At 47.0% G+C, this 288,358-nt stretch overlaps 6 protein-coding genes and 1 pseudogene across 11 annotated transcripts; 2 read left to right on the top strand and 5 right to left on the bottom strand.

Moving 5' to 3' along the window:
* Nucleotides 1-3,645: 3,645 nt before the first annotated feature.
* LOC144134569 (myb/SANT-like DNA-binding domain-containing protein 3) lies at nt 3,646-7,321 on the top strand. Of its 2 annotated transcripts, XR_013315151.1 has the most exons (4): nt 3,646-3,956; nt 4,698-4,895; nt 5,116-5,218; nt 6,627-7,321. XR_013315151.1 is itself a non-coding variant. In XM_077667467.1 (3 exons), the coding sequence occupies exons 1-3, from the start codon at nt 3,650-3,652 to the stop codon at nt 5,133-5,135; spliced, it is 525 nt and encodes a 174-aa protein (XP_077523593.1). In that variant the 5' UTR covers nt 3,646-3,649; the 3' UTR covers nt 5,136-6,620. The 2 variants fall into 2 exon arrangements, 1 of the variants encoding a protein (XP_077523593.1); XM_077667467.1 differs by lacking the exon at nt 6,627-7,321 and having other exon boundaries at nt 5,116-6,620.
* Nucleotides 7,322-79,173: 71,852 nt separating this feature from the next.
* On the bottom strand, nt 79,174-83,767 carry LOC144132282 (uncharacterized). Its single transcript, XM_077664596.1, has 6 exons — nt 83,343-83,767; nt 82,746-82,890; nt 82,289-82,352; nt 81,619-81,869; nt 81,414-81,537; nt 79,174-79,311 (listed from the first exon to the last, which is right to left on the bottom strand). The coding sequence occupies exons 1-5, from the start codon at nt 83,636-83,638 to the stop codon at nt 81,415-81,417; spliced, it is 879 nt and encodes a 292-aa protein (XP_077520722.1). The 5' UTR covers nt 83,639-83,767; the 3' UTR covers nt 79,174-79,311; nt 81,414.
* A 2,045-nt stretch (nt 83,768-85,812) lies between these two features.
* Nucleotides 85,813-87,388, bottom strand: LOC144133697 (uncharacterized; the record flags this gene model as incomplete). Its single annotated transcript, XM_077666843.1, has 2 exons — nt 85,813-85,844; nt 86,665-87,388. Coding segments are annotated over 2 exons (756 nt in total), but the record flags the coding sequence as incomplete, so codon positions are not given.
* LOC144132281 (uncharacterized) lies at nt 87,308-90,972 on the bottom strand (annotated as a pseudogene).
* A 14,590-nt stretch (nt 90,973-105,562) lies between these two features.
* Nucleotides 105,563-286,816, top strand: LOC144132279 (uncharacterized). Of its 5 annotated transcripts, XM_077664594.1 has the most exons (10): nt 105,563-105,862; nt 123,538-123,626; nt 137,232-137,342; nt 153,283-153,363; nt 174,163-174,243; nt 190,195-190,233; nt 217,196-217,381; nt 243,528-243,703; nt 266,513-266,580; nt 284,714-286,816. In XM_077664594.1, the coding sequence occupies exons 3-10, from the start codon at nt 137,304-137,306 to the stop codon at nt 285,034-285,036; spliced, it is 993 nt and encodes a 330-aa protein (XP_077520720.1). In that variant the 5' UTR covers nt 105,563-105,862; nt 123,538-123,626; nt 137,232-137,303; the 3' UTR covers nt 285,037-286,816. The 5 variants fall into 5 exon arrangements, 4 of the variants coding, with proteins under 4 accessions (XP_077520720.1, XP_077520718.1, XP_077520719.1 ...); XR_013314751.1 differs by lacking the exon at nt 123,538-123,626 and having other exon boundaries at nt 105,577-105,862; nt 243,528-243,851; XM_077664592.1 differs by lacking the exon at nt 123,538-123,626 and having other exon boundaries at nt 105,577-105,862.
* LOC144132278 (uncharacterized) lies at nt 115,824-116,939 on the bottom strand. Its single transcript, XM_077664591.1, has one exon. It carries the CDS (start codon nt 116,800-116,802, stop codon nt 116,218-116,220), a length of 585 nt encoding a protein of 194 aa, XP_077520717.1. The 5' UTR covers nt 116,803-116,939; the 3' UTR covers nt 115,824-116,217.
* On the bottom strand, nt 179,087-183,981 carry LOC144132277 (uncharacterized). Its single transcript, XM_077664590.1, has one exon. It carries the CDS (start codon nt 183,882-183,884, stop codon nt 183,027-183,029), a length of 858 nt encoding a protein of 285 aa, XP_077520716.1. The 5' UTR covers nt 183,885-183,981; the 3' UTR covers nt 179,087-183,026.
* Nucleotides 286,817-288,358: the final 1,542 nt, after the last annotated feature.

Raw genomic sequence — 288,358 nt, 5'->3', positions numbered from 1 at the left:
TCCGTTCTTATTGGCATGACATAGTTTTGCTTCTAATGAGTATTAGGCATGGCAGCCTGTCTGTTTTAGCTGTCTTTTTCTTGTCTTCAATTAAGTGAGCATTGCATATACCGTATTTACGCACATAATTTGCGCACTTTTTATTCAGAAATTAGGGCTCTAAGAAGGGGGTGCGCAAATTACGCGGGAATTTCGCGAGCGCGACTTAAACTCCACAAAGGTCATCACGCGCAATATTAGTATAGTGTATGTTGCTGCGTACACGTCAGCACCCGAACCCGCACCCTACGCTGGCCGGCCCCCGAAAAAAAACCCAGCCAATTGTTCGATAGTTCCTGATTCCGTAAGTTTGCTTTCGCAACTTCGTCTGGGAAAGCAACCGCGAATCAATAAATCAATTATCAGACCACACGATTCTTCAACAGTACCGCGCGAGTATCGACTAAACTGCCTGTCAGCGCCTTATCACGGCGCGCAGCTGAGAAGCCAGCGAGAAAACCACATGCACACAAGTTTGCTGACACAACGATTGTCGTCTATGGGCAAACTTGTGCGCGTACAGTTATTCTCGCTGGCTTCGCCGCTCCGCGCCATGATAAGGTGCTGACAAGCAATTTGAAACTTGCCATATAGTTGTGATACCTCATCGCAAGACACGACCGAACAAACACAAGTCGTCAGAGCGACAGAGAAAAGCGTAGCCAGCAGTCGAGACACCTGCATCAGCCAAACAAACAGCGGTGTTGGCTCTTCTATCAGCTGCCGATCCTCCCTGAAAGCGCTGCTGGCCGTTCCGAGTGGCGATGCCGCTGGTGCCACCGCGATTGTAACAGCGGCCCGACACCACCATGAATGCCCAGTGCACAATAGATTCAAAAAGCCTTCCGAACAAACGCGCGGAATAGCCGTATGCTACTGGGTAGAGCCCGCGTGCATGATGGTGGTCTAGCGCAGCACGGTGCGTAAAATATGCGAGTAAAAAAATTTTTTTCTGTAAACCCGAGTGATAAGTTAAGGGTGCGCAAATTATGCGTGTAAATACGGTACTAGTTGGTTCTGTACAGGTTGCCACACTCCTCATTAAGTTTGGTCTGGTGCATATCAATAGACACAGCTACGTTCAAAAGTATTTTCTGTGGAATAAGCCGTAGTCATAGGAATGTGCAGAATTCATGCGCTTTCAGTATACTGATGCGAGGTGCCACGCCACCCCAATGTAGCATCAAAATCGATCTGTAAATCTTGCTCTCGGGCCTCGTCAATCTTGTAGGCTATTGCAGAAACAAACAGAGGCTAGTTTCTCTGCAGTTCGAGCTGTGATGACGAGGTCGTAAAAAGCTGTTACTTTTTGTGGAAATGCTTCGTGCTTGTCCTGTGGCATTGCTGCTGTCGAAAGGGGTGCCAGAGTGTGCCTTCATTGGAAAGGCAGTAAAAGGCATTGCTTCTCAGTGATGAGCAAACCAACCTTTGTCAGCCCTCTTGTTCAAGGGTTCCTTCTTGAAAGCCTGAAATATTCTTTTGCAGTACAATGAACAGTGTATGGAATCCCTGAAAGCATGCAGAGTGTTCCGTTTAGAAATTTTCCAGAATTTTCTCAGAGTTTTGTTTCTTTTGTGAAAGCACATGTAATGTCAGCACATATGGCCACCACTCTTATGAACCATTAAAAGAAAGCAAAAACTTGTGAGCATAATTTTAACAAACTTCCAAATCTAAGAGTCCGGATCAGTCAGGCACTTTTCGTCCAGTGAGAAGGAAAACAGCTGCTGAAATTTCAGCACAGATTCCTAGTTGAAATGTGCCAGCATCTGTAGGACTGTTACAGCGAGGGATTCCAGTTTGGTGAAACCCATACACAAGAGGTAAGTGGGCCATGTCCCGTTAAGAGGGCAGCATTCCACAGCTGGAGGTGTCACAAGAAAGTGTGGAAGAGGTCGTCTTGTTAATGCTCTCACTTTTGTTGTATCTTAAGCTGCTGTTCATAGATTTTTTGTGTCATTAATGTTTCTCAACAATGCCACATCACGTCATGCGCCTTTTCAGTGTCTGAACTGTGACAAGAGCATCTCCACCGCAGCTGTGGCCTCGTGCTTAAGTGCTCGCCTCGGCTACGGGAGGTCGTAGGTACGATTCCCGCGGCCTCCGGTCCACCAGCCAATTAATCCAATAGGAACAGGCAGTCCCCCAGCCTAGTGCTCGGCTCTCCAGGGGTGCACTGCGTGGGAAGGATAGCCTGCGCCTCAAAATTCCCGTCAAATGCGGGCACAAAAACGTCTCCGCGTGGTTAAAACCCGCAGTCCAAAACTCTCGCCTTGTGCCAGTTACAAAACTTATGTTCACTTCTCTAGCCTCAAGAGAGATGTGCCATAGCTCTCTCCGCTCACAAACCGCCTTCGAGCAAAGTGCCGCGGTATTTGCTTGCTACCGTTGTGGCTGGCGCACACGCATCGGCAGGTGTGCATGATGGGTTAAAAAAAAAGATGGGCTTCTACCGCACGAGGTGGATTTAGGGTTGCTTGACGGCGGAACTTATCTCTGATCCGTCAAGGCAACGGTTTGGTCGAAGACCCTTCTCCCTAGCATCACCCTGGGTGAGCCGAGCACCCTGGCGGGGAAATCTTAAAACCGGTGGGTACCCGCGGCACTGGGAATCGAACACAGCACCTCCCGAATGTGAGGCGGATGCTCTACCACAAGACCGCGCTTCGGTGCTATGATCTTCGCCAAAAGGCCGAGAAATGAAAAGCCGAAAGATTGCCATTCGGCAGCTTGCAAAGTCAAGCTGTCATGTTTTTTACTGAACACAGTTATGGCTCAGGCTAATTGTACCATTCTACATGATTTTCCCTCATTCATTGAGACGCTCAGTAAGCTTTAGGATGCGATAAATCATCAAGAGGAAAGAAATATTTGTATATGTTTCTTTTCATCACTGCATTTTGTGGGAACATGTTTGTATTGTAATTTCAAATGTTTTATAATTTGAACTACTCGAAAATAAAGCATATTGCTGTACTGGCCGGCATTTCGAAAGGCCCTGATATGCACACCATGTGTACGAGAGCAGACGATGCAGCAGTCCCTGTGTCATTACTTTTGGAACCCACATGTCCAAGGTTGCTGCTCTTCCTCGGGAGTGACGTCGTAATGCACCCCGACACTCACCCCCGAATGCAGAAATGTAACTTGGCTCGCGCTTGGACTCAACTTCGGCAAGTCGAGTCGAAGCACCAAGGCGGCTTCAGAACGGCCAAGTTGGGTTTCGTGTTTCATAGATGCTCAACCTGACTTGCTTCGTCAAGTTAAGCGCGTGCTTGAAAGCGAGGGCGCATTGCTCGTCTGGGGATGAGAGTATTGAACAATCTGTTATAATAACACCCATTTTGCTCCTATAAAACAACGCATCTCGTTCAGCAGTCATAAACAGGCACTAGGTGTGACTTCTGCGGAAAATTGCTGACTATAAAAACTACATTTCAACGATACTCGCTGCTTCCGCTTGATTGAAGCTTCAGTCTGGCAACATGCCCCACATTGAGCCAATTCTAGTTGAGCCATAGCCAGTTTTTTTCCATGCTTTTTCTTTGTTGCTCGCGTGTTGTACTGGCAAGTCTCTCCTGCACGCTGTGTTCACCTCACGGGCAGCAAAATGTCGCTCCAATCATCGCAAGACGACTCCTGCTCCCAGCGGAGACCAGCGCCTCGCTTTACTTTCGAAGAAAAAGAAATCTTACTGGGTTTGGTGAAGACATACCAGCATGTGCTGGAGTGCAAAAAAACCGACGTGTCGTCGCTGGCAAAAAAGAATGCCACCTGGAAGGAAATTGCCGGGCTCTTCAACAGCCATCACGGGGTAACCCGACGGGACCCCAATCAGCTCAAGAAATGCTGGGCTAATATGAAGCAGAAGTCGAAGGGGGAGGACGCGACGAAAAAGAGAGATCGCCACAAGACAGGTGAGCGCGGCTTGCAGGCCGTTTACAAATGCTTGTTCCTGCATGCTTTGTATGCCATGGTTAAGGGCATGATTATTCTACTTGGGTCTGCGTAAGCAGCATGTACTGGAATGCATAGTTTTTTTGGCAACAATGTGATAACATGGAAATGGGCACGTAATAACCTTTCGGTGTAGTGTACACTGCTTTATTTACAAACGCAGATAAGTGCAACCTGCGTTAATCGTGTAAATAATGCAAGAGCAGTATCCTGTACAGCCTCCTTAATTGTTAAAAACTACATAGAATGTTTACTACATTCAAGTCAGTACGAAGGCATGCGATTTCTGCTACATAGAAGACGACGATGAGCGGGCAGCGCAGTGGGACGGAGGGCTCGCGCCAGGCCAGCAGCGAACAGACAACGCACGATTTTGCTCGGGGTTGGTACCCTTCGCATACTGTCGCACCGCGAAGCGCAAATTGGGTGCACCGTAGTTCAGACGGTGTCCACACTAGCGATCTTCACGTTCATGAGGAAACTTGCCGCGCAATTTCGCTTGGTACTATCAAAAATCCGGAAGGCTGTACATACAGCTACCTACCTCGGCATAAAAACGGAGCGAAAACAACACGCAGTTGCATGCATTGGTATGCCTTTGGTTGCTTTTGTGTGGCACTTCATGAACAAAATATTTCAATGGCACATTGTCTATAAATTAAGGCTAGCGTCACTGTGTGCGATTGTTTTTTTCTTTTCAGGAGGAGGGCCAGCGAAATGCCACGTGAGCGCTCTGAGCGAGCAGGTGATGGCTGTTGCCAGCCACATCTCGACCAGGGCAGGCAACGCCACAGACTCGGATGGGGGCATCGACCTGCCACCAGTGGCAAGTTTGCCTGTGATAAGGCTGCTGCAGCCAATGGTGGATGAGCCAGGCGATGCAGAATGCCATTACTCAGGTAAAGCACTTCGCATGTTGTTGGAAAACAGCACTCCTCTCTTTATATTCCTTTGATGTGTACTGTGTGTACTGTCACGATTGACAGTGTTTCAATTTTTTATATTGCCTTGAACCTGCTGTGAGGAATGTAGGGTTCATCTACAACAAATTATACAAATCTCATTTATACAACACTGTGGAAAGCTGCTGTACATGTGGTTGGCTGAATGTTTGTGCAGATAAAGGCTGCATTGGTTGACAGTGCGAAAGGATGACCTGCTCCAAGCTGCATGTTGTTGGACAGCACTCCGAAGGCATTTTGTCTTGACTGCCTACATTCATGTGAGTGGTATGGTGTGTTTCTGTAGTGGAAGGAGGGTTAACCGTCGGACACTGAGGGAGCGGGCATTCAGTGCTGCAACCTGAACTGCATTCATTATGACATTCTCACCTGATGTTTTTGAGTCTTGTTTGGCATTCCTGCCTCACTTTAAACAAATGCCAACTTTAATGCAGTTTCATTATACATGCACTCCTTCACATTTCCATATTTTTGTGTACTTGTACATGATGGTGCTCCAGGGATAAGGTAACAACATTCTTGTGAATAATGGTGCAGCTTGCCTATGTGTAATGCTCAAAGCCTTTTGGAATTGGGCTGCTAGTTTTAAGGAAATTGTTAGTTTTGCAATGCAGAGGTTTCACTCGAAGCGTGTTTTCTGTAGCCCTGAATTAGGTTGCCTACAAGCATGCTTATTAGTGCAGACTGAAAAGTAGCACTAGTGGCTGCAGTGTGCACACAATAAAACTGTGCAGTAATATTTATGCAGGTAGCGTCAACAGTAAAAACTTCTTGCATAACAGAAGACTCAATTGTCACTTGTGCACAGTTTATTTTTACAGTGCACTGTATTACATAAACATAAAGGAGGTTGCAATACCAGCTATATGAATTGCACTGCCGATACAACACAACAACACTGAAACAGTATTCAGAGATTTTCTGATTCAGGACTACACGAGAAATAGCAGCTTTGTACTGTAGCTGCTATTTTGTACTGTAGCCGATAATGGACATGCGTCCATTATCGGCTGTGGCTCAGGCTGCAGTATTTGTCACTTTTCTTGTATGCCCCACCTTAGCATTGGTATCGCATATATGCGGCGAAGCAAGCAGGCAGGCATTACAAGAAAACCTTTGCAAAAAATTGAAAGTGGATTACCTCAGCTACTCCAGGATGTACAAAGTGAATGCTGTCGGCGTTCATTGGCATTGACAACATTCTAGACGCCGATCATTTTGAGGAAAGGAAGGGTGTATAACTGGCTCCCTGGGTCAGGGGACACACGCCAGTGCAAACTAGCAAATGTACTAAAACTGAAAAGAAACCCATTGAAAGAACAAAAAAGCTGCAGAGTTTGAGGATAACCACATGTGTAAAAACTCGTGGCCTGCGTGACTATCACTACAGTATCAGCAGAAAAAATAAAGTGAGGTCACCAGGCATACTTCAGAGTGAAAGCTGAGGAATATGGCAGATTAAAACAGAACAACTAAACTGGGGCCCCAAGAAACAAAGGCAGCTATTTGGCGCTGAGAAGGGCAACTGATGCCTTAGATAAGAACATTATAAAGCTTTCGTTATGTCTCTTCACCATTTGACCTAACAATCTGTGCTGTTGAGTCAGACAGCTAATGTATTGTTAGCTTAGGTTTGTGCAACTAATTTTTACCTTTTCTTTGTTACAGAAGACGAGTGGGAAACTCCATTCATGGATCAGCCGCAGTCAACAGTGGCTGCTCTTGGTAGGAGTGGGGCAACTCCAGAAGCAATTGAGCAAGAGAGCAATCTCTTTTTTCCTGCTGTGCAACCTGTTGCACAACCTGCTGATGCTTCAAGCACAGCTGCAGCAGGCTGCATTAGTGCTACAGTTGCTTCTGGAGCTGCCGCTGGTTCCACTACTGCTGAAGCAGTGGCCACTGGTGAACCTGCCAGGGCTCCAAGAGGGCGGATGGCCCTTTTAGAAAAGTCGCTCGCTGATGAAAACGACTTCAGAGCGGCTCTACTGCGAGAAGAGCACGAACTGCGTCTTAAGCTGATGAGGGAAGACCACAAAAGCACTCTGGACGAACGGCACGAAAAAAAAATTCTCGACATCCAGAAAAAAAAATTAGAACTGGAAATATTGGAAATTGAAAAACAAATAAAACTCGAGCAGCTTTGTAGGCTGCGAGAGGCACCAGAGTAAACGGTGCCTACAACTAAAGAAACTGGAATGCTGTCTGAATGCTTGCACAAATATGTGGCAAATCCACATAACTGCACTTCATTTGCACATGTATGGTTTTAAGCACATGACTTGGGAACAAACATACAGCCCCATCACCGCTTTGCATGCAAGTCTGACAAGCTATCGCATAGCAGGAGGCAGGTAGGATGGTTGCGTGGTACTTCTCCTGCTGTTATGCCTATATGGTGCTTGTGGATCTTTGTATGCAAGCAGCAATTTATTCATGGAAATACGCATTGCTGTATGCTACAAATCTGGCTGCTCTTGGAAGGAAAAACCTCCCCTGGCATGGCTGGCAAAACCAACCAGTAGGAAAAATTGTAGGCCACATTGTTAAAGTTTCCATGTATGAAAAGTCTCAACAATCTTGGCTCACGCAGCAGTCAACACTACATAAATGCACAAAGGCCAGCACTGCTCTCTACGCGTTCCATTATCTTTGCTGTCTCACCTAACCTAAACACTTGCAGCTAGTGCCTCCTACTCAAGAACCTTAAACCTTTGAATGCAGTTCCTCCGATGCCGTCTACAAAATGGGCCCATAGCTTGAGTCAATGAAATGCCACAGCCTGCCACTTTGCTGAAGTAATCTATTGCTCCAAAAATATGGCCAGCACATGCCTGTGACAACCCGCACTAGGCATGGAAAAAAAAAAAGACTAAAGAAACATGCGTCCAAAAACACTTGCTGATGGCACCCACGTTCTGCTATTTCGAACCCCGCCAAACCATGTAACAATTTTAAAACATGCCAGTTCTCGATAAATGGAATCGGTACTGCTCCAAGAAGGCCGGCTAAATGCAAAGTTTAAGCTGCGACAGCCAACCAGTACCTGCAGGTACAAATCAAAAGAACTGCTAGTCTACGTGTTTGCATGTGAAAGATTTCACTACAGCACTTGCAAGCTAGAAGTAACTACCAAGTCATATCGCAAACCATTAATTGAACCACAAAACAAAATGTTGCAAAGACTACTGGGGTCATAAAAGTTATCTTTCAGTAGTCCACCATGACTGCAGCAGCAAGAACTTTCCAAACGTCAGCAGTGCCTGCACACAATGATCTTGACTAAAGTGTTGGCTCATGATGACTCACTTTAAGACGTAGTGTTCAGCCATGCAAAGCAAGGCGCCTAACAAACACCAGGTGCATGTGGCTAGAGTACAATGAATATTGAGTGCAACTGCTCGCAGACAGATTGTACAGCCTTTAGCAACTGTTACAGGAGCTCTATGTACTACCATGACCAGGCGGCAGAGGCCCATAAAGGTCGATGCCCACACGATCAAACGGACGGGCAGGGCAAAGTAAGGGCTGCAATGGTCCGGAAAAGTGCTGCGGTGGTCACTTGCGGCGTTGGCAGTCAAGGCACAAGCGAATGTACTTTCATAGAAAGGTGTACAAAGGTATACAGAGGTATGGTCTAAATTTAGTTATTGCCCACAAGATGGCCACAAACATTCTTTTCCGGACACGGAGTAATTGATCTTGGCCTTAGACAGCGTGCGGTTGGCACAGGCGACAGCATATTCATGAAATCCAGGCTTCCGTTGTGCAAGCACAGCACCAATGCCGATGCCACTAGCATCCGTGTGAATCTCGGTTGGAGCGTTCTGGTCACATTTCGGTTGCAACAGTGCCGTTTCTCAGCTCCAGGACGGGGTCAGAGCACACCTCCACCACTTGCAATGGGTTTTTCGGGCACAAAGCACGGCACAAAGCACTGAACGGCGTTCACAGTCAACGGTTCCAGCAGCACCAACCGGAAGCACGCGCTCGCCGAGAGCAGTCCCGCTGCCATGTGGGCACTTCTTCGTCATTACAATTGTGACATAAAAACAAAAATATACTCAATACATAGAAAACATGCAAGAGCCGAAGCTTAAACTGCAAGCCGGGGGAAAGAAGAAAAGACGAAGTAGCAGAACTACCTGCTGTGAGGAACCATAATTCCATGCCGCTACCAAAGCAGCCACACAAATGTTCGCTCTGTGGAAAGGTGCACAAGCCCCGTGACTGCACCACCTAAGGCCTGACTGTTGTACTTCACCAAATCTGGGAATTTTTCACATGTGTGTAAGCAAAGCCGCCAAGGCAGCAGCTCTTAAGACAAATGAACTGAGCGCCATTAAGGCCCTCAGCAGCAGGTTCAACAAGATCTTTTCTGGTATTCGCCTCCTGCAAGATCAATACAGCATTTTTGAAAAATAGCATTTGGAATAGAACACTATAGCAACAAATGCAGGACCTAGAAGTACAAGAGTAGCAGCTTGTTAGCGCAACAAGCTCACAACATAAAAGGTTCCAAAGCTGAGAAAAAATTCTGGTGTAAAGGGGTGTATCCGCAGTGCAGGTCTGTGGTCGTAGATCAAAGCGCGTCATGATGAGCACACTCTCAGGAGCCACTCAGGATCCACCGCTGCACTTCGCCAACCTCTTCATCCTGCCGCTCGAACTGCTGCCAGTCATTCCCATTACTCTAAAATTTCTTTAGCTCCTGCAGAGAAGTTGGGATACGGGTAGCATGAGCAACTGCGGATTATAAACATACTTGATTCAAAATGCATGGGACAGTGTTGAGGACTGTGCATTTCTTACTTATATGAAGCTCTTCTGGATGAGCACCCGTCGTGCCTGCATTCCTGACAGGCTGTCGCTGACAGCATCAACAGGTGGAAGGTACTGTGGCCGCCTTGCTGCTGTCGTGCTGGTGCGAGTCGGTGGAGTGCCCTGATTGGGAGCGCTTTGAATAGGAGGCTGCGGCTCCTTCATTAAGCATGCAAAGTTCTGCACGGCTGCACAAGCTGTTATGATAACTGCAGCTTGTTTCGGCTTGTGCTGGAGCCCCATATCCAGACAAGGGAAGCGGCGCTTCCAGACACCGAATGTCCTTTCGACCACATTCCGTGTCTTTATGTGGGCTTTCTGGTACCTGCATGCGTAAAAGAATATTGCATTGATTTAATGCCACAGCTCGAAAGTGTGGTCAAGCTTTGTCCACTTTGTCATGCACTGTCATTGGAAACATATTAACTAACCTTCCTTGCGGTGAATTTGCCGGGCCAGGGTCTGACAGCGGTGTCATCAGGAAAGGCTGGCATGCATAGCCAGCGTCTCCCAGCAGCACTCCAGGCACCCGACCCTCCTCGTAGAGCACCCGCAGGCGGGAATTGTCGAATATCCGACTGTCATGCACAGAGCCTGGCCAGTCGGCAACAATGTTAAAAAATTGCAATTCGGGTCCGCTAACAGCCTGCACCAAACAAACAAAAAGACCAATCAGCAAAGGCAGGGCGACATACGGCACCTTCTACTTCTTCAACTCGTAATGCAACTGTTGACACAATAGCCTATCTTTGAGAACGCGCAGTTCTTGAACAAGCGTGAAACCCGCTCTCGAGCGCAAGGGAGCAAAAAAAAAAAAAAAGAGAGACACGACAGACAGTGATTGCGTGCTGCTATAGCGCCTAGAATGCAGTGGCATACTCTTCACGGAGCATGGAGAACGAAGCTACATTATAAAGCAGTACTGGCTTTAAAAGAAATTTGTGGGCCTCGATCGCATATTCCAAAGAGACACATTTCGCTATCTGTCAGCGCTCGACGCAAGCATGCTTGTTTGGTTTTAGGTTTTAGGAGTTCCCAAAGTCAAGCTACGAAGGAGGCCGTAGTGAAGGGCTCCGGAAATTTCGACCACCTGGGGTTTTTCAGCGTGCACCGACGTCGCACAGTACACGGGCCCCTAGCGTTTCGCCTCCATCGAAATGTGACCACCGCGGCCGGGATCGAGCCCGTCTTTCGGGCAAGTAATCTTGTGATTGTACGTTCGTAGCACCGCGGTGAAATAAATAAAATGACAATACGTCCACTACGCGAACGAATACGCATGAGCTGAACAGTCGTAACTGTTCAGAGAACTTCAATTTTCATTGCTCACCTGCACATTGATGGAGAAATAGCCTTTGCGGTTTCGGTAGACTTCCGCATCTGCGCCACCCGGGCTGTTGATGCGGACATGCGTGCAATCTATGCAGCCGGTCACACCAGGGAATTCAGCGATGTCGTAAAAGTCCCGCATCAGCTTTCCAAACTGCGAGGCGGCTGGAAACTGCACCAGCATCGGGCGCAGGTGCTTGGCAATCAGCAAAGTGACCTTGCCAACTGCGCGGCACACCGTGGGCTGCGAAATCCGCACCAGATCCCCGGTGACGGTTTGGAAAGTGCCGGCCCCGTAAAACCTCAAAGCCAGGAGCAGCTGCAGCATCGGAGGCACAGGCTGTCCCCTGTTGTCGGGACTTTCACGCAGGGGCAACATGGTCAGCAGCTCCCGCACGGCGTTCTTGGAGAACCGATAGCGGGCGAGGAACTGCTCGTCGTCGTAGAGTTCCATGGGGTTCCCCCGATCACGTAGCGCTGGCCGTGGAATCTTCGGCAACGAATGGGCCTCAGAAAATGCTACGTCCATGGCGTGGCAAGCGAACTCGAACGCAGCTACCCTCCGTGCGACGTCCGATCGGTAGGTGGCCATGTTGGAAAATACAACGAAGTCGGCTTCAAGCAAGCTCCTCAGCCGACTTGAAGTTGGACCGAACTAGGATCGAGCCAAGCCGGTTGCAAGTCGCACTTCAAGCCGAGTTCGGTTTATGAAACACGATGGAGCTCACTTGAGACCGATGGAAGTTAAGTTCGAGCCAAGTTACATTTCTGCATTCGGGGGTCAGAAACCGAAATCGCTCAGTATAAATAATGCGGTAATATTTAATGTTCATATTTAAATTGCGGAGCACGTATCACGCGCTGGGTGGGAGTATGCAATGCTTGAAACAAGAACACTCCAACCAAAAATTTGATGTCTCCGCTCCTTTAAGGTTTTTGGTTTAGCATATGGAGCTTGTGAGCTCCTGTGTGCCAGTGTCAGAAAACCTTTCGTTGTTTGTCTTGACTGTTTTTATTCATTGGTCTCTGCCTTGTACACACTTCTTTTTGTGTATTTGTTTGTGTGTTTCTCTTAGTGGTTTATTAGTTGCATTTTATTGTTCTGAGCTTGCATACTTTTTTCTCTTTTCATGGTATCCAACCCTGTGTATGACTGACACTAGTGGAGGGACTGCAGCAGCCGACATTGCATGGCGCGGCAATCTCTGGTCCAAGGCACCTATTCCCCGTTCCAGGCTATTGGCTCAAGGTTGTGCCCACAAATCTGCACCTTGGCCTACAGGCAGAGTCGCATTAGGCCCACGTCGGCCAGGACTTCCTTGCCAAATAAAGTGTTCCTACCGACACGCCTCGTCAGTAATTGATGAAGCGTATGAATAAATGAGTAACAACTTCGTTGGCCGTATAGAAAAACCGAGTTACAAAGCAGTTTTTTTTTAAGGCCATACCCAGCCACCACATTGTTTCCTCTGAGCAACCTGTTCATCTTTAAGGTAAGTGCTTGCCGTGTGTCGCATCACAGTCTGAAGTGTTGCTGCAGAACATTGCCTTCCTGTTTATGCCATTGCAGCAGGAAATGCTTCACAAAGCTAATGAAAAAAAAAATAAATTTCGCCAACATACTGCTTTGAGACAACTGCTAAACGGGTGCCGAAGCCCACTGAACATCGTAATTGAGGCCTTTTGAATTGAATGTTCTTTGTAGGCATTTTACAAAGGCAAGATAACAGTCCTAGCAGTTTTGGGTGCACAAACTAGGTAATATCAGGCTTTAACTGCTAACAAGAGGCTCTAAATATTCGCTAAATTTGATTTATAGTCTTCTCTTACTGTTGTAAACTATCTTTCCTCAAGCAGAACGGTAGCTGAAGTGAATTCGCATCGCCTGTTAATGTCAGATTTTTTCTTTTCTCAGCTGCTGAGGGGCATGTAAGGTGTGTACTGTAGACTGGTAAATCGCTTAATTCAAACGGACGGTATTTGCAAACGCACTTCGCTCCCGTCAAAATCTCGTATTTCAGTGCGACAAAGCTGACGGTAACATAAGCATACGCAACGGCCGTACAGCTTACCTGTCCGGACCGATGAAGCATGGCAATGCAGCGCGCTGCATGCGGCCATCGTGGAGAACCACTCGTCTACTACCCCTGTCACACGGTGCTTTCGAAGTGCAGTTTCTCTCCCCAGCTGCGCTCCTGTTCCTGCCACGACGTGGGAACAGTTTATCTTAGCATATGCAGGGCCTATCGAGTGGAATCTATGAGGCGCCGCTGACAGTGCTGATGAGCGGTCGCATAAGAATGAAAAGACCCGTACCAACCCCTGTGGTCGGGCTCTCTTTATTCCGAACTCTGCGTAAAGAAATATTTTTCGGTCCCCTTACCCTTTGTTTCTAATCAGCATAGTTTGAACAAATTTTCGGTCACTTAATAGTTTGAAGTATCGAGGCGTCGAATGCCTGACCATTGGTACGTGGCCACGTACATACTTCCCATCCATGGCGCGCGCACAATTTGTCGCTAAACGTAATGGCCCTTGGATATATTGTCTTCATCACATCACTTTATTTTCCTTAAAGACCCCTTGCAGGGTGTTACATAAGGGGTGGGTTTTTATGAAGTACAGGTGTTCAATGCAGTCATGAATGTTCCAGGGCAGGTGATGGCAGCGATATCGTGGGGAAGGCCGTTCCAGTCAGCTGCTACTCGGCAAAAAAATGAATTAGAGATAACAGTGGTACGGGCACGTGGGCGCAAAACTTGAAGAGGGTGACTGATGCGATGGGATCTGCGCGGCGGGGGTGCGCAGATGTCAAAAGACCTGTCGCAAATCTCGAAAGTTTATTATAGCGACAAATTTATATATAAGACTGCTCAAAGGGAGCACGGCTACAAAACCACCGCCGCACGCCGCTCTTAAGGGCACAGGGTAAGCCCTATACTTCCCATGCATTTTAGGCCATGTTGAGGTACATGTTTCTCACTAACTAATAACATGTCATTTTTTCGCTTTTCGGCTTGTCGTTTTGACTGTCGGGCCTCTTTTGTAAGCTGTCGTGTTGCTCGGTCCACAAAGTACATGCGCTTATGGTCAGCTTCCCTCAGCCACTTGGTGTTGCTCCCTGGGTTCAATCCACACGCCTTCAAAACGTTGGCCCGTGCGATGCTACCATCATTAAATGAAAGAACAGCATCCAGTGTTGCCATCCGTAGGGTCCGAAGCCTAACAAACACATTCTTTGGCGCGCGTTCCCAAACAACATGGTTGAACGACTCATTTGCATTTTGAGTTCGCCCATGCAGGCACTTCTCTAGGAGCTCAGCCTTCGATAGCTCCCTATAAATGGGTTTGATAGCCTCCAAGACAGATGCAGGCAAACTCTCCTTGTGGAAAAATGGCTTGCCCTCTGACTGACTTCTGTTGAAGGCACACCACGTATCAGGTCCCTTTGGGCAAAGTCCATGGCATGGGTCATCGTCTGTGGCCGATAAGTGGAAGAAGGTTGCCCAAACGGCCTTTCGCATTTCATCCAGGTTTCCTACATTTCTTCTGATGTGTACGTCTGGAGCTTGTCTATTACTGCATCAGTCAGTCGGCCTCGGCCCAAGAGGCTCTTTCCATCAGAGAGTTTTCCTGCTTTGTTTCCTTTTTTTAGCCTTCGTAACCTTGTGCCCATCCTTTTTTGCACGTGCCCTATGCACTCAACCTTGGATATTTCAACGGAATCACCATATGGCATTTGTGCCTTCACAGCCATAAAAGCCTTGCTGTCACCATCCCCAAGGTATTTGACGTATCGAACGCCGTGAAGCTCCTCACTCCTGCCGAAAATTTTCAGTGCTCCTGCGACTTCCATCACCGCTGGTGCCTTGGTAGTTGCTTTGGCACACCTCTCTATGAAGGGGGTCACTGTTTGTACCCTTGATGCTGCACTTTGGACAACGTTTAGACAGAACCTCCACATCCAGCACTTTCCCAGAGTCTACACTGGTCGCAGAGACTATGCCGTTATTGGAAGTATGGCCTCGCTTCTGCCAGCTTCCATCAAGAGCAACTGCGATGTCTTTATCCCCCTCATTCAGCTGCACAGCTTCGTCAGCTGCCCTTTTCATCGACTCCTGAGCAGCAGCTTCGATGTGACCTAGAAGCTCTTGATTGTATTTCGCAAACTTTGTCGGCGGCTTAGGAAGGTTTAGCATAGCACAGAGTATATTTCCTGCAGCCATTCCCTTACCAATGGACCTCAAGGCATACACTAACCTGAGGTTGGCTTCATAGAGGCCAGAAGTAGTTTTCTTCGACGTCTCAAATCGTTGTGCGGCACTACACACTTCACAGTTCAAACTGTAAACGCTTGCTACACCTACCCGTTTTGTCACAATTTCGATGAGCTCAACACTTCCACCGCACTCTCTGCACACACAAATCTGTGTAATTGCGGCACAAATGCCGTCCATGTCCATTAAGGCATATTGGCTGCTGCTCTGTAGCACATCCTCTTCCTGGAAGCACAGAGAAAATCTTGAAAGCTTCGATGTCGAGGAGCTGGCGCGTTCGGCGTTCGGGATCTCATTCGGTCGTGGACATCCTTTTGCTTTTTCACGATGAGCGTAGCGGTTGCAGTGAAATTCACGCCTGACGAAGGCCTTCTTTGCCCTGGGCATCTCAACTTATCAGCAGCAACCAACACCGCCACAATTTACCACACTGATCGAAAGGGATAGCACTCGGACGCAGCTGCATGAAGGTTGCAGAAACGTGGAAAAAACGTGCAAAGCGTCTCAGGATTGTCTTGGCTAAAAAAAGAGGAACTGTACATTAGTTGCCAGACAATTTTTTATATGCAGCTAATTTTAGACAAGTTTTGAAATCAAGTGGTGGACTTTTTGGTTGAAAAAATTGACGTTAATCCTGAAAGGGGGCGTGGCCGCTCACTACTTGGTTTCGGAAAAAGCGTTTTTCAGCCGTAAATATGGCTTTCTGAGGACGGATGCATGCGGCACAGCGAAACGGTGATATCAATATAAATGGAATTCCGCATCTGGCGCATCTAGCCCTCGCAATGAAAAGAGGCAGGATTAATTTTTCCCTTTGCAAAACAAACATCTAGTAGAACCCGCTGTTACGTTCGCGGTTGCTGCGTTTTTCTCGGTATGTTTTTTTTTATTCATATGAGCCAGATAGTCCAGCTGCCACATAAGCCCCTTCAACTGAAACTCGATCGCCTATATCTGTTACATAATGCAATTGTTGCATAATTCCCTTGTCGTACTTCGCGAAAGTCATCTCACGATGGTAGTTTACACCGTCCCGGAATTCGTTCAATGCGCGCGTAATTGCGACGCCGGTCAGAAAAAGCGATACTATACACGTACTCTATATAGGCACTTGTTTGCCGCTGCGTTCGGCGACGTCTGGAAGCACCCAGGCCAACGCCAACATACAGACCAGGTGATTTTTTGTGCATCTGTTGGCGCAGTTACATCGACGCTAGCGCGAACGACAGCACAAAAACGAAACTATGCCGCGGCAGACGGCACAAACAGCGCTGTACGAAATGGCTTGCGTGGGTTCGCTCCGACAGTTTTATTTCTGCCATCCGCTTTATTCTTGTCGCCTGCGCCTTAAAATACACAATTTCTAGATTCCAATATAGCGATGATTCTATGGGATTAATGCGGCCACCGCAATAGCAGCGAAGAAGCGCACGCGTACCGCATCTTCGCACGCTCCGGGTATGCTCCATCTTCATTGCTAAATACCTTCCACAGACAGCTGCTCAGGCCAACTGAGACTCGTCGCAGTGCGTTTCTGAAGGACGGTATTTGCTTATGTCAGCTTTGTCCCCCTTTCCCTTATATATAATGTTCATTCTACTTGATCGCCATTCATTGGGGGCTTTGCCATCCGCTACCATTATTTTTCACTACCTCTATTAATGTTTGCTTGGATCTTGGTCAAAGCTTCTTTATTAATATAATCGGAATACCATCTGGTCCTGTCGACGTGTCACTAGCAACCTTCTTCTCTTGTCATAACGCGAGCGCATGGTTGCGCTCTCTGGAGGGCCACCGCGTCCGACACGGCCGCGCATCGAAGCGAAGTGGCAGATGAGGCGAAGCGCCACGCGCAGGTCCAACTTCTTTTGCGCCACTCGGCTGCGATGAGTGGCTGTGTCGAACGCAGTGGCCCTCCAGAGAGTGCAGCCACGCACTCGCGTGTTCAGGGTGGACGACCCTGTACGTATGGGACCGCTGCTCGCTTCGACCGACGAATGCCTCGGGGACTGCAGAACCACCGTGCCTGATCACGTTGTAAAGAATTCACATTACTAACTTGCCTATACTCTGCGCAAACCAAGGATGAAAGCTCGGAACTTATGAGCGCACATATGCCCACTCGAACAACCCATAAATTACGCGAAATGAAAGCGTATTTTCAAACGGTCAATTACGACAAGATTTTCCTGAGAAAGCTTCGAAAAGACTCATTTTTCTGGAGCGCCTTCCAAGGCACAGGCACTACACAAGTACGAGCACACAAACCACACAAGCGTCCTTTCACAACGAATGTGCCACACCACACGTCCAGAGCATCCAGAGGCCGACCAAACAAGCAAGCAGTGCTGCCAACCTCGAAAGCCACTTCACCCCCAAATTTTCACTCAAACTTCCCTAGATTTCCCTAGATCCGAAAAAAAATATTCAGGCATGGAAAAAAGGTGCGTAGTTGAATTGTGAACTCCTTTATTTCGCAGAGACCCTCTTACCACACTTTGGTAGCAACTTTGAATACAATAACACATTGATTTCCCATGCAAACTCGCGTACCACGTGATCACGGGTAAAGAAAACATTAGTTAATATCACAGCCTAATAAATCCTGGCCTAAGCCCTGAAATGAACGAAAATCTCGCAGTGAACACTTACGCTCACCGGCTGCAGTCAAAGAGCGAGGGAAAATCCACTTTGTGCCCAAATGTTGGTGTGAATAAACAAACGCTAAAACATAGGACACGTCATTCGGGTGGCATCCCGACTGAGTTTGACTCCTGCATATACATTTCTTTTTTCATGAGGTCAATTAAGCGTTCTTTCACTGCAAAGTCATAACAGTTGGCCCCTCTTAGAACCCGCTTGGCGTGAAGCGTAGCTGCCAGGGTTTGCGTCACCAAGCTGTTTCTGGTCTTTGTTTTCATCAGGTTGATCTGAGAGAAAACTCTCTCCACTGTTGCACTGGAGTGCGGCAAACAGAGAAGCTTGTAGACGAAGTCGCTCAAGAGAGGGAACATTGGGCTCCCGTCTCCTTGCCTGGCGTCTCTCACTCGTTTCCAAAAGCGTTGAATACTCGCATCTGCCGGCAGGTCTATTTCTCTATTGCGGAGCAGTCTCCATTCTGCGTCAATTTTGTTCATTTCTCTTTCTGGCACCAGAGAAGGGAATGATGTGGCAAGTGGGGCTATTGAAGAAATCCGCTTTTCGATGACAACTTGCGGGTAGATTGCCTCCAGTATGTTCATCTGGACGTTGTCCAATGGGATTCTGGTTAATATCTGGCTTGCCGCTTCAATATAAAATTCCAAACATCTGAGGCGGAAGTTATGAGTAATGGTTCGGTCTATGCCGTGAGGTTCCGACAGTGCCGACATCATTTTTCCGCCGAGGTATATCTCCTCAAGAGGTATGAAGTTCGGTGGGTCTCTGTACGGTACACGCTCCAACGGTACATCCCGCAAACAGATCGGCTTTATGTCACGCTGAGTCGAGGGCATCTCCTTTGTGACCGAGACCGCTACCCCCACACGCTCTAAGGGTGTCTGGGAGTGCAGGCAAAAGTGCGCGAAGTGGTGACACACGCCTGCGAGACTTCATATGAAGTCGCCTAAGCTGTTGTGAAAGAGCAACGACTCTTTCTGCTTGCATCCGGGTCGAGTTGGTCCTCAAAAAGACTAACCACTTCACCTTCAACTGGCGAGTCACGGGGACTGGTTCTAAGGAGACTCGTCACGAATTTTTCTACGGAATTTCACCGAAACCCAGCCAAGAGAGTCCAACCTAGACCAGCCCTTCCAACAAGCAGCTCACCCTTAGTTTGAAGTGCTGAAACAATTCGTTTGTAATTTCCTCTCTCTGCTCGATTGAATTTTTTAACTGTTCTAATTGTGTTCTCATTTGATGTTACTGCTTGTATCATTGTCCTAATTGCCCTCTTTGTATGTTTAAATATATTTTACTAGATCTGTTTTTTTTTAACCTCTTTCCATGGCATTGTTCTTGTATTTTCCTATGTACGAAGCCCTCCCCTCCTTACGTAATACCCTGAGAAGGGGCGGGGCCTTAAGGGAAAAATAAATGATGATGATGATGATGACGTGGTGGCGAAGAATGTGCGGTGCAGAATGTCTGGAGTAGCAAAGTCAATCTGCTCCTCTGAAGCGGAGAAAAAAGCAGAATCCACCGTTCTCGCCGGCCTACAGAAGAATGGCTACACACGTGGCTTTATTCAGCGCGTTGGTCGCCAGTCAAGCTCAGAGGACAGGGGGACCAGCTAAACGAAACGCGCGCGTTGTGCTTCTATATGTGAGGGGAACCAGCGAGGCACTCGCACGCATTCCGAGAAAACATGGAATCTACATAGGCTCACGAACCTGTTTCGACAACAAGCCGCTTCTTGCCACGACCGAAAAACCGCGTCCCAGAGAAAAACAACCAGGTGTCGTTTACAAAATCTTATGCTCAAAGTGCCCGGCACCATATATTGGCGAAACAAAAAACCTCCACCAAAGAATAAGGCAACACAAAAATGACATCCGGCAAATGAATTCAGAATCTAACTGCCTCGCCGAACACTGCGAGCGCGCCGACCACAGGATAGCCTTCGAGGAGGTGAGCGTCTTGGCCGTGGAGCCAAACAGGTTCAAGAGGCGACTGCGGAGTCATGGCAAATCCGGCTCACAAAGGTGTCGATGAATAGCACTCCAGCAACACTCTCCTCCGCGTACGTTAGTGCATGGACTGCGCCACGCGCTAACAAACGGAGAACGAAGGCAGCAACCCGCTGCTTCTGGCACACTTTAGTCACCCCTGAAGAAGAGACCGCGTTGGTCCAGAAACCTTGGCTAAAGTTAAAAATATTGGTTGGCGTCAGTTTCCTCTAAACACACCCAACTACCTTCAGCCGTGATTTCGAGGAATCGTGCTTCTTGGACAGCGTGATTCTGGTACTGCTAAAGCTAGACTGTTCCAGGAACCGACCAGGAAATTCGAAGCAAAGGAAGCGTCCCAACTTTTGCCTGGGCAGATGCGCCATCGACTCTGTTCAAGGGCAGTGGCCAGACTTGTTTATTAACGGGTAAAGAAGGCGGGAACCGGAGGCAAACCCTATTTCAGGGCGCCCCTCCGCCTTACCCATCGAGTCTCTACCAGCGCTTCCCTCATCATCTCTGTACAGTCCGTGCATTTCCTTCACCATGTAAATAGAATGTCTTGTTGTCCCCCCAAAGTCTCCCTGAGTCCCGTCATCCTCGTACCTCCTCCCGGCCCGACCACGCCACCTCGATCCCAACAACGCTTTCCCCTCGTGAACATGGCGCATAGCCAGATTCTCAAAATCAAGGTGGTGAAGAAACAGTGAATAAGGAACCGATTCACATCGAAAAATAAAAAAGCCCATGCGGAAGGTAAAATTTTCCTAGATTACAACAAAAATCTCTTTTCCCCTAAACAAAGTTCAAATTCCCTAGATCTAGGGGAAAATCTCTAGGGTTGGCAGCACTGCAAGCAAGCGATGCAAAACGCCCGCGCCCGCACGACCGCGATCCACAAATCACAAATGACGCCAAGCCAATCTATAATCCATGGGTGAAAATAACGCTTCCGTTATATGGAAATGTACAGCGCAAATAAAGATGAGGACATAAGGAAGACACGTGGAACACATGAGTGCTGACTTGCAACAGTTCGGCGTTATTTCGACCAGGTGAAAATAACGGAAAACCAAGCCAAATCGTTATTTCGACCTGGTCGTAATAACGAAAGCGTTATTTATGCCCCGCCGCGGTGGCTCAGTGGTTAGGGCGCTCGACTACTGATCCGGAGTTCCCGGGTTCGAACCCGACCGCGGCGGCTGCGTTTTTATGGAGGAAAAACGCTAAGGCGCCCGTGTGCTGTGCGATGTCAGTGCACGTTAAAGATCCCCAGGTGGTCGAAATTATTCCGGAGCCCTCCACTACGGTCGTATTTGTTCCTCTCTTCTTTCACTCCCTCCTTTATCCCTTCCCTTACGGCGCGGTTCAGGTGTCCAACGATATATGAGACAGATACTGCGCCATTTCCTTTCCACCAAAAACCAATTATTATTATTATTATCACCCATGGATTATAGATTGCCTTGGCGTCATTTGTGATTTGTGGATCGCGGTCGTGCGTGCGCGGGCGTTTTGCATCGCTTGCTTGTTTGGTCGGCCTCTGGATGCTCTGGACGTGTGGTGTGGCACATTCGTTGTGAAAGGACGCTTGTGTGGTTTGTGTGCTCGCACTTGTGTAGTGCATGTGCCTTCGAAGGCGCTCCAGAAAAATGAAAGTCTTTTCGAAGCTTTCTCAGGAAAATCTTGTCGTAATTGACCGTATGAAAATACGCTTTCATTTCGCGTAATATATGGGTCGTTCGAGTGGGCATATGTGCGCTCATCCGTTCCGAGCTTTCGTCTTGATTTGCGCAGAGTATAGGCAAGTTAGTAATGTGAATTCTTTACAACGTGTGGCAATGGTCAGAAATAGGATCAGGCACGGTGGTTCTGCAGTCCCCGAGGCATCCGTCGGTCGAAGCGAGCAGCGGTCCCATACGTACAGGGTCGTCCACCCTCAACACGCGAGTGCGTGGCTGCACTCTCTGAAGTGCCACTGCGTCCGACACGGCCATTCATCGCAGTCGAGTGGCGCAGAAGTTGGACCTGGGCGTGGCGCTTCGCGTCATCTGCCACTTCGCTTCGATGCGCGGCCGTGTCGGACGCAGTGGCCCTCCACAGAGCGCAACCAAGCGCTAGCGTTACGACAAGAGAAGAAGGCTGCTAGTGGCACGTCGACAGGACCAGATCGTATTCCGACTATGTTAATAAAGAAGTTAGGACCAAAATTCAAGCAAACATTAATAGAGTTAGTGAACAAAATGATAGTGGATGAATGGCGATCAAGCAGAATGAACTTGATATATAGGAGAAAAGGGGACAAAGCTGACATAAGCAAATACCGTCCCATAACAGTGAAGAAGTGTGTGGTTTATAAAGTGGTGATGCAGATTATAAAGGACAGACTGCAGGCTTGGATGGAGAACGAGGGGGTGCTAGGGGAGCTACACAGTGGGTTCCGGAAACAGAGGAGGTTGGAGCTAGGACAATGCTTTCATTGACACATTATATAGAGATTGCTGAAAAGGAACACAGGCCCCAATGGCTAGCATTTCTGGATATCAGGCGAGCCTACGGCAACGTTATTAAAGATGGTTTGTGGGAAACACTGGGCACATCCTATGGCGATCAAGTAGAATGAACACGATATATAAGGGAAAGGGGGACAAAGCTGACAAGCAAATACCGTCCTTCAGAAACGCACTGCGACGAGTCTCGGTTAGCCTGAGCAACTGTCTGTGGAAGGTATTTAGCAATGAAGAGGGAGCATGCCTGGAGCGTGTGAAGGTGTTGTACGCGCGCGCTTCTTCGCTGTTATCGCGGTGGCCGCATTAAAAATCCCATAGAATCATCGCTGTATTGGAATCTAGAAATTCTGTATTTTAAGGTGCAGGCGACAAGAATAAAGCGGATGGCAGAAACAAAATTGTCGGAGCCAACCCGCGCAAGCGCATTTCGTACAGCGCTGTTTGTGCAGTCTGCCGCGGCATAGTTTCTTTTTTGTGCTGTCGTTCGCGCTAGCGTCGCATCGTCGATGTAACTGCGCCAACAGACGCACAAAAAATCACATAGTCTGTAAGTGTGCTGGCGTTGGCCTGGGTGCTTCCAGAAGTAGCCGAACGCAGCGGCGAACAAGTGCCTATATAGAGCACGTGTATAGTATCGCTTTTTCTGGCCGGCGTCGCCATTACGCGCGCATTGAACGAATTCCGGGACGGCATAAACTACCATCGTGAGATGACTTTCGCGACGTACGACAAGGGAATTATGCAACAATTGCATTATGTAAAAGATATAGGCGATCGAGTTTCAGTTGTAGGGGCTTCTGTGGTAGCTGGACTACCTGGCTCATATGAAAAAAAAAACGTACCGGGAAAAACGCAGCAACCGCGAACGTAGCAGCGAGTTCTACTAGATGTTTGTTTTGCAAAGAGAAAATTTAATCCTGCCTCTTTTCACTGCGAGGGCTAGAAGCGCCAGATGCGGAATTCCATCTCATATCGATATCACCGTTTCGCTGTGCCGCATGCAAGCACTATGATCAGTACGTTTAGTGGTAAAATTACCTTTTATGCGCGATCCTTCAAACACACGCTCACACAGTGAATTCTCGTTGTTTTGTGCTCGCTTTTAGAGCTCAAAGTTTCGGTCAATCTATTGGAAGTGAATTAAGAGCGCCAAGAGTGAACACGTGTGCCCGGCGATGGTTCTGTAGCCGTGCTCCCTTTGAGCAGTCTTGTATATAAATTTGTCGCTATAATAAAATTGAGATTTTCGACAAGTCTTTTGAAGATGAAGACAATATATCCAACGATCATTACGTTTAGGGACAAATTGTGCGCACACCATGGGTGGGAAATATATATATGGCCACATACCAACGGTCAGGCATTCGACGCCTCGATACTTCAAACTATAAAGTGACCGAAAATTTGTTCAAACTATGCTGATTAGAAACAAAGGGTAAGGGGACCGAAAAATAGTTCTTTACGCAGAGTTCGGAATAAAGAGAGCCCGACCAGAAGGGTTGGTACGGGTCTTTTCATTCTTATGCGACCTCTCATCAGCACTGTCAGTGGCGCCTCATAGCTTCCACTCGATAGGCCCCGCATACGCTAAGATAAACTGGTCCCACGTCGTGGCAGAAACAGAAGCGCAGCTGGAGAAACTGCACTTCGAAAGCACCGTGTGACAGGGGTAGTAGACGAGTGGTTCTCCACGATGGCCGTATGCAGCACGCTGCATTGCCATGCTTCATCAATCAAGACAGGTAAGCTGTACGGCCGTTGCGTATGCTTACATTACCGGCAGCTTGGTTGCACTGAAATATGCGATTTTGACGGGAGCGAAGTGCCAGCTTGTAAATACCGCCGGTTTGAATTAAGCGATTTCCCTGTCTGTCTACAGTACACACCTTACATACCCCTCTGGCAATATTGGCCCTCAGCAGCTGAGAAACTAAAAAAATATTGACATTAACAGGTGATGCGAATTCACTCATCCACCTAGCTCAGACCACTGTTCTGCTTGAGGAAAGATAGGCCACAACAGTAAGAGAAGATTATAAATCAAATTTAGTGAATATTTAGGGCCTCTTGTTAGCAAAGCCTGATATTACCCAGTTTGTGCACCCAAAACATAAATCACGAAAACCAGGGTAAACCCAATTCCTGCTCAAAAAGTGCCTTCAAGAGAAATGTAATTTTCCAGTGCAACAGTCTCAAGCTACCGTATAGAAACTGGCAGATGTCTTGAACCTGAAGACAATGGATAAACTGGCCATTTGATGGTTTCCATGTCATGTTGCAAGGCACGAGTTAGCGAGGAAGACATAGTTTTCTTTATGCTCTTTTACAGTGCAGGTTCGGGTAATGCGAATTTCAATAACTGCCAGCAAGAGCCCAGTGCTACAGAATCCGCCTCGTTTGCAGAGTTGCAATCCCAGTAGCACTGCTAGGACTGTTATCTTGCCTTTGTAAAATACCTACAAAGAACATTCAATTCAAAGGACCTCAATTACAATGTTCCGTGGGCTTCAGCACCCGTTTAGCAGTTGTCTAAAAGCAGTATGTTGGCGAAAATATTTTTTTTCATTAGCTTTGTGGAGCATTTTCTGCTGCAATGGCATAAACAGGAAGGCAATATGCGGTTCTGCAGCAACACTTCAGACTGTGATGCAACACACCGCAAGCACTTACCTCAAAGATGAGTAGGTTGCTCAGAGGAAACAATGTGGTGGGTGGGTATGGCCTTAAAAAAAAGCTGCTTTGTAACACGGTTTTTCTATACAGCCAACGAAGTTGTTACTCATTTATTCACACGCTTCAAGTACTGACAAGGCTTGTCGGTAGGAACACTTTATTTGGCAAGGAAGTCCTGGCCGACGTGGGCCTAATGCGACTCTGCCTGTAGGCCAAGGTGCAGACTTGTGGGCACAATCTTGAGCCAATAGCCTGGAACGGGGAATAGGTGCCTTGGACCAGAGATTGCCGCGCCATGCAAGGTCGGCTGCTGCAGTCCCTCCACTAGTGTCAGTCATACACAGGGTTGGATGCCATGAGAAGAGAAAAAAGTATGCAAACGCAGAACAATAAAATGCAATTAATAAACCACTAAGAGAAGCACTAAAAAAATGGAATGCATATGAGAGAAAAAAAGATAAGGACATCTCCCAAAAGACTATAGCAGCAGCCCACACACTCCTGTAGTGGCTTTGTGTGTGGACATTAAAGAGATCCTCAAAAAAAGGATAAAAAGAACATTGTTCAAGATGTGCCGGAGAAACCACACACAAAAAGTGTGTACAAGGCAGAGACCAAGAATGAATAAAAATAGTCAAAACAAACAACGAAAGGGTTTCTGAAAGGCTTCCGACACTGGCACACAGGAGGTCACAAGCTCCGTATGCTGAACCCAAAACCTTAGAGGGGCGGAGACATCAAATTTTTGGTTGGAGTGTTCTTAGTTTCAAACATTGCATACTCCCACCAGGCACGTGATACGTGCTCTGCGATTCAAATATGCGCATTAAATATTGGATTATTTATGCTGAGCGATTTCGGTTTCTGAGTGTCAGGGTGCGTATAACGTCACTCCCAAGGAAAAGCAGCAACCCTGGCCATGTGGGCTCCAAAAGCAGTGCCACAGGGACCGCTGCATCGTCTGCTCTCGTACACATGCTGCACATACCAGTGCCTTTCGAAATGCCGGCCAGTACTGCGATATGCTTTATTTTCGAGTAGTTCAAATTATAAAAAAGATATTTGAAATTACAATACAAACATGTTTCCACAAAATGCAGTGATGAAAAGAAACATTTCATTCCTCTTCATAATTTATCGCATCCTAAAGCTTATTGAGCATCTCAATGAATGAGGGAAAATCATGTAGAATGGTACAATTAGTCTGAGCCATAACTGTGTTCAGGAAAAAACATGACAGCTTGACTTTGTAAGCTGCCGAACGACAATCTTTCGGCTTTTCATTTCTCAGCCTTTTGGCGAAGATCATAGCACCGAAGCGCGGTCTTGTGGTAGAGCATCCGCCTCACATTCGGGAGGTGCTGTGTTCGATTCCCAGTGCCGCGGGTACCCACCGGTTTTAAGATTTCCCCGCCAGGGTGCTCGGCTCACCCAGGGTGATGCTAGGGAGAAGGGTCTTCGACCAAACCGTTGCCTTGACGGATCAGAGATAAGTTCCGCCGTCAAGCAACCCTAAATCCACCTCGTGCGGTAGAAGCCCATCTTTTTTTTTAACCCATCATGCACACCTGCCGATGCGTGTGCGCCAGCCACAACGGTAGCAAGCAAATACCGCGGCACTTTGCTCGAAGGCGGTTTGTGAGCGGAGAGAGCTATGGCACATCTCTCTTGAGGCTAGAGAAGTGAACATAAGTTTTGTAACTGGCACAAGGCGAGAGTTTTGGACTGCGGGTTTTAACCACGCGGAGACGTTTTTGTGCCCGCATTTGACGGGAATTTTGAGGCGCAGGCTATCCTTCCCACGCAGTGCACCCCTGGAGAGCCGAGCACTAGGCTGGGGGACTGCCTGTTCCTATTGGATTAATTGGCTGGTGGACCGGAGGCCGCGGGAATCGTACCTACGACCTCCCGTAGCCGAGGCGAGCACTTAAGCACGAGGCCACAGCTGCGGTGGAGATGCTCTTGTCACAGTTCAGACACTGAAAAGGCGCATGACGTGATGTGGCATTGTTGAGAAACATTAATGACACAAAAAATCTATGAACAGCAGCTTAAGATACAACAAAAGTGAGAGCATTAACAAGACGACCTCTTCCACATTCCCTTGTGACACCTCCAGCTGTGGAATGCTGCCCCAGATGCAGCATTCTTGACGGGACATGGGCCGCTTAACTCTTGTGTATGGGTTTTACCACACTGGAATCCCTGGCCGTAATGGACCCACAGATGCTGGCACATTTCAACTAGGAATCTGTGCAGGAATTTCAGCAGCTGTTTCCCTTCTCACTAGATGAAAAGTGCCTGGGTGATCCGGAGTCTTAGATTTGGAAGTTTGTTAAAATTATGCTCACAAGTTGTTGCTTTCTTTTAATGGTTCATATGAGTGGTGGCCATATGTGCTGACATTACATGTGCTTTCACAAAAGAAACAAACAACTCTACTTTGAGAAAATTCTGGAAAATTTCAAAATGGAACACTCTGCATGCTTTCAGGGGCTCCATACACTGCTCATTGTACTGCAAAAGAATACTTCAGGCTTTCAAGAAGGAACCCTTGAACAAGAGGGCTGACAAAGGTTGGTTTGCTCATCACTGAGAAGCACTGCCTTTTACTGCCTTTCCAATGAAGGCACACTCTGGCATCCCTTTCGATAGCAGCAATGGCACAGGACAAGCATCAAGCGATTTCCACAAAAAGTAACAGCTTTATACGACCTCGTCATCACAGCTCGAACCGCAGAGAAACTAGCCTATATTTGTTTGTTTCTGTAATAGCCTACAAGATTGACGAGGCCTGAGAGCAAGATTTACAGATCGATTTTGATGCCACACTGGTGTGACGTGGCACCTTGCATCAGCATACTGAAAGTGCATGAATTCTGCACATTACTATGACTACGGCTTATTCCACAGAAAATACTTTTGAACGTAGCTGTGTCTATTCATATGCACCAGATCAAATTTAATGAGGAGTGTGGCAACCTGTACAGAACCAACCAGTATATACAATGCTCACTTAATTGAAGACAAGAAAAAGACAGCTAAAACAGACAGGCTGCCATGCCTAATACTCATTAGAAGCAAAAATATGTCATCCCAATAAGAACGAACCGTGTGCTGGACACTCACAGTATCGTTAAAACTCGCAGCAGACCTCTGAGTTAATTTCAGTCCGTCCTTTTCCGAGACTTGACCACTTTCTTGATGGTATCCCTCACAGCTCTCCAATTTTCCCAGGTAAACGAAATTCCTCTTGACAATTCTAAGTTGCTAGACACCCTTTAAAACCGTCACAGCCCTTCAAAGAAATTCAGTAGAACCTTGCTGTTCTGTTCTTGGTTCGAGTAATCTGCAGTATCACAAAACGAAAAATTATGCGTGTTGTGATATTTTTATTCACAATACAAATCCTGGATAACTTTTTGAAACGATTTCTTGGTATACATGTCCATAATTTTGCCAAATTCTGACCATATGATGCATTCAGAGACCAAGAGAAAATGCCAGCCAAGCTAGTCATCATTTTTGGATGCTTTGCCCACATGCACCTGAGCACAGCGGAGAAGACGCCGCTGCTGCCCTGCACAAAGGCAAGGACACAAAGCATCTTAAGAGCAGCTGCGGCTCTTCCACAATACACAAGTGTAACGGGTCAAAGTATCTGAGAACCATAAGAAATAGTTGACGGACTGGACATGCCATGAAACTTCACCCCCATGGAAAACAAAAATATGGAAACAACTTGCAAGTGCTAGAAAAGGAACTTTTCAAAATTTGTACCAGCACATTCACAAAGGTTTTAATGAAGTGAAAGTGCCAATAAATGCCAGGAAGTAGGAAATGGCTCAAAACCTGGACATAGAGACAGTCACGTGCAGACCAGCAAAAAAATTTTACATAGGGGCTAATTCAAGCTTGTTGCTAAAACATTGCATTCATAACATCCAAAAAAAATATGAAAGGAGAAAAGGAGGCGGGGAGACAAAAAAATAAAAGGGAAGGTGGCACAAACCTTTGCCTTAAAAATGCAAAAGGCCTTGTTTCGTACCATTTGCAGAAGCTATCATGTCAGGATTTCGCATTCATTGAAAAGCAGTGTGCAATCACCTTGAAATCAGTGCGTGGCAGACTAGCCAGCAATTAAATTACTGTAATATAATTACAGTAATTAAATTTTTTTTCTCAGTAATTTCTAATGTGGTTCATTACTTTTGTGGCCTGGAAATTTAGTAATGCAATGAACTACTTTCAAGCAGTAATTTCACGGAAAAGTAATTAATTACTAGCAATATTACTTTTGCTGGATACCGAGTCCATGCTTCTCCTCGCATCTGCCATGCTTTGGTCTCACGTTTGTGGAGATGAGCATATACAAAGCAAAGGTAGGGTATATGGGGGTTTAATGTCCCAAATTTTCTGAACATGTCCTAAAAAATGCTACAAAGATTTACTTTGGTTTAGTTTGGTTTATGAGGTTTAACGTCCCAAAGCAACTCAGACTATGAGGGATGCCATAGTGAAGGGCTCCAGGAATTTTGACCACCTGGGGTTCTTTAAAGTGCACTGACATCGCACAGTACAGGCGCCTATAGCATTACACCTCCACCGAAATGAGACTGCTGAGGCCGGGATCAAACCAGTCTTTCGGGTCAGCAGCCGAGCACCATACTATAACCAATGAGCCAGAGCGGCGACTCCCAAAGATAAAATAAATTAGGAGGGCACTAGAGACTACTTTCATGCTTTGAAGGCGAAAAACATTAATTTTTTAATTTATATTGTTTCCTTCCTTTCTAGTGACACACCTACTCATTAGCATACAGTCATAGGGCAACACATTAAATCATTACTCGCCACGAAGCAACGCGGTTTTGTGGCCAATGGGTTGCGCGATCACCTCACAGTCTGAAGGCCCTTGGTTCAATTCTCTGCACCCTCGGAAGAAATTTTTCTCTTTGCTGATGATGTCACTGGGGGTTGTTAACCACTTTTCCTGGACATCGACAACATAGCCGGGTATCGCATTAAAGTGCCACTTAAGGCTCTCGCCTTAAAAGTGCGCAACCAGTAATAGCCAGCACCCCAGGGAAGCGGCGTACGCAGACGAGAGGTGATGTGCGCACAGGCGCCAGCACTGCCTTTGTGAAAAGTCTGTATATCAGTCACAGGACTGCTACGCATCTTCCTGCACTGCATACGGTCTCACACACAAACGCACTGCATGGCCACCAGAAGAGCGCCATGACCAAGGCATGCCATATGGCACCTTCGCACAGATGCACTGCGAGTGCTTGAGCAAGTACTTTGACATCGCCGCACTGACAAGAAGTCTCAACTGACACGTCTAAGAAAGTTGGTCGTGAGTTGTCGGTTTTTTATGGCCTCATTTGAGGCCCTATTTCTAACTTAAGGGCAAAAAAGGCAACAGCGTCCCACTGACATGCAATTTATTTCCACCAACTTGCCTGCAGAACAAATCAATTGAATATCAGCAGAACTGGCAGCTTCTGTGCACCCCTGTGCACTTCTGGGATGATGCGTTGATAAGCAGTCAATGTACTCCGGCTGTTTATGCGGATGACAAATTCTTCAAAATCAGGATGGTGGGACGATATTAAACATTGAATGATGTACTTCTGATTGAAGAGTGATATGAGAAAGACCATCTACATCAGCAAAGTGGCTGTTCAAATTGAGTAAAGAGGGGCAAAATTTCCAACACCCATTTTCAAGCTCAGTGGCAGTGCAAACAAAAAACTTGAAATTTTGCATAAACCATGAACAATGCGCAACATTTTAGCATCGAAACTAAGTAATTTTCATTACTTAAGGCAGGTAATTGTAATGTAATGTCGTTACTTTTTGTGACCAGTAATTTGTAATGTAATTTAATTACTTCTGTGATTTCTAGGAAATGAATTAGTAATAGAATTTAATTACTTTTCAAAAGTAATTTTGCCATGTATGGTGTGGGGTCAGCGGCTGCCTAGGGAACTTCTCAGTGTCCTTAAGTACTTACGCAAACAATGACACACCCCCCAGTTCCCTACATGTGACAATGTCCATGAGAAAAAGGAATATTGTGACAAAGACGACGAAGCTGGCTGTGGTGCATTACAGAGCAGTCGCGCTAGGCCAACGGCCATTAAATTATAACTCTGCCATCGTTCATCGCGCCTCACTCTTTGGACGGCCACCACGTAACAATATTATACACCACACAGCATTTGCATTGGAGGGAATGGCCAAGTTCATTTTCCATTTGGTTTTCTGCGTGTTAAAGAAATATATACAAGTAACTTTGGTGGCATGTTTTCTTCTCTACAATGATGCATAAAATACTACTACGCATGAATCACCATGTGATATTTGCCTACGGCCGCTAAATAATTTATATTTTTTTTCTGTCATGCTGTTTAGGTTTCAACAGCCGAACAATGGCTGTGACGTCAAAGAGTACTTTTGTGTCACGTGAGGCATAAAAAAACGCCGATATAATTGCTGCTTCATCGTTGTAATTTACTGCAGGGCTGAAGCCAGCCTTGCTCAAGGGCTGGAATGGCAACTAATGTGGAAGCAGCGATTATATTGCATTTTTATGCCTCACGTGACCTGTAGGCACACGTTGGCATCAAAGTCCTCATTCGGCTATTGAAACTGAGACCGAAACAGCACGAGAAAGAAATGCTATTATAAATTATTTAGTGGTTATAGGAAAATACCAGGTGGTAATTCATGTATAACAACGCCTTACGCATCATTACAAACAAAAAACACGCACCCAAAAGTTAGGTGTCTATACTCCTTTAATTCTTTAGACCCACCATTCTGCTTACTGATCTTGCTTTGCAGTTCATCTGCTGAGCGACTTAGAGATGTCACCTGAGAATTGCAGATTACTAAAATATTCTCGATTAACTCTTATCCCCAACTGTTCTGAATCCAGGCCTCGGAATAGAGCATGGATTCCTAAAATACCTCCTCTTTACAGGAGGTATTTTGTTGCAGAGGACGCATTGCGGAGAGTCATTTTTTTTTGCACGATTGGTGATGTATTAGACACTGCAGTCCAAGACTTCTTCAGCACAGTTTGGTATTGACACTGTTGCTTCCATCATTGGTAAAAAGCCATCCAATGAAAGTAACGCCTACATGGAAGCTGAAGACGGCTAAACTTGTACTGTTGGAAAAAACTGCATGCGTGCTAGACACTTGCTTGTTCACTCAAATATGGCCTAATAGAGCAGCTGGGACACGGGACCTGGCTTACATACCTTCGAGGGCTGCACTCGTAGCTATGTGATTAAAAGGTTTCACCTGCGCATTCTTTGAAATGCCTCAGGTATCATCTTTTACTAGGTCAACGGATATACTCAGGCTGCTTTCAGTTTGGGCATATTGTTATGTGGCGACCAGCCGAATAATAAGCGGCGATGAACGATGGCAGTGAGATCATTCTAATGGCCGCTCGCCTATAGTGCGACCATTCTGTTCCTGAGCCACTGCCAGCTTCGTCGTTTTAGTGAGACTACCCGGGGCTGCCGAGCGATTGTCCCGATAGTGAATAGAAGACACCGATGGAGAGACGGCTCAGTGGAGATGGGTTCAGAGGAGGATGGTGCATGGCATGGGGGGAAGTGCTGGCCGCCACGATGAAGGATATGTGTGAATGAATCCTGGTTGACGAAGCTTCCGGGACACAGGTCGCCAGTAGCCGACGGACGAAGCCCTTGAATGCACCGAATGGCATGGGCAGGGGGCGGTGTCCTCACGTGTGGGCGGTGTCTCGGGTCGTGGCAGCGTTGTTATGTCAACATGCCTTGTGGTCAGGGCGGGGGACGGGACTGGAGTGAGCGGCGAGGTCGGTTCAGGTTCGGCGGGCTGGGGCACAGCAGGGCGAACCAGGTGCACGCGGCCGATGATAACGGCAGGCGGAGGACTCTGAAGATCCAGGACCAGGATAGGGATGATACCCCGCATCTCACACCAAATGATAAGCGGCGATGAATGATGGCAGTGAGATGATTTTAATGGCCGCTCGCCTATAATGTGACCTTTCCGTTCCCATACCACTGCCAGCTTCGTCGTCTTCGTGACAATATTGCCGCGAGGTATGCCTTAACGAGGTTTTATTGTACCTGTGAGTACTAACGTTGCTGAATTTGATGCATGTCAATGTGAAATCTGAACCGATTCATACACCTCCTGCAGTAAGGCCCATGATCCAACTATAAAATTGAAGCTCTGATCTATTGCTATGCGATGCATTCAGAACAGGTGCTGCCCTTGATGGTCGCACAGATATCTTTGACCACAATGGCAACAAAGGCATCAAAGGTTGCCTCCAAACTATAGCTCTCCACCATTCGTGGCATGTTTTCCGCTGCTCTACTGTTTTTTTCCACAGTGGCCCACTCATAACTCACCCCAGTTCTGACTGCGGGGCCAATACAGCCAACAAGTCTTACGCAGTGCTGTTCGGATGGACCTTATGGCCATGCCACTGCTCTAATTACACCCCACCACTTTCGCTCGGCCCCATGGCGACATTCCTAACACAGGTGGGGAAGGAGGAAGTTGGAGTACCATGAAAGCCAAATGTACAAGGACGTAGTGCAGCGGCCTCGCTCAAAGCTCTTGCCCTGAGCTCAAACAGCACAGGTACTTCTGGTTGGGCTTACAACTTCGTCATGCCAGAGCTGACAGCTCACCAGCCACACACATCGAAACAAATTTTTAATTACACATGCCAACAATGCCACATCTATTAAGATATGGAAGATGGTGTTAAGCCATCTATGCTCTAACCAACCCAAAATTCTTACTACTGTCAAGCAGATGACCTCGTTTCTCTTAGGCAATACATCCAGCTCATTACTGCTCACAGCTATGGTAAATTGTCATTTTGACCTCTCAGATTTTCTCACCAAGAGGCACGAGGGCAATTGGTTAACTGTACGGTTCTTGTGACCAAGCGCCATTAAGCAATCACTACAAGCTCTGGGCAAACACTCCCTGAAGTGGCCACCAAAAATCTTGCACCAAAGCTGCAAATTATACTGTCTGAAAGGGCATTACTTTTTATTTATTTGTACCTCAAAGGCCCACAAGGGACTATTACATGAGGGGTGGGCTGACATGTACTAAAACCTCCTGCCACAAAATTTTTCAGAAAAGGCAAACTGAAGAGCTAAACTATCCATCTACATCCTTGAGGCTCTTTTTGCTCCCATAATTCCTACTGCACTAGAAGCCACACGGCTTGTTGGTGCTTGAATCTGAATGCCACACACCCATATGCATGCAGCACACACCCTTTACCAGCAAAGCACCACGTAAGATCATGTCAATGCCTCATTTGGGGACAATTTGGGGGCAAGCACACAGAACAGTAGGAACAAAACGCAAAGACTAATGTTGTGTGAGTCACTCCTGTGCTCTGTCTTTTGGGCTACATGTCTCAAGATGAACAATCCTCTCCCCATTTTCCTAAAAAAGTGAAACTACAACAAACATCTACTCCTAACTTGTGAAAACAAAACGACGAACACAGAAAGAAGAACATAAACGTGTCTCGTCCTTGTCTTTCCATGTATTCTTCAATTATGGGAACTACTTCCTCGTTCAGCTCCCTGTCCTACATACATTCGTCTGTGGCTTCTCGCCTCTTCTTGTCTCTAGGGGCACAAACGTTGCCAGTTTCACAGCAGGAGACCCACTTTCAAAATTATAATTTGCTAGATCCGTGACAGCCTAGCTGCTTTGTTCACTATACAGGCAGGCTTTGTTCATTTGGGGTCTGCTGGTGAAAGTTGTCTTAATAGTGAATGTTTCCACGTTTCCTTTTTGTTTCTTCTTTCTATGTAATGGCTAGGACAAAAACTGTCGCCCACCCAATGCAAAGGAAATAGCCACATAATCATAAGGTCTCTTCCATTTGGCTGCACTTTCTGCACTAGTTCAAGAAGTGCAGCACGAGTTCTAGGCTGGCTTGCACTTGCCGAAATGGAAGCGCAGCTGCGGTGCAGCAATACGGCGGTGCCCATGTGTAGGTCGAAGAAGCGGGAAAGGTATGGCACTAGTTATTCAATGAAATGATGACAGTTCTTTGTTGAAAGCTTTATGGTTTATGGGGGTTTACCGTCCCAAAATGACTCAGGCTGTGAGGGATGCCATAGCGAAGGGCTCTGGAAATTTCGACCACCTGGGGTTCTTTACCATGCACTGACATCGCAATACACGGGACTCTAGAATTTCGCCTCCATCAAAATTTGACTGCCGCAGCCAGCATCGAACCCGCGTCTTTCAGGTCACGGGTTTCATCCTGGCCGCGGTGGTCGAATTTCGATGGAGGCGAAATTCTAGGGGCCCGTGTACTGTGCGATGCCAGTGCACGTTAAGAGAGCATAGAGACCTAATTTTGGCGGCATATTTTCTTCTTTATAATAATGCGGAAGACACTACTATGCATGAATCACCATGTGGTATTCGCCTACAACCGCTAAACAATTTATAATCGAATATTTCGGTCATGCTGTTTCAGTTTCAATAGCCGAATGACAGCTGCGACGTCAAAAAGAGGTTTTAGGTCATATGAGGCATAGAAAAACTGCGATATAATTGCTGCTTTATCGTTTTAGTTTACTGCAGTGCTGAAGCCAGCCTTCCTCAAGAGCAGGAATGACTACAAATGTAGAAGCACCAATTATATTGCAGTTTTTCACGCCTCACATGACCTACAACCTCTCTTTAAGGTCACAGTCATCTTTCAGCTAGTGAAACTGAAACAGCACAAGAAAAAAATTCAGCTATAAATTATTTAGCAGCCATAGGAGCATACCACATGGTAATCCGGGTATAATAACGCCTTACACCTCATTACAAAAAAAAGATTGGCTTGGTTTATGGGGGTTTAATGTCCCAAAGCGACTCAGGCTATGAGGGACACTGTAGTGAAGGGCTCTGGAAATTTCGAAGGGCTCTGGAAATATACAACCAATATGAACATGCAGTATATGTAGATGCCGCAGAATATCCCCAGAAACAAGCGTTCGCACTAACGGCGGTGGATACGCAAGGTAAACTGATAGTCTCCGGCACTACCATAACGAAATCCTCGGAAACGGCAGAAGAGGCGACAATCGCCCTTGCTATCATTAACACAAAAGCTACTATCATGCTCAGCGACTCTAAATTTGCCATACGCAATTATGCGAGGGGCAGAATTTCTCAGGCAGCAATGAGCATATTGGGTCAAACCAAAGACTTAGACAGAATTATTGAATTGATATGGGTCCCGGCTCACTCGGGGAACCCTGGTAACGAAGCGGCACACATAACAGCTCGAGTATTCGTCAGCCGAGCAGGGGACGCTGTCGTTGCTGAGAGTTTTTCGAAGGACGGCCTATCATCTTTTCACGATATTACTAATCATTTTAAACTTGAAAGGAGGATATATTCCCTCCTCCAGACAAAGCCTTTAATAAGGAGCAGGAGACCACTTGGCGGCGACTCCAGACGCGATCCTTCATGACGCCTTACCTGTTGTCAAAATTCTACCCCGGTGAATACGACCCTGCATGTACATTATGCGGTGATTTAGCCACTTATGATCACCTATTGTGGAATTGTAAACAGGAGCCGCCCCCGAAATCTGTAATACAGGTTCCTACTCTCGAGCAGTGGGAGGCCGTGTTGGTCAGCTCAGACTTGGGAGTTCAAACCCGGGTCATTAAATGGGCTACCCAGGTCGCTGTCAGCCGTGGACTGATAGCCACCTAGCACGGATCGTCTGCATTCTGCCTTTTCTGACGAGTTAAATGTTTTCCAATCCAATCCTTCAGTGGGCACGGGAACAGTGACATCGGCATGCCTCCAATACTTCGTTTCTTCACTGTGCAGGCTGTGCTGGCGCTCGGCATATCAACTTCGCCGGCTGCAGGCACTGACTCGACGTCTTTCCCTGGTCCAGTGGTTGCAAGTTCTGGGCTTCGGTTCACCGACAAATTCAGCCTTTTACCCGGCCAAGATTTTCTGCTTATCGAATCCCTCGTCCACACCCGTCCAGCGTAATCGACGATGGCATCGCCACCCACACCGGATTTAAAGCGACAACATGCTGGCTTTCCCTTCAGTGGGCAGGGAATGCCCGCTAGGGGGCCAACGGTGAGTCGGTGACGCATGTGCTTCGTTTGGGCTCCGTGTTCGAGCACCTGCTGCAAAGGAAAACACCAGGATACGCCGACGCCGACACACGGACAAGAAGCGTGAGTGTATAAGGCACCTTTAAAGACTTTTTTTAAGCAAATCGGAGCTCGGGCTCCGACGGTCTCAAGCCAGCGTCGCCCCGGCGCCCTAACTTACCCGAACGCCAGGCCTAGCGCATCGAGAACGCCTCGGCGGCAGTCATGGAGTACGCCGTAGTTGGGACTAACGCCTCCCCAGTCGAATTCAACACGACCTGTTGGAAAACGATTGTTTCCTACCGCAATAAGAACCCCAAAGCTGAGTCATCAACAGCTCAGAAGCCAAATAAGCAGACCGAGAAGCCGCAGGCGCAACCTCTCCCTCCCCTGCATCCTAAGAAACCACTTCCCCGACTCCCGGAGGAGGTCTATAAAATCATCTACAGACCAACGGGTGGCGTCGACTTCACGCGCTACACAGAGAAGTCTATCAGGCACGCGATCGCGACAGCGAGCGGCATCACCGCGACCGAGGCTGATAAAGACCAATCTCGAACAAATTCTGCAAAAAATGTTTTCACCATATCGACGCCGGTGCAGGCAAACGCACTACGCTACGTCGCAGTCAAGCAAATCAAGTTAGAAGGCAAAGACGTCGTCATGACGTCGTACATCGCCCCTCCGGACAGGGCCCTGCAAGGCATCATCTATCGGGCTTACGATGGCGAAACTCCCCAAGAAATGATGACAGAATTCCGTAAAAGAAACCCCCTGACATCGTACACGCATGAACCATGGGAAGAACATCGAAGTCCCTTCTGCTCGACTTCGACGCGGACGAACTACCAGATAGCATCGTCTACTTCGGAGTCCTGTACCAAGTCTACCCCTTCATTCCGAAAGTAGAGGCGTGCACGAACTGCAGAAGAGTCGGACACAGAAGAGACGTATGTCCGGAGCCACCGCAACAACGGTGCCCGTACTGCGGCAACCAGCGCCTAAAGGAAGAAATCTGCGACCCAGTTTGCATTGTCTGCGGAGGAGGGCACCGCACAGGCGATAAGAGTTGCAAGAAACGATTTCAACGACCCCAAACGAAAACATTGGAGCACCAGTCAAGATCCAAATGCCGGACCTGCGACGACCCACCATCCACCCGAAGGAAGGACCGCTCGAGCTCCTTCCAGTCCTTGGACAGCGGACGCAGCAGTAGCCGCAGCGGACGCAGCAGCAGTCGCAGTGGAGGCGGCAACGGCACCAGCAGCCGGACTCAGAGTCCCGGACCGAGACAGGTGAGCTGGGCGGGAGTGGCCTCTCACGGAAAGGGGACGGAGCTGCAGACATTACAGTCTAAACTCGATCAGGCACTCCACCACATTCAAATGCTCACGGACCGCATTAAACACTTGGAACAGGAAAATAGTAAACTAAAAGCCCCTGCAAAATCTAAGGACCCTCTTCCAAAACCACTCCCAATGCCGGAGGTCATAGAAATGGAAACTACTGTGGCCGCATCAGTCGAAACACCAGTAAGCGTAGTAAGCAAGGAAGAAACACCGCAAAAAACGAGCAGTAGCTGACGTAAGAAATACCTCACTGGAAGATAAAAGTCCCAAACTCGAACAAAAAGTGGAAGAGCACAGCCAGAAACTCGATAATCTAACCCAAAGAGTTGACAATTTAACACAAAGCCTCGAACAACACATACACGATGTAAATCACAAGTTTGGAGTACTCGACACCGTTTTACAGGATTTTACGTCGCCTCCCCCGTCAGCTCAAGGGGCGCCAATCGATCAATCCCAGCAAAATGGCCAATCCTAAAACCATAACAATTTGGCAGTGGAACTGCAGGTCCATGCGCAACAAAAAAGCACATCTGCAGTTACACATTCAATTGCAATCCGAAAAACCTGACGTAATTGCGATCCAAGAACCCAGAATGTCTCGACTAAAACTGCCAGGGTACCGGGCAGTTCTGCCATGTCGCATCGCAGAACAGCCATTAACCACTACAATGGTACATAGAAACCTTACCGTGGTTAACCACGAGATTGAAGACGTAGAGCTTGATTGTATATTAATCGAAATTCTACCTAGCAAAAGAAACTGCTCTTCTCTGTTCATACCTAACGCATACAGCCACCCCAGGGCACAGGCTGGACCAGCGAAAGCCGCTATACTCAAAGCCCTACAAATTGCTGGCCAAAACCCAATCCTAATTCTGGGTGACTTCAACGCTCAACACGTGCAATGGGGACACGCAACAATATCCAGGAAAGGCACGGCCTAATGGATTTTATCCAGCAAAGAGGGCTAACCCAGTATACGGACCCCATGCAGCCTACCAGGATAGGCAACAGCGTGAACAGGGACACGTGCCCGGACCTCACGATGGGCAAAAATCCCCCAGACTGGAGCAACACCAGACAAAATCTGGGAAGTGACCATTATATCATAATGTCAAAAATCGTCATTGGCAATCTCAAACCCCAACCCAAAAAAACATAATCACTGACTGGGACAAATTTAGGACGATGCGTGACCAAAATCAGGAACCGATCGCAGACCTAGTACAGTGGACACAAACCCTCCTATCAAACGTAGGAAAGGCCACTAAAGACGTAGTGCATGACCTAGGCGTATGATTGACAGCCGCCTCACACACATGTGGGAGGAAAGGCAAGCCTAGAAAAAAGATGGCTTAAGCAAAAATACAACAAAAAGCTTAGAAATAGGATAGCCACACTCACGGAAGAAATTCAACACCACTCCGCAGAACTCGCGAGACAGCAGTGGAACCATATCTGCGAAAATATAAATGGCAATCTAGGCACGAGAGAGATGTGGAATCTTCTGCGGCATCTCCTTGATCCGGAATGGAACAAAGCTACGACTCAAAAGGAAATCACCAAAATTCTAAATACAGACCCAGGCACGGATCAAGATATTATAAACACGCTCCAGCAGAAATACTTCTGCACAACCCGAGAGACGCAGTCCCTACCCGATTATAAATGACAACCTAACCCCATCCTGGACGCTGAGATAACGATGGCGGAAATCAGAGCAGCCCTCCTTAAGATACGCACGACATCCGCTCCGGGAGAGGACTGCATTAACAATAAGACACTCAGAAACCTAGACGACGCTTCCATCACAGCCCTCACGGACTTTGCGAACGGATGTTGGAGGGAAGGAAAACTCCCAGCGTCTTGGAAACACGCCATCGTTAAATTCATTCCAAAACCGGGCAAAAAGCTCGCGCTCGAAAATCTCAGACCTATTTCGCTTACTTCTTGCTTAGGAAAAATGTTTGAGCACGTCATACTCGACAGACTGCAGTCCCACATGCACAAAGAGAATTTATATCCACACTATGGTCGGCTTTAGACCATATTTATCAACACAGGATACGATGCTCAGACTAGCAAACGAGGTCCTATCTCAGGAGCAAGAAAGGAGCACAAGGGCAATCCTAGCTCTAGATTTAACCAAAGCATTTGATAACGTCAAACACAAAGCAATCCTAGATTCTCTTTCACCGTTGAATGTAGGCGAAAGAACGTTTAACTACACCGAGGACTTTCTCTCCGATAGCACGGCTAAAATTCAAATTGGCGCAATCAAATCCGACACCTTCACTTTAGGAGACAGAGGAACGCCGCAAGGATCGGTCCTCTCCCCCTTCTTATTCAATATAACCCTCATCAAAATGGCACGCGAACTCGCCAAAATTCCAGACCTAGAACACTCCTTGTACGCGGACGATATCACCCTTTGGACCACCAAGGGGAGTATCGGCACGATACAAGATACGCTACAACAAGCGGAAGATGTAGTAGTAGAGGAGGCACAAGCCGCGGGACTTGCGTGTTCCCCCCCAAAAAATCTGAACTCCTCATCCTATGCCCAAAGCGTAAAAAAAGAAATAAAGCGCCTGAGATCAAAATATACGCGGAAGGGGCAGCCATCCCAGAAGTGGAAACACTGAGAAACACCGTCAACCAAATCTCCTTCCTCATCAGACGCATCGCGAATAGGCGAGGAGGAGTTAAAGAAGCCGAGACCAGGAAACTAATCCAGGCCTTCGTTCTTAGCAGAGTCATCTACTCCACACCATACGTCACCCTCACTGTCAGAGAAAGGGACGAAGTGGATTCTCTAATTCGACAATCCTACAAAATTACGCTGAACCTCCCTCGTCATACCCCAAATGAAAAATTAATACAGTTAGGAATTCATAACACCTTAGCGGAAATGATGGAAGCACACCTCACCGCACAATACGAAAGACTATCAGGCACTGAAACGGGACGTTTCATCCTAAAGAAGCCAGGAATACAATATGAAGGAATCCCTGCACACACCTTGCCAATTCCAAGACTCGTGCACGAACACTTAATAGTCCATCCTCTGCCCAAAAACATGCATCCACACTATGATACAGACAGAAGAAAGGCTAGGGCACAAAAACTTCACGAAAGATTTTCAGTTCAGAAAGACACGGTGCATGTGGACGTGGCAGAACATGCGGACAGAGACGCCTTTTCCCTGGCAGTTGTCGATCATCGAGGTTCTCCCGTCGTATCGGCGACAATCGATAAAACAAAATTTCCGGAGGAGGCCGAAGAAGCTGCCATAGCTTTAGCAATTACCTCCACCACTGCCAAATACATCATCAGCGACTCTAAAACCGCAATTCGAAATTTTTGCAAAGGAGGGGCCCACTCAGCAGCCATTAATATATTACAAAAAATCTCCTATACCCGCCAGATCACATTGATCTGGGTCCCCGCCCATTCGGGCCATCCTGGAAACGAGGCGTCTCACCAATTTGCCCGAGGATTCGTAGTTAACCGGGAGGTGCGTTACCCCGAGCTCAGGTCGGCCAAGGAGCGAATGACGACCTACAAAGAAATTACTACCCACTTCAAGAAAGAAAGACAAATCTTCCGAGACCCACATAGATCTCTAAGAAAAAAAAACAAGTCAGTTGGCGGCAGCTCCAAACAAACACTTTCTTTAATCCGTACATGTACTCCATATGGTTCCCAGAGCAGTTCAGCCCCACCTGTTCTCTCTGTGGGCACCATAAGGCAGACACACCCCACATCCTATACTCATGTCCTCAAGACAAGCCGTTGAACAGTCTGCAGCTCTCTACCCAATCGCAGTGGGAGGCCGCGCTGCTCAGCTCGGACCCGGAGGTTCAACTCCGAGTCACGGAGCGGGCCGAAGAGGTCGCCGAGCGACATCGTCGGTCGGCCACCTGGCGTCCGGCCTAGAAGAGGTGCCCACCGCGGGGAGGGGAACGTCACCCCAACCCGCGCCAAAGACCTTTTCTTTAATAAAGTTTACCTCCTCCTCCTCCTTCAGTGGGCACGGGAACAGTGACATCGGCATGCCTCCAATGCTTCGTTTCTTCACTGTGCAGGTTTGTGCTCACAATTCTTTGCACGCTAGGAAATGCGACGATCGCTGTTTACTTCTGTTCCCGTGCCCACGGGTGTGCTTTGATGTTGCTTGTGAATGTGTTTCAATGGTTTTCCTGCTTTTGCGCTCTGGCGACATTGAATCTAAACCAGGTCCTACGACTCGCTCCCTTGACGTAGGCAACCTGCCAGACAATCCGTCTGAACAAATGAAAGTTCTGTTTAAGCTGCTCAAGGATGTACATTCTCGTACGTTGCAAAGCTCAAAAGATCAGGTCGAATTAGCAGCTGATATAAAAGGCATTAGTATTAGTCAGAAGAATATTGAATCAAAGTTAGCTGGCATGTGCAAGAGGCTTGATGAAGTCGATGAAAAAAAATTCAGCGAAATGGGTCAAGAACTTTCGTCTTTAAAGAAATCTGTAGAAGACCAACGCATTCGAAATGATTTGCTGCAGCCTCGCCTTGATGAAGCAGAAGATAGATCACGACGTGAAAACTTAATATTTAGGGGTATACCCGATGCGGAAGAGACTTGGGCAGATACTGAATCTAAACTCCTGGAAGCCTTGTCTAAGGTTGTCGAAGTATGCTCCTCGAGTCCAATTCAACGTGCACATCGCCTCGGCGTTTTTTCAGAAAGAAGTGTTGACCAATCATAGCTAAATTTTCGGACACTAAAATGAAAGACAAGATATTAACCCTTCGTAACCAATTTAAAACATAACATCACTATCAGTGAAGATTTCTCACCTGCTACGCGCCAGGCTCGAAAAAAACTTTTTGAATTCGGATCTAATCACGCTGGCCCTCGCTCTTTTAAAATACGATATAACAAGCTGCACATCAATAAAAAATGCTTCATGTATAACCCTGCCAAGGACACTGTTGAAGAAATCGTGGCACGTGGCGAATCCTCTGCATTGGAGTCGTCTGCATTGGATTCCGTACCTGGATCTTCCGCTTCACCGTAGGGAAACGCGAGGGGTAGTGGACAGTTGTCATCATCGATATCAGTTCTTTATACTAACGTCAGAAGCCTACTTAACAAGCATATTTCTTTATCTTCTGCCATAGACACATGCTCAGATGACATTATAGCGCTAACGGAAACCTGGCTCCCAACGCATGTGTCAGATTCCGAAATCTTCCATAACGCTCATTGCTATTCGGTATATCGTTGCGATAAAACAGCCAAGCGTGGCGGTGGTGCTTTACTTGCCATTTCCAAAGACATTCCATCTTCATGTATCCAAGTCTTCAGCGAACTAGAACTAATTTTTGCGTCAATAGTGATAGGTCATCTCAAATTGGTTATTGGCGTCTGTTACCGTTCTCCTTCTTATTCGTCTACATTCACTAACGAACTTCACGACGCTATAAATCTTGTTCGCGCACGATTTCCTTCATCACCGCTTTTTCTACTTGGGGACTTTAATTTCCCGACTATTTTATGGACTGCTCAGCCGCCTCCTTCATCTCCCCCTTCGCATCAAGCTAAAGAATTCTTAGAACTATGCGCCACATTTTCCCTAACTCAGTTAGTTACAAAAGCCACCAGGACGGTAAATAACGCTTCGAACACTCTCGATCTAGTTCTAGCAACTAATCCAGAGTTAGCTACTGACATAACATATCTTCCAGGTATAAGCGATCACGTTCTGTTCAATTTTTGCATTAGTATACCACGTCCAAAAGTGAATAAAATAAAGAAAATCATTCTAAATTACAAACGCGCCAACTTTACCGCTATTAACAATGAGCTGGGCACTTTTGTTGATTACTTTATTGCTAACTCAGACTACTGCTCTGTCGAGGATAACTGGATATCATTCAAAACAAAGGTTCACGAACTAACTGATAAGTATATCCCAAAGCGCATCTTCACCTCTAATCCACAAGCACCATGGCACAACTCTCACATCAGACGATTATCTAACAAAAAGAAACGTCTATACCGCCGCGCGAAGTTTTCACCATCTAATGCGCGATGGGCGAAGTAAAAGTCTGCTTCCGACGCTTACGTCAACGCGATTAAACTTACGAAGAATAACTTTTTGTCTGCCACATTACCAACAATTTTGAAAACGAGTGTTAAAAAATTTTGGTGCGTTATACATTCTGCGAACGACCCATTAATTAGACTACAAGACGCCTCCGGTAAACTTATCCCCAATGATTTGTGCTTCCGTGCCGAATGAGACATTCGTTGAAAGCTTTTCCTCCATTTCAAGCGTTAATCTTCCATTCATACCGCACCACAGGTTCCCGACAATGCCACCCATAACTGTCGATCCACCTGGTGTAGCCGAATTAATCGAATCTTTAAAAAATGATTCTTCACCTGGTTCTGATGCCATTAGCGCTAAATTCCTAAAAAATACTTGTGCTTATAGTTCAGTTATACTAACCAAACTTTTCCAACAGTCACTCGACACAGCAAGCCTTCCTATCGACTGGAAAATTGGGAAGGTGGTTCCACTTCACAAGTCCGGTGGTAAGCACTACCCTCAAAACTTTCGTCCCATTTCGCTCACCAGCATATGCTGCAAATTACTTGAACATATCATTTTCAAGAATGTCGTTACCTTTCTCGATGAGAATTCATTTTTCAGGCCTGCGCAACATGGTTTTTGTCAAACATACTCCTGTGAAACTCAATTACTTGCCTTTACTGATAAGCTATACCGCATACTTGACAACTCATCTTGCGCTGACTGCATTTTTTTGGAATTTTCCAAAGTCTTTGATAAAGTATGCCATGAATTGCTACTACATAAACTGAGCCATCTTAATCTCGATCCTAACGTCTTGCAATGGATTAAATCTTTCCTTCTAAACCGTTGGCAATTTGTGCATGCTAATAACACTAATTCACCGATTGCTAACGTGCTATCTTGTGTTCCACAGGGATCGGTCCTTGGGCCACTCCTATTTTTAATCTATATTAATGACCTTCCTTCTGCCATATGTTCTAACATTCACCTTTTTGCTGACGATTGTGTAATATTTCGGGAAATAAATAACGTCAACGATACTGACAATCTCCAGTCAGACCTTAATTTGGTGTCAAACTGGTGCATTACACGGAATATGAAATTAAACACTAATAAATGTAAAGCTTTGCGTGTTTCCCGGACATCTAACGCACTTCCTTCATATTATCTTGATGTCACTCCTCTTGATTGGGTAAAAACATATAAGTACTTAGGAATTCATATCACTCAAAACTTAACATGGTCTATTCATATTGACTACGTGATTATAACGCTAACCGTATGTTAGGATACTTACGTCGCAAATTCTCTACCGCTCAGAAAAGGAACCAGCGAAAATAGACGCAAGACAAGAACAAAGGAGGCACACACCACAACGCTGGACTTACAACTGATTTATTGCGATGAAGAATTGAGGGCAACTCCTCTTTAAGGCATTCAAAAAACATAAGTTTGCAATGCTGCGCTTCACTAACTTAGAATGGGCCGAATCATACGGCAACAGTGCCTTCTTAGACCTGGGCGCATATTTCCAGCACACGTCTTGATTGGGTAAAAAAGTCAATTCTAAATCCAGGAACCTAATGGTCTTGTCAGAAGGAATCTCATGCGTAAAAACCAAGTTCTTAGAACAAGTGCTAAAAATATTTAAAATCTGGTCTGCCACAAGGGTAAACTGGTCAGTTTCGGTTAAGTTCAAAATTACTAAGTTAGTGAAGCGCAGCATTGCAAACTTATGTTTTTTGAATGCCTTAAAGAAGAGTTGCCCTCATGTGATGCAGCAAAGTCTGGCGGAGCAGGTTGAACGGCTACAATGTTCTGGGTTTCCTCCCTCGGTTTTGCTGGCGGTGGCGGAATCCTTGGGGAAAAAACTGAAGTTTTCTTCAAAGGATGCCAGGCCAGTAGAAGTGCCAACAAGAAAGTTGGAAGTCATGCCTTACTTCTACAAGACTTCACATGGTCTGAAAAAAGTGGCTCAGAAGTTTGGTGTCACTATGGCATTTTCTGCTCCTTGCAAACTGTCCGGTTTGTGCGCCCAAACCTTTGCAGACATGCGCAGAACTGGTGTTTGCAACACGAAACACCAGACTATGTTCACCACATGCGCAGTGGGCATGGTGTATTCAATCCCATTGTCATGCGGGAAAATCTACATGGGCCAAACTGGAGCATGCTTGAATGAGCGCCTGAGGCAACATCGCACAACTTTGGGCACAGGCACAGGCAGCAATCTAGCCTTACATGTAAAGGACTGCAAGTGTTCTCGTAGTTTTCACATTGCCAGCATTATCGGGCGGGGGAAATCTAAACGTGAGCGTGAGCTATTGGAGGCATTCATGATCAGAAAGAATAAGCAGAAATGCGTCAGTGAGCCGTCTGTGATTATCACTGAAAAGGACTACAAGTTTTTATCGTTATAGTAGGCATGTCATCATTTGGTGCGCGAAGTGTATTGTCTGAAGGGTGGGTGCGCAGGCAGGAAATTCTTTTAAAATGAGCAATTCTTCATCGCAATAAATCAGTTGTAAGTCCAGCGTTGTGGTGTGTGCCTCCTTTGTTCTTGTCTTGCGTCTATTTTCGCTGGTTCCTTTTCTATGCAATATGAACCAACTAGCCCAGCAGTTTGCACTCCTGAACTACTATTCTTCTACACCGGGCTCTTTTATGTGTCATCCTACATCTACTGATGGTTTATCTTCCTGCGTCAGCGCTATTGTTCTCACTACTTGCAAGGCACGAGCGCTGTCACATGGACTGAAGTGCGGAATCCCACCATTAGAAGTCTGCCAGCTTTTCGGACCTCTGGAAGCGTGTATGCAAAATCTTGAAATCGGAGCTCTACTGGCAGGTCCGACACTTGAGGGAATGGATGCGACTTATGTGCCTTCAAGCCGGACAACCTTGGGCGGCTGCAAGTAGGCTTCGGGAGCATCCTCGTCTCGCTTCACTACTCACTGAAGCCTACTGGAATGACTTTCGGCGATTTCTGCCCAGGAAAAGGATACAAAAAGCAACTGGTACAGCTGTCACGTACCAGGGCGAAGCCTCTCTTCCCTCAGTTTTCGACGACATCCTGAAGCGCGGACCTAAGTTCTCCCTTGAACCAAGGTCCCGCAAGCACGAGCTTCTGGCAGTGGTTCACAGAGTGGCTGACAAGGCCCCTTTTGAGGAGAAAGCTCGTTGCGTCTCAGAGGGTGTTGACTGTCTCATGAGAACCTGGACGGGCCGACGTCAACCAAGCAGGGATCTGCGCCCTTTGGTCGCCCACTTCCAACAAGAAGGCCTCAGTCTCCTTCAAGCTGACAAGGAAGGTGAGTTCGCGGTGCTTCCCTCTTCCCTTTTTAAGACGAAAGCGGCCGAAGCCATAGAAAAGAACTTCAAAAAGGCAGAAGTAAAACCGCGCAAGGCCAAGGCGTTGGCCTTAAGGCTTCTCAATAGGTTGAATTTGGGCAGCATTGAGAAGCAAGTTCGTAAATGCCAGCAAGACTCCCTGCGTGTGTTCTTCATAGCAAAGACACATAAGCCTGACAACCCTTTCAGGGCGATCGTCACGGAAGAAGGTTTATGGCAAAAAGTGCTTTCAAACTACCTACAGTGTTCCTTCGAGGGCCTGGTGCCTGTGGATCCTTTTGTTGTGCCGGGTTCAATGAGCCTGGTGGAGTGCCTCAATCGCGGTTTCCCCGACGCTAATGCAGCCTTCTCGGTGGACATTGTGGACTTGTTTTATTCTGTGCCCCATGACGATCTTTTTATTGCTGTGCGCGAATTCATTAAAAGATCTGGGACAATTTCCTTCCAGAATAAGTGTGGCATCACTTTAGAATCCTTCCTCGAACTTTTAAAAGTGTACTTGAATTCTACGATAGCACAGTATGAAGATGAGTATGTTGTGCAAGAACATGGAATCTGTATCGGCTCCTGTGTTGCGCTGGTGCTGTGCAACATTTTTTAGCAAAATTTGACTCGATGCTACAAAGATCTCTAAATGACACACGTGTTGTAAGGGTTTTTAGATATGTTGACGATTTTTTAGTAATTTTGAACTTAACCGAAAATGACCAGTTTACCCTTGTGGCAGACCAGATTTTAAATATTTTTAGCACTTGTTCTAAGAACTTGGTTTTTACGCATGAGATTCCTTCTGACAAGACCATTAGGTTCCTGGATTTAGAATTGACTTTTTTACCCAATCAACACGTGTGCTGGAAATATGCACCCAGGTTAAGAAGGCACTGTTGCCGTATGATTCGGCCCATTCTAAGTTAGTGAAGCGCAGCATTGCAAACTTATGTTTTTTGAATGCCTTAAAGAAGAGTTGCCCTCATGTGATGCAGCAAAGTCTGGCGGAGCAGGTTGAACGGCTACAATGTTCTGGGTTTCCTCCCTCGGTTTTGCTGGCGGTGGCGGAATCCTTGGGGAAAAAACTGAAGTTTTCTTCAAAGGATGCCAGGCCAGTAGAAGTGCCAACAAGAAAGTTGGAAGTCATGCCTTACTTCCACAAGACTTCACATGGTCTGAAAAAAGTGGCTCAGAAGTTTGGTGTCACTATGGCATTTTCTGCTCCTTGCAAACTGTCCGGTTTGTGCGCCCAAACCTTTGCAGACATACGCAGAACTGGTGTTTGCAACACGAAACACCAGACTATGTTCACCACATGCGCAGTGGGCGTGGTGTATTCAATCCCATTGTCATGCGGGAAAATCTACATAGGCCAAACTGGAGCATGCTTGAATGAGCGCCTGAGGCAACATCGCACAACTTTGGGCACAAGCACAGGCAGCAATCTAGCCTTACATGTAAAGGACTGCAAGTGTTCTCCTAGTTTTCACATTGCCAGCATTATCGGGCGGGGGAAATCTAAACGTGAGCTTGAGCTATTGGAGGAATTCATGATTAGAAAGAATAAGCAGAAATGCGTCAGTGAGGCGTCTGTGATTATCACTGAAAAGGAGTACAAGTTTTTATCGTTATAGTAGGCATGTCATCATGTGGTGCGCGAAGTGTATTGTCTGTAGGGTGGGTGCGCAGGCAGGAAATTCTTTTAAAATGAGCAATTCTTCATCGCAATAAATCAGTTGTAAGTCCAGCGTTGTGGTGTGTGCCTCCTTTTTTCTTGTCTTGCGTCTATTTTCGCTGGTTCCTTTTCTATGCAATATGAACCAACTAGCCCAGCAGTTTGCACTCCTCTCTACCGCTCCCTCATCCCTTAAACTTCTACTCTATAAAACACTCATACGTCCTAAACTAGAATACGCAGCATCAATATGGGACCCTACGCATGAAAACCTCACATATTCCTTGGAATTAGTCCAAAATAATTCCGTTCGCTTCATTCTTTCAAATTACACCCGTACGGCAAGCATCACAGCCATGAAATCTAACGTCTCACTCCCACCGTTACAATCTCGCCGCCAAATTGGTCGCCTAACGCTATTTCACAAGTTATATCATCACGTTGCGCTTCACAACTATTTCATGTCACCCCCCCCCCCCCCGAATACATTTCACGTCGCATCGATCACCGCCACAAGGTTGGCATCCCAACATGCCACACCAAATCTTCTTTTCAGTCTCATCTTCCCCGCACATCTGTGCAATGGAACCGCCTTCTCCCCGATATTGCAGCCATTCCTGATAATAAAATCTTTCATGACGCTGTAGCTAATATTGTTTATTCTGAAGAAAGTTGATTGTGTGTTTTATCTGGTTCCACTGTATTGTATACATTGTTTCTATACTATTTACGTTTTCTGGATGTCATTTGCTTTATTCTCGAGGAAATTTATTTTGTAATACCTAATTTCACTGTATTCTATTTCATTGTTGTTTATCCTAAACCCACTCCCCTCATAATGCCTTTGGCCCTGAGGGTACAATAAATAAATAAATAAATAAATAAATAAATAAATAAATATTCTGTTCATTCTACTTGATCGCCATTGGATGTGCCATACTAAGCACATCCAATGTGCCCACTATGTCCCACAAATCCTCTTGAATAACGTTGCCGTAGGCTCGCCAGATATCCAGAAATACTAAGCATAGGGGCCTGTGTTCCTTTTCAGCAATCTCTATATAATGCGTAGCTCCAACCTCCTCTGTTTCCGGAACCCATTGTGTAGTTCCCCTAGCACCCCCTCGTTCTCCACCTAACCCTGCAGTCTGTCTTTTATAATCTGCATCACCACCCTATAAACCACACACTTCACTGTTATGGGTCGGTATTTGCTTATGTCAGCTTTGTCCCCCTTTCCCCTATATATCATGTTCATTCTACTTGATCGCCATTCATCCACTATCATTTTGTTCACTAACTCTATTAATGTTTGCTTGGATTTTGGTCCTAGCTTCTTTATTAACATAATTGGAATACCATCTGGCCCTGTCGACGTGCCACTAGGAACCTTCTCCTGTCGTAACGCGAGCGCATGGTTGCGCTCTCTGGAGGGCCACTGCGTCCGACACGGCCGCGCATCGATGCGAAGTGGCAGATGACGCGAAGCGCCACGCCCAGGTCCAACTTCTGCGTAACTCGACTGCGATGAGTGGCCGTGTCGGACGCAGTGGCCCCCTAGAGAGTGCAGCCTCGCACTCGCGTGTTCAGGGTGGACGACCCTGTACGTATGGGACCGCTATTCGCTTCCCACGAAACACATAACTTCTATAAAACGTCTTCAAACAACACCAAACATCTAGCAACGTCTACCTCTAGATTGAAACATTTAAAAAACATCTCAGCAATAGAGGCTTATCCACAAACGTTTTAAAAACATACTGACAAGGGGTTTATTCACAAACGTTTTAAAAACATACTTACAAAAGAGGTGTATCCACAAACGTTTTAAAATCTTCTCTAAATATGCGTTTCCCATGCAACGTTTTACAAGTTTCTCTGTCGAGAAGTTTACTCGGGAACGTTTTAGCTAGGTTTTTTAACAGCACTTTGTTCCGAACGTATCTTTGCATGTATGTCCTAGTAGTCGACACAAACAGCCGGTAGATGTGAACTAATGCCGCAGTAAACCTATATCCAATCATATGCATCTTTTATTTTGGTGATTAGTTTTTTTTATTATGATGAATTTTTATGGCGCAATTGGGCATCTGTGATCTGTGGCCAAAGAGCGCCATGGCACAAGGGTTTTTCTTCTACTCAACGTCGGGTCGAAGACCTATTTTCCAAGCATTTCACCCTAAAGAAGCCGAGCACCATGCAGGGGAAAGCTTGTACCCATTGTATCACCGGTGGGTACCCGGCGGCGCTGAAGATCGAACCCCGTGCCTCCCGCATGCGAGGCAGATGCTCAAACCACTAGGCCACCGCTGCGGTACTTTCGGTGATTAGTGACGACTGAGCTAGTCATGTACATCACTCAGCGCCAGTTAACATAGGATAATTACGCACGGGCGTTAGGGCAGCAGGAATGTCCACGCAACGAACATTGCAAATAGCAACCTTCTTCGAAGTGAATATACAATAACAGTAATAAAAGCAATATAGAGTGCTCGTCGGACGTGCCGTACGTATAGTAGAGCACGAGACAACAAGCTCCACCCACACCGCTGGCAGAAACTGATGAAACTATGGCAGAGACTGAAGAAGCTGGTTTTCTTGCCTCATTTGCATGTGTATTTATGATGCAAAGGGCAGCTGCCTGCCCTTTGCAGTTCGAGCTATATTGCACGTATCTGAGCAAACAAAATCTGCAGCTCTAAAAAAAGCATGAGCACTAAACGTAATGAAATCCCACTGGTTGATTTTAGAGGATTCCGAATATATAGAATACTGAACTTGAGTCTATAGGCTTCATATATGCAGCCATTTCCAAAAAATAAAAATGTCTAAATATGTTCTTAACAAGTTCTTACAAAGATTTCTAGATCTTTTTTGGCACAGCATTAGCAGGCATATAACACCTCTTTTTGCCTCATTGTCTAGAGAACAACTGAAAATAGATTTCTTCTAGACATTACCGTATACTATTGTAGATGTTTGTTACACGTTGCGTATCCCTTCTTGCGTTTCGTGGGTTCGACCGACGGATGCCTCGGGGACTGCAGAACAACCGTGCCTGATCGTATTTCTGACCATTGCCACACGTTGTAAAGAATTAACATTACTAACTTGCCTATACTCTGCGCAAACCAGGACAAAAGCTCGGAACGGATGAGCGCACATATGGCCACTCGAACAACCCATAAATTACGCGAAATGAAAGCGTATTTTCATTCATTATTACAGCGCAAAGACGGCATAGAACAAGAAGGGGACACAACAGCGCTGACTGTCAACTAAGTTTTATTCGTGACCAGTAGGTTTTTTTTTATACCACCTGGTGATCAAAACAGGAAAAAAACATACAAGAATAGCTGTAGGCATGCGCAAGGGTACAAGAACGGCGGTTATCCGGCACGTGTTAGATTTCACATTCTAGATATTTCATCTCTTTCTGGGACAATGCCACGGATGGTGCGCTTATGCACTCGTCCTGCAGTCTTATAATCATAGCCGCTTCTATTATTTCTCTCATTAGTGTATCTCGGTATTTCCCTATGACACTGCATTGCCTGTACATCGGTTCACATTTATCCTCGCTGTCATCTTCTGCGCTGCAGTCCCAGCAATGTTTGGCTACGTGGCCTGAAGTAGCCACACGTGCGACATTGTCACTGTGCTCTTTTAGCCTTTTGTTGAGACAGCGGCCAGTCTGCCCGATATATTTTTTCCCACAGGACATGGGCAGTGAATACACCACACCTTCTTTACAAGGGACAAAATGATCCCCGTGCTTAACTTTACACCTGCGCGTTTCGTTAGTCGTGCAGTTAACTTTGTTGCACAAGCTGGAAAGCTTTTCCGGCGCTGAAAATACTACGTCAATGCCTGCCCTACTTCCAATTTTTCGGAGGTTGTGCGACACCTGATGGAGATAAGGCAAAACAACAACCTTTCTTCTTTCCCTTTGCCTAACCGGTTCGCTAGTGTGGCGAGGTCTCAGGTTTTTTAGCTGCTTCTCTGCCACTGACACTAGTACAGCGGACGGATAACCAGCCATCGTAAGGCGATCAACTTGTTTCGCAAAGCTTAGTTCCATACTATGCTGGCAACTCTTCTTTAAAACATTATTAAAAACAGAATGAATAATGGACCTTTTTACAAGTTTCGAATGGGCTGATGCATATGGCAGGATGGGTTTTTTTGCCCGAGGCTCGTACGACCAACACACATGGGACGGAGTGAAATGAAGGGCGAGATCTAAGAACCTGATAGAATCATTAAGTGGGGTTTCATGTGTTAAAACCAGTGGTTTAAGACACTCTGTGAATACTGAATGAATATTTGAGAACTGCTGCTCAAAACTGAGGTTGTCATTCTGTACTAACACAAAGTAATCGTCAACAAATCTAAAAATGCGGCACACACTGAACCCTTCCATACGATCTTGCAGTGTTTTGTCACGCAAGGCCAAAAACATATCGCTAAGAACCGGGGCTAGGCACGAACCAATACATATCCCGTCCTTCTGAATGTACATATCCCCATTCCATTCTACAAAAGTCGAACAAAGATAAAACGATAACAATTCTAGGAAGGCATCGGCGGAAATTCCGCACTCGTTTTGGAAGGCTATAACACCATGCTTTTCGATGTGCTTATTTACAGCTGACAAGATTTCCGCCTGGGCAATTCTGTAATATAAGCCTTTTACGTCGACTGAAAATACCTGCAGCTTTTTATCGTGATCCCATCCTTTTAGGAAGGTGATTAATTCGTCAAAATTTCTTATTCTAAAAGGGTCATCGATCGTTAAAACGTTGAGTTTCTGTTGCAAGTATCTTGCGACGTGCTTCTGCCATGTCCCTGCTTCTGAAACTATTGCACGAAACGGCCAGTTGGGTTTATGGGTCTTTGCAGAGAAAAAAATCTCAAGGTTGCTCTTGTGGCAGTTCTCAATCATACTCGACAACTTGTTTAAATTCAACTTGTTGGTTAGCTTTTTTGCTTGGCTCTTAATTTTCGACATTTTTACATCATTGCGCTTGTCAAACACAGCAAGGACGCTGTCTATTGCTTTTGACATGTACACATCTCTGGTTAAAACAACAAAACCTCCATCCTTGTCTGCAGGAAGAAGAGACAGCGAGTTATCTTTCAACCAATTAACTGTTTTGAACAAGGGAAGCTTCCTGCCTGCCTGTCTGTACTTTGCTAAAACGTCGACACCTTCAGAGATGCAACGGTCTGCTTCGGTCTTCTCCGCACGTCGGGAAACTTGTTTCACCATAGCCAAGAGCTCCGGTCTCGATGCTTTTGGCTCGACCGCAAACTTGGGCCACCGGCCAAGGACTTGCCTGATGTTGTCGGGAAGGGAGATGCCCTCCATGACGTGGATTCGTTGCCCGGTAACTGGAGTCCTCTTAGAAAGAAGTGCACGAAGCGCTGGGAGGGTCTGTTGCCAAAGGAACTCGGTGGTGCGGTCAATGGACCGTGATAAATGGTGCCACTGTGCATTCGAATGTTCTGGCCCAGCATGGAACTGTAGCAAAACCTTCAAGCGCTCCTTGTGCGCTCGCACTTGCTGAAGCCATTCAGACCTGAGAATCTTGCAGAGTCTTCTCCCATGGCTAGCTGAAGGTTGTACGCCGCCAAATAAGGCTGATACATCAGGTGGCAGGATTCTCTTGCGAACGCAAAACCCGAGTGAACGTGCTCGGCAAGCCGCCGCGGCGACTACTGGTATCACTTGAAAGAGATCAGGAACAGATGTAAAAGAGCCCTTTGTACTAGAAATAAAGTTCCATAATACAACATTTTGGGCGAGTTGGTTACCTACATTCATTATTACAGCGCAAAGACGGCACAGAACAAGAAGGGGACACAACAGCGCTGACTGTCAACTAAGTTTAATTCGAGACCAGTAGGGTTTTTTTATACCACCTGGTGATCAAAACAGGAAAAAGAACATACAAGAATAGCTGTAGGCATGCGCAAGGGTACAAGAACGGGGGTTATCCGGCACGTGTTAGATTTCACATTCTAGTTATTTCATCTCTTTGTGGGACAATGCCACGGATGGTGCGCTTATGCACTCGTCCTGCAGTCTTATAATCATAGCCGCTTCTATTATTTCTCTTGTTAGTGTATCTCGGAGTTTCCCTATGACACTGCATTGCCTGTACATCGGTTCACATTTATCCTCGCTGTCATCTTCTGCGCTGCAGTCCCTGCAATGTTTGGCTACGTGGCCTGAAGTAGCCACACGTGCGACATTGTCACTGTGCTCTTTTAGCCTTTTGTTGAGACAGCGGCCAGTCTGCCCGATATATTTTTTTCCCACAGGACATGGGCAGTGAATACACCACACCTTCTTTACAAGGGACAAGATGATCCCCGTGCTAAACTTTACACCTGCGCGTTTCGTTAGTCGTGCAGTTAACTTTTTTGCACAAGGTGGAAAGCTTTTCCGGCGCAAAAAATACTACGTCAACGCCTGCCCTACTTCCAATTTATCGGAGGTTGTTTTTCGGAGAAGCTGCTATGATTATAAGACTGCAGGACGAGTGCATAAGCGCACCATCCGTGGCATTGTCCCAGAAAGAGATGAAATATCTAGAATGTGAAATCTAACACGTGCCGGATAACCGCCGTTCTTGTACCCTTGCGCATGCCTACAGCTATTCTTGTATGTTTTTTTTCGTGTTTTGATCACCAGGTGGTATAAAAAAACCCTACTGGTCTCGAATAAAACTTAGTTGACAGTCAGCGCTGTTGTGTCCCATTCTTGTTCTGTGCCGTCTTTGCGCTGTAATAATGAATGTAGGTAACCAACTCGCCCAAAATGTTGTATTATGGAACTTTATTTCTAGTACAAAGGGCTCTTTTACATCTGTTCCTGATCTCTTTCAAGTGATACCAGTAGTCGCCGCGGCGGCTTGCCGAGCACGTTCACTCGGGTTTTGCGTTCGCAAGAGAATCCTGCCACCTGATGTATCAGCCTTATTTGGCGGCGTACAACCTTCAGCTAGCCATGGGAGAAGACTCTGCAAGATTCTCAGGTCTGAATGGCTTCAGCAAGTGCGAGCGCACAAGGAGCGCTTGAAGGTTTTGGTACAGTTCCATGCTGGGCCAGAACATTCGAATGCACAGTGGCACCATTTATCACGGTCCATTGACCGCACCACCGATTTCCTTTGGCAACAGACCCTCCCAGCGCTTCGTGCACTTCTTTCTAAGAGGACTCCAGTTACCGGGCAACGAATCCACGTCATGGAGGGCATCTCCCTTCCCGACAACATCAGGCAAGTCCTTGGCCGGTGGCCCAAGTTTGCGGTCGAGCCAAAAGCATCGAGACCGGAGCTCTTGGCTATGGTGAAACAAGTTTCCCGACGTGCGGAGAAGACCGAAGCAGACCGTTGCATCTCTGAAGGTGTCGACGTTTTAGCAAAGTACAGACAGGCAGTCAGGAAGCTTCCCTTGTTCAAAACAGTTAATTGGTTGAAAGAAAACTCGCTGTCTCTTCTTCCTGCAGACAAGGATGGTGGCTTTGTTGTTTTAACCAGAGATGTGTACATGTCAAAAGCAATAGACAGCGTCCTTGCTGTGTTTGACAAGCGCAATGATGTGAAAAATGTCGAAAATTAAGAGCCAAGCAAAAAAGCTAACCAACAAGTTGAATTTAAACAAGTTGTCGAGTATGATTGAGAACTGCCACAAGAGCAACCTTGAGATTTTTTTTCTCTGCAAAGACCCATAAACCCAACTGGCCGTTTCGTGCAACAGTTTCAGAAGCAGGGACATGGCAGAAGCACGTCGCAAGATACTTGCAACAGAAACTCAACGTTTTAACGATCGATGACCCTTTTAGAATAAGAAATTCTGACGAAGTAATCACCTTCCTAAAAGGATGGGATCACGATAAAAAGCTGCAGGTATTTTCAGTCGACGTAAAAGACTTATATTACACAATTCCCCAGGCGGAAATCTTGTCAGCTGTAAATAAGCACATCGAAAAGCATGGTGTTATAGCCTTCCAAAACGAGTGCGGAATTTCCGCCGATGCCTTCCTAGAATTGTTATCGTTTTATCTTTGTTCGACTTTTGTAGAATGGAATGGGGATATGTACATTCAGAAGGACGGGATATGTATTGGTTCGTGCCTAGCCCCGGTTCTTAGAGATATGTTTTTGGCCTTGCGTGACAAAACACTGCAAGATCGTTTGGAAGGGTTCAGTGTGTGCCGCATTTTTAGATTTGTTGACGATTACTTTGTGTTAATACAGAATGACAACCTCAGTTTTGAGCAGCAGTTCTCAAATATTCATTCAGTATTCACAGATTGTCTTAAACCACTGGTTTTAACACATGAAACCCCACTTAATGATTCTATCAGGTTCTTAGATCTCGCCCTTCATTTCACCGCGTCCCATGTGTGTTGGTCGTACGAGCCTCGGGCAAAAAAACCCATCCTGCCATATGCATCAGCCCATTCGAAACTTGTAAAAAGGTCCATTATTCATTCTGTTTTTAATAATGTTTTAAAGAAGAGTTGCCAGCATAGTATGGAACTAAGCTTTGCGAAACAAGTTGATCGCCTTACGATGGCTGGTTATCCGTCCGATGTACTAGTGTCAGTGGCAGAAAAGCAGCTAAAAAAACTGAGACCTCGCCACACTAGCGAACCGGTTAGGCAAAGGGAAAGAAGAAAGGTTGTTGTTTTGCCTTATCTCCATCAGGTGTCGCACAACCTCCGAAAAATTGGAAGTAGGGCAGGCGTTGACGTAGTATTTTCAGCGCCGGAAAAGCTTTCCAGCTTGTGCAAAAAAGTTAACTGCACGACTAACGAAACGCGCAGGTGTAAAGTTAAGCACGGGGATCATTTTGTCCCTTGTAAAGAAGGTGTGGTGTATTCACTGCCCATGTCCTGTGGGAAAAAATATATCGGGCAGACTGGCCGCTGTCTCAACAAAAGGCTAAAAGAGCACAGTGACAATGTCGCACGTGTGGCTACTTCAGGCCACGTAGCCAAACATTGCAGGGACTGCAGCGCAGATGACAGCGAGGATAAATGTGAACCGATGTACAGGCAATGCAGTGTCATAGGGAAACACCGAGATACACTAACAAGAGAAATAATAGAAGCTGCTATGATTATAAGACTGCAGGACGAATGCATAAGCGCACCATCCGTGGCATTGTCCCAGAAAGAGATGAAATATCTAGAATGTGAAATCTAACACGTGCCGGATAACCGCCGTTCTTGTACCCTTGCGCATGCCTACAGCTATTCTTGTATGTTTTTTTTCCTGTTTTGATCACCAGGTGGTATAAAAAAAACCCTACTGGTCTCGAATAAAACTTAGTTGACAGTCAGCGCTGTTGTGTCCCCTTCTTGTTCTGTGCCGTCTTTGCGCTGTAATAATGAATGTAGGTAATCAACTCGCCCAAAATGTTGTATTATGGGACGTATTTTCATGCGGACAATTACGACAAGATTTTCCTGAGAAAGCTTCGAAAAGACTTTCATTTTTCTGGAGCGCCTTCGAAGGCACAGACACTACACAAGTCATCATCATCATCATCAGCCCTACTACACCCACTGCAGGGCAAAGGCCTCTCCCATGTCTCTCCAATTAACCCTATCCTTTGCCAGCTGCATCCACCCTTTGCCTGCAAACTTCTTAATCTCATCCGCCCACCTAACCTTCTGCCGCCCCCTGCTCCGCTTACTTTCTCTTGGAATCCACTCCGTTACCCTTAAGGACCAGCGGTTATCTTGCCTTCGCATTACATGCCCTGCCCAAGCCCATTTATTTCTCTTGATTTCGACTAGGATGTCATTAACCCGTGTTTGTTCCCTCACCCACTCTGCCCGCTTCCGATCTCTTAACGTTACACCTATCATTTTTCTTTCCATGGCTCGCTGCGTTGTCCTTACCTTAAGCTGAACTCTTTTCGTTAGCCTCCACGTTTCTGCCCCGTAGGTGAGTACCGGTAAGATTATGCTGTTGTACACTTTCCTCTTGAGGGAAATTGGTAAACTGCCACTCATGATCTGCGAGAATTTGCCATATGCGCTCCACTCCACCCCATTCTTATCCTTCTAGTTATCTCCCTCTCATGATCCGGATCAGCTGTCACTACCTGCCCTAAGTAGACGTATTCCGTCACAATTTCTAGGCTCTCGCTGCCGATTGTGAACTGGTGTTCCCTTGCTAGGCTGTTGAACATTACCTTGGTTTTCTGCATGTTAATTTTTAGACCCATCGATCTGCTCTTCCTGTCTAAATCATTGATCATGATTTGCAGTTCACCGCCTGAGTGACTCAGCAAGGCAATGTCATCAGCAAATCGCAGATTATTTAGGTATTCTCCATTTATTCTTATTCCCAACTGTTTCCAATTCAGGCCTCGATATACCTCCTGTAGACATGCGGTGAACAGCATTGGCGAGATCGTGTCTCCTTGCCGGACGCCCTTCCTTATTGGAATTTTATTGCTGACTTTATGGAGGACTATAGTAGCTGTGCAGTTGCTATATATATCTTCCAGTATTTTGACATAAGGCTCTTCTACCCCCTGATTACGCAATGCCTGTATGACTGCTGAGGTTTCCACTGAGTCGAATGCTTTCTCGAAATCAATGAAAGCTATATATAGAGGTTGGTTATATTCTGCGCATTTCTCTATCACCTGATTGATGGTGTGAATATGATCTATCGTGGAATATCCTTTACGAAAGCCTGCCTGGTCATTTGGTTGATAAAAGTCTAACATTGCCCTGACTCTATTAGCGATTACCTTAGTAAATACCTTGTAGGGAACGGATGGTAAGCTGATCGGTCTGTAATTTTTCAAGTCCTTGGCGTCTCCTTTTTAATGACTTAAGATTATATTTGCGTTCTTCCAAGCCTCCGGTACGATCTAGGTCATAAGGCATTGCGTATACAGGGTGGTTTGTTTTTCTAGAACGATCTCCCCTCCATCCTACAACAGATCTGCTGTTACCTGATCCTCCCCAGCTGCTTTTCCCCTTTGCATTGCTCCTAAGGCTTTGTTTATTTCCTCTTTCGTTACTGGCGGGAGGACGCATTGCTGTTCGCTACTGTCTCTATCATTAACGTTCTGATTACATTGGCTACTGTATAGATTTGTGTAGAACTCTTCAGCTACGTTTACTATCTTATCCATATTGCTAATGATATTGCCCTGCTTGTCTCTTAATGCATACATCTGGTTTTTACCTATGCCTAGTTTCCTCTTCACTGTTTTTAGGCTACCTCCGTTCTTTATAGCATGCTCGATTTTCTCCATATTAAACTTCTTTATGTCGGCTACCTTGCGCTTATTTATTAACTTTGATAGCTCCGTTAGTTCTATTCTATCGCTAGCGTTAGATGCCCTCATGTTTTGGCGCTTCTTAATCAGATCTTTCGTCACCTGAGATAGCTTCCCGGTATCCTTTCGAACTGTCCTACCGCCTACTTCTACTGCGCACTCCGTAATTATTGATGTCAGATTATCGTGCATTGATTGAACATCAAGATCATCTTCCTCAGTTAAAGCCGAATATCGGTTTTGCAGCGCTATCCTAAACTCCTGTGCTTTCCCTCTTACGGCTAACTCGTTGATGGTCTTCTTCTTCACTAGCTTCTTCCGATCCCTCTTCAAGTCGAAGCTAATTCTAGACCTTACCATTCTGTGGTCGCTACAACGCACCTTTCCGAGGACGGCCACATCCTGAATGATGCCAGGTTTAGCGCATAGTATGAAGTCGATTTCATTTTTAATCTCACCATTGGGGCTCTTCCAGGTCCACTTCCTGTTTTCTCGTTTGCGGAAGAAGGTATTCATGATCCGTAAATTATTTCTATCCGCGAATTCGACTAATAACTCTCCCCTGCTATTTCTAGAGCCTATCCCATAGTCACCTACCGCGTGGTCGTCAGCCTGCTTCTTGCCCACCTTCGCATTGAAGTCGCCCATCAGTACAGTGTACTGCGATTTTACTTTATTCATTGCCAATTCTACGTCCTCATAGAAACTTTCAACGGTCTGGTCATCATGGCTGGATGTGGGTGCGTAGGCCTGCACCACTTTCAGCTTGTACCTCCTATTCAGCCTAATTACTATAGCTGCTACCCTCTCGGTAATACTGTAGAACTCCTCTACGTTGCCAGCTATATCCTTATTAATGAGGAATCCGACACCTAGTTCTCGTCTACCCTCTAACCCGCGATATCACAGTATGTGTCCGTCCTTTAGTACTGTATACGCCTCACCTGTCCTCCTAACTTCGCTAAGCCCTATCACATCCCATTTAATTCCCGCTAGTTCCTCAAACAGCACTGCTAGGCTAGCCTCACTGGCCACAAGTGCGAGCACACAAACCACACAAGCGTCCTTTCACAACGAATGTGCCACACCACACGTCCAGAGCATCCAGAGGCCGACCAAACAAGCAAGCGATGCAAAACGCCCGTGCCTGAGGCAGTGACTGCTGCAACCAGAAATAACGCAAGCGTTATTTCAACCCATGACGTCGAATCCGGTTTGGAAAAACGTCACGTCCGGCAATTTTTTTTTTTTTTGCTGTTTGAGCCATGTTTGAGCCGAGCCGAGCATTGCTTTCAGTAGCATTATGGCCGGCCGACGGAAAGAACGCGCGATCGTGTTGCACGTGAGTAATTTGTTCTTGCTATCTTTTGGTATGCACATACTGAGTGATTGCCCGTTATCTGACACTCAGCATTCCGTTGTCAACTTCCTTGCGCCCGAATATTTTGTGTTAGCAGATAACCCAGGACCAGCGCTGAGCCCGCTTGCCCGGCAGTGGACCCAAAAGCCCGGAGGGAAAGACTCGTCTGTTTTTTCGTAAGTTCTGCTCAAAAGCTCTGTGCAGTTCAACAGAAAAGAGCTTGCACTGAGCGTGTTTTATATCTTTTGTCAACCCAGCCCAACGTAACTCATGGTCATGTAAAACATGCATAATTACCAGCTTTTGGGTGCTCCCGAAAAAAGGCGGGAAACTTTTGACAACAGTTCAGTTGAACTAACCGTTTGTGCGATGAGTTTTGTACGCGGTCGGATTTTTTGTGGCCCCGCGGCTGGGAAAGTCTGTAGAGTGTTGAATTAATGCTGCACTTTACAGTTGTGTGCTGCTGTTACAATTCGCTTTCTAAAACAGGCGCAAAAATTGCGGCGAGATAAGCGATTACGCTTTGGTGTCTGCAGCGCGAAACATGTTCTTTTAAATTCATATGTCAGAAAACAGGACTTTAAAAATTGACTGGCAGTTTTGTGGTACGCACTGATCTTCCCGATTCCTGCTTCGAGTCCGGCGTTGGCTTGCTGGCGCAGAGGCTGAACAAATGGGACGTTAAAATGCTGAGGCAGCAAAGGCTCAAAGGCGTCCCAAGGTGAGCCCTCAACCTTCTGTGAGAATTTTAAAATGAGTGCTGTGCCACCTGCGCCGGGCATCGGTTTTACGTGGGAAAGGTGCTTGGACCCAGGTAGCCAACTAGAATGGAGCGCATGAGGCAACTGGAGAAGCAAGCTTAATTTTAAGGCCTCTAAGCTTAAGACATTTTTACAGCTGATGGTGTAAAGAGCCCTTAAAGAGATTAACATTGTGGGCAATGTGCTTGATGTCCTTTAACTGTTTGGATGCTTGTGAGGTGCATAAAGCTCACAAGGCACTCTTGCAGTGTGTGACAGGTCATTGTGGTGATATTAGAAGAAGACATAGTGCAGCACAATGGGACAGAGAAAAGGAGCACACAGGATAAGCGCTCGTCCTGTGTGCTTTTCTCTGTCCCATTGTGCTGCGCTGTCTTCTAATATGCTATACGAACAAGCCCAAACTACAACTTTGTAAAGATTGGTCATGATAGGTTTCTTTGATTTGGCTGCACTCTCTGCACTAGTTCTGTGAAGTTCCGCAGTGGTGCCGGCAGCATGCAACAACAGCTCAGGCAGTTCAAATGCAGCTTGGCACTGGCCGCTTCCAAAACGAATGGTCGAGTGCAGGCCCGATTGTCCAATAGTCTTGCTGTCGTCACGAAATTGCTACCAGTTGCATGCCGCCGACACCAACAACCACCAAAATCTTGAAACACTTGGAAGAATTTTCAAGCAGCAAATCGCAATGAAGTTTTACCATGAACCTGCTCTAGGAAATTGTCGTTTCACAGAAAGAAAAAAAATTCGTTGCTTGTATACACACAGGCGACTTACGAATTAGCTCTGAAATGCTGCCCATGCGACTCGACTTGACCGCCTAGGTTTTCATTATGACTCCTCAAACAGTCACTCTCCTCCTCTATGTGTAGGTCGAAGAAGCAGGGAACGTATGGCACGAGCTATTTAATGAAATGGCGACTGTCATTTGCTGAAAGTCTATGGCTTATGGGGGTTTAACGTCCCAAACCAACTCAGCCCATGAGGGACGCCGTAGTGAAGGGCTCCGAAAATTTTGACCACCTGGTGTTCTTTAAGGGAGCATAGACACCTAACTTTTGGGTTGGTGGTTTCTTCTTTTTAATGTAATGACGCCACTGCGGTGGCTCAGTGGTTATGGGGCTTGGCTGCTGAACCGAAAGACGTGGGTTCGATCCCGGCCGCGGGGGTTGAATTTTGATGGAGACGAAATTCTAGAGGCCCATGTACTGTGTGATGTCAGTGCACGTTAAAGAACCCCAGGTGGTTGAAATTTCCAGAGCCCTTCACTACAGTGTCCCTCATAGCCTGAGTCGCTTTGGAACATTAAACCCCCATAAACAAGCCAATCTTTTTTTGTAATGAGGTGTAAGGCATCATTATACACGGATTACCACGTGGTATGCTCCTATGGCTGCTAAATAATTTATAACTGAATTTCTTTCTTGTGCTGTTTCAGTTTCACTAGCTGAACGATGACTGTGGCATCAAAGAGAGGTTGTAGGTCATGTGAGGCGTGAAAAACGGCAATTTAATCGCTGCTTCTACATTAGTTGTCATTCCGGCTCTTGAGGAAGGCTGGCTTCAGCAGTGCAGTAAATCATAACGATGAAGCAGCGATTATATGGGCGTTTTTCCATGCCTCACGTGACACAAAAGCACTCTTTGACGTCACAGCAATTGTTCGGCTGTTCAAACTGAAACAGCGTGACAGAAAAAATTTAATTATAAATTGTTTAGTGGCCATGGGCAAATATCACATGGTGATTCATGGGTGGTAGTATTTTGTGCATCGTTGTAGAGAAGAAAACATGCCACCAAAATTACGTGTCTATATTCCTTTAGCACGCAGAAAACCAAATGGAAAATGCTCTTGGCCATTCCCTCCAATGCAAATGCTGGAGTGCACTGACTGCTTATCCACGCATCATCCCAGAAGTGCACAGGTGCGCGAGAAGCTGCCAATTCTGCTGTTCAATTGATTTGTTCTGGAGGCAAGTTGGTGGAAATGCATTGCATGTCACTGAGACGCTGTTGCCTATGTTGCCCTTGAGTTAGAAATAGGGCCTCAAATGAGGCCACAAAAACCCGACAACTCACGGCCAACTTTCTTAGACGTGTCAGTTGAGACTTCTTGTCAGTGCGGCGACGTCAAAGCACTAAGTGCTCGCAGTGCGTTGTGTGTGAGATCGTGTGCAGTGCAGGAAGATGCGTAGCAGTCCTGTGACTGATATGCAGACTCTTCACCAAGGCAGTGCTGATGCCTATGCGCACGTCACCTCCCGTCCACGTGCGCCGCTTCCCTGGAGAGCTGGCCATTACTGGTTGTGCACTTTTAAGGGGAACGCCTTATATGGAACATTGACATTGATACCCGGCGTCATTGTCGATGTCCAGGAAACGTGGTCCACAGCCCCCAATGACGTCATCAGCAGAGGAGAAAATTTCTTCCGAAGGTGCAGAGAATAGAACCAATTGAGGGCCTTCGATTGCGAGGCGATCACGCAACCTATGGGCCACAAAACTGCGTTGCTTCTTGGCGAATAATGATTCATTTAATTTATGTGTTACCTTATGACTGTATGCTAATGAGTAGGTGTGTCATTAGAAAGGAGGGAAACAATATAAATTAAAAAATGAATGTTTTTTGCCTTCAAAGCATCGAAGTAGTCTCAAGTGCCCTCCGTAATTTATTCTTGGTTTGGGAGTCGCTGCGGTGGCTCATTGGTTATATGGTGCTCAGCTGCTGACCCGAAAGACTGGTTCTATCCCGTCTGCGGCAGTCTCATTTCAGTGGAGGCGAAATGCTATAGGCCCGTGTACTGTGCGATGTCAGTGCACGTAGAAGAACCCCAGGCGGTTGAAATTCCCGGAGCCCTTCACTATGGCGTCCCTCATAGCCATAGTTGATTGCTTTGGGATGTTAAACCCCCGAAAAACTGCATCTTTGCTTTGTATATGCTCATCTCCACAAACGCGAGGCCAAAGCATGGCAGATACGAGGAGAAGCATGGACTCGGTATGCAGCAAAAGTAATATTGCTAGTAATTGATTACTTTTCCGTGAAATTACTGCTTGAAGGTAGCTCATTACATTAATAAATTACCAGGCTACAAAATTAATGAATTACTTTAGAAATTACTGAGAAAGGTAATTTAATTACTGTAATTATATTACAGTAATTTAATTGCTGGCTAGTCTGCCACACACTGATTTCAAGGTGATTGCACACTGCTTTTCAATGAATGCGAAATCCTGACATGATAGCTTCTGCAAATGGTACGCAACAAGGCCTTTTGCATTTTTAAGGCAAAGGTTTGTGCCACCTTCCCTTTTATTTTTTTGTCCCCCCTCCCTAACCTGTCCCCCTTCATATTTTATTTATGTTGACGAAGAAGAAGGAGCGCCGACCAAAGAAAACAAAAAACAAAAACAGACGTTTCGGCTCCCGTACGGGAGCCTTGTTCACAAAAGGCTCCCGTACGGGAGCCGAAACGTCTGTTTTTGTTTTTTGTTTTCTTTGGTCGGCGCTCCTTCTTCTTCGTCAACATGTTTGTCCCCGACCAGACGAGTTTTCGTCGAACTCTCGACTTCATCAATATTTTATTTATGTTATGAATGCAGTGTTTTAGCAACAAGCTTGAATTAGCCCCTATGAAAAAATTTTTTGCTGGTCTGCACGTGACTGTCTCCATGTTCAGGTTTTGTGCCATTTCCTAGTCCCTGGCATTTATTGGCACCTTCACTTCATTAAAGCTTCTGTGAATGTGCTGGTACAAATTTTGAAAAGTTCCTTTTCTAGCACTTGCAAGTTGTTTCCATATTTTTGTTTTCCATGGGGGTGAAGTTTCATGGCATGTCCAGTCCGTCAACTATTTCTTATGGTTCTCAGATACTTTGACCCGTTACACTTGTGTATTGTGGAAGAGCCGCAGCTGCTCTTAAGATGCTTTGTGTCCTTGCCTTTGTGCAGGGCAGCAGCGGCGTCTTCTCCGCTGTGCTCAGGTGCATGTGGGCAAAGCATCCAAAAATGATGACTAGCTTGGCTGGCATTTTCTCTTGGTCTCTGAATGCATCATATGGTCAGAATTTGGCAAAATTATGGACATGTATACCAAGGAATCGTTTCAAAAAGTTATCCAGGATTTGTATTGTGAATAAAAATATCACAACACGCATAATTTTTCGTTTTGTGATACTGCAGATTACTCGAACCAAGAACAGAACAGCAAGGTTCTACTGAATTTCTTTGAAGGGCTGTGACGGTTTTAAAGGGTGTCTAGCAACTTAGAATTGTCAAGAGGAATTTCGTTTACCTGGGAAAATTGGAGAGCTGTGAGGGATACCATCAAGAAAGTGGTCAAGTCTCGGAAAAGGACGGACTGAAATTAACTCAGAGGTCTGCTGCGAGTTTTAACGATACTGTGAGTGTCCAGCACACGGTTCGTTCTTATTGGGATGACATATTTTTGCTTCTAATGAGTATTAGGCATGGCAGCCTGTCTGTTTTAGCTGTCTTTTTCTTGTCTTCAATTAAGTGAGCATTGTATATACTGGTTGGTTCTGTATAGGTTGCCACACTCCTCATTAAATTTGGTCTGGTGCATATGAATAGACACAGCTACGTTCAAAAGTATTTTCTGTGGAATAAGCCGTAGTCATAATAATGTGCAGAATTCATGCACTTTCAGTATACTGATGCGAGGTGCCACGCCACCCCAGTGTGGCATCAAAATCGATCTGTAAATCTTGCTCTCAGGCCTCGTCAATCTTGTAGGCTATTGCAAAAACAAACAGAGGCTAGTTTCTCTGCGGTTCGAGCTGTGATGACGAGGTCGTAAAAAGCTGTTACTTTTTGTGGAAATCGCTTGATGCTTGTCCTGTACCATTGCTGCTATCGAAATGGATGCCAGAGTGTGCCTTCATTGGAAAGGTAGTAAAAGGCAGTGCTTCTCAGTGATGAGCAAACCAACCTTTGTCAGCCCTCTTGTTCAAGGGTTCGTTCTTGAAAGCCTGAAGTATTCTTTTGCAGTACAATGAGCAGTGTATGGAGCCCCTGAAAGCATGCAGAGTGTTCCGTTTAGAAATTTTCCAGAATTTTCTTAAAGTAGAGTTGTTTGTTTCTTTTGTGAAAGCACATGTAATGTCAGCACATATGGCCACCGCTCTTATGAACCATTAAAAGAAAGCAAAAACTTGTGAGCATAATTCTAACAAACTTCCAAATCTAAGACTCCGGATCACCCAGGCACTAGTTGAAATGTGCCAGCATCTGTGGGGTCCGTTACGGCCAGGGATTCCAGTGTGGTGAAACCCATACACAAGAGTTAAGCGGGCCATGTCCCGTCAAGAATGCTGCATCTAGGACAGCATTTCACAGCTGGAGGTGTCACAAGGGAGTGTCGAAGAGGTCGTCTTGTTAATGCTCTCACTTTTGTTGTAGCTTAAGCTGCTGTTCATAGATTTTTTGTGTCATTAATGTTTCTCAACAATGCCACATCATGTCATGCGCCTTTTCAGTGTCTGAACTGTGACAAGAGCATCTCCACCGCAGCTGTGGCTTCGTGCTTAAGTGCTCGCCTCGGCTACGGGAGGTCGTGGGTACGATTCCCGCGGCCTCCGGTCCACCAGCCAATTAATCCAATAGGAACAGGCGGCCCCCGGCCTAGTGCTCGGCTCTCCAGGGGTGCACTGCGTGGGAAGGATAGCCTGTGCCTCAAAATTCCCGTCAAATGCGGGCACAAAAACGTCTCCACGTGGTTAAAACCCGCAGTCCACAACTCTCGCCTTGTGCCAGTTACAAAACTTACAACGTTCACTTCTCTAGCCTCAAGATAGATGTGCCATAAGCACTCTCCGCTCCCAAACACCCTTCGAGCAAAGTGCGGCGGTATTTGCTTGCTACCGTTGTGGCTGGCTCACACGCATCGACAGGTGTGCATGACGGGTTAAAAAAAAAGATGGTCTTCTACTGCACGAGGTGGATTTAGGGTTGCTTGACGGCGGAACTTATCTCTGATCCATCAAGGCAACAGTTTGGTCGAAGACCCTTCTCCCAAGCATCTCACCCTAGATGAGCCGAGCACCATGGCGGGGAAATCTTAAAACCGGTGGGTACCCGGCGGAACTGGGAATCGAACACAGCACCTCCCGAATGTGAGGCAGATGCTCTGCCACAAGGTCGCGCTTCGGTGCTATGATCTTCGCCAAAAGGCCGAGAAATGAAAAGCCGAAAGATTGTCATTCGGCAGCTTACAAAATCAAGCTGTCATGTTTTTTCCTGAACACAGTTATGGCTCAGGCTAATTGTACCATTCTACATGATTTTCCCTCATTCATTGAGATGCTCAATAAGCTTTAGGATGCGATAAATTATGAAGAGGAATGAAATATTTGTATGAAATGTTTCTTTTCATCACTGCATTTTGTGGAAACATGTTTGTATTGTAATTTGAAATGTTTTATAATTTGAACTACTCGAAAATAAAGCATATTGCAGTACTGGCCGGCATTTCGAAAGGCCCTGATATGCACAACATGTGTACAAGAGCAGACGATGCAACATGACATGGAAACCATCAAATGGCCAGTTTATCCATTGTCTTCAGGTTCAAGACATCTGCCAGTTTCTATACGGTAGCTTGAGACTGTTGCACTGGAAAATTACATTTCTCTTGAAGGCACTTTTTGAGCAGGAATTGGGTTTACCCTGGTTTTCGTGATTTATGTTTTGGGTGCACAAACTGGGTAATATCAGGCTTTAACTGCTAACAAGAGGCCCTAAATATTTGCTAAATTTGATTTATAGTCTTCTCTTACTGTTGTAACCTATCTTTCCTCAAACAGAACAGTGGCTGAGTGAATTCGCATCACCTGTTAATGTCAGATTATTTTTTTCTTTTCTCAGCTGCTGAGGGCCATTATTGCCAGAGGGGTATGTAAGGTGTGTACTGTAGACAGGGAAATCACTTAATTCAAACCGACGGTATTTACAAACTGGCACTTCGCTCCCGTCAAAATCGCGCATTTCAGTGCAACGAAGCTGCCGGTAATATAAGCATACGCAACGGCCGTACAGCTTACCTGTCCTGATCGATGAAGCATGGCAATGCAGCGCGCTGCATGTGGCCATCGTGGAGAACCACTCGTCTACTACCCCAGTCACACGGTGCTTCCGAAGTGCAGTTTCTCTTCCCAGCTGCGCTCCTGTTCCTGCCACGACGTGGGAACAGTTTATCTTAGCATATGCAGGGCCTATCGAGTGGAATCTATGAGGCGCCGCTGACAGTGCTGATGAGCGGTCGCATAAGAATGAAAAGACCCGTACCAACCCCTGTGGTCGGGCTCTCTTTATTCCGAACTCTGCGTAAAGAAATATTTTTCGGTCCCCTTACCCTTTGTTTCTAATCAGCATAGTTTGAACAAATTTTCGGTCACTTAATAGTTTGAAGTATCGAGGCGTCGAATGCCTGACCATTGGTACGTGGCCATATATATAATTCCACCCATGGCGCGCGCACAATTTGTCCCTAAACGTAATGACCGTTGGATATATTGTCTTCATCTTCAAAAGACCTGTCGAAAATCTCAAAAGTTCATTATAGCGACAAATTTATATATGAGACTGCTCAAAGGGAGCACGACTACAAAACCACCGCCGCACACACGCGCTCACTCTTGGCGCTCTTAATTCAGTTCCAATAGATTTACCGAAAGTTTGAGCTATAAAAGCGAACACGAAACGACGAGAATTCACTGTGTGAGCGTGTGTTTGAGGAAGGATCGCGCATAAAAGGTTTTACCACTAAACGCACTGATAATAGTGCTTGCATGAGGCACAGCGAAATGGTGATATCAATATAAGATGGAATTCCGCATCTGGCGCTTCCAGCCCTCGCAATGGAAACATCTAGCAGAATCCGCTGTTACGTTCGCGGTTGCTGCGTTTTTCCCGGTACGTTTTTTTTTTTTCATGTGAGCCAGGTAGTCCAGCTGCCCCAGAAGCACCTACAACTGAAACTCGATCGCCTATATCTGTTACATAATGCAATTGTTGCATAATTCCCTTGTCGTAAGTCGCGAAAGTCATCTCACGATGGTAGTTTACACCGTCCCGGAATTCGTTCAATGCGCGCGTAATGTCGACGCCGGCCAGAAAAAGCGATACTATACACGTACTCCATGTAGGCACTTGTTCGTCGCTGCGTTCGGCGACGTCTGGAAGCACCCAGGCCAACGCCAACATACTTACAGACCATGCGATTTTTGTGCGTCTGTTGGCACAGTTACATCGACGCTGCGACGCTAGCGCAAACGATAGCACAAAAACGAAACTATGCCGCGGCAGATGGCACAGACAGCGCTGTACGAAATGGCTTGCGTGGGTTCGCTCCAACAATTTTGTTTCTGCCGTCCGCTTTATTCTTGTCGCCTGTACCTTAAAATACAGAATTTCTAGATTCCAATATAGCGATGATTCTATGCGATTTTTAATGCGGCCACCGCGATAGCAGCGAAGAAGCGCGCGCGTACCGCATCTTCGCACGCTCCTGGCATGCTCCCTCTTCATTGCTAAATACCTTCCACTAACCGAGACTCATCGCAGTGCGTTTCTGAAGGACGGTATTTGCTTATGTCAGCTTTGTTCCCCTTTCCCTTATATATCGTGTTCATTCTACTTGATCGCGATTGGATGTGCCATACTGGGCACATCCAATGTGCCCAGTATGTCCCACAAATCCTCTTGAAGAACGTAGCCGTAGGCTCGCCTGATATCCAGAAATGCTAGCCATAGGGGCCCGTGTTCCTTTTCAGCAATCTCTATATAATGCGTCAATGAAAACAGATTGTCGATAGCTCCAACCTCCTCTGTTTCCGGAACCTATTGTGTACCTCCCCTAGCACCCTCTCGTTCTCTACCCAAGCCTGCAGTCTGTCCTTTATAATCTGCATCACCACCCTATAAACCACACACCTCACTGTTATGGGACGGTATTTGCTTATGTCAGCTTTGTCCCCCTTTCCCCTATATATCATGTTCATTATACTTGATCGCCATTCATCCACTATAAACACTGCACAAATCAGGACGAAAGCTCGGAACGGAGGAGCGCACATATTGCCACTCGAACAGCCCATAAATTACGCGAAATGAAAGCGTATTTTCATACGGTCAATTACGACAAGATTTTCTTGAGAAAGCTTCGAAAAGACTCATTTTTCTGGAGCGCCTTCGAAGGCACAGGCACTACACAAGTGCGAACACACAAACCACACAAGCGTCCTTTCACAACGAATGTACCACACCACACGTCCAGAGCATCATCCAGAGGCCGACCAAACAAGCAAGTGATGCAAAACGCCCGCGCCCGCACGACCGCGATCCACAAATCACAAATGACGCCAAGCCAATCTATAATCCACGGGTGAAAAAAACGCGTCTTGTCGGACATCTAGAGAATTGGAACGCACCCGTAATCAGATATGCCTGCATTGAGGCCGCTTAAAGTAGCAATTATAGGCCCTCTTAAAATTCTTAGATTACACAAAAAGACACTGGAGCCCTATTTAAAGCGAAGACAAAATCTCTAGATGTAGGGATGAATCTTTTGGGTTGGCATCACTGACGGCGGCGCTATGGTGGCTAGAAGGGGTAGGTGACACGACCGGGAGGCGAGCGCAGCGCTTCCATTTCATGCCATGCGTAGCTGGCGCTGCTGTCCGTAGTGCGGAGGTCGTGATGGAGGTCAACAGGGAAGTGTACGAGGTTAGGCCCCACCCTTTTGCACAGGATGGCATCCACTACGGTGGTGCCACTGGCAAGAAGGTGGGTAGTAGGATAGGTCGCCAGGCAACAGCTTTTTTGGGGGGACCCAGAGCTCTGAAGGAACCAGTGTAGAGAAGGAAGAATTAAGATCAAACGGACAATGGAACCATAGGGGAAGAAAGAGACGCAAGCGCCAGGGCCAAGTTAATTCAGATATAGGTTTCATTAACATGCAAGGTGGCAGGAATAGACTGAAATGGGAGGAAATAGAAGAACAGTTAAGACAGGAGGAATTAATGGTATATGGTTTAGCGGAAACACATCTTAGAGACATGGAGCAACCACCCTGTAACCCAGACTACGCATGGGAATATTGCAATAGAACAGAGGGCAGCAGAAAGGGAGGTGGAATTAGGGCATTCATTCATAAAAGTATGAATTTTCAAAGGGTTAGACTGGGATGCAGGGAACATTTATGGCTAAAAGGAACAGTGGCAGGCAAGCAAACACTCCTTGGCTTTGTATACCTGTGGACAGGGGTTAATGCCAAAGAGGAAAACAGGAAAATGTTAGAATGTATTGCAAGCGACATTGATGAGCTAGGAGGACAGGGCGAGATAATTATATTAGGCGACATGAATGCACACATAGAAGACCTGGATGGGTACACGGATTCGACAGGAAGCATGCTGCAGGACATGTGTGACAGGCATGATTTAGTTGTATGCAACAGCACCGAGAAGTGTGAAGGGCTCATAACATGGGAGGCGGGGAGTCTGCACTCGACGATAGATTATGCACTAATGTCACAGAGGATGTATAACAGATTAGGGGTAATGAGCATAGATGAAGATGGTTCCAGAAGTCTAGGTAGTGACCACAAGCGTATCAAGTTGAGCTTCAGAAGAAAAAGCAATGTAGGACTGAATCAAGATAAACAATCAGGGGGAAATTTTTACTCAGAAAAGCAATTGGAAGTAGCAGCCAAACAAATCGAGAAAGTAATTTTTGAGGATAGTGAAACAGAATGGACTTATACCAAATTAACTCGATTACTGGAGCTAGAGCTAGCTAAGGTGGGAGTAAAGCTAAAATTATTATTATTAATTGGTTTTGGGGGAAAGGAAATGGCGCAGTATCTGTCTCATATATCTTTGGACACCTGAACCGCGCCTTAAGGGAAGGGATAAAGGAGGGAGTGAAAGAAGAAAGGAAGAATAGATGCCGTAGTGGAGGGCTCCGGAATAATTTCGACCACCTGGGGATCTTTAACGTGCACTGACATCGCACAGCACACGGGCGCCTTAGCGTTTTTCCTCCATAAAAACGCAGCCGCCGCGGTCGGGTTCGAACCCGGGAACTCCGGATCAGTAGTCGAGCGCCCTAACCACTGAGCCACCGCGGCGGGGCGCAAGCTAAAAGGGAAAAGATGTAAACCCAAGAGTTGGTGGGATGAGGAGGTCAAGAGGGCAATAGAAAAGCGCAAGGAAGCATCCAGGGAACACAGATATTCCAAGAAGAGGGGGGAACCAAAACCCGAAGTAGACAGAAAATGGGATACCTTCATAAAGTGTAGAAGGGACGCATCCTATTTGATTAATGAGAAAATTATAAGAAAGGGTGCCCAATGGATGTCAAAAGTAAATAAAAAGGATAGAAAAGCAGCCCAAAAATTCTGGAAACATCTAAATGCAATGAGTAATAAAACTAGGCTAGAACAAAGGTTTATTGTTACAGATGAGAGTATTCGACTAGAAGGGGATGAAGCAATAAAACATAGGAACAAGGATGACGGAAAAATTTTCAGCAAAGCACGTGGTACATAATTTATCGAAGGAGGATAGACCGGTTACAGCAATAGCTTCACTTGAGCAAGGAGAGTGGGAAAGGGCAGAGAAGAAGGTTCCTAGTGGCACATCAACAGGACCAGATGGTATCCCGATTATGTTGATAAAGAAGTTAGGACCAAAATCCAAGCAAACATTAATACAGGTAGTGAACAAAATGATAGTGGATGAGAAAGTCCCCGATGAATTGCGATTAAGTAGAATGAACATGATATATAAGGGAAAGGGGGACAAAGCAGACGTAAGTAACTATCGCCCCATAACAGTGACGTCTGTGGTTTACAGGGTGGTGATGCAAATTATAAAGGATAGACTGCAGGCTTGGGTGGAGAACGAGGGGGTGCTAGGGGAACTACAGAATGGGTTCCGGAAACAAAGGAGGTTGGAGGACAATCTATTTTCATTGACACAGTGTATAGAAATTGCGGAAAAGGAACATAGGCCCTTATTGCTAGCATTTCTGGATATTAGGGGAGCCTATGACAACGTTACTCAGGAGCATTTGTGGGACATATTGGGCACATTGAATGTGGAAAATGGAGTAATTAATCTTTTCAAAGATATTTATAGAGGTAACAGAGTGCTCACAAAATGGGAAAAAAAATGTATCAGGGCCTGTAGAGATACAGCGGGGGCTTAGACAAGGATGTCCTCTGTCCCCTTTGTTGTTCATGTTGTACCTGCAAGGTTTGGAGGCCAAGCTAGAGGGGAGCGGACTAGGTTTCAACCTATCTTTTTTCAAGCAAGGGGAATTGATTAAACAGGGGCCCTATTCTCGACACGCATGGCCGCCGTTCGCCGCCATATTGTCTCTCTGATTGGCTCATTGGGCGATCACGTGCAAGTCACGAGTTTTAAATTTGTGGCGCGAAACCATCAGGCTTCGAAATAGCTTTCTGCCGTGACGTCAAAATGACGTGTACTTGAAGACTGATTTTTAGCAAAGTTATATTTTGTGCCGGGTTGGTAAATTTAAATCTCTGTGTAGGGGAAACGAAGCTACAGCTGGCATAGAAGAAAACACTTGGCTCGTTTTAGCAATTTTGAGAAAAAAAAGTTCGTACTGTGAGGGTTGCTTCCTAGAATGTGATTGGCTGGAGGAATGTCACGTGATTCACGTGATACGCAAGCATAATTCAGTGATGTCAAAATGACGTTTAGTGACGCAAAGGAAATGCTGCCATTGCTGAAAAATGCCCCATTTCGCCGTCGTAATTTGGTACGGCCGCGAGGTGGTTGAATTACGGCAAGAAGAAAATGGCGGATACAAGGCTGAGTTATACGTCTGACTTCGCAGTTTGGTACCAATTTATTTGAAGTGATGAATTATGGCAAGGTAAACCTTGTTTTGAATGTAGAAAACTTTGAAACAGCTTTTTAAGGGCACTTATATAGTAACTATTTGTTGGAAGGACCGACACAAAGAATGTTAATTTTTTTATTCGTCTCAGGAGGTCTCTACGTACTTTTCTGCCTCAAACACTTTGCGGACGTTACTACGGCATCATCAATGCACCGTCTCTTCCACGACGACGAAGACGCGGAGGCAACGTGCGACGGCATGGGCCATCGTATTTGAGGCAACAACGAGGACGTTCGGACTAGCTAGAAGTTCGCTGGAAAGAAGTTCGGACGATGGCTTTGTTTCCGGCATTACCCGTCGTATTGGACTGGCTAGGAGTGCTTTCGGACAGGCATTATCGTGAGCGTCGAGACGCTTTCGAGATGCCCGATGACTTGTTCAGGCAGCATTTTCGCCTGAAAAAAGACTTGGTGAGGTGGCTGTGTGACGAGTTGCGGGAAGATCTGGAGAGGCAGCGCGTCAACACGGCAACTGTGCTCACCGTGGAGCAGCAGGTGCTGTGTGCGCTCCGGTTTTACGCCACAGGCAGTTTTCAGGGCATGATTGCAAGCGACGAACACCTAGCGGTTAGTCAGCCGAGTGTGAGTCGCTGCATCCATGCAGTCACCGACGCGATTGTGAACTGCCTGGGACACGAGTGGATCTCCTTCCCATGCTCTCCGGCTGAACTGGCGACCGCACGCGAAGGCTTCGAGCTGCTGGACAGTAGATTCCCGGGATGTGTTGGCGCCATCGATGGGACACTTGTCTGCATAGCCGCACCATCTGACGAGGTCAACAGCACTCGTTTGCGGCGTGCTTACCTGCATGTTTTATTAGACTAAAGGGAGAACGGTCTGCTGGAGAAAGCGGGTTAACATTTGTGCCTGTAAAGGAAAGCAGAAAAAAATGGCACAATCGTGCCTTCGGAAAAAGAAACATACAACGCACGGAGCCTCCAAAGTGCCTGGAGTGCAGCCTTTGTGATTTTCTGTATTTTGCTGCGTCTGAGTTCTTATATTCTGGCAACATGACACTCAAAGGTAGAAAGAAAAAGAGGTAGTAGACTGGCACTTGCACACATAGCCCATTGCATGCCCATGTATTTGTTCCTGTAAGCCCTGCAACTGCACATTACTGACAGGACAGTGTTCATTGCTGGAGTAGTGGGAGTTGCACAAACAAGGTGCTCTTGGACAAGGATTACACAGTATGACCTTGTTTGCACAGTTCATGTCATGTGCTATGTTATCTTTATTGTTTTATGACACTTTGTCTTGGGTGATGAGGGTGTTCCCACTTCACTGTGAGATTAGATTCTGAGTGCTCAGTCCAGTTAGTGTTGGAGCCTCTTTTTTCTCATCTGTGTCAAATATCACAATCAATCACTTTGGTTTTATGGTTTCAGTATGCTGTCTGGTGTAGTGCAACATACTGTACCAGTGTGCAGTTGATAATGCAGTGGAGGAAAGTCAGTGTTTTGGCGCATGTCTGTGCTAGCAAAAACTATGGCATAAGGTAAAAAAAACTGCTAACAACAACACAGACGGCGGCTGAAGTTGTTAAATTGCAACACACAATATACACCTACGCCACATCATAAATGTTACAATACGAAGACTGGTTCGCACTTGTAAATTGGGCGGGTAAAAAAATAAATATTTGTTCATGCTTCTTTACAGGTGTGTGATGCCCATCTTCGCATCAGGGCACTTGACGCTACATTCCCAGGGTCTGTGCATGATTCCTTCGTGTGGCGGACATCACCGGTGCATCATGCACTGTGCAACCACAATTTTCTGCAATGCGGGGAATATCTACTAGGTATGTGAATTCTGGCACAAGGGCGAAATAGTTGGACTGAACAAATGTAAATCCAGTCAGTAGATCTCAGACATCAGTTGCATGTAGCTGGTTAAGCAAATGTACAGTGAACACATTGTTGAGGCACGTTGCTTTCAAATTAATGCAAATCCAGGGTTTCTACATGTCAGCAGTAGTGTCAACGAAGGTGTTGCATTAGTGAAACTGCTATCGGTAAGGAAATCGGAGGGCAGGAAGAGTTGAGGCTTTCCTTCAAGGTATTTATAACAACATATGTACATAATAACATAATAACATTAATAACACAGGATGCAGACCTGCTTATTCCTGCACATCGAGTGAGTCAAAAAATAAGATATTTGTTCACGTTCCTTCACGGGTGAGCAATGCAATATACAGTAGTATCACAACTATGTAACAACATAAATATCACAACATGCAGATTTGCTTTTACTTGTAAACCGAGAGGGTGGAAAAATAAGGGATACTTCTTTATGCTGCACCTCAGAAAATGTGAGGTCACATATAGCTGAGGCTCTCCTTCACAGCCGATATGCCTACAGGTACATGTCACCATTTGTATACAGCAAACTTACAGGCTGGCAAATTGCCTGTACCATGGCTGATAACATTGATAGCAATAATTATTGCATCATAAATAGAGACCTTTGTAATGAGGGAAGAAAAGTAATAAATGATGAAATAAATAATGGACTGAAAAATTCATGCACCCAAATTGCAGATGTTGCGCATTTTGAAAAATGTCAGTCTTCATTGGCCTGCAGGTGATGGCGCCTACCCGCTGCAGCCATGGTTGGTCACACCCATTCCAGGATGTCACGCTCCTGGCAGTCCTGCTGCCAGGTTCAACAGTGCACATTCATCGCTGAGGTCTGTTGTCGAGCGCACGATTGGTGTCCTGAAGAGCCGGTTCAGGTGTCTACAACGGTACCGCGCACTGCACTACGAACCGGAGACTGCAGCGAAGATTGTAGCAGCTTGTGCAGTGTTGCACAATGTGTGCATATATTCACGGCTGCCTCAACTTGCCCCCCCTGACAACGGTGACCCTGATGATGACACAGACCTCTGTGATGACAACGGTGCCTTTCCTGCTCTATACCAGGCAGGTAGATATAAGCGTGACCAGCTGCTGCAGACATTTTTGTGCCAGCCTCGCCTGTAGACACGTTTATGTGCAGCCAGCAGCTGCCTCGGCAGCACCAGCCGCCTCGCCTGCACCAGCCACCTCGCCAGCACCAGCCACCCTGCAAGCAAGGATTGGCATTATTGCATACTTTGTTTCATACGGCAACAAGTATGTTGCACTGTTTATTTTTAAGCTTTTGTTTAAAGTGAAAACTGAGTTCCAGCTATTTATTTAATATACTCGTGCCGCAGCATGTGCTGTGTTTCATCATACTGCGTTGTGTCTGTGAGCACAGAACGCTGCCTTCGCAGTATTTCTTCCCTGAGGCACGAAGCCTCTGCTCACTTCTCATTGCATTGTCTTCATCAAGAGGATGTGCCCCCGCAAGGAATTCAGCTTCAGTGGTGCTGTACAAACGCAGTGTACAGTGTGCTGCTTCAAGCTGAGTGCTTCATGCGTGAAGTTATGTGTGGTGGTGCAGTGTTGTGAAAAGCTGCTACTGTGCACAGTGCTCTTTACAGTGGAATGTGCAGCATTTGGCGAAGTCCTGTCATAGTCGACGTTGTGGCAGTGGTCGTCGTCGCCCTTGCACCTGCCATCATTGTAGTGTTAAAAGAGGTGGGCGTCGCCCACCATTGGAGCAAACTGTGGCCATGTGTGTGACCTTGTATCACGCCTATCCTACACTCTGTGAAATGTGGGCTGTATGTTAATGCTATCTTCAGGACTTGTTTGTATGCTGTGCCGTGTACTGTCAGTATGTATGCAGCATGCCAAGAGAGCAGTCTGTGCGTTCACCATCCACCTGCAAAAGAACTTAACTTTTTCCCTGTCCTCAGTGCCTCCAGTATGGAGCCTGTGTCGTGTGTGTTTTGTTTTGGCTACCATTCATTGGCAACCACTTGAGCATTATGTTACCTCTCTGGGCTGCAGCATCGCTGCAGGTCACAAGGTGCGCACAGTACGCAAGATGCAAGGTGGCAACGGTATCTCCCTGAGAGCAATTTCATCCAGTAGAGAAGTGTTTGCGCAAGACAGGAGAGGAAATGTTCGCTGTGCTTTTATCTAGTTATGAACTTAGTATAACATTGAACTCTGACTGATGTGCTTCGCATGAGAATCGTAGTTTTTTACACATCCTTAATGAGCAACCTTACATCTCGTTCCGTTTCCGCTTCACTGTCACGGGCAAGACACGTTATATCAGAGATGTAACAAGTTCTAAAGAGTTGCCATCCTGTGCTGCACAGTCGAATGGCATTACAGGTTCAGTATGAGCTCAGAAAGACATGTATGCACAATTACTTGTTCATTGAAGGAAATGATGTTAAGGGCATACGTGTTTTTGATGAACACACGATGAACACAATGCCGTGAAAAGCAGTCATAGTGGCCCTTATATTCCATGCTGCATTTGCCACCTTTGCGTTGCTTTCAAACACTCTCATTGCAATTTTTGAGTGATTGGAGTGTCTTGGCTGCACTTAGACAAACCTCACTTGCTGTATTGAGGCGTTGCCTACATTTTACTTGTATGTTAATGTGAAATTTTTTTGCTTCTGTTGATGACATGTGCTACCTGTGTATGGCACAGTAGTGTCACCATTAAGTTCGTGGTTATAACCTAAGGGCACATTTATACATTGCCAACACCTCTGGTACACATTGTACTGTAGATTGAGTTGCCACCTGACTGGCTTTATCAGCATGCATGATATAGCACCTTAATGTGCCACTGCTCCCTCCTTTTCTTTTATCGCTTCAGACCATTCATTGTTATCCTTCGAGGACTGTCTCCTGTCACATATGCCAGCTATTATGTGTTTAACACCTTAAGCTATGAAATTTGGTTTTTATAGAAAGGAAAGACACAGTAACTATTCCACTTCCGGGAGGTCACCTCAACAGTGCTGTCGGCGAAGGGATGGAGGAGGAAATGAAAGCAGGAAGAGAGACAAAGGCACAGTAGCAGAGGTTCCTGTATTAATTTTGACTGCCTAGGGCTCCTGATCATGCACTGACATTGCATAGCTCATGGGTTTCTTCGGCGTTTTGCCTCCATCGAAATTCGACCGCTGTGACAGGTATTTAACCTGCATCCTAGAACTGAGGAGCGAAAAATACCTCTCCGTACAGTAGCCTGCACGACCTATCATGGCTTTTCTCACTACACTGCTCTGACTGCCAAGGTCATGCTCTTTTCTGTTCCTCTGAACTCACCTTATGGATCGCCACCATTCTCACAGGGCACCTGGTTGCGGCCCTGCAGTGTGCTGTTAATGTCACGCAGGGCCTGCACCAGCTGCTCGACGGCGTTGACCTGGCGGACCTGCAGGCTTTCAATCTTTTTTTTGCAAAGACAACAAGCGTTCTTTATCACCGTCCTGGGGGAAACACTGAACAAACATAGTCAATAATACTTTACCCCTGCCAGGTGGGTCCTGATGTGTGCCAGGTCTGTCGTTATCTGCCGGAGCTGCTGGTCCTGTATCGTGGCCAGGCGCCCTTGTTGTTCTATTAGGGCGGCGACCGCGTTGTGCCTTTGCTGCACACTGCCTGGGTGGTCTTGCTGGCGAGGTGGAAGTGCATGCGGCCGCCTGATTGAGCCACCTTGCTGGTGCGCTGCAGCTTGTATTGGTGGCGGTGCAGCTCGCGTACCTGGCTGGCCCTCGTTCTCTGCATATGTGTAATTTCAGTATGTTTTCCTGTAGTGAAACCACAAGACACCTCTGCCTTGGAACATGCGTCACATTTCTGTTGCATTGTGTTATGCCTCACTTTATTGCAGGAGCATTTTTTGGGTCGTACACCTTTTTTCATTTCAGGTACCATACATTGAAATTTGACACCATGTGTACAACACAATTTGGTCACAAATGCATAAAAATATTGTTATGACTGCAAAAACAGAAATGTTTTACTGAAAAATACAAGTTTGTTCAATGTAAATCAGCATATATATTAGCCAACTGACAGTGTGATAGTTATGATCACATCTCCTGTAACAATGCTTAAAAGCTATGTCTCACCATGCTTGCAACTAACTGTAACCTGCACCATGCTTAGAAAGCTGTCTACTGAAGTACATGACAAACCTTGTACTGAGCAATAGTCATGCTCGTCCATGACTTGTGACGCCTGTGGCGCTGGGCTGGGTGCCTGCGATTGCACAAGATGAATACTCACAGTTCAGTCATACTTCAGCGGCAACACAAGCATTGATTTCTGGTTATGCTTTCGACGCTGTGTCATGCTATATTTAATTTTGAATAAAAAAGATTTTATATATTTACGATCACAGCTTCATTCTTTTTGAGACATCTTTCGCTGTGGCATATTTTCAGAAGGATGTTACGAATTTACCTTGGTGATATGGGAACAAACGCTATGTCATTTTACGCACGGCCAACACGTATGCTTGCGTCATTCTGTAATGCGCTTACAGAGTTGCCTTGCGATTTCAGCTCCTGCCTGATAGCAGCCACCGCTTGCTGTGGAAAGGTGCTTACATATCTTTTTGCAAGTTGGAAAAACTCTTTCATAGTTACTCACCGGTGAAACTGAGGCTGCTGGTGCCATGCCGAATACGGCCGGGGACCTGCACCCCACGGAGCAGTCTTTGCCAACGATTGCCAAAATGCGGGCATCACTTGGGCTCAGCACTGCCTCTGGGTTCGGCAGCCCCCCGCCTGTAGTTCTGCATGAATAAAAGATATGGCTCTCATACCTAAAGTGGAATTGAGGCGGGAGAGTTATAAGCATTCTGAGAGGCGCCCGACTATTTCTTGACAAAATCTAGGACAAAAAGCTTGCAGCCTAATATGCCAAATGTATAGGTTGCCCTGCTGGATTACACAGAGTAAGGTATTCCAATATGTCCAGTTTTTAACTATGTGTCTCTTAACGGGTCTCGTGCTGAAAGTCATGTATCGCAGCACTGGTTGTTCAGAAGCCGCCAGAGAGTGTGACGACGTTCGGTGCGTCTGCGTATGTTGCACTGGGTAAGCACAAGTGCACAGCAGTATACTGGCCTTTGCACAGGCGCTCCTAACTGGACGAGCAGGCAAAATTCGCAAGCACCGAAGAGCACACACGTCATAGTGAAAGTGTAACCGTGCCATGCCGCGCACCGAAAGCAGATTAGCTCACCTGTGCTCTGCACCGACTAGCGAGCCTGCAGTTCGCGCTTGCCTCACCCGCTGCTGCCAGAAGCGCTTCCAGCCTTCCGGCGAGCGCGTTGCCGGCCCCAGCCCGTTCAGCTCGGCCGCGAGCTGCACCCACAGGCGCTGGCGTGTTTCTGCCGGCATCGCCTCGCTGGCCCCGCGGCCCAGACCGGCATGCTGCTCGATAAAACAGAGCATGGCTTCTAGTTGATCTGCGCTACAACGCGGTGTATAAACACCGCGCTGATTACTGTTGGCCACGCTCGCGCACGGAGGCTCCATGTTCGTCACTGGCGCTCCGTAGCAGACGACAGCAGACGACTGCCAAAACAAACACTGCTCACGAGAGTTCAGTCGCACACCCCCCCCCCCTTTCAGTGTAGTAGCAGGTGTACAAAAATAAAAATTTAGTTGCATTTATTTCATTGCGAAATGCCTCTAGTGGTTGGATGAGCGTCATTTTTTAGCGCATCACGAAGCTGTCGAAATCATCGGCATTTTTTGTCACCAGAACCACTCATATACAACGGTGCGATGCTGGGGCCATGGAGCAAAATTCGTTTCCAGCGGCCGAGGCGTTGCTTAATGTGCTTTTTTCGTTTTTCGACCGTGGCACTTTGCAAGGCCCAGTTTTCAAGGGCAAGCATTACTCTGCCAGTGAAAGTGCGCGCCATTCGCTGCATATGCGTGTTCTCACCGAAGCCGCTGTGGTCTGTGTGTACGCACCGTTTGATCCTGTTTACAGCTGGTGCACAGTGAGTGCTGTTTAAGACGGCCTCGCAGCAGAATGACTATAATGACGCTCCCGGAACGTCGTTCTTTTTCGCACTTGGCGCCAACAGTAGCAGACGACATCGTTTGTGTTTATCTTTTTTTGTTTTATTCTTCACATTTCGTAACCTTTTTCAGTGCTTACGTAACCTGGCACCGCCTTGATGGTTACGTCACGCCTACGTCACAATTTGAACAAAATGGCGAAATGTCGAGAATAGGGCCCCAGACATTACCGGGACTAATATATGCGGACGATATAGTGATAATGGCTGACAACAAGGAAGACCTGCAGAAGTTGTTAGACATATGCAGTACAGAGGGAGATAGATTAGGCTTCAAGTATAGTAAGGAGAAATCTGCAGTCATGACATTTAATGAAGAGGGCGGCGAGCATAGAATACAGGAGTTCGTGCTAAAGGTAGTGAATGAGTACAAGTATCTTGGGGTGTGGATAAATAACAGTGTTGAGTATCTGACAGAGCATGAAAAATATGTAATGAATAAAGCTAGTAGGAATGCAGCTGTCATGAAAAATAGGGCACTGTGGAATTACAATAGGTATGAGGTGGTAAGAGGGATCTGGAAAGGGGTGATGGTCCCTAGCCTGACCTTCGGGAATGCGGTCCTGTGTATGAGGCCAGATGTTCAAGCAAGGCTGGAAATTAGGCAACGGGGAGTAGGGAGGTTAGCTTTGGGAGCACATGGCAATACACCAAATCAGGGGGTACAGGGTGATATGGGATGGGCGTCTTTCGAGAGCAGAGAGGCTAGCAGTAAGATAGCATTTGAGGAACGATTGAGAAGGATGGAGGAGAAGCGGTGGGCTAGGAAAGTTTTCAGATACCTGTATATAAAGAATGTTGACACGAAATAGAGAAAGCGAACTAGAAAATTGACAAGCAAATATCTGGACAGCAGTAAGGGGGCAAATCAGCAATTATCGGTTAAGAAAAAGGTTAAAGGAACAGAGAGAGCTTTGTGGAAAACAGGGATGCCGACGAAATCGGCACTAGAAACATACCGGACCTTTAAACAGGAAATTGTCAAAGAAAATATCTATGATAATTGTAGGGGAAGTTCTTTGTTGTTTGAGGCCAGGACTGGAGTTTTGCGGACTAAGAAGTATAGAGTCAGGTACCAGGAGATAGACACTTTGTGCATTGCGTGCGGAGAGGAGGAGGAAACGGCTGAACACTTGATACTTTTCTGTAAAGGGCTTCACCCTGCAGTGGAAGGCAGCGGGGCTGACTTACCCAAGGCACTGGGGTTTAGGGATAGTGAAGGGAAAGTGGATTTTAAGAGGTTAGAAGTAACCAAGCGAAGGTTATCTGATTGGTGGCTAAAAGCAAGACAGGAGTAAAATTTCACAAGACATGGCTAGGTGGCTTGAGCCACCGCCCGATGTAAAGGGTTCAGCCGTATCCATCCATCCATCCATCCGATGCGGCGAGCGCGCTGCGCAGCCTGCGCGCAGGAAAGGCTGGCTGCGCCGGGTTCGCCGCGCGTGCAGTAAGCTGGATTTTTTTTTTCGCGTTCACGCTGGATGCACCCGCGCAGATTGGTCTGAAACTGAGGTGAAGACTTTACAGCCTACAGTGATCATCAGTCTGCGTACGCTTGTAGCTCGTGAAAGCGCTCACTATAGAGAGTAATCTTGCGAGTCTCACACGATCTCGCAACTCTCAATAAAGGAGCGCCACAGAAATAAGCAGTCCTGCGCAAGCAAACCAGCATGTGAATATGACTTTTATTACACACTACGTTCAGGAACTTATCACGGAACTTATCACTGCACAAATGGGAAACTATAAAAGTGACTCGATCGTTAAAAAATAGAAAGCTTAGAGGGTAAGGATATCATGTATCACATAGACTTACTGCACGTAGCAGAAAAATAACGTGACTCGTTGAAAAATAGCTTAGACCATCGTCAGGAACATCATGTATCACAGAAACATACTGCACATGTACATTATGACTGAAACTATAAAAGTCGTTAAATAAAAAGTGGAGCTTAGAAGGCACACTTCAGAGCACTCGTTGAAGTTTTAACATCTTCATTCGCTCCCGCGTTTCGTCCCGTTTTGCGTTCTGAGATTTTACGTAGAAATGAAGCCTTGTGAGCACATAAAACTTGATGATTCTGTTTGTGAGTGCTGTTTTGTGTTCTGGGCAGCCTACAAGATTCAACTTTGTAAGCTGGAGAAAAGATACCAAGTCCATTAGGCTGTCGCTTCTTACTTGCTTCACACTGAAGCAGTGGGTGAATGTGTTTTCTAGTGACGTCACTAGTGCATTCAGCTGGTCAGATGGATATAAAAGTCCTCCTCTGTCAACAGCTGCCGTGAGGGCTGCTTCAGCTGGCGGACTACCACCCTTATTCTTTTCAGGAGGACACAGGGGCGCAACAAAAACACATGGACATAGAAGTAGACAGGGACGAGCGCCCCTGTCTACTTCTATGTCCGTGTGTTTTTGTTGCGCCCCTGTGTCCTCCTGAAAAGATATGAACCAACACGCCCAAATACAAGCACCCTTATTCTGTAGAAGCTCCTGGCAGCACTCAGCACACTTTGTGGTCGCAATGCTTTTCCGCGCGACATAACCGGCCACGTAAAAAATCAGCCTGGAATCACTTGCTTGAACACACATCGCCCGGTGATCAAGGTCACAAGCACTGAGGACTTCATATGCTTCTGTAAGGTTCCCAATATCCAGAAGTTCGTCAATTCTCCTCTGAGAACTCGTCTCTTTTGCGCTAGAAGCATCAAGAAGGCTCCTTGTAAGTCCCGAAGAGACATTGCTTTTTGCTGGTGATCTTGCTAAGTTTTGAAAGCTTAGCGTGTTCACAGATATCAAAAATTGGCTGGCAGTCGGGTGATCGTTACAACCAGACATTTGTCGAACGATGCCAAAAAGTCTTTCGATGGGGTCCTGGCACAAACGACTTGTCATGAGATAACGGAACCCCACCTCGGTTGTCAAATACTTGAGAAGATGTAGTGTGCTGGTCAGAGTCACGCGAAGACCTTCAGCTGTGCTACTGCTAAGGAAGCCTTTCGATCCAGCTGTATGTTCCCAGGAGTTCATGTAGGACAAGAAACTTCGAATGACTTCTTCGTGGTGATCTCCAGGTCTCAGGGCATCTGAGATGCACCGTGATGTCATCGCTTTAATCAAGCTTCTCATCGTTTCGATAAAACTGACGGTCGCCGCAACGCTGCCCAGCTGTGTCTCGATTTTATCTCGGTAGAGGAAAAGACCTTCACTTCACTTCACTTTAATACCTTAAAAACCCTCGTTAGAGGGTATTACATAAGGGGTGGGGCACACAGAAATGAAAAACAGAAAGACTAAACAGATAAGTTGAAAGTTATACAAATATAAGATTATCACTAAGCAAGTACACGCGTGATTTCTTCGATGAACAATGATTGGCATGTGATAGCAGCAAGTTCACGGGGAAGGCCGTTCCAGTCGTTCGCGGTCCGGGGGAAGAATGATGAAGAAAATGTAGTGGTGCGGGCGCGAGGTCGTGACACTTGCTGCTGATGGCCGGTGCGGAGGGAGATGCGTGGTGGTGGTGCGCAGATGTAGGGTTCCTGTCGTAGCTCAGAGTAAAAAAACTTGTGAAACAAACATAAACTAGCAATGTAGCGGCGATGAGCAAGGGTAGGTAGGCTGGACTGTGATTTGAGGGATGATATGCTGATATCAAAAGAATACGATGAATGAATGAATCTAGTTGCTTGGTTTTGAACTGCTTCAATTGAATTACAGAGATATGCTTGCTTTGGAGACCAGATGGGAGATGCGTATTCTAGTTTTGATCGGACTAATGATTTGTATGCGAGGAGCTTGACATGCTGAGGTGCAGAGCGTAGGTGACGCTTTAAGAATCCTAGTGTTCTGTTGGCGGATGATATGATGTTTGAAATATGCGTATTCCATGTAAGATCATGACAAATATGAACACCAAGGTATTTGTATGATTGGACAAGATCGAGAGGAACGTTAGATATGCTGTATTGGAACAGAAGAGGGTAACGGCGACGATGGAACGACATATATTTGCATTTACTTGTGTTAAGTGTCATTAGCCATTCACTGCACCAGTCTTGTACATGAGTTAAATTATTTTGAAGGGATTGTTGGTCAAAGGTGTTAGTGACTGTTCTGTAAATAACAATCATCAGCAAACATCCGAATATGGCAATCTAATTTCTCAGGTAGGTCGTTAATATAAATTAGAAACAAGAGTGGCCCAAGGACGGATCCTTGGGGCACGCCTGAGGAGACTGGTAGGAGGTCAGACATTTGGTTATTGACAACGACTGATTGGAAGCGGTGAGTTAAGAATTCTTTTATCCATGCTAGTATGTCGGGATGCAAGTTTAGGCGAGAGAGTTTCAGAAATAAGTGGTTATGAGGTACCTTGTCAAATGCTTTAGCGAAGTCGAGAAAAATTGCGTCAGTTTGGAGGTTAGCATCAAGATTGGCATGCAAGTCATGAACGTAAAGTGCTAGTTGACTTTCACATGAGTATCCTTTGCGAAATCCGTGCTGCGATGGGTGAAAAAAGTTATTTGAATCCAGAAAATGCATTGTTAAAGAATAAATGACGTGTTCCATGAGTTTACATGGTATGCTGGTGAGTCCATGAGTGATGGTATGCAGCGTCTCCTCACTAAGGAGCCAAAATGCATAGTTCACTCTTTGTTTTTCGAAGCCAGAAGGACGAACAACTGACTTGTTTATGTGGGGCATTGCCTTGAGGGTGGTGTCATGCATTTCATCGCACTTTCGAGCAATATCGATGTGATCGACAGTAGCATGTCCTTCTGGGATTTTCACGCCTGTCTGAACAAACGTGTTCCTCACGCATTTTATCAAATGTGGAAAATCTGATACAAAGTAGAGGAAACGACCCGGTTCAGTAGGGTGCTGCGTCCTGCAAGCAACCTTTTCTTTTCTTCCATAGATGCCAAAAAAGCGCCACATGCTCCTGTTCCATGTAGCTCCATCGCATGTTATGAAGTCAACATGCAGCCCTGCATTCTCACACATTATCAAGGCTACCGTGACAATCTTGGCTAGGATCTCCGCCTTCACATTGCTGTGCGAGGCAAATACACCAATTATCTGGTGCCACTTCCCTGTGAATGGTTGGAACAAAAGAACGAGGCCATGATCACAGGTTTGCGAGCGTTGGCTTTCTGCAGTGAATTTCCCCAGATCAACAAATCCTTCAATTTTTCCGCTCGACGAAAAGTGAAGGTTCTCGGCAAGTTTCATCTCGTCAACGAGGAGTCCTCCGTGGCACTGGAAGCGATCCATGGTTTTGGTCTTCTGAGCCACAGCAGCAAAAACTTTGTCATTCAGGCCGAACCCACTCTTGTAATTCTTCACATATCGACGCAGAGATGTACGTGATGGCAATATCATAATTTTATTTTTCCTGATATGCTGATAAAGCCGAGGACTTTTCATGCACATAATCAAGCATTCTAGAGCCCATTCGCTTTCGTACTTCATTCCATGTGTGCTTTTACGTCTTGAAGCAGCGAAACATGCCCTCACTTGCTGTTGCTGCTTTACCGGTAGGACCTTGATTGCGCTTTCAAGCACTGACGCTTCAATTTTAGAATTTTCTTTTTTCAAATTCTCAAACTTAGACTTCACCTGAAGCATGGCTAGCCTGCTTCGCTTCAGCTGTTCTGTCCGTAGCTTGAGTCTGTATGAGAGTGTTCCAGCCCTGGGCTTTGCTGCCCTTCTTTTGTATGATGCCTGATTAATTAGAAGTTTCCTTAGATACCTGCACTGTGGGCACGCTGCTCCGGGCGCCTGGGCTATTCCGGGACAGGAAGCACTGAAACTATTCATCCCACAGGTCTACTCTCGGTGCTTGGAGTTTGCTTCGAACTCTCCCTTTTTTCCAAAGCCTTTGCATGGAATAAGGGAGTCTACCTCTAGAAGAAGATCTTCAATCATTTTAGCATCGGTAATCTCGACGCTTCTGACTTGGGTTGCTTGCACGAACACCGTCGCTTGAATCGCGCTGCTGTCCGACATCACGAGGACTACCTTTTCAAAGTAGAGATTGTGGTCTTCTAATGCACACACAGTGAAAGCCGTGACGTTATCAGAACCAGCGATCTGGTGTCTGGACCAATACACGCTTGGTAGCTCGCATCTTTGAACGCAAAATTCAGATGCAAGAACCTGCTGATCTGAAACACTGCCTTCATCATTTGCGGTCTCTACGCCTTGGGAACAGGCACCCATTTCGCAACGTTGGAGCTTCGAGGGGAGGCCGCATGTCGACGTTTTCGATTGCCTCTTCTGAGGGGTTTTCTTGGAAAGGTACGACGGAGCATTTGGGTAAATCGTCGGAACCGCGTCGCTTGTAAGCACGGGTCGATCACGGGGAATCTTGACTGTTGCTCCGTTGATCACGTGCGTGAAGTGCCGGACAATATACTGTTCATCAAAGTGAAGTTCACAGAGGGCTGAGTTCTCGTCGAGAGCTTTGTCAGCCCGGGGCACGGCTCGTCGCCATGCTTCAAAGCGTTCGGGGTCCTTTGGCACAGAAAACAAAGAGACACGCTCACCCGACTTCCTTGACGATACGTAGCCAGACGTACAGTTAGGCGCAAAGCAGTGCGTTTGTCTCGCTTTCTTTGCACGATGATCCATTTGCTGATCCAGGACACGGACCTGAAGCATGCATGCCAACAAGTACCCCTTCACAAAAGAAACACAGCGAAAAACACGTGGGAGCACCGTCGAGACGAGCAGACGACAACCGCACGTGCGCACGCATGAGCAGGTAGCGGGGAGCGCGGGAGGCATCGATGGATGGATGGATACGGCTGAACCCTTTACATCGGGCGGTGGCTCAAGCCACCTAGCCATGTCTTGTGAAATTTTACTCCTGTCTTGCTTTTAGCCACCAATCAGATAACCTTCGCTTGGTTACTTCTAACCTCTTAAAATCCACTTTCCCTTCACTATCCCTAAACCCCAATGCCTTGGGTAAGTCAGCCCCGCTGCCTTCCACTGTAGGGTGAAGCCCTTTACAGAAAAGTATCAAGTGTTCAGCTGTTTCCTCCTCCTCTCCGCACGCAATGCACAAAGTGTCTATCTCCTGGTACCTGACTCTATACGTCTTAGTCCGCAAAACTCCAGTCCTGGCCTCAAACAACAAAGAACTTCCCCTACAATTATCATAGATATTTTCTTTGACAATTTCTTGTTTAAAGGTCCGGTATGGTTCTAGTGCCGATTTCGTCAGCATCCCTGTTTTCCACAAAGCTCTCTCTGTTCCTTTAAGGGCACAGGGTAAGGCAAAATTAGAAAAAAATCGTTTTTTTTTCTCTTTTGGAATTTTAGAAGTTCAATTCTTTCTACACATGTTCCATGATCGCACTTTCCTCAGAAAGCCATATTTACGGCTGAAAAACGCTCCGAAACTAAGTAGTGAGCGGCCACGCCCCCTTTCAGGATTAACGTCAATTTTTTTCAACCAAAAATTCCACCACTTGATTTCAAAACTTGTCTAAAATCAACCACATATAAAAAAATTGTCTGGCAACTATTGTACAGCTCCTCTTTTTTTAGTCAAGACAATCCTGAGACGCTTTGCACGTTTTTTCCACGTTTCTGCAACCTGCATGCAGCTGCGTCCAAGTGCTATCCCTTTCGATCAGTATTGTAAATTGTGCCGGTGTTGGTTGCTGCTGATAAGTTGAGATGCCCAGGGCAAAGAAGGCCTTCGTCAGGCGTGAATTTCACGGCAACCGCTACGCTCATCGTGAAAAAGCAAAAGGATGTCCACGACCGAAAGAGATCCCGAACGCCGAACGCGCCAGCTCCTCGACATCGAAGCTTTCAAGATTTTCTCTGTGCTTCCAGGAAGAGGATGTGCTACAGAGCAGCAGCCAATATGCCTTAATGGACATGGACGGCATTTGTGCCGCAATTACACAGATTTGTGTGTGCAGAGAGTGCGGTGGAAGTGTTGAGCTCATCGAAATTGTGACAAAACGGGTAGGTGTAGCAAGCGTTTACAGTTTGAACTGTGAAGTGTGTAGTGCCGCACAACGATTTGAGACGTCGAAGAAAACTACTTCTGGCCTCTATGAAGCCAACCTCAGGTTAGTGTATGCCTTGAGGTCCATTGGTAAGGGAATGGCTGCAGGAAATATACTCTGTGCTATGCTAAACCTTCCTAAGCCGCCGACAAAGTTTGCGAAATACAATCAAGAGCTTCTAGGTCACATCGAAGCTGCTGCTCAGGAGTCGATGAAAAGGGCAGCTGACGAAGCTGTGCAGCTGAATGAGGGGGATAAAGACATCGCAGTTGCTCTTAATGGAAGCTGGCTGAAGCGAGGCCATACTTCCAATAACGGCATAGTCTCTGCGACCAGTGTAGACTCTGGGAAAGTTCTGGATGTGGAGGTTTTGTCTAAACGTTGTTCAAAGTGCAGCATCAAGGGTACAAACAGTGACCCCCTTCATAGAGAGGTGTGCCAAAGCAACTACCAAGGCACCAGCGGTGGAATGGAAGTCGCAGGAGCACTGAAAATTTTCGGCAGGAGTGAGGAGCTTCACGGCGTTCGATACGTCAAATACCTTGGGGATGGTGACAGCAAGGCTTTTATGGCTGTGAAGGCACAAATGCCATATGGTGGTTCCGTTGAAATATCCAAGGTTGAGTGCATAGGGCACGTGCAAAAAAGGATGGGCACAAGGTTACGAAGGCTAAAAAAAAGAAACAAAGCAGGAAAACTCTCTGATGGAAAGAGCCTCTCGGGCCGAGGCCGACTGACTGATGCAGTAATAGACAAGCTCCAGACGTACTATGGTTTGGCCATCAGAAGAAATGTAGGAAACCTGGATGAAATGCGAAAGGCTGTTTGGGCAACCTTCTTCCACTTATCGGCCACAGACAATGACCCATGCCATGGACTTTGCCCAAAGGGACCTGATACGTGGTGTGCCTTCAACAGAAGTCAGTCAGAGGGCAAGCCATTCTTCCACAAGGAGAGTTTGCCTGCATCTGTCTTGGAGGCTATCAAACCCATTTATAGGGAGCTATCGAAGGCTGAGCTCCTAGAGAAGTGCCTGCATGGGCGAACTCAAAATGCAAATGAGTCGTTCAACCATGTTGTTTGGGAACGCGCGCCAAAGAATGTGTTTGTTAGGCTTCGGACCCTACGGATGGCAACACTGGATGCTGTTCTTTCATTTAATGATGGTAGCATCGCACGGGCCAACGTTTTGAAGGCGTGTGGATTGAACCCAGGGAGCAACACCATCAAGTGGCTGAGGGAAGCTGACCATAAGCGCATGTACTTTGCGGACCGAGCAACACGACAGCTTACAAAAGAGGCCCGACAGTCAAAATGACAAGCCGAAAAGCAAAAAAATGAGGGCGACAGTGACTACAAAGCAAGGGGCTATTAAACCAATTACTATGGAGGCGTTTCTGCGAATAAAAAATGGTTATTCACATCTTTTTTTCTCTTTACGCTCTATTATCTCAAAACAGTGTTTTTTCTTACAAAGGTACCATTATTTCCGATGCCTTTCAAGACAGACGGCTGATTTTTTTTTGCAATCATCTACATAAGTGTTGCCAACTACTGAACTAGAATTAAGCAATTTCACTGAGCAGTTATTCTGTTATGAATTTTGAAATGCGCAAAGAAAGGCCAGATTTGTGTACTACCGGAAAAAATTTTATTAAAAATCGAATTTTCAACACATTTCAAATATTCTAGTTCAGTAAAAAGAGAACAAAATTTGGCAAACAATGATATATGTATTATTAGGCTACTGTTATTAGTTAGTGAGAAACATGTACCTCAACATGGCCTAAAATGCATGGGAAGTATAGGGCTTACCCTGTGCCCTTAACCTTTTTCTTAACCGATAATTGCTGATTTGCCCCCTTACTGCTGTCCAGATATTTGCTTGTCAATTTTCTAGTTCGCTTTCTCCATTTCGTGTCAACATTCTTTATATACAGGTATCTGAAAACTTTCCTAGCCCACCGCTTTTCCTCCATCCTTCTCAATCGTTCCTCAAATGCTATCTTACTGCTAGCCTCTCTGCTCTCGAAAGACGCCCATCCCATATCACCCAGTACCCCCTTATTTGGTGTATTGCCATGTGCTCCCAAAGCTAACCTCCCTACTCCCCGTTGCCTAATTTCCAGCCTTGCTTGAACATCTGGCCTCATACACAGGACCGCATTCCCGAAGGTCAGGCTAGGGACCATCACCCCTTTCCAGATCCCTCTTACCACCTCATACCTATTGTAATTCCACAGTGCCCTATTTTTCATGACAGCTGCATTCCTACTAGCTTTATTCATTACATATTTTTCATGCTCTGTCAGATACTCAACACTGTTATTTATCCACACCCCAAGATACTTGTACTCATTCACTACTTTTAGCACGAACTCCTGTATTCTATGCTCGCCGCCCTCTTCATTAAGTGTCATGACTGCAGATTTTTCCTTACTATACTTGAAGCCTAATCTATCTCCCTCTGTACTGCATACGTCTAACAACTTCTGCAGGTCTTCCTTGTTGTCAGCCATTATCACTATATCGTCCGCATATATTAGTCCCGGTAATGTCTGTTTAATCAATTCCCCTTGCTTGAAAAAAGATCGGTTGAAACCTAGTCCGCTCCCCTCTAGCTTGGCCTCCAAACCTTGCAGGTACAACATGAACAACAAAGGGGACAGAGGACATCCTTGTCTAAGCCCCCGCTGTATCTCTACAGGCCCTGATACATTTTTTTCCCATTTTGTGAGCACTCTGTTACCTCTATAAATATCTTTTAAAAGATTAATTACTCCATTTTCCACATTCAATGTGCCCAATATGTCCCACAAATGCAAGAAGTTTTCGGTCTGCCACAAGAGTTCCCCCCCAGCCATACACGGAGTAGGCCAGGGCCAGACCACTTCCCAAGAAGCAAGTCCCATAAGTTGGAGCAAAGCTCGACAACTGGTGGACCCCCCACACGAGAGACTGCTCTTGTACCAATTTAGGTTTGGTCATTCTCGGGCCCGAAAGCCCTTCCATCGAGCGTGGCGGGCTGGTCCACTACTGCCACCTCGTTGGTCGTGTCTGGGTCCAACCCAGGAGCTTCGGATAGGCGGGGTCGCTACTCCCCGTGGTGCGCTTCCGTGCTGCGCACCCCTGCCAGACGCCGAAGCGCCCTCGACTTCGGGTAATCTCTTCGTGCCGCACTCCAAGCGAGAGCCCGATTCTACCAACTTTTATTAAGCGTCTTGGCTTTGACGCCGGCCCTGGTGTACTAAGTCAGGACCTACCGCCTACGTACCGGGAAGTGCGAGTGTGGGCTTCATCCCACACCCCTATGGTCTCACAGCAGTACTACTCACAGGCTCTCAAGGGACGCAAGCGCCAGTCCTGCTTTCGCTTCGTCCTCGGTCTCTTCGCCTACTGAGACGCCCGCAGGCCTCAGCGTTTCCCAGAGATGGCCCTGGTTGCCCGGAGGGGGACCGATGACAGACCCAAGCAGCGCTCCCGAGTGATGGTAGGGCTCGGGTTACACAGGGACGCCCCTACCCCTGATGACTTTAGTCAGCGGGGATTTCCCTGCAGCCTATTCGCTTGAGACTTAGCCACAGCAGCCTATCCCTAAGCTGCCGTGGCGTATGAACTCTCTCGCTTTCGGTGAGAGGGTCACCACAGCCCTTCCCAGGTTCACCAATGACAGTCGCCCCCATTAGACTGGGTTACAGGAGCACGCAACTGCTCCCAGCGTTACGCCTAGGGCCTTCATCGCCGAGGCCCGCCGCCCGCTGGGTTACAGGAGGACGCTACCCTTTCCACGGTTACCCGGCCTGGGAGCATCTCACGTACTCCACGGCCCCGGTCGCAGACTTAGACTACGTCCAGGGAGCCAAACCCTCCGGTTCGGCCACCGAGAACAGACGGCCCAGTCAATTCAGCCCATCATCAGCGAAACTGCCAATGTTCTGGTTGGGGCCGCGGATCACCACTTTCCAAAGACCGTCGGCCCCGAGGCGCCGTACCCCCTTTAGGGAGCACGAATTATACCCCTGTCACACGGGCACTTTCGATCCTCATTGAGTCAATGCTCATCGAACTCAATGCAGATCGACGGTTGTCACACGGCCACTTTCAAGCGCAATCGAGCTCGATCCTGCTTGACTCGATGCCGATTCCTCAAGAGTGCTTGAGGCAGTGCTGCCAACCTCGAAAGCCACTTCTCCCCCAAATTCTCACTCAAATTTCCCTAGATTTCCCTAGATCCGCAAAATAATATTCAGGCATGGAAAAAAGGTGCGTAGTTGAATTGTGAACTCTATTATTTCGCAGAGACCATCTTACCACACTTTGGTAGAAACTTTGAATACAATAACACATTGATTTCCCATGGAAACTTGCGTTCCGCGTGATCACGGGTAAGGAAAACATTAGTTAATATCAAAACCTAATAAATCCTGGCCTAAGGCGTGAAATGAATGAAAATCTCGCAGTGAACACTTACGCTCACCGGCTGCAGTCAAAGAGCGAGGGAAATCCACTTTGTGCCCAAATGTGGGCGTGAACAAACAAACGCTAAAACATAGGACACGTCATTCTGATGGCATCCCGACTCAGTTTCACTCCTGCATATACATTTCTTTTTTCATTAGGCCAATTAAGCGTTCGTTCACTGCAAAGTCATAACAGTTGGCCCCTCCTAGAACCCGCTTGGCGTGAAGCGTAGCTGCCAGGGTTTGCGTCACCAAGCTGTTTCTGGTCTTGGTTTTCATGAGGTTGATCTGAGAGAAAACTCTCTCCACTGCTGCACTGGAGTGCGGCAAACACAGAAGCTTGTAGACGAAGTCGCTCAAGAGAGGGAACATTGGGCTCCCGCCTCCTTGCCTGGCGTCTCTCACTCGTTTCCAAAAGCGCTGAACGCTCGCATCTGCCGGCAGGTCCATTTCTGTATTGCGGAGCAGTCTCCATTCTGCATCAATTTTGTTCATTTCTCTTTCTGGCACCAGAGAAGGGAATGAGGTGGCAAGTGGGGCTATTGAAGAAATCCGCTTTTCGATTACAACTTGCGGATCTATTGCCTCCAGTCTCTTCATCTGGACGTTGTCCAATGGGAATCTGGTTAATATTTGGCTTGCCGCTTCAATATAAAATTCCAAACATCTGAGGCGGAAGTTATGAGTAATGGTTCGGTCTATGCCGTGAGGTTCAGACAGTGCCGACATCACTTTTCCGCCGAGGTATATCTCCTCAAGAGGCATGAAGTTCTTTGGGTCTCTATACGGCACACGCTCCAATGGTACATCCCGCAAACAGATCGGCTTTATGTACGCTTCGAGAATGGTCTTCAATACCGCTGATATAGAGCCATGAAGCTTGTGCAGTCTTGTCTCTTCGGCTTGCATTTCCTTGTTTAGTGTGGTGAAAAGCGGAAGAGCATAGTCGAGAAATTTGAGATACAGCTTTGTCGAGGGGTCCTTCAGCTTGCTCAAGATTGAGTCAACAGCTAGAAGTCGGTCCTCGCTGCTGCGGCTCTCAAAAAATGCAACAAGAGCAGGGTATTGCTCGAGAAGCCTTTCCACAACAGCGTGGAGGGAGAGCCAACGTGTCTGAGAGGGGTGTAAAAGCTTGTGAGGCTGCACAGCTAGGATCTCCTCCTGGACATGCTGATAAGCCACCATTTGCTTATACGACAGGAAATAGTTATAAACGTCTCTGGCCAAGTCTTCGATGCCTCTGGGGAGCCTCTGACATGCATAGGATGCACACAGGTGAAAGGAATGGCACACGCACTTCATTATAAACAGCCCAGGAATGTCACCCTTGAGGAGGCAAGCCAGTGAGTTTCTAGCCCCCATCATAACGTTAGCGCCGTCGGCTGCAAACCCGATCATGTTCTTCCTGTAGTCAATCATTGCTGATGAGAAGAAATCACACACTAACCTGTGCAGACCAACAGCGGTACCGTCCTGGACAGGAAGCAAGGCTAAAAAGGCGTCAATCACGGCCCCGTCTTCCTTCGCAACTCTTGCCACGAGAGAAAGGTGCTTCACTCCGGCCCTGTCCGTAGACTCGTCTGCGATGAGTGAAAACGGTGATGTTCTGAGTAAAGCGATGATATTTTCGCTGCCATCCTTTCCGAACACTCCCTTGATTATTGCAGTGCACTTTGTTCTGCCACAAGACATTTTTTTCGCGATGTCGGAATCTGGGCACACCGCTTTTATTAGCGGTACGAGGTGGTCCATCATGGCATGCGGAAGGTTGTGCTCAACTGCGAAAGCAGCCAACCTTATTTCCCCTTCCTTGACTTTCTTTTCCATTTCTGCGTTTGCGCTAAAACAGGGCATGTCAAAAAGCGTTTGCGTCTTTACCATGCTGGCGGCGCTCGCTTGGTGCTTCTTGCTTGCTGCGTGCTTGTCCAATTCAGATTTTCCACCTTTATAATCAGCACTACACGACTTGCAATAAAAATGCAGCGGTCCTTTCTTGCTCTTCGTCAGCCAGCCACTGTACTTGCTATCCTTTTCCCATTTTTCAAGGTACTTTTGAGCGTATACCTTGGCTTTTTTTGCTGGTGGTTGCGGGCATTGCAGGTCACAGTCGGACGACGACGACATGCTGGCGGTGACACGCACTCTGAGACTGGCTGGCAAGCAATCGTGGGCGCGCGCTGTAAAATAAAACAAAACACAGCCGAGAAGGAACCCGAGAGAGCGCGTAGCTTTGCGTGTGCTGCTGCCCTTTCCACTCACCTCGCCGGCGCGGCGCCAAAGTAAACATGGTTGCGCACGCCGTCGATTTTTCTAGAATGTCCGCGTAGTTTCTACCCATTGTCGACAGAGAGAGAGCAAGCTTGACCGCGCTAAAGTGCTCTCTTTCCCATTCGCTCGCGCTCCGGCGGCGGCGGCACGCGGGAAAGACCTCGACGATTCTAGAACCCGGACTCGGAGCTTGACCAATGAGGTTGGGCGCCCGGCGCGAGAAGAACGTCCTTGTGCAGTTGCTACTGCGTGTATGTGCGCGCCTACCTTAACGCGAATAACGAACATACGCGGACCGCGCCTATAAATGAAGTGCTTTAACCACTGTCTGGCAGCCCGAGCCGCCGTTTTAGCTTCCGAAAAGCGCGCCCGCTCGACTCCCGGGAGAACACCACTCGACCAGCCAAGGACCAGCGAGGCAACGTGCGCCAGTCTGCAGATCGGCCCCGTCGTACTCCTCAGGTCGTCAGACTGTCGCAGTGCCCGGTGAACAAGTTGTGCTTTGTTTGTTTGTCTCTCTCTGTGTTAGTGCACTTTAGGTGCAAAGGTATTGTTGAATTGTAATCTCTCTCGTTTGTTACTTTGCACGAGTTGCATTGTATCTGTAAATCGCTTAGTATGTGCTCGTACGAGTGATTGTAGAATCCTCTGTATCGCCTCTTTGCTGTATAAACATTGTTTTGTTTGTGAACCTTTGGCTCCGACCCATTCTCTGGCTTGCGACCGGCGAAAGCTGGGCACCAAACGACCACCCCCTTGCCACTTGGTAGCTGGTCTCCGGCTGAACTTGCCACGCTGAGTCGGGGGCATCTCCTTTGTGACCGAGACCGCTACCCCCACACGCTCTAAGGGTGTCTGGAAGTGCACGAAGTGGCGACACACGCCTGCGAGACTGCGTATGAAGTCGTCTAAGCTGTTGTGAAAGAGCAACGACTCTTTCTGCTTGCATCTGGGTCGAGTTGGTGCTCAAAAAGACTAACCACTTCACCTTCAACTAGCGAGTCACGGGGACTGGTTCTAAGGAGACTCGTCACGAATTTTTTTACGGAATTTCACTGGAACCCAGCCAAGAGAGTCCAACCTAGACCAGCCCTTCCAACAAGCAGCTCACCCTTAGTTTGAAGTGCTGAAACAATTCGTTTGTGATTTCCTCTCTCTACTCGATTGAATTTTTTTAACTGTTCTAATTGTGTTCTCATTTGATGTTACTGCTTGTATCGTCCTAATTGCTCTCTTTGTATGTTTATATATGTTTTACTAGATCTGTTTTTTTTTTCAACCTCTTTGGCTTGTTCTTGTATTTTCCTATGAACGTCGCCCTCCCCTCCTTATGTAATACCCTGTGAAGGGGCCTTAAGAGAAAAATAAATGATGATGATGATAATGACGTGGTGACGAAGAATGTGCGGTGCAGATTGACTGGAGGAGCAAAGTCAATCTGCTCCTCCGAAGCGAAAAAAAAAAAAGCAGAAGAAGCCACCGTTCTCGCCGGCCTACAGAAGAATGGCTACACACGTGGCTTTATTCAACGCGTTGGACGACAGTCAAGCTCGGAGGACAGGGGGACCAGCTAACAATGAAACAACGAAACGCGCGCGTTGTGTTTCTATATGTGAGGGGAACCAGCGAGGTATTCGCACGCATTCTGAGAAAACATGGAATCTACATAGGCTCACGAACCTGTTTCGACAACAAGCCGCAATTCTTACCACGACCGAAAGACCGCGTCCCAGAGAAAAACAACCGGAAGTCGTTTACAAAATCTGATGCTCAAAGTGCCCGGCACCATACATTGGCGAAACAAAAAACCTCCACCGAAGAATAAGGCAACACAAAAATGACATCCGGCAAATGAATTCAGAATCTAACTCCCTCGCCGAACACTGCGAGCGCGCCGACCACCGGATAGCCTTCGAGGAGGTGAGAGCGTCTTGGCCGTGGAGCCAAACCTGTTCAAGAGGCGACATGTGGAGTCATGGCACATCCGGCTCACAAAGGCGGCGATGAATAGCACTCCAGCAACACTCTCCTCCGCGTACGTTTGTGCATGGACTGTGCACGAAGGCAGAACGGAGAACGAAGGCAGCAACCCGCTGCTGCTGGCACACTTTAGTCACCCCTGAAGAAGGGACCGCGTTGGTCCCAAAACCTTGGGTAAAGTTAAAAACATTGGTTGGCGTCAGTTTCCTCTCAACACACCCAACTACCTTCAGCCGTGATTTCGAGGGATCGTGCTTCTTGGACAGCGTGCTTCTGGTACTGCTAAAGCTAGACTGTTGCAGGAACCGACCAGGAAATTCCAAGCAAAGGAAGCGTCCCAACTTTTGCCTGGGCCGATGCGCCATCGACTCTATTCAGGGGCAGTGGCCAGACTTGTTTCTTGGCGGGTAAAGAAGGCGGGAACAGGAGGCAAACCCTATTTCAGGTCGCCCGTCCGCCTTACCGAACGAGTCTCTACCTGCGCTTCCCTCATCATCTCTGTACAGTCCGTGCATTTCCTTCACCATGTAAATAGAATGTCTTGTTGGCCCCCCAAAGTCTCCCTGAGTCCCGTCATCCTCGTACCTCCTCCCGGCCCGACCACGCCACCTCGATCCCAACAACGATTTCCCCTCGTGCACATGGCGCATAGCCAGATTCTCAAAATCAAGGTGGTGAAGAAACAGTGAATAACTAACCGATTCACATCGAAAAATAAAAAGGGCCCATGCTGAAAGTAAAATTTCCCTAGATTACAACAAAAATCCCTTTTCCCCTAAACAACGTTCAAATTCCCTAGATCTAGGGGAAAATCCCTAGGGTTGGCAGCACTGGCTTGAGGTTCCAAGCACAATCGAGAACTCTCGCTCTCATGAAGCTATAAAAATAAACACAAGTTAACAAAACGAAACCACAATTGTTGTTGTTGTGATCGATTAAAATGTAATACAGAACATTTTTCAGGTACTACGCCTGCTTATATGCAAACATTTGAAAGTAATCTCGACATCACGCTCCACGCTTCGCCGTCAGTGTAAACAAAGATGGCGTCCTCCTGCTCGTCGGAGCGGAAACTGTGGAGCGAGCGCGAGACAGCCGCTCTCATCGACTGCTGACAGTACCGCCTAAATGATTTCAGGCGCCAGAAGAGAAACGCCGCAATCTATGCAGAAATCGCGGAGGCGTTGCGGGCCCTTGGGTTGCATCGCACAGCAGCAGAGGTGCGCCACAAAAACCTGGCGCAGATACGCAATGTACAGATTTGGCTACGGATTTGGCTGCCTCTGCCCCCGACTGCGCAGTGTTGCCGGACATCGCCATGTTATGGCTGTGGATGGATGGATGGATGGATGGATACGGCTGAACCCTTTACATCGGGCGGTGGCTCAAGCCACCTAGCCATGTCTTGTGAAATTTTACTCCTGTCTTGCTTTTAGCCACCAATCAGATAACCTTCGCTTGGTTACTTCTAACCTCTTAAAATCCACTTTCCCCTCACTATCCCTAAACCCCAATGCCTTGGGTAAGTCAGCCCCGCTGCCTTCCACTGTAGGGTGAAGCCCTTTACAGAAAAGTATCAAGTGTTCAGCCGTTTCCTCCTCCTTTCCGCACGCAATGCACAAAGTGTCTATCTCCTGGTACCTGACTCTATACGTCTTAGTCCGCAAAACTCCAGTCCTGGCCTCAAACAGCAAAGAACTTCCCCTACAATTATCATAGATATTTTCCTTGACAATTTCCTGTTTAAAGGTCCGGTATGTTTCCAGTGCCGATTTCGTCAGCATCCCTGTTTTCCACAACGCTCTCTCTGTTCCTTTAACCTTTTTCTTAACCGATAATTGCTGATTTGCCCCCTTACTGCTGTCCAGATATTTGCTTGTCAATTTTCTAGTTCGCTTTCTCCATTTCGTGTCAACATTCTTTATATACAGGTATCTGAAAACTTTCCTAGCCCACCGCTTTTCATCCATCCTTCTCAATCGATCCTCAAATGCTATCTTACTGCTAGCCTCTCTGCTCTCGAAAGACGCCCATCCCATATCCCCCTGTACCCCCTGATTTGGTGTATTGCCATGTGCTCCCAAAGCTAACCTCCCTACTCCCCGTTGCCTAATTTCCAGCCTTGCTTGAACATCTGGCCTCATACACAGGACCGCATTCCCGAAGGTCAGGCTAGGGACCATCACCCCTTTCCAGATCCCTCTTACCACCTCATACCTATTGTAATTCCACAGTGCCCTATTTTTCATGACAGCTGCATTCCTACTAGCTTTATTCATTACATATTTTTCATGCTCTGTCAGATACTCAGCACTGTTATTTATCCACACGCCAAGATACTTGTACTCATTCACTACTTTTAGCACGAACTCCTGTATTCTATGCTCGCCGCCCTCTTCATTAAATATCATGACTGCAGATTTTTCCTTACTATACTTGAAGCCTAATCTATCTCCCTCTGTACTGCATATGTCTAACAACTTCTGCAGGTCTTCCTTGTTGTCAGCCATTATCACTATATCGTCCGCGTATATTAGTCCCGGTAATGTCTGTTTAATCAATTCCCCTTGCTTGAAAAAAGATAGGTTGAAGCCTAGTCCACTCCCCTCTAGCTTGGCTTCCAAACCTTGCAGGTACAACATGAACAACAAAGGGGACAGAGGACATCCTTGTCTAAGCCACCGCTGTATCTCTACAGGCCCTGATACATTTTTTTCCCATTTTATGAGCACTCTGTTACCTCTATATATATCTTTTAAAAGATTAATTACTCCATTTTCCACATCCAATGTGCCCAATATGTCCCACAAATGCTCCTGAGTAACGTTGTCATAGGCTCCCCTAATATCCAGAAATGCTAGCAATAAGGGCCTATGTTCCTTTTCCGCAATTTCTATACACTGTGTCAATGAAAATAGATTGTCCTCCAACCTCCTTTGTTTCCGGAACCCATTCTGTAGTTCCCCTAACACCCCCTCGTTCTCCACCCAAGCCTGCAGTCTATCCTTTATAATTTGCATCACCACCCTGTAAACCACAGATGTCACTGTTATGGGGCGATAGTTACTTACGTCTGCTTTGTCCCCCTTTCCCTTATATATCATGTTCATTCTACTTAATCGCCATTCATCGGGGACTTTCTCATCCACTATCATTTTGTTCACTACCTGTATTAATGTTTGCTTGGATTTTGGTCCTAACTTCTTTATCAACATAATCGGGATCCCATCTGGTCCTGTTGATGTGCCACTAGGAACCTTCTTCTCTGCCCTTTCCCACTCTCCTTGCTCAAGTGAAGCTATTGCTGTAACCGGTCTATCCTCCTTCGATAAACTATGTACCACGTGCTTTGCTGAAAATTTTTCCGTCATCCTTGTTCCTATGTGTTTTATTGCTTCATCCCCTTCTAGTCGAATACCCTCATCTGTAACAATAAACCTTTGTTCTAGCCTAGTTTTATTACTCATTGCATTTAGATGTTTCCAGAATTTTTGGGCTGCTTTTCTATCCTTTTTATTTACTTTTGACATCCATTGGGCACCCTTTCTTCTAATTTTCTCATTAATCAAATAGGATGCGTCCCTTCTACACTTTATGAAGGTATCCCATTTTCTGTCTACTTCGGGTTTTGGTTCCCCCCTCTTCTTGGAATATCTGTGTTCTCTGGATGCTTCCTTGCGCTTTTCTATTGCCCTCTTGACCTCCTCATCCCACCAACTCTTGGGTTTGCGTCTTTTCCCTTTTAACTTTACTCGCACCTTAGCTAGCTCTAGCTCCAGTAATCGAGTTAATTTGGTATAAGTCCATTCTGTTTCACTATCCTCAAAAATTAATTTCTCGATTCTTTTGGCTGCTACTTCCAATTGCTTTTCTGAGTAAAAATTTCCCCCTGATTGTTCATCTTGCTTCAGTCCTACATTGCTTTTTCCTCTGAAGCTCAACTTGATACGCTTGTGGTCACTACCTAGACTTCTGGAACCATCTTCATCTATGCTCATTACCCCTAATCTGTTATACATCCTCTGTGACATTATTGCATAATCTATCGTCGAGTGCAGACTCCCCGCCTCCCATGTTATGAGCCCTTCACACTTCTCGGTGCTGTTGCATACAACTAAATCATGCCTGTCGGCGGAACATTTGGCGCCACCTAACACACGAGGGAAACTTCTCAATGAGCATTGAAAATGCCTGTGTAGCAACGGATGTTTCGAGCGTGCTCGAAAATCTCGATGCAGATCGAGCTCAATGAGGATCGAAAGTGCCCGTGTGACAGGGGTATTAGCCCTATTTTCAGTAGGGCCGCCCCGGGTGAGAGCTCACCCATGTTACTGAGAACCCAACCTCAGCCAGCCTTCGGCTTGCTTTACAGGCTCACGCCAACCGAGCCCGGCTGATGAGACGGAGAACTTATGCAACACAATCTCCATCTCTCTTGGACTACTCTTAGCGTTACCCAGGGCTCACCACGTGGAGGTAGTAGTCCGTCGAGCCCCAGTGCTGACCGCAGCGCCGCTGCGGCCACAGCGGTGGCGGCATGAATTGACGGCGCGCCCTTTCGCCGCGAACGCGCCGGCGTTGACGCCACCTACCCCTTCTAGCCACCATAGCGGCGCTGTGAAACTGACGTCGAAATACGCCATGCAATATTTGCACTGTTTCACACTGTTCCGCACGCTTCTTCACGGCAGTTACGCGTCCCATGGAACAGCGCCTTCAGAGTTCCGTTTAGCAACTTGCGCGTACTTCCGCGTGTTGTGAACTGTCAGCCCGTTTGCGTTGAATCGGCGAAGCGCGCGGAGCAGCGCACTAACCCGGCGTGGTACTCGCTGCGACACGTCTAGAGCAGTCGTCGTTAGAGGAGCTTCTGCGGCCGCTGTCGTCTCGTTTCTGCGCTAAGTCTGGGCTCCATTGACAGCATGTCCGCACAGGTAATTCGTTTGTTCATCGCGGGGGGGAAATAGAGCGGTCACTGCCGTATTCATAACTCGCGCATAAAATACGGCGTAGAAAGTACGCTTTCTAACCGCGGACCGCAAACGTGGACGAAAACTGCAGCGGTAGCGAAGTCTAACAAGTCCGATCACAAAGGGCGTTGATTGCCATCTCATTGCAGAAGCGGTCTTCGCCACACTCGAAACTGAGCTGTTGTACGAACGCTACTGAACACGATGAATGTAATCAATGGTTGGACGAAAATTCGTCTGGTCAGGCATTGAATTAAAGGAAAAGAACACGGCCAGTGATCGAGGAAACCGTGCGAGGTTCCGAAACGTCTCGAACTTCTTGACGGTCAGTGACCGTGTTGTTTTCCTTTAATTCCGAAAACAATGAGGCGTTCGGCACAAGGAAGAGACTGTCGCTGCAAAATATTTGTTTTTCATTGTTGCCCGAGGCCTGTTTGCATGTGCGAGACTCTGCATTTAGACTGGGGACGCCTATTTGACTACTTTGCTTCCCGTGCGCGCTAATAAGCAGTCTGCCGTTGCCTTTGACTGGCGCTCTGGTCTTCGCCGTTTGACATCTGGCGGAGGTGCGGACGCCGCCACGCAAGCCTAAGCTGCAACCGGCCTGAGCCACTTCCAAAGGACCACGAATGCCAGCACTTGTTCCGGACTGTGATGCAGAAGAATGTTTGGCTAATTTGAATGGATGGGAGCAAGGCAGCTGAGATATGTGTTTCATGTGCTCAGAGCTTACCGTATTTTCCGGTGTATATAAGTCGCACCCCCCCTCCAAACGGCTGTTTATCCGAAAAAAAAAAACCATACATAAGTCGCACTGGTGTAACTCGGTAGAAAATTCGTTCCGGATCACGCAAATCGCGGCCAAAATTATGGCGGCTAAAAACTGAACAGTACGATCTAAAAACTAGACAGTACTTTTCAAAAATGTTTATTTAGATACATACGGATGTTATGTAAACGTGCATTTAAAAGTAAATAAAATGCCCGAGTGGAAAACTGCATCCGTCATACCGTCATCTTGTGCGTCCGGCGCTCGTCGTCGTCGGCTCAAATGAGTACACGCTATTTTCAAAGTACAGTACGAGGATTTTGTTCGCCACTAGCTACGATGCATATAAAGAGCGGTTCGTGCAATTAACTCTGGTGTGCCCTGCGACCCGACGTAACATAATCACTGTACGGCCAAACACTGAAGTCGCAGTCTGGTGTCACCATGCATGTGCTCGCTACTGGGCATACCAGAGGCCGAGCAGTAGTTGCTGACTCCTATTTAACTGCACGAACCGCTCTTAATAAGCATTGTAGCTAGCGCTGGAAAAAATCCTTTTACTGTATTTTGAAAATAGCGTACGCTCATTTGAACCGCCGACGACAAGCGCCTGATGCACGAGATAAGGGTATGATGGATGCAGTTATCCACTCGCTCGAGCAACACACTTACTTTTAACTGCGCTTAGAGAAAACCATCAAAGCCTTCTTCCTCCGACTCGCCAACAAATAACTTGGCGACTTCATGTGGGAGTTCCGCAGGTGCATCACTGTCGTCTTCCGACTCGCTGGTGTCTACTTCGCCATCTTCACCACTCGCGAACGGAATCAACCATGCCTTTTTAAACCCAGCTACAACAGTTTTTGCTCAAATTGAGTCCCAGGTGTCAGAGGCCCATTTGGCGACTTCTCCGAAAGTCGCGCGTCTCATGCGACCAGTTTTTGTGAAGCTGTGGTCCCCGTCCGACATCCACGACTCCCACAAACGTCGCAGAACCGCTTTAAAACTGCGGTTGACAGAAATGTCAAGTGGCTGGAGCATCTTCGTCATGCCGCCGGAAATGACCACTAGGACACAGTTCTTCGCACTAATCTTTTTTTTAACGAAATCCGTTTTATGCGCCCGCGTGCTGTCCATCACGAGCATACCCTTCTTTGCGTGAAAAAAATCCGTCGGGTCGAAGCGAAAAACAACAGTTGAGCCACACACTTATCGCATCTTGATCCGTCCATCCTTTGGCATTGGCGTGCACCACCACAGCCGGAGGGTATGCGTCCTTGGGAAGCATCTTCTGCTTAAAAATTAACATCGGAGGCAACTTCGTACCGTCCGCGCAACAGGCGAGAACAATGGTAAAGTGCGACTTTTCATGACCGGTTGTCCTCGCTGTTATTGTTTTCTCTCCTTTCTCGGCAGCGCTCCTTCCGAGGGGAATATCGAATGCAAGCGGGACTTCGTCCATGTTCACAATGTGGCTAGCGTCGATTTCATTGCTCACAATTTCTTTCCTCACAAATGGACTAAAGTTCTCCAGTTGTTCTTGAAAGTCATTGGGAGCTGCTGGCACATGGTCGTCCGAGCTTGTATCACCAACTTATTACGCTGCATGAAGCGGAAGCACCATGACGGACCGCCCTTGAATCCACCAGCGTTCATCTCCGCTGCAAAGGTCTTCACTTTCAGATGGAGCTGCACTGTTGACAGCCCCTTGCCTTCAGCTCATTGCTCGAGGACCCACGCACGTAGCCGATCCTCGAGCTCCGGCCAGCGTGCCTTCTTGCCGCAGTTGGCCTTCTTAGTTGACTTGATTGTTTGGAGCACATTGGTGGCTTTACGCCAGTCTCTAATTAGTTTTTCACTGCCATCAAACTGCCTTCCTACAGCCCGATTGCCGTGCTCCTGATAAACTTCAATCGCACGCAGCTTGAATTTTGCGGCATAACTTTTTCGCCCCGCAGTAGGCGTCATGGCTAGCGAAACGACAGATGCGAAGCACGCCTCAATCAAAACCTCGTCGACCTTGCCGCATCTATCAGCAAAAAGACGATCCAATGGCTGCAATGGCGGACGGAATTCCGGAAGTGACGCGCTCAGAAGCGGCTTGAAAACGGTTGAAAGGTTGAAACTTGTTATTGATAAGCTCCCATTTTAAAAATATCACCACATTTAACTCCTTAACTAAAATCATTATCAGAATGTATAAGCTGCATTTCGTTTTTGCAAGCCAATCTGATGTTACTTTGAGAGTTTCGTCCGAAATGTAGTTACTGTGCGTGGCAGAAGGTAGCGTGCGGTTGTGGCACGTAATTTTCCTGGCCAGAGCGCATGCCCTGCGCCCACCGATATCTTGCAATTTAATAATTGAAAGTTGCTATATTTAACGTCCCAAAGTGACGTGTAGAATATAAGGGACGCGGTAGTGGTAGGCTACGGATTTAGACTGCCTGGGTGCGCTGACATCGCGCAGTACATCCTTAGCAGCAAGCAAGCACCTTTTCGGGCGCGGCCTCAGCGGCCTGCATTTATTCCATATATAAGTCGCACTGGTGTATAAGACGCACCGACGAAAATTTCAGAAAATAACCGCGACTTATACACTGGAAAATACGATACACACCATTCCTGGGCATATGCACCCAGTGTCAGCAGTCAGCACTCTTGGCGTACACCACAACGGGCGTTGAAAAGAGGCATGCATCTCCATGTTCCAGCTGCTGGCTTGCTCCCCTTTTGAGCTGGCTGAAAGAATGTCAAGCCATGAACAAAAGAAGTTTGGGAGCGGAAAGAATTCAAGGAAAAGTTGGGGGAACCTGAAAGAGCTTCATGCCATGAAGAAAAGAGTCACCAAGAGCCCCGTGGTCCTCCGATTGTTGTAAATGGACTCCGCTTCCAAAGTGTGCGCTAGTGCCCGTGCACTGGCGCCAATATCTAGCATAGTTGAGAGAAAACTGACGCCAACCAATATCTTTAACTTTACCCAACGTTTCGGGACCAACTCGGTCCCTTCCTCAGGGGTGACTTCAGGGGTGAAGAAGAGACTGAGTTGGTCCCGAAACGTTGTGTAAAGTTAAAAATATTGGTTGGCGTCAGTTTTCTCTCGACTATCTCAAGAACCCAACCAGACGGACTTCCGTCGAAGATGTTTTCGTTCAATATCTAGCATGGTTGAATCTCAGCGCCTCGCTTATGTTCGCTGACATCTCTTGCAGTGCGCATGTGCAGACCGGTTCCGGCGTACACCAAGAGTGCCGATGCTGGATGCGTATGCCCAGAAAGCGTCCTTGGAGTTGGCACTGAAGTTGTCTTATCCAGAATTGTCTGAAGACGTATTTCTTGGCGTTGAAGTTCCGTGTGTACTGACCAGACTCGTACATCATCTGCTTACATAAAATAAAAGATATCCAGAATGGTAACCAGTTGCCATGCTAAAGGAAGGTGTGCCATGTTAAACAATATTGGGTCCAGCTTGGATCCTTGAGGTACACCACTCATTATGGTGAAGTGGCCAACACGTTCTTTGCCGATGTGTATGGTGATGGAACGATCTTTCAAGAATGAACTTGCAAAGTTGGGTGTCAGGGCGGGAGATGAAGGCAATTTGGAATGGGCAGGATCGCCGAGTGGGTAACGTTTTTATAGGCCTTGTGAACGTCCATCGTTTGAAACGTGGATTCTCTGGGATCTGCCACCTAGTAGCAGCTTACTTGAAAGATGGTCCTGCCCGTCCTCAGCATAGGTCGGCGAACTCACTTATGAGTCGACTTATGACTCAGGCTCATTTCAGATCATGATCTGAGTCGTGAGTGAGTCCAGACACATTCAGATAATGATCTGAGTTGTGAGTGAGCCTAGACACATAATCAGTTCCCGATCTGAGTCGTGAGTCCCGGCTGACATTCAGATTATGATGTTAGCGTTAGTCCGGGCTCATATTCATATCATGATCTGAGTGGTGAGAGTGGGCATACATTCAGAACATGATCTCAGTCCTGTTGAGTCCGGTACATTGTGGGACTATTAAATCAAATAAGTCCACGATGTAAAGTTGAACAATTCCATGATCCCAAGAGAATCCATGATGCTGATTGGGCACGAGTTTGTAAGGTTCATAAACGAGTTTCCTGTGCACTCGCAATACTGCATGCGCTTTTGGCCGAGGTTATGATGTAGGGCAGTTTCATTGTTTCGTGGTATGTCATTTTTGTGGCTGCTGCACTCTTGAACATTACTAAAAGGCAAGAAAAGTTGATTAGTCACCATGCTTCGTCTCGTTGGACATTAGCTGTGGCTTGCTGTATGTATCGCGGTCACTGTAGTTCTTCCTTTGCTATTTTTAATTGGTTACAGAACACATGCAGCGACCTTAAATCTTTACATCCCGTGAGCGGCAGCTAGATGCCTCCAGGCCTCTGAGCAATGCCTGGCTACTGGCTAGCTGTAGTCAAGAGCTCATCGCATCGCTTTGTTTTTAACACCTTTTAAAAACGTTAACTCTTACTCATCACGTTTCAAGAGTTCGTGGGGTCAGCCAGCACCCTGAAATCACAGCGTGATCTGTGGTAGCAACTAGAAAGCAGCACCTCTCGCATTGAGACTTGTAGCGCCATCTGCTATAGCAGATGGCGCTACAAAAACAACCACCTGCCGCGTGCCAGTGAGACGTTTAGCAACACCTGCTGATGGGCTAGATGGTGCATTGCAGATTGACGGAATAATAAGCGCACAGGACAACACACACAAGAGCAGAGGAAGACACGGACTGGCGCTAACTCACATCTGATTTATTTTCAGCCACAGCAGAAAATATATAAAAGGGGGGGAAGACATGCGCAGTACACACAAGATAAAAAGAACACAAGGTGACAAGGCAACCAAATGATCACATCAAACCACACGTTCAAGAAACCCGATTTCTGATTTGTAGAGTTTAACCGATGTATCACTGACACATTTGTCGCCCAATTTCCTGATATGAAAGGGTTCTAGTAACTCGCGCGCGGTTTTATCTCGACCTTTACCTAGAATCCTTATAGCGCTCAGTCGTGGTTCACACCCTGTGCAGTTGGCGCAATGAATAGCCAAATTCGTTCCACCTCCCCTAATAGCCCTCATGATCCCCCGCGCGATCATTAATGCAACGCCCCGTCTGGCCTATGTAAGCCATCCCACATGTCAACGGGATCTCATACACGACTTTGGTGGAGCAGTTTACAAACTGCTTGGCATGCTTTTTTCTGCATCCGCTCGGATTACCATCTCGCGAAAGTGCAAGGCGGTTGCTATGTGCAAAGAGTTGCAGCTAGACAGGTTTGCGAATGCTATTATGGATACTAGGTGCAGTGCTCTGTCTGTGTTTTTCACGGCCAAAACCCATAAGCAAAATATTCCTTTTAGGTCCGTGGTTAGTGAGAGTGGTGCTTGACAACATGCTCTGAGCAAGTACCTTCAGAAACACCTAAATTCTCTTATGATTCATGACCCCTTTAGAACAAAACTCAACTCAAGTGGTGAGTTTTCTTGAGAGTAAAGAGTCGATTGGCTACATGTTTTCTGTAGATGTATAGTCGGGTACAACTTAAGAAGGCAGCGGCATTTGCCCCTCAAAGGCGGATGCACACGAGCCTCCGCCAATAGGCGCGCACTTCAGGTGACGTCATGAGCTGGATGGCCGGTGACCCCGCCGACGGAGAACATGCCTAACATGGCCGCCCTCGCTTCGAACTGGGCCGAGTCGCATCAGCTGTGTGCGTCTCCCTTCGTCAGAGTGAATTCGAACTGTTTGTGGGCGTCTGTCATGTCGGAAATATTATTGCAAGCTTACGATGCACAACTTGTGCCGCTTGCGTTTGTTCTGAGCCGTGAGGCGACGAAAAAAGGTTACAGCGAACATCGGTGACTGCGCTGCGCTGCGCTTCGTCTGGAAACAGGATCCCGCAGCGGCACACCGCTGCAAACAAACATCGTGCGTGTTTGTTCTATGGCGTTTTGTTTTGCTCCTAAGTGAAGTTACGACGAGGAGAATTTGCCAAAGTCTGGTACCTACTGTGAGCGGCGGGTGTGTTAGTGTACTGTGCCCCTGCGTTTCACGTCGGACGTGGCGAAGTGATGGAGCAAAACCATTCTCAGGATAAATGAGAAAAGCGTGCACGGATGAAACCAACCTACGAGTTCCTCAACCGAAAAAATTTGCGGAAGCAACCTCCAACGCAAAGATTTGTTGCTGCCAGCTCAACGCGCAAACGATCGATCGTTGGCAGCAGTATGATAAGATTGCCGAGCGTCTAGCAGGGCGTCGTTCGAGTGTTGTGTAGCACCGTCGAGTGATCACTTTCCACCAGTGCTAACAATCGGTGACTAACACGCGCTGCTTGAGCGAATGTCATTGGATTATTAACGGCCAGGCGTGTGGGAGCAGTGTTTGTTTCCTTAATGTCAGCCTTAGTACTAATATAAAATTATGACCGATACACTGGTGCCTTTACAAGGGAGCTTGGCATGAATTCGCGTCTCTGTATGGCTTAGAATTCTTCACTCACTGCACGCGCCAGCTGTAGAATGCCTGCTGTGACACAATCGCACATCAGTTGTGCTGCCAGCGCTCGACTTGCTTTCCCACAACACAGCTTTGCGCTGCTTTTCGATTGTTATGATATGTTGCTACTAAAACAATTCCAAGACAGTGAAGGCAACAGAGCCATTATGTACATCAAATAAAAGTACGACAAAGTAGGCACAGCTGCTTGTGAACTGACTCCTAATGCCTCTACTCGCGTCTGCATTAAATGTGTGTGCATGTTTTCTTGCGTGTTTGTTTATATTTGTTATTTTCCCCTTTTTTGCATTTTAGATCTTGAGTTTTCGCGCTCGCGTTTGTGTGCATGTGTGTGAATATGTGAGTGCTTCTGTGCGTGTATGTGTTTATTATTCCTATTTGTGTCCTTTTATTTTTGTGTTTGTTCTTGTAAGCATGCTGCATCCACCTCTTCCTTTACAATTTCATTAACTCGTCTCATTCAAAGCACCAAGTCCTGTGAATAGCAGGGCTGGCCTCTTCGATGTCATTAAATCCTTACATTCTTGTCTACCTTGCCTCCTCGGTCTGTCATCTTGCTGTGTTTTCTCCTACTATTCTGACCTTGCTTCTTGTGCTGTTGTCGCAACGTGATTAACCAACTTGCACTAAAGAAACTTCTATCAGCTGTGACGACAGAAACATTGACCGATAAAAAATGTTAAAAGCATCACGTGGCTTGCGCAATAACTTCGTCTCTTACTCCTGTTAATGTGTTTATGCATCGGTGCATACAGCAGCTCGCCAGGAGTGCATATGAAAGGGTGCCATATTGTGCAACAGCATCTTGCGATGTTGTTGCATTCAGTCTTAATAAATAGATGGTTTCGCTGCCCGTCACATGTGGGGGTACACATAATATTGTGCAGTGGATTATCATTTCCTGTCTTGACACTTTCATCATTACAAATGCAGTTTTCTAGTGAATGGAGTCCAGCAAAGCAGTGCTGTGAGAGCTTTTTCAGCTTTCACAATTTATTACCTCACCAATATCACTGTCTGAATCTGGCCGTCATTTTGCCTACGGTTTGTAATGAACAAAGTGACTCACTAAAACACGTTCAACCTTGCTGAGCATTTTTCCGGTACGTAACTATGACAAAAAAAATGCTAGCAAAGTTATTCACGTTAATAATTGTGCTTGCATTCGCGTTAATGCCAGAGTCAGATAAATAAATTAAAAATTGGCTATGACAAGGCTGCGCTTTTCAGTGCATACTGCTAACAGAGTTATAAAGCGTGCTCTGACTGCTGTTATTTCAACATGGGGCCCGACAAACTCGACGATGGCTGCCTGAATGAGCATTTTGGGCCTCAATAAGCTAATGATGTTTTATATTTATTCTCTTATTCTCATTACTTGTGTGAGCCAGATAACCAAAATAAACAATGCAACCACATGAATGTGCTTTGGCGTGCAAGCTGCTAACAGTGGCTGTCAGTTTTGTGTTGACTACTGGTATCGCAGCTGCACTGGCTATGACATGACTGCAATTTTCAGTGCATACTGCTAACAGAGCCATAAAGCATGCTCTGACTACTGTTATTTCAACATGGGGCCCGTCAAACTCGACGATGGCTGCCTGAATGAGCATTTTGGGCCACAATAAGCTAATGATGCTTTATATTTATTCTCTTATTCTCATTACTTGTGTGAGCCAGATAACCAAAATAAACAATGCAACCACATGAATGTGCTTTGGCGTGCAAGCTGCTAACAGTGGCTGTGAGTTTCGTGTTGACTACTGGTATCGCAGCAGCACTGGCTATGACATGACTGCGATTTCCAGTGCAGACTGCTAACAGAGCTATAAAGCGTGCCTTGAATACTGTTATTTCAACATGGGGCCCGTCAAACTAGATGGTGGCTGCCTGAATGAGCATTTTGAGCCCGCCAAAGATAATCAGAGTTAACAGTTGTGTTTCAATTCAGATATACCAGCATTTAAACATGTTTCTATGCCACTTCTTAAATCGAGCACAATGTGTGCTGGACGTTGCTTATCAGAATTGAGCTTCTATTATAAGGAATACGCCATAAATGGAACTGCTTATTCATTTCAGAGGTCACGGAATGGATGGTTGTCTGTTGCGAACCAACGGGAAAAATTTTGGTAGCCCTAATAAAGGCTGTTTTTTCGTTAAAAGAAGCCGTTATGCTTCGTCGAGTGGCTCAATGCCAGACAGCTCGTAGTCGGAGTCGCTTTCTTCAGTGTCATCTTCACCCAGCTGGATGATGATGGGTTGAATGTGCTCACTCCCAGACGTGTCAAGTCTGAACTTTGCCTCCAAGTCCATCACGTGCTGAATGCTCTTCGCCCAGTCTTCCGTCGCTATGTGCTTGATTTTCTCCCTCAAGATGGCGTCGACCGTGGACAGCTTGAAGTCTCTGTTGTCCGCAGCGATGCCATTTTTGACCTTGGCCCAAACAAGCTCAACGGGATTAAATTCGCAGTGGTACGGCGGGAGCCTGAGTACAATGCAACCGGCGCTTACAGCTGCATTGTCTACGATGTAGCTCACAAAGCATGACTTTACAGATGCCACCAGCTCAAGCAGCTGCTGCTTTATCATCCTTTCAGCGTAGGTGATCTTCTTGCTTGTGAGCCACTCCTGTATCTTCTCCTTTTTCCAGGCCGTCGTTGGCAATTTCTCTTCTCGCCGGCTATGGTAAGGTGCATTGTCTAAAACAATGATGCTACCAGCTGGCAACTTCTGCAGAACGCCATTAAACCAGCCCTCAAAGCGATTGCCGTCCATTTCCTCTTGGTAGTCGCCTGTGTTTTTGCCTCGGAATACATCCAAGCAGCCGTCGACGAAGCCATCCTCGCTGCCGATGTGCGTGACGATCAGGCGCTGACCTTTCCCAGAAGGTTGTTTTAGACCCGTCGTTAGGCCATTTGCTCGAGCGAACAGGCGTCCGCGCTTCTGCACCACGGTGTCTGTCTACACGATCGACCGAGTGTGTCCCGCCGTCACTCATGTCTCGTCCAGGTAGAAGATCTTTCGGCCTTCCACTCGGTATCGCTCCACGTCACGGAGGTAGCGATTCCGCCAATCGGTGATGTCATCCCGGTCGATAAGCAGCGAGTTGCGGCTTCTCTTTTCGTGCTTGAAGCCGATCTCGGCAAGCAGGCGACGCACAGTCCACCGCCTTAGTGATGGGAGTTCCATACGTTCCGAGAACTTAGTAGTGATCCTCTCGACCGTCGGTATATCGTTGCGGCGAAAGAAATCGTGCACACATGACCTCAGCGTGCACAACGTGAAACTGTCAAACTTCGTGCTGCGTCTTCTCTTCTCCACATTGCGTGGGCGCTTTCGGGACGGCGTCGTCAGTTTGCCACCCGAAAAATGCGAAGCTTTAACTTCCTTCCTCACCCTGAACACAGTCCTTTCGCTGACACCGAGCATGTCAGCGACAAATTTGCTCGTCTCCTCTACGCTGCGTTCAGGCTCCCTGTTACGCCAAAACGTGTAGCAGTGGAAGATCATGTTGCGTGAATCGCTGTTCAGGATGCGGCCGCTCTTGCTCTTGCCGAGGCTCCTTGGTGGTGTGATCATCGATGCGACACAAGGCTTGTTCGGCAACAAAGGCTCGCGTTCTGATGTCAACCTCGCTGGGCTCCATGGCCGTAAAGAGGTACGGATACTACGGAATGCCGTGTGCGAACGTGCGTGAACTCACGAGATTGTAGGTTCGCAACCGCAAAAAAAAAACAAGTAGCAATTGAAAAATAAGCCTCACACATTAAAAAAATAAGCTTGTGAAGACACACAAAAAGTGCATATGAATCCTATGCTATTGAGCCAGACTGTTTTGTAATTACACGCCCGGTGCCGTCGATCTCGCTCCGTAGCAGACTACGCACAGCGTTGTAGAAGGCACGGAGTTATTTTTCTCTCGCAATCTGGCATGTGCTGAAGCATTTGCATCATGATAGTTTTACTAAACTACTCGTCAAGATACACAAATCTTATTTATACAGAGAAATACGCGTTTTAGAAGCAGTCAATTTTTTGAGCGGGACTATTTCTTTAGTCGCGGATGCAATTGGCTGCTGCGCTTCGGTCATCTGGGTGGGGCCTCTCCTGTCTTCTAAAGTTGTACCCGACTACAGAGGATTTGTTTTATTCTGTGCCCCATGAAGCCCTGTTTATTGCGGTGAGAGATGCCATTGAAGGGAACGGTGTTTTAGATTTTCAGAACTCCTGCGGTCTGTCGCTGAATGATTTTATGTGTTTACTGGAGTTTTATCTCAATGTTACCTTTATCTCTTTTGAGAACAGATTTTATCTTCAAAGACAAGGGATCTGTATAGGATCCTGCGTTGTGCCGATTCTTTGTGATGTGTTTTTGTCTTTTCTGGACTGCTCCCTTGAACAAAGTTTTAGTGGGATGGGAGTGCTGTAGGTGTTCAGATACGTGGATGATTATCTTATTGTTCTTAAGAAATTGGATGTTTTGACGTACAGTAACTCGGCGGGTAGCATTATTAACGACTTTAAAAGAAATGGGAAGGGTTTAGTATTTACGCATGAACTGCCTTCTCAGAATTCGTTGCAGTTTTTAGATATTAACATTACTTTAAATAATAGGCACGTATGTTGGGAGTACGCACCGCGGGCACAGAAGGAACTTTTACCCTACCTGTCGGCACATTCAAAAACAGTGAAGAGAGCTATCGCTTTCCAATGCTTGGGATCTGCCCTCAAGAAGTCATGCCCACACTCTGTGCAGTCTAGTTTTGACAAGCAAGTAAATCGGCTAATGTCTGCTGGCTACCCCTGCGAGGTCATTGTGTCTGTGACGAAGGCCTTTTACAAAAAACCAAGCGTGCCATGTTTGGGAAGGAGATTGCACAGGAGAAGTTCCCTGTTAATCCTGTTGTGGTACCGTATGTACACAAGGTGGCCCACCACATGAAGAAAGTGGTGAACCGACATGGTGTACCAGTGGTATTCTCTGCTCCGAAGAAGCTCGCCCAGCTGTGTTCACGCATTTCGCAAGATGGTAATCCGAGCGGATGCAGAAAAAAGCATGCCAAGCAGTTTGTAAACTGCTCCACCGAAGTCGTGTATAAGATCCCGTTGACGTGTGGGATGGCTTACATAGGCCAGACGGGGCGGGGCGTTGCATTAATGATCGCGCGGGGGATTATTTGAGAGCTATTAGGGGAGGTAGAACGAATTTGGCTATTCATTGCGCCAAATGCACAGGGTGTGAACCACGACTGAGCGCTATAAGGATTCTAGGTAAAGGTCGAGATAAAACCGCGTGCGAGTTACTAGAAGCCTTTCATATCAGCAAATTGGGCGACAAATGTGTCAGTGATACGTCGGTTAAACTCTACAAAGCAGAAATCGGGTTTCTTGAATGTGTGGTTTGATGTGATCATTTGGTTGCCTTGTCACCTTGTGTTCTTTTTATCTTGTGTGTACTGTGCATGTCTCCCCCCCTTTTATATATTTTCTGCTGTGGCTGAAAATAAATCAGATGTGAGTTAGCGCCAGTCCGTGTCTTCCTCTGCTCTTGTGTGTGTTGTCCTGTGCGCTTATTATTCCGTCAATCTGCAGTGAGACGTCACAGTCCAATACGGTGGATAGAGGTGGAACTATGTGAGTATGATGTCAGGGGACGAAATGGTGCCATAGATTTGGTTCCTCGAATCTAAGATGGCGGCCATTAAAATTGGTTGTGCCCTCCGATCCCTTTCCCCCCACACCCCCACCCCCAAAAAGAAGATCCTATAACAAATACGTAGGAAACCTGTCTAATTCGTTCCACTATATATACTCCGACAACAAGGAGCACCCATCCAGGGACAGTTGTGTGCTGAATTTGGTAGGCTAATAAAACCCTATGGGTTGCGGTATAGAAATAAGACCACAATTAAATAATAGCTAAACACTCTATGCATGCAATTACTAATTGAAGCATTACCATGTTGCACCGCAAGCCGAATTTATATGCCCACCTTCATCCCCCAAACGAAGCAAATTACGTTTGGGATGTATCTTGAGGGGGTCTAACTCGACAACGGGTAGACGTGCATTGTAATTTCTCTGATAGATGGCGCTAGGTGTCGATTGCTCCGCTAGGTGAAAAAGTTATGTCTTCCGAACCGCTCAGGGTTTTCTTCACTGGCCCCGCTGGATGCGGAAACACTTTCGTGTTACGCATGGCCAATAAAGCTAACGATCATTACTTCAACATCTTCCAGATGATGGCGGCCTTTTTTTTGAATTTTAGACGAGTCATCATCATCATCATCATCAGCCTTACTACACCCACTGCAGGGCAAAGGCCTCTCCCATGTCTCTCCAATTAACCCTATCCTTTGCCAGCTGCATCCACCCTTTGCCTGCAAACTTCTTAATCTCATCCGCCCACCTAACTTTCTGCCGTCCCCTGCTACGCTTACTTTCTCTTGGAATCCACTCCGTTACCCTTAAGGACCAGTGGTTATCTTGCCTTCACATTACATGCCCTGCCCAAGCCCATTTCTTTCTCTTGATTTCGATTAGGATGTCATTAACCCGTGTTTGTTCCCTCACCCACTCTGCCCGCTTCCGATCTCTTAACGTTACACCTATCATTTTTCTTTCCATGGCTCGCTGCGTTGTCCTTAACTTAAGCTGTACTCTTTTCGTTAGCCTCCACGTTTCTGCCCCGTAGGTGAGTACCGGTAAGATTATGCTGTTGTACACTTTCCTCTTGAGGGAAATTGGTAAACTGCCACTCATGATCTGCGAGAATTTGCCATATGCGCTCCACCCCATTCTTATCCTTCTAGTTATCTCCCTCTCATAATCCAGATCAGCTGTCACTACCTGCCCTAAGTAGACGTATTCCGTCACTATTTCTAGGCTCTCGCTGCCAATTGTAAACTGTTGTTCCCTTGCTAGGCTGTTGAACATTACCTTGGTTTTCTGCATGTTAATTTTTAGACCCATCGATCTGCTCTTCCTGTCTAACTCATTGATCATGATTTGCAGTTCACCTCCTGAGTGACTCAGCAAGGCAATGTCATCAGCAAATCGCAGATTATTTAGGTATTCTCCATTTATTCTTATTCCCAACTGTTCCCAATTCAGGCCTCGAAATACCTCCTGTAAACATGCGGTGAACAGCATTGGCGAGATCGTGTCTCCTTGCCTGACGCCCTTTCTTATTGGAATTTTATTGCTGACTTTATGGAGGACTATAGTAGCTGTGCAGTTGCTATATATATCTTCCAGTATTTTGACATAAGGCTCTTCTACCCCCTGATTACGCAATGCCTGTATGACTGCTGAGGTTTCCACTGAGTCGAATGCTTTCTCGTAATCAATGAAAGCTATATATAGAGGTTGGTTATATTCTGTGCATTTCTCTATCACCTGATTGATAGTGTGAATATTATCTATTGTGGAATATCCTTTACGAAAGCCTGCCTGATCATTTGGTTGATAAAAGTCTAACATTGCCCTGACTCTATTAGCGATTACCTTAGTAAATACTTTATAGGCAACGGATAGTAAGCTTATCGGCCTGTAATTTTTCAAGTCCTTGGCGTCTCCCTTCTTATGAATTAAGATAATGTTTGCATTCTTCCAAGCTTCTGGTACAGTCGAGGTCATAAGGCATTGCGTATACAGGGTGGCTAGTTTTTCAAGCACGATGTCCCCTCCATCCTTCAACAGATCTGCTGTTACCTGATCTTCCCCAGCTGCTTTTCCTTTTTTCATTGCTTCTAAGGCTTTCTTTACTTCATCTTTTGTTACTGGCGGGATGACGCATTGCTGTGCACTGCTGTCTTTCTCATGAGCGCTCTGGTTACATTGGCTACTGTACAGGTCTATTCTTGTTGACAGCGCGTTAAAGCACAGGGACAGAAGAAACACAGAGGACGACGTCACAGGCGCTGAACTTCAACTTTATTCAAGAATCATTGAAACACTGCATATATACCCATGACAGAGACGCCACCAAGCGGCGAAAGTTTTATGCGCTCGTGGAAACAGAGATGATAAGGCAGGTGGGGCAAAATGACAAAGGCTAAAAAGAAACCGAAAAATTTTGAACAGAGCAGGAAAAAGCAGAGCAAGAAGATGCAAAAAACTTTACCAAGTCATTTGAAAGAAACACTCCGACACGTGAAAATAGTGGCGCAGATGACAGACAGAATTTTGAAGACGGTTCCCGAAAACATTGAACCAAAATATACGCGTAAAACAAAAATCAAACGTGGCGAAAAAAGAAAAGCATAGTGGCAAGGAAAAACCAACAATGAAAAAGCACAGTGGTGATTGGATAGGCAAACGAAAATTTAACGATACAGGTGAAGCCTGCAATTAACGCGGCTAAACACAAAAGATAAAATGCACTGGATAGATAAAACGATAAAAAACTGGGAGGATCATGATAGATGAAGCCAACAAAAAACACTGCTAAAGCTAAAAGATGAGGTGCATAAAAACAATAAAAGCGAAAAAGAGAGAATAGTGGGAAAAAATTTTTTGTTTAACTCCTTTGTAAAACCATTACCACTTCAAACAGGCCCCGATAGAAAGATTAACTCTTTTTTCGACAATGAAACCGAGGGTGCACTTACACATTCACCCTCGTGCCTGGCAATCTCGGTTGCTTCCACTATTTCACGTGTCAACTTGTTCCTGTGCGTTTTTATCACAGTGGCTTTTTCGAGCAAAGGATGGCATGGATTTTGTGGGTCACAGTTTTGGCAGTGAACGGGCAGATTCCTGAGTGAAGTACCAGATAAATCGTTCTTGTGTTCCCTCAGCCTATCATTGATACATCGGCCTGTTTGGCCGATGTATACCTTGCGACAGGACAAAGGAATTGAGTAAACGACGCCTTCCGCGCATGCCGTAGAGGGATCTCTGTGCCGAATGGTGCAACCTCTTTTTCTTTTCTCTTTTTCATTTACAATCCTACAGAGCTGCGAAAGGCGCTGAGGGGCGGAAAAAACGACGTCCACTCCTGCTTTGCTTCCAATTTCTTTAAGGTTGTGTTAAATTTGGTGCATGTAGGGGATAACAGCAACCTTTTCATATTGCTTGCGCGCTTCAGCCGGAGCCCTCCTATTCTCGCGCTTGATAATTTTCAGAACTTTTTCTGCAACAGAACTAAGCAGTTGTGGCGGGTACCCTGAGTGCGTGAGCCTGCTTATCTGGTTTGTGAAGCTTTCCTGAAGTTTGTGCTCACACGACTTGTTCAAGGAATTAAGAAAGGAAGACTGGATAATACCTCTTTTCACCAGCTTCGAGTGAGCGGAGTCATAAGGTAGGATGGCCTTTTTGCCCCTCGGCTCAAATGCCCAGCACACGTGATTGTGCGTGAAGAAAATCCTTAGCTCCAGGAAGCGCAAGGAATCATTGTCCGGCAGTTCATGTGTTAGTTCGAGTGGAGCTAAAGTACCCTTAAAAACACTAAAAACTTGAGGCACTTCCTGAATAAAAGCTTCGTTGTTGCAGTCTAAAAGGACTAAGAAATCATCGACGAAGCGGAAAATTTTTTGAACACTTGAATGCTCAAATTGGTTCCTGAGAGCTCTGTCATGCATGGCAAGAAAATGATCGCTAAGCACGGGGACAATGCATGATCCTATACAGATTCCTTGCTTTTGAATGAAACGTGACCCATTCCATTCAGTAACAGTTGATTTTAGGTATACAAAGAGCAATTCCAAGAACCCATCCACCGAAACACCACACTCATTCTGGAAGGTTATGGCGCCGTGATTGTCGATAGCTTCGCGAACGCATTTCATGAGGTCATTTTGAGGGATAGAATAAAACAAATCCTTGACGTCTATAGAAAATCCGCGAAAGACTTTACCTCTATTCGCATTCAAAAACCCAATGACTTGTTCCGTGTTCTTCACCAGAAAGGGATCATAAATAGAAAGCAATTTCAGGTTATCTTGCAAGTACTTAGCTACATCTTTCTGCCAGGTATTTTTCTCCGAAACAATAACACGCAGAGGGCACCCTACCTTGTATGTTTTGGCGGTGAAGAACATTCGCAAGCAAGTGTTATTGTTACCTTCTATTGAACGAGCCAGCTTTTCGAGATTCAATCTTTGGCAAAGTTTTTTAGCTACATTTCATTGCTTGGTTGCTAAAGTGACCGGGCTATTTTTAAACGCTGACTGAATTGCTTCGGCGGCCTTGGACAGGTACAATTGTTCAGGTAGAATCACAAACCCCCCTCCTTGTCAGCAGTTAGCAGAGATAAATGGTTATCACTTAAATGCGAAATTGTTTTTTTTATTGGCAACTTCTTTCCTTCAGACTTGCTTCGCATCAACACGTCAACGCCGTCCGCGATACATCTATCTGCTTCCCCCGAGGGGGCAAGCCTGGAGACTTGCCTGACCAAGGTGAGCAGTTCTGGCGCTGTCCTCTTAGGTTGCACAGCGAACTTTGGCCCATGACCAAGGAATCGCTGAACATCCTCCGGGATTGACGTGACACCTTCAGCGAGGTGCACCTGGTTCACGGCGCAGTTCTTCCTAGAAGGCACAAGTGCACGCAGACTCGGTAGGATTTGTTGCCACAGGAATTCAGTGGTCCAATCGGCAATGATAGAAGTTTCACGCCACTTCCTGGTAGAGTTGGGCGACGGCGAGGTGTAGAGCGTGAGCAGTCGTAGGTGTTCCCGGTGCAGGCGAGCTTGATGTCTCCATTCCGAACGAGCGATCTTGCAAAGGCGGGCGGCATGGCCAGCAGTGGGCCGGAAGCCTCCTAACATCACCAGCAGATCTGGGGGCAATATTTTGCGGCGAATGCAGAAACTGAACATTCTCGCTCTGCAAGTCGCTGCAGCAATAATGGGTACTAAATGGCAGGGCTCGGTGAGTGACGAGGAAAAAGAGCCCACTGAACTTCGTTTGCCTATCCAATCACCACTGTGCTTTTTCATTGTTGGTTTTTCCTTGCCACTATGCTTTTCTTTTTTCGCCACGTTTGATTTTTGTTTTACGCGTATATTTTGGTTCAATGTTTTCGGGAACCGTCTTCAAAATTCTGTCTGTCATCTGCGCCACTATTTTCACGTGTCGGAGTGTTTCTTTCAAATGACTTGGTAAAGTTTTTTGCATCTTCTTGCTCTGCTTTTTCCTGCTCTGTTCAAAATTTTTCGGTTTTTTTTTAGCCTTTGTCATTTTGCCCCACCTGCCTTATCATCTCTGTTTCCACGAGCGCATAAAACTTTCGCCGCTTGGTGGCGTCTCTGTCATGGGTATATATGCAGTGTTTCGATGATTCTTGAATAAAGTTGAAGTTCAGCGCCTGTGACGTCGTCCTCCGTGTTTCTTCTGTCCCTGTGCTTTAACGCGCTGTCAACAAGAATGGATCATTACCAACTAGCCCGGCAATTTGTCCTATTCATGTACAGGTCTGTGTAGAACTCTTCGGCTACGTTAACTATCTTATCCATATTGTTAATGACATTGCCCTGCTTGTCTCTTAATGCATACATCTGGTTTTTACCTATGCCTAGTTTCCTCTTCATTGTTTTTAGGCTACCTCCGTTCTTTATAGCATGCTCGATTCTCTCCATATTAAACTTCCTTATGTCGGCTACCTTGCGCTTATTTATTAACTTTGATAGCTCCGTTAGTTCTATTCTATCGGTAGTGTTAGATGCCTTCATGTTTTGGCGCTTCTTAATCAGATCTTTCGTCACCTGAGATAGCTTCCCGGTATCATTTCGAACTGTCCTACCGCCTACTTCTACTGCGCACTCCGTAATTATTGATGTCAGGTTATCGTGCATTGAATGAACATCAAGATCATCTTCCTCAGTTAAGGCCGAGTATCTGTTTTGCAGCGCTATCCTAAACTCCTGCGCTTTCCCTCTTACGGCTAACTCGTTAATGGTCTTCTTCTTCGCTAGCTTCTTCCGTTCCCTCTTCAAGTCTAAGCTAATTCTAGACCTTACCATTCTGTGGTCGCTACAACGCACCTTTCCGAGGACGGCCACATCCTGAATGATTCATTCATTCATTCATTCATTCAGAATTTATTTCAGACAACGAAGAGGTTGTTCAGGGTGACGTGGCAAAAGGCATACATTGCCTGACGAGGCCACGCCACCCGGATGACAGGCGGCACCACTGGCTACACAAAATCAAGAAGAGCATTACATAATAGAACACACTTTCAGTATTTTTACACAATATATTAAGACATCTTTACAAAACACTGGCTTTACAAAACACACACAGCATACATTAACCAGAATTCGACCAAAGCAATATTTACAAAACATACACTAGTGATAGGTATACATTAAGTTTTTATCTTTAAGGTTCATTTATGAGCATTGCTTTAATTGACATTTTGTATTTACGTATAGAGGGGGTAGTGCGTGCAGTATCCAGAATAATAGGGTATTGGTTAATTAAGTCACGAATTTGCCATCCTAACCTCTGAAAACCATAATTTGTGTGTACACGAGGTGTTTCCATACATTGTTCTCGAAGTTCGTATGTGCTAAGTTTAGTGCCAGGTTTAGCGCATAGTATGAAGTCGATTTCATTTTTAATCTCACCATTGGGGCTCTTCCAGGTCCATTTCCTGTTTTCTCGTTTGCGGAAGAAAGTATTCATGATCCGTAAATTATTTCTATCCGCGAATTCGACTAATAACTCTCCCCTGCCATTTCTAGAGCCTAACCCATAGTCACCTACCGCATGGTCGTCAGCATGCTTCTTGCCCACCTTCGCATTGAAGTCGCCCATCAGTACAGTGTACTGCGATTTTACTTTATTCATTGCAGATTCTACGTCCTCATAGAAACTTTCAACGGTCTGGTCATCATGGCTGGATGTGGGTCCGTAGGCCTGCACCACTTTCAGCTTGTACCTCCTATTCAGCCTAATTACTATAGCTGCTACCCTCTCGTTAATACTGTAGAGCTCCTCTACGTTGCCAGCTATATCCTTATTAATGAGGAACCCCACACCTAGTTCTCGTCTATCCTCTAACCCGTGATAGCACAGTATGTGTCCGTCCTTTAGTACTGTATACGCCTCACCTGTCCTCCTAACTTCGCTAAGCCCTATCACATCCCATTTAATTCCCGCTAGTTCCTCAAACAGCACTGCTAGGCTAGCCTCACTAGCTAAAGTTCTAGCGTTAAACGTTGCCAGGTTCAGATTCCAATGGCGGCCTGTCCGGAGCCAGAGATTCTTAGCACCCTCCGCTGCGTCACAGGTCTGACCGCCGCCGTGGTCAGTTGCTCTGCAGCCGCTGGGGACTGAGGGCCGAGGGTTAATTGGTTTGATCATAGAAGGTTGTGGCCAAGTACTACACCAGGGTGGCCAAATCCTGCTCTGGTGAGAGAGTGCGTTGTCGGTTCTGGTCACCGAGATCAGGCCGCACTCCAGGCCTGGTTATGCAATTCCATCGACACGCGGATTTTTTTTTTTTTTTAGCCCGGTGGAGAATTGCGCGGCACCAGGATTTAAACCCCGGTCCTCTTGCACGCGAGGCGGATGTTCTACCTCTACGCCATCGCGTAACGGCATGAAATGTTGGGCATGAAACCGATTGAGCTCTCCGATGTCTGAACTTAGAGAAGTTTTGAGTAAAGGTGAGCCTAGGTGAGTAATGAGTTGAAATGTGCAAGTGAGCTCAAATGAGTGAGCGTAGATGAGTCGTGAGATGAAATTTGTCAGTCCAGGTGAGTCGTGGGTTGGGTGAGCCCAGATAAGTCGTGAGTCGAAATGAGTTAGCCCAGGTGAGTCATGAGTACAGATGAGGCATGAGTTGAAATGAGTGAGTTCAAATGAGTAAGCCTAGATGAGTCGTGAGTGAATGAGACGTGAGTCGCTATGGGTGGCTGACCCCGGATGACTGGCTCGCCTGAGTGAGCCCAAGTGAGTTGTGAGCCTAAATGAGTTTGAGCTCATGAGTTTGAGTCAGCCCGGGCCTCTGTGAGAGTGTTTTTGAGTGAGCCCATATTTTTGCTTTGATTTTGCCGAGGTATGGTCGTCAGCACTCAAGTGAGGGTGAAAACCAATCAGAGCCAGGTGGTAACAGTCATAACATTCTGAATAGTTAGCATCCGTTCTAGTAGCTGGCACAGTGTGTACGTAAGCTGTGAACCCGTAATTAAGAGGTGGCATTTGGTTGTGCTTCTAGAGGCTTCACTTCCATTTCCGGTTCAAAAGTGACTTCTTTGAGCGCGGCTAATAAGCCCAACACACATGCGCATTTGTAAATATAAGCTGTATCCAGAAACTGAAGTCGATCATTATCTGCCCGTTCATGCGTGAATTTCAGGCCCCGCGGTAAAGAACCAAAAGCTGTCAGAGTTTGGTTTATAAGTGTATCTGCGGCACTGTGCGTAGGAACATTAAGAAGGATAAGATAGTCATCAATATCTGAAAATACGTGCTATCCCTTTGCTCTTAAAGCTGGCTTCAAGGTGCCGGTCAAATGACGCCAGAAAGATTTCACATAGGACTGGAGCAACTGACAAACCTATACATATTCCCACCTTTTGTAAGTAAAACTCTTCCTGGAAGCAAATAACAGTAGAACCCAAATAGAACTTTAGGAGGTCCAGAAATTTATCACTTGTGACACCAATGGAATTCTGAAACCTTACTTGGCCATTTTCTTCCAAATGTTCACGGACAGCATCAAACAAACCGTCGTGAGGCACAGAGTAAAATAAGTCCTCAAAGTCAATAGAAAAATTAGTGGAGGCCGACAACTTGCCTCCTTCCAGGACCTGCACCACTTCCGTTGAGCTTCAAACGCGATAAGGGTCGCCGCCAGCTATTCTTTCTAGTTGGCGCCGAAGGAAGTCACAACTTTTTGCCACGTATCGCTTTCAGATGCATTGGCACGTAGGGGGCAAGCAGGCTTATGCGTTTTTCCTGAAAAGAAAATTTCGAGGCACCCGGTCTCGGCCGCTTTGACTGTCTTTCCTATTGATTCCATGTTCATCCCTGCAAGCAGTTTTAATGCGGCATGTTTTTGTCTGGAAGGGTTAAAGTCGACTGGTCTGAAGTTCTTGATGACTTCAGTAGCTTTTTTGTTGAAGGTATCATTCGGCATGACAACAAAACCACCTTCTTTGCCTCCAGAACAGCGAGGTCAGACGACTTTATGAATCTGGCAAGGCTATTGAGCGGAGGGTTCTTGCTCGGGAGCTATTTGTTGAGGCATGCGACACCTTCCCCAAAGATCCAGTCCCTCTCTTTGTCATTGACTTTGCAGCCGATTTTTCGTACCATCGCTACCAGAGCCGGGCGGTTCGTCTGAGGCTCAAAACAGTGCTTGGGTCCTTTTTGCAAGATGTTCTTGACGCTGCTTGGATGATCGACATCACCGAGGGTCGTAACGGTGTTGGCACACTCACTCGTTTAGAATGAAGCAGTTTATACAGTGCATGACTAAGTCTTTGAAGAACAGCCACAACCTATCAGCAGACAAGTGGGGAGACAAAAGGAAGAGAATGCATGGTGAAACGCCGCATCCACATCACTGGTGTGAGAAAAATCGTGCACAAAAATTTCTTTTTGCTTCAGCTTGAAACATTCTTCAATTCCATTGTAAAGGGCATCATTTTGGGGTCGGAAATACCTTCGAAAATGTGCATGCTGGGATTCATGCTAATAAATTCAAAGTTGATACACTTCCACCGTGAACACAAGTGGGGAGCTTCACTAATTGGGTTAAATTGTATAGGAGGAATATGTCAACAAAGGGCTCAGCCGCATGAGAGCATGCATTTGGGAACTCATTAGTCCAATTAACATCTGGGGCGTTAAAATCACCTGTCAACAAAATGGTACAAGATCGGTTCCTATATCCGCATAGAAATTCATTCAGGTTTTCAAAAAATGCAGGGCTGCAGTTTGGAGGGTGATTAAATCCATCAGTCAGAAGGTGAAAACCTTCTAGAACCACCTTCACAACAACACACTCCATTCCAACAGGGATAGTAAGTCTCGATACACTAAAGCACTCTTTAAAAAGTACGGCTACTCCACCACCTTGGGAATCTCTGTCGTTACGGTGAACTCCGTAACTTCCGGGAGTGATTTCAGCATCGCTGATATCTCATTGCAACCAAGTTTCTGTAGTAACTATGATGTGTGGGCTATGGACCATTATGATACTTTCCAGATCTTGTTAACTATACTATGTGCATTCACGTTGACACAACAAAATGCACTGTCGACACGAGTCTCGGGTCATGGAGTGTTTTCAGACGCGAGTGAATGTGCAACGACCGGCACCAACAAGGCAAGTTGTTGGGCGAGTTGGTTTCTATATTCCATGATTACAGCGCAACGTACGGGACGTAGAAGAACACACAGACAGGGACACAACACAGCACTGGCACCATTTTCATTTCGGCGCTGTCCCATTGAAACATTTCTTTGTTAATTCTAATTTTAGCGTAGACCAACTTGACCTTTCCTCCTTGCTTTGTAATGTCAGCCGTATTGTCCCATAAGCATTTTCTGACTTGACTCATGGCTGCTGAAAAGTCTTCACCAACGGATATATATTTTTTTTTATGTTGAAGCAGTTTTGAAAAATGTTCACTTGTTCTCGGTGATCAACAAGTTTAAGAATTATTGGCCGTGGTTTCTCTGGCTTCTTTGGGCTCACTCTGTGTATCCTTTCAGCAGAGGGTACATTCTTTTTTGACAGCGCTTAAAAAACACGGACAGAAGACATAGAAGACGACGTCACAGGCACTGAAGACGACGTCACAGGCACTGACATCAGTGCCTGTGACGTCGTCTTCTATGTCTTCTGTCCGTGTTTTTGAAGCGCTTTCAAGAAAGAATGGATCGACACCAACTAGCCCGACAACTTGTCCTATTAGAGGGTACATGCATGCTGAGTGTATTTTTAAACAAGTCATCAACCACATCTTCCATAAGTGATGTGTACTTTCAGGAATGCCATACACAATGAGGTTATTTCTCCTACTTCTGTCTTCGATATCAACTTTCTTTCCAAGGCTGTGATAATTTTTTCCATATCACTGATCCTCGTGCCTACCTCCTTTACTATTGCTGCGGATTCTTCAGCCTGTTTGAGCTTTGCCTCGATTCCGTTCAGCATTTCCTACGTGCTCTTCTGACCACCCAGAAGTTGTAACATCAGTGTGCGGTCCAGGATTAACCTTAACATCGCCACAGAGCACCAGCAGTGGAAGTAGAATATCTTGCACGTACAGTTACACGGCACAAACACTTTTAACTTTTGGCCCCTAACTGTTCCCAATCCAGGTATCTGAAATACCTTCTGTAAAGAAGCGGTGAATAGCATTTGAGAGATCGTGTATCCCTGCCTGACACCCCTACTTATAGGAGTTTTATTGCGATTGGTTTGGTTTATGGGGGTTTAACGTTCCAAAGCGACTCGCGCTATGAGGGACCCTGTAATGAAGGGCTCTGGAAATTTCGACCACCTGGGGTTCTTTAACGTGCACTGACATCGCGCAGTACACTGGCCTCTGGAATTTGACCTCCATCGAAATTCGACCGCCGTGGCCAGGATCGAACCCGCTTTTTTTGGGTCATCAGCCGAGTGCCATAACCACTGAGCCACCGTGATGACCTGAATCTTATTGCTGACTTTATGAAGGACTATGGTAGCTGTGCAGCCACTGTGCACTCATACCACTCTGAACTATGTAGTGATTCATGTTTACTAATGTTTGACGCATCATTCGAAAGGAGAAATATTGTCACGTAGTGGTGACGGCAGTCGAAGCAGCGATGAAGACGGACAAAGGGACAAAGACGGACAAAGAACACTCCTCCCAACCAAGACAAGATCCCTGTAGTAACTCTCGGGGAAGTTCAACTCACTTCCAATTCTAAAAGAAAACTGTTTATTGGGCTGACTTGCACCCAAAGTGGACTGAATCACTCGGCGGCAGCGAAGCGACGAGTGTGCTAGGCGGTCGTCGAACAGAATGCCCGCCGCTGTCAGCCGTGCTCAATTTAAAGCTGATAGCGAGCTTTCGAGATAAAGCGTGCAAAGTTACTAGAACATTCCGGAACAACGTAGAATCAGCTCTGTCTGGCTGCGATCAATCGAGATAAATCTAGTTGCGTCTTGCGTCGCAAACAAAGCGATAAAGTGGTGTGGCGGCAAATTTGAAAAACGAACAAACACTGCAAATATTCGCGGCATTACTCCCCTCTCAAAGAAGCATCGACCCAATGCATTAAAACAAATAATGCGACTAGTAAGAGAAAAAAAAACGGATCTTGCGAAAGTAGAGCATGGAAATGCAGCGGCCTTTAGCGCGCATAATACGGCTTCAGACGAACTACATGGACAACGTCTGGTCGTACGCGGCGTCGCTGGGATGCACTCATTACGTCAGAGATGACTTCATAATCCAGTTTACCTAGCCGACGAAGAACCTTGTACGGGCCGAAATAGCGGTGCAAAAGCTTTTCACTTAATCCACGGCGGCGAATGGGCATCCACACCCAGACTTGGTCTCCTGGCTTGTATTCCGCGTTGCGTCTTCGTAGGTTGTAGCGTCTGGCGTCGGACCGCTGCTGATCTTTGATCTGTAATCGGGCAAGCCTTCGAGCTTCTTCTGCGCGTTGAAGGTAGGCGGCAACGTCGACATTCTCTTCTTCGGTAACAATGGGCAGCATGGTGTCCAGCGTGGTCGTGGCCTCCCTGCCATGGACGAGCCTAAAAGGCGTCATCTGAGTGGTCTCCTGCACTGCGGTGTTGTAGGTGAAGACGACGTAAGGCAGGATGACATCCCAGGTTTTGTGTTCGGCATCGACATACATGGCGAGCATATCGGCGATGGTTTTGTTCAGGCGCTCGGTCAGTCCATTGGTCTGCGGATGGTATGCAGTTGTCCTCTGGTGGCTGGTTTGGCTGTAACGCAGGATAGCTTGCGTTAGTTCCGCTGTGAATGCTGTTCCTCTGTCCGTGATGAGCACTTCGGGGGCGCCGTGTCGAAGAAGAATGCACTCCACAAAAATTTGGTGACTTCTGCTGCTGTTCCGTTCGGTAGAACTTTCGCCTCGGCGTAGCGGGTCAGGTAGTCGGTCGCTATGATGATCCACTTATTTCCAGACGTTGACATTGGAAAAGGGCCAAGCAAGTCCATGCCGATCTGCTGAAAGGGTCTTGAGGGAGGTTCAATGGGGTTCAGAAATCCTGCTGGTCGTGTGGGAGGAGTCTTTCGTCGCTGACAATCTCGGCAGGTTTTCACATAGTGTGCGACATCGGCAGACAGTCGGGGCCAGTAATACTTGTCTTGAATGCGGCGGAGGGTGCGAGTAAACCCGAGATGTCCAGCTGTCGGCTCGTCGTGTGAAGCCTGTAGAACTTCTTCGCGGAGACAAGCAGGTACAACAAGGAGGTTGGCTGTTCTTCTCGCTCGAAAGTTCTTCTTCACAAGGACCTCATTCTGCACACAGAAGGAAGACAGTCCTCGCTTGAATGAAGCGGGGGGGTGAAGAAACCTTGCCTTCCAGGTACTCGATGAGTCGTTTCAGGTCGGGGTCTGAGCGTTGCTGCTGAGCAAAAGAGCTGGGGCTGATGGGTCCCAGGAAGGCGTCCTCATCGTCGTCCGGCGGCGGTTTATCTACAGGGGCTCGTGAGAGGCAATCGGCGTCAGAGTGCTTGCGTCCGGACTTGTAAACGACGGTGACGTCAAACTCCTGGAGACGCAGACTCCATCGAGCAAGTCGGCCAGAGGGGTCCTTCAAATTGGCAAGCCAGCACAACGCGTGGTGATCGCTGACCACCTTGAATGGTCGTCCGTATAGGTAGGGGCAGAACTTTGACGTAGCCCAGATGATGGCAAGGCACTCCTTCTCAGTTGTCGAATAGTTAACCTCGGCCTTGGAAAGAGAACGGCTAGCGTATGCGATGACTTTCTCCAGCCCGTTGCTTTTTTGAACGAGAACGGCCCGTAGGCCCACGCTGCTTGCGTCGGTATGAACTTCAGTATCGGCGTTTTCATCAAAATGCGCGAGGATCGGTGGGGACTGCAGTTGAAGTTCCTTGAAGGCTTCTGCTTGCGGCGCTTCCCATTTAAACGGCACGTCTGCTTTCGTCAGGTTGGTCAGGGGCTCGGCGATGCGCGAAAAGTTTTTCACAAATCGTCGGTAATATGCGCACAGTCCGAGAAATCTGTGCACTGCTTTCTTATCGGCCGGCGGTGGAAACTGTTCAATAGCAGCTGTTTTCTGCGGGTCCGGGCGCACTCCCTCCTTGCTAACGATGTGGCCTAGAAACAGCAGCTCTTCGTAGGCAAAGTGGCACTTCTCTGCTTTCAAGGTTAGGCCAGATGACTTGATGGCGTCTAGTACTGTTCTAAGTCTTTTGAGGTGCTCTTCAAAGTTCGAGGCGAAGACAATGACGTCGTCTAAATATACCAGACAAATTTGCCACTTCAGGCCTGCCCGCACCGTATCCATTACTCGCTGAAACGTCGCTGGTGCGGAACAGAGACCAAATGGCATCACCTTGAATTCAAACAGCCCATCCGGAGTGATGAATGCTGTCTTCTCGCGATCTCTTTCGTCGACTTCAATTTGCCAGTAGCCGCTCTTGAGGTCCATCGACGCGAAATATTTGGCGTTGCAGAGGCGGTCTAGTGTGTCGTCGATGCGTGGGAGGGGGTAGACGTCCTTCTTTGTTATGTTGTTCAAGCGGCAATAATCAACGCAGAATCGAAGTGCGCCGTCTTTCTTTCTCACTAGAACAACCGGTGCCGCCCATGGGCTGTTTGAAGGCTGGATGACGTCGTCGCGAAGCATTTCTTCGACTTGGTCCCGGATGGCCTGTCGTTCTCGCGGTGACACACGGTACGGGCATTGACGGAGACGTCGGACGTGTTGGTCCGTTATAATGCGATGCTTGGCAATTGGCGTTTGTTGGACCTTCGGCGATGTCGAAAAACACTCACTGTAGCTTCGAAGCAGATTGCGGATCTGGTCTTGTCTGTTCCGAGGCAGGGCTGGGTTGATGTCGAAAGTGGGCGAGTTGTTTTGATCAGGTGAATCTTCTGCGGAAGGGTCGGAGAGGGCGAAGGAGTCTCGTACGTCAGTTATTTCGTCGAAGAAAGCAATCGTCGTTCCTCTGTTAATGTGCCGGTATTTTTCGCTGAAGTTAGTCAGCAGTACTTCGGCCTTACCGTTGCGGAAACGTGCGATGCCTCTTGCGATGCTGATTCCTCGGTCTAGGAGCAACTGCATGTTGCCCTCGATGATGGCTTCAGCGTTAATGGCTTTCGTGGCGCCTACGGTCAGGATAACGCTTGATCGGGGTGGGACGCTCACTTCTTCCTCCAGGACACTCAGGGCAACGTGATTTTCCCGAGTTTTCATCGAAGCGATGGCTTCGTCCGTCAAAAGCGTGATCAGCTTGGATCGCAGCTCGATGATCGCCTGATGCTCATTAAGGAAATCCATACCCAAGATCACTTCGCGGGAGCATTGCGGTAGCACAACAAAGGTCGCAGGATAAGTATGTCCTTTGACAGTCACTCGCGCTGTGCATCGTCCTGATGGCGTAATGAGGTGGTGCGAATTTGTGGGCCATCCCAAGCCGTTGTGACTTTTCTCAGATGCGCAGCGAATGTTCCATTCATCACCAAGTAATCGGCTCCTGTGTCGACTAGAGCGGTAACTTTCTGGCCGTCGATAGTCACTTCTAAGTCGGAGGTCCTGGCTCTTGCATTGTGTCCCTCTCGGCGCCGGGCCACGGCTTCGTCGCGTATGCGAGTCGCGGGTGGGGCGTGTGGTCGAAGCTCTTCTGGGTGGCGGCGTCGTTTTTGAGGCAGTTTTCGTCGTGGTCGGGGTTCTCATTGTGTGCAGTGTCGGTGCAGCGAGTGTCGGTTCTTCATGCGGCGTCGCAGGTGCAGCGTCTTCATGGGGCGTGGTCGGTGGAGGATCTTCGGCATTTCGCTCGTGAGCAATCTCACCTCCAGAGGTTGCTGCCTTTAGTTTCCCCTACGGGGGGCTGGGAGACCTTCCTCGTACCGCGGCTGCGTGCTGCGGCGTGGCGACGCAAAGCGCGAGGTTGACGGCGATGGTGAGCGCGAAAAGCGGTTCGGCGTGTACTCTTCTCGACGCAGGTACTTTTCGATTTCCTGCGGACGTTGTCCAAAGCGTGGTCGTGGGGCGTTAACGGCGAATCCTCGAAGACCGATACGTCGGTACGGGCAGTGACGAAGAATATGGCCGGGCTCACCGCAGTGGAAGCACAACGGCCGGTTGTCGGAAGTCCTCCAAGCGTCGGATTTCCTGGGGCTTGAGCATCGGTCATATGCTGGGCGGGCGGGGGCTGGGAGGTGGCGTTGTGGGACAAGGGGCTCATCTCGGGGAGGACATGGGTGTTGTCGTTGGGGCTGAGCAGTGCTTACTGCAGCGGCGTAGGTCATGGTCAGGGGTTCTGTGGCCGTCGGGGTGCCAAGTGCCTGTTGCACTTCTTCCCGTACCACATCCATCAGAGTCGCTGCTTGTGGCTGTGGGGAGGATGGCAGTAATCGGCGTTGCTCCTCTCGGACGATTTCGGGGATAACTTCCCACTTCCCGCAAGCTGTCGCTGGTGGTGGCCGACGTGTCCGAACGGATTGCACAGGCAGAGGAAGGGCGATTGTACTGCCGAGCTCGGATGTCGAGGGTCTTCTCAATCGTGCAGGCTTCTTGCATAAATTCCTCTACTGTTTTTGGCGGCTGGCGGACGAGGCTTCAAAAGAGTTGTTCTTTTACGCCGCGCATTAAAAACTGAACTTTCTTTTCTTCGTACCACGTGCGTGCGGAGCCATCCAATGAGAAAAACACGTGTCCAATTTTTGCCGTGTCATCCCACTTGTTGAATGACGCCACGCGCTCAAATTGGTCCAACCATTCTTCAGGATCTTCGCCTAGGGATCCATTGAAAGTTGGCGGCACCCGCGGCTGCTGCAATATGATTGGTGTCGACATCTTCGGCGAGGTTGTGGTGCTCGTAGCAGCGTCTTTTCGCTGTCTGGTGCGGTCCGGCAGTTTCCCAAACTCAGGCTCTTCTCCCTGGAGACGTCGGCTGGCTCGCTGAGCTGCTGGCTCGTCCTCGGGTGCGAAGCGCTGAGGGCTGGCTTCTCGACTTGAACGGGGCGTCCGGAACATGGAAGGCGTACCCAGCACCTCCACCAGATGTCGCGTAGTGGTGACGGCAGTCGAAGCAGCGATGAAGACGGACAAAGGGTCCTCTAAAAGAAAACTGTTTATTGGGCTGACTTGCACCCAAAATGGACTGAATCACTCGGCGGCGGTGAAGCGAGAAGCGTGCTAGGCGGTCGTCAAACAGAATGCCCGTCGCTGTCGGCCGTGCTCAATTTAAAGCTGATAGCGAGCTTTCGAGATAAAGCGTGCAAAGTTACTAGAACATTCCGGAACAATGTAGAATCAGCTCTGCCTGGCTGCGATCAATCGAGATAAATCTAGTCGCGTCTTGCATCGCAAACAAAGCGATAAAGTGGTGTGGCGGCAGATTTGAAAAACGAACAAACACTGCAAATATTCGCGGCAATATGCTACGAAAATTTTGATGTCTTTACTGTTTTAAACGGGACACAGTGCCAGAAAACACACAAACTGGGCTCAGCATAAGCCAAAAATGACCATAGGGTTATGACGAAGTAACTGGGAATCACATGATGGGTGGGATTTTATGCACAAAGGAAGAAAATTGCGATTGGTAATTGCTGGGAACAGTGGTTGGTCACAGCTACAAGTTGTAGTAACCAAGATGGAGACATAAGTAACAGCACGACAGACGGGACAATAATGGAGAGACACAAACACAGTGCTCGTGTTTGTGTCACTTCCTTATTGTCTCGTCTGTCGCGCTGTTGTTTATGTGTCATGAACCAACTGGCCTGGCTAATTTCACTTCAAGATGGGGAGCTGGAGGGGACGTGTCAGTCTGTGGCAGTTTAGATGGGCCTAATGGGTTTGCCTTTTCTTCAGCCGCTTGCAGCAGCTGGAGGAGACCTGTCACGGGAGGACCGGGAGCGGCTGGTCGAGCAGCGTATAGAGAACATGCGTCTCAAGAACGAGGAGCTTCTCAGGCGCCACGCTGTAAGTAAATGGTGTTATAATTTTTCTTTTTCATCGCACATTGGTGCTTGCTTGCATCTTGTGATGATTCATTTTTCCCTCTTGTACAACATCCGTCCCGAGCCTGCTGAAATAGGATTATGGTGTATGTTGTTTTCTTCTTGGCTTGTCAACAAGTACACCACCGGTGCTGTGGTGTACTTTTGCATATGCTTGCCTTTTTATGCATGCCTCACTACGAAAAGATGACAAAGAAATGCCAGCCGTGCACTTAGTTCTAACTTTTGCCTCCAGCCAACTGCCCCGAATGGACAGAGGTAGGTTACATGAAAATAGCTCTCCGACCATACATTCCGAATCCTCGTCGGTGCCAGAGGTTTGGTGATGGATCCCAAACGTGTGCTATCCAGTGAACACCAATTCGATGACTGCAACGCTGCTGCACCACTGTGAAGGGGACCACCCCACGTACTTGAGGTGGTGTCCATCCTGGACAAAACTGTTAAAACTAAGGAAAACATAACTGTTTGAAAACGATTTGCATAAACGCAGCAACGTTCTGGTTCACAGCAAAAAAACAAATTTTGCCGATGCGGTGCGACGGGGTGGGGCACAATACCAGGCTTTGGGTCCTGCCAAGGCCAAGCCTGAAGTATGGTCATCAGTGCCTCGGGCAGGCGTAGCGAAGGCTACCCTGCCACGCTCGAAAAAGGGCCTGCCGACCCCTGTGTCGGCTGCCCGCAAGGCTTCTTCCAGTCGGGAGAGCCCTACAAGCCGTACGCCCGCAAGTTCTCAGGAGGCCTCTCCAGAGCATTTAGTGAGGTGATGCACGTAACACCGAGCTCACCTCCACTGCTGTGGCTGCAGAGCTGTCTTGAATGTAAAAAGGGAAAAATCCCAATAATGGGCCCCGAAGAAACAAAGACCTAAGTTTCCAAAGTACATCCCTAAAAATTGTCATGGCATTCCTAATCCACTGGAATTGTCAGCAACTATTAAGTAACTTAAATGACATAAACGGTATTGTCACTGACAAATGGGCGAAGCACTCAAACCAGGTTTAATTAGACGTGCTGGGAGTGCAAGACAGCAGGGAGCTCGAGCGAGGAAGAAGACGAATCCCCTAGCCCCTCGAGTGCGCAAGGCATGGCAAGTCCCATCTAAAACAGTTCGGCCGCTGTACGGCGCCACTGGATTGCTTGGTACTGTGGCATTACTCCTCCTCTCTGAAGGGCAACCACTCGGTGCCGCAACAATGAGAAGCAGGAAGGCAAGGGACGGCGAATGTTCCGGCGGCTGGTGTAGACACACCTGAAGCGCTAGCGGGCGTGGTAAGGCTTCATCCGTGCGACATGGATGACTTCGGGGGTCGGCCGTCTAGAGGAGCGAACTGTTCCCTGGGGGAGAACTTCATAGTTCACCTCACAGGGGCCAAAATATCGGCGCAGAAGCTTTTCGGAGCGCCCACGCATGCGGATTGGGCTCCAAACCCAGACTTGTTCGCCGGGCTGGTAACTAACAGCTCGGTGGCGGAAGCGGCGAGCGTCGAGGGCTTGCTGGTGTCGGATGCGCTGTCGGTTGAGTTGGCGGGCGACCTCGGCGTGACGAATGAATTAGGCAGCACCCATTACAGATAAGGTACTACTAGTCGGAGGCAACATGGCGTCCAGCATGGTTGTGGCTTCGCGACCATGCACTAAACGAAATGGAGTGAATCGTGTCGTTTCTTGTAGAGCAGTGTTGTAGGCAAATGTGACGTAAGGGAGTATGGCGTCCCAGTTGCGGTGGTCTGCGTCAACATACATGGAAATCATGTCGGCGATCGTCTTGTTGAGCCATTCGGTGAGTCCGTTCGTTTGAGGGTAGTAAGCTGTTGTTTCGTGGTGACTTGTGCCGCTCAGGCACATAACTTCCTGCGTAGGGCCGAGGTGAACGCCGTTCCTCTGTCAGTTACAACGATGATGGGTGCACTGTGGCGAAGCACAATATTTTGAACGAAAAAGTTCGCAATTTCGTCAGCGGTACCACGAGGGAAAGCTTTAGTTTCACAGTACCGGCTGAGGTAGTCAGGCGACCACAATGTAGCGGTTACCTAGCGAGGACTCCAGAAATGGGCCAAGTAAGTCCATGCCGACTTGGTGGAAGGGGTCTTGTGGCGGATCAATAGGCTGCAGTAGTCCGGCTGGCTTAGTCGGCGGCGTCTTGCGACGTTGGCACTCGCGGCAAGTTCTGACGTAACGCTGGACAATTGCAGCAACCCTGGGCCAGTAGTACTTTTGGCGTATCCGCGCCAAAGTGCGGGAAAAACCCAGGTGACCAGAAGATGGGTCATCATGGCATGCCTGCAGTACTTCGTCTCGCAAGGCCGCAGGTACGACGAGCAGATAGGCAGCTTCCGTTGGGTTGTAGTTTTTCTTATACAGAACGCCATCGCGCAAACAGAATTATGACAGTCCACGTGAGAAGATTCGCGGGTGTGACGCAGAGCTTCCTTTAAGATACTCAATGAGAGGCCGTAGTTCACTGTCGTACCTTTGGTGTTGAGTGAGGATGGACGTGGAGATGGCGCCGAGAAAAATAGAATCGTCGTCGGGATCAGTTCGGTTATCCTCGTTAGGAGCACGAGACAGACAGTCGGCATCACTGTGCTTCCTACCGGACTTATAAACAATGGTGACATCGAAGTCTAGAAGGCTCAGGCTCCAGCGTGCAAGCCGTCCTGAAGGATCTGTGAGGTTCGCCAGCCAACAAAGCGAATGGTGATCACTGACGACTCTGAAAGGGCGGCCGTGTAAATACGGGCGAAATTTGGTCACTGCCCACAGAATTGCCAGGCATTCTTTTTCAGTAGTGGAATAGTTGCCTCCGAGCATGACAAGGTGCGGCTTGCGTATGCGATGACATGTTCGATACCATCCTGCCACTGCACAAGGACTGCACCGAGGCCGATGTTGCTGGCGTCGGTGTGCAGTTCAGTGTCGTCTGACTCATCGAAGTGGCCAAGGATGGGCGTACTCTGGAGACGAGTACGGAGGTCTTCGAAGGCCTGTTGTTGCTCCTGGTCCCAGAGGAACGGTTCGGCATCTTTTGTGAGGCGGATGAAGGGCTCAGTGATCTGGGAGAAGTTCGGCACAAAACGCCAATAATAGGCGCAGAGTCCCAGAAAGCGGCGCACACTGCGCTTATCGGTTGGCACGGGAAAACCAGCAACGGTGGCTGTCTTAACGGGGTCAGGGCTGACTCCCCTAGCGCTCACGATGTGGCCGAGAAACTTCAACTCCTGGAAGGCGAAGTGACACTTTTCGGGCTTGAGGGAAAGACCGGCCGAACGAATTGCTGCGAACACAGCCCGCAGGCGCCTCAGGTGCTCTTCGAACGTGGCGGAGAAAATGACTACGTCATCTAGGTACACTAGGCAGGACTGCCATTTTAGATCGGCAAGCATGGTGTCCATCATCCGCTGAAAGGTAGCAGGAGCCGAGCACAGGCTGAAAGGAAGCACCCGGAATTCGTACAGACCATCCGGTGTAATAAAGGCGGTCTTTTCCCGGTCACGTTCGTCCACCTCGATTTGCCAATAGCCACTGCGTAAATCTAGTGACGAGAAGTACGTGGCGTGGCGCAACCGGTCCAGGGAGTCATCAATGCGTGGCAGAGGATAAACGTCTGTTTTGGTGACTTTGTTTAGACGCCTGTAATCAACACAGAACCGTAGGATTCCATCTTTCTTCGCCACTAGAACAACAGGCGATGCCCACGGGCTCGTCAACGGTTATATCACGTCGTCTTGGAGCATTTCTTGAACTATTCGGCGAATGGCATCCCGTTCCTTTGAAGAGATCCGATAAGGCGGCTGGCATAACGGTCGCTGGTTTGCGTCAACTATAATGCGGTGCTTTATGAGCGGACTCTGCCCAACCTTGGAGATTGAGGCAAAACAGCCGCGGAAAGATTCGGTAATGCTCTCGAGGCAGCGTTTCTGATTATACGGGAGGTTCGGGTTCACGTCTGTTTTTATGGGAGTGGTCGGTGCCTCCACTGATGCCGGGATTTCGTACAGCGAGTGCTGTCCCGCGAATTCGCTAAGTTCTTCGAAATATGCTATAGCTGTTTTGCCAGGCAAACACTGGGGTTCAGAGCCAAAATTGGTCACTAAAAGTTCGGTTCGCCCAGTGTTCAATTCAATAATTCCGCGAGCTACACAGACTTGCTGACCCAGGAGCAGTGAGATGTTGGTTTCAGCGATGCCACGAGTGCTGGGGCTGTTATCACACTCGACGGTAGCAAACATGCTGGCTCTGGACGGGATCAATACGTGGTCGTCACAGACGCATAACTTAGCCCTGTGTGGCTCGGTATCGTCGTCGACAGGGCCTTGGGTGGAAAACGACACTATTAGCTCCTGGAGGTTGATAACAGCACCGTACTCCTGAAGGAAATCCAAACCGAATATGAGGTCTTTGGAGCACTCGGGTAACACAGCAAAGCAGCCAGGGAAAGTAACACCGCGGATCTGGATTCGCGAAGTGCAGACACCGATCGGAGTTACCACGTGGCCACCAGCTGTCCGGATGTGCGGCCCAGGCGAAGGGGTCAGAACCTTCCTTGTCCGTGGCTAACCGTCTGCTCATTACAGAAAAATCGGCGCCGGTATCCACGAGTGCGGTAACGTCGTGGATGTCAGTGGATACCGGTATTTCGGCGGAGACCAGTCGGTCGCAGCGCGTCGTCAAGGTTGTCGGTTCAGGTCGTCGTCGGTCGGAGCGTCGCGGCGAATCGTCGGGTGGAGGCTCTTTACTCGGTCCTGTAGCGGCAGCCCTACCCCCGGAGGACGCCGTCTTCAGTTTTCCCGACGTGGGGATGTGCCTCTGAACTGGCCAGAGGATGACGGGCAGCCGGGCGAAGAGAACCGCCTTGGGGATGGCGATCGGGACTGGCATCGCTGCGAGGTCGAAGATTGCACGTTATCAGCCAAGTACTGTTCGATATCCCGTGGTCTTTCACCGTAGCGTGGTCGAGGTGCGTCAGGTGAAAACCCCCTGAAACCCATTCTGTGGTAGGAGCAGTGGCGGAGGATGTGGCCGGGCTCGCCGCAGTGGTAACAGAGCGGCCGATTGTTTGGCGCACGCCAAACGTGCGCTTTGCTCACGGGTGGCCTGAACTCCTGCGGCACAGAGGGTGCAGTTGCGACTGGCTCCTGCAGTTATGGCACAGGAGCGACGGGGGAAAAGGCTCGCATCGCTGGCCCTGGACTTCGTAGCGCCTCGCTGTACGTCATAACGGAGGGCGCCGGGTGTGGAGCTGGGGGTGGCTGCACAACTCGTCGGATTTCTTCGCGGACCACGTCCGTTACGGCTGCGACGCTGACCTGTGGAGCTTCAAAGCGAAGTTTCGCCAGTTCGTCGCGCACAAGGCTTCTTACAAGCTCCCGAAAATCCTCGGCGGGCAGCGACGTAGGCGTGTACTGGGAAGTGGCTGCTACAGTAGCCTGACGTCCGTAGCGGGCGCCCCGTTCCTGCAGAGAGCGCTCGATACCCATTGCCTCCTTAGTGAAGTCGGACACTGTTCGTGGCGGGCCACGGACCAGTCCAGCAAATAGCTTTTCTTTTACGCCACGCATTGAGTGGCGTACCTTCTGGGCTTCGGTCATAGCTGGGTCGGCCCGATTGAACAGTCGCGTCATGTCCTCTATGAACATCGTGATGCTCTCATTCGCTTGCTGTGATCTTGAGCGCAGGGCCATTTCAGCCTTCTCTTTTCTTTCGCTGCTGGTAAATGTCGCTAGCAGCTCTCGACGAAAAGCCTCCCAGTTGGTAAAGGAAGCTTCGTGGCTCTCAAACCAAGTTTTAGCCGAGTCCTGCAGTGCAAAGTAGACGCTGCGCCGCGGTATGGCGCCACTGGATTGCTTGGTACTGTGGCAATATGTTAACCACATTTGCACTTGTGCCGTTGCGTGTAAGGAACAAACTTAGGTCCCTAACACACAAATATAAAGTCTTTCGCCACGTCCGAGAGAAAGCAAGCCGAATCTCAGGTGATGTTGCCATCATAGTAAAAAAATGACGTCCCAGCTCGTCACTGTGCTTGCACACAAAACAGTAACAGTGTGTTGTATATATGTAGAATCTCACCTCCAAGTAACCGTGCATGAATTAGAAGACTTTATAGAGCAGTTACCAGAGCTGTATGTGGTGGTTGGGGATTTTAATGCCCATTCATGTTTTTGGGGAAGCGAAAAAACTGATTCAAGAGGCCAAATCATAGAGGATTTTGTTTTGTGTATTAACATTTCCTTACTGAACACTATAAATCTACATACTGTTCCCCAGCCTCGGGGAGAAAATAAGCAATTTAGATCTGCCTTCTTGTTCACCATCTGTGTTTAGCGATTTTAAATGGGATGTCATTGACAACCCATATGGGAGTTATCACCTTCCTGTACTAATCAACCTAACGTCTGCACAGAAAGTCATTCCAACAAAATCAAGACGATGGAAGCTGTACTTAGCCAACTGGGCACTGTTTAGAGCAAAGGCCAGCCTAGATAAAATAGTTTCAGATTATCTCAGTGTAGATGAACTGAAAAGAACTTTTCACAAACTGCATTATTGCCTTAATCCTCTGGTGTGGTGAAACAAAATCACAAAGTTTGGTACAGTGCAGAGATGCAAAAAAGACAAAAAAAAAGACGTGGGGCATTTTTTGTAGATATCTAACACGAGAGAATTTCATAAGTTTTAAAAAGACAAGAGTGGAAGTCCGATATATCTGCTGTAATGCTGAAGAAACTTTGTGGCAATGTTACATGTCCTCTATAAACACTCAGCCGTGTCAAAGCAAATGTGGGAGAAGGTTCGAAAGATAAATGGCAGCTTCTCCCCATTCTTCTTCTGACAGCTCCTGGTGCAGAGGCAGACATTTTGGGTGAATATTTTTGTGCAGTTTCCAATCCACCACACTACACAGAATCATTTATAAAATATAAAAACACAGCTGAACACAAAGACTGTCGACAAGTGGCAGTACAAGCAAACCCATAATAATCTAATTACAGTTCAAGAAATCCATACTGTACTGTCCGCCGGTTAGAAGACAAGCCCATCTCTCTGAACCGGTCGTAGAGGCACTTTTAAGACTTTTTTTAACAAGGTGTGGGTATTGGGGAAAATACCTGAAGCCTGGAAAAAAGCCATTTTTGTTCTATTTTAAAAGCCAGAAAACCATTTACATCTCCTAGTAGCTGTAGGCCTGTAGCCCTAACCAGCTGTCTTGCAAAATTCTTGAAAGTGTCCTGAATTTGACGTTAACTTTTGTCCTTCAATTCTTAGAACTTCTTGGCATCCATCAGTGTGGTTTCAAAGAGGCGTGCTCCACTACTGACCACCTACAGGTTTATCCGCTGATTTTAATCCTAGTGCCAGTGGAAATAATCTGAGCGCCGACTGATATAATCTGCATGCCTGAAGCACGAATGGCCGAAATAAAGCAAAGTGCAGAACAGGATGCTTTAGTGCGAGTCCTGGGACCGCTTTTTTCCTCCACATCCTCCGCCAACAACAGAAGTACACCATTGTGGAAACACTAGTTTGCAATGCAAAGGAAAACCCATGGGCACGGGAGCAGCAACCAAAATGATTATCGCTCTTTCTTGCGGACAAAGAAATGCAATTATGCAGCTGAAGAAGGGTGGTTTGTCAGCCGATGCGTTCGCTATGCTGCGCCCGTGCCCACTTTTTCAAATTCTCCTGAAAAACCTTTAGTACCTAGCAGTTCTACATGAAAAAAGAAGTGTTGCATTATGTTGTTCTAAACTATAATAATAAAGGCTTAATGCAGACCATATTTTACTAATGGTCCTGAATTCCGCTTTGAACTGAGTTTGAGTTAGCACAATGGCAAAATCTCAGAAAATATGCTGGAAAAAAGTTTTTGCTTGTAAGATATTTAGTATATTTAAAACAAGAATGTGGTTGCTTCTATCCGTGGCATCCAAATGTGTGTCTAAATGGAGTCAGAATTTTCCTATATGTCAACAGTATTTTATGGCAATTTGGCTTGAAATCAGGCTTATAAAACCCTTAGTTGAAACTTTTACAGTATTTAGATCTAGTATAGCTCTCTTAATTAAGCTTTAATGAGAGGTACATGAAATGGTATAGTTCCGGTTCGTGCTTCTGGTACTCCAAAATGTGCCAGGAAGGCCTCTTAATGTTCTATGCATATTGCTACGCTACTAACTACTCTAGTGGCGCCATACAGCGGCTAAACTGCATTTCCTGGCAGTTGGCAAGCCTTGAGCCATCTCGGGGCTAGATGCTTCGTCTTCTTCATCTCTCGTGCTGCCTACTGCCTTGCGCGTTCCAACGTCTTGCGCGTCTAATTAAAGCAGGTAAACCAGCCCTGCTTACGCCAACCGTTTCTCAGTGACATATTTGGTGGAGGTGCGGGGTGCGGCCCATTTACGCTGACTTCGAGGACACCTTTGACGTCAGCTCTCAACGCGTGGCTACAACACCAGTCCACAAGGCGAGCCGCCGCCTGCGAGGCCTACAACCCGAGTTTGGCCAACTGACAGCGCCGGTAAGGGCCATGACTTCCACCGCGGCTAGCCAGACAAGTCAGCACTCCGGGAGTGCCCCGCCATTTGTCCTTCACGCACCTCGATCGCCGCCACCATTCCACGGGGACAGGTTCGAGGACGTCGAAGACTGGTTGGCCAGCTTTGACCGAGTGGCGGGTTTCAATGAGTGGGACGGCGAGTGCAAGCTGCGCAACGTCTACTTTGCGCTGCAGGACTCGGCCAAAACGTGGTTTGAGAACCACGAAGCTTCCTTTACCACCTGGGAGGCTTTTCGTCGAGAACTGCTAGCGACATTTACCAGCAGCGAAAGAAAAGAGAAAGCTGAAATCGCCCTGCGCTCGAGATCACAGCAGCCGAACGAGGGCGTCGCGATGTTCATCGAGGACATGACCCGACTGTTCAATCGGGCCGACCCTGCTATGCCCGAAGCCCAGAAGGTACGCCACTTAATGCGTGGCGTAAAAGAGCAGCTGTTTGCCGGACTGATCCGTGACCCGCCACGAACAGTGTCCGACTTCACCAAGGAGGCAATGAGTATCGAGCGCTCTTTACAGGAACGGGGCGCCCACTACGGACGTCAGGCTACTGTAGCAGCCGCTTCCCAGTCCCAGTACATGCCTACGTCGCTGCCCGCCGAGGACTTTCGGGAGCTTGTAAGAAGCCTGGTGTGCGAGGAACTGGCGAAACTTCGCTTTGAAGCTTCACAGGCCAGAGTTGCTGCCGTTACGGACGTGGTCCGCGAAGAAATCCGACGAGTTGTGCAGCCACCCCCCGCTCCACACCCAGCGCCCTCTGTTATGACGTACAGCGAAGCGCTACGAAGTCCCGGGCCAGCGATGCGTGCCTTTTCCCCCATCGTTCCTGTGCAATACCTGCAGGAGCCAATCGCAACAGCACCCTCCGTGCCGCAGGAGTTCAGGCCCCCCATGAGCAAAGCGCACGTTTAGCGTACGCCAAACAATCGGCCGCTCTGTTACCACTGCGGAGAGCCCGGCCACATCCTCCGCCACTGCCCCTACCGCAGAATGGGTTTAAGGGGGTTTTCACCTGACGCACCTGGACCACGCTACGGTGAAAGACCACGGGATATCGTACAGTACTTGGCTGAAAACGTGCAATATTCGACCTCGCAGCGACGCCAGTCCCGATCGCCATCCCCAAGGCGGTTCTCTTCGCCCGGCCGCCCGTCATCCTCTGGCCAGTTCAGAGGTACGTCCCCACGTCGGGAAAACTGAAGACGGCGTCCTCCGGGGGTAGGGCTGCCGCTACTGAACCGAGTCAAGAGCCTCCACCCGACGATTCGCCGCGACGCTCCGACCGACGACGCCCTGACCCGACGACCTCAGCGACGCGCTGCGACCGGCTGGCCTCCGCCGAAATTCCGGTATCCGCCGACAACCACGACGTTACCGCACTCGTGGATACCGGCGCCGATTTTTCGGTAATGAGCAGACGGTTAGCCACGGTCTTGAGGAAGGTTCTGACCCCTTGGTCTGGGCCGCAGATCCGGACAGCTGGTGGCCACGTGGTAACTCCGATCGGTGTCTGCACTTCGCGAATCCAGATCTGCGGTGTTACTTTCTCTGGCTGCTTTGCTGTGTTACCCGAGTGCTCCAAAGACCTCATACTCGGTTTGGATTTCCTTCAAGAGTACGGTGCCGTTATCAACCTCCAGGAGCTAATCGTGTCGTTTTCCACCCAAGGTCCGGTCGACGACGATACCGAGCCACGCAGGGCTAAGTTATGCGTCTGTGACGACCACGATTTGATCCCATCATGATCCAGCATGTTTGTTACTGTAGATTGCGATAACAGCACCAAAATTCGTGGCATCGCTGAAACCAATATGTCGCTGCTCCTTGGTCGGCAAGTCTGTGTTGCTCGAGGAATTGTTGAACTGAACAATGGCCGAACCGAACTCTTGGTGACCAATTTTGGCTGTGAACCTCAGTGTTTGCCTGGCAGAACAGCTATTGCGTATTTCGAGGAACTCAGCGAATTCGCGGGACAGCACGCTTTGTCCGGAGCCCCGGCATCAGTGGAGGAACCGAGCACTCCCATAAACACTGACGTGAACCCAAACCTCCCAACTAACCAGAAACGCTGCTTGGAAAGCGTTATCCAGTCTTTCTGCGACTGCTTTGCCTCGACCTCCAAGGTTAGGGAGACACCGCTCACAAAGCACCGAATTATAGTTGACGCCAACCAACGGCCGTTATGTTAGCCGCCCTACCGCATCTCTTCGAAGGAGCGCGATGCCATTCGCCGCCAAGTTCAAGAAATGCTCAAGGACGACGTGATACAGCCGTCGACGAGCCCGTGGGCATCGCCTGTTGTTCTAGTGGCAAAGAAAGATGGAACCCTGCGGTTCTGCGTTGATTACAGACGTTTAAACAAAGTCACTAAAAAGGATGTTTATCCTCTCCCGCGTATTGATGACTCCCTGGACCGGCTGCGCCACGCCAACTACTTCTCATCGCTAGATTTACGAAGCGGCTATTGGCAAATCAAGGTGGTTGAACGCGACCGGGAAAAGACCGCCTTTATTACACCGGACGGTCTGTACGAATTCCGGGTGCTCCCTTTCGGCCTGTGGGCGGCTCCTGCAACCTTCCAGAGGATGATGGACACCGTTCTTGCCGATCTCAAATGGCAGTCCTGTCTCGTGTACTTGGATGACGTTGTGACCTTTTCTGACACGTTCGAAGAGCACCTGAGATGCCTGCGCGCTGTGTTCGAAGCAATTCAGTCGGCTGGTCTTTCCGTGAAGCCCGAAAAGTGTCACTTCGCTTTCGAGGAGTTGAAGTTTGTGGGCCACATCGTGAGCGCTAAAGAGGTTAGCCCAGACCCCGATAAGACTGCTGCCGTGGCTGCTTTTCCTGTGCCCACCGATAAGCGCAGTGTGCGCCACTTTCTGGGTCTCTGCGCGTATTATCGGAGTTTTGTGCAGAACTTCTCCCAGATCGCTGAGCCCCTCAGGCGACTCACGAAAGATTCCGAACCATTCTTCTGGGGCCTGGAGCAACAGCAAGCCTTTGAAGACCTCCGTACTCGTCTCCAAAGTACGCCCATCCTTGGACACTTCGACGAGTCAGCCGACACTGAACTACACACAGACGCCAGCAACATCGGCCTCGGTGCGGTCCTTGTGCAGAGGCAGGATGGTCTCGAACGCGTAATCGCATACACGAGCCGCACATTGTCACGATCTGAGGCGAACTATTCCACCACCGAAAAAGAATGCCTGGCCATTGTGTGGGCAGTAACAAAATTTCGCCCGTACCTATATGGCCGCCCTTTCAGGGTCGTCAGCGACCACCACTCGCTGTGTTGGCTGGCGAACCTCAAAGATCCCTCGGGACGGCTTGCACGCTGGAGCCTTCGACTTCAGGAATTCGATGTCACCATCATCTATAAGTCTGGTAGGAAGCACAGTGATGCCGACTGTTTGTCTCGTGCTCCTATCGAGAATAACCGATCTGACCCCGACGACGATTCTGTTTTTCTTGGTGCCATCTCCACGTCCATCCTTATTCAACACCAAAGGGACGACAGTGAACTATGGCCCCTCATTGAGTATCTAGAAGGAAGCGCTCAGTCTCCCTCGCAAATCTTTTCGCGCGGGCTGTCGTTGTTCTGTTTATGTGACGGCGTCCTGTATAAGATAAACTACAGTCCAACAGAAGCTGTCTATCTACTCGTCGTGCCTACGGCCCTTCGCGACGAAGTCCTGCAGGCTAGCCATGATGACCCATCTTCTGGTCACCTGGGTTTTTGTCGAACTTTGGCTCGAATACGGCAAAAATACTACTGGCCAAGGGTTGCTGCAGTTGTGAAACGTTACGTAAGAACTTGCCGCGAGTGCTAGCGTCGCAAGACGCCGCTGACTAAGCCAGCCGGCCTACTCCAGCCTATTGATCCGCCTCGGGTTCCCTTCCACCAAGTTGGCATGGACATACTCGGCCCATTTCCGGAGTCCTCGTTGGGCAACCACTACATTGTGGTCGCCACCGACTACCTCAGCCGATACTGTGAGACTAAAGCTCTTCCCCGTGGTACTGCTGACAAAATTGCGAACTTTTTCATTCAAAACATTGTGCTTCGTCACGGTGCACCCACCATCGTTTTAACTGACAGGGGAACAGCGTTCACCTCGGCCCTTACGCAGGAGGTTATGTGCCTAAGTGGCACCAGTCACCGCAAAACAACCGCTTACCACCCTCAAATGAACGGCCTCACCGAACGGCTCAACAAGACGATCACCGACATGATTTCGATGTATGTCGACGCGGACCACCGGAACTGGGACGCCATACTCCCTTACGTCACCTTTGCTTATAATACTGCGGTCCAGGAAACGACACGCTTCACTCCATTTCGTTTAGTACATGGTCGCGAAGCCACAACCATGCTGGATGCAGTGCTGCTTCCAGCTAGCGCTACCCCCTCTGTTATGGGTGCTGCCCAATTTGTTCGTTACGCTGAGGCCGCCCGCCAACTCGCTCGGCAGCTCATCCGGCACCAGCAAGTTCACGACGCTCAGCGATACAACCTCCGCCACCGAAATGTGTGTTACCTGCCCGGCGAACAAGTCTGGGTGTGGAGCCCAATCCGCATGAGGGGACGCTCTGAGAAGCTTCTACGCAGATACTTTGGCCCCTACGAGGTGCTCCGCCAGCTCAGTCAAGTTACCTACGAAGTTCTCCTTCAAGGAACAGTTCGCTCTTCTAGACGGCCGACCTCCGAAGTTGTCCACGTCGCTCGGATGAAGCCGTATCACGCCCGCTAGCCCCTCGCGCGTGTCTACACCACACGCCAGACACGTGCGACTACCCTTGTGGTCCTCCCTGCAATTGCTACCACACCGAGTCAGTGTCTTCAAGAGAGGGGGAGCAATGCTACGCTACTAACTACTCTAGTGGCACCATACAGCGGCTAAACTGCATTTCCTGGCAGCTGGCAAGCCTTGAGCCATCTCGGGGCTAGATGCTTCGTCTTCTTCATCTCTCATGCTGCCTACTGCCTTGCGCGTTCCAACGTCTTGCGCGTCTAATTAAAGCAAGTAAACCAGCCCTGCTTACGCCAACCGTTTCTCAGTGACAATATGTTGGAAACCTAGTGTCACCTTCGTGTCGAAATTATGTAATTTTTGCTACACACACACAAAAGGAAAATTCAATTTTGTTGCGAGTGCAGAAAAAATAATTAAGTTGGAAGTTGAATGAGATGGTGAAATAGGTGAGACTTGTTTATTGCTATTAAAATAACATTGAAGGAAGGCCACCGAATTACTCCCTGCAAGTAGACAGGAGCTATAGATAACAGGGAATAGCAGGCCAGTTGGTGGTCATAGCCACACACACGACAAGGGACTCTTTTGTCATTTGCATGGTCACAATAGGCATGCAAGAATCCAAGACAAGATCTCTTCCAGTAGGATTTATGCATGAAGGACGGCAAAGCTGTATAAAATATTGTTTTGCATTTTCACTTTGTCCAGTACTAAACAATTGGGTTTCCAAATGCAGTCAAAGCGTACTGTTGGCAAAAAAAAAAAAGAATTTTTTGCACTTGTTTCTGCTTCAAAAAACTGGTCACAGAAATTCGGCATTAGCTCGGACGAAATTTCTGACAGGCTGGCACGTGCGTGCTTGGCTCTATCGACATGCATCATACATCAACGTGACAACTTTTCTCATACCCGCTTACTGTGAGAGTTTCATGAGCTCCAATACCAAATAACAAAATTGATGTTTCCAGGAAAGCCTCAGGGCGCAGCGTCGTCAAATATTGTAGTGGGTGCAGTTGTTCATGGCTGAGTGAGTTTATTCACTGTGCTTAAAACATGTTGTAGGGCCCCTTTTAGTCAACATCTTGCAGATTTAGCACAGCAAAAACTGAGGCACTCAAGAATGCCCCTTTCACCTGGTTGGCACCACAGAGGCATTGTTTTTCAGGGGCAACCAAAAATGGAGGAAGGAGCAGAACCACTGCTAGTGGTTGTCTGGTTACGAGAAATCCGATGGGGGAACTTCGTGGTTGAGAGTTGTGATATAAGGAAAGGTGGGCTATTTTGCAACTGCAGGCCAGTGTGGCAGATCCAATTGCAATTTCAGTGCCGAAATGCTAGTATGATAAGATGATGATTATTATGATGCAAGGGCATCTATGGCGAAAGAGCACCATGGTACAAGATATTTTTCGATTACTCAAGGAGCGGTCAAAGGCCAATTTTCCAAGCATTCATCCCTCATAAGCCGAGCACCAGGCCAGGGGAAGCTTGTGCCCATTGTATCACGGGTGGGTATCCAGCAGCACTGATAAGAGTATGATAAGAGTAGTCTGAGCAAATGAATCAGCAGGACGGTTCTGGACGGATTCGAGCATGGTGCTCAAGGTAGCATAATAGGGATCAGATATGGCACATGCATTGTGCCATTAATTCCCATTAATTGCCATTAATTGCCATTAACCATTAATTCTCATGCATTGAAAACGTCGAATAAAAATTATGAATTTCCGAGCCTTCATCATTAAGGGCTCCTTGATCGCAAAAATGTAAAAAACTTTGAGATTCATTAAGAAAATTAATTGCACATTATATAGTAGAATGGATAGTTGAGTGAGTCGGTATCTGTTCGTTTTTGGTAGAAACAGCGCAAACGGACAAGGGACCAAGAAGTGCTTGTCTGTGTGTTCTCTCGTTCTTGGCCTTCGTCCGTTCGGGCTGTTTCTACCCAAAATGTATTACATATTAGTTGATTTACACTAATATTTATAATATCTGAGCGTCCAAGGTCCAAAAAACCATGTGCTAACACGCAGGCACATGCAGGAATTCAAGTGCATAAATTTAAAACTGCTCTATCATCTGTGAATACAGCATTACGATCACATAAATTTTAGGCTTTCTTGTATTAGGGTTAGCTTTTCCTTGAATTTGTCTTTTTACGGGCCTCCTACATCTCTGGCAGCTTAAATTTTGGGCTTGCATTGATAAATATGTTGGAGAAGAGTGTCACTTGAAGTATGCGAGCAGTTAAAGTAGATATGTGGGCAGAAATTAAAATTGTTGACATTTTTGTGCTCTGTATTATATATGCAATGTCGGGCATCTAAGCAGCAAGTTTTGTGGAATGGGGGCTAAGGAAAGGTTATGACATAAATACCCTAGAGCGAACTAAAAATTTTCGAAATACAGAATCAGATCCAAAAAGTATCTCTTGACGTGAGTTTCCTTTGTAAAGGGTGCGAGAGTACACATTTTGCACTGCAATTGTTGAAGGTCACTCTCGTTAAGTGATAAAGAGGGGGTTGCACCTTTGGATCAGGGCTGGTTGGCATGCCCTTTCCACGGCCCTCACTTTGGTTGTGGTGCAGGAGGTGGAGGCAGACAAGAAGAACGCCGATCTGCTGAGCAGTGCTGCCCTCAAGGAGAATGCCCTCCGCAAGCCACCACTGGTGAGGGAGTGCTTGACTGTTTTTGTATCGTGTGTCTCCACGTGGAATGTGCCCGCACTAGTTTCACAGTCGGTGCTCGTCTCAATGTTTGTACTGTTTGAACCTTCGTACTGTTTGTTCATTCTTGAAAGCTGCCGACACGCCGCTTTATCGCTCTGTGATGCAAGACGCAACCAGATTAATCTTGACTGATTGCAGAGCCAATTACAGGTTCCAGCAAAACAGGATGCGTACACGAGAATGCACCAACTGGCTACGCTTGTACGATTCTAGGTTGTTCCAGAATGTTTGCACGCCGTATCTCGTAAGTTTGCTTTCAACTTTAAATCGAACATGACTGTTTGCGTGCGCAAATCAGCGTCTTTCACCGTCTTCTGGACTGCAGTTACCACTGCGTGATATCTGGTGCTGTCCCTATCGTCCTCACTGTCGCCCGAAGAGAAATTGCAACGCAGCCGTTGTCTCCAAAGGCCTGAGTACGGACTACTACCGAACCGCATGCCAGCAAACAAGGACTCAGCTCCGACGTCAGCCATGGCTGTGACACCAGCCCCCATTATTTCGCACTGGCTCTGACTGCTGTCCATGTTCAACGGTTCACCGGGCGAGGATCCTGAAGAATGGCTGGAAAGAGTTGACCGTGCCGCCATATTCAACAGTTGGGATGACCAGACGAAAGCGAGCCACGTTTTCTTCGCCCTGAAAGGAGCAGCCAGAATTTGGTTCGAAAACCACGATGCTTCTGTAGCGACACGGGGATCATTCAAGCGGGAGTTCCTGAAGGCATTCACAAGCATCATCAGGTAAGAGAGCTCAGCTGCTTCTACAGTCACGCATCCAGCAAGCAGAAGAGACAGTAACCACATACGTACAAGGCATGAAGCACCTTTTTCGACGCATCGATCCTGGCATGACGGAAGAGAAGAAGGTGGAGCTTTTGGTGCGTGGTGCTAAAGAGGCACTTTTTGTTGGTCTGGCAAGCAATCCACCCAAAACCGTCGCTCACTTCACCAGCGAAGCAGCCATCATTGAGCAAACTTTGGAAGCACGAGCCCGCTGGTTCCCTTGACAGCTTCAGGTCGCCTCGACAACCCTCCCTGATGGCACAGCATTCGGAGGCAACCTGCGGGATGTCACCTGCGAGATTATACAACAAGAGCTGCGTCGCCTGTTACCATCTTCTGACCAGTCTCAAGTAGCGACCCTTGAAGAAATCGTCTGCGAACAAGTGCAGCATGTGCTTAGCTCCTCGTCATCAACGCTTCCAGCTTAAGCTCAAGCCTTGACCTACGCCGCTGCAGTACACAGTCCTCAGCCCCAACGACACACCCGCAGTCCGCCCCTTCAATGTAAACCAGCTGTTCCTGAACGCCACCGCCCGCCCCTGCCCGCCCAACCTACGAATGACGCTGAAGTCGCAGGAAATGTGACGCCTGGAAGACTTCTGACAACCGCCCGCTTTGCTTCCATTGCGGTGAAGCCGGCCATATTCTTCATGACTGCCCGCACCGCCGTATCAGTCTTCGTGGTTTTGCCATTGATGCACTGTGACCATGCTTCGGCCAACGTCCACAACAAATCGATGAGTACCTGTGTCAAGAGGAGTATGCGCGGAACCGCCTTTCACGCTCACCATTGCTATCAGCCTCGTATTTTGTTTTCCCACGCTGCAGCTACGCATCCGCGGTACGAGGAAGGTGTCCCAGCCCCCGTAGTGGAAACTAAAGACAACAACCTCTGGCGGTGAGGTTGCTCATGAGCGAAACACCGAAGATTCTCCAACGACCATGCCGCATGAAGATGCTGCCCCCAACACGCTGACGCCGTATACAATGACAACGTGGACCATGACGGGAACCACCTTCAAAACGACGTTGCCACCCAGAAAAGCTTTGACTACACGCCCTACCCGCGATACACATACCTGACAAAGCTATGATCCGAAGCTGAGGATGGCATTCGACACAAGAGCCAGAACATCCAACTTAGAAGTGGCTATTGATGGCCAGAAAGTTACCGTTCTGCTCGACACAGGAGCCGATTACTCGGCGATGAATAGAACATTCACTGCGCTGCTGACGAAAGTCAGAACCGCTTGGGACGGCCCACAAATTCACACCACAGGGGGCCATCTCACTACGCCATGAGGACGATGCAAAGCGCGTGTGGCTGTCAAGAGACATACCTATCGTTGTGCTGCGTCAATGTTCCCGCAAAGTGATGTTGGGCATGGATTTCTTGAATGAGCATCAGGCGATCATCGACCAGCAATCCAAGCTCATCACACGTCTGATAGATGAGGCCATCTCTTCGATGAGAACTTCTGAAACATCACGTTGCCCTGAGTTTCCTTGAGGAACAAGGAAACTCACCCTGCTCAGGTATCATCGTCACTGTAGGCGCCATGGAAGCCAATAACACTGACGCCATCATCGAGGGGAACATGCAATTGCTTCTAGACCGAGGAATCGGCATCGCAAGAGGGATCGCACATTTCCGCAGTCGCCAAGCTGAACTACTGGTGACTAACTTCAGTGAAGAATACGGGCACATTAACAAAGGAACAATGATTGCTTTCTTTAAAATATCAAACATACGAGATTCCTTCGCCCTCTGCGACCCATCTGCAAAAGATTCGCCGGACCAAGAGAACTCTCCCACTTTCGACATAACTGTTTCGACATAACTTTCGACATCTTGTTTGCTGATTTTGCTGTTTCTGAATTTGTTGATTTGTGTTGTCCACTCCTGCCTAAGGCCTGATAATAAGGCTGGCAGTACCTGTAAAATAAATAAATAAATAAAAATAACTCAGCCCTACCCCGAGACAGACAAGACCAGATCCACAATCTGCTTCGAAGCTACAGCCGGTTCTTCTCGTCACTCCCTAGGGCCCGAGAAACACCAATTGCCAAGCATCGCATTATAACCGACCGGCACGCCCAACCTCTCCGCCAAAGCCCCTACCATGCGTCGGCGCGACAAGAAGCCATTCGTGACCAAGTGGAACAAATGCTTCGCGGCAACATCATTCAGCCATCGAAGAGTCCCTGGGCAGCACCGGTTGTTCTAGTGAGAAAAAAAGGCGGTGTAATTCGATTCTGCGTTGATTACCGCCGCTTGAACAGCATAATGAAGAAGAACAACTACTCCCTCCCCGCGTCGACGACACTCTTGACTGGCTCTGCAAAGTCAAGTATTTCTCATTGATAGATCTTAAGAGTGGCTACAGCAAATTGAGGCCGATGGAAGAGATCGCGAGAAGACTGCGTTTATCACTCCAGATAACCTCTTCGGGTTCAAGGTGATGCCATTTGGTCTCTGTTCCGCACCAGCAACGTTTCAATGAGTAATGGATACAGTTGTGTAAGGCTTGAAGTGGCAGATTTGTCTGTCATGCTTAGATGATGTCGTTGTGTTTGCCTCGAACTTTGGAGAGCACCTAAAAAGGCTTTGGACAGTACTAGATGCAGCAAGAATCTTCCAGGGAGGCAATGAAGGCGTTGTTGGGAGCACGCAAGAAGTACTCGGCTCTGGCAGACAACCTCAACTGAGAGCAGGCCACCACGCTCAGATGACTGCTAATGGACACCTACCCAAGCAGATCCATTTATCGTAAAATGAGGCCAAATAGATGTATGAAAGAGTGCGTGTGGTGTGGGGGCTATACCACGACGTACCACGTCACCTGGGGCTGTGATAAAAGCCCTTTACTACCCAAGATAACTAGATCTAGTATAGAGCAATGGGAGGCCCTCCTGACTGACTCCATGCTGAGCAGACAGCTTATTCTGGTGACAAGGTGGCGGCTAATGGGATCCTGGAATAGGGAAGGCCGTCCACTGAAGCTCCAAATCTATTTCTCCCCCACCTCTATGCCCTAAGTTTTCTCTTCTCAAATAAACGTTTTTACTACTCCTATTACTAGATGCAGCCAAGTCATCCGGCCTAAGCTTGAAAGCAGAGAAGTGCCGCTTTGCCTATGAAGAGCTGCTGTTTTTAGGCCACATTGTTAGCAAGGAGGGAGTACTCCCAGACCCGCAGAAAACAGCTGATATCGCACTGTTTCCACCCCCGGTTGACAAGAAAGCTGTGCGCAGATTCCTCAGACTGTGTGCATATTACCGATGATTTGTTAAGCACTTTTGCGCTTTGCCGTGCCTCTGACCCAACTGACAAAGGCAGACGTGCCATTTAAATGGGAGGTGCCACAAGCAGAAGCCTGCAAGGAACTTCAGCATCCTTACAGTCCCCACCGATCCTCGCGCGCTTTGATGGAAACGCCGAGACTGAAGTTCATACCGACATAATCGGCGTGGTCCTAGGTGCTGTCCTCATTCAGAAAGCCGATGGACTGGAGAAAGTAATCGCATACGCTAGCCATTCCCTGTCCGAAGCTGAGGGTAACTATTCAGTAGGGTGGCTTTTTGGGCTTGTTGGTAGTACATAGCTTCAAAACACTAGCGCAAATAAAGACGAGGACAAAAAAAGAACAGAAGGAACACCATGAGTGCTAACTTCCAACAAACTTTATTGTTCACAGGTAGCACATTTATACGCTAGAAAAAAAACATGTACTTAGTTTTGCTCAACATTATCACATTTGCAAAAATGCGAGCTCTTTCTCACTGAGAAAGATGGAAGGCGTGCTAACACTTGTGCGACCTGAACAATTTATCTTCTCGGCTTCAATGGTTTCTCGTGTTAACCTGTCTCTGCTTTTTGGTAATACATTTATCCAGAGAAGCTTTGCATGTTTTTGTTTCGCATGAAAGATATGTTCAACGAGCGGCTCGTTGAACATGTGTGCATGCGTAGCAAAACCAATTTGTCCTGTGCGCCTTACTGGGAAGGTGCCTGTTCAATAAAGTGCAGTTGCTGATCCAGTCGTCATTGTGTGCATTCCTCCTTCTTGTCCCACATTTTTTTTTTTGCTGGTTTTTCGCCTAGCTATATATACGAACTGGCCCAGAGCTCAACTCTTCTGCTCTCCCATTTTAGGTGGATGGAAGGTGTGACGGGAGTCCTACATAGCCCACTTTTGGGACCCGCATGCAGCTCCACAGTGTGGCACGAGTGGTCTCTGCAGCAGTGTCGTCCGATGGTGCACAGAACACACAAGCACTCAGGGCCGGCCTTACATGATGGCCCTTCTAATTTATATACTGCGAATTGCAGATATCTTGATTGATAGCTGAAGGCAAATGCCACCACTGATAAAGTATCATGAGCTCTTCGCGCCTTGCTGCGGCACCTTCACAGGGTACGAAACCAAGCGGCGCTGTGGAGGTCTGTTAATGATGTTGAGCAACCCTGCGGCCCATCATGTGCTCTCACGGGCTGATGGGAATGGGACGTGCAAGCAGGACGCTGAAAAATAGCGTAGCTGGTTTGGCTTGCTTTGTGCACCGTGTCATCGATTGTGCGTGCACATTTATTCAACAAAAGAAGAAATGGATTTTACAAATTACATGCAGTTCAACAGAACCAGACAGACCAGATGGAAACATGATATAACAGTTGTGATGTCTCAGACTCTTTCTTTTTTGACTGCTGTTCTCATTTTCTTCTTGTCAGAATGCTGTACATTGCAGAGTGCGGCATTTCTTCTGTATTCTTATTGATGTTCATTTTATACATTTATTTGAGCATCAGTAGTGTGCTTATTTTTGTTGTTGATGTTGTACCGCTCTTGCCCTGGCAGCCAAAGGGCAGCTGGAAGTACTTATAAATAAACAAAAAATAAAAATATGCCAGACACGATTTACCAGCCATCAACTGTGTCCACACTTCATGGGACCTGGCGTGATGGTGTTGTGTCCCCCCTTAAGTAAACCAGTGTCCCCCTTTCAGTAATTTAACATCGTTAAGCGACATCAGCTATGAGGGCTTCAGAAAATTCGACCACCTGGGGTTCTTAAATGTGCATTGGCGTCGCATGGCAGCTACATGGGCTCCTTGCGTTTCGCCTTCATCGAAATGGAGTCGTTGCATGCTGGGGATCGGCAGACGAGTGCCCTAATCACTGCAGGGCAAAGTGGACGCGAGTTATAGCAAGCACTGTTCGCAACCTTTGTCCTATTTATTTATTTGTCGAAGAAGTAAAAAGTATAAACACCAGAAAAAGACAAAAGAAATGCAAAGACATGCACATGGATTTACAACATGGAAAAGAAAGCATCATTTGATGCAGCACCCACGACACCACTCGGCAGCCTATTCCATTCCCTAATGGTTTTCATCGTTTGATGCGACTGAGCGCCACTCACTACAAACTAGTGACGTAAATATAGGTAATCCTTCGCCCACGATATCACTTGAGGGCTAATATTGTAAAAGGCTATCTTTTAAAAGAGTAAACAGTGGGTCACAGTGTCAAAGGCTTTTTTAAAATTTAAGAACACAGTCCACACTCAGCCGCTTGTCCAGTGCCCCCGCCAGGTCATGTGCAAATTCAATCAACTGCGTAGTACAGGGCAGGCCCTTACGAAAACCATACTGAAGAGGATTAAACAATGAATGTGTTTCAATATATGAATCTTTGCTGGTATACAAAATATGCTTAAGTGCTTTGCACCCTACTGAAGTTAATGATACTGGCCTATAATTTGTCACAATGTCACCAAGACCAGATTTGTGAATTGGCACAATGCTTGCAATCTTCCAGTCATCAGGAAAACAAGATTTGTCAAGTGAGTTTTCAAAAATAATCTTTAAGTGCAGTGCAACCGACTGAGCACAATGTTTATAGAATTTGTTTGGCAAGTCATTAGGACACCCAGCATTAGCAACCTTCAGATTCTGCAAGAAAAACTGTATACCATTCGTGTGAATAACAAAGTCATCCATCACACTCGTCCCTGCTTGGAAAGTTGAGGTATTCATATTGTGACGAAGCAGTGGCTGCAGTCCAGAGAGCAGAAAGGCTGCGAAAATGGTGTCTAATAAAACTCTTTATTTGGGCTGACTTGTGCCGATAATGGACTGAATCACTCGGCGGCGGCGTAGCAACAAGCGTGCTCGGTGGTCGTCGAACAGAATGCCTGCCGCTGTTGGCCGTCCTCAATTTAAAGGTGACAGCGAACTTTCTAGATAAAGCGTGCAAAGTTACTAGAACATTTTGGAACAACGTAGAATCAGATCTGCCTGGATGCGATCAATCGAGATAAATCTGGTCGCGTCTCGCATCGCAAACAAAGCGATAAAGTTGAGTGCCGGCAGTTTTGAAGAATGAACAAACACAGCAAAGATTCGCGCATTACTCCTCTCTCAAAGAAGCATCGACCCGATGCATTAAAACAGATAAGGCGACTAGCAACAAACAAAATGGATCGCACCCTTTAGCGCACATAATAGGGCTTTAGACAGACGACATGGACAAACAACTTCTGGTCATACACAGCGTCGCTGGGATGCAGTCATTGCGTCAGTGATGACTTCATAATCCAGTTCACCTAGCCGAAGAAGAACCTAGTACTTTCCGAAATAGTGGTGGAAAAGCCTTTCACTAAATCCACGGCGGCGAATCGCCGTCCAAACCCAGACTTGGTCTCCTGGCTTGTATTCCGCGCTACGTCTTCGTAGGTTGTAGCGTCTGGCGTTGGCCCGCTGCTGGTCTTTAATCCTTAATCGGGCAAGTCTTCGGGCTTCTTCTGCATGTTGAAGGTAGGCGGCAACATAGACATTCTCTTCTTCTGTAACGTTGGGCAGCATGGCGTCTAGCGTGGTCGTGGCCTCCCTGCGATGGACGAGCCTAAAAGGCGTCATCTGGGTGGTGTCCTGCACTGTGGTGTTGTAGGCGAAGACGACGCAAGGCAGGATGACATCCCAGGTTTTGTGTTCGGCATCGACATACATGGCGAGTATATCGGCGATGGTTTTCTTCAGGTGCTCGGTCAGTCCGTTGGTCTGCGGGTGGCATGCAGTTGTCCTCCGGTGGCTGGTTTGGCTGTAATACAAGATGGCTTGCGTTAGTTCCGCCGTGAATGCTGTTCCTCTGTCTGTGATGAGCACATTGGGGGCGCCGTGTCGCAGAAGAATGCACTCCACAAAAATTTGGTGACTTCTGCTGCTGTTCCGTTCAGTAGGGCTTTTGGCGTTGCGGGTCCGGTAGTTGGTCGCTATGATGATCCACTTATTTCCAGACATTGACATTGGAAAAGGGCCAAGCAAGTCCATGCCGATCTGCTGAAGGGCCTTGAGGGAGGTTCAATGGGGCTCAGAAATCCTGCTGGTCGTGTGGGGAGGTGTTTTGTGGCTGACAATCTCGGCAGGTTTTCACATAATGTGCGACATCAGCAGACAGTCGGGACCAGTAATACTTGTCTTGAATGTGGCGGAGGGTGCGAGTAAACCCGAGATGTCCAGCTGTCTGCTCGTCGTGTGAAGTGTGTAGAACCTCTTCGCGGAGACAAGCAGGTACTACAACAAGGAGGTAGGCTGTTTTTCTCACTGCAAAGTTCTTCTTCACAAGGACCTCATTCTGCACACAGAATGAAGGCAGTCCTCGCTTGAATGAAGCGGGGGGTGAAAAAACCTTGCCTTCCAGGTACTCGATGAGGCGTTTTAGGTCGGTGTCCGTGTGTTGCTGCTGAGCAAAAGAGCTGGGGCTGATGGGTCCCAGGAAGGCGTCCTCATCGTCGTCCGGCGGCGGTGCAACAGGGGCTCGTGAGAGGCAGTCGGCGTCAGAGTGCCTGTGTCCGGAGTTGTAAACGACGGTGACATAAAACTCCTGGAGGTGCAGACTCCATCGAGCAAGGCGGTCAGATGGGTTCTTCAAATTGGCAAGCCAGCGCAGCGCATGGTGATAACTGACCACCTTGAACGGTTGTTCGTACAGGTATGGGCGGAATTTTGGCGCAGCCCGGATGATGGCCTAGAAACAGCAGCTCTTCATAGGCAAAGTGGCACTTCTCTGTTTTCAAGGTTAGGCCAGACGACTTGATGGCGTCTAGTACTGTTCGAAGTCTTTTGGTGTGCTCTTCAAAGTTCGAGGCGAAGACAACGACGTCATCTAAATATACCAGACAAATTTGGCCTGCCAGCACTGTATCCATTACTCGCTGAAATGTCGCCGATGCGGAATACAGACCAAAGGCATCACCTTGAGCTCAAAGAGGCCATCCAGACTGATGAATGCGGTCTTCTCGTGATCTCTTTCATTGACCTCAATTGCCAGTAACCGCTTTTGAGGTCCATCGATGAGAAATACTTGGCGTTGCAGAGCCGGTCCAGTGCGTCGTTGATGGGGGGGACGGGGTAGACGTCCTTATTTGTTATGTCCAAACAGCAGTAATCAATGCAGAATCGAAGTGTGCCATCTTTCTTTCTCACTAGAACAACCGGTGCCGCCCATTAGCTGTTTGAAGGCTGGATATCGTCGTTGCGAAGCATTTCTTCCACTTGGTCCCGGATGGCCTGTCGTTCTCGCGGTGACACACGGTAGGGGCTTTGACGGAGAGGTTGGGTGTGCTGGTTGGTTATAAGTGATGCTTGGCAATTGGCATTTGTCGGACCTTCTGCGATGATGAAAAAACTTGCTGTAGCTTTGAAGCAGATTGCGGATCTGGTCTTGTCTGTCTCGAGGTAGGGCTGAGTTATGTCGAAAGTGGGAGAGTTCTCTTGGTCCGGCGAATCTTTTGCAGATGGGTCGCAGAGGGCGAAGGAATCTCGTATGTTTGATATGCAATGCAAAGCGCGAGGCTGATGGCGATGGTGAGCGCGAAAGGTGGTTCGGGGAGTACCTGCGTCGATTTCTTGGGGACGTTGGCCGAGTTGTGGTGTGTCAGTGGCAAATCCATGAAGACAGATACGTCGGTATGGGCAGTGACGAAGAATATGGCCAGACTCACCGCAATGGAAGCACAACGGTTGCCGGAAGACCTCCCGGCATTTCCTGAGGCTTCAGCGTCGTTCGTAGGCTGGGCGGGCGGAGGAAGGGAGGCGGCATTCTGGAACAAGTGGCTCATTTCGGAGAGGACTTAGGGGGTGTCGTTGGGTCTGCGGAGGGCATACTGCAGCGGCGTAGGTTATGGCCTGGGGTTCTGTGGTCGCTGGGGGGCCAAGTGCCTGTTGCACTTCTTCCCGCACCGCATCCATGAGAGTCTCTGCTTGTGGCCGTGCGGAAAATAGCAAGAGTTGTTATAGCTCCTTGCGGACAATTTCGCGGATAACTTCCCGCAAGCTATCGCTGGTGGTGATGGTGGTGGCTCGGCGGTTGTACTGCCGAGCCCGGGCGTCAAGGGTCTTTTCGATTGTGCAGGCTTCTTGCATGAATTTTTGACTGTGTTTGGCGGCTGGCAGACGAGACTGCCAAAGGGTTGTTCTATTACGCCGCGCATTAAAAACTCAACTTTTTTTTCTTCGCTCATCGTGGGGTTGGCGCGGCGAAAGAGGCACTTTATCTCTTCGACGTAACTGCGGATAGGCTCATTCGGAAGCTGGATCCTGGACTCGAGGAGTCATTTGGCTCTTTCTTTCCTGACCACACTCGTGAATACGTTCAAAAGTTCCTTCTTGAATAGCTCTCATGTTGTTAGGGACGACTCGTGGTTTTCGTACTGCGTACGTGCTGAGCTCTCCAGTGAGACAAATACGTGTCCAATTTTTGCTGCACCATCCCACTGTTTGAATGATGTTGTGCACTCATATTGGTCCAACCATTCTTCGGGGTCTTCGCCTAGGGATTCATTGAAAGTTGGCGGCACCCACGGCTGTTGCTGTTGCAGTTGCGGCTGTTGCAGGCGAGGTTGCGGTGTTCGTAGCAGCGTCTTTTCGCTGTCTGGTGCGGTCCGGCAGGGTCCCGAACTCGGGCTGCTTTCTTTGGAGATGCCGGCTGGCTCGTTGAGCACGGCGATGTCATATCGGTCGTTTATTCAGGGTCACCTGGTATGATGCAACGTGGGCCCACAGAGATGAAGTGGTCAGACTGTTTGTTGACGTTAAAGTTTATGAGCTGGGTGAAGGCGTCTGCAGTCGCCGAAGAACGTCCCACACCGGATAGGTTCACACCGGTGAGTGAGCGGGCAAGCATCACATGGTACGGGACAACCGACCCCACGCCGACCTTCAAGCAGACTGCATCGACACTATGGGCATTTGCGGAACAACTGGGCGCGGCAGGGGAACAGTCACAGGCATCCAATTCGCCTCCACCTCCCAGCCATTTGCGTACTCGGTTGGTCCGGCACTGCCTCATCGCCACAGACGCCAAATTCTTCTCCAGGACTCCAGCCTCTGTTTTGCTCTTGTCCTTTGACTTTGTCCTTGTCCTTGTTTGACTTGTCCTTTGACACCTGCGTGCTGCAGTCTTGCGAGCACGCAGGTGCTTGTATTTGAGCCTGGGTTGGCCTGACCCATAAAGGTCGGCGAGGAGCCCCACGATGTCGTCGTACCAGCCAAGATCCTGCCGAGGCACATTTTGAAGCAGCTCCGCCGCTCGGCCCCGCAGCTTAGCAGTGAGCATCACGGCTTTCGTCCGAGCGTCCCATCCCTGCGCCTCCACGATGGTGTCGAGCTGGAGCTGGTAAGCCTCCCAAGGGGCAGTGGCATCAAAAGTTGATAACTCCGCCGCCATCCCCAGCGGGCAGGCCGGGTGTGACGCACCTGTGCCGTGCACCCCAAGGTCGGACCGAGAGGCCAGCCCGACGGGTGTGGTTGCGGATTTCATGGTGTTGACGGAAGGCACCGGCATGCCGTGGTTCGGGTTGGTTGGCATAGCATGGCGCTGGAAAGCATCAAACCTCCAGATGGTCCAGTTGCCTGCCGAAGCGCTCAAGGACGGCCTCCAGTGTTGGGGAAAGGGGCAGGCCGTCCGAACGCCCGAGATCAGCAGCGCAGTCCGCCGCGCTCTGTGTCGCATCAGCCGGTGGTGGCCCATGGTCCTCAGCCGCGCCCACATCTTGTTTCCAGGTTTAGGTGAGTGCCTTCCCACCGCTGCCACCAAAATATGTAGCAGGGCGGCGGACCCATCCCAATAAACCAATAAATCCACAGGAGAACGCAAGAGACCAGGAGAAACACGACCGTCCGCGGTGATTCTTTATCGTCCTCTCTCTCGCGCTCGCTCCCTGCGCTCCCTCCGCACCTCCTCTCCGTTGATGCAGGGCACTTGGACTCTGCCGGATGCTCTATCCCGTCACAATATCGAACAAATCGCATTCAGTTGCACTGTTCGTTATAACTGGGTTTGACTGTACACGCAGCTGTGCTGGTGACATATTCAGGGCCTGCAGTTTTGTCATCTCTCTCCTGGTGCTCTTGGTCCAGTCAGAAAGGTGACTGCTGAGGCACTGATTCCGTGCAGCACCAAGCTTTGAGCTTCTGCTGCTGGGAAGGCATTGCCTAATGCTCTTTAATGGTCGCTCTTGCAGCTTGGTGGTCCTTGAACAATGGCATGTGGCCCCTCCGGGTGACATCAGTAGGTACTTGGTGTGCCTCCAGCTCTTCTGGAAGCACACTCTGGAAGCGCGTTCGGGAAGTCCTTCCGACTCGGCCTGCCCCGGTACACATCAGGGGTATCATAAGTTTTGAGCATAATTTTAACTTCAGCCGCTGACGCGGCAAGCAAATTTATACCAACAGCAGCACAATCTATTGGCCTGCCAAAGAAATACACTGGAACTGTCATGTCGCTTTTCACGTGTCAAGTCTGTTGAACACTTCTAAAGAGCCATCCCTTTGTTGGTGTGCTACCGCTGCGTCGATAAATATGATCTCCCTATTCTCTTCAACGTCGGTGTGATGCGCTGCCCACGAATGCTGTAGTAGGCAAATGCTACTCGCTTCGTACAAGAGAACACTGTAGTCGAGGGTTTGACGGCATACCGTCTGGTCAGGAATCATGTTGATGCAGAGAACACTGATTGATAAGTGGCAAAGGGGTTGTAGCGCCGAAAAAGACAACACATAGCAAGCGAGACGGGACAGGCGCAACCGCCTCGCTTGCTATGTGTTGTCTTTTTCGGTGCTACAACCTTTTCTGGAAACATACACCAACTAGCCCCCCAACAAGTATTACTCAGTCTCACAGGATTCCGCAGCGTCACTGGTTTCATCTGAAGAGGTTGCTGCCGCTGCTGTTTTGCGAGCATGAAGCAGGGGGACCGGAAAGTCGTTTCACTGTGTTGTGAGGACAGGTAGCTAGGAGCTCCTTGGAAGATAGACGGCACCACGTCTCTTGCTAGGCCCACTCTTTTCTTTCTGTAGATTAACACCCGGCAGTCTACTTCTGCAGACCACATCTTCAAGATAAAGTGAGGAGCAAAATGCGTTTCACAAATATGGGCTGTTCTTTGAAGTATATGATCTTGCTGAGGTATCGCTTGGCGCCACACTTCCGAGCCTTGCTTCATCGTCCGGCAGCGTGAGAAGCTAGTGCTTCACCTCGCACGATTTGTAGCCGCTGTTTCAGAATGGTACGAAGCACTGCACCATTGAGCCGCCGCATAAAATAGCTTGAGCAGTATGTGCTGGATTTGATTAAAAGCACTCGAAAGATGGAACAAGTCGCAACAGGCAGAAAGGAATGAATGGCACGTGGGGCAAAAGTAGGCACTAGAGGAGGCTAAATAACATAATGTCGCGACACTCTGCTCCGGGCGGCGTTTTCCTCCTCGTTTCTTCTTGCGTGCCGGCTCCCAGTGCTGCTGCGCATGGCATCCTTTTCCGTTCAGGCGCCATTCACAGCATCGAATGCTGTTTTGGGGCTGGCTGGGGTCCTCACTGAGTCAGCAAATATTCATAGATGGGGGTAAAAGCATTGGTAAAGTTACTATGTGGGTGGTTTTCGTTTCTCGTTATGCTGTCTGAATAGGGCGTTCTTACGGGAAACAATTTCTTTTGTGCATTTGAAGCTTCATAAACTTTCTGTGCCATGAAATCAGATGAAGTGCGTGTATCAAACTTAGTATTGCCGTTTGCGATAGCTATCTGTGTTAGGGTATGTTCGTGCACGCATATAAAGTGCTTGTTACGATAAAATAGTCGTGAGTACAGAGCAAGACAAAGTGTTCGGTTTCCTAATGTAAATGTGGCTTAGTGAATTGCATCTGAACCATATAACAGAGCGTCATATGGGACAGTGCCAGTGGCGCCGGCAACCACTCATCAACTGGAGCTGGCATACATTACCTGCTAAATTTTAATGTGAAATCGTTTTATGAACCGTTGAGTGAAAAAACCGGCGCTGTGCCTCCGATGGCGTTGGTTGAGTGTGGTGGTACCATGACAAGTGTGATGTGATGCTTAGGAGAGAAGCATAAGAGCAGTGCTCAATAACAATGCATAGGTAATGAGTGGATGAGTCATACTGCTAATAAGTGGCTGCTAATTTCTTAAGTGGAATTGGTGAATAAAAACGGGCAGAATGGCATAAATGCCCTGAATGTAAATGAAATTTTTAGTACATGAGTACTTGAGTTGGTGAATTTAAAGTTGTGACCCCGAATTAGTGAATAATTGGCTAAAAATGCTTCATAATAAAGGACCAAATGGTAGTGCCTAATTACTGGTGCCTAATTAGTGAGAAGTAATTAGTGAATTAAATTTCCAAAATGCTCCGAATGTAATCATATGAACAGCACCTGAACTGGAGGCAGTAAAGGACTAAATAGTAACATCCAATTACTGACCCCTAGTTAGTTAGATGTAATTAGTGAATGAGACGGCTAGAAATGCTCAGAATATAATCGAACGGACAATACTTGAACTGGAGGTTGTAAAAGACTAAAAAGCGGTACCTAATTATCGACCTTTAATCAGTGAGGAGTAATTAGTGAATAAAACAGCTAAAATGCCCTGAATTTAATCAAATGAACAGTACCTGAACTGGAGGTAGTAAAGGACTAAATAGTGATGCCCCTAATTAGTGAATAAAATTACCAAAAATGCGGCAAATATAGTCGGATTAACATTACTTGAGCACGACGTAGTAAATGACCAAAAAGTAGTACCTAATTAGTGACCACTAAATAGTGAATAGTAAGTAGTGACTTAAATAACCAGAATTTTCCGAATGTAATCAAATTAACAGTACTTAAACTTTGATTACATTACATTAAATTAACCGTACTTAAACTGGGCCTCTGCGGTGGCTCAGTGATTATGGCACTCGGCTGCTGACACGAAAGACGCGGGTTCGATCCCGGGCGGGGCGGTCGAATTTCGATGGAGGCGAAATTCTGGATGCCCGTGTACTGTGCGGTGCCATAGCACGTTAAAGAACCCGAGGTGGTCGAAATTTCTGGAGCCCTTCACTACGGCGTGTCGCTTTGGGACGTTAAACCCCCATAAAACTAAACTAAAGTAGTACTTAAACTGGAGGTAGTAAAGGACTAAATAGTGACACCTAATTATCTTCCCCTTATTAAAGAAAAGTAACTAATGAATGAGTGGACTTGAACTGCAGGCCACAGTGCTCTGATGACTGAATTTTGGGACTGGCTGGCCCTAATTTCGGTGCGACCATTGAACTGGGTATTTTTTATTATATGTGTATATCAGTGTTGGTCCAATTTGGCCGAGGTCAATTTTTCGTTAACTGTGCCGAATTTTGGGTGTCGCCCGGGCCATTAAACTCCAAGTTCAAGTCATGGCCGAGTCATGACTGGTCCTGGCTGAGTCTGTCATCTTTGGTTACAGGCATGAAAACAGACACAACACAAGGCAGAAAGATGGGACGGAGTGCCACTCACAACTGATTTATTTGAAGGCAACACGGACAAATATATACCATCTTAACGCAAGGAGTACTATCATCTTCAAAATTGATATGATAGCGAACGAGTGAAAAAGTTGTTCTCAGCCTTATGCAAAGATATGGACGTGTTGCTGAGGCACGTGCTTCCTTTCTTTGCAATGTAAAAAGCTTCGATTAATTCCCTGGCTTTTGTATCTTTTCTTTTTGATAGAATTCACGCACCGAAAAAACATGGCTCACAAGTGCGTTACGGGCAGGACCTTATATGCTTAGGCATATTTGGGTCATCTTTATCTTGTTCAACGTTTGTTTCGTATTCCCTGATTCGCTCGTTAAGCAGCGTCCAGTTTGCCCTATATAGGAGCGGCCGCTCGAGAGGGGAATTTCATATACAACACCTTTGGCGCACTTCATGAACGATCACCCATGTGTCTATCATGTATACTCAAAGTGTCATAACTATACTTGGCTAAATGTTATAGTGTGCCTATTCAACTGCTGCTATGCAGCTGCTTTACAAATAAGCAGCTCGGGGTAGCAGCCGCTTTCGCGCCACAAAAATGCTTTCACAACCTGTGCGGAAGGCTCCCGGCCACTGCATAGCAGTAGGTATCAACTTAAAGCATCCGGGATCACTTTGCAACTCTGTAACTCAGCCAAAAGCAAGCTGCAGTCACCATTCACTATTGCATGAACATGGTATCTAAAGCAAATGTAGCAATAGGGGAAGTACAATGTGGAATAGCTAGCGCTGATCATCCCTTTACTTCGCGTGAGGGATGCAGATATCAGAGAATAAGCTTGAAATAACAACTCTGTAAGGCACTGTTTGGGTATCAGTAGAAAAAAAGAAAGGCTTCTAACATGTTTAGGAAAGGTGTGCTCAAGATGCATGCTGTTCACAGTACAAATCAGTATCTACGGTGCTGCTAAGCTGTTCACTGTCGGAACTATACTCCGTTTCATACATCAGGTGCAACGCTGTGAAAGGTACAGTTGTAATCCAGACGGGAAAATAAAGGGAGGCGCGTTACTCCGCGCTTGTTTTGTGCCCGAGTGGTCTAAGGCACGAAAAAGGTACAGCATGACGTCAGCAGTAAAAGTCTATTTGATCAAGTTCATGACAAATGTGTCATGTAGTAAGCCTGCAGACAAAAGGAATCACTATATTTCGCTCACCACAAGGAACGCACTACTTTTTGGTCGCGGGTGCAGGCAGCGCAAACAAGTGCGCTAGCTTTGACAACGTTGCACCTGATGTATGAAACGGAGTATAAGTCCTTTCTGCGAGTGTTGTGAAGCCACTGCTTCCTCCGCAAGCGATTGTGCTTTCCTTGCGGGATCATCCTCTGGCCTCTTAACAATGCACAGATGCCTGGCATAACGCGAGCTACATCCGGTGCGCCCAGGCAGGACGAAAAATGGCACTAACTGAAAAGAACATCACAAGTAAAAACACAAGCTGCGCGCATTTCCATGGGCAATGGCAGGGAGACCAATCGACGAGACACAAAACCCGGCTTGCAGCCAATGCCTGTGGCCCGGCAGTGCGGTGACAAGGAAGAAGCAAGGAGGTGGCATGGTGGCAGCCAAGTTCTAAGAGTGGCGGTACTTTCAAATTATCAAGGGAATTTAGATGGGACAGGCTACTAGCGCCATCTATCGACGCGCCGCAGAATCCTGTGACCTTCTCTCCTGTATTAACACGTTTTGGTGGGCTAGTTGGTTAAGCATCTTGAATAAACAGCGCGAACAAAGACGAGCACAAAAAGACAAGAAAGCGAACGACACGGCGCTGCTTCGCCCACGCCATTTGCTCACCTAACCTACTCCTACACCGTGGTTAAAGGTGAGACGAGCAGACGGTTTCAAGGCACAGCCGCCTTGAGCAAAAGACGAGTACTGGAAACACGTAGGTGGGCTCGGCGCATCTATTTGAGTTCGACCTTTGGAATTTCCTATTTGTTGGCATTGCATAGGCTGTATTTTGAGGCCTAGTGTGATGGAGGCCTTGCTTGCAAACTGCAGTTGGGAGTCCGGGACTAACTCGAGAGCAGAGCCAGGATTTCTGGCCGGCATAGCTCAGGCAAGGCTCTGGACTTGAAGGCCTTTATATACTTGGGTTGTGTGTGTGCTCTGCTATCTTTGGACAGTAAGTAACCATCATGCACCGGATGGTCCAGCTTGGTTCCAGCACCTGTGGTAACCTTGAATCCTGGTACAGTGCCTCACCTACGGGGCAGAAACGTGGAGGCTATCGGAAAGGGTTCAACTTAAATTGAGGACCACGCAGCGAGTTATGGAAAAAAAAAATAGTAAGAGGGCAGAGTGGGTGAGGGAACAAATGACATCCCAGTTGAAACTAAGAACAACAAATGGGCGTATAATGTGAAGGCAAGATGACCGATGGTTGTTATGGGTTGAATACCAGGAGATGGCCCACTTTCCTTGCATCTGTTCAGACTTCCCACCAGAACCATGAGAGTTGCAACCTGCTGCAATTTTAACCTCCCACCATGCCTTAATACTTATTAGCGAAGTCTAATCGAATTTAATGGTTCCCAATTTTTGAATTGAATTCCTAATGATTTAAAAATTAAAAATAATTGTAATTTTGCTCTCCCATTTAACACATTCTGCTTGATCACTAGAAATTCTGTGTGAACCGTTACTATTTTGTTTTAATCATCATCATCAGCCTTACTATACCCACTGCAGGGCAAAAACCTCTCCCATGCCTCTCCAATTAACCCTGTCCTTTGCCAGCTGCATCCACTCTTTGCCTGCAAACTTCTTAATCTCCTCCACCCAACTAACCTTCTGCCACCACCCCCTGCTACGCTTACTTTCTCTTAGAATCCGCTCCGTAACCATTAAAGGGACACTGAGGAGAAATTGAAGTTGGCTTGTATCGATAGAATACCAGCTTCTGATCAAAAAAACGCCACTCTTACTGAAAACAAAGCTCTTGTAAGGTAGAAAATATCAAGAACCAAAATACAAGTATCGCCGCCACAGGCCAATCTCGCAAGTACAAGCGTGATGACGTCATAGTACAAGAGACGCCACCTTGGAGGAATTTTCCTCACTCCATGGAGCCTTGAATCTCTGAGGGTGACAAAGGAAGGTTGCGCGGTTCAATATTGAAGTAAGTTTTGTTTTAAAACCGGTAGTGCACTTTTATCACACAAGGAAGGCAGGCAAGAGACAACCTGAATGTTGGAAGCAAAGAAAACGGATGCTTGTCGGCGCCACAGGCGGCCAGGAGAGTTTCGATTTGTTATGGCGCTTCGCGTCTATGAGCTTTGTGTGCCCCGTGGTTTTGTTTTTGACGCGCTTCGATTTACAAGCGCCGAACAGCAGAGGAACTCCAAGTGCCGCTTCAAGTGCTAGTTAACCTTTGAAGGAGCCTGTTGAGGATGGTCAGATTATCGCCACGGTCGATGAAAAACTATCATGGCACGATGGTCGGTGATCGTACAAGGCAGTTCACAGTATAAAGAGCACTTGTGTCTTCGCACGCTCGCCTGGCGAAACATTCCCGGTTGTGCCAGTCAACTTCAAACTACTTAATGGAAATCATTTATTAGGCACGGGAGACAAGGTACAATTCAGTTAAGAAAAATTGAAGCGTCGTGGGTCGGCTTTACTTTCAAGCCGCCAACTTTAAACGTGAGCGCCCTTGAGCACTCGTCCGTTTTTTGTGGCAAAAAATAAATAACCTGGCCGTTGCAACCGTGGGAGACCTTGACGCTGCCTGCTGCACCATGCAACGTCATTCAAGGAATCACAATCTGTTGGCCCCAAAGCCCCGGCCAGCCTCTGATGGGCGCGATGTGCCGACCTTGTCCTGGCCCCTCGCGACTCCCCGCACTGGGGTTAAGATATTTAATTAGCAATGGCTGCTCACGGCATAAGGAGAGGGAAATGACCCGCCGGCGCCTAACCTAACCGTGCTCCCTCAAAACCATCGCACGCTCTCTGGGGCTGAGGTTGCTGAAATGCAGGCCGGAGATTTTGCGAGAACTTCGTCGTCGTGTTCAGGAACGGGATCCATCGTAACGCTGGCAAGACGCCGGTGCAAACGTAAATGAAGCGACGGTGGCGACCCCCGGTAGATGCCTTCAACGTGCGGCGGCAGTAGCTTTCATTTCGGCTGCTGCTAGACCGCACCAGTAGCCGCTAGAAATCACGGAGTCTGCGTTTACGCCACTTTCAAGTCACTCCGTCCTATGACGTCATAAGAGTGCGCCGTGATGTCATAAGAGTTCCCGAGTTTGAATCAGAGAGGCGGAAAAAACTTTTTCAACTTCGAATCCAAATTTCTTTGAAATAAATGCATCTTTCGTACCCGGACAACTGGCAACAAAGGCATGAAATGCAGAACTATCAGATTTTGCTAACAAAAAAAAATTTGGTAGAGTACTCCTCACTCCTCACCAGCGGTTATCTTGCCTTCGCATTACATGCCCTGCCCAAGCCCATTTCTTCCTCTTGATTTCGACTAGGATATCATTAACCTGCGTTTGTTCCCTAACCCACTCTGCCCGCTTGTGGTCTCTTAACGTTACACCTATCATTTTTGTTTCCATGGCTCGCTGCGTTGTTCTTAACTTAAGCTGAACTCTTTTCGTTAGCCTCCACGTTTCTGCACCGTAGGTAAGATACAGCTGTTGTACACTTTTCTCTTGAGGGAAATTGGTAAACTGCCACTCATGATCTGAGAGAACCTGCCATATGCGCTCCACCCCATTCTTATCTTTCTAGTTATTTTCTAGTTATATGAAGTCATTTTGTGAATTGTTGCTGCTTTGTGTCTGCTTGTCCTTGTATTGCACCTCCTCTGGCTATGGGTCCAAACAATTCTGAGTATTTTTGATATTGTGTGCATAATAAAAAAGGAGAAAGGCAAGCGTAGCAGAAGGCAGCAGAAAGTTGTTCGGTTGCCCGGGCAGATGAGGTTGAGAAGTTTGTGGGGATAGGGTTGAAGTGTACTGCTTCTCAAAGGGACGGTCACAAAAGTACTTGAGAGGCTGCAGCAAGAAAATTTGAAGGGGCACAATCTGTGAGATGTAGTAGTGCCTAAATGTGTATTCACGCAGGTGGCCACGACTGCCGTCTCGGAGAAGCGCAGCAGCAAGCCTCGAGTGCCACGGGTGCGGCCGGTACCACCTGCTACACCGGTGGGTGCTTACTCTTCTTCAGGAGCTCCTTGCACTGGGGGCACGACAGGCTTTGTATGAAAACAGATTCAATAACCTGAAGTGCGCACAGGAAAAATGAGTAATGCGGGTATGAATGCAGAAAGGAGGTGATGCGAGTCGCTGATGAGGGAGAGTGAGTAAAAGTGCAGTGAAGTGTAGAGAAGGCAAGAAAAGGGCGAACATTCGCAGCAGGGCAGAACGAAGCACAGCCTCCCGTCAAAAAAGTTGGTGAGGTTTAACTGTTCTAAACCTGCTCTGTTTGGCTTGGTTATGCTTTCGTTAAGTTTAGTTGTCAATCGTAGCTTAGCCACAGTCCTTTCGCACACTTTGCACACACTGCCAAACGGGTTTTCAGTGAAGTCACGGTGAAACTTGGTTGTCGCAGATGAACTTTATGTCAAACGGATGGTGGGGTCGATCAAACGCTGGTTAGATGCAGATTCCAATGCTTCAGTGACACTAATGGATGAAGCCGTTGCCGAATTCACAGTAGCGGCAACCTCCACTGCTAAACATTTATTTGGCCTTTCTCTCCTGGCTATACTTCTGCTTCTTTGCAAGTCTAGCTTCTCGTTTAGCTCACGTCCTCTGCAGTACACTTTCTCAGCAAGCTATATCGACTGAATGATCGGACGCGGCTTGATGGCGATGCCAAAGGGTTGACACACTTCGTCTGGCGCATGCCTCCTCCATGGAGAAACTGAAGGAGTGATATCAAGTGATATCTCAGTGGTGGATCCAGTGAGCGTGTACAGGTGTGCCTCTGCTTGGAGAGTCATGCGCTTTGCCTGCGCTCCGGGTCCTCAGGGTCAAACGTGCATCAAGACTGAGCTTTGAAGAAATGTGGTAATAGAGATTTCGCTCTAAAATGTAAATAAGTGAGTGGCAGTTCGCACTGGTTAATTCGAAGTGAAATCACACGCATACCGGTCAATTCAGACTAGACATGCCGGAATGGCACTGAAGTCACTGGCAACATTATTTTTCGTTCTTTTTTCTTTGCAGACACTAATATATGTCATCACGCGGAAACCAGTGCCGGGCCAGAAACCATCCTTCATTCTGAAACCGAAAAATGCATGAGGGGCAGTGCTGCTACAGTAAAACCTTGTTTAATTGGCCTCCGTTAATTCAGATTGCCGCTAAAATCCCGCCAAACGCCGATTCATCCGTTCAAATGCCGTGGGGCTCACATTCGTTAATTCTGACTGGCCCCAAGGGGCGCAGTGTCGAGATATGACGTGCTTGACAGGGATTGTTAAAATATTCGTCCACAGGTCTCTCCCGCTCTCCTGCCATGTGCGCGCAAAGGCAGTCGTGTTTATGGTCGCCAGGTTCGCGCCGATAGGCCTAGAGAGAGTCCGACCACATAGTTTCGTTTTCGGAGCTTCGCAGCCAGCCTGTGGCGATGGCTGTTATCGGCTGCGCATGTTGGAGAGCCAGCCAAGACGCACACCGTTTGGTATGGCAATTGCCTTGTTGCTGATTTTTGTTTTTCGAAGGCGTCTTGCCGCTCGGGTGCCAATGCGTGCTTCTCTCGCTTATTCCGTGTGGTATTTTCGTTCTTCCAGTGCGCCGAAACTCTGCGTTCGTCACGAGCTGTTCGCCGTTTGCGTGGTGAAGCGTCCTCACATGCGACACCACACGCGAGGAAGCTCCAGCGCTACTGTTATGGGCACTGAAAGAAGGCGTGGAGACCTTTGACACTGTGGAGCAGTTCTGCTTCCGCCACTCCCGATAGCATGCACGAATTACACCATTTGATGGAACTGCGAGATATCGCTGTTGTCACGCAGTTTTCGTCTTAAAAGGAGACAGCAACTGCCCTGGTTCTCACAAAATAAATTTCGCTTCACATGAACAGTTTTTGGCAGTTAAACGACTTAAGCGACTGGATCCAATACATAATTTAGGTTTGCGTCTTTCCACTGGTGCATACAGGACATTACCCGTAAACAGCCTGTATGTAGAAACTAATGAAGCATCACTTACAGAAGAACGAAGCTCACATGTTCGTACATTCTAAAAATCTATTCACTACCTGAAAACATCTGTCGCCCAGTAGTCACAAAGTACCCATCTAGAACACTGTTCAACACCAAACTGCAGGCTACCAGGCCTCTGCTCTATTGTTTTGAAGAGATGTGCGAAAACCTCGGCCTACGACGCACTACCTGACATTGCTCAAAAACGAGATCCACTGCCTCCATGGTATCATATTCCTACAATCTGCAATTTTACTCTTACACAGTTCCATAAAAAACAAACTCCGCAACAACATATTATACAAGAATTTTTTGCACTCGAGGAAAAATACAGTACCTTCAGAGCTTTTTATACAGATGGCTCAAAAACAGATTTTTACGTTGGAAGCGCAGTAGTGCTAGGGAATTGCAATAAAGTCGTAAGGGTTCCACAATGTTCATCAGTCTTCACTGCCGAATGTTACGCCGTCGCTGTAGCCATTGAACAAATTCTAAACGAGAGTCTCACAAACAGTATTATTTACACAGACTCCTTCAGCTTACTTACTGCTCTCCACCCTAAAAATTCAAGCACTCCTATACTTGGTGACATCATACACAACATTGTAACAGCCACAGCTCAAGGACAAAACATAAAACTGTGCTGGGTCTCGAGTCATATCGGAATTAAAGGCAACGAGAGCAAACTTCTGCTCTGCTCAAGCTCGTCACAAGCATATAAATAAAGTAAATATGCTGTTTAAAGATTGCATTAATTTTGTTCATAGTAACATAAGGGAAAAATGGCAGTTCAGATGGAAAAACAAAGTCAATAACAAACTACTCGTTGTAAAATTAGTTCTAGGTGAATGGAAGTCATGTTTGCACCAAGAGCGTTTCATTGAAGTTACTTTTGATAGTCTCCATATAGGCCATACACACATCACACGCAACTTTCTATTGACAAAAGAAGACAAACCTGTTTGTAAAAAATGTGGAGATGAGGTAACAGTAAATCACATTTTACACTTATGTACAAAAATTAAAAAACTAAGGAAAAATGCTTTTCTCAGTTATATAATGAACACACATCTTTACACCCAATCTTGCTCTTGGGAGAAGATGCAATTGTCGACCTATCCTGTGTGTTTAGCTTTTTGAGAGAAGGAGGTTTTCTTAGCAAACTCTAAATTTAAAAATTAAAGCAAACTCTAAAAAGCAGTGCAGTCTTCTCTGCTGTGCCAGTGCGACTGTGGCAAGTCTTTGTTACAATATTATCATCCATTCGTCCCTTTGCCGAGGACCGTGTTTTTTACCGTCGCATTTCTTCTCATGATGACCAGCTAACCTTACAAAATGACTCACAAATAACCGAAATTTGGTGTTCTGAATGGATTATGGACCTAATATCACTAAGTTCAAGTTCATGCAAATCTCATGCAAGCATTCCAATACTACGTATCATTATTCTGCCAAGTCAACTGCCATATCAGAAGTTGAATCATACAAGTACCTAGGTGTCCTAATCATCGGCAAACTAACAGGGGATAAGGACATCAGTCAACTCGTCGACACTTCAAGAATGCTAGGCTTCATTAGAAGGTTGCTTTTGTTGTCTCCGCCATGGATCTGTATACTAGAATACGAGACTTTTTTTTGCACCAAACTCAAGTATGCATCAGCATACTTAATCAGACATACTCATCAGACATACTTAATGAATACCATTGAATCCATCCAGAATCATGCGGCATGTTTTATATTCATATTATGATTATCACCGTAGCGTAAGCAGTATCAAGTCATCTCTTGCTATCCACTCACTAGCCCTTAGACGCAAACTTTTTCGCTTATGCCTCTTCCCGCGAAACATAAGAAAGGCTACGCAACATGTTACAAGCGTCTACAAAAGTATACGATAATGTCTAGAAGAAATCTGTTTTCAGATGTTCTGTAGACAATGAGGCAAAAAGAGGTGTTATATGCCTGCTAATGCTCTGCCAAAAAAGATCTAGAAAACTTCTTCTTAAGAACTCGTTAAGAACATGTTTAGACATTTTTATTTCTTGGAAATGGCTGCTTATATGAAGCCTGTAGACTCAAGATCAGTATGCTATATATTTAGAATCCTCTAAAATCAATCAGTGGGATTTCATTAGGTTTTGTGCTCATGCTTTTTTTAGAGCTGCAGATTTTGTTTGCTCAGATATGTGCAGTATAGCTCGAACTGCAAAGGGCACGCAGCTGCCCTTTGCAGCATAAATACACATGCTAATGAGGCAAGAAAACCCGCGTCATCACTCTCTGCCATAGTTTCATCAGTTCACCAGTTTCTGCCAGCAGTGTGCGTGGAGCCTGAAACCAGCATAGTCATAGAAATTGTCTCGCGCTCTGCTACGTACGGTACGTCCGACGCGCACTCTGTATTACTCTTATTACTCTTATTGTATACTGACTTCGAAGAAGGATGCTGTTTGCAACGTTCGTTGCATGGACATTCCTGCTTCCCTAACGGCCGTGCGCAATTAACCTATGTTAATTCTCACTGAGTCATGTATGACTAGCTCAGTCTTCACTAATCACCAAAATAAAAGATGCATAAAAATTCATATGATTGGACTTAGGTTCACTGCGGCGTTAGTTCACATCTGCCGACTGTTTGTGATACATGCAAAGATACGTTCGGAACACATTGCTGTTAAAAAACTTGAGTAGATGAAGCGCACAAAAACACAGCACACAGGAAAGGAAGACACGAGACAGGCGCCTTGTCTCGTGTCTTCCTTTCCTGTGTGCTGTTTTTGTGCGCTTCATTTACTCAAGCTATGAACCAACTTGCCCAAGAACGTGTTCTACTGTTAAAAAAACCTTTCTAAAATATTGCCGAGCAAACTTCTTGTCAGAAAAATTTTTAAAACATTGTGTGGAAAATGTATCTTTAGAGAAGTTTTTGAAATGTTTGTGAATGAACCTATTTTGTAAGTATGTTTTTAGAACATTTGTAGATAAACCTCCATTGCTAAGATGCTTTTTAAACATTTCAGTCTAGAGTTAGACGTTGCTAGATGTTTGTAGTTGTTTGAAGGCGTTTTATAGAAGTTATATGCTTCATGGGTTCCACAAATTATACTACAGTTTTCCTAGCCTACGCAGGCCACTTCTAGTGCCACCTGTGCGCACGTCATCCTGTTTATTTAGTTCCATGAGTATCCAATGTTTACATGGATCAGCTAACGCCTTTAACAAATCTTTTTGCCACTTGCAATACAAGAACGGATTAAGCTACCCGACTCCTTCGTCATTGATTGCGATCCCGTTAAGTTTAAAGAATGCGTGATGCCTTGGTGTGTAAATTGTTTCCTTTTCCTTTTCATGAGAGCTTCTTTTGTATTTTTGCTGTAGTTGTCTGTGTAATTTTGATTACTTCTTTTGTTTGTCCACTCATCAGTGTTACTTTTTGTGTACCCCTTTCCCCCCCACCCTTATGGAATTCTCCCCCAGGTGCCTTTAAGGGTCATATAAATGATGATGATGAAGCAATGTGGAATGCTGTGAAGTCGTCTTTCTGTCTTCATAGCATGTTAAAAAAACTCCGCCTCGTGGAAAGAAAGAAAACTACGCTAGAAATGAAACTTTGGTTCTTTTACTACAAGCTAGACATGCAACGTGGTCGTAAGCAACATGGAAGGTTCCGAAATCGGAGTGTGAAATTATTGTTAGCGGGCTAACGGTGCTAAATGGGCGCAGTAGGGAGAGAGTTGACGACAACCTAGTCGAAATCAAGATTCTTCAGTCGTACAATACTATCGATGTGTCACTTACGCACAGGTCGCCTTTCTTTTTGATAAAAAACGCTTCTATCAACTCCCTAGCATTAGTTCAGTTCAGTTCAGTTCAGTTTATTTACCTTAAAGGCCCCCTTGTATGGGGGGTATTACATAAGGGGTGGGATTTTAATGAAATGAGCAAACAAAACAGCGAATATTATTTAGCACTGAAGGTGATCGGTTACATGTTCTTGAAAAGTAGAGGATGAAGCGATGTTGACGATGTCACGGGGTAGGCCGTTCCAGTCCGTTGCTGCTCGAAAGAAAAATGAAGCAGAAAAGGTGGCAGTATGCGATGGCGGCCGGGCAACTTGTAGGGGATGACTGGTGCGGTGAGATATGCGTGCGGCAGTTGTGATATACGGTGACCGATTGAGGGAAGAATGAAATAATTTGTGATAAAGGGTGAGACTTGAAATGCGACGACGTCATATGAGTATGAAGAGTGGATGAATCGAGTGGCACGGTTTTGGACAGCTTCTAATGCATTAATTAAATAAGTTTGGTGCGGGCTCCATATGGCAGAGGCATATTCTAATTTTGGTGTGATGAGCGATTTATATGCGAGTAATTTTACGTGTTGAGGGGCAAAGCGGAGATGGCGCTTGAGAAAACCAAGTGTTTTATTCGATGCTGAAATGATGTTGCCAATATGGGTGCACCAAGATAAATCATAAGACAAGGTGACTCCTAGATACTTATAAGATGATACTGAATCAATCGAGGTGTTAGAAATGGAATATTGGAAGCGATGCGGGCTATGGTGACGAGAGAAGGATAAGAGTTTGCATTTATTAGGATTTAGGGACATGAGCCAGTTGTTACACCAATTAAGTACGCTGTTAAGATCGGTTTGAAGACTAAGTTGATCACGAGAGTTATTAATAGTGCGGTAAATAACACAGTCGTCAGCAAACATTCGAATACTACAGGAAACGTGGTCAGGTAAATCATTAATATATATTAAAAAGAGTAATGGACCGAGTACAGATCCTTGCGGAACGCCCGAAGTAACTGGGAGGCTGTTAGACAGGTGGCCGTTAGCAAACACTGATTGAGAACGATTAGTGAGAAACTGCTCAATCCACTGTAGTATGTTAGGATGTAAGTTCAGCTGTGCAAGTTTTACTAGTAAACGACGGTGGGGAATTTTATCAAAAGCTTTCGCAAAATCTAGAAATATGGCATCAGTCTGTTTGTTACGGTTAAGATTAGTGTGCAAGTCGTGAAGGAACAACGCTAATTGGGTTTCACAAGAGAGGCCCTTACGAAATCCATGTTGTGAAGAATGGAAGAAATCATTTGAGTCTAAGAAATTTATAATTTGAGAGTAGATGACATGTTCCATGATTTTGCAGGGTACGCTAGTTAGTGAAATGGGGCGATAATTCATGGGGGAGTCTCTGTTACCTGATTTGTGGACTGGAACGACCTTCCCCGTTTTCCAGTCATCTGGAATGATCCCTGAAGAGAGCGATTGCGAAAAGATCAAAGATAAGTAGGCTGCACATGTTGATTTCACATTTCTAAGCAGTTTTGTATTAATCATGTCCGTACCAGCTGATGATGAGAGTTTCATGTTATCAATTATAGAAGCGATACCATCTGTGAAGAATGTGAGAGCTGGCATGATGGCTTCTGTGTTGAGCGATGGTAACTGTGAAGGCATGTCAAATTCACTCGTGAAAACAGATACAAAGGCGTTATTAAATATTTCTGCGCATTCATGGTCAGTAACCGCTTCGTGCAAGTCGTTAGTCAGTGTAATATCATGAGTGTGCTTAGGATTTAAAACCTGCCAGAATTGTCTAGGATTGCTGATTAGTAGCTTCGGTAAGTCAGTGTGATAAAATGAGCACCTGGCGCTACGAACTGCAAGTAAGTATGATTTCTCAGATGCAAGGTATTTTTCCCAAGTGGCTTGATTATCAGTGTGTTTGGCTGTACGAAACAGGCGTTTCTTCTTGTTTTCTAGACGTTTTAGATGCTTAGTAAACCATGGTTTATTGCGGTTATTTTGGAAAGATACCCTGGGGATAAACATATTAGAGAGCATATTTAACTTATTTTTGAATATCAACCAGTTTTCGTGAACAGAGTGAGTGTCGAATGTGGATTGGTACTCTGAAAAAAACATGTTAAGGTCTTCAGTTATTGCATCGTAATTCCCTTTATCGTAAAGATTTATTGTTTTTCTGGATGGGTGCTTCTGAGCTGGGGTAAATGAAAATAGAGCATGTAAGATTTTATGGTCGCTGATTTCTGGAAGATAACTAATGGATGATAGGTACTCAGGGCTATTAGTTAATATTAGGTCAAGGGTGTTTGCGGTTGCATGCGTGGTGCGAGTAGGTTCCGAGACTAACTGTGCAAGGTTAAAATTTAAACAGACATCAATGAAGTTCTTGGCCTCTGTATTGCATGTTAATGAGGAAGTGCCTAAACTCTGCCAATCAATGTCCGGATAATTGAAGTCCCCAAAAAGGAGAATGCGCGCATTTGGGTATTTAACAACAAGATGATTTATAGTATCATTCAGATGTCGACAGAAGTTTGGATTTGACTGCGGGGGCCTATAACAAACGCCGAGAAGTACTGTTATTGGGGGAGTGCGAATAATTAGCCATAATGATTCCATATCAGATGTGACGTGTGCAATAGAGCATGATATACCTCGGTGAATTGCAACAAGAACACCGCCCCCCCGTGAGTTTTTTCGATCGTTTCGGTAGACGTTGAATTCGGGTAAGTCAGTTAAAACTTCAGCGTCGGACACGTTACTGTTTAACCAAGTTTCAGTTAGTATAAGTATATTGCTCCTGGATGACGAAATTACATTGGATATGAGTTCACGCTTTGGGAGGAAGCTGCGGATGTTAGTGAATATCACGGAAAACGAGAGAACATTTGAGGGAACATTTGAGGGTGTCGCACGCTGGCGTTTTATTGGTGTAGGGTGAAGGGACGATTGCTACGCGAGTTGCTTGACGGTGTTAGATGAAGTGTCAAAAATATAACGGTTCAAGCCGATGTGAAGTGTTTTAAATCGCAAGGAAAATTTGGCAGACCTGGCTTTAGCAAATGCAACAAGTTGTTTTCGCGCGTGACGAACGGCATGCGAGAAGTCCTCTCCAACACTATAAACCGTGTCTTTCAGATTTCGCCCATTTGATAGGAGGGATTCTTTAGTTTTGCTACTTGTGAATTTCACGATTATGGGACGATTTTTATCTTGTGAGTGACGACCGAGGCGATGAGCTCTTTCTATTTCATGAGGTTCCACAGTTATTTGAAGGTTATTACGGCAAACATCAATGATTAGTTTTTCAGATTCTGCCCACGTTTCGCTATCAGTAGTGTCAGGGATACCATAGAAGATGAGATTGTTACGGCGTGACCTGTTTTCAGCGTCCTCTATGTGGGTTTCTAGTTCCTGGATTATATGCGCCATGTTGCTTGTGTCAGCCTGAATCTTTTCAATGTCGTTTCGAAGGGGAAGTAGTGCTTGGTAGTGTGTTTCCAGGTTGGCCATACGATTGCTTAAATCGGTTATGGTTTTATCCGTAGTAGTGAGCTGGGATTTCAGACCTTGTACTTCGGCTATTAGTTGGGTTTGGCCTGCGGTTAGTTTCTGGAGTTCCGCGAGTACTGCACTGCTGTTGTTAGGACCAGGGTTAGTTTCGATATCTCCTGATAACAATAGCAAAGAATGAACAACAGTGACACACTCGGCGGCAATGGCAACACAGCACTGTGGGTTCGGGAACTGCACCAGAATATAATTGCTTGATCTTTTGGCAAATAAGGTATATGATTTACTAACCTGCATCGCAAAGATCAGCGGATTAGATGGCTGCGCTGAGGTGCAGTCACCGAGCCCACAGAACGGTGCCGGTGGCGGGGGTGCTTTTATATTTTATATAGTATTCCAGCTTTTGCCCAGAATGCGCACATCAATGAAGCAAGGCTCACAATTGCGGGACGGGCACTTACTAATGTGCTTAGTTAGATGTGTGCCTTCCTTTTTCTGCTCTAAGTTTCTCTCATGTTCCCTCGTTCGCTCATTCAGGCACCTGCCAGTCTGGCCTATGTAGGAGTGCCCGCAAAACAGGGAGATTTCGTAGACCACCCCTTCAGCACATTTTACGAACGGTCTCCTGTGCTTTGTTCCGCAGCCTCATTCCTTGCTGTTCTCTTTATCAGTACGGGAGCAAAGGCCACCTAGCTTTCTCGGTGCCGAAAAGGCGCGCCGTACAGCATGGCGGCTGGCAACTTTTTTCAAATTATGGGCCACACGATGCACGTATGGCACCACCACTGGTCTTACCTCTTCTCGAGGGACCTCTGGCCTAGCTCTACCAGTACCATTCTTTGTCTTGTTTAGGAGACATTCAACCACCGCAGTCACAAGTGAACGAGGGAACCCGGCTGCAAAAAGCCTAGCCAATTGGTTATAAAAACTGTCCCGCATTTTGTGAGGGCATGACTTTTTGAGAGCGGATTCAAGGCAAAGCGAAGCAATCCCACGTTTAACAAGTTTGGAATGGCAGGAGTCAAAAGGTAGCAGCTGCTTCTTTGCACGTGGAACGTAAGACCAACAGACCCGATCACCACAGAACTCAATTTTCAAGTCTAAAAACTGTAATGAATCATGAGCAGGTAGTTCGTGTGTGAACTCCAGACCTTTTCCATGCTCTCTAAAGGCAGATAAAACACTGTCCACCGTTTTCTTAAGGTTGTAAAGACCTTCTTTAGTTAAAACTATCATAAAATCATCAACATACCTAAATACTTTAAAAACCTTGTCAATGGGTAAAACTTGCTGCAGAGCTTGGTCAGTATGAGATAAAAAGATGTGACATAGCACCGGTGCCACACAGGACTCAATGCATATACCTGCTGGTCAAAAGTGATAAAAGTAGATTCCAGGTAAAACTGTAATAAGGTTAAAAAGTCATCTATGGAAATACCGGCTGAGTTCTGAAAAGAAATCGGGTCATTTTCCTCAATACATTCCCTAACAGCGGAAAACAAGGGGCCATGAGGGACTGAATAGAACAAATCTACAACATCCACTGAAAAAGCACTCCCAACATCAGGGTTGGTTTCAAAAAATTCACAAATATCATTTGACCGTTTTGTCAAAAAAGGATCATTTACATGCAGCTTGGACAGGTGCTTAGTCAAATACATGCTAAGATTTTTCTGCCATGTGCCTTCTTCGGTTACGATAGTTCTAAACGGCATGCTTTGCTTGTGAGTTTTGACAGAAAAGAAAACTTTGAGCGCGCTCTTTTTGCTATCTCTAATCTGGTTAGTAAGGGTGCTCAACCCCAGACCATCACACAAGGCCATCGCGGCCGATTTCACTTTTGTAGATTTTTTAGATATTGGAACGAAATTCTTTCTAACCGCTTGAGTTGCTCTCGCTGAGTAGTCATCATCCGAGATAACTACAAATCCGCCCTCCTTATCAGCTTGTAGTACTAGACGCAGTTGATTTCTTCTGCAGTACGACACAATGGCTTCCGTCGACATTCCCTTGTTTTTTGTGGTGTCCGGATAACCCAACTTTAGAAGGGATTCAACGCCTTCCAGCAGGCATTTTTCTCGCACCTCTGCTGTGGCTTTTCTTGCAATTTGTCGGTCCCCCTGTCTTGCGGGCACTCCTAGATAGGCCAGACTGGCAGGTGCCTGAATGAGCGAACGAGGGAACATGAGAGAAACGTAGAGCAGAAAAAGGAAGACACACATCTAACTAAGCACATTAGTAAGTGCCCGTCCCGCAAATGTGAGCCTTGCTTCACTGATGTGCGCATTCTGGGCAAATGCTGGAATACTAATGCTAGGGAGTTGATAGAAGCGTTTTTTATCAAAAAGAAAGGCGACCTGTGCGTAAGTGACACATCGATAGTATTGTACGACTGTGAAAAGAAATTCCTGGAGCGCGCCTTATCAAGTCGTACTTGAGTTAGGTGACCCATCTGCACATGTGACGACAAGCTATTTAAGTACGTTTCACGCATGCAATAAAATCAGTTGGAAGTTGGCGCTTCGTCCTGTCACCTACCCTATGTGTCTTGTCCTTTTTTGCGCCTAAAAACTATTTAATAGAGAAGACACCAGCTGCTGTAACACAAGACAGAGAAACCTGGATTACCTCAACACCAAGATCTTATCTGCGAATTGGTCCTTAAGTTATAACCTCCCCATCTCGCTAAACAAATTAAGTCGTGACAATTTTGTTATTACCCACAATTCAAAACACAAAATCCGTGATTACTGCTGGGACTATTTCTGTCCTTGTAAAAAAAAAAAGAGATGAAATGTTTTGTTCATTGTGACACTTACACTGTACATTTTAAATAGTTATTTGAAAGCATTTGCTGTCACTTGTGGGGATGGAGCTTCTTGAGCGACCTGAGTGCGCGCCCACTGCTGCCATTTCATTCATTACAAAGACGCCCCGTGGGGTGAACGTGAGCGGAATGCAGGGGGCTGCATTGATTGTCCTCCTTTCCAGGGGAAGCTCTTTCAAGAACCGCTGTAAATCACCCTCCCTTACGCTCTTCTTGCTTTGACCACGCGTCCCCATTGGGTCACTCCAAGTGACACTTGTGGGGCATTGTTTCGTCGAGAGGCCATGAGCAGGAGATTGTCACGGATCCCCGGAGAACACTCGGGCCGAGAGAATGGACTGGGCGACAGGTGTACCCACACAGACGCACATTTATACACCTTACGTGACACAAAAACTAACAAACAAAACTAACACAAAACACAAAGACTACCAATACAAATGCCCCGGGAACACCCAGACTACTAGCGTTCGGCGCTCGTGCTCATGGTTCGGTGCTTATGAAGTGTTGCATGGGTCCAGTCAATGGCATCCAAGCAGCCGGCATCGAGGTGGAGTTCGAAGTGCCCAGGCTGGCGTCATTGGCGGCGTCGTACGAACTCCCGGTCCAAGTGCTCGTGGGGGTGATGCTGGTGATGTTGGCGTTGTGGGCACAACCAGGATGGGTAGCAACAGTGCTGGAGGCACCCCTGGTCATAGCAGGTGTTGTGTCAGCCGTTGACTCCCCGGAACGGGCTCAGGAACGGCAGGAAGTTCATGGTGCGACACCGTAGAACTTGAGATCACCGGAGTACTAGCTGGCATTGCTCTCTTCCATTCAAGGTGTTCCTGACCCGCCAGAACCTCCGCTGCTCTGTTCCCCCCCCCCCACCCCGTGCCACGCTATCCCTCTTGCTTTTATAACCTTGGCGTTGGTACATCCTTGTCATCCTTGTCGTCGTCGTCGTCTTCTCTTCCCCACCTCACCGAATAATTCTTCATCTTCTTTATTCTTGGGTTAATACACGTCATGCTTATCGTCATCCTCATCGTCTTTTCCAAACTTCTTTAGTTCATACTTCTTTTTCAAACTTCCTATCAAATGTGACAGTGATGAATGGGAAGATGGCCACTTACTCGGGCAGTGGGAAGGTACGTAGAGTTTAGCTCCCGGGTGCCTTGGCATTTGTCGGGGCACCTAGGGGGTTTAACGCATGCACCTAGTATGCATGCTTGAGTCCAGGCCCAAACCTCCAGAGACCCGTCACCTGCCTATGTGGCGCTGATGCTGCAGATTCGGGTGTGCCTTTAGCTGGTTCTCCGCCATTTCCGGCCATTTCCGGTGATGATGTGCGGCGAGCCATTGACGTGCGACGTGTGTCGTCAAGATGTGCTTTGCGCATTCCCCATCCTCCCTCGTGTTGTGTCTCATGCGATTGAACCCTTTGGTTGGCCGTGCAGCATGTGATCGCCCTTAGCTGTGCCATCACGCGTGTATATCTTTGCATGTGTGCTCTGTGGGCCCACTTTCAGGTGCTGCGGCTGGGGTGTGGGTTGTACTGAGGCCTGTGCAGTGTTCTTTAATGAAGCTCAAATAACTGCGCTTGCCTTCCTTTGGAGTGAGAGCGCATGGCGAACGCTGGCAGTGCCCTCGGCTGGCCTGAACCGGCATTATGCAGGTGAAATGCCACCTGGTACAGGCGCCCATAACTGGCACCCCACTTGGGGAAGTGCAGTTACTGCTTTCATTTGCAAGCTTGAGGGCCAGTTAGGCCAGCTGGTGACGCACATGAGATGATGCCTCTCTATCCTCCCTTGAAGGTTAACACCGTCAGCAAACTTGCGGATTCCTAACTTCGGGACTAGGGGGGTGTGAGAAAGGAACCTTTATTCCGAGCTGGAACAAGATGCATGCAGCTAGCTGCCTTTGGCACAGATGCTATCGCGCTGGTGCCCAAGGACACTATGCGTACGAGCAAGTTCGCACCGAGGAGTGGCAGAGTAGAGGCTTAGCTTGGTATGACGCTGTGTAAAGGTGCCAAAACTGGCCGTACTCCTTGGGAGCAACTAGGATTATTTCCAGCCCTAAGAGCTTTTCAAGGCTCAGTGTGGTGACCCCTTTCGTGTTTAGAATTCACGGTAGTCTCAGGGAGGCAACGTGTCGGACCGTCGCTGGTATCACGTTGCGCACATGAAGCTGTGGAATTCTGCCTCTTGAGAGAGACGTGGCGCCATGATGCTAGCTTGTGTATGGCTGCGTGCACCAAGGTGCTGACGTCAGACGGAACTGGCGTCCCCGGGGCTTGCCTTGGGGGGTCATGACTGCTCGTGCTGGAACGCCGAGACACCCAACAGCATCGCAGCATCTGTTTCTAAATTAACCAAGTTCCTTCATGACCCACGACTGTTGACGGCGGTCAGTAAGGCCGCAAGAAGGCACTTGCTTTCGAGGTGTTGAGAGCTGATCCGGAGAGTTCGCCTTTATCAATACCTTTGCTCCATGGCGCCTGCCAACCTTCGCCAGGTGTTAATTAAGTGGCACTTTGCCCAAATAGCACGGGTTCAGGCCAGATCAAGCCCACATAAGAGAGGAAAGGATTGTTTTAGCAATACATCTGCGACCCCTTTTAAGATTGAGATGTCATACCTTGAATGGTATGGTTGATTATGTGTGGTCTTGCTTTCTGTGCATGCCTTAGTTTTTATTATATTTGAGGCTTTTCAGTGATTAAAGTTACATAAAGTTAGTGCTTGTCCTGCTTCGTTCTTTTGTTGTTTTCGTCTTTGTTAGCAGTATTGCTTCCTGTCTCAAGTTGGTAGCCTTCTTTGTATGTTCTTTTGGCTCCTTGTTCCTTCGCACTGGATTAATCGGTTGACACCTGTGAACCAACTAGACCAGACCAAAATCCTGATAAAATGCCCACAATATTCCAGCCAGTGTCTGAAGCTGCGTTAGGTTGACTGGCTGACGCGGGCTGGTCGAGCCACTGTTGCTGCGGCATGGTGTGAAGCCCAGTAAGGTGAAACCGAAACCGAGTGGGTGGACTGTTCTGGGAAACGGGGCCATCCGTTTGTCAGGCCTGCCATGGCGTGCATGTCAAAGGTGCACGAGCAGTTCTGCTCCTTGAAATTCAGGTTTTCACTCGGCCCATTTTGACTTGGTGCAGCGCTTATGCCTGGATGCGGCTTCTCTTCGAGAGTACTAGTGCGAGACACGTAACATCCGAATTAGCAAGCGTCTGACGCCATAGATGTACATGGGTATTGGCTGGGACCGAGCTGGCGCTTGGAATTATCTGCATTTCCAAATTAACGAGTTTTTATTGTGTATTCCTAATTTCGAGTGTTCACACACCCATAACACAAGTCTTGCATGCTAGAATGGTTGCAAAAACAGGGAACGCCATCCATTGCTTCATCTCAGCTGCAGCTGTGGCATGGCAAGGCATCGCTATTGTGTTGCCACATGCCACAGTGTATAGCATCCTTTTTCCATTTCTTGTTTTTTTTATCTTGTGTTGTTCACTATGCTTTTTGTCATTTTTCACAAGTGCTAAAAGAACACGGACAAAGAAGGAACAGACAGGACGAGTTGTCCGTGTTCTTTTAGAGCTTGCGAAAAATGACAAACGTGCACCAACTAGCCCGATCCGCCCCTCTTCTGTGCTTTTTGAGTTGTATTTCCTCAAAATGCTTTCTTTCCTGCTGTTCACCCTGTGTGTGATGTTCTACCTCTTTTGCATTTGTAATTCTTTTTCTGTGAGGCATGGTCCGAGCATTTCCTCCCCTCTTTTTTTTTCAGAGGGACTCAGAAACCCAGCGCATGCAGAGGCTGAGCCTTGTAAGTTGCCCCTGCTTCTTCTGTCCTTGGTGAGAGCGAGAGGCCCCAAGGGGTGCCACTGAAGCCTTCTTCTGAATGGTCTTCGCCATCGAGGTTTTTTTCACTCTTAAGATATAAGTAGCATCCGAGAGCGAAGCCTGCAGCACAAAATGGCTCTGTTCATTTAGAGACACTTAGCTTTTCTCGTTACCAAAGCCCCATTTCCTGTCATTAACTCTGAGGCTGTTGTCGATTTTTTTAAAGTTCTTGACCATCACGGCAGCAGCAGCCTCCGTGATGCAAACTCACACTCAGTGGGTGATTTTGTGCCACCCAAGTAATTGGTGAGGCTGCCTTCATCGATTGAATGCCTTCTTGAAGTTTTGCTTGAATATTTTCCCCAAAACAAATGCAATTCCAGTGCAGGTTCAATGTAGGCTAATAGCTTAATTTCCTGTGTAGTGAAGAGATCTTAAATAATGTGGCAAGCCAAGGAACAGGACGACATGATAACAGATGAAATATGATATAATGGCTGCGGGCCTAGCACGAGCGTGCCGTCCCGTGCCACTGCCCTCTTCTTCATAACAATATCAAAGTTTTTCGTGGTTTTCTTTTGAGTGTTTCAAGTATGGTCGTTCCACTGTAGATGAGAACTAAGCATTAATCCCAAGTGTTTGTAACTCTTTACCATTGCCAGGGAATTACCATTAATAGAATACAAAAACTTAACGGCTGCTGTTTGTATGGTGTGGCCATGGAAACATTTTTCTTTTGGCATTAATGCTCATTTGCCGTGTTGAATGCCAGTCCTGAATTTTAGCTAAGGCATCATTCAACAAAAACTGGTCGCTAGGAGTTTGTATTTCATGATACAGTACACAGTCATCGGCTAACAGCTTGGTTAGGATGAGAATTTCTTTAATGATGTCATTTATAAAAATGAATAAAATGCTGCAAATAACAAATTTATTTAACACAGGAAAAATGCACATGAAAACCTACAGGGACGAATCAGGCACAGGGCCATCAGGAGAGGACCTTTTAGCAGAGTGTGTTTCGATCTGTGCATTTCCAGGAGGTGGGGAATTTGTTGTGTAAGGAAAGCAGGAACTGTTCATTGCCAAGGACAGGCTGCTGGGGCACAAAAGAACATACAGCGGTGTTTTCATTGGTTTGTGCCTGGTGTAAAAAAAACTGAAGAGGACACTTAAGCTGCGCTGTAAGGGTATGACGCAATAGCTTAATGTGTGTATGGCCATGTATGCACAATGGATCATTCTCTACTTAACATGCAATAGCTTAATGTGTGTATGGCCATGTATGCACAATGGATCATTCTCTACTTAACATTCATAGACCCCTGGGAGTCCTCATACCACTCCAGCAGTGAATAGGCTTGGGCATGTTGGCAATACATCGTAGCCAAAGAAACAGCGCAGGAAAGGAGACAACGAGGAGACAGGACAAGCGCTAACTTTCAACATAACGTTTATTGCGGTATGTACCCTTCTGTATCAGCGGAAGGGAAAACAACAAAAACCACGTGAAAGTTGCCGACAAAACAGCCAAGCCACACTCTCAGCCAAGAAATCAAGCTCTTTCCTTGATAATGCCACAGATGGCCTCCAGACACATTTATGGCTAAGAAGTACTTGCAACTGGGCTTCTGGTGTGTATTCGCGAAGGACATGAGTGCAAAATGGCAGCGCTTGTCCTCTTCCCCTACTCGTTTGTGTTGCCATTTTGCGCTCTCATGTCTTTCATGACATATTTATTCCCTGCCCGAGCTATCTCCAACACTTCCATAATTTCTCCTGTCAGTTCGTTGCAGTGTGGATAAAAAGTGATCACCTTATCGCACAAGGGTTGGCAAGGTGATTCCGTGTCAGCCAGGTGGCCATCTGTGGCAATGTTACAGACTTGTTTGTTGTGCTCTTGAAATGTCTTGGGCTGCCTGTGAACCACTGTGCCCTTCCTGTCCTGAGATAAGGCTGGCACAGGGACAGCAGCAAACTGTGAATAGTGGCCGCAACTGTTGCCAGGTGGAAGTAGTTGTACAGGACGGGAATGGGGTGGTGCAGTCCACGGCTGGGGTCCAAGTGCAGGGTGAGAAGCCATGACCTCACGCACTGAATTGTCTTGTGGTGGTCAGGGCCAAAGTTTTGATCAGTGAACCAAAGTTCGGCAGAAAGCGGGAAGTCTGTGTGCATCGATAAGAGCAAGGACTTTGAATACAGTCTAGCCCGGTTACAGCGAAGCCATTTATAGTGAAATAGCAGTTATAATGAAGGGATTTCTATTTCCCATTCCCATTTTTGCATTTTGAATAATTTTGGTCCGGTTTTAATGAAGTCAATAAAAGCGCGTCAGTGGATATAGTGAAGAGATTTCATGCCGACCCAAAAATAATCTGTCAGTCAGAACGTTCTTGTGCAAATTTTTGGGTGAAAATAATAGCAGAACTCGGCTGACAGCAACTTTCACGGCGGCGCGTGCTCTCCTGCGGTGGCTTCACTGCATTGCTTGGCACAACGCCCCGGCAACGTGCAGGGAGTAAAAAAAGGTTAAAAATAAACAAGAAAAGAGGCGGGTCATTGCTGACGTCACGGAGAGCGACCGGCCGCTCGAAGCACAGATCGGAAAACTGTACGTGTCGCTCCTTTGGGCCGCTTTCGGGGTCTTTGTATGCACTTTGCCTTATCCCGCTTCTTTCCTATTCCTTGACCGCTCACTTCTCTGGTTAAGGCAACAGGCCTACTGAGTTGCTACCTTTGTTGGGACCGACTCGATTTCTCTGACTGTGTCGAGGCACCTCGATGGGGAAGAGAAAGGTGTTGTCTTTGAAGACGAAGTGCGCTGAAACGTCAAGAAGAGCTATATCGCACGGCAGTATGAAATTGCGCAGTCCACACTTTCAACAATAATCAAGTTAGAAGGGTGAGGGTTCGGGCTAGTGGGTAGGCAACATGAGGATCCATAGTGCACACAATTGAGGGGACACAACACGAGCGCTAGTGTTGTGTCCCCTCAATTGTTTGTGCTATGGATCCTCATAATAATCAAGAACAGTAGCAAGATCAATGATGTCGGCAGCAGGGATCGGAAAAGCTGCGCTTTACAAGTGGTTTCTGGATATGCGATCAAAGAAAATTTCGCTCAGTGGACCGATCATGCTGGCAAAGGCCAAGGACTTGGAATTCACTCTCGGTCACGAAGGCTTGCAGCCAGGAAATGGGCGGCTCCAGTGGTTCAAGGAGAGGCACGGCATCACTTGTAAAAACATTGTCGGGAGCCTGCATCCGTTGACGAAGGTTCGCTCTAGCAATGGATGGCCAAGCACTGCGATCGGATTCTTGTGTATTCCGACAAGGGTATCTACAACGCAGATGAAACCGGTCTGTTCTTCCAACTGCTGCCAACGAAGACTCTCGGGGCGAAGATGGATAAATGCGCGAGTGGAAAGTACAGCAAAAACCGGATCACTATGCTGATCTGCGCAAACATGGATGGTTTGGACAAAAGAGACTTGTTGGTAGTTGGCAAATCCAAGGAACCGCGCGGCTTCTCCAAGATGCTGTCTATGCCAGTGAATACATAAGCAATTATAAGGCATGGGTGACATGAGACATTTTTGGCAAGTGGCTCACCGACATCGACAAAGAGATGGTCCGAAGGGAGTGCAAGGTGCTGAAGTTTTTTTTTTATTTATTTGGCTCTTTCTTTGGAAGTTGCTTGACAACTGCAGTGCGCATCACGTCAGTGCACACTTGAGTGCTGTTGAGGTTTTGTTCCATCCCCCAATTACTACTGCCAATTATCGAGGAAAGAGCTTGATTTCTTGGCTGTTTGTCAGCAACTTTTACGGGGTTCTTTATTGTTCTTGCGTTCCGCTGATTCGCAAGGGTGTTCAAGTAATACTCTTGTTTGAGTGAGTTGGTTCATCTTTGAACGGGTACAGAGCGCTCTGTACATGTCGTGTGTGTTCCTTTGTTGTGTCCCATCTTCTTCACGCAAGTACGTACCCGTTCATGCTCCTTTCCGCAATAAACACTGTGTTGAAAGTTAGCGCTTGTCCTGTCTCCTCATCGTCATCTTTTTGTTCCTGCGCTATGTTTCTTTGGTTACGACTCATACCACTGCCCTGCGATGGCAGGTGATGCCACCGGTAGGGCTTGTGCGACTCAGGTTGCTCTTCTCGAGCGACCACTCATTAATTTAACTGCCACCTGCCACGGTGTGCAGTTTGCTCACAGTCCGGTGGACAGGCTGCGATAACGGCATAAGGTTACGGGACGTAGGTGGTCCAACTGCCTCCTAGGTTGCTTCTCTGGGAATTTTTCTAGGATTTCTTGCTCACGGTCAGTAATGCCAGTGCTGCCGACGGCGACGCTTGATTTTCTGCGACACCAACTCTTGAACACTGTTGCGTTAAAAGCTGGCTTAGTGCATTCGAGGCTTCTTTTCAGTAAAGTGAGGATTGTTTTGTGTACGTAGAGGTGGTAAATGATGCAGGGCAGTTTTGAATGGCTTTGAGTTTAGCGGTGAGGTATGCTTGAGATGAAATCCAGTCAGGTGGCACAGCAAAAACTGATAGAGAAAAGAATGGGCGGATTGCGCAAGCTATGACATCTCTTGGGTGTCCACTTCTTTCCTCGTTCTGGGAACTGTGCATCAGCCACCCTTCGATGCCACATATTCAAGCTTTGCTCTTGAGTTTATGCCGAGAGGTATGTGTTCTCCAAGATAGGAAAAAAAGAAAAAATTGGGTTTTTTTGGGGGGAAAGGAAACGGCACAGTATCGGTCTCACATATCGGCGGACACCTATATGTGAGACTGATACTGTGCCATTTCCTTTCCCCCCCAAAAAAACTATTTTTTTTTTGCTATCTTGGGAAACACATACCTCTGGGCGTAATCTTTGCTACTCATCAAAACTCAAGAGCAAAGCTTGAATGTGTGGCATAGAAGGGTGGATGAAATAGCAGTGATGTCATTTATGTGAAAACCAAGATATTTATGTAACAACAGGCAGAGGGCAGTGCAAGTCATGGTGTGAAGGTGCAAGAATGTGATGGCTTTACATTTGTTGAAGTTCCACACTGAAGTGAGATATCTCGTATATAATTGTGTAAGGGCCGCCTTAGTCTTACCACCTTACTCTTATTGAAAAACTTTTTCGTTTATAGTATTAGGGACACAGCAGTGAAGTTAATTAATAGTTATCTGAGCGATCGACAATAATAGGTTTTATTTAGAGATTGCTGCTCACCATACACAGAAATATATCATGGTTTCTCGCAAGGAAGCATTCTAGGCCCTTTATAATTCAGTATATACATAAACGATATAGTACCATGAAGTAGATTTTGTTATTTACACAGATTTATTAATTAATTTATTTATTCATTTTCGCATACCTCTAAACTTGTCATGTGCTATGCAAAAAAAGTAGAATGGCAAGTACCCACGCTAGTGTGTGTTTTTTTGTGGGCTGCCCGCCAGGCTCGGGCGATATGCACTGTATAAGTGCACTGCTCACAGAGTGTCGCTAGGCCTAGCTTGTTTTGCATTGAAGCGACAGTGAAAGTGTTTTGAATCTAGTCACGTTTTTATCATAGGTCTAACCTTGTTTTCAGGTTGCCATCACAGAATAACCTCACATTAAATGAATGTACAATTGATTTTTGCAAGGCCTTCAACAGTGAAGTGCTCGGAAATACAGGCCAGGCGAACACCACCTCGCACTGACTGCCACGGATCGCACGCGTGACGCGCTGCTCTGAGCCATTGGCTAAGGTGTCATTACTGTCAGTTGAGCACCATATCTTTGGAGATTCCTGATCATAATTAGAATTGGGACGTTTCCCAGTGAACTAATGCAGAACCCTCTTTTACTTTATGTGGTTGCTTCATGCCGGTTGTCGGGCACTCGCCCTATCATCCATACTTTCAATGCATTATGTATTTGAAGGATTTGCCAGATTGTGCTAATCTGTCATAAAAGTGCTCATTTCAGCATAAAAAAAGGGATGCCTAATCGGGGCTCCGGTGTAGTTGGAAAAATTTTACAGAAAAATGCCAGTCCTGTGTAAGGGCCGCACCTCGTCAAGACCATGGGAAAAAAAGTGTGGCTGTTACACAAGTATATATGGTAAAATTAAGGTCTTGTTAAAGGGCTTTGGTGTTATTTCAGTTAACTGATCATGGCGCAGTCATTGGCTGAATTGAATGTTAGACAGCTAGGTAATGCAGTATGAAACGTCATTTCGGCACACAAAAACACGCACGAGGAGAGAGCAGACATCAGCTCAATTTTATTCACAAAAACAGGCCTTTTTGTACACAGGGAGGCGCCACTGGTGACAGTTATCCAAGGTAAACAAAAAAACAATCAAACAAAGGCATAAGTTTTATACCACTCACATACATTCTTGCACATCTCCATCCTATTTTTACCTGGCTGATGCAACTAGTGCCCTTAGATAATCTAATTCCTTTCTACCCAGCGCAACAGAAGGGCCACTGATGCAGTAATTTTTTTCATTAGAGATACAGAGGGCTTCAAAAATTTCCCGAATTTTCTGAGTGCTGAACTTGCACAGCGCACTAAATTTGAATGGCGCACAAACACAGTACTTGCTGTTGGTCTAGTTGAGCGGTTCAACTAGCCCAACAGCCCAACTAGCCTAACAGCAAGTACTTCTGCAATGCATTTCTTCTTGCCGCAGCGGTGGCTGAGTGGTTATGGCGCTCGGCTGCCGGCCCGAAAGACGCGGGTTTGGTCCCGGTCGCGGCGGTCGAATCTCGATTGAGGCGAAATTCTAAAAGCCCGTGTGCTGTGCGATGTCAGTGCACGTAAAAGAACCCCAGGTGGTCGAAATTTCCGGAGCCCTTCACTATGCCATCCCTCATAGCCCGAGTCGCTTTGGGACGTTAAACCCCCATAAAACCAAAACCAATGCATTTCTTCTACTTTGGGCTCTTTTCTGTGCTCACCACTCTTGCTACGCCTGTCGTCTCTTGCACGAACCTCATCGCTGTTTCCACATGTCATGCTAGGATCTTTATCTATTGCATAAAGCATTGGGTCATCTTACCAGAGCTTCAAGGCATTTTTGACGGTGTGCACGCTTCATAGAGCCAAGCCCGGAGGATCTACACAATCTTCAAGTCAGAAAAGTGGAGACAAGTCTGTTTAACTTGATGCATGATGTCCAGAACCCCTAAAGCACCATCCAAAAGTTGCTGGCTTTCAGAAAGCAAGCGGCCATCATAAAGGAGTTCATCTGGCAGCAGGCTAGACTTCACCGTCCCAAGCGACCAAACAGGGATATGGCTCCATGTCTTGTAACCAAGCTGGGCAACGTTAAACTGCCCTCCAATGTAATGGACACTTGGCAGCTAGGCCCAATGCTGGCTTTCAGCCAGCAGCTTCCAGACCTCAATTCCCTGGAATGGTACGGGAAGTCGCCGCCCAAGCCAGTGTACAGCACCGTGAGAGAGCTTTAGGTGACGGAGTGGACGCCGTTATCTGCTTTGTGAGTGAAAGGCCTACTAGTATTCCACCATTGAAGCGTGTTGTAAAAACTTTAAAAGGTAAGAGGAGCCGATCATTTTGTAATTGAAGCTGATAAATAAAGGGGGCTTTGTTATTCGTAATGGCCCAATGTGAATGAAATCAGAGCAAGGTATTAAAAAATTGGCGGTGGTTTAGCTCTGGTTAAACCTGGAGTGACGCGATAGCTTCAGATGGCCGAGTGGAACTTGCTCAGTTAAATTGCAAAGTCAGTCTTTCGCTGCTCCGTTCAGCTGGGCGTTCCTTCTTCATCTTCGTCCCACTTGACACGGCACATGCGCACAGCTGTTGCAGCTCAGTTTCGCCGCTGCGCTGCGCCACCGGAAGCAGCAGCTGCTCCGTGCCACATGGCTGGTCACATGACCAACCACGCGACCGTGGCGGCACCGCCACGGTCACGTGCCACCGTTACGCTGAAGGCTCGAAATGCTGCCGTAATGTAGCTATCGCTACAACATATCAGGGCCTATAGAGATACTGTAGACAGCACCACGCGCACCACATGTAGACAGCTCCTGGAAATTTTTCTTTCAGCAAATGGACCTTGACATTCCTCAGCTGTCGTCGCATTTTCTTGGCAGGGACATGGGCTACTTGCATGTTATTTTCTCGTAATATACGGGTGAGACACTCGCTTCTTTTCGGAACATATGGAATAGCTGCGCATTTCTTTGGGGGAAGAAATGGGTCAGGTTGTTGAGGGCGTGACAGCTGCCATTCTGTTAAGCTTATGAAATGGCTTGTGTAACTGTAGCTAGTGAGATCATTCCATGCCCTTGCTGCATCCGCAGCTGCGTCATTGGTTCTAGTGCATATTCTTTTGGCACGCTGCATTAAACTGCTGACAACTGCTCTTTTGCGGGTAACAGCATGGACCGAACTGAACTGTGCATATTCTTTCTGTATATGCTAAACGACAATATTTGGCCTTCCCGTGAGACGAGGATGCCCAGGAAAGGTAGACTGCCGTCCACCTCTTCAAATCAAAGATTATTTCCCACCTAACAATACAGATGGAGGAATCGTAGAAAAAAGCTGCCCTTGGGCAGCTTGACGAGTCTATGATCCTAATGATCGGCAGGGAGGCAGCATAAGAGTTTATAGAATTTTAAAAACAAGCATATCAAGGAAACACTAAAGAATACACGAAACAGCAATATGTATACATAAGGAAACTTAAACCACGGTATTCAAAAACAAATTATGAAGTTCTCGACGTGAACAGGAAAACAAATCGAAATTAATGTGAATATACCTGTTGTTGTGATCGGAGGCCCCGACAGCGGGAACAGACGAGCCCAGCAGGCGCCACCGAACTATGCTTGACCCAAAGGTGCTGTCGTCCTGAGAAGAGAATTAGGAACGGCTCCTGGCGACGGTGAGCTGTGACGAAAGGCCTCTCATTCCTTCGTCCGGAGTATGGAATGCGGCATTGCTCCCGAACTGTGCCCTGACGTGGACCGGCAGAAAGACGCGAACAAAGGCGCCGAACCCGCCTCGCTCGCTTGCACGTGCGGCCAGACAAAGCGGGAGCAGACACGGCTGATTCATCTTACCCTCGGGAATGCCCGGGGGCGTCAGGACGCATCTTTACACGGAGAGGATCACCACCTGCTAAGCCAACGACCTTGTGCACCTGCTCAACCGGTCGGAAACAGGATTCCAGGAACTCAAGGCGCCAGGATTCCTTATCGCCTGTGCACGTGTTTGGGGGGGGCGGAGCGGTCACGGGGTTAGGGAAGAGACTATAAAGAGTGTGTCTTCCCATTGGACGCTTGATCAGCCACCGGTTTCCCTAGCTAGGTGCCTAGGGAATATCCACTGTATTTAAGCCACGATTTGGCTGGTTTCAGGGGACTTCATCTCTGACTTTGGGTCTCCCTGCTTCTGTTGTAAATATGTAGCACTTCATCTCTGACTTTGGGTCTGCCTGCTTCTGTTGTAAATATGTAGCACTCCATCTCTGACTTTTGGTCTCCCTGCTTTTCTTGTAAATATGTAAATAAACCTTCAAGCTTACCAACCCTCCTGAAGGCTTCCCTCCGTCGTCTGCAGAGTTCATCGTCATGCGGTGAAGACCTCGGTCCCGATACCCAAGCATATCACTGTTTAGAAGAGATGTGGAAGAGTGTATTGAAACCATTCTTTACCAAGATTTAGTCGGGGTGCCGGCACTGTCCATTCTTCGCCGTGTCTTGTTGGATACACCGATTCTTTTTTATTTAGTTCTGCTAAATTCTTAATATTTGTTATATTATTCTTTATTTCTGTTTTGAAAGTGACACTAAGGCGATGTTTATAAAGAATGTGTGCTTTAATGCGATTATGTGCTTTGTGCGACAAAAATGTTGCACTTGGATGTCGGAACGGTGAATGATATGTACTTCGGAGATATCTTTTTTGCATTAAATGAATACGTTCAAGGTTAGTGAATGTTGTAGTACCCCACACTAACTGGCAGGAGTTTAAATGCAAGTTGAATATTAAATTGTATACCAGCATCTTAGTTGTCATGGGAAGTATGTAATTTAGATCACATATTACACCAGTAATTTGAGCTATATTTTTCAAGACATAATTTACATGATTTTCCCATGACAGACTGGCAGAAAATATAATCCCAAAGCATTTGAACTGCTCCACTATTTCTAGTTTAATAATATTATCGTGCAGAGGGATAACTGTGATTTTTGGCCTAAATATCACAACTTTGGCCTTACTCTCGTTTATTCACAGGTAGACCAGACCTCAAGAGCTTTCATTGTGGCATTGCATTGTTTGATAAGTTCATGAACATTTTTACCTGAAAAAAATATGCTCGTATCATCGGCATAGATAAAAAACTTCGTACTATCACTAATGTTGACAATGTCGTTTAGGTAAATATTGAAGAGTAGAGGCCCTAGAGTACTGCCTTGGGGGACACCACAGAAGAGAAGAGCGACCTTGGTTCAGGCCGTACACCATTTATAAATACCAGTTGCTGTCTAAACAACAAATAGGAACTTGACAGTGATAGCGTTTTTCCTCGGATACCATAACAGCGTAATTTATTTAGCAAGTTTTTATGATTTACCAGGTCAAAAGCCTTTGATAAGTCTACAAACACACCAATGACAATAGCTTTGTTTTCAAGTTGCTTTATTATATACTCCTTTTGTTGGAGTAATGCAAGTTCAGTTGATTTGTTTTTGCAAAAGCCAAACTGAAATAGTGTTAGCAAGTTAAATTTATGGGTGAAATTTGGCATTCTTAGGTGGAGTATTTTTTCAAAGGCTTTCGAAAACACTGGCAATACAGAGATCGGTCCGTAGTTGGCGAGGGCATTGAGATATCTCCCTTTTTGTAAAGAACAGCTTTGGCTAATTGCATTTTTACCGGAAAAACTGCAGTTTCTAAACATATGTTAAAGATGTGAGCAAGTATAGAAGCGATTATATCGGCTAAATGCTTGACTGGCCGTATTTAAATATCGTCAATGTCACAGCTACTGCTATTGTTAAGATTTGTTATCACAGACATAATTGCAAGTGTCAGATCCGGAAGCACGGGTAGCCAAGTTCGTTAAAAAAGGGTAGAAACTTGGGCGAGTCGGTAACGGTGATCCATGGAAAGTGAGAGTAGCGCAAAACGGGACAAAGGGACCGAGAAAGACAGACACAACACAGGCGCTGTGTTGTGTCTGTCTTTCTCGGTCCCTTTGTCCCGTTTTGCGCTACTCTCACTTTCCATGGATCATCGTTAAAAAAGTATTGAATACATTAGTCAGTTCAACACCAGAAACCTCCTTTACATCAATATTTAATTTTGTTAATGCAGTGCGTGAACTGTCCCACTGCAGAAGTGTATTCAATCTCGACCGTAGTACACCATGTCGAGCATTCTTAACCTCTGGAAGTGACATGTGATAGGCTGTTCGTGCAGATCGCAGTTTTTTAGTCAGTTTATTTCTATACTTCTTAAATAACGCAAGGTCCTCAACCTTCCGGCTGCCCAAAAATTTTCTATACAGCTTGTCTTTCATTTGTATTTCTTTGCAAAGCTGTGGCGTTACCCATGGCTTGCGGACTCTGCGACTTTTCGCACGGGTTGCGAGAGGAAAGCAGTCTTGATATATCTGTTTAAAGGAATAGACAAACTTATCATAAGCTGCATTTGCGCCATGAAGTTCAGCTATTTTACTCCAATCTACTTTCATGAGCGCATCAGCAAAGGATTTCAATGATACTTGTGCAATGGCTTGGTATGTGATTGATGTGGACTTACTTCCTATTGTACTAGCCTTCTCAATGCAAGCAAACACCGGAAAATGATTACTAATACAGCAAGATAAAATTACAGAAAAAACATTCAGCTGTATAGAGTTAGCAATCGATAACTGAATGGCCTTCATTTGTGACTTGTTGGTGTATTGATCAGGTTAACAGAGCCATTATTAAAGTCTCTAGCAGATGGTGTTTGTGTGTTGTGTTGTGTTTTATGGCACATAGGCAACTAAGGCCATCATGCGCCAAGCACAAGGTGTCGGAGAAGTTTTTTGCTGAATTTTATAGAAATATGAAAAACATCCTTGGTGTAGAGGGCCTCAAATGTTAGTGCTATCTAGTGAACAGATAGGGAAGTTTTTTAGAAATGGCTACTACTAAAAGCTTTCAAGAGGGTTGGGTAACCTCAGCAGCTATCCTTGGCTGGGCAAGGATCTTGAGGTTCCCAATAAAACATAAAAACCTCAGCCTTTTTCTCAGGGCTGAGAATATGGCTGAGGTGTATTAAAATTTGAACAGACCAGTGGGAAAAAGATCTAGAGTTTTCCGAGAAATCCTGTTTTCTTTTAAAAAGCTAAAAACGCAAGACGTGTCTACGATTCCATTATCTCTTAAATGTAGTGTAGGATGGAAAGGAATGTGTTCGTTATAAAATTTATTAAAGTACTTTTTCCTTTGTTTTTTGAGTTTCATGCAAGAAAATAAGATATGGTTAACCGTAAGCTTATCTCCGCATTTTTCGCAAAGAGGTTTGTCTTGTTTTGTTAGCAGGAAGTTGTGTGTAAGGTGTGTGTGGCCTATTAATGTCACCACAAGCTATTAAGGTTTTCGTATTGTGACTGAACAACAAAAGCCAGGAACATGTCATAAAAATGATGCAATAATACCGTTAGGAGGACGATAACACGCAGAGAACACAGCACTTTGTGTACAAACTGAAAAAATTTCATAATCTGGGGTAATTAAAGTGTATGGTTCAAGTAAGTCGCCTTCGACATTGTCCTGAAGCAATAATGCAACCCCGCCACCGTGGACATGTCTGTTCACATAATATGTCGTATAATTCTTTAAAGGGACACTGAGGAGAACTCTATCAATTTTTTTTTGTTAGCGAAATCTGATAGTTCGGCATTTCATGGCTTTGTTGCCGCTTCTCCGCGAGCAAAAGATGCATTTATTTCAAAGATATTTGGATTTCAAGTTGAAAAAGTTTTTCCCGCCGCTCCGATTCAAACTCGAGAATTCTTATGACGACACAGGACACAGTGACGTGAAACATGACGTAAACGCAGACTCCGTGATTTCTGGAAGCTAGCGGTGCGGTATAGCAGCTGCCGAAATGAAAGCTGCCGCCGCCGGTAGCTTTCTAGAAAAGAAGTTTTCTAGGTGCAGAAAAGACGACAAAAAACTTAGTGCAATGTGCAAACAGGTCAATCAGAGGCACTATGGCAGGAGCAATAGGGATGCTTGTCAGGTGCGTCATGTGTCGCCATCTATGGACCTCCTGCATGTTTGTAAACAAACGAGGTGGCGCTGCAGTCGCTAGCGAGCTCGTGGTAGGCAAAAGGTCGGGGGTGGCGTTGCGGATAGGTGTTGTGCGCGGGTTTTCAAGGCTTGTAGGCGCGTTTCCAGTTTCTGCGAATCATAGCAATGGTTGATGCTTCCAACTTAGTAATTTGTCGAAGTACACAAGCTCGCGTTGTCCACGTGCGGCCTATAAAGAGAAATAGTTTGCCACTCTGTATTGTATGTATGGTTAGTAGTAAACATGTAGAAAGCGTTCCTGCCATTTATTTATGCGCTAGGCATTGAATAAAACAAGTTTTGACACTCTGCACTAGCCGGAATGATTTTACTTCGGGACAGTAGGGAGGGGAATTGCTGGCGTTGTTTCGTCGGAGCAGACATGCGCTCATCGTCTGCTGACATACGTACGTGTCGCGCTGCGCGAAAAGTGGGGACAGCGTCGTGTCCCCGATCTCCTGTGTCGCTTAGCGCTGTTTTTAGCCGCATGACCACGAACCAGCAAGGCCGACTTGTGCTCTTGTTAAGCTGGTCGATTTGATGAAAATTTTTGATTTCTAGAATTATTTTCTTTCCTAGCCCTGAAGTCTAGTTTCGTGACGAAAAATTATAGCAAAATATTGAGTACAATATTATAAATTACGCTTTTTAGAAGTGTGGTCGTCAAAAATTGTGAGGTAATTTCTTTGATTTCAGTGCCGCATTTCTTTGACCAAAGCGAAAGCGAAGATGCCATAAACGAGGGAATAAACTTTAAGGTTCGTTTTCTGACCTCTCACATTTTCTGCGATGGATCACTCACCTTCGTAATTCGCATGAAAATCAAATGATTCCATTTGTCGCAAACTATTCCTGAGACGTTGAGGAGCGTAATAAATCTCGATTTTTTTCCCTACACGTGCAGTATTGTGTTAGTTATTTTTTGTAAGAAACGTTTTCATGTAACTATGCATGCACTAGTACTGATCATATAGAAAAAGAACTAATTGCGTCATCATAGAGAACAGGGCTTTATGCACATGCTCGCATAAAAAAACTGCGCACTATCTACTCAATTATTTGAGACCTAGCTTGGGGGGACTTGACGACGGTGTTAATTATAATTACCCAGAACTCCACCAGGTATAGCTATAAATAAAAGGAATGACTGAAACTAGCATAGGAATTTCATATTTGCACCAAGTTTAGTTACATATCGCATGCATGAATAACGAAAACACTTTTCATGCCGCGTCCCCTCTCAATCTCGCCACGTGTCTGTTAGTAGCACGCCTGTGGCTGCTTCTTTCCAAACAAGCTTCGCGATCATGTATTACCTCATGAAACATGACACATGCATGATGCAATGAAAAAGCATATGGCGTTTAGCACAGTTAAGGTACGCTATTCTAAGCACACCAACGCGACCGCGCAAGATTGACACAACTTACCAGACTTCTTTCTACTCGAATGAAATAATTACGTCGTCATATCAAGAAACAGTTTCAAATAAATATTAAATGTCACAAAACGCGCCATTTAAACATGGTGTGCTATTAACAAAAAAACACGTTCCTTGGGGGCGAGTGAACCTGTCGGCGCCCCGTGCACTCCGGCTCAAGGTGATAAGTACGTGTGCAGCTACATATGTCTTTTTTTTCCTTGAGCAATTATCAGCCTACTATCCTGAAGTTCAGGTGAATGAACGCAGTAACTTGCATGCTATTAAGTGCATTGAGTGGCAGTGCCTATCGACTCCCAGACTTCGCGCTTTACTACCGTGGCCCAATGCCTGTTAGCCAGTTTCCAAATGCGGCATTTATGCGCGAGAAACCTATCGAGGCTAATTTAATATTTTTTATGCTACTACGCGGATCCAGCAGTGACGCAGCTGGTCAATATATGCTGCTTCTGCAGTGCACAGGCTTGAAGCAGCCGCCGGTAACTGCGGCAGCTGCGGTAGGCACGGGAAAGCGGAACCTGTTTTGCCTATCATGCGAAAGTCGCTGCTAACATCAGCGCCACCGCATCTTCGTGACGTCGCGGGGTGAAGGAGGTCCATACCTTGCGAGGTAGGGGTGGTATACCAGGTCCCCTTCTCCTGCGGTGCCATGTACATTGGCCAGACTGGCAGGTGCGTTAACAAACGCGTGATGGAGCATGAGAACACCAGGAAAAATGACCCCCTGTCTCACACAGGCTCCCACAGCAGGCAATGCCAATGCATGCATGAAAAGGATCATGCAGAAAGGAGAACTAAAGGGGACCCCCTTGCCCAGGCGTCTTTCCAGTGCAAAAAGTGCCAATGTGTTCCCGATTACAAGAACACATGCATCCTGTTCCGACATAACAATAAATTAACACGCGAGGTAATGGAAGCTTTTTATATTCACCAGAACGGCACAAAATGTATCAGCAGCCCTTCCATAACGTTATCCGAGAGGGAATTGAGCTATCTGACCTCCCATGTGCCTTCCAGATAACTTTTGTTGATTGATAAGTAGTTCACTGTTTGTATTTATACGCTTTTCGTTCTTCAATAAAAAACCAGTTGATAGTCAGCGTTATTGATAAGTAGTTCACTGTTTGTATTTATACGCTTTTCGTTCTTCAATAAAAACCAGTTGATAGTCAGCGTCTGTTTGTGCTAGTCCTTCGTCTTTTGTCCGTTCGTGTTGCACTGAGAGCAAAAATGAACATGTTTTTGCATTTTTATCTTTTTCTTGTTTTTTTAAAGGAAAGTAATTTCTTTGATAAGATTATAGAGGGTATATTTATTAGATTTTATGTTGAAGGCTTCAATCACTTCCCTGGTTAGTTGATCAGCGTGGTATCCTATGACATTGCATTGTTTGAATACTGGCTGACAGGCACTGCAGTTTTCTACATTGGCTGCTATATGTCCTTTTTTCCCTTTTTCCACATCTTTGTCATGTTCACGTAACCGGTCATTAATGCATCTGCCTGCCTACCCTATGTATTTGTCACCACATGTTAAGGGGATTGAATAAATCGCTTCCTTTTCACATGGGACGAACTGTTTTTGATGTTTGGTCCTGCATGTTCTTGCTGTCTTGGAAGAAGGGTTAACACGATTGCAGATATTAGCCAACTTTTCGGGTGCTGAAAACACCACCTTTACTTTTGCATGATTTATAATCTTTTTGAGATTATGGGACAGAGCGTGGTAGTATGGAATGACTGCGACTTTTTGTTTATTTCTGTCTTTATTCTCCCTCACTTCTTCAACATGCCTGCCTTTTTTTTTCATCTGCTTTTGAAGCTTCTGGGCGACGGAAATTAAAAGGTGATTGGGGCAGCCTGCTTCTGATAACCTATTGTATTGTTTTTCATAGCTGGAAAACATGCAGTGGGGACATGATTTTTTGAGCGCATTAGACATACAAAGACTAGCAATAGCTCTCTTCACTAATTTGGAATGAGCTGAACAGTATGGAATCACCGGTTTCTTATTACGGGGTTCATAGGTCCAAGACGTGGTGGCCTTGGAATTCCAGCTTGATGTCTAGAAATCTGATAATGCCATCTTCTGGCACCTCGTGTGTTAAGAGTAGAGGGGACATGGTCGAAGTAAAACTATTCATAATATTCTGTAAGGCTGAGTGGAACGGCTGCCTGTGACTATTTATGACCACGAGATAATCATCGACGTATCTAAACGTCCGTACCACTGATGAGCTGGGAAGGGTGGAAGCCAAGGTCCTGTCTATGGAAGCCAGAAAAATATCACTTAGCATGGGTGCAATACATGACCCTATGGGTATTCCGGATTTTTGGAGGTAAATATGCTCATTCCACGTGCAAAAAGTTGAGGAGAGGTACATAGATAATAACCCGAGAAAGCTTTCTACTGACATCTATAATCTAATATAATCTAATATAATCTACTGACATCTATAATCTTATCAGACAAAGAAATGACATTCCTTTAAAAAAAAGGAACAAGTAAAAGATAAAAATGTGAAAACATGTGCTTGTTAATTCCTTATGCAAGCGTGTCAATGTGCATGTAACATGTCAAAAACTGTTGAATGAGAGTAAACCTGGTTTTTTCAGCAGCGCAGGAGACAAAGGACGTGACAAGTGCACAGACACGGCGCTGAACAGACACGGACACGGAAACAGACACGGCGCTTGTGCACTTGTCACGTCCTTTGTCCCCTGCGCTGCTGAAAAAACCATGTCACACCAACTTGCCCAAGCTTCTACAGAGTAAACCTGCCTTCTAGAAAATTTGGCTCGCGCATGCCTAATTCTATCATGTTATCTTTTTAGTCTTTTAATAAGGTAGTGCAGTTGTCAGCATAACCTTGTCACCTTCATATGCCATCCACTTGTTAGATTTTATCGATTTTTTGTTATTCATTTATTTTTCGCTTTTATGGCTCTTTACACCTTATGACATTATTCGCTACGTAGTCAACCATAGTGCTTCGTCACCGTTACCATCTCTTTTGAGATTTTATCTTGGTTTATCCTTGCCACCCTTTTACGTTTTTATAGCTTTTATGGCCACTTACACCTGATGTTGACTGCTTCTGATTGCATCTGCTACTTCCTTCCTTCCTTCCTATATATTGTGCACATGTTGCTCAATAAAGATCAGTTGTAAGTCAGCGGTCATGTTGTTGTTTCCTTTCTTCGGCCCTGTATTGTGTGCGCTGTTTTTTCAGAATGAGTACATACCAACTCGCCCAGTCTTCTACTAAGGCCCCCATTCTGGGCGCCATAACGTCAACATCAAATTTCATTTTACAGGTTTCCGTCTCTGTTTTCTGAGATCTCCCCGATTTAGGCCACAAGATAGGAAATTCGGCAGAAAGGACCAGAAAACTTTCCGTGAAAGTTTCAGCAAAATGCGAGGAGATAAGAAAAATGCCATAGTTGGCCTTTAAGGCAGTGCCCAGTCTGTCCCATGTAATTAAGCCTGCAAGCTAAAGAAACACTATTAACCACCCGCAAACACAAGCTACAATCGGAGTGGCTCCACCCCAGCCGCTCCTTTTTTCCCGCAGTCTGTCAGGTCGTTGAGTGGTAGCACACTCTCTCCCTAGCTTATTTTTTGCTGAAAACAAGTCATGCTTCCTTTTTAAGACTGTATGATTTTTGGAAGCACGAAAACAGGACAGTCCAGGAGGTTATGTAAGCTTTCAGAATAAGAAAGTTTGCTGATAAATGGGCGAGTAAGTCATCATTGTCATTGCTGGATGCAGAGCTTGACTGTCTTTACCGAAATGCCCTACCTTTGTGATTGCTTTTTGTTTTGTGGTGCTGAATCACATGCACTTTTGCTTGTCTGTTTTTGCACCATGGTCTGGACTGTGCATGTAACGCGGTTTGTATACAGTGTGTGCATGCGATAAAATTTCCTCAGATCATAGTGAGCACTTTCTATTTCTGTGCATCGGTCTTGTGGTGATGCATCCCTACAGCTGATTTATTCTGGGGGATTGAAAAATGCGGATAAATACCTTCTCCCCCCACTTAACCACGGACGACCGTTGAATTCTACCATGGCAGGCCGAGCTCTTAGGGAACAAAGGAGCAACAACAGTGCTGACACAAAATGGCATTAATTGCTACAACCATAACACCAGCTAGCAGCAAAATACGCTACGAAATCGTCTGACTCACCAGCAAGGTTCTCACAATTCAAAAACCTAAAATAGTCCTTGTCTGGACTGACTGTACTGCTTTAGATTGCATAAATCTTGCAGGTCAGATGTGCTAAAGAACTGAATCCTAGCTGAGTAGCTGGGTTAGAAATAATATGTTTAATTTTTCACATGTCATCGTGAACTTGGAAACCTAATGAATGTTGTGCTAATGACGGAAAACAGGTGCTAAAATTCAGTAGAGCTGGCCTAGTTGGTGGACGTCCATCTTGCAAAACGTGGGGTACTATGCTATAGAAACACATAGGCAAAAAAAAAGAACTGGACAGGACATGCACAGACTCACAACTAAAATTTGATTGATGAAAGATGACATATATACATTGAACAAAAAAATTAGCTGCAGTTCAACTACTGCTAAACTTGGTTAGAGAGCGAAAGCCATGGTGTATCGGGCAGCCAGACGTGAAGAAAATTGAAGTTAGGTTTTGAAAATTGGTTTTTAGGAAAGAAATGGCGCAGTAACTGTCTCACATGTAACGGTGGACACACCCGAACTGCGCCAACGTGGTTGAGCTGAAGGTCGTTCAAGGTCATTCTCCGACCTACGCAAGGACTGCTTTACATAGCGTAGTGAAGCTTTTCGCTTCAAAACATCATGCTCTGAGATCATTCAAAAACACAGTAACGCTGCCATTACAATCTTGCATCCAAAAATTTCACCTCACAATCAGCAAAGGGTCACTCACTCAAACGTGTTTTTTTCTTGATAACATAAGCCCCAAAAAGCTTTTGTGTGCAGCGGTCCTTACGACGGTGTAGAATCTTTGTTTTGTCAAGAACCAGAAGGAATACCTTCTTTGCCTCTTTTTCACAAGCAATGCAGTGTTTTTGCATTGTGGGAATACTCGCCAGATTACAGTGTTAAAATGTTCCTTTAAACAGATATTAATACAACATCCCATCTACCCGATATAAACACGCCCGCAAGTGAATGGAAATTCGTACACCGCAGTGCGCATGCAGGGAACATACCGTGACCTGTGGTTTACATGGCAAACAAAGGGGCTATGGCTAGTCACCTTTTCAGTCTTTCTCAGGACTTGTGCACGTGAACGGGCCATTTTCAAGGGCGCAGAAAACATGAAGTTGACCCCATAGCATTGCACAACATTCTTTAGATTGTGTGCCACCTTATTATGCTGGCAAGGAATCACAGTAAATCTCTTACGGTCAGGGTTATTGTCTTGAGGAGGAGCAGTTAAACCACATTTAACCCTTATAATCAATTTTTCGCAGATAGCTGCATTCATAGAGCTTGGGTGATCAGCACTTTTCACTCTAATCACTTGATATTCAACGCTTTTTGTAGGACAGCACCAATACTGGGCAGGACAGTGCCATTTTTTACTGTTTTCAAATGGCCCGAAGAAAAACTTAGGGGCGTTTTCTTGGATCCGGGTTGAAAAAACTAACGTAACTAACGTAAAAACTAAACTAACGACTCCGGCTTTCAAACTGACGTAATTTATCTGGACTTTTCTAAAGCATTTGACTGCGTACCCCATCGTCGCCTCATGGCCAAACTTTCGAGCCTTCATCTTGACCCGCTGGTTTTATCGTGGATCCACTGTTTCCTCTCTAACCGTTCGCAACGCACTGTAATAGACAACCACCATTCTTCAGCTACAAACGTCATTTCGGGTGTTCCTCAGGGCTCTGTGCTCGGCCCTCTTCTTTTTTTGGTATTTATTAATGACCTTCCTTGCAACATATCATCGTCAATTCGCCTATTCGCAGACGACTGCATTCTGTATCGACGCATATCATCTAACAACGATCAAGTCCTCCTCCAAAATGACCTCAACGAAATAACCAACTGGTGCACCCGGTGGCTGATGACGTTAAACGTTTCAAAATGCAAGTACATGACAGTATCACGTAAACGCAATAGCTTAAATTACCAGTATTCTTTAAGGTCAATCCCCCTAACACAAGTCGAGTCCTACCGGTACCTAGGAATAACAATCACTAGCAAACTTTCATGGTCCGAGCATATCTTAAACATAGTAGCTGAAAGTTCAAAATCGCTCAACAGACTGAGAAGGTACCTAGCCGTGTCCCCTCCATTCATCCGCAAACTCGCTTATGAAACATTCATTCGTACTAAACTAGAATATGCCTCACCCATTTGGAACCCGCACCAGTCATACCTAATTGAAGCATTAGAATCAGTACAAAGTCTTTCAGCCCGATTTATTACTTCATGTTACGATCGCAGAACCAGTGTTTCTGGCATAAAATCATCGCTTGACATACCGCCACTGTCTTTTTGCCGTAAAATTTCCCAACTCTGCCTTTTCCACAAGTTATACTACAGTTTTCCTCAATTGCACTGCACATTTCTACTCCCTCCCAATAGAACATCTCGTCGTCTTTTTAACAGCCTGAGCCTACAGCGCTTACATGGTTCCACCAATGCCTTCCAAAAATCCTTCCTGCCATCCGCCATTGAACTGTGGAATGAGCTGCCTGATGCCGTTGTAACTGAGCGCGATGCAAATAAATTCAAAACCCTGCTTTTAACTCATCTTTTTCGTTAGCGCACTTACAGTGTAATGCCCGACAATTTTCAGTACCGCCTCTGCACATGTTACATTTTTGAACCCTTGTCTGCTAATCAGTTTTCCCGTTTTCTTCCTGTATATATAGCGTGATGGCCACAGTGTACCTGTGATTGTTCCTTTTTTCATTTTTCAATGCTCTTTAACAATTGTTTTGCCTTCTTCACTGTTATATTTCAAATGTTCCTTTTGTTTGTGATTTCGTATTTTTGCTCCCCCCTTATGTAATGCCCCACCTAGGGGTCCTTAAGGGAAAATAAATGATGATGATGATGATGACGTGTAGTGTACTTCAAATCGCGATTGAACATCCAAAAGCAGTAGCTCATTTTCTTGGGGCAGTTCAGCCGTGAATTTAAGACCTAGCCCCGATTCTGTAAAAACCTTCTTTTGCTTGATGTCTAGCATTTGTGGTGTCCGTCTTTCTTTCTTCTGTCCTTGTCTTTAACGCTAGTTACCATGTGCATTCAATCTAAAGATCACCAACTAGCCCAGTTGTCCGCTTTAAATGTCCACATAGCAAAATGCACGAACAGCAGTTTCATCACAATCTTGGACACGAAGAAACCTTTATCTTCACGATTACTTCTCGAATCATTTTACATACAGACGACCAAGAATGCTATCAACAGGACGAGAGGGAATCTCCCCGATATCTACGCCCACTCACTGTGCAGTCAAGTCCGCTTATAAATAGCGGCCCATTCCGCCCATCCTCATTGTGAACAAGAGACCCGTACGGGTCTCGAAACGTCAAGTGTTAAATATTTTTCTTTGGCGAGTGTATGTTTCTTGTGCTTCCAATATGCTTCCCCCTCGCCAGACAGGATTCGGTCGAACCCTTGATTATGTTGCCTTTCGCGGAAAACATGGGCCCGCTGCGATTACCAAGATCCGTCAGTTCGTTTCCGTGAAATCAAGACTGGCCTCGTTTCAGAGCCACTTGCATTTCAACTCCCGTTGCAAAGCATACGGGCTTATACCGAAGTCCCTTCGCTTACCTCAACTCGTAAAGACACCCTTCGGAAGAAAAACCATCGCTCAAGCAGAACGGCGTCTCCTTCAGGCCCGCATCATGGACACCAAGGCCACTATCAAGCGCCTTGAAAATGAAGTATTCTTCTCTCAACGCAGACTTCAGGATCTTCTTTCCACTGATTTTATCGACGTGTTGCTGCATGCGAACTACGTCTCATCCAGAACCAAAGCGGAGAGGGTCGCCAGCCAAGAAGCAAAGTTTCTGCGCCTACTCGGCAACACCGAATGCAGCCATGCTATACCAGGAATTTACAACTTGTCGTCGCACAACTTGGATCCTGCAGAACATGCACTCCTAAGCCGTGGTCTGAGTTTCAACACAGGCGCTGCCCCCAGGATAGGTCAACTGACTTGTGCTGTTGAGCAGGCAGTTCGTCTTGTAGATCCAAAATTTCAAGCTGAAGCACACTCACGTGCTATTGGAGTGCTTTTAAAGCAGTCTGCTAAAACCGACACTTTACCCATGTCCGAGAAGCATGCCCTAAAGAGACTCAAGAGCAACGAAAAGATAGTAGTCCTTCCGGCTGACAAAGGAAACGCAACCGTGGTATTAGACCGCACTCAGTACCTTTCAAAGGTGTCCGAACACCTCGAAGATGCGGTCACCTACGCCAAGCTTAGCTGGTACCCCACGAAGAAAATACTACAAACAGAGCTTCAAAAACTACTAACGGATGTTTTCAGATTTGTTCCTCCTGCGAAAAAGTACCTTTACTACCAGCTATTGTGTCATAACGGCTCAGCACCCGCTATTTACGGCTTACCTAAAATTCATAACCCGGACATACCACTCAGGCCGATAGTTGACTTCACGCGTTCCCCATTGTATAACCTATCCAAGTATCTGCACCAGGTTATTGGACCTCTTGTTGGACGTACGCAGACATACGTGAAAGATTCCGCTGATTTCGTTGCTAAACTCAAGGCCGTGGTGGTTGACAACGAAAACATCATGGTCTCGTTCGATGTGAAATCGATGTTCACATGCGTTCCAGTAAACTTCGCTGTTGAATGCTGTGAAAGGGCGCTGGAAGAAGACCCATCACTACCATCCCGTACGCCTTTTGAAGCAGTTGATCTGTGCCGCCTCTTAAGCTTCTGTCTTCAGAACACATATTTTGTGTTCAGCAACGTATATTACAAGCAGGTGTTTGGTACGGCCATGGGTGCATCTGTGTCCGTAACCTGTGCCAACCTCGCGCTGGAGTGTTTTGAAAGTTCGGCCCTACAATCGTTTCATACTCGTCCGAAACTGTTTTTACGATATGTGGACGATTGCTTCTGCGTAATTCAGCGCAAGGATTCCAAACCTTTTTTGGACCACCTCATCTCTTTTCAACCAACAGTTCAGTTCACAATGGAAGAAGAAGCCGCCGGAAGTATTGCTTTTCTCGATGTTCTCGTTCTCCGCACTCCCGATGGGCTTGCCACTACCGTATACCGAAAGCCCACACATACCGGCAAATACCTCGATTTTAAATCTGCCCATCCCATAGGCCACAAACGCTCTGTCGTGTCCGCTCTGTTCAAGCGAGCTGGTCGTCTATGTTCTAGTCCTGGCCTTCTCTCTTCCGAGCAGCAGAAAGTTCGCGTCGACCTTGAAAATAATGGCTACCCCCGTCAGATGCTAAACAATCAAGAACGCCGCTGCAAGGAACCTGCTCAGCCCTAGTTTGTTGGGCAACAGAAACGCACGACTGTCCCGTATTCCCGGGGTACAAGTGAGGCTCTGGCGCGAATATTTGCCAAATACGGCGTTCGAATTGCATACGTACCGTCCAGCAAGCTGAAACAGCAGCTGTGTCACGTGAAGGACAGCCTAGAGCGCACATGTTACCCCGGCGTTGTATACAAGATCCCCTGCAAGGATTGCGATGCATCATACATTGGCGAGTCAGGCGATTTTAAAAGAAGAATAAGGGAACACAAGAATGACGTCAAGAAAGGTCGCACTTCCTCCAACGCACTTGCAGAGCATGCCCAAATGATGCAGCACTCCATTGACTGGGAGAACGCCACAATCTTGGACACGAAGAAACTTTTGTCTTCACGATTACTTCTCGAATCATTTTACTTACACACGACCAAGAATGCTATCAACAGGACGAGAGGGAATCTTCCCGATATCTACGCCCACTCATTGTGCAGTCAAGTCCGCTTATAAGTAGCGGCCCATTCCGCCCATCCTCATTGTGAACAAGGGACCCGTACGGGTCTCGAAACGTCAAGTGTTAAATATTTTTCTTTGGCGAGTGTATGTTTCTTGTGCTTCCAATATTCTTCCCCCTCGCCAGACAGGATTCTGTCGAACCCTTGATTATTCATCTAGGTTGTCACTGATGGCCCTGTCAACTTTCGACAAAAAGATGTTGCTACTCTGGAGTGAATACAGACTGCACACTTTTGAATGAATTGGTGTCCTTGCCAGGAAACATATGTGGATGACAAATACATAGCCAATAAGTTCCAAAAAGCTTCCACAGAAATACCGCACTGGACAATAAACTTCTGCTTGTCATAATGCTCGGTAATACATTCTTTAACATTAATCACAAGTTCTGGTTGGGGTATTGCATAAAACAAATCTTCAACATCGATGCTGAACGCATGGCATCCGCTTGGCTTACTATTTTGGAGATATTGTGCCACTGTTGCAAAATTAGGCACCAGGAACAGATCTTTGAGGTCCGGTTGGACCTCAAACTGAACCCCGAAACAATATATTGCTACGTTCTTCTAAACGATCGAGCAAAGGGGGAGGTTCGGTTTATTCGCTTCTACAGAGAAAAAGAGCTGAAGTTCTGACCCTGTAGCATTTTTTACACTTGTAAACAGGTGGCTAAGGTTCTGGTCCTTTTAAAAAAAGCTAAGGCACAGTTTTTAATCTTATTGCTCTTGGCTGAAGCAGGAATAAAGTTCTTTTCCAGCGCTGCATGAGCCTTTTGCACTTACACTTGCTGTGGAATCACTGCAAGCGACCCTTTTTTATCAGACTGTAGGAGACACTAGTTGGATGACGCTAAAAAGTCCATGAGGGGCTTTCGGCCCCTAGAGTTGCGTGACCTACCTGAAGAACTCTCAATGGCTTGGACGCATTCCTGCATGCAGCGCAGTCTGACATCCTTCAGTGCTTGGCAGGAGATGTTCCTAGCAAGGGCTAGCTTCTTGATAAGGGAGAGTGCCGATTCTTAGCAAAATTTTGGACCACGTTGAAGTAGTTCGCTCACATGCCTGGGCAGCGCAGCATTAGCCACAGCCACAACTTTTCCTGCAGTGCACATGTTTTCTTCTTGTTCCTAGGCAGCATTGGAAAGGCAGAAGCCCACAGGAAATCTGTTGCTTTATCAGTTGTTGCCTTCCGGTTCATGAAGTTTCTTTTTTGTTGCCGAGAATCTTCCTCTTGTTCGCCACAGGCTTCATGAAGGCAATCTTGGAAGAACCGTGTTTGTCTCCACCATTCCGACCGGATGATTCGGTTCACCCTCCGTGCATGCCCAGCCGACTATTGTAGAAATCCGAACACGGTTTGTTTTGTAGCGATAGCTACATTACGGTAGCATTTCGAGCCTTCAGCGTGGCAGTGCCGTGGCGGTGGCGGCGTTGCCACCTCGTGGCTGCGCTGCTACCCCGTGGCTGTGCCACCACGCTGTCACGTGGTTGGTGACATGGTGCAGAGCAGCTGCCGGCAACACGGCGCCGTGGCTGGTCACGTGGTTCGTCACGTAGTTGGTCACGTGACCAGACGTGGCTGGTCACATGATGTGGAGCAGCTGCTGCTGCCAGCGGCGCGGCACGGTGGCGAAACCAAGCTGCAATAGCAATAGCATGCGCCGTGTCAAGTGGGACAAAGATGAAGAAGGAACACTCAGAGAAACGGAGCGGTGAAAGACTGACTTTGCAATTCAACTGAGCAAGTCCCACTCGGCCAGCTGTAGCTATCGCGTCACTCCAGGTTTAACCAGGGCTAAACCACTGCCAATTTTTTTTAGATGACCTTGGAGCAGGATGTTGTCCTTTTGTTCAGAGTATCTTTCACCAATAAAATTTTAGTTGTGAGTCTACGCACGTCCTGTCCACTTCTTTTGTCCGTATGTTTCTAGCACAGTACCCGCCTTTTTGCTAAAATTCACCTTGTGTATCACCATGAATCTGCTCTTATGTAATTTATTTGTTTGCTTCTCTCTACTAATGCAATGTTGACTGATTTTTCACCTACTTGATACCTATGGCTATGACTGCTGTTAAGTGCTTATCTTGAGTGTTTTTTGAGAGCTCCTGAATAGGAGGGACTGCAGTTGTATTGTGCATTATAAAGATGTGCAAGCCATGCTTTGCAGGAGGACGGCCCCCCTCCAGACCCCAACTACCGCTTCCTGGCGGACCGGATGCGTGAGGGTGATGGTGACGGGGAGAGTGCTGGTGGTGGAGACCGGGGAGGCAGCCGTCGGCACCGGGACAACTACGGGGGCCAGGACTTTGAGAATGTGCGCCACGCCATGCGCCAGGACAAGGCCTTGCAGAGAGTATTGTTTCATATATTCCTCCCTGTCTCGTGTCTCGCACGAGGAAGTGCAACGCAGTTTGTGGCTGGGACTTCCAAGTGATTGGGCTTTTTTGCGCATTCTGTGTTCCGAAAACTTTCGTGGGCACCTGCACAGAAATACCAGTTAGTTTCTGTAGAGTTCACGTAGTTCAGTTGAAGAATTTCAATTGTTCAGGAATTCCAGGTCAAGAGCATGCAGACAATTTGAGCACAAAGATCCCCGGAGCAAGCCTTCCACACCATTAGATCATTAGATGCTGGATGATATGTGGCACCACCATTTGCCTCACTGGTAAATGCCAGCCCATTATCAGACACCTCTAGCAGGCCTTGGTTTGCAGATGTGGTTGTTTGGTGGGGGGACTGGGAATACTGCTATTGACTGCAATAAAAAGAATGTCTGTTCCTGTAAGGATCAGCGTAGCCAACATGCAGCCGTGACCAACGTTTCACTCCTGGCAAATACGGCACATTTATTTGGCCACCACTATGTTGTTATCCAAGGTAGGCCACCAAACATGGTGATGTACCTTTATTTTGGATACTCCTGGAATGGAGAACATCATAAGGATTGTGGCACAAAGACTGTGTTCCTTTGTACACTCAGTTGATTATCTGAAGGGGAGGAAAAACGCAGACAAGTTGCTATGTGTGATATGATCTGTTGTGATCGCAGCAATGCTTATGCTCTGCGGGTCAAGAATGTATGGGCTGAGCTGAAGAATGTGGCTGGTGTGATGAGATATGTGGCCTGTGTAGTCATGGTTGCTGTTGTAGCAGTGCCTTCTGTGGACAATTGGTGTGGCAAAAAAATACGAAGTGGCACGAGCCTTGTGCTAGGACGCTCGGGCTCCGAGATGGCACTCGGACGATGACGAGGAATTAAAGAAAAGAAAAGCTCTTCTTGAGTCTACAACTGACTGGTTCGGGTCCGTCCTTGCGACGGTGCTCTGCAGCTGGTGACAGCCTGAGACGAGGTAGAGCCATGGAGGACCACCAGGACCCGCTTCTTACGCAGAACGTTGAACATAGTTTGGTGCTGACTGAGACGCCTCAGGCCCTGGCACCCCTCCCTGCCGTCCTTCTGGGAGAGCAACCCAGTGCTCTGGTTTCGTCAGGCTGAGGCCCACTTTGATCTAGCCCGTGTCACGACTCAAGCCACACGATATTTACACGTTGCCCCTACCATACCTCCGACTGCGGCTGAAGAGGTCGCCGATCTCTTGGTCTGGTTCCGCTTGAACCTACTGCGCGGATCTATGCGATCGCCTCAAGGCAGCGCTCCTCGCACGCACTGCAGCATTGACGCGAACACATATCGAGCAGCTTCTGTCTGCTGACGAGCTTGCAGGTCGTTGACATAGTCAACTGCTTCTTTGCATGGTGCAACTTCTCGGAGCACGAGCTCAAGCAGTAGACAATGCTCTCCTCCGCGAGCTATTCCTGCAACATCTGCCAGTGAACACCCGGATGCTCTTGGCTGCTGCCTCGACTATGGACTTCTCTCAGCTTGCCGACTTAGCCGACAAGATCCGGGAGTTTGGCAACCACCCTCTCCGCAGGTTGCCACAGTCAGCTCTACAAACGTCGCACCGTCTGCTCCTCCGCCATCCTACCGTTCTCATCCGGAGCTGACGGCCCTGTCAGCATCTTATGATCAGCTCTGCCAACGCCCCGTGCAGCTAATTGCGACCCCGTTATCTCCAGCCCGGTGAGGGTCCTGACTGCATCACCAACGGCGCACACCCTCTCATTCTGTTTCTCAGGAACGCCGTTCTGACTCACCATCTCGGCCACCATTCTGTTATCACCACCGCCGATTCGGCGCCGACGCCTGCCACTGCCTACTTTTGTGCTTTTGGGCAGAAAAGCAGCTGGCCAACTGCGATTGGTAATGAGTGGTCAAGGCCTCGAACCCTGTCACTTTTTCTACATCACCGACAAGGCCACCGGCACCACATTCCTGATTGATACCGGTGCCCAAGTTAGTGCCCTATCTGCTGTGCACCATGACCGCACATCGCAACCGGTCACTTATCTGATCGCCTAGAACGGCACCCACAAACAGCTCTCTTTGACACTCTCTGCGGCCGCAGCTGGCAAAGGAATTGGGGAGATATGAGAGAGGCCTTTGTCCTGCAATGGGCGTAGTCAGGCTGATGATGATAAGATAGTGCTTGTGCATGAATGTTGCGCATGCTTGCACTGAGTCGAACAAAGTTCCAGGGGGATATAGAAATGGCCAGTTACAAAATTCAGTTCTTCCAGGTAAAGTTTGCACTAGACAGATTCTGTATATATACGACCAGGGAGGACGGTCTGATCGAAGCAGAAGAGCGACACTGCCCCCTTTACTGTTTTTTGTGTCTGTCCAAATCACGACGTTGTCCGGTGAGTGAATTCAGAGTAAAATATTCTGTTGTGTAACCACATTTTTGTGAGAGCAACGACTTGAGGACAGTATGAGTGAGATAAAGCTAGGCAGGGCTTAAATGGACTATGCAACGAATAAAAAGTCACTTGTAAATGTTTTCAATGCTTAGAAATGATGCTAAGAAGCATTCACACCATGTATGAGTCTTCAGAACTGAGCCGGCAGATTATTATGAACTTTTAAAAAACCGTGTTTTTCAAAATTCGCGGGCCAATTGGTGTGCTCGTAGTGACTGATTTTGGAACTAAAATCATGGAACAAAGACGTCATTGTACCATGACGTCGCCAGGCCACCACATGCTCTCATTCCCTGGAGCCACGGCAGCCACGATGTCATGGGCATACTTCCGGTAGCCGTGAAAATCGTCTGCTCATGCCGCCGCGCGAGCCTCTCGGGCAAGCGCGAGCCAGGGCATTGCCTTTGCGCATATGGTTTCAATTTTCCTCTGCCGCCTCCTTCTGTCGGGAGTTCCGGAGCCACTCGCACGGCTCTTCGTGCGCACGCATAGGGCTCGATGCCCATCGCGGCCGTAAAAGCGAGCAGTCGCACCTCGAGGTCCGGGTTTATTACTGCTAATTACCACAGATGACAAGCAAAGAAACCCGACGCGCGCCGCAATCCAGGAAGGAGAAGAGACCGGAGAGATGCCGCCACGCCGCCGACGCTGCTGCTGGGGGGCTAGGAGCGACAACCGGAAGTTGCAAAATAAACGTCAGCGGATGACGTTTTCATGGGCGGGGCCCAGTCCCAGAGCTGTTCTCTTTATTTTTTTCTGGTGCTCCTCGTGGACGAGTTGAGGGGGGAGAGGATTAGCGCAATTTTTAATCGTCTATATCTTCACTGTTATTGATGCTAGCTCAAAAATTCTTGCACTGGGGTGATGAGTGAATGCCTATCTCTCGTCAGCTTTACGTAATCTCAATTAATTTATTGCATAGTCCTTGTAACCACTGTTATACCCAAAGGTTGAGCGATAGCTCTGGAAAGGCAGACAGATGGTCCCGACTCCTTTTCTCCCATGGCTGATGAGGCAAGCACTGCTACGCGGTGTTTATATACGGGCCATCCGTTGATGTCATGTCGCGTGACCTGACAGTAGCGCCACCCTATTGAAACTCATTTAAGGTGCAATGTCAAATGTCAGAGGGCAAGCCACCATGGTGCACCTTTGGTAGACATGGTACACCACAGGGTTTTAACTTGATTAAACCTGTTATAGTGCGAAAGCATTCCCAAATCACGAAGGTCAAATGTTCGCAATGGCCAGGGCCCGGTTTGGAGGTCATCATAGTTTTGGTCATGCTCAAATATGGTTAGGCATTGACTTTGGTTCAAATCAGCCAAGGTCAAATTTCAGGGTTGGTCCAGGCCAAATTTGGAGGTTGCCACCACATTGGGCACGGTCAATTGTGGCTGGACATCTGACGTTTAACTTGAAAGGGCGCTGTGGGCAACACTATCAATTTTTTTTGTTAGTAAAATCTGATAGTTAGGCATTTTATGGCTTTGTTGCTGCTTGTCCAGCAGCGAAAGGTGCGCTTTTTGCTAACAGATTTGGATTCAGAGTTGAAAAAATTTTCCCACCACTAGGATTCAAAATTGGGACTATCTGATAATGAAATAGAAGAAGAATGACGTAAAGCAGCGGAAACAGAAACAGAAACGAGGACTCCGTGATTGCTGTCAGTGAGCGCTGTGCTCCCGCAAAGCAGGAACCAAAATGAAAAATACTGCCGGCTGGACGTTGATGGCCTCTATCAGCCATCGTTGCTTTGTTTGTGTTTGCACCAACATTATGATAGATCCCGTTCCTGATTCCGACAAAGAAATTCTCGCAGAGAACTGTGGTCTGCATTCAGCGACCTCAACCCCACACAGTGTGTGATGCTGTTGAGGGCTGAGGCGGCTGGTCTTGCAAGAAAGAACGTCTAGCGCCGAGGATTCGGCAGCGTCTCTGTCGTCACCAAGCCACCATCACGACTGCTGTGTAGTGACTGGTATATGCGGGCATATTTAAATTCTGTAACAATGGTCCTCGTAGGGCTGGTTATGCAGCCCAGCATCTTGGCACACTGACGAAGCGAACACGCCGAGTAGTGTGTTTGCTAACATGGAGGAGCGTTTAACATTGGCTATACGCAGCTCTTTTTCCTTGTCACAGTTGCGTTCAAGGAGCACTTAGAGAGGAGGTCCTCTGCTGCTCCACCTTTGTAAATCGAGGTGCTTAACGAGAGCATGTGGGTACGCAGCCGTCAAGCGCTCCAAAACATACAAAAACTCAGCTGGCCACCTCTTGCGTCGCCAATTGCAGTCTTTTTTTGTCTTCCAACATTCCGGTTGTCTTTTTTCTGTCTTCACATGATAAAAGTGCACTAGTGCTTGCAAAACAGAATTTATATGCTCCAATATCGATCAAACACGTAACCTTCATGCACATTTGTCAGCCTCAGAGATCTGCGGTGGATCTTTTCTTTCATTTCATCACCACGCTTGTGCTTGAGAGATTGCACTGTGCTGCCGATGCCTCTATTTTAGTTCTTGCTTTTTTCTTTCTACCTTCCAAGAGCTTTGTTTTCTGTAAAAGTGGTGTTTTTGCGTTACGGAGCTGGTATTCTATCGATACATCATAATCCGCATGACTTCACCCACTGCAGAGGAAATGGCTCTCATTTCTCTCCAATTAACCCTGTCCTTTGCCAGCTGCACCCACCCTATGCCTGCAAACTTCTTAATCTTATCCGCCCGCCTAGCCTTCTGCCGCCCCCTGCTACGCTTGCACTCTTTCGGAATCCACTCCGTTCCGTTAGCCTTAATGACCAGGGGTTATCTTGCCTGCGCATTACATGCCTTGCCCAAGCCCATTTCTTCCTCTTGGTTCCCCATGTTTGTTCCCTCAACCACTCTGCCCACTTCCAGTCTCTTAATGTTACACCTATCATATTTCTTTCCATATCTCGCTGTGTTGTCCTTAACATAGGCTGAACCTTTTTCATTAGCCTCCACGTTTCTGCCCCGTAGGTGAGTACCGGCAAGATACAGCTGTTGTACACGTTTCTCTTGAGAGATTCTTGGTAAAGCGCTATTCATGATCTGAGAGAACCTGCCATATCCGCTCCACCTCATTCTTATCCTTCTAGTTATTACCTTCTCATGATCCAGATCAGCTGTCACTACCTGCCCTAAGTTCCAGCCCCTCGCTGCCAATTGTGAACTGCTGTTCCTGTGCTAGACTGTTGAACATTACTTTGGTTTTCTACATGTTAATTTTTAGTCCCACTGTTTTGCTCTGCCTAACTCATTGATCATGATTTGCAATTCATATCCTGAGTGACTCAGCAAGGCAATGTTATCAGCGAATCGCAGATTATTTAGGTATTCTCCATTAACTCTTATCCCTAACTGTTGCCAATTCCGGCCTCGGAATACCTCCTGTAAACAGGTGGTGAACAGCATTGGCGGGATCGTGTCTCCCTGCCTGGCGCCCTTCCTTATTGAAATGTTATTGCTAACTTGATGAAGACTATGGTAGCTCCGCAGTTGCTATATATATCTTCCAGTATTTTGACATAAGGCTCTTCTACACCCTGATTCCGCAATGCCTGCATGACTGCTGAGGCTTCCACTGAGTGAAATGCTTTTTCATAATCAATAACAGCTATATATAGGGGTTGGTTATATCCTGCTCGTTTCTCTCATCACCTGATTGATAGTGTGAATATGATCTATTGTGGAATGTCCTTTACGAAATCCTGCGTGATCATTTGGTTGATTGAAGTCTGAGGTTGCCTTGACTCTATTAGCGATTACCTTTGTAAATATTTTGTAAGTAACAGACAGTAAGCTGATCGGTCTGTAATTTTTCAAGTCCTTGGCGTCTCCTTTCTTATGAATTAAAATAAAGTTTGCGTTCTTCCAAGCTTCCGGTATGGTCGAGGTCATAAGGCACTGCTTATTCAGGGTGGCTAGTTTTTCTAGCACAATCTGCCCTCTGCCCTTCAACAGATCTGCTGTTACCTGATTCTCACCAGCTGCTTTTCCCCTTTGCATTGCTCTTAAGGCTTTCTTTACTTCCTCTTTTGTTACTGACGGGATGACGCATTGCTGTTTGCTACTGTCTCACTAACATTCTGATTACATTGGCTACTGTATAGATTTGTGTAGAACCCTTCAGCTAGTTTAACTATCTTATCTATATTGCTAATGACGTTGCCCTCCTTGTCTTTTAACGCATACATCTGGTTTTTACCTATGCCCAGTGTCCCCTTTGACGCTTTTAGGTTACCTCCGTTCTTTAGAGCATGCTCAATTCTGTCCATATTGAACTTGCTTATCTGGACTACCCTTGCTCTTATTTATTAACTTCGATAGCTCTGCTATTTCTATTTTATCTCTAGGGCTAGACGCCCTCATAGTTTGGTGTTTCTTAATCAGATCTTTCGTCTCCTGAGATATCTTGCTGGTATCCTGCCGAGCCATCCTACCACCTACTTCCACGGCGCACTCTGTAATGACAGCAGGGAGATTGTTATTCATTGCTTGAACGTTAAGAAAGTCTTTCTCAGTTAAAGCCAAATATCTGTTCTGCAGCGAAATTCTGAATTCCTCTACTTTCCCTCTTACCGCTAACTGGTTAATGGGCTTCCGCTTCACTACTTTTTTCCATTCCTTCTTCAAATCTGGGCTAATTTGCGACCTTACCCTTCTATGGTTTCTACACTGCACCTTTCTGACGACCTCCACATCCTGCACAATGCCAGGGTGAGTGCATAGTATGAAGTCTATTTCATGTTTAGTCTCACCATAGGGGGCTCTTCTAGGCCCACTTCCTGTTCTCTCGTTTGCAGAAGGTATTCATGATCCGTAAATTATTTCTATCTGCAAACCCTACTAATAACTCGCCCATCAATAAGTAGTTGCTTATGAGTACAATATACTGTGGTTTTTCTTTGTTCATTGCCAATTCCACGTCTTCATCGAAGCTTTCAATGATCTGGTCATCATGGCTGTATGTAGGCGCGTAGGCCTGCACCACCTTCAGCGTGTAACTCTTATTGAACTTAATTACAATAGCTGCCGCCCTCTCGTTTATACTATAGAACTGCTCTATGTTGCTAGCTATATCCTGATTTATGAGGAATTCCACACCTAGATCTCGTCTATCCGCTAATCCGCGATAGCACAGTATGTGCCCGCCCTTTTGTACTGTATAGGCCTCACCTGTCCTCCTAACTTTGCTATGCCTTTGACATCCCAATTAATGCCTGCTAGTTCCTCAAGGAGCACTGCTAGGCTAGCCTCACTGGATAAGGTGCTAGCATTAAATGTTGCTAGGTTGAGATTCCAATGGCGACCTGTCCATAGCTAGTGAATCTTAGCACCGTCCGCTGCGTCACACATCTGACCACTGCCTTGGTCAGTAGCTCTACAGCTGCTGGGTACTGAGGGCTGAGGGTTAATTGGCTTGTTCGTAGAAGGTTGTGGCCAAGTACTATGCCTGGGTGGCCAAATTCTGTTCTTGTGAGGGAATGCGTTGTCGGTTCTGGTCTCCGAAATCAGGCCGCACCCCAGGCCCGGATATACAATTCCATCGATGCGCCGAGTTTTTTTTTTTTTTTTTCAAGCCCGGTGCAGAATAAAGCGCTGTTACTGTATCCCTGTATCAGGTAACAAGGCACTAGTTAATAGATGGGTCACATAGAGAGTTCAAGGCTTTCATCTTATGGAGTTCACAAATACATGTGGGGTCACTACTTAGGGCAGGTAGTGACCGCAGATCCGAATCATGAGAGTGAAATAACTAGAAGAATAAGAAGAGGAAATTTTCAGCGAAAAAAAATGCATGGGCGACAGAAGAAACACAAGCTCAAAGCGCTGACAACTACCAACTGAAAAACGATTTTATTTGCACGTGCAATAAATACCGTTGAAGGAAAGAAAGATAAAACACCAAGTGATTAAGCAGGATTTAAAACAAAAAGGAAACCAAAAAAGTCTGGACACTAATCTGGGAAAGCGAACTCAAGATTTCAGATGTGATGGTTCCTTCTTGAGTAGGGCGATCGATGGTGTGCTGATGCAAGTCTGTCCCCTTTTGAGATGATGAATGGCTCGAAGATTTCTCAGGTTCGTTTCTCTTTATACCTTCGTAAAATGCACGTTTCGTGCAGCTTTGGTCTACAGCCCTTGCAAGTCTTGCAGTGCAATGGCAAATTGCTGCCTGTTCCAGTCCTCATTGAATTTTCATGTTCACGCAGCCGGTGATCGAGGCAACAGCCTGTCTGACCGATGTATGTGCGACCACAGGTTAGCGAATCTAATAGCCTGTCTGACCGACGTACGTGCGACCACAGGTTAGCGGAATCTCATAAACGACCTCATTCTTTGCAGTCAACAAAGCGGGTTTCATGTTGATTGATGTACAACATCTTTTTCCTTTCTTTGTAGTTCACTTTTCGTCAAAGGCCGCCCAGCTTGTTTGGTGCTGAAAACATAACTCGGATGGCAACGCCGTTTCCAGCCTTCTTTAGCCGATGCGATGGGGAATGTACGCATGGAATTGTGACAGTCTTCTTTTTGTCATCCTGTGAACGGTCGCAGTTCAATTTTCCTTTCCGGAATTCTGCCAGGAGCACCTCTGCCAAATCCATGAGTAAGGTCATGGAAGGTCATGGGAAAACCTGCAGATTCCAGCCTCTTTATTTGGGATGTGAAGCTGGTGCCAACTTCATGGTGCACCTCATGGTGTGGATGGCCCAGGCAGGGCCATCCACATCATTGAGAGGTGCAGCCAAGGCTGCCCTGTTATCTCAAAAGAAAGGCTCGCTGGCCCCTGAGCCGGTAGGCCGCACGACTTCCCCCCGTAGGGAGAAGCCACAAATCCGTACCCCCGCGGGTTCTCCGCGGAAATCGGTCGCCTCGCATGAGGCGATGGATATAAGCAGTAGCCTGCTTCCGCAGCAGCGGCGGCGGAACTCCCTTGAACACAAGAAGGGAGCAAAAACTCAAATAACAGGCCCCACAAAACCGGGAGCATAGGTTTTTTAAATATATCTCCAAAAGTTATTAGATGTGGCGTTCATAATTCATTGGAACTGTCGAGGCATACTAAAAAACTACAGTGACGTAACAGATATTCTTGCTTTATATTCCCCGGTTGTTTTGTGTCTCCAGGAAACAAACTTGGGATCAAAACATAAAAATATTTTAAGTAAATATAAAATCTTTCGCCACGACCGAGAGCAACCAAATAGGCTCTCTGGAGGTACCGCCATAGTCGTTCAAAGTAACGTGGCCACTCGTGAAGTCAAGCTTCAAACTACATTTGAAGCCGTTGCAGTATCTGTAGTACATTTTAAAACAATCACAGTATGTTCCGTATACCTCCAACCACACCTGACAGTAACACTCCATGACTTAGAAGACCTTTTAAAACAATTGCCAGAGCCATATCTGTTAGTCGGCGATTTTAATGCTCACTCCAATTTTTGGGGAAGTGAACAAACGGACACTAGAGGTCGTATTTTAGAATATTTTATTCTGTGCAGTAATCTAAGCCTGCTCAACAGGGGCAAACACACATACTGTTCTTCAAGCTCCGGAAAATGGAGCTGCATAGATTTGCCTCTTACATCGCCTTCTGTTTTTACTGCTCTTAAATGGGATGTCTTGGACAACCCGTATGGTAGCGATCTTCTACCCGTTCTTATAAGCCTAACATCATCTCCGCAAATCATTCCTACAAAACCACGACGTTGGAAACTCCATTTGGCCAACTGGGCACTGTTTCAAGAAAATGCCAGCTTAGAAAAAATAGATCAAGATAACTTAAGTATAGATGAAGTTAATGAAATTATCACAAACTGCATTATCTCCGCTGCGCGCCTAGCTATACCTCAATCTTCTGGAGTGGTGAAACAAAGCCACAAAACCTGGTATACAAAAGAATGAAGACTAGCAAAAAAGAAACAGAACAAAGCATGGGGAAACTTTTGGAGGTGCCCCATCCATAAAAATCTCATAAACTTTAAAAAGGCAAGGTCAGAAGCTCGATATATCTGCCGTAGTGCCGAAAAAACTTCTTTGAAAAGTTACGTGATATCAATAAATAGTTCAACCACATCAAAAGAAATGTGGGAGAAGGTACGAAAGCTAGATGGTAAATACTCCCCATTCACACTTCCCCTTCTAACAGCGCCTGGTATACAGACAAACATCGAAGAACAGGCAGACATTTTAGGTGAATATTTTTCGGTAGTTACCAGGTCATCACACTACACAGAATCATTTCTAAGGTTTAAAAACACAGCCGAGAAACAAAGACTCCCTACAAGTGGATATACAAATGAACCATATAATAATAATTTTTTTACAGTTCAAGAAATCAGCACAGTTTTGTCCGCTGGTAAACAGACAGCACCGGGCCCGGATGGAATACACTATCAAATGCTGTCCCACCTCTCCGCACCTGCCATAGAGGCACTTTTAAGTTTTTTTTAATAATGTTTGGATGTCGGGTAAACTACCCTTAACCTGGAAGACGGCCATCATCGTTCCATTTTTAAAACCCGAAAAGCCACCCTCTCCCAGTAGTTATAGGCCCATAGCCCTCACCAGCTGCCTTGCAAAATCATTTGAAAGTATCGTGAATATTAGATTAACCTTCGTGCTAGAAGCCCATGAGCTTCTCTATGTCCATCAGTGCGGTTTCAAAAAGGCATGCTCCACACCAGACCACCTAGTTCGCCTTGAAAATACTGTCCGTGAGGCCTTCATACACAAACAACAATGTTCTGCTGTTTTTTTAGATTTATAGAAAGCAAATGACACAACCTGGAGGTACGGAATTCTTTACGACTCGGCTGAACTTGGCATTCGTGGCAGGATGTTGAACTGCCTAAAAGATTTCCTGTCAAACCGTTCATTCAATGTACGTCTCGGTTCAACCCTCTTGAGAGTTTTCATTCAGGAAAATGGAGTGCCTCAGGGAAGTGTCTTAAGCACGACCCTCTTTGTTGTTAAAATGAATTCTATTAGCAAAATAATTCCAAGATCCGTTATGTATTCCATCCATGTCGACGATCTGCAGATAGCTTGTACGTCCTCAAACATATCAACATGCGAAAGACGAGTGCAGTTAACAATAAATGAACTTTCAACATGGGCTGACCGAAATGGTTTCCGGTTCTCCCCACAGAAAACAGTGGCTATTTGTTTCTGACTCAAACGTGGCCTACAGACAGATCGTAGACTACACCTGAACGAAACCGAATTACTGATAAAAAGAGAACACAAATTTCTGGGCATAACGTTTGACAAAAAACTGACCTTCTTGCCCCACATAAAGAACCTGAAGAACAAAACTTCTCAATCATTAAATATCTTAAAGGTGCTTTCACGTAAATGCTGGGGATCTGATAGAACCTGCCTTTTGCACATCTACCGCAGCATAGTTCGCTCTTGCCTAGATTATGAGTGTATAGTGTACAACTCAGCTCGACCATTCTACCTTAAGCAATTAGATGCAGTACATAATTCATGTTTGCGCCTTGCAAGTGGGGCGTACAGGACATCACCAATAAACAGCCTATATGTCGAATGTAACGAACCAGCCCTCGCAGATAGAAGAGCCATGCTCACATGTGCATACGTCCTAAAAACCCGTTCACTACCAAAACATCTCTGCTACTCCATAGTTGCGAAGTGCCCGTCTAAGCGGCTTTTTAGCAACAAACCGAATGCGAAGAGACCCCTTTTCCTCCGTTTTGAAGTAATTTGCCAGGAATTGGGTATTTTAGACACACTACCTGATGTCGCCCAGAGACCCAAACCACTGCCACCTTGGTACACCTTTCCCGCTGTAGGGGACTACACAATGACACAATTTCAGAAAAACCAAACTCCACGTGAACACATACAAGAATTTTTGGCACTAGAGGAAAAGTACAAAGAATACACAGCATTTTATACAGACGGTTCTAAAACATCACTTTACGTCGGAAGTGCTGTAGTGAAAGACAAATGGGAAAAGGTAGTTCGGTTGCCTCAGTGTGCGTCAATTTTCTCAGCTGAATGCTATTCCATTTCGGTGGCTGTACCAAAAATAGTCGAAAAGAACATTCAAAACAGCATTATCTACACGGACTCGCTGAGTGCAATCATAGCACTGAAAGCCAGAAACGTAAGGCAACCTTTAATAGGAAATATAATACATGACATAATAACTGCTGAAACACAAGGACATGAAATTAAGCTCTGTTGGATACCAAGCCATCTCGGAATTCGTGGCAACGAGAGAGCTGACACGTGCGCTGCTCAAGCTCGCCATAAGGAAGTCCAGACTCTAAATATACCCTATGCAGATTGCATGAAGTTAGTAAAAAATAAACTTACAGAAAAATGGCAGTGTACATGGAATAGTGAAGAAAATAACAAACTACATTTTGTAAAACCTATTCTGGGAGAATGGAGATCATGCAGGCATCAGGAATGTTTTATAGAAATAATGTTATGCCACCTGCGCATCGGACACACACACCTGACACACAACTTTCTACTGACAAAACAAGACAAACCCGTATGTGAGAAATGTGGAGATGAGCTGACAGTTAATCACATTTTATTCTCGTGCACAAACTTGAACGGCTAAGAAAAAATATTTTACTGTATTTTACGATGAACGCATCCCCTTCCACCCCAATTTAATCCACTAGTAAGATAATCCACTAGTAAGAACTTCATCTGTTTATAATTTTCTGAAAGACGCGGCCATCTTAAACAAACTATGATATCAAATATCGCAGAACTATTAATTGTAAAAATTTTTTACCCCGTGCTTTCGCGCATTTTATGACGCATCTCATCCATTTTCTCAATCCTAAGAAGGCTGAGGTCTGCATTCGATTTGATGGGCTCCTCGGAGTCCTCGTCCGGACAAGGACTTTCGCTGAGGACACCCAATTTTTTAAATAAATTATACCATGTGTTTGGCGCGTGATAGCCTAAGTTGCTTATGTGCCATAAAACCCAATACAATTCAATACAATTGTTCGGGGGAGAAAAAATTACACGAACTCCACCTTTAGTGCCCATCTTGTTGGGCTTGTGGGACGCACCATGCACATAGGGAACAACGACTGTGTGCGATTGTTCGATGTCCGTATGTTTCTTCATATACCCCTGTCACACGGGCACTTTCGATCCTCATTGAGCTCGATCTGCATCGAGATTTTCGAGCACGCTCGAAACATCCAGTGCTGCACGGACATTTTCAATGCTCATTGAGAAGTTTTCCTCATGCGTGTTAAGTGGCGCCAAATGTTCCGCTGACAGCCATAGCATGGTGATGTCCGGCAACACTGTGCAGTCGGGGGCAGAGGCAGCCAAATTCGTAGCCAAATGGGTACATCTGCATATCTGCATCAAGTGTCTAATCTTGTGGCGCACCTCTGCGGCTAAATGTTCTGTCTTGCATTTTAATCAGTTAAAACAACAAAAATTGTGGTTTTGTTTTGTTGACTAGTGTTTATTTTTATAGCTTCATGAGAGCGAAAGTGCTTTCGATTGTGCTTGGAACCTCAAGCACTCTTGAGGAATTGGCATCGAGCCAAGCAGGATCGAGCTCGATTGCGCTTGAAAGTGGCCGTGTGACAACCGTCGATCTGCATTGAGTTCGATGAGCATTGACTCAATGAGGATCGAAAGTGCCCGTGTGACAGGGGTATTAGAATTTCCGCGGATTTCCTGAACAAGTTTTTCCGCCAGGTTGCGCAGCAGGTCCTCCGGGAAATTACCGGATCTGAGCCGGCTCACCTGTGAGTTGAAGCTGGCAAAGATTTGGTGTTGGAGGGATCTGTAGAGGGCATATTTTATTGCAAATGTGGCGATACCTCGTTTGATAAGGTTCGAGTGCGCGGAGGTAAACGGCAGCATGCTCTTCTGCGAGCGGGGTGCGTGCTGCCAGCAGGTGTGGCCAGAGGAAAGGTGCAGCAAAAGATCCAGGAAGTGAAGCTTGTAGTCTGGGATGCTCAACCGTTATGGAGAGATTTTTTAGGTGCAAGGAAAATTAGGCGATGATGCGGACGGTTTCTTCAGAGGCGTTTTGCTATGGGGAGCTCTTGAAGACTAGCAGATAATCGTCAACATATCTGAAAATTTTGTACTATGTTGTGGTCTTGAGACTGGCTGCCAAAGTCCTGTCATATCAGGAAGTATTTATTTATTTATTTATCCACATTTCGTGCAGCGCCGTGAAGGTATAATTACAGGGAGGATACAAACATACAATTTTCAAAGATACATCTCACAGCATGCGACATGGGCTCAACCTCTGGTACAAAAAAAGTTATGTAAAATGAAAAGGATCGTCAATGTGAAATCACATAAAAGTAAGGAAATGGAGAAAGCGAAATATGAAGAGCGGGAAACAGTATCCAAGTACATAAAGCACATCAGAGGTCCGACAACATTGCACGAAACTTTGCCTCGGACTGGCATTCGATCACAGAGTGAGGCAGCTTGTTCCATTCATTGATGGCATGTGGAAAAAAAGAGCGTTTGTAGGCATCTGTATGACTCGTCATTTCACGTATCTTCCATTCGTGGTCGCATCTTTTTGATACAAAATGTGGTGGGAGCAGATATGTTTTAGAGTTAATAGCAGTTTTATTGCAGTGAATCCGGTAGAGAAGTTCCAACTTAGGAGAGCAAGCTGCCTGTCTAGTTGGTGATGCATTTCGTTTACTAGGAAGTGCAAAAAACAGATGAAGGACAGAGTAGGGGACACAAAAACACGTTCACGAGCACGACTACCAATTGTTTATTCATGCTGTAGTACAGGGGATATATAAGAACAGAATGTCGAGCATGCGCGTAGAAAAGGCACAAAGACCGCTTCATGCGTTGGCCGAACTGGCTGCTGTATTAATGACCGGCTATGGGAGCATGCTAGAAACATAGAAACTAATGATACTAGTGCTATTCTCGTGCGTCACCTTGCTTTGTGCATGTGTAGGGCAAGATTGGAGAAGACCACCATTCTTGGCAACAGCGGTAATGATAAGGCTAGGCTTGTATTAGAGGCTTATTATATCAGAAAGCTGTCCGAACGTTGTGTCAGTGACACGTCTGTATACGTATATTCATCTGAATGTGCTTTTTTTATATTCGTTTTTTGGTTAACTTGTGCTCATGACTGATGTGCGGTCTTTGTGCCTTTTCTACGCGCATGCGCGACATTCTATTCTTATATATCCCCTGTACTACAGTATGAATAAACAGTTGGCAGTAGTGCTCGTGAACGTGTTTTTGTGTCCCCTACTCTGTCCTTAGTCCGTTTTTTGCGCTTCCTAGTAAACAACAAGTTCTAACTTAATTCGCAAACGGCGCTTTTCCAGTGAGTCCCAGTTCAACCCCTGCTTGATGCAGATACTACGGAGATTAAAAGAATATTTGTTTGTGACAAATCACGCTGTACGATTCTGTTCACGCTCCAGCATAGCACTATGAGTCCCGATTTGAGGGTCTGATGTTTGTGAAATACAAAATTTCCTTAACCTTCTGAGGAGCATCTCAGAAATTCCTCTTTAAGAAGTTCAACATTCTTGCTGCCTTCGACGATGTATATTCTGTTTGTTTTTTCCAAGTCAGGTCAGCAGAAAAATAAACACCAAGATATTTATAATTGGTTATTTTAGTTAAAGGTTCCTTGTTTAAAAGGTAGTCAGACAAAATTGCAGTGCGCGTGTGGGTAAATGAAATACAGTAACATTTTGCAGTATTCAAACACATCTTCCATTTATCGCACCAAAGTTGAATGCGGTCCAAGTTTTGCTGAAGATTATCTGAGTCACATGGTTCTTTAATAGAACGATACAAAACACAGTCTTCTGCACCACCATGTCATTGACATAGACTAAGAACAGTAAAGGCCCCAACAGAGATTCCTGCGGGACACCAGAAGTGACCGCTGCAGTGTTTGATAAGCGCCCATTTACTAACCATGGTAAAACAGCGCGGAAAAGACACGAGGACGGAACATACACGACGGCACGAGCGCTTACAAGATTCCCCTTTCATGCGGTGGGTGGTATGTTGGCCAGACTGGGCGATGTCTCAACGAACACCTGAGGGAGCATCGCAATTCTTTGGACAGGGCAGCCGGTTCGAATTCAGCGCTGCACTGCAGGCAACCTAAGCACACGTGCGCCCCATTGCTTCATCAGACATCCGTCATCTTCAAACATAAGGATCAGATATTAAGGGAACTAGTAGAGGCATATCACTTTGACAAGGGGGGTGAAACATGCATTAGCAAGCCCTCATTATCATTGGCTAACCGTGAAATCACCTTTTTGGAGCATGCATTTGTAGAAATGTAGATTTAAGGTGTTGAGTGATGACGCGGTGTTTCTTCAATATTTTTGGTCTGTTTAGTGTTTGGCGGGAATAGTATATGTACACATGTGCGTAATAAATCACCAGTTGAAAGCCAGCGCTCGTGTCGTCATGTATGTTCCGTCGTCGTGTTTTTCCCGCGCTGTTTTACTGTGGATAGTAGTAACCAACTTGCCCTGCTTTCCGTACTTCTAAATGCCATTTACTAAGACGCGTTCTTGCGCCCTTGCAGGTAATCTTTAATCCATTGAAACAATTTGCTTTGTATGCCAAGAAACGATAGCTTATGGAGTAACAGGACACGGGACACTGTGTTGAAGGCCTTTTTGAAGTGTAAAAATACGCAGTCTACCTGCTCGTGGCCTTCAAAAGCAGAGAAAATGTCATGACTGCATTAGGTTATGCATGAGTGGCCAGACCTGCAACCATCTTGGGAGTCGGTGAAGAATTTATTGCTTTAGAGGTTTTTCATCACGGAATTGTAAATGATGTGCTCCATTAATTTGCAACAAATACAAGTAATGGAGGTAGGCCTGTAGTTACTGACACTATTCTTTGAGCCACCTTTGTGAATAGGAACTACATTAGCCATTTTCCACTCGTCAGGAAGAGAGATGGTTTTAAGCGATTTGTTGAACAAAATCACTAAATAGTGAGCAATCACATCAGTGCAGGCCCGCAGGACATATGAAGGAAGACCGTCGGGCCCACCTGCAGAACCAGCTTTAATATCTTGAAGTAATTTTGCTACACCATTGTGCGTAATAACCAGGTCAGTAGTATCACTGGTTAGTGCCTCAGACACTGAGGGAGATTTGCAGAATAAGGCGGAGTGAAAACAGACTGGAAATAAGTGTTAAATGAACAGGCCTTCTTATAATCATCGCCCACCAGTACATCGTTACAATCTACCAAGTTTCGGATTCATATGGGCTCTCTTGCATTCAATTTTAAAAACTTCCACATTTCCTTAGATTAAGTTTGCAGCTTATCTCCCAAAGCATAAAAATAGTCACGCCTGGCTACCTTATTCTTAACTTTTATTTCATTTCCAAGACGCTTTAAGGAGTCATAGACAGAGCGATCATTGCTTCTTTTGTACCTGCATAAGAGGCGGTGTCTTTGTCTTTTTTTTGATAACCAAATGAGTCTGGCGAGTCACCCATGGCTTATCAGCTCGCCTTTTACAAGACATATCATTACTAGGGATATACTGAGCAATTAATTTTTCAAGTATATGTTTAAACATTAACCACAGCCTATTACAATCTAAATTTTCACTGGCCGCAGTGAATTCAGGTAAGAAAGATTTAAGCTGAGTGCAGATGGAAGCAGAATCAACCTTTTCATAGAAATAAACCTTTCTGGTTCCTGCATGTGCTATTCGAGAGCTGACAGGCCTAAGCTGTGCAACAACGCAGTCATGGTCACTTATCCCCGGAGCGACCATAACGTCACTAATGATGGACTGTCTGTTAGTAAAAATTAAGTCGAGGATAGAAGCACCGCTGCTTCCTTGCCTTGTTGGTTCTGCAACAAACTGGTACAGGTCATTAGCTAAAATGAACTCGGAAAAGCCTACTGATAAGGCACTCAAGTCTGTCGTATTGCATTTATTACTGTCCCACTGGACAGTGGCCATATTAAAATCACCACCTAAAACAAAATCTTGGTTGAGTGAAGATAAAAATTTGATAGGTATTTAAAAACGTCATGATTGGTACTTGCAGGAGAATGGTAGAATGAACCAACAGCTAAGTGACGACCATTATCTAACTGCACACTGCATCAAACTGATTCGTTGCACTCCAGAGCCAAGGACAAAGCAGCAGATCGCAGGCAAGCATTGACAAGCAGGAACACACCCCCTCCCTGGGTATTCCTTTTACGACGATATATATTATCATCATCATCATTTATTATCCCTTAAGGGCCCTGGGTTGGGCATTACATAAGGGGGGGGGGGGGGGGGTAACAAGTACAGTAATCATGTGGTCATATAAAAGCGAAATAAAAACGAGAGAGGCAAGTAAGGTTACACATTCTTATGAAACCATGGTTATTGAAACAGAAAAACAAAAAAAAAAGACGAAAAGAACGCCCATGCGATTAATTTCGCATATCTTTACAAATCAATACAAAAGTTTACATGTACAATTATTACAAACACAGAAAAGAGAAAAAAAGATAGATAAGACAAAGCAGAAAATATGACATTACATGGGCGTAGGGAAGAGCTACAAAGCAAAATTCGCGTTTGGTATCTGAGTAAACCTGGAAATGTTTGCTGATAAAAAGATTATTTGGCAAAGTGAGCTGATATTAGCTGCCTGAATTTAGAGTTGTCACGTTCATGGATTATAGGTTCAGGAATTGAGTTCCATTCTTCAATGGCTAAGGGTAAGAAAGACTTATTAAATGCGTTTGTCGAACGGGTTATGCGTTGCACGCTCATAGAATTGAAAAGACGACGTGATGTTCGTACAGGTGGTACTAAAAGGAAGGTTCTCAGGTCAGGGCGATTGTAATATAAGTTTTGGAATAGGCACAGCCGTGAAACCTTCCTTCGATGCGCTAATGATTCAAGGTTAATGGATGATTTAATGGCACTAACGCTAACTTGTCTATCATATTCGAACAGATGAAGCGAGCCGCCCGGTTATGGATGCTTTCAAGTGATTTAATTAGATATTGCTGGTGAGGGCTCCATATTGCTGGCATATTCAAGTTTTGGTCTAAAGTACACCTCGTAGGCAAGTTTTCTTATTGAACTGGGGGATAAAGAGAGGGAACGCTTAATGAAACCAAGTGTTTTGGATGTCTCTGCCACTAATTTTGTGATGTGTTCAGTCCAGTTGAGTTTGTCGGTGATAACAACACCTAAGTATCGGCATGATTCAACACGTGAAATAGCAGTGGAGTTTAACGAGCATGAACAGTTAAAGGTGGAATGCTTTCAGGATATTTGCATGCTCTTGCATTTGGATATGTTTAGATTCATCAGCCAGGAGGTGTACCAGGTTTCTATTGTACCGAGGTCTTTCTGGAGGAGTCTCTGGTCAGAAATGGCAGTTATGCGGCGATAAAGAACGCAATCGTCGGTGAAAAGGCGAATTGAGGAAGAGATATTTGCATGAAGGTCGTTGATAAACACTAAAGATAAGAGTGGTCCAAGGATAGAGCCTTGGGGTACACCTGAAATAATTTTGGAGGCTTTGGAGTGGTGATTGCCGATAACAGTAAACTGGGTGCGGTCTGAGAGGAAAGAAGAAATCCATGACAGTATTAAGGGATCTAAGGAAAGAGAGGAGAGTTTAGCCATAAGACGTTGGTGTGGAACCCGGTCAAAGGCTTTAGAGAAATCCAGGTAGATGATATCAGTTTGAAATGATGAATCTAAGTTCAGGTGAAGGTCGGTAGTAAACTCGAAAAGCTGGGTATCGCACGAAAATTCAGAGCGGAAACCATGTTGATTGGTAAAAAATAAGGAATTCTTTTCCAGGTGAGAGCAGACTTGTGAGTATATGATGTGTTACAGCATTTTACAAGCAATACATGTTAATGATATGTCAATGAAACCTTACTTAATGCCCAGTCATTTGGAATTGCTGAACTTGAAATTGATTGACTAAAAATGATTTGTAATATCTGGCATGAAATATCTCTTGTACCTTTAAGAATCTTGGTAGTTATGTCATCCGTCCCGGGAGCACTTGACGGCTTCAAGTTATCAATAAGTTTAGCTATGCCTTCGACTGAAATTGAAATTGGAGGCATCTGGCTGAAATTAAGGCTGGGATAGCTGGGTACATTGAGGACTGATTCCCGAGTAAAAACTGAAGAAAAGTAGGTGTTCATGACATCTGCGCAGCGATCTGCGGGGACGTGCGAGCCATCTTGGTCGTGCAAGATGATATTTTGAGGCGAGTTACGGTTTGGCAACAGGATATTCCAGAACTTCTTAGGGTTATTCCGAATGATGTTATGCAAGTCTTTATGGTAAAATCTCTTTTTGGAGTGCCTAAAAAGATTTGTATAAACCCGGAGGCATTCAAAGTACTTGTCCCATTTGGAAACAGGCAGAATTTTTGGCAGCTCGAAAAAGTCGCTTCTTTTTTCTTAACAACTGTCGAAGGCCGTTAGAAAACCAGCACTTATCAGCATCTCCGTGAATGCAGATAAGCAGGACATATATTTCCATGAGTGAAAGTAATTTTTGCTTGTAAAGTAACTGTTCGGGTGTGAGTAGTTTTACTAAATTGATAAACGCTTCCAGTTCAAGGTTAATTTGCGCATAGTCGGCTTTGTTATAGTCGCGAATATATTTTAAATATGGCTTACGGGTGGGAATGGAAATAGCCAAATTAAAAAATAACAGATTGTGATCACTAAGGCCACTAGTACACGAGAGAGACTGACATAACTCAGGCTTTGAGAGAAACGCTAGATCAAGGATGTTGGGGCCACGGGTTGGGGTTCTAACAGACTGAAACAGATTAAAAGTAAAAATTGAGTCAATAAATTTTTTCGACTGATGAGAAGATGCTGACAGCTGTTCCCAGTCGATATCCGGATAATTAAAGTCTCCGCATAGGACCAAGTTCGCTCGTGGAAAGCGGGATTGAAGGTGCAAAAGGACGGAGTACAGCTCATCAACAAAAGAACAATCTAAATCTGGCGGACAGTAGCAGGCGATAAGCAAGGTGTTGCTAAATGTAAGGGACAGGTTAATACATACTAGTTCAAGGCTACAATGAACAGGCACAAAGTTTGAGACTACCGTTGATTTAACGAGAATCAGGACACCACCTCCTCTTCGGCCAGCTCTGTCGAGTCTGTAGACACTAAACGCTTTACTAGCCTCGAGAAGTTCGCTGTCCTGAATATCTGCGGTAAGCCATGACTAGGTGAGGACCGCAGTATCCGAGCAATTATCATCGAGAAGTGCTTCCACAGCTTCCTTTTTTAGTAAGTAGCTGCAAATATTCGTGAACATGACAGCCATTTTATGATAAGATGACGTGCGAACTTTGTGAAGGCAGAGCTGGCTTTTTAAAATGAACCTTGGAAGCAGGTGGTGATCGCTATGATGAAAGTTCGATTACTCGATCCCTATTGGTGTCGTGTATTGTTTTTTGTCCATCAGCAGTTTGTCGTAACGTATTTTGAACGTGGCATCCCTTTCCTTACCAAAAGAGTACAACTTTTTCCGGGCTAATCGAACATGCACAGAGTAACCTTCACGAACAGAAAATTTTGATCCCTTCAGCTTCGGCCCTCCTGTCAAAATTTTTGACTTCACCTTAAAATGTGCCATTTGGACAATGATTGGGCAGTTTTTTTATTCTTGGAAGCGGCCCATTCGATGCGCACGTTCTATATCATCAACATTTAACGATAGATCAAGATGCTGTGAGCAGAAAGAGATTACATGCTCCTCTGATTGCACCCAGGTCTCACCGGCCGCATCCGTGATACCAAAAAAGATCAAGTTCGACCTGCGTAAGCGATTTTCTGCGTCATCGCACTTTTTTGTGAGGATTTTTATTTCGGAGGAAAGCCTGGTAATTTCATCGTTTGAGCCTGGTTCTGAAGATTTTCCGCTGGCTTGACCTGTATGTACTATATTTTCTAAAGCATCAACCCTCAGGGAAAGAGTGCTGACGTGATTTTCGATGCTAGTCAGGGCACTATGCATGTTTGAAAGCTCAGTGAGTATTGTTTGTTTGTAGTGATTGTTCAAGACACGATATCGCCTCAGCGATTCATTCTGGGGTCATGGGTCTAGGGTTCAGTTCAACGTCGCCGGAGAGAACAAGCAAGAGGTGAACAACAGAAGCATTAATGCAATGTAAGCAACTTTGGTACATCAATTTGCGGCAAGAATCGACATACTCAAGTGGGCACGACACTGCAAACAAAAAGGGATTGCTTGTACGGGTACAACAAGCATGCGGTAAATAACTAACCTGCATAGAGGGCGGGGTTGTCATGATCATATTTGATGCGGTGACGTGCCCCAAGTCGAGCCGGTGCAGTCGTGGATTAAGTACGCTTTCCGTGTGGATAGTTGCAGCCGGTTGCCAGATGAGAGGCTCATCCCAAGCGGGAAACAGTGGGAAAGCGCTAGCTTCTGCGACGTCGTTAGTCAGAGGTGGGGGGTGCAGTGGCTTGATAGGGCGGTGTTCATCGGGCGTCAGCAAGCCGGCAAAGCACAAGGGCAGCGTCGAGATGGTCCATATCAGGACAGCCTGCGCAGAGAGCGGGATTGGCATGACTGTGTTTGATGTGTTGACGTGCCCCAAGTCGAGCCTGTGCAGTCGTGAATTAAGTATGCTTTCCGTATTGATAGTTGCAGCCGGTTGCCAGATGAGATTTCCAAGCGGGAAATAGTGGGAAAGCGCTAGCTTCTGCGATGTCGTGAGTCAAAGGCAGGGGGTGGAGTGGCTTGATGGGGTGGTGTTCATCGGGTGTCAGCAAGCCGGCAAAGCAAAAGGGCAGCGTCGAGATGGTCCACATCAGGACAGCCTGCGCAGAGAGCGGGGTTGGCATGACCGTGTTTGATGCGGTGACGTGCCCCAAGTCGAGCCGGTGCAGTCTTGGATTAAGTATGCTTTCCGTGTTGATAGTTGCAGCCGGTTGCCAGATGAGATTTCCAAGCAGGAAAAAGTGGGAGAGCGCTAGCTTCTGCGATGTCGTGAGTTAGAGGCGGGGGGTGGAGTGGCTTGATGGGGTGGTGTTCATCGGGTGTCAGCAAGCCGGCAAAGCAAAAGGGCAGCGTCGAGATGGTCCATATCAGGACAGCCTGCGCAGAGGCGGGGTTGGCATGACCGTGTTTGATGCAGTGACGTGCCCCAAGTCGAGCCGGTGCAGTCGTGGATTAAGTATGCTTTCCGTGTTGATAGTTGCAGCCGGTTGCCAGATGAGAGGCTCATTCCAAGCGGGAAATAGCGGGAAAGCGGTAGCTTCTGCGATGTCGTGAGTTAGAGGCGGGGGGTGGAGTGGCTTGATGGGGTGGTGTTCATCGGGTGTCAGCAAGCCGGCAAAGCAAAAGGGCAGCGTCGAGATGGTCCATATCAGGACAGCCTGCGCAGAGGCGGGGTTGGCATGACCGTGTTTGATGCAGTGACGTGCCCCAAGTCGAGCCGGTGCAGTCGTGGATTAAGTATGCTTTCCGTGTTGATAGTTGCAGCCGGTTGCCAGATGAGAGGCTCATTCCAAGCGGGAAATAGCGGGAAAGCGGTAGCTTCTGCGATGTCGTGAGTCAGAGGTGGGGGGTGGAGTGGCTTGATGGGGCGGTGTTCATCGGGTGTCAGCAAGCCGGCAAAGCAAAAGGGCAGCGTCGAGATGGTCCATATCAGGACAGCCTGTGCAGAGAGCGGGGTTGGCATGACCGTGTTTGAAGCGGTGACGTGCCCCTCTCTGCTATCGGAAACCATTTGAGAAAACTTCAGTGTCGAGAATACAGTCATGAAGCCAAGATTCTGTGCCAATGACAATATGTGGCCTAACGGCAGAGACTAGAGCTGCAAATTCATCTACTTTATTTTTAATGCTTCGGCAGTTTACGACAAGAATAGTTAAGGGCTGCAGTACAGATACAGAACAGTCATGCCGGCCCCTAGGAGAAAGGCTCCGGCTAGTCCTGTATCTTGTTTCTAGCTATCTTTTATTAGTCTCAATAACTTGGTTGTGTTTCTGGTCATAAAAAAAACATTTCCCATCTGCTATCAGTTTGTCACACCGGCTTTTCCAAGGCACGGGCATACTGGAAAAGCTTCGAGCGCGCATGTCATACTGTAAAATTGAAGTCCTCGCGAATAGCAAAAAAGGCTCCCTTTAGCCTTGGGGCTGGTGCAAGGCAGGAGCCGATGCAAACACCTTTCTTTTGTGTATACACTTTTCCTTCGAACTTGACCAGGGAAGTGGAGAGACAGAAGGTTAATAGTGCTTCGTCATTTGTGGTTTGGGTCCGGTACGTTCATGGCTACATTCAAGATGGCTGTCATTCTTTACGCCAATGAAACTAACTGTGCGCCGGGCTGCAAGGTCGACGCTCGCAACGGGTGATACAGCTGTGGCAGCTGCAACGAGGCAAATTTTTCAGCTGTTCCATGTGATGTTGTGATGTGGCTGTTTGCAAAGTACAGAATTTCGCTGCATGACAATGTTAGAACGACAAGCTGTGGGACCACAGCAGCGATCACGACGGCAGCGCTAGTGAGGAAGATGGCTCAAGCGTGGACGAGTAGTCCAGTGACTAATACATTCTCGGTAGGGGATGTGCCTACTGGCGTGCCCGCACACGGCAGCCATTAGTGGCTGGCGATAAGCAAAGGCCGCAGGATAGGGCTATCGAGTTCTGTTACTAAAGGCGAAATTTAAATGATCTCCAAGTTTTTTTTTTTTCCAAAATGTGATGTGGATCGACTTACATTGGAGTCGACTTACAATCGTGTAAATACGGTAAGTTTCTTTTGTCATGAGCTGAGCACGCACCTTCGCCTTATTTTCGCGCAGCAAGTTGAATCTGTTTTTCTTGATTGCAGGGTTGCGGTATGTATATATATATATGTATTTCTGAAATAAACGCCAGTTGCTAGTCAGCGTCTGTGTTGTGTTCTTCTCCGTCCTGTGTTAGAGCTGTTCATCGTATACCAACAAGCCCAACTCTCCACTCTTCTGGGATAAATGTGATGTTAAGAGAAAGAAGCAGTGTGGGTCAGGGAACAAACGTGAGTTAATCACATCCTAGTCGAAATCAAGAGGAAGAATTAAGTGTGCTTGGGCAGGGCATGTATGTAATGCAAAGGCAAGATAATGGCTGGTCCTTAAGTGTAACAGAGTGGATTCCAAGAGAAGGCAAGCGTAACAGGGGGCGGCAGAAGGTTAGGTGGGCGGATGAGATTAAGAAGTTTGCGGGCATACGGTGTGCGCAGCTGGCAAAGGACAGGATTAATTGGAGTGATATGGGAGACGCCTTTGCCCTGCAATGCGTGCAGTCAAGCTGCTGCTGCTTGCTGCTGATGATGATGGTGATGACACCTAGGTTTAGCTGTATAACTTGAAAGCATAAAATTGAGAGGTCGTTGTATGTTTCTTTATTTTGTCTTTGCACTAAATGAGTTCAATATAAGGGCAGTGTGAAGTTTGTGGGCCTAAGTTATTTCATTCTGAAGGTGACTAGAGTTTTTCAGAAAAGAACAAGAATGCATGTTGCACGAGGTCTGTCCAGAGGTGTTCAGTCATAGTTGTCATGCATGTGCAGTGGTGCAGTCATGCAGTGCGTGTGTCTTCCAGGAGAGTGGCGGCCATGCACTGCCACCCAAGCTGGCCATGACCGGCCGGCAGCGGCGCGAGTACGAGCAGTGGAAGAGTGACCGAGCCAACATTGACCAGGAGCGGATGCAGCGGCACATGGACGCTGAGGGACACTTCACCCGCGAGTGGGACCTGCACAAGGAGCACCAGCTTGAGTGAGGCTCTTCGAGTCCCTTCTGGCCACGTAGACTGTGCGTTCAATGCAAGGCCTGCCCACTACTAGCGCTGATTACAGCACATTTGACAGAGGTGCACATTTTCGGCAGCAGCTGTTGAGGCCACCTTCAACAAAAGCTCTCAGCAGTAAGCACTTCAACTCTGCTGTAATGAATGCATTGAAGGAACCCTGTTTGATGACCCCTGGTCTGGCGGTTGTGGGCACTGCATGATCGGCCCGGCTCAGCGGAGCATGGTATGCTGAGCATGCAACACTGACAGTCAACACCCAATATTGTTGATGGGCACAGATGCGAAGTAGCTTAAACAACACTCAAGTCCGGCACAAACAAAGAGCAGAGATGGGAACAGATTGTGATTAGACCCAAGCGAGTCTTGGGCCTGGCCCAGTGGTGCAGCTGCGTGAGGATGTTTATGGTGTGATGGCTGGCCATAGTACGGTGCGCTTTGGGTCTGTTGTTACAAAATGGAGAGACAGAGGTGATGTGGCAGATCCTGTGAGGACTGAGAGTTCCTGTCACCAGCCAGAGAATAGCAAAGTGGCCTAAAACAACTCCTCCGGATGCTAACATGCAGTCCGCGCTTCAAGGATGAATACGACGTCGTACTCTTTAACATGTAGAGACTGAGTGGCCGTCGGTGGCCATTTGGGCAGCTGCAGCTAACGGGTAAATGCTGTAATTATAGATGTAATTTGCACCCCTAAATTGTTACCCCGGTCTATAAAAAAATGCTTTTACTTGCATATTTTGCGCTCCCTGCTGTGCCAGACCACCAGCATGCACCCGAGTGTGTGCAAGGTAGGCTTTGGAAAATCTGCACGGCCGTGTGTGGCTGCAAAAGGTGGGAAGGGGACGAATTGCATGCCTTGGTCACGCTGACGATTGCTTTCCCGGATGGAGAGCTGCGTGCATGCCGGAGTCCACGCCTACCGAACAGTCTGCTGTTTGGTTTGCCGCTAATCAGCCAGGCCACACGCGAGGGTGCCATTTTATCTCCATTTGTCTCGGACTACTGGCTTCGCAGTTGTGTCATTCCGATTTTATTGCTTTGAGGTGTGCATGCACCGTCATGCCATTTGCAAGCCTCTTTTTGAAGCCTTAATTTAAAGAAAAAATTGACAATTGCTTAGCTCGGCTATGCCAGGTAGTGAGAAATTGATCTTTTCCTGTCGATACGGCTGCTGAACAGCGACCGGACTCTCCTTCTCGTCATCCATGCGAAACGACTGTGATAGAATAAATGGCAGCGGAAAGTAAACGAAGACATAGAAGAAACACACAGACGAGGACGATGCTGCACTGACAACTGAACGTTTATTGGAAAGGCCGCATATTTATACTTAGAGACCAGCCAGTGCTTCGAATGATGTCTTATCAATTCCTGCTTGCATCCCGGCACAGATATCTCACTTCTTTTTTCGATAGGCCAACTGATGGCGTGCTGACGCATTGCTCTCCGGATTCACGGATGGCCCAGGCTTCCAGGATTTCTCTTGTCAGCTTGTCTTTGCTCTTTTTCACTACCTGCACGTGGTGAAGGTCAGCAGGGCTTGTTTGTTTTTTGCAAGTTTCGCAATCTCTGCAGTGTATCGCAAGGTTGGTGCCAGACTTGCCTGCTATGGCTGTTGCGTGCTCTCTTGCTCTGTCGTTGACGCATCTCCCGGTTTGGCCTATGTAATGCTTCCCGCAGAATAGAGGGATACGATAAACGATGCCCTGAAAGCACTGAGAATACCTCGTTCTGTGTCCGATTTGGCAATCGGATTTGTTTTTCTGCCCATTCACTCGCGCGCACATGCTTTTCGCCTTGTTTGGCGCCGTGGGAATGATCTTGATGTTGTGCTTCTTCCCGATCTTTTTGAGATTGTGGGTCAGCCCATGAACGTAGGGAATAACGGAAAACTTCTTTCTTTGAGTCGATGCTTCAGGGGCACTTTCCTTTTCCCTGCCAAGCTTCTTCGGCAGCACGAGGTCTTCTGCTATGCTGCAGAGCAACGCCAAAGGATATCCGGCTTCCTGAAGCCTAGCAACTTGCCTCTGAAGCCCTGGCTCATCTGGTGTGGACACGACTTCTTTAGAGCAGATTGCAATGCTGCCCTCACAATTCCTCTTTTGACCGTCTTAGAGTGGTTAGAGCTGAAAGGAAGAAACTGCTTCTTTGCTCGAGGCTGGTATGTCCAACATAGGTGCCCCGGCGAGAACTCAAGGCGTATGTCTAAGAAGCGTAGGACGCCGTGCTCAGGAAGCTCTCATGTGAACTTGAGCCCTGGACAGCTATTCTGACAGGTGGTCAGTGTGTTGTCTTTTAGGGTGTCCGTGTCCTCTTTTTTCTGCTCGCATAGCACCAAGTAGTCGTCGACGTACCGGACGATCCTCACGATGCGTCTGTCCTTGGTTGCTTCCTGAATTCTTTTGTCGCAGGCCGCGAGGTATAGATCACTCAGGGCTGGAGCGACTCTGGACCCGATGCACACTCCACTCTTCTGAATGTACAGGGTGTCTTCATGGGAAGCGATGGTAAACATCATCGCTTCCCACAATCTCAAAAAGATCGGGAAGAAGCACAACATCAAGATCATTCCCACGGCGCCAAACAAGGCGAAAAGCATGTGCGCGCGAGTGAATGGGCAGAAAAACAAATCCGATTGCCAAATCGGACACAGAACGAGGTATTCTCAGTGCTTTCAGGGCATCGTTTATCGTATCCCTCTATTCTGCGGGAAGCATTACATAGGCCAAACCGGGAGATGCGTCAACGACAGAGCAAGAGAGCACGCAACAGCCATAGCAGGCAAGTCTGGCACCAACCTTGCGATACACTGCAGAGATTGCGAAACTTGCAAAAAACAAACAAGCCTTGCTGACCTTCACCACGTGCAGGTAGTGAAAAAGAGCAAAGACAAGCTGACAAGAGAAATCCTGGAAGCCTGGGCCATCCGTGAATCCGGAGAGCAATGCGTCAGCACGCCATCGGTTGGCCTATCGAAAAAAGAAGTGAGATATCTGTGCCGGGATGCAAGCAGGAATTGATAAGACATCATTCGAAGCACTGGCTGGTCTCTAAGTATAAATATGCGGCCTTTCCAATAAACGTTCAGTTGTCAGTGCAGCATCGTCCTCGTCTGTGTGTTTCTTCTATGTCTTCGTTTACTTTCCGCTGCCATTTATTCGATCATGCACCAACTAGCTCAACAATCCACTTTATTAGACTGTGATACGGCCGCAGTGTCACCTCCGCATTTTATACACGCAGCTGTGCATGTGCAGTTATGCGCATAGCTAGCACGGCGAAGGCCGGCCAGCTGCTACTCTCTGGTTGCTGCGCATGCGCACAACTGCTCTTCCACGTGACGGAACGCGCGGCCGCGGCGGCGGCGAAGCTCTGACATCACACGCGGCATACCTGCTGCTCCTCTTTGGCCGCCGCGCAAGCGCACAACTGGCCTCTCTGGACCACGGTGAAATGCTCGACTAATAGCCAAGTTTAGCTCTCACTACAAAAGTGCACAAATCATGCGAGTAATAGACGATGGATGGATGGATGGAAGGTAGGAGCATCCCCTTTGAAATGGGGTGACGGCAGTTGCCACCATGGTCAGTTTTTTTTCCTCTATTTTTTGTTTAACTGTGTTGTAAGTTATTAAAATTCAGCATTTATATTAAATACGTCATCCTACAGTTTCTAACCTTATATCCCCTCTCTGCTTTTGAGCCACCAATCTTCCAATCGCGTTTTGCTTATTTCCGCCGCAGATTTATTTACATTGCAATTGTTACCTCTAAACCCTAGGGCCTCAGGAAGAGTGACTGTGCCTGCATTGACATCGGGATGGATACCATCACATTTTAGTATGAGATGTTCTATTGTTTCTACAGATTTACCACACACAGCACTTGTGTCATCTTCTTCGTTATATTTCTTTTTGTAGCTGCACGTTCTAAGACACCCTGACCTAGCTTCAAAGAGGAGGGCACTGCCTCTTGAGTTATCATGAAACGCTTCCTTCCTGACCTGCCTTCTGCAGTATCGATTTAGTTCTACACTATGCTTCTTTTCCATTGAATCTATTTATTTATATTTATATTTATATTTATACACAGTACCTACAGCGCCCTCATTGGGGCATTATTGTAGGGGGGAAACATCATAAATAAGAACAAACATCTAGTACATAATAAATTAGGCAAATGATGCGGTCTACACAGAAAATACAATAAACCCATGCACACGGAAGCAAGAACAAACAAACAAACAAACAAACAAACAAACAAAATAAAAACCATTGTAGAAAGGCAAACATACCCTAAACACACAAATACACACACAAAAAAAAGATACATTTTAAAATACAGCACTGCTTAAAACATAATACACTCGGACAAGAATTATTGCACTTATATTGACAGGTGGCTTTGCAAATCGGTCAGAAACGATGTAGGAGGAGCGGTAGCGACCCGCGAAGGGAGACAGTTCCAATCATGCACTGTTTGTGGGAAAAAACTATATTTGAATACGTTTATACGGCAATTGTACTCGCGCACCTTAAGTGGGTGGTCAGTGCGGGCGGAAATGTAGCTGGGTTCACTAATGTATTTCTCTTTTGGAATTCCAGTTTTATTATTAAGCACATTATAAAAGAAAGAGAGTCTCAAATATTTGCGCCTGTTTTCAAGTAATGGCCATCCCAACTTCTCGCGCAAACCAGAAGAACTTTTTTGGAAATTGTAATCGGCGGACACAAACCTAGCAGCCCGTTTCTGGACGCGCTCCAGCTCCTCAATATTCAGTTTTGTATGCGGGTCCCAAACCGCGGAAGCATACTCAAGTATCGGACGTACAGTAGACATGTATAATGTCTCCTTCAGCGTAAGGGGAGCGTCCTTAAAGTTACGTCTGAGAAAGTTTAATGTGCGACTGGCTTTAGCAGATATGTAATTTACGTGTGTATTCCATGATAGGTCAGTAGAAAAAAAGACTCCCAAGTACTTATAAGTTGAAACTGCGGATAATTCAGTGCTACCAAGGAAATAGTCTGTTTGGAGGAATTGTTTCTTTTTTGTAAACCGGACCAGATTACATTTGGAGATGTTTAGCGCCATATTCCAGTTGTTGCACCAAGAGAATACAGAGTTGAGGTCATGCTGTAGTGAAATTGCATGTGCTTCAGAAGAAATATTGCGGTAGATACAACAGTCATCAGCATAAAGTCTGATTATACTTGAAATGTTACTAGTGAGGTCATTTATAAAAATGAGAAATAGAAGAGGGCCCAAAACCGACCCCTGCGGAACACCTGAAGTTACACCCACACTTTCCGAGCTGACACCGTCGATAACCACGCACTGTCTCCTTTCCGCAAGATACGCCTCAATCCAGGATAAGAGTGAGGTAGGAATATTTAATTTTGAAAGCTTCTGTAACTATAGGTTGTGAGCAACTAAATCGAACGCTTTTCAAAAATCTAAAAATATACAATCTACCTGACCGGCGGAGTTTAAGGAAACAGAAATGTCATGTGTGAATTCCACGAGCTATGTTTCACATGAGAAGCCGGACCTAAATCCATTTTTGTGTCGAACAGAAAAAACTATTGTTTTGTAGATGGCTAATTAACTGAGTATAAATGACATGTTCCAGTGTTTTGCACGACACGCTCGTCAGCGATATGGGCCTATAGTTACATGTTTTAGTTTTATCACCACTCTTATGTATCGGAACGACATTGGCACTTCTCCAGTCAAGGGGCAAAGAAGAATTCTCTAACGATTTCTGAAATAATGCAACGAGATACGGGGCAACTGAAGCTGCACAATTTTTCAAAACGTAATTGGAAATGTTGTCAGGCCCTGGTGCTGATGTAACTTTAATTTTCTGTAATAAAAGCATGATCCCCCGTTCAGAAATTTCTACGTCATTCATTCTGGTCAGGGTGCTGGAAGATTGAAAGTCAGTATGTGTATTAATGGGATCGGAAAACACCGATTGGAAATAAAGATTGAAACTTCTCGCTTTACCTTTTGAATCCCTTCCAAAATCAGTTGCGTCTAGTATATCAGGCGCAGAGACCCTGCTGTTTCTCTTATTTTTAACATATTTCCAGACTGCCTTTGGGTTTGTATTTAGTTGTTGGCCTAGTGTGCTGAAGTATGCCCTTTTCGCTTTACGGATTTCTTTCGATAAGTTCTTAGTTTGCTTTTTCATCTCGGAGTACAAAGTTAGTGCGGGCGTATCACAATATCTGCGAAAGAGCCGTTTCCGCCGGTTGATCATTGCCCGCAACTGTCTATTCATCCAATGCATATCGTCACGACGCTTGGCTGAAATCAAGCGGGATGGGATGAAAGTCTGCGTCAGTGACAAAATTTTAGTTTTAAACAAGTTCCAGAAGGAATCAATATTCAGGGATGGCTGATGTGAAACTAAGGAAAAAATGCGTCGAGTTCCTGTGATAGCGAAGCATAATCCCCTTTTTCATAAAAAGACACTTTGCGTGGTTGGGTGTGGTGGGTCTTCATAGCATTACAGGATACTTTTGCTAAAACTACATCATGGTCGCTTATGCCTGGCAGCGTTATGACAGACGAGACTAGGCTAGGGTCATTGCAGAAAAACAAGTCTAGCACATTAGCACTGGTAAGGCCGAGTCTGGTAGGGGTTTGAACAAACTGAAATAATGAGTGAGCACCAATTACTTCACGGAAAGCGGTATACAAGAGGGATGCAGTGCGAATTACTGGTTTAAAACAAGACCATTCTACGCTGGGCATATTAAAATCACCGGCAAGGATAATATGTGTTGCGTCTAAGGCTAATAATGTGTTGCTAAGTTCAAAAAATGGCTGTGCGCAGGTTGAACCGGGCGTCCTATAAAAAGAGCCAATTGCCAAAGAAGTACCATCGCCCAGCCGTACCCTGCACCAGACAGCTTCAGAGGAATCGTTGTCTAAGTTAACAGACACGCTTCTCAAACTGCTATGAACGAGGATGAACACACCACCACCGCGTACATTGCGATCCTTCCTATATGTGGTATAGGATGGAGGAAATATTTCACCATCACTTATGTTGCTGTCCAGCCATGACTCGGTTCCAATTACCACATGTGCGCTCGTCATTTGTAAGAGTGAGAGGAATTGGTCAGTTTTGTTTTTTAGGCTGCGGCAATTAACAACAATACAGACAAGTTCATTTTTAATAGCAGTTTGTGGGCTAGCTAAAAGCCTCGGTGATGGCTATTGGTTTACACAAGTGATATCGTCTGTTTCAATGTTGTACATATAGGTTTTGTTGTCCAGGTTTAGCTTATTAAACCGCAGTTTCAACTTTCCGCCGCGTGCCTTAGCAAACTGAATGAGCTTTTTTCTTTGTTGCCGTACTTTGGCCGAATAGTCCTCGCTTATCGCCCATTCAGTATCTTTTAGTTTGGCAGCATTTGAAAGAACACGATTCTTTTCTTTAAAGGACAAAAATTTAATGATCAGGGGTCTGTGCTTGTCGGGCGCATATCTTCCTAGTCTGTGCGCTCTTTCAATGGCAGCGGCGTCAACGGAAAGTTTTAACTTTTCAGCGCAAAAAGAGATAATTTTAGTCTCAGACTGTTCCCACGATTCGGTTTCTTTGTCATGGATGCCGTAGAATATTAAGTTCTTTCTTCGTGATTGGTTCTCCAGGTCATCATGCGATGACTCGAGGGCCGTGCACGCGACAGCAAGTTTCTGGGAACTTTGAGATAATCTTTCTACTTCAGGCTTTAGCGGGAGCACCAGTGACACATTATCTTCAACGCTCTTGACTTTTTCTGCGAGTTTTGTTAGTTTTTCTTCGAGATTCTTTTGCTCAAGCCGAATGGAATGTAGTTCGTCCAATATTTCGGTCTGTTGCTGTTGTATCACAGGTATTGTCATGATAGTATCGAATTTTCACGTTCCGTGTTTTTAACCTGTCATTTAATGCTCTTTCTTTCTCCGTCCTCTTGTCCGGCATACTTACTGGTTAGCTTTCTAGCTCTTTTCTGCCACTGTGAATCAACGGTCTTTCTGTAATAGGTATTTAAATACCTTTGCTGTCCACCTGTTATCGAGCAATTTCTCAGGCGTTCTTCGTATAGTATTTTACTCTGAGCTTCCCATGCTTCGAACGATGCCCAGCCCATATCCCCCTGTACAGCCTCATTTGCGGTTTTCCCGTGGGCACTTAGTGCTAATTTTCCAACAGCTCTCTGATTTACTTCTTATGTCGACTGAACTTCTGCCGTTAAGCACAGAACCGCATTCCCGAAAGTAAGCCCCGCCACCATTATTCCTTTCAAAATACCTCTTAGTACTTCATACCTGTTGTATCCCCACGATGCCCTATGTTTCATTATCCTGGCACGATATGCGAAATGCACAGCGCCATTTCTTGGCGCTCTGAGAACTAGGCCCGCCATGTTGGTTCGGTAGCAAAACCGAAACCACTGCCCAGCGTTGGGTTTTTTAAAATGGCTGCACTCCATTTGAAATGTGAAATGCCGATGCACTGGGCCTCTTCGATTATTCGCCTCTGGCATCCCACGGGCTGCCAGCGGGCTGCCAGAGCGCGGAGTCAGGCGTTCGATTTTCTCGGGCTGCTCCGAGCACTTCTGGTGGGTGCCCAGAATGCGTTCGTTTTTCTCTGGCTGGGCTGTTTTGGACAGCCAGTGGGCAGCCAGACTTGCCAAGACGATTTTGTGCTGGCAGCGCTCAGGCAACTAGCAGACGACGGAGAGGTGGTATGGTGGCGGGAAGCGTGCTCGCTTCATATTACGATTGCATGTAGTTCTGATTCTCAAAATATTTCGGCTGTTAAATTCGTGCGCCCGGCTGATGTTGCGATGGTGTTCGAGGCCTTTCACGCAAGCGACCGCAGATTCCTGCTCCAAGTACGTGCTCAGGCGTGCGTGTATATGCATGTGCTGAACGTGTTTGGTGAGATGTAAGTTGAGCGCAATACAAGAGTGTATGGTCTTCATTGTGTTCTGTGCAATGAAAAAGCGGGTACGGTTTGAGAAACGCTTGATTGATTGAAACATGTCCTTTATTAAAAGCCTTCACGGGCACAATGCTCAATGCATCTCTGCGCACATATATATGACCACACAGTTGTCATTTACGGCAGCCGATCTAGGCAAGTGCAGATTCTGTCGTTGCCAACTGTTGTACAGCTTAATGCTCGGGCCTTCTGTCACAAATGCTTAAAATATCTGAGAAGAACCGTACACATGCATTTCCTTGTTTGACTCATTAAAGAGATAAAGTGAGTGAGTGAGTGAAAACTTTATTGGATCTTTCAAGGGTTTCACGGTTATGAAGTCTCCGTCGTCTTCTCTGGCGCTGGCGACTTGAGGCTTCTCGTCAGCAAGGGTGGGCCCCTATTCCAAGGCTCCACTGCATCATTCGCGTGCTGCACTAAGGCCCTCTGGGTCGTGAGCTCGCCGCTGGTAAGCCGACTCTCCCATTGCTCCGCACTCGGGTGTTCGTGTTGGTGGAATGCTTTGTTGCGTTCACACTCTCACGTGATATGGTAAAGTGTAGGTGTGGCATCGCACCAAGGGCAGGTGGCTCTGTATTGTGTCGGGAACATCTTATTAAGTATGTGTAGGTTAGGAAAGGAGTTGGTCTGTGTAGGTTAGGAAAGGAGTTGGTCTGTAATCTGCGCCAGCCGGTCGCTTCCTCCTTTGTTAGGGCTTTGTGTGGTATTGGATATCTAATTCTAGCTCCCCTATGCAAGTTCAAGGTCTCTGCGTATCCCCCCTCGCAAGCCTGTAGGCGGAGCTCCGGAGCATTTGACTGCCCTGCTCGGAATGCGTTACCTCGAGCTAGGCTGTCTGCCCTTTCGTTCCCTCCTATCCCCGCGTGGCCCGAGATCCAGATTAGGTTATGCCTGGGTTTCTCCTCGGCGGAGGTTACCCTGCTGAGTATTCTAAGGGCTGTTCTGCTGATCCTGCCCCTTGTGTAGTTCCTGCACGTCTCCTTCGAGTCTGTCAGTATGTTGAGAGATCGGCCCATTCTGTAGCCTTCTGCTGCCGCCAGCGCAACGGCAATCTCTTCTGCCTCCGCTGTGCCGGCGACCTTTGCCGTGGCACACGTGATCATGTTTCCTTCCTTGTTTACCACTACCGTCGCGGCTACGCGTTCTCTCTCGTGCGGATATACGGCAGCGTCCGTGTATACGGTGTTGTCTAACTGGGCTAGCGTTCTTTCTACGTACTCGGCCCTCGCTTTTCGTCTGTTTTCGTGAAGATTTGGGTCCATGTTTTTCGGCAATGGTCCCACGTTAATAGTTTTCCTAAGGTGGTCCGGTACGTCCGCGTATCTGTCTACTAGTCCGCTCGTGTCCCGACCCAACCTTCTTAGGAGCGCTCGTCCCGTAGGGGTGCCTCTGAGTCTTGTAGTTTGCGTTCCCAGCAGAGCTTCGGCGAGCTCGCTGAAGGTGTTGCTGATGCCTAGCTGGAGCAACTTTTCGTTCGACGTGTTCTTGGGTAGGTGCAGAGCAGTCTTGTACGCCTTCCTGAGAATGGTGTTGGCTTGCTCTCTTTCTGCCTTGGTCGTCGCGTGGTACGGCAGGGAGTACGTGACTCGGCTGACAATTAGGCTGTTGACTAGCTTGAGAGTGTCTTCTTCCTTCATTCCGTATCTCTTTTGGGAGACTCTGTTGATCATACGGCCCACCTGCTCTGCCGCCTTGCTCAGCAGGCTGATGGTGTGGCTGCATTTCCGGCTTCCTTGCAACCACATGCCCAGGATCCTTATCATGTTCTTTTCTGGGATGTTCTGTCCCTCGAGAACGACCTCCAGTGTCACTTGGGTGGGATGCTTGCCGACCCTTAGGAGTTCCGACTTCTCCGTCGAGCATCTTAGGCCCCTCTCTCTGGTGTAATTTTCTACGCAAGTTGCCGGTTCCTGTAGTTTTTCTTGCTTCTCCCCGAGTGATCCTTGGGTGACCCATATCGTGACATCGTCGGTGTACATCGCGTTTTGGATGCCCTGGATCTCCTTGAGCCGTCTTGCGAGTCCAGTCATTGCCACGTTGAAGAGGACGGGTGATATGATGGATCCTTGGGGTGTGCCTTTGCACGGCGTGGGGAAGACGTCGCTTCTCAGCTCGCCCAGGCCCACGGTCGCCGTTCTGTCGCTCAGAAAGGCTCTGACGTAATTGTGCGTTCTCCTCCCGCAGTTGGTGTTGTTGATGCCTTCCATGATGGCCGCGTGGCTTACGTTGTCGAAAGTTTCCTTTATGTCGAGGGCCATGATGACATTTTCGCCTGCCTGCGGCATCGTCTCGAGCACTTCCTCCTTGTGTTGGAGCAGCACGTCTTGCGTAGAGAGGTTGGCTCTGAACCCGTACATGCTGTCCGGATACCATTGTTCGTTCTCCAGGTGCGACTGGATTCTCTTCGTGGTCACTTTCTCGTACAGCTTGCCCAGGCACGACGTTAGAGATATCGGCCTGAAGTTCTCGATCTGCAGCTTCTTGCCCAACTTCGGAATCATCACAACGACGGCATGTTTCCACTCCGCCGGCACTCTTCCCTCTTGCCAGAGCTTGTTGAGGTAGGTCGTAAGCTGATCTATCGCCTCGTCACTGAGGTTCCTTATTAGCGAGTTCCGGATCTTGTCCGCCCCCGCCGCCGTGTTCTTCGTGGCCGATCTTATTGCCTCGACGACCTCCTCTCTCGTGATGGGTCGGTCCATGGCTGGGTTCGGCGTTTGCTCCGTTCTGTCTACTTCTTTCGTGTATAGGTCTTGGATTCGTCTGAGTTGTTGGCTCCACTCTTCCACAGAACCGATGTCGCCCTCGAGCTGCTTGCAGTGCGCTCTGAAGGCGTCACAGTCCGTTAGCCGAGCCGTGCCAATCGTTCCTCCTGACATTGTCCGCCACCGTGCAGATCCTTATTATGTGGTGGTCGCTTCCAAGGTTCTCGAGTAGGTTTTCCCACTCCGCTTGTTTGGCGCCCCTTATGAAGGCTAGGTCGGGACTCGTGTCTGGACTGACGCTGTTCCCCTGCCTAGTCGGTTGATTCTCGTTGGTTAGCAGCTCACATCCTGTGTTCTCTGCTGCCGTGAAGATTCCGCGCCCCTTTTTGTCCTCTTGTTTTGTCTGTGTTTGGTTTGTTTGTCTTGTGTGGTTTGTATGTTGTTTGTGTTAGAGTGCGGAGCAAAAAGTGTTTTGGGAGGGCCGTCTCCCCAGCTCACCTTAACACCTCCACCGCTCTTCTTCGTCTGTTGCCACGGCTGCTGCTTTTGCTGCGGCTGTTGCTTGCCGGCGTTGCCCAGGGGTGGGTAGGACCCGTCCCGGTTGGATCCTCGGCTCCGGCTCCGGCTCCTGCCGCGGCTGCGGCTCCGTGTTCTGCTCTGGCCCGGGTCCTGGCTCTCGTCCCGGAACCATCTTGGTCTTCTTCCCCAGCTGCGGCTTCGGCTGCGCCGCTGCTGCTGCTGGGGTCCCCACCGCAGCTCGCTCGCTGACTTGAGGCGTTGTTTGCAGTCTCTCACGCCCACCGCGTGGTCGCCGCCACACAGCAGGCACTTGGGTGTGCATTGGTGGACTTCCGCCGGACTCTGGCATCCGATAAAAATAATTTCCTAGCGCGCATCATCATGCATGCACATGTGGTACATGAGGCGCCGACAAGCAAGGCCGGACTGTAGCGCCTTTCATTCGAGTGTTAGTCCTCTGCGGTAAAACTGTGGCATTACAGATACGATACGCAGCTAAATTTGTACTGTACACCCGCTTGTTCTAGATTAACGTTCAATCAACTAATCGCTTTTGTAGAGATATTGCGTGCATTCCTTGCCGGCAGCAAAAGCTGGCAGCCGACAGACTACAGTTGAACAGAACTTATCCCGATTCTTTTCTGATTACAGTCCTTAGGAGTTCGCGAATGGGGAAATCGCAATGACCACAGTGCAGAGTCGACCACCATGCAGGGTCGATCGTCTGCGGTCATGTATATATACTAATCATACTTACTGCGTAGTAAAAAAACACGCGATAATCTGAGAGTACGGCATGTTGTCTGATTAGCAACGCACGGGGAGTTTTTCCCTTCGATGTGGTGTCAACTGAAAGATGTTAGATTGCAATTGCTCATCGCATGGTTTTGAGGATTTCTAGAAGCTTACACAGCACACTGTGCACTTAAGGCACACGCTAGCGTTGTAGTCGCCGATGTGTACGGGTGCGAGCACGTTCAGCTGTTCGTTCTGCAGTCTTCAGCAGCCCTCAATAACTTCCGGTCGTTGTTTTCGATCTCAAGCATCCTATTTGTGCCGTACGTGTGCGTAGCAATGAGACGCTGCAGAACGCGAAGCTATGGAGAGCGTCTGCCCTCTGTGATCCGTGTATAGCTTGCTGCCGTGATTGCCGGTAGGCTGGTTCCGGTGGCCGCCAGTCCATGTTACTATGATACGCTTTCCTGTCAGGGGCGAACTTGCTGGCAGCCAGCGGGCTGCCCGAGCGGGGTAAATCGAAGAGGCCCACTGTTGCGCTACGTCATGTGCTCTACGAGAACAGTACGTTGCGTGCAGGAACCAGGTACGTTTCAGCTTCTCACTGTTTAATTTTTTTTTAACTCTGTGCAAATGTTTTAATAACAAGTAGTGCCACGCGAGTTATGTGTTAACATGCTGACCAGTGCATGCTTTTCACTTTCTGTGCTGAGTTTTCACAATGCTTTGCAGGTGATTTGCGTTCAGACTAGGTTACAGATCAGAGTATTTGTTCTCTCTGATCGAAATAAGGAGTCAATTTCGTGCATTGACTAACTCTTTGATAGCACATAGTCGGTCGGACGGGAACATATCGACCCTTACTTCAAGGCCTATGTTGCTCAAGCATCTAGTCCAGTCGCGGAAAAGTGCGTTCATTAGTTTGCCAGTAAATCGTGGCCATAGGCAGTAAGTGCACTTCATCTAGGAACCCCGATCGCTTGTGCCGTGGCAAACTAAGTGCACTCAGAGAGTCATGTGCCGATTACTGTTTAGTTTTCTAGGTGTTCTCTTGAGTGTTCCCTTCTTCCCTTGAGTTTGAACGAAGCGTACGCTTCGTTGAATCATGCTAGCAACAGCTTTGAAACGGTGACGTTGAAAATTGTGGATATGCATTGCATGTCGCAGTTAAGGGAATGACAGTACGCAGCTGGCCGAGGTCCTTGTGTGATATTGTATCGCTGTGCACGCAGCTGCTAGCTCAGCGCGCATGGCTGTTCGCAGTGCCACAGAAGTTGGTCAACACAGTTGCACACTCAGCGCAAAATAACCGCTCACTGTGCCTATAGCGGATGAGTTTCCCTCCACTTGAAAATAAAGTAGCGATGATAATGTGCGACGCTTGAACCGGTACTTAAATGCGTGTTTTAAAATGACAATGGCACAGAGTTTGACTTTCCAACCCACTTTCCTATGCCGATTCTTGCCATCAGTGCCAAATTTTAAGCGAAGCTGAGAACGCGGCAGGAGCCTGCTGGCGCTGAGTAAAAGGACCTACATTTGGTAAGAGATGAGTAGAACAAGGAGCACAGCAACTGAGCTATTAGGTTTTGAAATTCCACTCTTGATATTCACGAAAACTACACCGGTATCAGAAATTACGCATAGTAATCGATGCACCAGCTCTACGAGCTTGACCGAGCCAGGATGAAAACTGTGGGCACGGTGTTGCCAGACCGCCAAATACTTTTGCATAGTACTTTTGTTTGAAAGGTCACTTGTGGTGTTGACTTGTGTTCATTCCTCATCGCATCATTGGACCCAAGTTTGGCAACTCAAGCAGTTGTGGCCCTGCACTGGGCACGCCGTGGCAGCACACCACGATGATTGTTCTGAACACAGTAATCTGTGTGTCTTTAGCTTTTTAGTGTTGCAACCATAGAGCGGGCTGCTTTCCTGTTCCTATTAATATGCGAGGTGCTACTTATGATAAGTTTAGTAAAGTAACCTTCGGGGTAGGCTGCAACCAGCGCGCATGAGCGATCTGCCAGTGGTCACATGCCTGATTATTGCTGGTCTAGAGGGGGTGCCCTGAAGCTTTGAAGGCCGCCAATGAAGACAGAAGAGGCCCTTCAGTGGGATATCCACATGTGTCCATACTGCACATGTTGCAAACAACACGGGTTGTTAATGCATTTGGAAGGCACCGGCGTCTTGTGTTAAGGAGATTCCCCCCTCTCCAACTGTAGGGGAGAACCGATGAATATACGCGCCCTTCGGAAGGACTGTGTGCAAAAATCGAGCTTCTTGCATCGCTCGGGAAGAGCAGTCTGTGTCTCCCTCCCGGTGGCTGTGCTTGAAACAGCAGCAGTGCATCGCCTAACCACTGCGCTGGTAACGATATGAGAGACATTTTCCCTAGTTGCAGAGTGTAAATTCATATATTGGCAAGTTAGAGAAATGCACAGAATGTAACCGAACCCAGCTAAATGTAACCAAGCTTTTTTAAAAAAGACGGAATGTCTTAGCTGCGTGCGACAAACTGAGGGTTGCTTAGAGGCATTGTTGTTGACAGCGCTTAAAAACACGGACAGAAGACAGAAAACATGGAAGACGACTTCACAGGCGCTGAACTTCAACTTTATTCAAGAACACTGCATATATACCCAAAACACAGGCGCCACCAAGCGGCGAAAATTTTATGCACTCGTGGCAACAAAAATGATATGACAAGTAGTGGTAAAACAACAAAGGCTAAAAACCAAAGAATAGAAGAGGGCAGGATAAAACCAGAACAAGATGAGACAAAAAATACCTTTTACCAAGTCTTTTAAAGAAAAGAAAAAACCTCCAACATGTGAAATAGTGGTGTGGTTTGACTAAAGGAATTTTCAAGAACTGTTCCGATGACATTGAACCAAGACATACTCAAACAAAGATCAAACGTGGTGAAAATGAGAAAGGCGTAGTGGCAAGAAAAAAACACGCAATGAAAATACAATGGTGATTGGGTATGCAAACGAAAATTTAACAACACAGATGAAGCCAACAATTAACATAGCTAAACACAGAAGACGAAGTGCGCTGAATAACGACTAGGATAAAAACAGTGTAAAAAATGCGCATGAGCAAGAAAAGTGAAGCCAACAAATAACACAGCTAAAGGTATAAGATGAGGTGTAGTAAAACCGAGAGAGAAAGATAAACTATCAATCAAGAAAAGGGGGCCACCGGCTGAAGCGCGCAAGCAATATAAGAAGTTTGCTGTTATTCCTTACATGCACCAAATTTCACACAACCTTAAAGAAAATTGGAAGGAAAACAGGAGTAGACATCTTAATGCCTCCTTGGTCTGTGTGGCTACTACTGTCACTTTTTCGCCGACTTCTCCCAGACTGCCGAACCCCTGACGTGTTTAACGCGTGATGATACCCCATTCGTTTGGACTGCTCAACTGCAAGAGGCTTTCACAGAGTTGCACCGACGCCTGCACACAAGCCCTGTTCTTGCTAACTTTGATGAGGACGCTGCCACCGAGATCCACATCGATGACAGCAACATCGGCCTGGGTGCTGTCCTAGTCCAATACCAAGATTGCGCGGATTGAGTCATTGCGTATGATTGTCACATTCTGTCTCGAGTCAAAATCAGTTACTCTGCCACAGAAAAGGGGTGTCTTGTGGTTGTGTGGGCCACGACGAAATTTCAACCTTACATCTATGGCCGCCATTTCAAAGACGTGTGCTGGCTGGCCAATCTCTGGGACCTATTAGGCTGCCTAACAAGGTGTGAACCTCTGCCTCTAGGAATTTGATTGCACAGTTGTGTTCTGGATGCAAGCACGAAGTTGCCAACATGCTCTCGTGCGCACTGATCGAGCTAACTGATGACAGCACGAATGATGACAGTCGTGTCCTTTGAGTGATTAGTAATTCGGACGTAATGGCGAAGCAGTGTGCTGACATGAACTTACGGCCTATATGCTCCCATTTATTAGACGCCCGGCATAAGACTTGGGATAAGATCCTCCCATACGTGAATAAACATACGTAGAAGAAACAACTCACTTTATGCCATATTGCCTTGTTTATGGGCGTGATGTGCATACAATGCTGGATGCGGGCTTCCTCTGAGTTTACGAGAGCGAGTTGACGGGCTAGTTGGTATTGCATGGTGTAGGAACAGCGCTAAAAACAGGACAGAAGTCAGCGCCCGTCCCTGTGCTTCCATGTTTGACTTCTGTCCTGTTTTTAGCGCTGTTCCTACACCATTCCTCTGAGTGTCTGGCAAATTCCTTGGCATCTGGCGTGAGCGCCCTGTCATCGGTAGTGCACGGAGGCAAGGCATCCAGCATTGTATGCACATCACGCCCATAAACAAGGCAAAATGGCATAAAGTGAGTTGTTTCTTGTACGGCTATGTTGTACACCAAATTGCTATGTTGCTGGGGGCCTTTCGCGTCACACCTGTCGTTCCTTTGACCCCCCTCCTTACTTGAAAGACGCTAGCTACTGCCCTTAGTCACCCCTGATGAAGGAGCCGAGTCGGCTTCGAAACGTTGGGTTAAAGTTAAAATTTTTGGTTGGAGATGTGCAGTTTATTATAAGTCCTAATGCATCGTAATGGAATGAATGTGTTGCAGAGCTCAGTAACCTGCGCAGCAAACAAATCCCAGTTTTGCTGTACAGAACGCAGTTCAAAGTCTTTTGCATACGTGTCCCAGTATCGACAAAGGTTCTCATTAATTGTGTTAAAGTTAGCTCTTCTGTAGTCCCGAATCTGCTTAGCTTTTACTGGTAAGCGTGGAAAAGAAATTTTTAGATCGAAGTGAAGCAAATCATGGTCACTAATGCCGGGAAGATGGGTGATAGAAGAAAGCAAATCCGGGTGAGTCGTCAGTATTAGATCTAGCGTATTAGCGGGCTGTGACGTACACTTGGTTGGCTGTTTGACAAGCTGAGTGAGTTGAAAACGTGAGCAGAGGTCAAGAAAACTTTGGGCTGAGAATGGAGAAATGATTGGATACGGACCTTGCCATGAAATATTAGAATATAGGTAAGGCAGGATAGCGAGACACGATGAGGCTAATAACATCATGTAGTTCATCGATGAACGTTGCTCCGGTATTTGGAGGGCGATAACAGACGCCTTGTGTTATTCTGCTATTTCTGAGAGTGATACCAACCCATACGGTTTCCAAGCTAGAACCCACGTCAATGGAAAACAATGGGATTGATCTTGATACAGCAATTAGTGTTCCACCACCGTGCTGGCTCTCTCTATCATGACGGTAGATATCGAACTTCCTTTCAACGTTGAAAGTTTCACTACTGTGAGTTCTTGCATTCAGCCATGTTTCGGTTAAAATGATTATGTCGGCGTCTGTAGCCGAAACAACTGAGCCAAGTTGATTGCGCTTATTTGTTATGCTTCTTTTATTGGCAAATATTACTGAAACCGCCTTAGATAACTGACGAACGCCACATCCCCTCGATAACCTCTAACTTCCTGTGCCCTGCGCTTCACTAGAAGACGATGTTTCCAGTTGCTTAGTACGCGCATGAGCGTGAGAAGCCGGTTCACATTTTTTATGGTTAGTCGGGTCGCCATGCACGTCTCCAGTGCGTGGATGATTTTTGCTGTTTATCATTTGGATGTTATCAGTGCACTTATCGTAGGTATACGTGGTGTCATTCACAAATAGTTTATCATATCGAAGCTGGAACTTAGGCTTCCCCGGTAAAGCCTTGGCAAAGTCAACCAATTTCTTTCGAGCGTGGCGAGTAGAAAGCGAAAAGTCCTCTGAAACAGACACATCACTGCTTTTCAGTTTTGAACGTTGTGTTAACACCATTTGCTTGAACTTAAAGGTACGGAATTTAACAGTCACAGGCCTGCATCGATCTTCTTCATAACGACCACCGAGACGATGCGCACGCTCAACCGCATCATGAGTAATATTGGCGTCAATATATTCATTTATTAGGTCAATGACCTTCTTCTCACTTTCATGCCACGTTTCGTCGCTATCAGTGATGCCGAAAAACAACAGGTTGTCGCGATGACCTGTCTTCAAGTGCGTCAAGCCTTGAACGCATATCGCAGTTTTCCTGAGCAATGTTTTGAATTGTCTGATTGACAGCGTAGAAATCCTGCTTTATATCTTCGAGATCATCACACCTGGTTTCAACTGAAGATATCCTCTGATTCATAGCTGTGATTTTCGCTTAAAGGGATTGCTGTGCTGTTTTTATATTGTTAACGGACTTTATTAGTTCAGCTTGCCCCTGGGCTAAAGTGCCTGTCTGCTTTTTCAACTCGTGTAAATGCTGAAGCATCTCTTTCTGCCATTCACCTTCTTCTGTGCGTGCAGCAGGATTATCGCTATTAGATCTGTTGGGACCAGGGTTGCTCTCGACGTCGCCACAGCACAACAAAAGCATTCACAGTACATCAAAGCACTCATTGAAAATGTCGCAAAGGACGTGTGGACATGGGAACAGCAATAACGAACGACTGCCTGAGCGTTTAGCATATAACGAGTGCTGTTTACATACCTGAACAAATCGAAGATAGGAAACGTCAAGCATCGTCACTGTTGGGCCGTTCCCATGTCCAGTGAGGTGCCGCCAGTTGACCACGGTATTTATACGCTCCGAAGTTGATGTTTCCCATGATGTGGCTGGTAGTTTGGTTCCGTGTCATAGAAAGGGCAGTATGCGAGGCATGTCGGGCTCGCCCACAAGCAGAAAAGTGATTGTAGAAAGCCCCACACCCGCATGCAGACTTGCGACTCGCATGCTTGCAGATCGGGTTGAAAAATGATTGTACAATGGCCTTAAGAGATTAGTTATTTCAGACGTCATGCAGGTACCACGGTCGCGGCCAGGCAGCCAATGTTGCTCCGGCAGGTCTCCCACTTGCGTTGGCAGTGGGGCCGGCGGAGGAGCGCTGACTATCAGCGTGCAAAACATGACGAGAGGAGAGGGAACGGTGCAGAGACACTGAAAATCAAATTTTTACTGCAGATAACTCGCGCTCTACAATTGGCAATAAAAGAATTCTTACCGAAACATTATTGAGAGCCCCTTTTCAGAGCCAATTCAAAATCCTGCAGTTGATCGTCAGTTCTCGTGCTGTGTCTTTCTTCACAGGTGTTGCTAAAGTACTCTTGAGAGGTGCAACAGAGGCAGTGCAGCCTTGCAGTTGTGTTGCATTGTTGGCTGTGAGCGCCCAGGCAGCCCAAGCTCGGTGGCACGTAGTTGGGATTGTTGATGGTGGAATTGATTTGTGTTTGAATTAACGGGCTGTTTTATACTTAGATTTAAATTGAGCATGATTGGACCAATTCGTACAGTTGGATTTATCCAGAAATTCAGATCAGTAGAGCCTGCATTGTACTAAGATTCGAAAGCACCTTTGCATCCCCTTAACGCGTTGTGCAAAATGCCACTATGTTTGTACCCTTGTGCTGGTGTGGATGCAGAGACACACCATGTTTTTTTATTGATGTACACCCAGCTCTTGGTTGAACATTAATGGTCTCCTCGATGTGGCTGCACTTTCTGCACTAGTAGTTCACAAAAGTGCCACGCCAGTGCTGCAATGCCAGTGCTTGTGGTGCGAGTGTAGCCTGACACTAGTGCCCTTGGTGCAGTGGCCAAATCGAGTGCAGAAACTTTCGTCTGCTACGGCCGTGTGTTGCTGCTTATCGCATGTGTCGACATATGCGTGAGATTGTGGTAGCTGTATTGAGCGCTGTGCATCATTTGACACTGTTCTTTTCGTTGCGTTGCGCAAAGTGGCGCAGGCCGGTCGACCGTCACTGATTCAATGGGTACTTTGAAGAGACAACAAACTTCGAATTCGAGAGGTTATTCAGACTACCACTCAAGACAATCTTTTAGTCTGTACGTGTGATTCAGGCTGCTTCCATTCTATCGAACTTGACTGCGGCTGTCTGCCAATAAGAGTTGCCTGATAACTTGGACTATATTTGAACTCAACTAGATTGCGTTCACTTTCAGCGGACGGTGACGGCGACATGACTGTCAGAGATTAACTGGCAGGCAAAGGTGTGGGCTGATGGTGACCTCGAGCCCAGTCGCTGTCGTAAGCGGAGGCATACTGATATCAGAGCAAGTCATCACAAATTTCGTTGCGATCACCCATGTATTATAAAACATCTCACCATCTGCCTCTTATGGAAATGCTCCACCGTGCTGCATCTATAATATTAATTGCACACAAAAGAGAAATGGTGTAAGCAATGTGCGAGGCTGGACAGAAAGATGAGAACCCATACGCAGTGTGCCATGCCAGCCAGTCGCTTATGCGCGTACACAGATGCACATACACATGCACATGCATACATACGCGCACTGTCTTTCAGCTGTTTGGTGAAGACACCGCGCAGTTGCAGCGTCTATTACCGGTTGTCTTAAACATGGTTTCAACGCCGCTCACTAAAACAAGCATGGCCGCGGAGCCGTCTGCTACGAAGTGCGCCAGCACCTTGTACTACTTGCACAAGAAGAGAACTGTGCAGCAGTTCAGGAGAACTCGTGCAGCTCGAAGTCAAATCGTGTTCCGAAGTGCAGGTGGCGCTGGTGCACTCTCAAATCAAGTTCAGAGTGCAGCCAAATCGAGCAGACGTTAAGGTTCGTTTGAAGCCAAGGGTCTGACGGAATCCCGTCTGGTCGCGATGGTGCATGGTGAAAGTGGAAGGCACCAACCCAAAAGAATAGAGATGGAAAGACATTTCGGCCCCCACATGGGTGCCTTGTTCACAATGAGGCAGAACGTAGTAGCGTCAGATCAAAATGCACTTGCCGAGCACTTGATATCTGCCACACACAACATAATCTGGGCAGAGGCACTTATGATCACAAAAGAAAGGGACAAGAAGTCGTGGCTCTGTCTTGAATCATTAATCGTCTAGACAACAGCACATACGCTTAATCAGAATGATGGAAATTTGCCCCCAGTCTACGCAAGATGCCTGGGCTCGCTCTTGCACCGTGTATGAAAAATTTAGGGGGGCACTTTGTTGACCGAATGTGCAGTGAGGCAAAAGCCTTTAGCGCAGTGTTGGTGCTTGTGTCGCTGATGTGTGGTGAAGATGTTGATTAAAGACTACACAATTGTGTGCTTCTTGGCACTTTCGCTGACGTTCATTAGCGCGCACACGCTTTGTGGCTGGAGACACAGGAGAGTGTTTAGGCGGCATCCTCCCATATTGGCGTTCAGGAGTCGTCCGGCAAGATTGCCTGGGGAGCGCTCCTCGAACGATGGTGGCGCCACTCATTGACGTTGCACGCATGCGCAGTAGGCTGAAGCGCTGGTGCCTTGTCTGCTGGCGCCTTGCGCATGTGCAGTGCATTATCGTATACCAAGTTCCCAGTTATGACATACTACACCAACCACTAGTATTACTCATTAACTTAGTTACTAATTACCAATTAACTAATTACTATTTAACAGTGTGGACACTTGTCTGCTTACGTGGGGGTTTGCGAAAGCATGTGTTTTGAGGAAAGGAAAGGTTTTTGAGGAAAGCCCGTAGACACCTCAACCACATTTGATTGACAGCCATAGTGTGACACTTTTCTGCAAACATCCTTGCTGGGAAATCATGAGCCTAAAAGGCTTTCGCCTTAAAAAGCTAGGCTACTACGTTCTGCCTCATTGTGAACAAGGCTTCCGTGCAGGAGCCGAAACGTCTTTCCATCTTTATTCTTTTGGTCGGTGTGATTAATGTTTGTTTGCTAGCTCTCCTTCATTAGTGGTGCTGGGTGGCTCGTTGGCATGTTTATTCTTGTGTGCCCTCCTGTGCAGGCCGCCTTCTCCTCCGAATGAGCGAAGAGGCTCCTCCTCCTGCCAAGGCGGCCGCATCTACCTGCGCGGTGAGAGGCTTTGCTGGCAAAGCAACATGCATGGCACGCTGCCTGTGTGTGTTCACACTGAGGGTCTCATCATATGATTGCAAAGGGTGGTGCCCTTGTAAGAAAAGAAAGTAGCTGGATCAGTCGGTGCATGATTCTTGGCAAAACAGCACCATGAATGGAAGAAAAGAGCCTGGTAGCACTGGCACAATGTGCAGTTGCCAGCTGTGGGCACCTCCAAATGCCTGAGGGTTAATGGATCTCCTATTGCTTGGGCAAGCTGTTGCCCTGCAGGGCTTCCTACCAGTATGGCGGCAGTCTGGGCATATTGGTGATTCATGATGAAAATGTGCAGCACAAATAAAGAGCTCTGTAGGACAAAGCGGTAGATGTTTGAACGACCGCCTCCGAGAGCACTGCAATAATGTGTCTGAATGGCGAGGAGAGTTTCTGGACGCACACTGTAGGAAGTGTAAGAAAAACAGTAAAGAATAAAAAGATAGCGATTCAGATGAAAAGTTAGTGTGTCAGCCCGCTTACCAATATTGCTCTGTTATTGCCAAAAACCGTTGCCAACTCACTCGAGAGATAATAGAGGCTGAAATGATAGACCGGTTGGGTGGATCCTGCGTGACCAAGCCATCTATTGCTCTTACTAGTAAGGAGCTGTTATATTTGCGCCAAAATATGAATGGGTCACCTACGGCGCATGTGTGATAATTGCCTGGTTTTGTTCAGCTACAAATACTGGTCCGAGTTTCAAAATAAAATGTTGCAAGTCAGCGCTCGTGTGTTTCATGTGTCTTCCTTGTGTCCTCGTCTTTATTTGCACTGTACATTTTCACCTTCCTACCAGGTATCGCTCTTTTGGACTGTGGATGTAAAGACTGAGTTTCGCATCCTACAGAGTTTGAATGCAAATTCAACTCATACCAGTGCACTTCACACACATTTTTAGTCCTCTAGGTTGTGTCCTAGTTTGGGCACATCTCATATCCCACCAAACAGAACTCCATCCAGCTTTTGTTGTTGCTCAGCATTGATTGCAGGCTATGTTTGGCAGCGCACTCATTGTTGAGAAAATCACATTAGTTCAAGATGTCTCAACACCCCACTGGGAAACCCCGTTGGGAAGTGAATAGCGGTGTAGCCTCAAGGACATCGCTTACAAAGCTGTTTTGTCTGCACGTAAAAGCGGCTGATGGTGATACCTGTACGCTCAGACGCTGCTACTATTTTTGATCCCCCACAGCAAGCCATGCATCATCACGAGCCTGACTATGCCCACTGCAAAGTAGTAATGTGTTTTCTCCCATGTTTCTCCATTTAACAGTGTCGTTTCCCAGCTACGCCAGCCCAATGCCTGCAAACTTCTTAATCTCATCCGCCCACCTGACTTTCTGCTGCCTCCTACTACGCTTGCCTTCTCTAGGAGTCCAGGGAATTACCCTAAAGGACCAGCGGTTGTCCTGCCTTCGCATCACATGCCCTGCCCAAGCCCATTTCTTCCTCTTGATCTCGACTAGGATGTCATTAACCTGCGTTTGTTTCCTCACCCACTCTACCCGCTTCCGGTCTCTTAACACTACACCCATAATTTTTCTTTCCATGTCCCGCTGCGTTGTCCTTAACTTAAGCTGAACCCTTTTCAATAGCCTCCACGTTTCTGCATCATAGGTGAGTACGGGGAAGATACAGCTGTTGTTCACTTATCTCTTCAGGGATATTGGTAAACTGCTTTTCATGATCTGAGAGAACCTGCCATATGCGCTCCACCCCATTCTTATCTTTCTAGTTAATTCCCTCTCATGATCTGGATCAGCTGTCACTACCTGTCTTAAGTAGACGTATTCCTAAAATGCAGAGCAATGAGAGTGCAAAAAAATTCTAGCCGGCACCGCCAAAATGCTCGGTTCATTTGAACATAGCTGGCTGTCTTCGTTCGAAGCACATTTGCGGTTCGCTTGGTGATGTTAAGCTCACTTGAACTGCATTAGCATCCCTGGTTCCACGAAACTATCAGTTCGTTTTGTAGCCAAAAAAAAAATACCAAGTTCATTTGAACAAAGTCAGCTTTCTGTAATTGAGTGAGGCTTAATATAAAACAAGCAAAACCGCTTGCGGTGCTTGTGCCACGGTACGACTATGTCCTCCCAAAAGCGACAGGCAGCTCCTGAAAAGCCTTAGGCCTACTCGCTCTGACACTTGCCGGTGCCAACAAAAGGCCAAGGACAATAGCTAGAACACAATGCCACGAGGATATACGTTTCTACCAAGGAGACCCTACTGTGAACGGCACTTACCGCTTCTCGCAGTGTCGTAGTGCCCCGGTGCTTTTCCTGCAATCATGGCTGCAATACAAATCAGGAGATTACGGCACCCAGCTCCCAGAGCCAAACAGACAGAGTGGAGAATATTTACAACTATATACAGGAAAAAATAGGGCCACACATCAGGTTTCCGCATTCACTCGCTTCTGGCTTGCTGTTCTCCATGGACGGCTCGGTCTAGCTCTGCATGTGCGGACCTCATAGGCTCACCTTCCAAATGTGCATCGATGAAGTGCTCATCCAAAGCGTAGCATGCACGGCAATTCTCTCATGCTGCTATTCCGCTCATCTCACTATCAAAAAAGCATCTTAGGCTGGCTAGCAAGTTCGAATTCGGTTCAGGCCTAATGCTGTTCCAAATCCGGGCGGGCATTCCACGAACTGGACTGACTGTCGTCCCTTGTCCCGAGAGCTTGCCACACGTTGGGCTGCCATTCTGGAAATATGTGGGGACAGCCTTCTGCCCCGCACTCCCACTCTGTGGGTGCAGCGTTTCCGCATGCTAATCGCGGAGGGGTTCATGCTGGAGGGAACAAAGGGAGGGATGACAAAGCGTGAACACTCATACGCTATTTATTACACTTGCAATTAATACACAGAGCGGGCCAGCTATCTACAAAAGATCAAGGCATTCTGCGGAAATAGAGGGCTACGTAAGAACGGCTTCCTACTTACTGGCTGGGGCAGGGGTACGACTTTAGAGGTATCGGCGGCGAATGTTTGCATGCGCCTTGAATGCCGGCCGAGTCTTCCTGTGCGCACCGCATTCTTGGGGCAAAACCATCCCCGAGCATTTACTGGGAAGGTGCCAAGAGCGCGCATTTGTTGCGCTCACTTCGCTGCCTGGAATCAGAAGTCCAGCGGCAAGGCACGACGAATCTCCGTGTGCCTGCTGTGGAAGGTGACGAGAGCGTGCGGCTGCAAATTGCTCGTGACGCTGGCCGGATCTCGAAGAGACTCACCGGCTACGCGGGGTTCCGCGTAACCTTCAAGGTAGCGCTCCTGTCGCTGCTTCTGCTTCTGCCATGAGGGAGACTTCCCTCCTCGCCCAGCTCGTGCTATCCTGGCACACGATGATAAAGATGGTGAGTTGTATCAAAAACGGAGGGGGAAACAGGTTTTCCACAAACCAAAATAGTACTTTGTGGCCCTGACTACTGTATAAACACCTGTAAGGGCCCAATTTTTTTTTTTTTCAGATTCAAGGGCCAATTTTAATGGTGTTGCCCATGTACACAATGTGCGAAAAAGCAATTTTTTTTTTAGTGAAAACAACACAGCAATTAAGGAATGAGTGGCATTTATTCTACACTCAGTTGTTGTCACTTGCCAAGTCTTCCCGACTCCAAGCTTCTGACTTTGGTCCATGTGAAATTCTCTGCAAACTTCACAGCAAACTGTACAACTTTCAATTTGAAGCCAATCCTGCAGCTACAGTGAAAGCTGAGTGATGCAAACCTTATTAATTCGAATTTCTGGATAATTCGAACTGTACAACTTGGTCTGTCCACGCTCTACGCCAAGCATAACCTGTTAATTCTAACCTGAATGGGGTGCGCCTTTGATAATTCGAACTAAGCTCCACAGCACCTGGGCAGCCTACGCACGTGGCGAACTGAGGAATGCTTCCTCGTCGCTGCTTCGCTAATGTGGAGGAGATGTGAAGAAGGCAAAACTGGCGCGGAAGATCACTGGCAAGGCGCAATAAGGGCAGGAATTCATGGAGGAAAGAAAGGAATCAGACGCGTCGCAGCGTCTTCAGCACTCCGAATCTGAAGCCACACAATCGTACGGGAAACGAACTATTTAGAGTTCTCGCTGATGTTCGCTGCATGTCTTTGTCTCAGTTTTCTTTTGCATCAAGTTCAGTGCAATTAGCTGCAGTCATATAGTGGTCAACTTACATGGTGTGCCCCACTGTAGTTATTTAGAGATGTCGTTTATGTGTGGTAATTGCCGTGACAAAAAACGCTTTAAGAGGAGATGAACCTGTGCATGAAGTTGATGCATTATTGAGATAGCATACCGCTAAAAAAGCACGCTCATTGGTCTGGTAGTTTGCAACTCTGTGTTGGAATGCTGGAAAATCGGGAAACATACGTGTGCCCATCCTGGCGACTTTTGCCGTTTGACCTAAACAGCCGCAGAACCTCTGCAACTAACAGCATGGATTTCCAAGTCTCAGAGATTTCAGAAAAGTAGCAGCCGCGGGATGGCCACACACTGATTGGTTTTTTCCAGCCTTTCGGCCTCATGCTCATAGGCAGCCGCACGCCTTTCGCGACTCTGGTGCAGCCCTCCGTTGTGCGAGTTCGGATGCGACGAATGCGTTTTTTTTAGTTCGGGTGTTAGAACAGAAGGGGTTGGACGTTGCCTTGCGGGGAAAAAAAGGTGATGGCGGAATGTGTTAGAACAGTAAGGTAATTTCACTACCTTAGTGCTTCCCAATTGCAGATTACCACATATCCTGTTCACTTCCGTTAGCTCGAACTTCAGTTACTTCGAACTCCATTGGCACCTGCATGGAATTCGAATCAACGAACCTTTACAGTACTAAGGTGCTTGCCTGTTGTGCTGAAATTTCAGTGCTTGGCGACATTTTATGAAAAAAAAAAAAGCAAACGACACACGAAAGCCACAACGCACGTGTGGTTGACAGCCACAGAAAGCTCGAACTGGTGATAGTGGTGTCAATATGGTTAGCAGGAGTTTGCAGAAGAGGAAAGAAGTTGACGATAACAATTACCCGCGGCCTAGCATGTCATCTGTTAGCAGCGCCTGGAACCTCTTCTGTTTGTTCATTTGGGAAGGTGTGGGGTTTTCAATAGGGGCGATAAACACGTTTTCCCCCATTTAATTGTGGCTGTCACTGTTCAAAACCGCCAGGACCCCACCCTGTAATCGCGTGCGCTCGCACGCCGACCATGGCGCGCCTTGCTCTGAGGGAAACAAGAACGACACTCCCGCTGGCACAAACAAGGCATTTATTGCTACAACAACAGTAACACTCACTAGCACAAAACACGCCAAGAATTGAGGTCGTCCGGCTCACCAGCAAGGTTACGAGCGAATGTCAGCGCACGCTAAGGCAAGGGATACTCTGCAGCCGGACGGGATGAGATGCGGGAGAACGGTCCTCCCCACGAGGCCTCGCCCCGCTGGTGGAGAGCGGAGGGCTGCGAGCGGATGTGTCTGCTCGCAATGATGTTTCCCATTTGGAAGAGAGCAATGCTGTGTCCCTTGCGCAACAAGCCGTCTGTGGTACTGCGATACTAGCGCCCTCTCTTGTTAAGTCAACCAGGGAGAGTCACGTGATGTGCTCCGCATTGAGGCGATGCTGTTGCTGCAGGGTGCATCGCGGGAGAGCCAACAAAGGGGATGGTGGGGCAGGTCCCCACATCCCCACAACCTTAAATAGACGTATGCGCCTGAAAGTAAATGTGATGGAGGAGTCTCCTAGTCTTCATGCACTTGAGGCAGGTCTTGCTGTGGAGGTCATGCCGGCAGCGTCCACGCAGACTTCCACGGTGTTCCAAAATCGGCGTGAAGGTCTTCGCTGGGATGACTTTCATGGCCGCAGGCTTACGAAGAGATGGCTGGTTGAAAACTGCAGTCCTGGATTCTGCAGTAGTCGCCAGGGCAACAGCAGCCGGAGGTGACTAGTCTCGCCACAGCTGCCCTGGATGGATGTGGCGAACAGGATACAGGCTGCTCCATCGCAGCAGGCAGCAGCGAGACGATGTGTACTGGACAGCAAGCCTGGGTGGCTCCACCGGATCTGCAAGATTGCCGAAACTCTCTCGCTATGCCTTTAACGTAGGTTACGGGAGGGGAAACGGTGTCCGCAACGGCTTCATGGCACAATGCTTAACTGACTAGTACAACGTGTCGGGCGGCTGTGCAAACAAAAAGTTCGAGTGAACAAAGCCCTTTCTTGAGTTGAACGAGACTGCTCAGTTTGTGCGAGATTAAAAAAAAAAACAGTTCTGCAGCGAAGTATGCCCCCTCTTAGCACCACGGTCCTGTGGTTATGTCTCTTCTGACGTGGTGCAGGCAGCTCCAAAAAGGCGTAGGCCTAACTACCGCTCTGACTACAACAAAGCAAAGATCCAAAAAGGGTTACATGCACGCAGCCGCGAGGAGACATCAGCTTTGTGGTGTGGTCCTACCCCGCTCACTGCAAGAAGCAGCTTCTGAGTGGTCGGCGCCAACCGTATCGGACGGTGTCAGAGCGCCTGGCGCCAAGCTGCAATACCAGCGAGCTTGTGGCGTCACCCAACGCTCCAGGCCACCCGGCTCCCAGAGCTGCGACTCCCACAGTCGAAACAGAGACAGAAGAGAAAAATGTGTACAGAAAACTCGGACCACCCTCGCGGATTCCGTACTCACTCGCTTCAGGCTTGGCAACTTCGCAGGCGCTAGGCCTCAGCTCCCTCGATGCGGACCAAGTAGTTCTCGTGCTGAAGAAACTCCAGGGAAAACTTGAGGAAAAACATGCTGAGCATGTCGAGAAGTTCAAACATGCTGCAGCGCAACACACCTCGCACTCAAGAAAGCATGCCGCAGGCGATCGAAATTCACGCTAGGCCTAGCACTTGCCAAGTCCGAACAAAGAGCGTTCCTCGAACCGGACACACAGTCGTTCAGTGTTCCAAGAGCAGGCCCTACATTGGGTGCCAGGTGTAGGGATTTCAAGAGGGGAGATAAACACCTTTTCTCTCATTTAATCGCTGCTGACGCTGCTCAAAACCGCCAGGACCCCACCCCGTGATTGCGTGTGCTACCGAGCACACGCTGACCATGGCTGGCCTTGCTCTGAGGGAAACAGGAACGCCACATTGGCTAACACAAATAAGGCGTTTATTGCTACAAAAACAATAACGCCAGCTAGCAACAAAACACGCTAAGGAATCGAGGTCGCCTGACTCACCAGCAAGGTTACGAGCGAATGTTAGCCCACGCTAGGGCAAGGGATACTCTGCAGCCGGACGGGACAAGATGCAGGGGAACGGTCCTCCCCACAAGGCCTCGCCCCACTGGCAGAGAGCGGAGCGGGTCGAGCGGACGTGTCGGCTCGCAGTGGTGTTCCCCAGCCGAAGAAAGTGATGCTGCGTCCCGTGCGCAGCAAGCAATCTGTGGTGCTGCGATGCCAGCTCCCTCTCTTGTTAAGTCAACCAGGGAGAGTCACGTGGTGTGCCCCGCATTGAGGCGATGCTGTTGCTGTAGGGTGCCTCACGGGAGAGCCAACAAAGGGGATGGTGGGGCAGGTCCCCACATCCCCACAACCCTAAATAGACGTATGTGCCTGAAAGTAAATGCGATGGAGGAGTCTCCTAGTCTTCATGCACTTGAGGCAGGTCTTGCTGATGAGGTCATGCCGGCAGCGTCCACGCAGACTTCCGCGGTGTTCCAAAATCGGCGTGAAGGTCTCTGCTGGGATGACTTTCATGGCGTGTGGACTGCGTTTCCGCAGAGTCATGAAGAGATGGCTGGTTGAAAACTGCAGGTCTGGATTTTTCAGTAGTCGCCAGGGCAACAGCGGCTGGAGATGACTGGTCTCACCACAGCTGTCCCGGATGGATGTGGCGAACAGGATACAGTCCGCTCCATAGCAGCAGGCGGCAGCAAGACGATGTGTACCGGATAGCAAGCCTGGGTGGCTCCAACGGATCTGCAAGAGTGCCGAAACGCTCTGTGTGTGCCTTTAACATAGGACACGGGAGGGGAAATGGTGTCCGCAAGGGCTTCGTGGCACAATGCTTAACTCACTAGCAAAACGTGTGAGGTGGCTGTGCGAACACAAAGTTCGAGTGAACAAAGCCCTTTCTTGAGTTGAACGAGACTGCTCATGAGCGCTACTACCAACTGTTTATTCATGCTGTAGTGCAGGGGATATATAAGAATGCAATGTCGAGCATGTGCATAGAGAGAGCACGAACATGTTAATCAAAAAACGAATCTACAAAAGTACATTCAGCTGAATATACGTGTACAGATGTGTCACTGACACGTCAGGTGGGGTCGTCACTGCCCCACTGCTCTGCCGCTGTGACCGCGGTTCATGGGGAAGGAGAACGCGTGCTTGCTCCCAGTTCGGCCCGCGTGAGTGGTAACGATCAAGCCTTTATATTTTACCTCTTACGGCTTACACAAAGACTGCGTAGTCAGCCCTTTTGTCATGGGAGAAATCTAAAACAGCGGATTAAAGTTTGCGCTTTCTCTCTTTTAGCCCGATTGTGTATGGTCGGATATGTTTCGAGCACAGACGTCAACATAATCTACCCTTATATTTGGCTAAAAAGCAAAGCTGTCAGCCTCTGTAGTTCATCTTCTGGCAGGTCTGAATAAGTGTGTAGAATGATATGCGAAGTGTAACACTTGGGTGGCATGTTTCAAAGAGTAAAGGATTCTGCAGCTTAAATAGTGCTCCTGAATTTTCAAGTGCAGCTGCTTTAATTTTACGCATCAGCGGCATTAAGAATTCATGGGGCTCCCCAGGAAAGCGCAGCATGTCATTCGCGAAAGGAACGGGTATAGATGGAACCCAACCCTGGCCGCAGGAGCAGAGCACGTTGCATCCACGCGACGTCCAAGATCTCCTTTTGGAAAGGCATTTTGAAGTTTGGCGGCGTCATACAACCGCCCGTCCTACCTGATGACCATGCAAAAATTAAGTCACTTGTTTACAGTAACTGCAAGCATGAACTAACGGCCAACAAAGCAAAATTAATTCGGAACTGCGCTCTGTCAGAATGAAATCGGCCTGCATGAGCGAACAAACTTATCTCGTCTGCGATGTTAAGTAGATCGGAGATAATGAAGACGCATGGGCCGAGATTAGTGTCTCTAGAAACAGGTGGGTCCGCAGGGTGCCAAGGCTGGCAGCCGGCGTCCTGGTGGAGACGCCCTGACTTGTAATGAACAGTGCAAGGTGCAATGCCCTGGAGGTGCAACGCCCAACGGCCAAGGTTGGGGGGGTTCTTACTAAGCCGTCGAGCCTCCTTTGAGGTCTAGGCCGTGAACTCCGAGCTCCCGGTATCGCACACCACGCGCGGCCGTTCTCACGGCGGCGCAGCAGAAATGCGAAATAAACACAGCACGGAACAGGACGCTTTGCCCGGGGCCAAACGTTTATTGGGTTCTCCCAAGTCGCTGGCTGCTTGAATCTTGATCTGCGACCCTTGCCGTCTGGCTTGGTCGTGCGGCTGACGGGGCAAGATGGCGACAACAAAGAGGGAAGAAGCGAGGTAATTACCTGACGTCCTCTCGCTGTCGCGGCTCGCTGAAGTCTCCCTCCGGCCACGACCGGTACCCGCCGATCTCGGCGCACTTGCCCGTTGTCATATTCGGCCAATCAGCGACCGCTCCGGCGGCGCCTGGCGGTGCGCGCTTGCGACCAGTTTTTTGAGGAAGGAGGCGGCGCAGCGCTCTCGAGCAGACCATCTGGCTACTCGCCCGTGGGGAAGGAGGAAAGCGGCCAGCATGGCGCCGATCTCATCTGCAGGCATCTGTGTGAATTTTAGTCGGAGCCGATGGATCAAAATGGGCTAAAACAGGTGGGGAGGTGAGCAAGTCGACTAGCGAAGAAAAAGCCTCCTTGTGGGCTGTAAAAGGGATGTCTTTCTTTATTAGGAGGTCGGTAAGAGGATGAGCGATGCGGGCATGAAATGACGGAAGTAAGAGCAGAGGCTGCACACATCCGTAGATGATTGGGCAAGTCCTTGACAGCTTGAACTTTTAACAGCATCTGGGAAGACACGTTGACCAGGTGTCCGAGAATGGTGAGTTGTCATTTCGACGTGTTCAGCTGAAGCCCGGCTCTACAGAAGGCAGAAAGAATGCTTGCCAGTCTTTCGAGGTGCGTGGAAAATGTGGGCAAAAAAACCACCACATCATCCAGGTAACATAGACATGTGGACCATTTAAAACTGCGAACCAAGGAGTCCATCATTCCTTCAAAGGTAGCTGGTGCATTGCACAGACCGAATGGCATTACTGATATAAGCCATCCGGGGTGCTGAATGCCGTCTTTTCACAATCGTTGTCATCAGCAGCAATTTGCCAATACCCAGACCAAAGATCGATGGAACAGAAGTACTTGGCTCCATGGAGGCAGTCCAGAGCATCATCTATTCTTGAGAGAAGATAGTCTTTTTTCATAGTGCTGTTGAGGTGTCAGTAATCGAAGCAAAAGCTCCAGCTGCCATCCTTCTATTTAACGAGCATAACTTGTGAGTACCTAGGGCTTGATGAGGGCTCTATGATGTCTCTACTGAGCACCTCTTGTCCACCTCCTGCTATATGATGGTGCGTTTTGTACTGGACGTTCGATACGGTCGTGTGTGTATAGGAGCACTGTCACCTGTGTTAATGTGATGTGCAACCAGAGATGTCCGAGCCAAAGGGTGGTCATCAAAGTAAAAAATGACGCGAAAAGACGACAGAAGACAGCGAAGGTCAGTAGCAATCATCTTTTCATATTCGTCAGATGGTTGGATGTTAGACTCGCGGCAATGTGACGAGGGTGGCACGCAGCTTGCCACCGCCGATACGATGCATTCGGAAGCAGGGCACAGCGTGGTGAACGACATACCTCGCGGGAGCGGCTGAACGTATGATGCAAAGTTGAGGACCGGAAGGGATGCTTGATTTGCAGACATGGCGACACGTCTATGTTCAGGGGCAACATTTCGTGTGAGGGGCACATCAGGGACTGGAGTACTAATGTAGTCACCATAGAGAACTGGCGGGACGAACAAGAAACGGACATAAGTGGCGACTTCGGGTCCAGGCGGACAAAGTCGACGGTTCACAGTCGGTGCAGAGTTGGGTCCAGAGGCTCCGCTGGAAGAGGTAGGGCGAGTTGAACGACAAGAAATATTTTCAACAGTGCTAGACGACAGGACCAGACATAGGAAGAGACAAACACTGGTCCTGTTGTCTAGCGCTGTTGAAAATATTTCTTGTCATGGAGCACCAACTTGCCCATTTTGCCGTTCTTCTAGAGTTGAACGACCCTTGTGCCACAATTGATAAGGGCGGAATGGTCAGAAAGAAAGTCAGTGCCTAAGATGATGTCATGAGGGCGGTGTTTGAGGACAGTAAAGAGCACAAAAGTATGGCGGCCCGTGATTGACGCACGAGCAGTACACATTCCAACGACTGTAGAGGTACTGCCATCTGTGGCACAGACAACTGTTGTGGGGCAGGGGTGAGTACTTTCCTTAGGCGACGGCAAAGATGAGCATTCATGACTGAGACGTGCGCTCTGGTGTCGATCAGAGCAGTGGCAGAGACCCCATCCACGTCGACACTAAGGATGTTCTGATGGGCATGAAGAGTTAAAGGAGGATTTTCTGGTTGGGTCATCAGAGCAGCATCACCCCCAGACACTGCAGCCATCAGTTTTCCGACTGGGGTGGTCATATGGGGCCGGAGATGACGGGCAGCGGGGTCGGAGCGATGGAGATTAATGACGCTGAGGTAATGAACGGTTAGTGTGAGGGATCGGTGTGTTGTGGCCAGAAAAGGGCATTTCCAAGGGCAAGGAAGACCGACCGGAATATGCAGAATCTGGGTAGTGGCAGTAGGCTGAGAACAGACTGCTGCGGCATTGGCGACATATGTGGCCAACTCGGGAGCAGTTGAAGCAGACGGGCCTGTCATCCGGTGTTCTTCACTCATCTGGACTGCGGATGCAGCGAGAGTAGTACATACGTTCAGAACCGAACTCTAGGGATGCACGGCGAGCGCCTGGCAAACTAATTGAGCAAACAGGTTGGATCCTGAGATTGGCAAATTCTTGCTGAACAAGGTAGTATGAGGGATACTGCTGGGGTACTGTCTGGTGCAGGTGGGTGAAGAGCAACGGGAAACATTGCCTCTAGTTCCTGGCGCACAAGTCGTGTCAAGCTCTCAGATGTCAGTGGGCGGAATGGTGGAGTCAAGTCTACGCAGGACGACATCGGAGTCATGTTTGGTAACCGTGTGAACTGTGGAGAAATTCAGCAGCTCTTCGCTGTTCCGATCAGCGACATTCTTTGATGATTGCATCAACTGTTTCACAGTTCTTGTACGCAAGCGGGTTGAAGGCGTCATCTGCAATGTCTTTGAGCACGTGACCAACTTTGTCGGACCCTGGCATAGTGGTGTTGACTTTCATGCAGAGCGCTAGTACGTCCTGAATGTATGAGACTTAGGACTCTGTGGCTGTTTGTGCATGACACACAAGCTCCTTCTTTGGAGCCAGCTGACACTCGATTGGCTTACCAATAAAGTTGTAAAGCTTGCGCTTGTAGAGACCCCAGCTGGTGAGGTCGTCTTCGTGGGTCTCGAACCAGACCCTGGCAGTGCCTGTCAGGTAGACTATGACATTAGCCTACTCCATGATTGGGTCCCACCTATTTTGTGTGTGCTCACACACTCTCACACATTGCGAGCCAGTCCTCCACATCGACGGCGTCCGTTCCACTGAAAGTTCCAGGGTCTCTCAGTTGGGCAATGATGACCACTGGGGTGGCGGACGCCGACGGAGTGGCCCCTTCAGTGGCCATAATTGAAGAGCTTGCGGGGGCTGTTCCCCACACCTCACACCAGTAATGCATTGTGAAGACGTCTAATGCAAACAGTGAATATATTTAGAGAAGGAAAGCACACAGCGCACCACAACCGGGGAAGTGAGGCCCAGCACCTCCAACCTCCAACGCACTTCGTTCTTTTCATGTTCTACACACAGGCAGAGCATATTATTACGAGGTTAGTTCAGCAGTAGAAACGGTACGCCGTACACAGAAGACACACCACGAAACGGGTCACACAAGCACTTCTTCTTCTTCTTCTCCTTAGTAAGCACACAAGCACTAGCGGCAGCGTCTTCGTCTTCGTCGACTACTCAGCGACACAACAACGTCGTCATCGCTTCGCGACTGCGTACCGTAACGCTACCCTCCGCCCCGCGGGAGAAGGCACAGACCCGGGGAGGCCTAGGGGGGTGGGTGAGTGTGGTTGGGTTTAAGACGGGCAACGTGCACATGCTGTGTGGAGGGGCCACAGAAGGAGAGTAGGGGTGCAGCGGCGTGAGTTCATAGGTCACATTGCTTAGTTGCCTCAAGACGCGGTAAGGATGTGGTCCACATCTATGGCTGTAACAATATTAAATAATCTAATTTTTGTCCCATTTGTACCCTTGCTTGTTTAAGCAGTGCGACAACTCTTTAGGGACCGCCAATGTGACCAGAGACAGTCTGGGGATCTTTGGCGACAAGCATCTGGGAGGCATCATTCTCAATGCCTTTCATAATATATCTGATCTTGTCAGCCTCGCTCATACAAGGGTTGACACGCTTGCATAGGTCGACGACATCTTCTATATAACTGGTGAAGTTTTCACCGGTTTGCTGGGCCCGACTTCGCAAGCGTTGCTCGGCATGAAGCTTACGCACTGCGGGACGGCCAAAGACTTCTGTGAGGCTGGTTTTGAGAGCTGCCCAGCTTGAGATGTCAGCCTAGTGGTTTCTAAACCAGATATTGGCTACGTTGCTCAAGTAAAAGATAACGTTGGTGAGCTTGATGGTATCGTCCCACCTATTGTAAGCGCTTACGCGTTCATATTAGGCCAACCAATCCTCCACATCCGTGTCATCTGTGCCGCTGAAGATAGCCGGGTCACGCTGCCGTGCGGCGCCCGAACAGAAGACAGCTGACGGAAGCGGTGAAGCGGTTTGGGTTATGGTCTAAGGCATTGCAGAGGCGGTAGGCAATGCACGGGTGCGAAGCTCCAGGGCGAGGGGATCGTTGGCACCTCCACCACTTAGGAACGTCTTGCAAAGCACAGTGTTGCAACAACCAGCGGTACAGTCCAGGCACAGACCAGCGGTAGCGTTCAGTCCAGAGCACGCACGAGGGACCGAGCGCTCGGCGCTCGAGCTTCGGAGCGTTCGGCGCTTCTCGTCGTCTTCTTCGTTGAGCGTCAGCCTCTGAAGACTATAAAGCCGAAGGCCAGTCTTACAAGTAATATAAAGAGCATAGCTCTGCATTCCAGGTCTTTGGCTACAGCACCATTTCAATGAGATGCAACAAGTATTGAAGGGAAGTGTCAATGACCTGCTAGAAATCACCTAATTGGGCTTGAGTTATTTTCATGTGCTATGGAATTAATTGAGATATACTGAACTGCGCGACAGAAAGGGGGCCAAGAAGAAACACGTACACACACACAGCGCAGTTCCAAAGTTCTCTTTTGAACCAAGGGCCGACTGCTCTGAGCTTCTAGCTACAGTGCGACAAATTGCCCGTAGCACAACAAACCAAGACAAGGGACGTGTTATCGGCGACGGAGTTGACAGCCTCATCCGCACTGTAAGTGAACGTCCACCAAAGAACCCTCCTTTAAAGAAAATCGTAAACTACCTGAAAGACAACGACCTTACAGTCATCCAAGCCGACAAAGAAGGCGGCTTTGTTGTTATGCCGGTGGAAAAAAAAAAAAAAATGCGCTGTGTGTGTGTACGTGTTTCTTCTTGGTCCCCGTTTCTTTCGCGCAGTTCAATCATGAACGAAATCCACCAACTAGCCCGCCTCAAAACCCTTCTTGAATATACTGAAACTATAAACATTTTTGATAAAATATAGATACATTCCTAATTGCATTGTTATATCTCTCTCGTGTCTCCTGTTGTCCTGCAGTGGGCGCAGTCAGGCTGCTGGTACCATCTGTTGACAAGGAAGTGACTGTGCTCAGTTCAGGGGCCTGTTCTGTTCCGTTGTGTGCATGTGGTGACCGGAGTTCCTTTCAGGGAATTAAAGTGCGACAACCCCCGGGTCTCCGCACTGCCATTTTAAACAGAGTTTGCCATCGTTCAGCTGCCTAGCTTGGAGGGGCCGCATTATCTCTCAGGCCAGCGGGAGGAGAGACTTTGAAATAGGTTAGCGCTAAAAAAGATGAAAACAAGGCAATAGAACGACGACACGACATAGAAGAGTGCTACTAACAACTGGATTTATTTTTCTCTCCAGGGTACGTATTTAAAGTCTCATTTGTTACTGGCGCTCTTCTGTGTTGTGTCGTCGTTCTCTCGCCTTGTGTTGGTCTTTTTGGGCGCTAACCTATTTCAAAGAATGTTTAAGCAGGTAGCCCAGCACCAAGTTTTACTAAATTTTATAGCGCATCCACTGACTGGGAGCAGTAAAAGGAGGCAGGCACTCCACTCTGCTTAAATGAGCCTCACAGGGATGCAGTTAGCCTGCTGTGTGAGCACTGCTTACTGTAATGGGAGCGTTGTTGGCAGAAGAAGGGTGCACTCATTGGGCAAACTTGTGGCCATAAAGTGAATGGTTTGGTTTAAATTTGCCGTACCACAACAGCTTGCCTTGTCTTGCCTTGTCCTTCGCACTCTTGCAGTATGGTGAACAGTTGGGACCTCAGTTGCAGCGAGTGCAGAGCAAAGAAGGAGACAAGCACTGCTGTAGGAAAGAACCCAGTTTGGCCCCCATTAGACGACCCTTTGTGGCTCTTGCACACCTTTTTACTATTTCTGCGCTAATTGGGCATGGTACGTGAAGGCAGTGAGCAAATTGTGGCCCCAACCAAGCGGCATTCTCACGGGCTTCTCTAGAGGCAGACAGGAAGATCAAAAAGGGGCGTACAATTAACAGAGTCAAGAATAATTACCACCAAGAAAGGGAAATGGAACCCAAAATAAAAGCAGTGAATTTAAAAAAAGGGGGTGAGAGCCCTTGCACACATATATTACAGAAATGCATTGTGAATGTCAGGCCTGCTTCTCCCCTTCTTTTGGGTTCCCTCTTTTTTTTTTCATCTTCTGCCAATCTGTAGCCTTAAATTTAATACAGTAAAACACTCTCCGGGGCATGTTGGTTCATAGCTAACAAGAATAAAAGCGCAACAACACGACACAAAGAAGGAGAAAACCGACAGGACAGGCGCTAACTTGCAACACTTTACTGTCTTCATAAACCACCGCGTATATATCAACCACAGGGGGGGGGGGTAAAGACAGATAGGGGGGAACACAGTTGAAAGCACGTGCGTAGAAATCTTGAATGGCACAACAAGAACAGGAGATTCCGCAGATACTATGCCATATCTAAAAACTGACATTCTTTTTTATACATCACGATCGACGGGGTGCTAACACATGCACTCCCACTCGTGTCTTTACACGATCGCACGCGAATTGATAGAAGCGCACAGAATATGTAAGAGTGGGAGTGCATGTGTTAGCACCCCGTCGATCGTGATGTATAAAAAAGAATGTCAGTTTTTAGATATGGCATAGTATCTGCGGAATCTCCTGTTCTTGTTGTGCCATTCGAGATTTCTACGCACGTGCTTTCAACTGTGTTCCCCCCCATCTGTCTTTACCCCCCCCCCCCTGTGGTTGATATATACGCGGTGGTTTATACAGTAAAGTGTTGCAAGTTAGCGCCTGTCCTGTCGGTTTCCTCCTTCTTTGTGTCATGTTGTTGCGCTATTATTCTTGTTAAATTTAATACCTTGAGGTCTCCGGTCACATGACTACTGCTTTGCTTTCTTTTTTTGAGCACAAGGGCCAAAAAACTTCATCTGAAACAAAAAAATTTGGGGAACACTTCAGCTTCGCCTTAAGGTGTGGTATGACACTGTTGATGGCTTCCTTCAGCAATTTTTCTTCACTAACAGTCAAAGTTTTTTGTTGAACATTCTCACATTTATCATAATTTTCACAGCACATTTTCCGCATTGTCTTTGAACTCTTCCACAGTGTAGTATATGCACATAATGTTACTCTGATTAGTATCTCACTAATTAGTACATCTCTAGTTTGCTGTGATAATTACCTCATTACTAAGCTTCAAATCAAGCCAGTACCACACACATATCACCCCCTTATCCTTGTACATAGGCTAAGTCAACGTGCCTATGTGGCCTAGTTGGTCGTCTGCCTGGCTTGCGGCCCAAGTGTCATGAGTTCGAATCCCAACAAAAGTTTATGGATTTTTTCATGTGAAATCAATTACTTCACAAAATTAAGTCATTTGAGACATGCGCTGCCCTTTAATTCACATTACAAGTCTGTTTTTCAGTTGTTTTCATTGCAGACACCCATGTATGACGTCACATCTCAATGCAACAACGCCTCTGGGATGCCACCGGGTCTGAATGGGAGCTGTAATGCAGTCGTGTTAAAAATGTTTAGGTTGACGAGTGGCCTCCTTTGCCGGAAGTCTAGATCTACCTGCTGTTTTATTTTTTCCCCATGAATTTATTATGGAGATGAAAGCTTGTCCCACGGTGTGACAAGTTTAAGACCCTTGCATTAGCTCACAGAGCTTGTGCAGTTCATGCAGCTGATATTGGAAAGCGCAGCTTTTCTGCATGGCCAGCCTTATGTAAAATAAGTGAGTGACTCGCACTAGTGTCTTTCAAGGAATCTCATTTAGAATGGCTACTTGGGCTAGTTGATATAGATTCATTGCTGCGAGGCAGCGCGCAGAGACGACGGAGAAGAAAAGACATACAGCAAGGCGCTTCCTGTACAAACGTGCCCCCACTCCAAGACACAAAGGTAGATTTCGGGTAAAATGCCCATAATTCCTGGAAGGACTCAATTGCTATGCCCTGGTGCTCAGATGTCTTGGTGGTACAGGATTTGAAGAGGGCCTCACGGTGCATTCCCTGTAGTAAATTTGACCACAAACAAGCATGCCACTAGTTGAGCTCTCCTCTGCCTGGCACAAAGCAAGCATGCTGGGTTCCCACAGGTCTGATTGTGCTGCATGGACAGGCCCTGTCATGTTCACTGATGGTCGGGATGTCATTGCAGGTGCCTCTTCCCGTGGCAGAGCTGCCGCCACCGAAGGAGGTCTGTGGGAGAACGGCAGCCGAGGAAGGCCACGTGGTTCCACCAGTGGCCAGAATGGTGCTCCCCGCCGAGGTTTGCGACACAACGGCCAGCAGCGGCGCCACAGTACTCGGTCAGATGCCTCTGAAGGCTCCACCGCTTCGGAAGATGGACAGGACTTGCTGCAGGTCCTGCTGCCCCCTGCCACAGGTGGAGGAGCAGCAGAGCATGATGGACAGCAGCCTTCGCCTTCCACTGAGACGACAACTGAGGAACAGTCTGATGCTGCCGGGCAGAAAAAGTGACATTCTGCTGCAAAACACGGCTTTACAGTGCGAGCCATGGGAACGAGTGCTGGGTGGAATGTTGGCTTTGCCTCGTCATTTTGGTCAAGGTTTGATGCACTGCTTTAGCGGTACTGCTGTGGCCCTTGGCAGTGTTGCAGCGCACTGAGGGTTCCAGGTGTGTGGGCTCTGCATTGGCACTTGTAGTGTCTTGCCAGTGCTGCTGGCTGTCCTTGTCCTTGGACTGTGTGCCAACAAGTGGACGTGACCCCAGTAGAGGCACCTTGCCATCGCAAGACGTAGCCGGGATTGCTGGGAAAACGGTCATGGTGATTTGCCAAGAATCAGCAGGAGCTTTGAAACCAAAGAAAGCATAGGGAAATTTTTTTCACTTGTTAAGTTGTGGTCATAGTGCGAAATTTTAGAGAGAAAGTAACAAAATGGAGGAACAGACATGCTGTGAGTGGGACCTGAACCCACAGCCTCCACATGTTGCATGTGGTGCTCTTTTGTCTGAGCTATGGTGTATTGCAAATAGCCTAATCTTGACAGTATTCAGCCCACCTACTGTATGTGAGGGAAAGCATCAAAGAGCACGTGCTTCCTTGGGCACAAATTTGTGATCCAGAGAGACTGCAGCATTTTCAAGTGACCAGTTCAAGGCTAGAGTTTGCAAAAGTGGACATGTTTCACGGGTAACAATGTCGTCTTTGGCCTCACGAAGCACTTAATGCGGTAGTGTTCACGGAGCTTTCTGTTTCGCGCTTGCTCGCCACAAAGGAAAGCCAGCCCGCTTCACGCAGGATTTCACTTGGAGAGCACATGGCCAACGTATTCAGTTGAGTTGAGCTTCATTTTCTTAAAGGTTTTCATTCAAGGTGGTGTTACATAAGGGGTAGGATTACACTTGAAAACAAATGGCAATGATCAGTTATACGTTCTTGGAAAGTAGATGATGAATTGACGTCATATAGGGTAGGCTGCGGGGATATGTAGCTGTTTGAAAAAGGAACCAACCAGAAAATGTAGTATAGTGTGTGATAGCGGATGCACAACTAGAATTGGATGACTGATGCGGTGAGATAGGCGTGCTATGGCTGTGATATAAGGTGCTTGAAAAAAGCCATGCCATTCGGAACAGGTTAGGTTCACGTTGAGATGTTGTTCTCTGCTGGTGGCACAAAGGTGCAGGTAGGCATAACACTGCATTGTGAGAAATGCATGCATAACCAAAACCAGTGCCGATAGAAAAGTTGGCATCGTTGTCATTGGCCGTGAAAGAAAAATCGCCAGAGCAGCAGTCAACCTAGGTGGTCACGTCACCTTGGGGGGATGTCATCACATGGCAGGGAAGAGTCCCCACTAGGGGCTGTGTTTGAAACAAGTGGCTTAACTGCTGCACCAGGAGTGGATTGCAGCAATCTGAGAGAAGGGGAGCTCAAGTGTCTGAGTGGACAGAGTTCCTGTCTGCTTTGTCAGGCACACCTGCAGTTAATCCATCGTTTTGCTGTGTTTTTTCTTTTTTAACCAGTGCCTAGCATGTAGAACACCTCTTTATTTGTGCACCCACTAGCAAGAGGCAAGATGCAGTGTCAAAAGAAAAACACCGCACGTGATGAGAAATGTGATCTTAAACTCTGTGTCAAATGTTTGAAGCTTTACCACAGGTAACAGGTAGCAAATTTGTCTGGTACCTTACATTATAGGATGGCTCAAAAGCCGATGTTAAGAAAAATACTTCCACTACTAAAAGGACGATTCCGAATTCTCAAGTGAAATAAATATATTATATCTAAAAATATTTACATCTTTCCAAACTTCTCAAGTTTTGGCATATATGAGTTACCTAAGGGCTGCACCCATGTACGGGCTACACCTTGTTTTCCCAAAGGCAGCATTAAAAAAAAAAGATCCCTGTAAGGGCCACACCCAAACTTTCCAGAACCAACCTGGGAAGAGCCTTCAAAATGTACGTGCACAGGAGCTTCACTGTACCAGCCATGGATGGCGCCCGAGGCCACATGTCATCATCATCATCAAATTTTCCCTCTGCTGGGTGCTTTCGCTATCCATATTGGCATCAGTATCACCAGCTCCAGCTTTTTGTGGCTGTCAAAGACGACAGGAGTTGTGGTGGTTGTGGTTGCGTTGCAACTCACTGTCGTTGTGGCTTCCGTGTGCTGCCGTCGAACGTTTCAGTTTTAACATGATGGGCAAGCACCTTAATAGTGTTAATAGCTGCATGGCTGGGAGTTTGCTGTCGAGCAGACCAAGAGGGCAGCATGCAGGAAATCAACGTGGACAAGGAGTGCGTCCGACGATGGTGCAACCAAAAGGGTACATTGAGGAACACAAGCTGCAAAAAGTGCGTTTTCCGAGGCAAGCCGTGCAAGTTTCCCGAACTGGAAGAAGAGCTGCTCAGCTATGTAATGGAAGTGCAGAACAACGGCTGTGCGTTGACAATGGACATGCTGTGCGACTTCTTGTGGGATGAGCATGCACCAGAGCACAGCACCAGCTCGGAGTCAGAACACTTCGCAAGCAACGATTGAACGTAGAATAATGCGTTCGTTCCCCGGTTGGTGTCTTTTAACTTTTTTTTTTGCACATTGCTTATATGGGCCGCACCCTGAAAATTGGCCCTCGAATTTGGAAAAAATAGTGTGGCCCTTAGGTGCGTTTGCGCGGTAAATAACGATGGGAAACCACCAACTCGTCCAAGCTGTCGTTCTTGTTTAGTCCATTTCTTGTACTTCGGCCTCTGTTATGGGTCGGTCAGACCCAGCTGTTCTGTCTCCACTGATTGCCATGTGTATTTGCCGAGCTCGCACTGCCACAAGGAAATATGACCCATGGATGTGCAACCATTCTGCGGAATGCTGCTCCTGGCACACGAGGAGTGTCCATGTTAGGAGTGAATGGTGCCTCACGGCAAGACTTGCTTCGAACTAAGTGTTGCGCCACTGATCCGCGCCAAAATTAACCCATCTTTTGTGAGAACCGTATTACTGCACATTGCGTCATGGAACTCCTGTAAAATATCATCCGCCCTTCACTTCCGAAAGCAACCAACTGACAGCCTGCTGAAGGAAAACTTTTAGTCCGTGGAGGCATCACTGTGGTTTCTGAGCAGAAGATTCTATGCCGAGGGCCTGAGTTCTGCCTAGAATTGGCTGTGGAGACTTGGAAAATGTACTGTGTCATCCAAGGCCCCAGAAGATGGCAGGTTAAAATGTGTTTCTGTGTGCGTTGATGTTGTAGCAAGTAGCGAAATTATTAAGCGATAGCATAATCTGTTTCGCTTTTTCGTTAACTATCTTTGTGATAAACGTTTGCGTCTGGT

This window comes from Amblyomma americanum, chromosome 5, assembly GCF_052857255.1.
Source record: "Amblyomma americanum isolate KBUSLIRL-KWMA chromosome 5, ASM5285725v1, whole genome shotgun sequence".
Taxonomy (NCBI): domain Eukaryota; kingdom Metazoa; phylum Arthropoda; class Arachnida; order Ixodida; family Ixodidae; genus Amblyomma; species Amblyomma americanum.
This window is presented reverse-complemented; position numbering and strand designations above follow the sequence as displayed.

Bases quoted from the DNA above. Each gene is read 5' to 3' on its own strand.
- LOC144134569 (XM_077667467.1), top strand. From the start codon at position 3,650: ATGTCGCTCCAATCATCGCAAGACGACTCCTGCTCCCAGCGGAGACCA. The intron at 3,957-4,697 runs GTGAGCGCGGCT...TTTTCTTTTCAG, and splicing joins GAGAGATCGCCACAAGACAG to GAGGAGGGCCAGCGAAATGC. The intron at 4,896-5,115 runs GTAAAGCACTTC...ATGTTTGTGCAG, and splicing joins TGCAGAATGCCATTACTCAG to ATAAAGGCTGCATTGGTTGA.
- LOC144132282 (XM_077664596.1), bottom strand. From the start codon at position 83,638: ATGGAGCCTCCGTGCGCGAGCGTGGCCAACAGTAATCAGCGCGGTGTT. The intron at 81,870-82,288 runs GTTTGTCATGTA...ACACATATGCAG, and splicing joins TGACTATTGCTCAGTACAAG to AGAACGAGGGCCAGCCAGGT. The intron at 81,538-81,618 runs GTAAAGTATTAT...TGCAAAAAAAAG, and splicing joins TCAGGACCCACCTGGCAGGG to ATTGAAAGCCTGCAGGTCCG.
- LOC144132279 (XM_077664592.1), top strand. The intron at 153,364-174,162 runs GTGAGGGAGTGC...GTATTCACGCAG, and splicing joins CCCTCCGCAAGCCACCACTG to GTGGCCACGACTGCCGTCTC. The intron at 190,234-217,195 runs GTAAGTTGCCCC...CATGCTTTGCAG, and splicing joins GCATGCAGAGGCTGAGCCTT to GAGGACGGCCCCCCTCCAGA.
- LOC144132278 (XM_077664591.1), bottom strand. From the start codon at position 116,802: ATGATCACACCACCAAGGAGCCTCGGCAAGAGCAAGAGCGGCCGCATC.
- LOC144132277 (XM_077664590.1), bottom strand. From the start codon at position 183,884: ATGCAGGTTAGTAAATCATATACCTTATTTGCCAAAAGATCAAGCAAT.